Here is a 288,358-nt window from a genome sequence, read left to right as displayed (position 1 = left end):
TCAGATACTATAGTGTTAAGTGCCTTAGAAAAGCCCCTGAGGAAATTGATAATTCTGTCTACAGAACAGGGTTTGAGTAGTCTTCAGTAAATAGGGCCTAGGGCCACACATTATTTTATCCTCATTGTTTGAATTATTGAATACTGTCCACTCTTGAGTACTGAATCAGGGGTCCTGTAGAAAAAACAGTAGTGATTATGTATATGAGTACTTCATAATGCATATTCACAAGGGGGCTGAATTAGGGTTGTGTGGACAACCTTAATTCTGGCATTTTGTAAATATTGAATTCTTGACTTTGCATCCTTAATAACGTAGCTTTTAGCTGAAAACTTTACTTGGCATTCATGCTACTAATTAAAATGCCAGTAAACCTATTCCCTGGCTGTTTTATCACTAAATGTTCAAGAAAGAATGTTTAAACACTTTGTTCCAGTAGTAGAGATTTAAGTTGAAACAGCAGAAATATTCCACTAAGGCAGTGGTCCCCAACCTTTTTGTGGCCAGTAGCACATTCATGTTTTCAGAAGAGTGTGGCAGGTGCCAACAATTTTTCAAGACTTATTTTGTATTTGTACATTAAATAATACAAAAAAATCATATTTAATATTACATAATATATGAATCCAGAGAGAAGAGAGAAGCCGGAGAGAATCCGCGAGGATAGAGAACACCGGTGCCCGCAGCCCCGGAATACTTTGTCCCCAGCAGGCGTGGGGCCCCGGCTTCTCTCCCCTGCTGGGCACTAGGCGGGTCCCGCGCTTGCCGGGGACAGAGAACACCGGTGCCCGCAGCCTGCAGCCTCGGAGTTCTCTGTCCCCGGCAGGCGTGGGGCCCCGGCTTCTCTCCCCTTCTGGGCACTAGGCAGGCCCCGCACCTGCCGGGGACAGAGAACACCGGCGCCCGCAGCCTGCAGTCCCGGAGTTCTCTGTCCCCGCAGGCGCGGGGCCGCGGCTTCTCTCCGGCTTAAGCTGCGGCCACACGCCTGTCTGGGACCGAGAATACCAGCGCCCGGAGCCTGCAGCCCCGGAGTTCTCTGTCCCCGGCAGGCGCGGGGCCGCAACTTCTCTCCCGTGCTGGGCACTAGGCGGGCCCCGCGCCTGCCGGGAACAGAGAATACCGCACCTGCAGCCTGAGTTCTCTGTCCCCGTCCGGCGCGGGGCCGCAGCTTCTCTCCCCTGCTGGGCACTAGGCGGGCGCACATAAATGCCCCGGCAGGCGCCATGGCGACCGCCGGCACCGCGTTGGGGACCACTGCACTAAGGTATCAGCAGAACAGATGAATAGTTTGAAATAAATTGATCTGTACTACGACTCTTACATTGCCTCAGATAAAAGTTCAGACTTTTCTGACAGTATCCTCAAGCTTGCTGTAGATTCTGAGAGATTAAATTTTTGCACATAAGGTGGAGTGCATCTGATCTTGTAAGGAATATTTTCAGAGGGCTGAAATAAATTAGCAATTCTTGCTCATCAGCTGTTCTCTGTGTGTGTATTATATATGTTTTAGTAAACAGTTGCACCCTCTGCTGATCTTTGAAAAACATTGCTTGGTTATTTAATGTTGCATTACATGTACATGCAGCTTGTGTTTCTCCTTCCTTTCATTTTGTTTCCTGCTAGGAATGACCTGTTGCAGCCTTTAGGTGTTTTGGCTTAAGATTGAAATGAGCATTTACATTTATTTACTCTTTATTCAATTACTTTAAAACCTTTAACTTTTCTGTGTAAAATTTTTTCCAGTAAAATTGTTTTCTTTTTAGCACTATTAGTTTATTTTGTGCTGTTCAGTTTCAACTAAATTCTGAGGAAATAAAAATGGCGTGGATGCTGTATGTAATATGAAAATAAACTACCTGTCGCTTGAGAGTGGCTTTTAGTTTGCTTAAGGTAAAAGGATTGAAAAGAAATGTAAGCATCCTTTAAAATTACAGGACTGTTAGTCTTAAGCTTTTCTGGAGGAGATGGCTGTTCCACAGCTCAATTTGAAAACATAAACTAGCCAAGCTACCCTTTAAAGGCTTTTGTATTATTAAGGCTGCGAATCATTCAAGGAGGTCACGGAAGTCATGGCTTCCGTGACTTTCCGTGACCTCCGTGAATTTTGCAGCGCTGGTGTGGCTGACCCCAGGACCACCCCAGCAGCTGGGGAAGCCCTGGGGCCAGCCGCACCGGCAGGTGCTCTGGCAGCCCCAGACAGCTGTTCCCCGGTGCTGCTCTGAGCAGAGCTCTGGGACGGGCGGCGGCTGCCGTGGGGCCCCGGGTCGCCCCCTACCCAGATCAGTGGCAGCAGGGTCCCGGGCCGCTCCCCCACCCCAGTGGCAGGGGGCCCTGGGGATGGGTGGCAGCGGTGGGGGGGGGGTGCGCTGGGCCGCCCCCTACCGGACTGGCGGTGGGACCCTACACCCCCCCCCAGTGGCAAGGGGCCCCGGGCCGCCCCCCCCACAGACCAGTGGCAGTGGCGGCAGTGTGTGTGTGTGGGGGCCTGGGCCGCTTTCCCCCTCGTAGCGGCGGCGGCAGTGGGGGGCCCTGGGGCCGCTGTTCCCCCTGGGGTGGTGGCATGGCCCCAGGCTGCTCCCCCAGCAGTGGCAGGGCCCCAGGCTGCCCTCCCCTGCGGAAGCATCGCCCCCCCGCTGCCTCCCCATCCCAGCATCAGTGTTCAGGAGTGCCCCCCTCCCAGCGGGTAAGATTTAGTCACAGGTATTTTTAGTAAAAGTCATGGACAAGTCATGCAGCCATAACTTTTTGTTTATTGCCCATGACCTGTCCATGACTTTTACTAAAAATACCCATGACTAAAACGTAACCTTATGTATTATGAATGACCTTTTTGAACTTTGTCTTTAGCTTTAGTTTGTGTTATGGCTACTATTCTGGAAGTCTGTTACCTCAAATGTGGTATAAGATTGGGGAAATTGGTTCATGATATCTCTTCCTTTCATGTATTCATTGAAACTTGAGGGGTTTTTTCCAATGTATCTTGGATAATAGTTTAGCTTTAGCTGAGTCCTAGTCTTTGTCGTAAGTTGCCTTAAAGCAGTGGTTCTGGGGTATGTGTACCCCTGTGGGTACGCAGAGGTCTTTCAGGGGGTACATCAACTCATCTAGATATTTGCCTAGTTTTACAACAGGCTACAGAAAAAGCACTAGCGAAGTCAGTACAAACTAAAATTTCATTCAGACTATGTCTTGTTTATACTGTTTCATATACTATACACTGAAATGTAAGGACAATATTTATATTCCAATCAACTTAATTTGTAATTATATGGTAAAATGAAAAAGTAAGCAATTTTCCATTAACAGTGTGCTGTGACACTTTTTTGTATTTTTATGTCTGATTTTGTATGCAAGTAGTTTTTAAGTGAGGGTATGCAAGACCAATCAGATTCCTGAAAGGGGTACAGTAGTCTGGAAAGGTTGAGAGCCACTGCCTTAAAAGGTATTTTCAAAGGGGTTTCTCTGGGTTCTGACTCTTCTACTTTTGAGCTTTATAGGCCAGATATGGACCAAGTGTAAAGCAAGTTCATTCTTCCTGGAAATGGAATATATTATTAAAAAGCCTACCCCTCTCTAACCTCTTCAGTTGACACTTGTATCTAGAGAGCTGACAAATTATATTTATCTATTTTTTCTGCCTGGTGAATGTTGAAAAACTGTGTGAAAATAAGATCCCCCCCCACTTTCAGGCTTACTCCCCCCCTACACACTGAAAAGGGGTGGGTGTGAAGAAAGGAAAAAATGGGGAGTGAAGACCCTGAAAATCCACAAGTGGAATGTGGAAAACCAAAACTTTGTTTCCAAAAACTGAAACAGCACATTTTAAAATGAAGTTAAATATTTTTTTTGTCGTATCAAAACCAAACAAAATTTTTAATTTCAAAATGTTATTTTGAAACTAAATTAAATGAAAATTTTCATTGTGAAAAATCAAACTGATAACCTAAACTTGGTCAAAACATTTCAAAGGGATTTTTCTGATAAAAGTTTTCAAAGGAAAAACTTGTTTGTTCTGACCAGCTCTAGTCAGAACTCAACACCCTACTTGCTTGACAACTGAGGCTACCCAAGAGTATGTCACGCCCGTGTTCTTTGCATTTAGCTGACTTCCTATTGAATCCTGAATTTATGAATCCTGAATTAAAAGTAAGGTTTCAGTCCTACTCTTCAGAGCGCTTTGTGGGATTGGACCAAGTTGCGTAGAGAATTTCTCACTCTAGTTGATCATGACAGAACAACAGCTCTGTTGCAGTGGATCTGTCAAGAATGAAACACGCATGTGCAGGATACAAAACTTTTTCGTGGACTAGCCTGCAAATCTGAAGTATGGTGACAAGTGAGAGCAGATTAGTTATGAAAGTATATTAAATTTTAGATTACATAATTGCATTACTCTCCTGGAGTAGGCTGACAATATGAAATTTGGCAGTGAATGTATTACTGATTGTTTTGCCCTGCTTTTATCCTTATTATTTTTCTTCTTCTCCTCTTTCACTATTCTCTTTAAAGGTCAGAACAGATGTAATGGGAAAATTGTAAACTTCATTTTTATATTGTGATGCCAAATTTCCAGAATTTATAGAACATACTATTACAACTAGACTGAGTTTGCCATTGACAAGAGCATTTGTGCTGTGTATCAATTCCCCTTTCAAGCACAAAGAGCATTGATTCATGAGTCTTGGTAATAAGATTTTGAAGTTTTGTATTAAAAAAAACAACAACAAAAAAAAACGTATGGCTCAGAATTGACAGTGGTCTATGGAGACATTAATCTCTAGATTGCTTACAATCCATTTCAGGACAGGAATGATAATTGCCATGAGGCTGCTCAGGGGCCTTTGAGAATTAAACTAGCTTTTGAATCAGTTTTCAGTAAACGAGTGACCACATCACAGCATGTAATATGCTTTGCTGTACACAAGTTTGTGCCATTCATTGGAAAGAGCATGGATGCTAAACTTCCTTCTCAACTCTAGAGGGACGGAGGTGCATTGCTGGCTTGAACTATTTGTGCTGTATGTATATTGTAGATAGACTTCAGTCTATAGTACTAGATTTAGACATTATAGATTTCTGGACATTGTCACTAAATTCACATCTGAAGTCTTAAAGGGGTAAAACCCCAAGCTTATATATATAGTTTTCTTCCACTGGATGTTGGTCATTCAAAAACTAATTTACACTAGTTGAGTTTTTCTCCTTGGGAAAGTAAGTTCACCTCTTTCTCACTTTCCAGCTATAAAATGGAGATACTTGCCTTCCCTTGTAATACTCTCTGTGTAGTTCTTTTTATTCATAAAGCTGAAAGACCTAATTTTTAATCTCAATGTATTATTACAGTAAATTTACAAGCTACATTAAATGGCAACTCTTAATACCATTTTGTAGAAGTAAGGCTTATTTATTAAATTTCTCATGAAATCAAAGTTTTTGGAAATATGTTTAGTTCAAAAAGTTAAAATCTTGTCCTAAAGATGTGTGCTGTGGGTACGTGCTAAATTCCAAATTGGTTTTTTGATTAATGGGCAAGTAAGTACTGGTAACAAATCTAGGTTTTATTAAATGAATTGCCAGTCCACAGTTGACTTAGAAAATCCATTGGAATATAGTGATTGTTTTCTGCAAGTGGTTAACCCTTAGTTTGTCACATTCTTTTGGAAGTGGCAAATCCCTTGGTCAGTTGCAAATTTAGCTATGATACAAGCAGTAGCTATCTCTGATACTCAACAAAAGAGAGATGACAAAGCTTACTTGAGTAATCTGGAAAATGTACACTTCTGTATGCAATATTAAGAAGGCTGCTTTGCTATCAGCAAACAACGCACCCTGGCATATACGCTTTTACACATGCTCATGTGTACTCTTCCTAATCCCTCTGATTGTGGTGGTGGGGCTTCTGAACTTAATTGGGAGTGTTTCAGTTGGGAAGATCCTGTGTGCTTCAATCCAGCCTTAGAGACCACAACTCCCATGATGCCTTGGGGAAAGAGTGAGAGACTTCCTCTTTCAGGGAGTGCAGGGTGAGTGGGCAGTGGGCTCCATTTTGGGAAAAGGACTGAGATTGCTGGTATGGAGTTCCGTCCATACCAGGAGCTGCTACTAGGAAGCCAGAAGCTGCTGCTGAGAGTCTGCTGGGGCTTTGATTGAACAGGGAGCCTCAGAGGCTGTTAGCTTCACTGGAGCCGGGGAGGGACTACTGCTGTGTCTAGAGCTGGCTGAGGTGGGCCTGCAGTGAAGGAACTGTGAGTAACCCCCACTCTTGTTTGGGAAAGTACTTGCAAAGAAGGGTCACAGTAGAGAGTCTGAGTCTGAGGAGAGGCAGAGTGATCTTCCTATCGAACCAGGACCTAGAGCTGCTGACATTTGGTGGGACCAATTCCAGTCTTCAGGGGGGTTGTGCAGCTCGTTGCCTTGGCTGGACTGATACACAGAACCAACAGAATGCTGTCTCCAGCTTCAGATCTTCAAGCGCGTCCACGCAAGCAAGTGTCTAGGACTTTGAAATTCAGAGCAGTGTACACTCCGGGGTGGGGTAACTGGGGGCAGTGTAAATGCCAATTATACAAGTTTCATTTATTAGTGTATACTATACTTGTTAATTGATTTTATTCAACTGCCTCCTGTGGATTTAAATTAGTAGTGACATTTAATCTTAGTATGTTATACCCTGTTTCTTTAAATTGTTAAGTCAAGGTGTGTTAACTCTAATTTAAGTATGTTGGATGTATATTATTTATAATTGGTATTTTTGAGGTAGACCCATACCACAGATGATTATTTTATTATTTATTTTAATAATAAGAATAGGTTTATTCCTGGAGGTTCCCAAGGCACGCCATTGAGTGTGTACAGGGGCTAGCCAGGTGGAGGCTAGCCCCCAATTTTAAATTCCTTTAGGAGTAAAGGGACTGCAGCAGATGCGTGGATAAAGGATTCCCACCTATCCAACATCACCACTGGGATAATCAGGATCTCCTTTAATGTCATCAACATCAGGTGGCCAGGCACACAATAGGTGAATGTTTCCTGCTCCCGAGTAACCCAGGCAGGAAAGGGGTGGGTTACATATACATTGCTGGAAACCTGGGGTAATTAAAACTGAAATCAGTCTTTTTTCCTCCTAAGATAGTGAGGCTTTTTTTCAGTCATGTTGATGTTTAGAAAAAGGTATCTGTGACTCAGGAACATCTCAGTGTCAACTGGCAGAGGGCACGGGGGCTGCATAGAGTTTTACAGCAATCCCCATGGTCAGATATATACATATTAAGTTCACCAAAGTGTGGCATGTAAGGTTTCTATCAAGAGCCAATGGACCACTGGTCGTCATACCCTTTTGGAAATGTATGTACAGATACTATTTAAGGACTTATGTATCTATACTGGAAATAGTGTTCTTAGAGCCTTGGAGTTAAAGCAGGTAGCCAAGAAGTGACGTGTCTTAAACTGCTTCCTTTCAAGCAGGAAGTGGTGGCTGCTTATCTATGTCTGGTCATGTGTGTATTGGGTAGGGTTGCCATCCCCCAGGATTGTCCTGGAATCTCCAGGAATTAAAGATTAATCTTTAATTAAAGATTATGTCATGTGATGAAACCTCCAGGAATACATCCAACCAAAATTGGCAGCACTAGTATTGGGCATTGTAAGTCTCACAATGGAGACTTATTTGTATACTGAGCCTGATACCAGTTGAAAGATTGCAAAATCTACAAGAGAGGAAATTTACAGGAAGAAACAAACAGCAGGAAGGGGATCCTGTTTATGAATAAAGACAAAGGATTGAGAGGGAATATCTGAGGATACAAAAGTACACTCTCAATCCTTCACCTAGGAGACGAGCTGACTGCGTGGCTCATCTCATGAAAAAGGGATCACCACCTGCCTGGCTGGAAAATACTGGTGACCAATACTTTATTAGGCATGAGAGTATCTTGTTAATTAAGTCTAGGCTTGAGGATGTGGGTAATGATTTGACTTTATATGTAGCCATTTATTTCCAATACGTCTGTCACTCAGATTTCTCTACTTTGGTAAATAAGTTTATAGTTAAAAGAAGTGAAACGTATCCAAGCTCTCTGTGTGAAATGGCACGGTGAGGTGTAACTGGTAAACTGAGATGTACTGTTCCATTAGAAATAGCAAATCTGTGAATACTGTGAGCATCCTGTGGATCAGGGGCTGGATGCTCCTGGGAGATTCTTGGAGGTTGGAGTGTGTCTATCGCCACCCTGTAAAGAGGCAACGGGGCTTGCATAGGCCTAGAGGGAAGTGCTTGTGTTACCCATGGCCACTGAATTTGGGGAGCTGACCCCCAGCAGGCATAGATAAGACTTCATCGTGCTAAGCCAGAGGTGGGCAAACTACATCTCGCAGGCCACATCTGGCCCGTGGGACCGTCCTGCCCGGGAGGCTAGCCCCCGACCCCTCCCCTGCTGTTCCCCCTCCCCCGCAGCCTCAGCTTGCGCAATGCTCTGGGCGGCGGGGCTGTGAGCTCCTGGGGCAGCGCAGCTGCAGAACCCGGCCTGACCCGGTCTCTGTGCTGTGTGGTGGCGGTGGCGTGGCCTGGCTCCAACCGGGTGGCGTGGCTGTAGTGCCGCCAGCCACCAGTGCTCCAGGCAGCGCAGTAAGGGGGCAGGGAGCAGGGAGGGTTGGATAGAGGGCAGAAGAGTTTGGGGTGGTGGTCAGGGGGTGGGGGTGTGGATAGGGGTCGGGGTGGTGGTGGGGGGAAGAATGGGGGCAGGGGTCCCGGGGGGGCAGTCAGGAAGGAGGGGGGTTGGATGGGGTGGCAGGGGGCAATCAGGGGCAGGGATTCTGGGGGCAGTCAGGGGACAGGGAGAAGGGGTGTTTGGATGGGGCAGGGGTCCCAGGGAGGGCTGTCAGGAATGAGAGGAGGGGTTGGATGGGGCAGTAGGGGTCCGGGGGAGGTCAGGGGACAGGGAGCAGGGGTGTGTGAATGGGGCCGGGGTCCCGGGGAGCCCGTCATGGAACGGGGGGCTTGGATGGTGCAGGAGTCCGGGGGGGGGGCAGATAGGAGGTGGGGGCCGGGCCACGACCCCCTCCCCAACCGGCCCTCCATACAATTTACAAAACCTGATGCGGCCCTCAGGCCAAAAAGTTTGCCCACCCCTGTGCTAAGCTGTTTCACAGACCTGGGTACCCCTGAAAAGTGTCACAGCAGCCTATATTGGAAAGTATCTTAGAAAATTTAACATAGATGGTTATTAGATTTCTATTGCTAAAGAAACCACAAGGTTAAAGAAGCTTCTTGTCCAAAAAAGTCACAATCTTGTTTATTTCTATAAAGATCTGTGGTATTGTTCCCTCACAACCTCTTCCCTTTTCAATTTAATGCAAAGTGTTAACACACAAGTAGAATCTAACAGTTCTGTTAATCTCATTATATCTATCTGAGTTCTGTGGCATTTAAATTTCTCTTAACAATAAAAGTAATAATAGATGATCTAATTCAGAGTCCCATTAGGCACCCACATTTGGTAATACTGGCCTTGAAAATAACTTAAACTGTCACTACTTAGTGCCTTGATATACTGGTATGGGCAGACGCTTAAAAAGGGTGGATTTTAGAATTCCTGATGTTGTTGGTTCCAATTGTGTAGCCACTGTAAGTACAGAACATCCATTGTAGTCAATTGGTGCTCTGCATATGGCGTAACGTTAGAAACACACTAATTAGCCTAAATACGTTACTCTGGAACAGAGAACTTTTGCTCTCAGGCACTTGAAAAAAGTGCAGTGTAACTATTACAGTAGCAAAATTCTTACTATAATATGAAAGGCTTGATAATGTCCACTCAAATTAGAAACATAATTGATTACATCAGAATGATCCAATTTGTAAGATCAAAACAGCCCATTCTGCCAGTCAAAATAAACACTTAAATCCTGAATACTGCCTCCTTTTCCTTCCATCTGTTCTCCCCCTTATATTATGTAAATGCTTGAATCTGATAGTGAAGAAGCTGACTCCTGACGTTTTAAAACATTTCTTATTTATCTTCATCAGAAAATAGAGTCCTCTGTGACTGAAATGTTGCTGGGAGCCATTGTGTGGAGTGGCAGCTTTTATCTTTTCCCCACTTTTTCTTCAGTTTCTGAGTATTGGTGGCAGCTCCTGGTAGAGGCTGTTAACAGCTCTAGCTCCTGGCAGACTTTAAGTTGCAAGGAAATGGGGGAACAGACTTTATCCTTAAAATAACTTAAGTAGTAAAAATCCTTCTGAATTGAGAACTTTTTTAAACAAGCAGATTAAAGCAGCAATGGTAACAATGGTACTGAATTTTTGGCACCTGTTGCCAATTTTTCTGGCGTTCAGTGTTTTCTTTATATATTCACAAAAGTGTTCACAAGTTGAATATGGTTGCAATTTTGAAGTACAGTTGTGTGCACAAGAATAAAATTTTGCAGTAAAGAAAAATGGCTGTTCTGTCTTTTTTCCAGTTAGTGGCTGTTTTACTCTACATCGATCTGATATAATAAATCATTATGTCTTTTATAATTATTGTATGACAATAACGATTTTCTGTCTACATTCACTCCATAGGAGATCAGGGACAACAGTGAGTGTGTCGGGGATGGGGTGAGAGGAGAGCTGACATCTACCAAAATGTTAAATATTAGTATGTTGAGTAAGATATCCAGATTTCTTAAGGAGCAAGAGCTCCCTCTTCTGGCTTAGAACTATTATGCTAAAATTGGAAAGCTCTTTGAAACTTTCCATGTTTACCATCCTAAATGTTTTAAGATCTCACTTTCTTGTACAGAAAGTGTGTGTGTGTGTGTGTGTATGTATATATATATATATATATATATATATATATATATATATATATACATAGACACAAAAATGTATATGTGTGTGTATATTATATATAAAATCTATTCCCCTCCCACCTCATGAGGCAAGGTGCTCCGCCACATGGCAGAGTCCAAACCTCAGGATTCAAACCCTGCTCGTCCTACGACAGGTTGATTTTTCTCCCCTGGCTCCCCAAATTAAGGATGGATACAGCAAATACCATTTCTGGCTAAGAGAAATATATCCCAGATAGGAGCTCGGTGTTTAAGTCCTCCTTTGACAGGGCTCACAAAGCTACATCTCCTTCAGCGGTCCAAGATGGCCACTTCAGACTAGTTGTTATAAGCAGATTGAGGGCTAGATAAACTAGTGTCAGCCAGCGCTCCCTCAGGTACTCTTCATACTCAAGGATTGAGCATTGGAAAGAAGACAACGCTGGCAGTTGATGCCAACCACCTCAACACTGGTGACTACTCCAGCACTGAGAGACCTGGTGCACAAGACTGTGGCTCCCATATTGACTGCCCTGGTGCTGGCAGTAGAGCCAGCACCTATGCCCACTCATAAACAGTATACAAACTTGTGTGGTCAGTCTGAGCATAAACATAGCTCCAAAACTGAAGAAAAATCTTGGAGGGAGAATATGTCCTCTTTTCTCTTAGCTAGGCCTCCTAGCGAATTACGATAAATCTTCTTATTCCATCACAGTTGATAGAGTTCATAGGAGCCCTGATTGACTTCAGGTCGGTGAGAACATATCTTCCTGAAAACAGGTTCCTGTTGATGAAGTTGCTAGGATGTAGGATAGAATCAAATCAGACTACAATGGTACAGATGTGTCTGGGGCTGCTATGACATATGTTGGTGTATAAATACATGTTCCCCTTTGACAGGCTTCTTCTGCAACCACTCCAACTCTGGCTCAAGATGATCCATACCTTAGCAGAACACCAGATGAACAAGAAGGTGGTAGTCCCACCTAACATTGTCACAGAACTGAGTTGATTAAAAGAACCCAAGAACGTGCATGGAGTGGTACCGTTTATCACTCCCACCCTCTTCCTGACAAAGACTTTAATTGGGTATACATCGGCAAGGCTCCTGGGACCATCTACAAATGTTGATATGGCTTCCACATCAACCTCCTGGAGCTTAGAGCCATCAGGCTAGCCTGCCTGGTCTTCCTACCTGTAACAGACTTCATTGGACAGATCCTGACGGACACCACCTCCGCAATGCACTATGTAAATAAGCAAGGAGGTGCATTCTTATCTCCCTTTTTCCTTGAACCCATCATGCTCTGGATGTGGATATCCAACAGAGGATAATCCCAATAGATCTTCACCTTTTGAGTCTCAGCAACAACGTGAATTTTCTGGGCAGACAGTTGATCACCACTCATGAATAGTTGCTGAGTCTATCATATTCATTCATTAGGTGATCCTGGTGGTAGATTGTTTGTTACCAACATCAACACCAAGTGCCAGAACTTTTGTTCCAGAGAGAATCATAAGTCCTGGATTGTTACTGGATGCCTTCCATCCATCTGCAGTGGTTCCAAGGCCTCCTGTACATCTTTCAGGAGCGCCAGAAGCTCCCTTGAAGTGGGAGGGCCACCGGCGCCCAAACGGTGGCCCCGCTTCGCCTCTTCCCCCGAGGCCCCAACCCATGCTCACTCCTCTCTGCCCCTCCCCCACATTGCTCGCCTTTAAGGCTATGCCCTCCCACTGTTAAAAGTGATGCAGGCCTGGCTCCCCCGTTCTGGTGCACCTGACACCTTTCCACCAATTCCCCTGATTCCCAGGGTGCTTTCGAAAAGAAAAAGACAAAGCTATGATCCTCCTTCTAGCTCCGTACTGGCTGAGGTAGCTTTGGCTGACAGACATACAGCAAGTGTCCAGCCAGCTCCCAGACTGCTCAGATCTGATCACAGCAATATGGTCCAACACTCTTGTGACACTGCACCCCATATTCTTCACAATGATATTATTAGATAGGATTATGGCATAATTATGATGCATTTTGTACAAGATAAGTCATGTTAGGTATCATTGAAAAAGTTATGATTTGCTGAATATGATTATTCTATTTGTATACATGTATCATTTTTGTATCTGAAGTTATAAATATTGACTGTATCTGTACTTCAAATGTAGTTACACCTGGGTGTAATGCCCATTAGACAAGATGCTTTCGGTCTAGATTAGCATTTCTCAAATGTGGCCACCGTGGCTGCATGCGGCCACCAGGGGCTTTTCTTGCTGCCACAGCCTCCTGGGCAGTGACTGGAGGGGAGGGGGGCACAAAGCAGTGCCTCTCCCCCAGGGTCACCAGAAGGGGTCTTCCCTCCTTCCCCCCGGAGCCACAAGTTCCCCACAGGCAGCCCGTGAGTTCCCCAACTTCTTGGGGGTGGTGAGGTTCGGGCTTTGGACGTCAGCCCTGGGGTGGTGGGCGGCAGGCTCCAGTCATGGGACGTTGGGCTCTGGCCCTGGACCCCAGCCACACAGTGGCAGGTGCCAGCTCTGGGCTCACCCCCTCCCCCATTGTCCCTGACCCCTGCAGCCTTCTCTAGCCCCCCCATCCATCCCTCCCATCGCCCTTGGCCCCCACTGTCTCCCTACCCAACAAGCCCATCCAGTGCTTTATTTGTTCCCTGGTTTGCCTGGCCTGCGTAAGTCTGCTGTGAAAACTGATATTTGTACGGTTGCTATTATCACTTTTCATAGCCTCCCAGCTAGCTAGTAAGTCTGCTATGAAAAATGATATTAACAAACAAATATTACTTTTCGCAGCAGCAGACTTACTAGCTAACAAGTCTTTTTAAAAAAAAGGCAACCAGAAACAACAACAACAACAAAAGACAAGAATGTGTAAAGCACCTTATTTGTGTTTCTATTCTGTTTAGGTCCAGTAAAGAATAGAGAACTGTACATTATTTTTATTATTGTGTCTTCAAAAAAACCCTACATAAATAAATTATAATGATTTGGACATGTATATGTGAATATTTCCCCCCCTAAACTTAATTAAGTATTTTAAGAAAAATTGTCATAGCGGCCACCAGCAAGAGTTGGTGACTGCACTCTGAGGCCACCAGAAAATTTATTGTGAGAACGCCTGGTCTAGATAGCTGGTTGGGAAGGTAATGAGCCATTAGGGAAAACAATAGGCCTTAGGACAGTGTTTCTCAAACTGGGGTCGCCGCTTGCATAGGGAAAGCCCCTGGTGGGCCGGGCCGGTTTGTTTACCTGCCCCGTCCGCAGGTCCGGCCGATCGCGGCTCCCACTGGCCGCGGTTTGCCGCTGCAGGCCAATGGGAGCTGCGGGAAGCGGTGGCCAGTAAGTCCCTCGGCCCACGCCGCTTCCTGCAGGTCCCATTGGCCTGGAGCAGCAAACTGCGGCCAGTGGGAGCTGCGATCGGCCGGACCTGCGGACGGGGCAGGTAAACAAACCGGCCCGGCCCGCCAGGGGCTTTCCCTACACAAGCGGCGACCCCAATTTGAGAAACACAGCCTTAAGAGAAGCTTATCTCCCACCTGGTGAGCCTTCCTGAGAACACTCCAGATAGCTTGTAAGTAATGGCTGCCATGATTCAACAAGGACATGTGACCAGGCCATATGATTCTGGACTCCATCTTGGGATGTCGGTACTTTTTCACAAACCAGTCTGGGAACCAAGTTTTGAAACAAAGGGTTCCCGCCATATGCTAAAGCTATATAAAGCAGGGAGTGACATCAACTGTGGTCCTTCACTCCCCATACAAGAAGACTCCTGGAAACATCTGAGGAACAAAGACTGAACTGGGGGAAGTGCTGGGCCCAGGCTAAAGAGATTTCTAGCCCATGTATGAAAGGCCTGGGGATTCCAAGCTGTAAAGCAAGTGCAGGTTGCCCCTTAAGAATCTGCAGCCTGCTTGTGTCATCGCTCAGGGTGAGAATCTGCTAGTTCATATCCTGTCTTTCTAGTATCTTAGACTTAGTTTGCATTTTGTTTATTTATTGGTAATCTGCTTTGATCTGCTTGCTATCACTTATAATCACTTAAAGTCTATCATTTGTAGTTAATAAACTTATTTTTTGTTTTAATCCAAATCGGTGAGCTTTGACTGTAGTGCTTGGGGAAAATCTCTGCTTGGTTACCACCAGTGTGCATTGTTCTCTTCACATTAAGGGAGAGGCGGATGGGTATTAAACCCATATACTGGGCAGATTTGACCAGGGCAGGATGGTACTGCTTTGGGGTCCTAGGCTGGGAAGCTGATGGTTAGAGATCCTGTGTGTAACTGCAGCTGGGTGTGTCCCTCCCTGTGTGAATGCTGGTGAAAGTGCAGCCTGGAGGGCTTTGTAGCTTGTCACAGCAGCACAGTGTGAGAGGGAGCCCAGGCTGGTGGGTCAGAGGGCTCAGTGTCACCACACTTCCAGGTAATACCCTGGGGGGAACCCATCACAACACCATAAAAACTCCAAGTCATGTGCCTGATGGCATGGCAGTTGGCTGGTGGACTATAATAGGTAGAGGCTGCTCCCTGAAGGTCCCAGAAATCCTGATAAAAGCAGGAAAATATCTAAATGGAAGAGGTTCTCAAAATAGGCTTTCCAACATGGGCTGAACCTGGCCAAGGCCTCGATACTGAAGATCCTTGACTATTTATTGCACTTAAAACAAACTGGCATCTTGTTCAGCTCTTAATGTCCAACTTGCATCAGTCTCAGCTTCCCATCTGCCTGTATGGTTATGCTTGGTCCTTTGTCATTCCATGGTGTTGAAATTTCCCAAAGGAATATGACACACTTACCCTACTAGATGAGATCCTGCTACTTCCTGGGTCCTCAGTTTAGTCCTCCTGAGACTGGTGCAGCTTTCATTCGAACCTCTGATTGTTCCCTACACCAATGCACTTGAAAACAGACTTCCTAGAAGGAGAGTGAGTGAGCTTGGTATGGCTGAACCCCCTCCGATATGACATTGCACAGACAAGATGATGCTGAGACTTCACCTGAAGTTTATTCCTGGTGCCCTACGCAGCTGCGTACTTTGCATATGGGTGGGAGTGTTGTGGCTGCCCCACCCTTTATGTCCTTGCACGTGTGTATGAGAAGGCATAGAATGCATGTGCAGCCTTGATGGATGCTATTAAAAAAAATATTCTGATCTTGCATGTGTGTCCCCACAGTAGGATGCACACTAAGTAGAACATCTTGAAGAACTACAGGGCAGGGTCAGTAACCGTTCCTATCTCCAAGATTTCTGTGTTCAGGAGATCTTAATTTTTCAATTAAAAACTTCAGATATTTTTTCTTCCTAATTCTTTTTATTTTAAGTTATCAGAGCAGCTAGAATTGCTATCTGTATACCAGTACTCTCATGGTTGTCTAGCAGCCTGCACAAACTGTATGGCCAGAGATTGATATTCATAGCATATTAAGGCCAGAAGGGACCATTATTAGATCATCTAGTCTGACCTGCCATGTATAACAAGCTGTCAAATTTTACCTAGTCACCTTTGTATTGAGCCCAATAACTTGTGTTTAACTAAAGCATATCTTCTAGAAAGGCTTCTTGGTTTGGAGACATCAGGAGTTGGAGAAGCCACCATTTCCCTTCACAGTTTGTTCTAATGGGTAATCACCCTCACTGTTTAAAAAGTTCGAGCCTCATTTCTAATTTGAATGTGGCTGGCTTCAGCTTCCAGCCTTTTTTCCTTTATGCCTTTTTTCCCACTAGATCATGGATTCCCACTTTTTGCGTGCTTGACCCCGTTTTGAGACTTACTGTTTCCTGTGACCCCAGACAGCATAAACTAGTTTGTTTATGAGAAGGTCATGTGAGACCGTATCAAAAGCCTTACTGAAGTTGAAATATACCACATTTACTGCTTCCTCCCTATTCACAAGGCATGTTGCCCTGTCAGAGCAACATAGTGACCAAGGAATTTACACATTAAATAATACTCTCTAATGTGACACGTGGACTTGTGTTGTGACGCAGTTTCTCAAAGTCTGGCGGCGTGGTGGAAATTGCACATCTAATCTCTGATGCAACATCAATGGTAGATTGGTTCCAAGATTATGTGGACACAAGTGTGCTGAATCCAGCTTAACACAAATACAGGCTCACCAATAGCACCATCAGTTTCAAGGCACGTATTGAGAGTACTGGCTATTCATTCTTGACAGTGAACCAGAACTCCAGGAGAGAAAGTTCCTCATAAGAATAGAGCTGCTGGCAAATCTATGGCATCAAGTTTGCCCTGAAAGGGGTTTCGCACCCAATCATACTTGGTCATGTTCAAGTCAAGGAAAAAGGATGCAAACTGTTCCTCCGTTTCGCTGAGATGCTTGGCCATCCCCTGTGTGGGAGGCTGAATAATATCATTGTCAGCCAGGAACTTGCAAAACTTCAAGAAGGATTCATAGTTTGTCTTCAATAGATTATTCTTTCAGAAAATGATTTTCTTTATGAATCCTGTGAGCTGATCATTCAGCTGAAGGATGTGGGTATTCTTTTCTTGCAGACCTGTACTGAATTAATTCAGTTCCCCAAATATGTCTGTGACATAGGCAAGAAGACAAATCTTCCTTTGGACACATGGTCAATCAGCAAATCCACTCCTTTTGCAGTCCATTGCATAGGCATACAGCTTGTCTCTCAGTTCAAAAAATTGTCCCAGTACTTTTCCTCTCAGGAACCAATGAGTTTGTGTGAAAAACATGTCATAATTGGACTCCATTTCTTCACACAGTTTTTAGCAAACAGATGCGCGCAAAGAGGCTGAGTTTTCATGTAGTTCATAGATGATGAGATCTGCTGCAAAACTTCACCTAGCTCTTTAGATGCCAGTGGTTCTCTGCGAATCATGCAGTGAGTCCATTAGACTCATTTCTGGATGTTGAAGCAGATACTCTGTGTACAAATGAGTCCATTGTGCCTCTTATCACAAATCAGAAAGAGGAATTCACTGTTAAGCAAATGAGACCAGGACTTAGGTAGGCCCTATGTGATGATACTAGGACAGCCAGAGACAGTGACTTACAATGATTCTTTATCCTTGAGTGCCAGCAGGGTGCTCAAAGTAGCATACAAGAAGATATAGACCCTTTTTTAAGGAGCTTACAAGCCACTGCAGATTACTAACACAGGCTCCTACCAGCTCCACTAGAGAAGATGCTGTGTTGATGAGGCAGCTGCCCACAAATAAGGATCTTCTGCATTCAAGTCCTTCAGCTGGATGCTCACACAGCAAATGGCCAAACTGGCATCTGCACAGCCACCTCAAACACAGTATTCTATATATCGGTATCACTAATGCCATATATGGAGGTAAAATCACTCCCTACTTCCTACTGTTTAGGAAATGGGTCCACTTCAAAGTCCCTGTGAGTGCCTATTGTTTGCTGAGGGACTCCAACCTGTCAAAGAGAGCCTGAAACTGTATAAAAAATGGCTTGGGTCCTGATCCTGTCATCTCAGATCTGCTTGAGGCTTCATGCAGGGGAAGCCTAAACCATAAGGAGTGAGACCCCAGTCCTGACTGGCCCGCCCTGAATACAAACATTGGACTATAATCTATGAACTATTTCTGAAAGAAATCTTTGCATCCACAAAACTCACCATCTCTGCTATGAATCTTTAACCTGTCTGGTCATTCAATGACAGACCTGTGGGTGGTTATCTTACAACAGAAAAACTTCAAAAACAGACTCCAACGAGAGACTGCTGAGCTGGAATTGATATGCAAAGTAGATACAATCAATTTAGGATTGAATAAGGACTGGGAATGGCTGAGCCATTACAAACATTGAATCTATCTCCCCTTGTAAGTATTCTCACACTTCTTATCAAACTGTCTGTACTGGGCTATCTTGATTATCACTTCAAAAGTTTTTTTTCTCTTACTTAATTGGCCTCTCAGAGTTGGTAAGACAACTCCCACCATGCTCTCTGTATGTGTGTATATATATATCCTCAATATATGTTCCATTCTATATGCATCCGAAGAAGTGGGCTGTAGCCCACGAAAGCTTATGCTCTAATAAATTTGTTAGTCTCTAAGGTGCCACAAGTACTCCTGTTCTTTTTGCGGATACAGACTAACACGGCTGCTACTCTGAAACCTGCTATGAATCTGAATCTCAAGATTGTGCTCATGTCTGTGTGTATACTGATCTTTTAACCTATACTCTTTTTTCTTTTTTTAAATAAATTTTAGTTTAGTTAATAGGAATTGGCTGTAAGCATGTATTTGGGTAAAATCTGGAATATTCATTAACCTGGGGGTAAAAATCGATCCTTTGGGATTAGTAGAACTTTTTTATATGATTAATAAGATTTTCAGTAATCTTCATCATTTTTGACTTGGGTATCTGGGTGGAGGCCTGAGGCTGGGTTAGTTTAAGGGAACTGTGTTGTTGGCTTCTGGGCAGCCAGTGAGGTAATATAGAAGCTGTTTTGTGCTGGCTTGGTAAATCTAAGTATTGGAATATCCACCAGCTTTCGGGATTGTCTGCCCCATTCTTTGCAGTTAACTCTAATTGAATGACATCAGTTGGCTCCCCTGGGACTCCGGTCACAGTTACATATATGCAGTTAGCTGTAGTGACCAAATTTATAATCTCAGAGTAAAATTGTTTGTTTGATCAGTTTATTCCTGTCTTTAAATTCTTTGATATTTCAAGTTTTTCATATTAGAGGTTCACTATTAAACTGCTTAGCTTTGATTTATACAGTTTCAGACAAAATAAGGAAAAAAAATACTTTGAAGGACCATTTTTGTACTAAATGCCAAAACAGTATCAATACCACATTGTTCACCCAGTTAAAATTACAAAATTGAGGAATTGTAAACATTTAAGTTTCCAACAGCAACATTAACTTGGACTCTTTGCGTATCCTCCTGTGTTTTCATGATATACGTTGGAACATAATGTAATGTATTAAGCGGTGAGTGTGTGTGCGTGTAGTCCGTTGGTTTGACGATGACGTTTTCATTTTTTTGTGGATTCTGGAGTGACTCTGAAGTCCAAAGCATATAACGCGCATGCCCATGAGCAGATTGGGCAGACAAAGTCATTGGTGAGCGTCTTGGTAGCTATAGCATTTGTATGACGCTTTTCCCTTGCAGCTAACAATCTATTATTTCTGTCCTCTTCAAAGGCTTGAAAAGCTGTGAGTGTTGTGTATTGCCATGCTGATCACTGATCTATTTAATACAGCCTTCTCAAGATCATCCGGTTTTATTGCACTAAAGTGTATGCTGTTCTTGTTGCTGTCCTTGTAGCGCTTTCTGAGGTAGCCTTGATTCCATTGTCCTTGTGCCAATTCTCTATAGAATTTTTTTCTGGGGAGTCGATATTCAGGCATCCTAATGATGTGTCCAACCCAGTGTAGTTGGGCTTTTATCAGCATGGTCTTGATACTTATGGCATTTGACTTTTGGAGGACCTCCAGGTTGGTAATTTTGTCCTGCCAGCAGATCCCCATAATGGTGTGCAGAGACCGCATATGGAAGGCCTCTAGCTGTTTGATATGCCATTTGTATGGTGTCCAGGTCGCATAGTCATACAGGAGAGATGTGAGCACAAAAGCATTATAAAGTTTTATTTTTGTTGAGAGGGTTATTGTTGTGGGATTTCAGGACTTTGCTTTGTAGCTTTCCAATGATGGCGAAGCTTTCTCTGTCCTGTTCATGATTTCTTTGTCAAGAGATCCATCATTGGAGATGTTGCTGCTGAGATAGGTAAAACTGCCAACTTGCTTTAGTTGGATTCCACTAATGGATATGCTAGGGAATATAGCACGGAGCAGTGAAGATGATTGGTGCAACAGCACATTTTTTTTCCAGGCTGATTGTGAGGCCAAACAATTCTGATGCTTCAGCAAAGCGATCTGCGATGCACTGGAGATTTCCCTCTGTGTGTGCTAGGAGGACACAATCATCCGCAAAGAATGCTTCTCTTAGTAGTTCTGTTACTTTTGTTTTTGCTTTAAGCCTTGTAAGACTGAAGACTGAGCCGTCGTGTCTGTATCTGATGTATATGCCTCTGTTAAGCCTATTTGTAGCATGGTTGAGAACCTGGGTGAAGCGGTGAGTATAACAAGAAAAACAAATAGAAAATCCTACATACATGCAGCACAGCAGAGTTAACTATAGCTTTATGTTTCTTGTCCTTTTTTGTGATTTTTAGCTGTACCTCTTTCATAGAATCATAAGAATGGAAGGGACCTTGAGGGTCATCTAGTCCAGTCCCCTGCACTGAGGCAGGACTAAGTATTATCTAGACCGTCCCTCACAGGTGTTTGTCTAACCTGTTCTGAACATCCTCCAATGATGGAGATTCCACAGCTTCCCTAGATAATTTGTTCCAATATTTAAAAAATAACAGGAGTACTTGTGGCACCTTAGAGACTAACAAATTTATTAGAGCATAAGCTTTCGTGGGCTACAACCCACTTCTTCGCCCACGAAAGCTTATGCTCTAATAAATTTGTTAGTCTCTAAGGTGCCACAAGTACTCCTGTTATTTTTGCGGATACAGACTAACACGGCTGCTACTCTGAAACCTTCCAATATTTAACTACCTTTGAAGTTAGAAAACTTTTCCTAAGGTCTAACCTAAATCTCCCTTGCTGCAATTTAAGCCCATTACTTCTTGTCCTGTCCTCAGTGGATAAGGAGAACAATTTATCACCCTTCATGTTATAAAAACTTTTTATACACTTGAACACTATTATCATGTCCTTCCTCAGTTTTCCCTTCTCCAAACTAAACAAAACTATTTTTTCGGTCATTCCTTGTAGAGCATGTTCTTCTAGACCTTCAATCATTTTTGTTGCTCTCTTATGGAATTTTTCCAATTTGTCCACATCTTTCCCGAAGTGTGGTGCCCAGAACTGTACACAATACTATTGTTAAAAGCAACAAAGAGTCCTGTGGCACCTTATAGACTAACAGATGTATTGGAGCATGAGCTTTCGTGGGTGAATACCCACTTCGTCAGACACATGCGTCAGCTTATGCTCCGATACATCTGTTAGTCTATAAGGTGCCACAGGACTCTTAGTCTGGATCTGTAAAAAGCAACAAACATGGCTACCCCTCTGATACTTAATACTATTGTTGTGGCCTTATCAGTGCTGAATAGAGTGGAAGAATTATTTCTGGTGTCTTGCTTACAACATTCCCGCTAATACATCCTAGAATGATGTTTGCTTGTTTTGATCCACTATAACCTCCATATCCTTTTCTGCAGTACTCATTCTGGGCAGTCATTTCCATTTTCTATTTGTGCAACTGATTATTCCTTCCTAAGTGTAGCATATTGCATTTATCCTTATTGAATTTCATCCTGTGTATTTCAGATCTTTTCTCCATTTTGAATTCTAATCCTGTTCTCCAAAGTGCTTGCAACCCCTCCCATTTTGGTATCATACACAAACTTTGTAAGAGTACTTTCTATGCCATTATCCAAATCATTTCTGAAGGTATTGAATAGAACTGGACCCAGGACAGATCCCTGTGGGACCACAATCAATAGGTCCTTCCAGCCTGATTGTGAACCATTAATAACTACTCTCCGAATACAGTATTCCAGCCAGTTGTGTACTCACCTTACAGTAGGTTTGTCTAGGCTATATTTCACTAGTTTGTTTATGAGAAGGTCATGTGAGACCGTATCAAAAGCCTTACTGAAGTTGAAATATACCACTTTTACTGCTTCCTCCCTATTCACAAAGCTTGTTACCCTGTCAAAGGAGGATATTAGGTTGGTTTGACATGATTTGTTCTTGGCAAATCCATGCAGACTGTTACTTATCACCTTATTTTCTTCTAGGTGCGTACAAATTGATTGTTTGATTATTTGTTCCATTATCTTTCCAGGTACCGAAGTTAAGCTGACTTGTCTATAACTCCCTGGGTTATCCTTATTCCCTTTTGTATTGATAGGTACTATATTTGTCCTTTCTCAGTCCTCTGGGATCCCTCCAGTCCGCCACAAGTTCTCAGAGATAATTGCTAATGGCACAGCGATCTATTCAGCCAGTTTAAGTATTCTTCAGGGTAGGCCCTGCCAACTTGAAGACATCTAACTTATCAAAATAATTCTTAATTTAGCTCTTTTCCTATTTGAGCCTCAGATACTGCCACTTTTACACTGATGTTTGTTATGTTATTTGTCCAATGACTTTTTTGGTGAAAACTGGGGGGGGGGAAAGGGAGGGGGGGCATTTAACGCTTTGGCCATTTCTGTGTTTTCTGATATTGTCTTTCCCTCCTCATTGAGTAAAGGGCATACCCTGTTCTTGGTCTTTCTCTTGCTTCTAATGTAGCATGAGCAGGTTCATTTGGTCGAGCACAGTGAAATCTAAGGGCTTGTCTTCACTGCAGTGTTAGCTCCACGAATAACTGAAGTGTTGCCCCAATCTGACTACCATCTGCATAAACTTTTAGTTAAGTGGAGCTTTAAACTCTGGCTGACTGGCCCATTGGATGTGGGGTGGGTTGAAGCTTTAATGCTTCTGATGCTCTAACTAGTAATGTAGTGGAGATACAGATACAGGCCACATCTCAAGTTAACACAATTTATTAGCTGCTAATCCAATAACTCTAATTTGAGAGTTTTGCAGTGTGGCCCCTGTTATGTTATTTGAACTAGGCTAGCTTGAATGACAGCAGCTACACTATGAAACACTGGAGTTAGTAATGGGATTAGCGTCTGATGAGTTAGATTAGCTGGAGTCCAGTAACTTGTGCTGTAGCAATGAAGACAAGCCTTAACACTCAGTGGCATTTCTTTGTCTGACTAATGCAGTATTTTTGGAAGGCTGCATCCCATCGATTCCAAATTCTGAGCATATTTTAGGCATCTGTGGGCACAATTCTGTTGATTTTGGTGCAGATCAGAACACTGGAAAAAACCCTCAGACTGCCTGGTGCTGCAGTCGGAGCAATCTGCTGCTTCCTGCTGCTGCTTAGACATAATAGGCAGCAAGTTAACTTGTTGCATGGAGAGACTGTCCCGGACTTTTAACAGAAATAAGAGATCCTTCCAGGAAGGATTTGAAGGGGGAAGCGGGGACCTGGGGAAGGAAGGGAGCAGGAGTCTGGAGAGAAGGGCCAAGAGTGGAGATGAGAGGGGAAAACAGCAGGGACTGAAGGGATGGGGCAGTGGCAGAGAGTGAAAAGTGTGAGGGGGAAGCAGAGACCTGCAAAGCAATGGGAAGCAAGCTCCCAGATTGGGAGCTGGGTGGGTGGGTTGGAAGCAGGGGAGGATGGGAATACAGATCATGGCATGTAGTGGAGGGGAAACAAGGGACCTGTACAGTGCTGCTGGCTTGTGGGGGAACTCACATAGAGCCTGTGCCATGGTGTGGGGAGAATGGGGGATAGTAGTATGGGAATGTGGGGAAGAGGTTGTGGTTAGTTGCATAATGGGGCTAATGGTCGTTCAGGAAGGTTGAGGGCCTAACTGGCTCATGACAGCCCTGTGGGGAATACATGGGAGCAATCAAGTGCTCCAGGTGACACACCTTTAGCAGATTAGAAATGGAGTAACTGAGTCAGAAGGAAACTGCTAGAACAATATAAAGAGGAAGTTGCACAGGAGGGATGGGGGCAGCTCTTTCTAGAGAAGCCCTGCGGCTGTTGCAGGCTGGAGGTACCTGCAGGAGGTGGAATAGGCCTCGATGGGGGCAAGGCTTGAATGTGGTGGTGTAGTGGGATCAGAATGCACTGGAACATTGTTCCAGCACTTATACAGGAATAAAATGGGTCGGGTCCTCCTGGTGGTCACATGAAGTATGCCATTTTATAGAGCATGCATTTTGTAGAGTTCGTATACAGTGTGACCTCACATGCACTGTAGGTGCAGGGTCGTGGTGGAGGGAACTTGTACTTCAGAAAAATCAGACTGGATCCCTTCCTGAATGAGAGCTTAGAGTTGACAGTAAGAGCTCCAAGAGAACTGTCAGAATCCCCCGGGAAGGGAGATAGTGGGGAACTCCTGTCACTAAACTCCAGGAAGACAGCTGGTATTGCCTATAGAGCAGAGGAGCCTACAGTTTGAGCCTGGCTCCGGTGAGGGGAGTAGGAAGACACAGAGTGCTGGCAGAGAGACCTCCCAGAGAGGGAGCAAATAACTAAGAGTGTGTCTGCACAGCAACTAGACACCCACAGCTAGCCGACTCAGGCTCGCAGGGCTCTGACCCTCGGGGCACCCGGGGGAGGCTCTGGACTTCTGTCCCACGGGAGCACCAGGGCTCAGCGCTTTAGACCCAGGGAGAGTGCTGGGGCTCAGGGCTTCAGCCCCACGGTTCCGTTTCTGCCTTCAGCCTTGTGCGGGGCAAGGGGCTCCCCAAGGCTCCACTCCTAGTTTCAGCCTGGGGAGGGGCGGGGGGGGGAGAGGGGTGGCGGTGCCTAGGCTCGGGGCTTTAATGACAGGGGGAGGGGCGGGGCTCCCTGTGGTTCAGCCCCAGCGCTCCCCCCTGTAGCTAAAGCCGTGAGCCCCGGCATGTCCCCATACCCCCTGGCTGAAACCAGGAGCAGAGCCATGGGGAGCCCTGGCGCCCGCGTGAGGCTGAAACTTGGAGTGGAGCCGTGGGCCTGAAGCCCTGAGCCCCCCACCCAGAGCCCCAGCGTCCTGAGGATCAGAAGCCCCGAGGCCCCTCCCTGCCTGGAGCGTAGACCCTCCCAACCCTGCGACTGCAGTGCCAACCCCCACTCCCGTCCCGTGACTGAAGTCCGTAATGTCTTGTTCAGAGTTATGAACATTTCAGAGTTACAAACAACCTACATTCCCGAGGTTTCCATAACTGAGGTTCTACTGTATTTCTTTATTAGTTGATTGGTTATTAAGTTGCCCCGAAGAAGAAGTTATTGACGGTAAAGCCTGAGATTTATATAGCCAAAAGGGAAATGGCATGGGCTTATGACAGGGACTCCGAAATAAGGGGCATGGGAGAGTGGAACATGGGGAGACTGGAGGAATGCAAGGAGTCCCTCATGTGTGCAGTGTGCTCAGCATACAGAAGATACAAACTGTGTCCCCCTCCCCAGTTATTCAACTTATATTTTTAAAAAGAAAACAAACAAAAGTTAAACAATGCCACAGAGTGAATGTGGCTTCCAAAGCTTGTAAGCACCTTGAATGAACAAGTGCATGCTTACTAGCTGTATGTTCATGCACAGCAGATCTGTTTTCTGTGCACCTGTAGACTTAAGGAAGTATATTGTTGTGCATGCTCAAGACACTGCTAATTATCTTCATTAAATCAAAACATTTTTTTCAAACCAAGCAAAACCCTCTAGCTTTCATTTAAGATTGTCCATGCAAATTTTAAACTTCCGACACTTTTGCTGTAGTTTAAAAAAAAAAAATTGCAGTTAGAATTTTTGTACAATAGGGAAGAGAGAGAGTTTAATATAAAAATATACTCCGCTCCCCCCCAAAAATCTGAAATTACTTACAGGATTTTATTCATTTTTCCACTTCCATTTCTCAACAAAAGCAAAATTCACCTTTAGCCAGAAACCAAGTATGGCAGGTTTAGCTGAATAAGTAACAGTGAGTTTGAAAACTAGGCGTATGTGGAAAAAGAGGGGAGGCTATAATTGATATGGTCTTACAGACTTACATGCAGTGCTCACCACACTTAAGTTCTGTAATATAGTAGGTGACAGGCTACTTTTATGTTGTTTTAAGTTAGTTATAGCCATTCTGTACATAGATGAAGGAATTTTTTTAAAGTACCTTAATTTCAACATTGAGATAAAAATCTTAATTTGGACAAAACTGGTGTAGATTTTTATTTTGAGAGATGGGGGAGGAGGTTGAAGCAAGCAAACACCTTTGCTATTGTTTGCATTAGCATCTCTTGCTATGTGGTGCTGTTAACAAACTTCTTTTCATTTGCAACTTGACCATAATTTAAGGTAGCAAAGGTCTGATAACTGATTGTTGTGTTGGGGAGGAAAATTAGTTTGGTTTTAATATATAAAAAACAAAAACTTGTTTTTAGGACAATTTTAACTTAGGTCACCTCCTGTAGAGCTGCTAAGCTTTCATGTAGCCTATTGAACACAGGGAGCAGTATCTTTATTTGCCACAGTGTTCACCAAGGGCCTTATCCAAAGACTATTGATATCTGCGGTGGGGCTCCCATCAGACCCTCAGGGTTCAATTTATGCAGCATTGAGTTATTTTCTTTTTTCTAAATGGTTGGCGGAGGCAGTGGGTTACCATGAAGTTAGCTCTAGTAATATATTTAACCACTAAAAAGTAAATTCAGATTATATGTATTTCACAAATCCATAAAAGAGGGACGGGAGGGGTCAGGAACCAGTCTTTCACTCTGGATTATAGGTTTAAAGTGGTTAAAAAATTCCACTATTTGACAAAGATTCAGTAGCCTATATGAAGGGAGGTGTATCTGTCAATCCAGTTCTTAGTGAATAGGTAAGTGTCTATATAAATTTAAAACAACTGTGGCAGTGTGAGCAGAGGGGCCAAGGACTGACTAGTCATGGAAACAGCATTATCTCATCCCTACAAGTGCACTTTCCAGATTAGAGTTGAGGCATACTGACAGAGCACTGCTAGAAAAATTTGATACCATTGCCTATGATGTATCTCTTTTCTGTCACCTTTGTCCGGCTTGTCCTCGTCTGTCCCTCCACGAACACAAGTCAACGCCACACCATTCTGTTTTGTTGCGAGCACGTTCTTTCCATTTCTGGCCAAAGAGTTTTGTCATGGGATCAACCCAGTGCTTTTTTGGTCTACCCAGCGGTCGCTTGTGGTCTCCAGGGATCCGGTCACTGATGCAGGTTGTCCATCTATTGTCTTGCCTGCAGACTACGTGACCCGCCAATCTTTGCTTTGCGTCGTACATTGCCTGCACTACATCATAGAATCATAGAATATCAGGGTTGGAAGGGACCTCAGGAGGTCATCTAGTCCAACACCCTGCTCAAAGCAGGACCAATCCCGAACTAAATCATGCCAGCCAGGGCTTTGTCAAGCCTGACCTTAAAAACCTCTAAGGAAGGGGATTCCACCACCTCCCTAGTAACCCATTCCAGTGTTTCACCACCCTCCTAGTGAAAAAGTTTTCCCTAATATCCAACCTAAACCTCCTCCACTGCAACTTGAGACCATTACTCCTCGTTCTGTCATCGATCATCACTGTATGCCTTCTGATCTCCTCGTTTGGTATATGTTCACGGAGCGATATCTTGCACATTGGCCGCCTTTCCATTGCTCTCTGGGTGACAGTGAAGTTTTCTTCCTCCGCTTTCATTGTTGGCCAGCTTTCTGCTCCATATATCATTGCTGGCGGAAGAGTGGAGTTAAACAGTTCTTTTCTTTTCTTCATGGGCAGTTCGTCATCTGTTAGAGACAAGACAACTCATTCTAAGGGGAATGCAGGAGGAGGCGAAAGACGGGGTGGGCAACTTTCAACAAAATAAAGACGTCTCTAACAGATGATAAACCTCTTTTTTGATTAAATTAAAGGCCTGATATTTTTTCAGACCTGCTGAGTACCCACAACTCCTGTGGAAGTCAATGGGAACAGAAGGTGCTCAGCATGTATGAAAAAGAGTTCTAAATCTTCAGTATCCAGTGTCTTCTACAAGTGCTAAGTTCGCTTTGAGGAAAGGGCAGGGTAGGGCTGCCAACTTTCCAGATTTTCAAAACTGGACACTACACCCTCCCCCCCAGTCACTTGCTTCCCCCCACCCCTGTCACTCCCTCCCTCCAAAGTCGTTCACTCTACCCTCTCTCTGGACTCACATGCTGCCTTCAGAGTTGTGCTTGGAGGAGCTGACACGGAGTCTGCCAGGCTGCCCAATCAGGGCACGGCAGGATGTAGCAGTGGGGAGAGGGGCTGGGGAGAGCCAGGGCCCTGAGAGGCTGAGAAGGCGGAACGGGCTGTCACAGGTGGTGAGCATGGCCGCTGGCCCTGCTCCTCAAACACCGTGCACTGTCAGGATCCTGCCTCCTCCAGCAGCAGCTGCTCTTCCCGCCCTCCCAGCAGTGGAGGCCAATTGCGGTTACTGCAGAAACCAGCTTTTGGTGTCTGGTCAGCAGTATTGACCAGACACTGCACAGGTACCCTTTTGACTGTACTTTCTGGTTGAAAACTAGACACCTGGAAATCCTAGGGCAGGGGAAAATGGCTAGAAATTAAAGATTTATACATACCAGACCCAGTGGTCTAGGTTTTACCTTGCATGATATGTAGAGTAGTTCATTGTTTGGAGACTTATGCTTTCACTTACATATTATTTTGAGTGTCCCAAAATGTGTTGGCTTAGGAGTATCTGTAAAGAACCTAAGATATTAAAGCCCCAAAGAGTTTACCATGTAAACTCACAAGTGACATAAGATGTGTGGGTTATAAATAAAAGGGGGGGATGGAGGAGGGTTAGGACAGAGGTTGCAATAATCTTGCTCAGCTGCTCAATTAATATATTTATGCATCTTTGTTACATCATTTTATATATTCACCTCTTTTATACTAGAGAAAACTCACTATTTATATGCAGTACTACAAAAGTGAGTGTTTAGGAAAGATCTGATTGAGAGGATGGTGCCTTGGTGAACAGGCTGTAGAATGGTGCTCCTTGCACAGGGACATCATGTAAGACATGGAGACCAGAGGAGAAGGAAACAGGGGATGAGGGCTAATGTTAGTGGATAGCTTGGGTGCTGTCAAAGAGGTAGATGAGAGCTGAGTAATAATGGAAGGATTGCAAGGGTGAGGTTTATCTGACCTCTGTGTTAACTAAACATCCTTTATGCCTCCTCAGTTGCACTGATTAACTCTTGTGCAGCTGTGGAGCAGCTGAACTCAAGAGAAGGAGCTATTTCTTGAGATGGTAATGTAGCTAAACATTTTTTTTAGAATGTCTCATCAACCTCTGATGTCTCATATTTCTCAATGTTTCACCTGTCTTCACCCATGTCCTATTCCTCCTTGAAGAATATCTGTAGCCTTTATGATCTTCACCTTTTCCGCCTTTGGTGATAAAGATTCCCTGGAACTATAAAGGGATAAAAATGTTGTTCCTTTTCTGATTATGAAACCCTAGGGGGGGAAATGCAGAGTTGGCATGGGTTTCCTAAGAAGGGAAATTTCAGCTACTAGGCTATGCAATGAGTTGCAAAAAGTTCAGATGTGTGAATACTTCAACTTGATTAGTCCCTAAAGAAATCCCCCCACACACATCTAAATTAAAAATCAACCAGTGGAATGTGTTTAGTTAAAAATATTAATTGGACTCTTCAGCTGGACTAAGAATTCTCAGCTACTATTCTGAAAGCAGGTTAGTTAATGTGGTTCCATCTAAAGCCCCCTTGGCATGAACCAAGAAATTATGTAACCCCCCAAAAAAAAAAATACTGATCAGATATCCCAAAAATTATACAAAAGTCTTCAGTATTCTACTATCAGGAGGGAATGTTTAGAGCCAAAAGTAGAAGAATTTCAAGTCATTACAGTTCTCCCATTAATTTGGCATTCAAGTTTAGGAAGATCATTATCTGTGCCTCAGTGCATCTCTTATAAAATGGGTAGGCACTATAGAGATCTATATTTTTTGTATAACACTGTATTTACATAACAAGGTTCAGTTGTTTTTATTTTCCATGGTATCCTTCTGAGTCAGTGGGTCACACATTTCTCCTTGCTACAGATCTGACTTTCAGGTCATACCTCATCTGTGTACTCTTTAATCTGAGTGGAAATTCCAGAAACATTCCACTAGTTCCTGTTGACAGTGCCGGTGTACGTGCTCCTGGGACTACTAGTCCTCCATGGGAAGCCAATATTGGTCTGTAAATTCCACTGGAACCCGACTACTTATGAGGTGGAAACTTCCTCAGAAAAAGCAATATATCTCATAGTTACAACTTCCAAAAGATGAGACTACCACTTTCAGTCCAGATTTTATCCACTGACGCCCAGCTCTCCTCTTTCCAGGAAATCTCCTTTGGCAATTTCCTGTGCTGAGTAGGTTTGGAGACCTATATCCATGTACCTAGTCATTTAGCATACTTCAATTAGCCGAGGTTCCACAATGAACAAGACTGAACGGCTTTCAAATTTTCCTGTCTCCGCATGAAATATCAATCTGGTGCTTCAAATACTATTTACAGGCATACCTTTCTACCTTCTGGAAATCAAGATCATATTCCTCAAACAGCACTCTTTAGAAGAACAAATTAAGTAGGAATCCTGTGTATCAAAAACCTGCTTTTTAGTTTTCCCTGGAAAAGTTGTTGTATAACAATTGCCAGATTTCATACTTTCATATCTTAAAATCTATCCTTCAGTTCATTAGTTAAGATGCTTCTTTCTTCTAACTTAAAAATGCAAAGAAAATCCATTTATACTCCCTAAATTGTGAAAAATCATTGAATAACTCAGCAGAACAACAACTTTCACAAATAAAATGCTCTACAATTTATGGGGGCCACAAGACAAGGAGAAAAAGATATCCTCTTAGGCCACATCACCATTTCTTGGTTGACTGAGCTTGCCATAGAAAGGCATACTTGAGTCCCAATCTGCCAGCTCTTTAGATCATGGAAAGATGGAGAATTTTAGGGTAAAATACATGTGGTACTGCCAGAAAAATCATTCAAAAAAAAAAAAAGTACAAAATATAGGTCTCCCTGGAGGCAGCCACTTCAACAAAAGGCTACCTTTCCTTGTAAAAGTTTCCAATCTCATTCCTCCTTCCTTTTCTCCTACTGCATCTGGCTCAGTCTTCCCAGTGCCTCCAGACTGAATGTATGAGTGAATGAGAATAGGATCATTTCCCCCCTCTTGTCTGTTGGTTGGTTTTACAATATCTATCAATCCATAGGGGTCCTCTGTTCTTTTCTTACATCTGTATTTACAGTATGTACTTCTGTTTCCTCAGAGAACTATAATTCTAGGATTATTCAGCTTTGAAAGTTGTTCCCTGGAGGCTTGTGACACACTCCCGGCCATTTATAACCAGAGGATTTGGTGCCAAGATAAGTTAGTAGGCATATGTTTGTGAGGTTGGTGCATGGACCTAATTAAATAAAGCTTCTAGACTGGTGAACATGCTTGTATGAGGTGTAAGACTAATTTAAAGGTAGGACAAAACCTTTCAATATTTAAATTCTTTTTAACTGGAAACCCCTAGAAATAGAGGGATCATAATGGAAACCCTTATTAACATAATTACAATAAGAAGATATGAAAGTAGAAATTAAATTATTTTAGTACAGTCAAAGTAGGGTTTTTGTCTTTAAAAATTACATCATAATAGGTTCTGAATATAACATTAGGCAACCCTTTTTATAAAAAGGAAGAAAACATTTTTGTTTATACAGGAATAGAGTTGCCTTTTGTAGTCACAACAAATAATACCCTTATGTAAATGAATGCACTTCTCCATGTAACCACTAGATGTCACAAGTACTATAGGAGCCTGAGAGGTGACTAAGGGCCTGGTGGAAATTCAACAACATATCACAGGACTTCACATATTTCACTGTTTCCACATGGTAGATGCCAGAAGAATCTGATACAGTGTGATATATAGAAGCAAGGTACAACTGGAATAATGAAATTTCAAAAATAAGCCCTTTTTAAAGGCTGGTTGTAACAGTCCTGTTGGGTATTGTAAATGCCTCAGGTGCACTTGATACTGCTGTTACGTTCCTGGCTTTTGGTTCTAATTTTTATGGAAAGATGGATTGAACTTCAATTTAAGAATATTCGGTAATCCCTCTCAGGACATACTGTAACAGCTGGTATTTCTGTGTTGCAGCAAATTGATTCCATACAGCAGTCAGCAATACTTATGGCTGGATTCTGACAAAAACTTCCAAAGCATTTTAAATAAATTCAGCCAAAGAAAATAACATCATCAATGCAAAAATGTAGCTTAATTTGCAAGTTGGGGGGGGGGGGAACCCTATTCCACTCCAACAAAATATTAAGCATTTTACTGGTAAGGATTTCATCAGGTCATTTATTTTTCATTAATATATATATAGGTTCTGGAGGGAATAACTTTATGCCATATATACATTTCTTAAATAATAAGGCAGTTTAATTTTTTTTAATATTGAATGTTTTACCATGAAATAAAGAAAATGAGGCATGACATCCAGACTTTTTAATATATGAAGTGTGTGTCGATCAACAGAATTTTCAAGTTTATGTGAGCACTTTTCTTGAAGTATCTGCAGTTTTAATTAGTAATAATGCATGCATTTGTTGATGAAAATGCCTTTGAAATGTTTACTACATTCATTTTTTGGCATGGGACAAAATCTTTAAGTTGCACATAAATCAGAGGTATGTGATAATGATGTGAGCTATTGCTGTATTTTTAACAAGTTCAATAAGCTCATGGAAACGGAAAAACCTGTTCTCTATCAGATAGCTGACATCCTTCAGATAAGGATAGTCATATTCTGATTGGGGGATCATAACTGAGTTTAAAACTTGTATCTTCCTTTATGAAATTTATATGTATAAAAAAGTAAAAATTGAATCTGTGCTTTTTCTTAATTTGTACAGTGTGTCCTTGGCGTAGATGTCAGTATTTTTTTTCTAAACTGAAGTTTGGCTTCACTTGCATATAGATGTTTTGTAACTCTAGCATCATAAGGAAATCTTTGTCGGCCTTGAGTGCTAACCTTTCTTTTCTCTGTTTCAAATTTTGCGTTTGGTATGAATTAATGGAGTTGTCATTGACTTGAAAATAATGCCTTTGTTCAATATTAATACAATATATTTGCTTGGAAGTTGATGCATCATTTAGTGAAAACTTATTTTTCTCTTTCCCACAATCTCTTAAAATCAAATCTTCAATATGCTGTCTAATTCAAGTAAAATATTAGGTCTTCATTTTTTATATTCTTAAAAATCCATTGTATTTACCAAAAAGTGGATGTTTCTGCTGGTGCAATAAAGCTTGTCAGCCTTTACGGTTTAAAACAAGTTCTTAGGGGGAGATAACTTTACCCTGTATGTGTAATTTAAACAAACCAGTATTTATTTTTTTTAAGTCTGAAAGTTAGCATATAAAACTTTGCTTTTGGCAAACTTACTTTTTTTTTTAAATACTTATTTTAATAACAAGTTCAGTTTGGAGCATGTTGGCAACCTTGCCTTTATAACTAAAAATGGATTATAATTTACTAAACAAAATCTGACAAACAGTCCATGATAAATTATAATACTTGTAGAGGGTTTTTTCATGTGTGGAGGACAAAATATTGAACAGTTCCCAACGGTTATGGCACTTGTGCTTTAACCTTTTATAAGAATCTGTGTATACAAGAGTGTCCAAACTATGCACCGTCAGGACCAGGATAACTTCAAAAGAGAACCATTCTGATTAATAGTGTGGATGTTTTTAAAACAAAAACAAAAAACATCTTTCCTGTATATACATTCTTATGAAAAATTGGAGCCATTCTGATTTCTTACTTAGATAACGTATTTTATTTTCCAGAATCTAGAGAAAATATAATCTTGATTTCAAATCTCTCTGTCCCTACCTTGGTCTGCTCCACTATGAGTTAACACTAGCAGTCTTAACTCTGTAATACAAATCAGTGAAAAAGAAATCCAATCCTATTTTAACACTGTCTTTTGTACTTAAATCTTGGTTTTCATTTCAATTATATCTCTCTCATAATGGTTCTCTATTTTTCTGAAAGAACTGATCAGAAATAGCCTAAAAGTTTAAATTGGCAGTAATTACAAAAATATATTATCACTATGACTTTCTAGCAGTAAATATACAGGGTCAGATCCTCAGCTGGTGTAAATGGTCACAGTTCCATTGAAGTCAGTGGCCCTATGACCATTTATACCTGTTGAGGATCTGCCCCACACAGTACTATTTGTACAATTTCACTTGAAGTTTGGAGCTATGCTCCAGGCAGTAAACACAGGTTGTACTTCAGATTTTAAATGAATTGAAGAGATATGATTGAATCGGAAGTTAAGTGGAGGCCTTGTATAAATTAGTGTTAGACTAAACAGAGGTTCTTCTGGTAAAGTAGTCATAAATTTTGAGCAATTTAAAGTATTTACTGTTTTGGAAAAACAGCCCTTTTATTTCCAAAATATTTGACATTGTAGGGTTAAAATGTGTAATTTTAGTGAAGGAAATAAATTATTTTTACAGCAGCATAGGATTAAAGACTGGACTGAAGAAAACAAACTTGCTTCATCTTGGAAAAAGTCTTAAGTCTTAATATAAAAACAATGTACTCTCTTGTTTTAATTGAGAGCATCAAATTAAATCAAAAGCTCCTTTAGCAATAATGATTTGACTTGGTCACTAGGACAGTATTTCGAGGAGACTGCTAGCAACTCAGATCAAGTTTTAATTTTTTTTGACATACTTAAACTGCAATAATTTATGGTTTAACAGTGTTCTTTATTGTAAAATTATGTTTCTGCTCTTTCTAGGGGAATCTTGGAGATTGCATAAATCTTTGTAGAAAACTTGGCTGCAGGCAGCTGAACTGAAATTAACTGCTGCCTTCTGGCTGTGGAGCACTATTCTAACGTTCTTGTGTGATAGTCTGTAGACTAAATCATGCCAGCTTTATCAACTGGATCTGGAAGTGACACAGGTACGCAAGCCTAAAAGGACTATATGTTCCCCCCTTGTCTTAGTTGTGAAGTCTACAATCTTTATCTACAGAAAGATAATTAATTACAGTCATCTAATCGAACACATTTTTAAGTTTAACCTCTTCTCCCCTTACTTAATGTAAATACACTAAACATCACAGTTGAAAAATAAAATCCTTCAGATTATGTATTCATCTGAGCAATTTCTTTTCAGTCACTGTCTCCTCTTGGTGGATTTATTTATTTATTTATTTTAAGAAAAAGGAATTAAATCATTTTACATGGCCCAATGTGTGAAACAGTCTAGACTGTCCTTTATTTGAGTTACAGATACGAGTGGAGTTATTTCTGAACACTAACTATTTAGTTTTGATTTTTCTCTTAAAAAAATTAATTAATTTTCAAGTTTTTTCCCCCCACTCCTGCTATCGCACATAAAGGTTCAGTTTCCATCACTGAGGGTATGTCTACACTACCTGCTGGATCGGCAGGCAGCGATCGATCCAGCAGGGATCAATTTATCGTGTCTAGTCTAGATGCGATAAATCGACCCCTGAGCCCTCTCCCGTCAACTCCTGTACTCTAGCGCCGCGAGAGGTGCAAGCAGAGTCGACGGGGGAGCGGCAGCAGTCTACTCACCGCGGTGAAGACACCACAGTAAGCCGATCTAAGTACGTCAACTTCAGCTACATTATTCATGTAGCTGAAGTTGCATAACTTAGATCGATCCCTCCCCCCAGTGTAGACCAGGGCTGAGTGTATGCGGTGGCAATACAGTAACTCCTCGCTTAACGTTGTAGTTATGTTCCTGAAAAATGCGACTTTAAGCGAAACGATGTTAAGCGAATCCAATTTCCCCATAAGAATTAATGTAAATGGGAGGGGTTAGGTTCCAGGGAATTTTTTTTCACCAGACAAAAGCCTATATATTATATAGATATACACACAGTATACGTTTTAAACAAACAATGTAATACTGTTCACAGCTATGATGATTGTGAAGCTTGGTTGAGGTGGTGAAGTTAGAGGGTGGAATATTTCCCAGGGAATGCCTTGCTGCTAAACGATGAACTAGCACTTGGCTGAGCCCTCAAGGGTTAACACATTGTTAATGTAGCCTCTCACACAAGGCAGCACGAACACGAGGGAGGGGAGACAGCATAGCAGACAGAGACCGACACACACCTTGGAGAGAGAGATGCACACTGCCCCTTTAAGCAAGCTGACCCACTCTTAAGTGCATTGTCTTTTTAAGTGGATCAGGAATTTGAGACTGCAGCTGCTGCCCAAGCTCTCTATGTCTTTCTCCGTCTGTGTCCCCTCCCTGCTCTATATGGAGAAGGGGTAAGCGGGGTGCAGGAGCAGGCGGGAGGGGGACACCCTGACATTAGCCCTCCTCCTTCCCCCCTGCATAGCAAGCAGGAGTCTCTGGGAGCAGCTCCAAGGCAGAGGGCAGAAGCAGCACATGGTGGGGGGGGGAGGGACAGCTGAACTGCCAGCAATTGATAGCCTGATGGGCGGCTGCAGCACAGGGAACTTAGGGGAGCGGGGAGCTGATAGGGGGGCTGCCGGTCCACCCTGGTTCCAAGCCCCCACCAGCTAGCTGCAATGGGCTGCTCTTCCTGCAAGCAGTGGACAAAGCAGGTGGCTGCCAAATGATGTTAGACGGGAGCATTGCACAACTTTAAACGAGCACGTTCCCTAATTGATCAGCAACGAAACAATGTTAACCGGGACGACTTTAAGTGAGGAGTTACTGTACAGTTATAAAGATTTTTTTCCTACCGTTCCAAAGTTTTACCCTTTTCAACAATACTAAAGTATCTTGAATGTAGACAGAGCCTTAAGTTCTACCTTGCTGACACTTTTAGGAAGGAAAAATCAAATGCCCAAATACAAAATGGGGAATAACGAGCTAAGCACCAGTACTGCAGCAAAGGGTCCACGGGTTATAGTGGATCCAAAATTTAATCTGAGTCAACAGTGTGGTGCTGTTGAGAAAAAGCCAAATGTTGTTCTGGGATGTATTAACAAGAGTGTATGTAAAACATGGGAAATAATTGTTCCACTCTCCTTAGCATTGATGAGGCCTCAGCTGGAGTAACGTATCCAGTTTTGGGCACCACTCTTTAAGAAAGATGTGAACAAATTGGAGAGAGTCCAGAAGAGAGCAACAAAATAAGATATTTAGAGGAAATTACTTATGAGGAAAGGTTGTACGAATTGGGCATGTTTAGTCAGGAGAAGAGAACACTGAGGGGGACATAAGTCTCTGAATATGCAAAAGGTAGTTGTGAAGTGTTTTCCATGTCCACCCAGAGTAGGACAAGAAGTAATTGATTTTGTTTGTGGCAAGAGAGATTAGGTTAGAGATTATAAAAATACTTTCTAATTCTAAGGATAGTTAAGCACTGGAGCAGCTTACTTAGGGAGATGTGATTCCCTCTCATCAGAGATCTTAAGAACAGGTTAGACACACATCTGTCCAGGGTTGGTCTAGATGTATTTAATTGTGCTTCAGTGTGGGGGGACAGACTAGATGACCTCTTGAGGTCCCTTCCAGCCCTACATTTCTTTGATCCTATTTACTAATAATACTTAATATTGTATGTTCAAAGGTGTATCAATACCAGCTAATCTTCATAGCAGCCCTGTGCACTAAATAAGTATTTTTTATCCCCATTTTAGAGTAGAGGAAACTGAAGCAGCAAGGTAAAGTGAGTCATTTTGCCCAAAGAGACACAATAAATCTGTGACAAAGCCAGAATTAGAACTTTGGAATTCCTGCCTCTTAATCTTGTGCTCTTTCCTTTGAATACACAATTAGAAATGGGAGGATTGTGAAAAGGGGGGATTCCAAAATGCATGAGGAGTTGCATTTGGTTACAAGTCTAACTGGATTTTATGGAGCAGAGATAGTTAGTTTTTTTGCTACCAATCCAGATTTTCTCCACATAAAATTAAAATTAACCTTTTCCTTCTTTCCTTCCTCTGACTCCTACTTCTCTTGCTGGATTTCAGGAATTTGTTCCCCTCCCTCCCCTAATATACCACATTCTACTAGCATGACAGTTGAGGCCAGCTAGTTTGCCCATGTTGATCTCTAGCTTTGAATTATGGAGTACTAGTTATGGAGTGTTTGCTGTGGAGGATCTTCTGCTTTGGTGCTTTCTTGCTTTTGTCCACCTGCCTTTGCTGACCTTCAGAGCACCACTTAAGGTCATTTACTGGTATTTGGCCAAATATTTTTTCTAGTGTTCAGAGTATTTCAAACAGAGATGGGCAGTGGAGTGATGGGTGACTGTTGGTATCGGATATAACCAGTGTGGCTTACTTAATTACTTAAATAAATGTATCCAGAGGTGGTGGTGAGGGGGACATAATGAATCTGTGAATAAATAAAATGGCTTGGAAAAAGGTATGAAAAATTAATTCCTCAATATTAAAATGTGTGGCTTTTTCTAAAGCACATGTATTGTAATATTTTATACATGTGAAGTTCAAAGCACCCATTTCATAATTATGATTAATGACAAAAGCTTAGTTGTCCCCACAAACCCAAGAAACATATTAATAAGAATGATTATGCCATCTGTGTCTTACTGCTGAAATAATTTTTTGACTTTGGGCCAGATACAATTTGTTTAGCACTTCAAGGTTTAAAGTGCACCTCTTTACTTGAGCAAAGGCTCAGGTTCTGGAGGAAGGGATTATTCTTCCACCCTTTCCCTGCAGGGAGGACAGCTACTGTTTGCAGGATAGGAAGATGTTTTAGGTTTTTGGGGGTTTCTATCCTGGTTTTAATATAACCCTTCCAGCCCCCGACCTGATACACACTGCTATCATTTTGCTTCTAGTATTCCAGCTCTTTGACTTAAATCAGAATGTAGAGTTCTGTTGTCTGTGCTAGTCCCAGGCGGGCGAACACTCTTTCTCCACCCCACTATGTAAACATGAATTGTATGTTGTGAGATGTAATGGAATCTGAGCTGCTCCAAACTGTGAGAATTTGATCCCAAATTAGTGTGCTGTTTAATGGGGTCAAATAGCAACTGGGCCCAAATTTGCCTTTAAGGTAGGAAAGGCGATTTCATACAAGCAATTAACCAGCTAAAACACCTAATAATGAAAACAAACTTCTTCACTCCCCCATGTCCTGCACTAGCCCTTACTTAGGGCATGTCTACACTGGCAGAGTTACAGCGCCGGCAGTTACAGCGTTTAAGGGAGAGCACGCTGAAGGGAAACCGCTGTTGTGTGTTCACACTGTCAGCTGCCTGCGCAATAGCGTGTTCACACTTGCGGCACTTGCAGCGGTATTCGGAGCCGTGCACTCTGAGCAGCTATTCCACAGAGCACCTCCTTCTCTTCTGCTGCTAAGAACTGTGGGAGGCGGAGGGGGTCGTGGGGCATCCTGGGTCCTGTCCCAATGACCCGTGATGCATTGCTTCGTATCCCAGCAATCCCTGTGCTTCCGTCCGCATTTGGTGTCATCTTTCAATGGTTTATATACTGTGTGCCCTGCCTCCTTGGGCTGCAGGAATAGATCCCGAACTGTTCACCAGTATGCTGCTCGCTCTGACCAACACGTCACAAGTGGCAGTGGAGTTATTCCTTAAACTACAAAGGCAAGAGGAGTGCAACATTGATCTTGCCACGCGTAGTAGCTACGACACAAGATTACTTGTGGCATTCATGGAGGAGCTGACCACAGGGAATGCCGCTTTTGGGCTCGGGAAACAAGCACTGAGTGGTGGGATCACATTGGGATGACGAGGAGTGGCTGCAAAACTTTCGCATAAGGAAAGCCACATTCATGGGACTGTGTGATGAGCTCGCTACAGCCCTATGGCGCAAGGACACGAGAATGAGCATTGCCCTGCTGTTGGAGAAGCGCGTGGCAATTGCACTGTGGAAGCTGGCTACTCCAGACTGCTACCGATCGGTTGCTAATCAGTTCGGTGTGGGAAAGTCTACCGTTGGACTCGTGTTGACAGAAGTGTGCAGGACCATTAATTGCATCCTGCTCCAAAAGACCACGACTCTGGGCAATGTGCGTGACATTGTAGATGGCTTTGCACAAATGGGCTTCCCTAGCTGCGGAGGGGCGATAGATGGCACGCATATTCCAATTCTGGCACCAGACCACCTAGCCACCGAATACATTAATCTCAAGGGGTATTTCTCAATAGTTCTCCAGGCGCTTGTGGATCATCGTGGGCATTTCACAGACATTAACGCAGGCTGGTCCAGAAAGGTGCATGACGCACGCATTTTTCGGAACACTGGCCTGTTCAGGAAGCTGCAAGCAGGGACTTTCTTCCCGGACCAGAAGATCACTATAGGGGAAGTTGAAATGCCCATTGTGATCCTGGGAGACCCCCCCTACCCCTTAATGCCGTGGCTTATGAAGCCATACTCAGGGCAATTTGACAGCAGCAAGGAGCGGTTCAACAGCAGGCTGAGCAAGTGCAGCATGACTGTTGAGTGTGCTTTGGCCGTTTAAAAGCCCGCTGGCGCTGTCTATATGGGAAGTTGGACCTGGCCGATGACAATATTCCTATGCTTATAGCTGCGTGCTGTACAGCCCATAATATTTGTGAAGGGAAGGGTGAAAGCTTCACTCAGGGCTGGACTGCAGAGTCTTAGTGCCTGGAGGCTGAGTTTGAACAGCCAGAGATCAGGGCTATTAGAGGGGCACAGTGCAGGGCCATAAGGATCAGGGATACCTTGAGGCAGCAATTTGAAGCTGAAAGCCACTAATATTTGTTGCTATTCTTGGGAGTGCACTGCTTGTAATGCTAGGAGGTGATTGGTGCACATGATGCAATACGAGGGTTTAACATAATTTTATGTTGCTTTGCAGGGCTCTTTTTGCTTTCAATTAATAGAATAAAGATTGCTTTCAAACCAACACAGTTCTTGTATTAAAAGACAACAACTGGAGGAAAGAGTCAAACAAAGAAAACCATCAGCAGTGAGGTGGATGGGGGAAGGGAAGGTCCCAGGAGGAGGAGAGGTCACGGGACAGCTAAAGATTTGTGTATGTCCAGAGATCAGATCCAATCTTCTCCTTTGGAGTACAATGCAGCAGGTACTGTACTGCAGCGGGTACTGTACTTCAGCAGGATCAAACTGCAGAGGGATGGGTGTTGAGTGCAGGGGGTAGTGGGAGTCCTCAGTGCTGGACTGTGAGGGGGGAGGACTGGAATGCTGCGGGTATAGACTGGAGCCAGGAGGTTGATAAGAGTGTTGGCGGTGTTGGGGGGAGGGGGGGGGACATGGCAAAGAGTTTTGCGACAGCAGCTGCAGGGGAGGTTGAGCGCGGAGCTGCTTGCTTTGAAGTGCTAGCATCACCTGGAGTGTGGCTGCTTGGTGCTCCATAACCTTTAAGAGCCACTCCGTGGCTTCATTCTGGCGTGCCGCGTTCTCCTTTTGGTTCCTCTTCTCGCTGTCCCGACACTCCTTCAGTTCCTGTTTCTTGGCGGTGGAGTGCATCATAACATCACGCAGAAAGTCCTCCTTAGTTCTTCTTGGCCGCTTTCTAATTCTGTGCAGCCATTCAGCCACCAATAACAAAGAAGGAGGCTGGGCTCCCAAGGTCATCTCTGTGAAATTTAAACGCAACATTTTACAGAAGCAGTATTGTTTGCAACACAGACAACGCTGATTCAGTGTTTTAAAACACAGCCAGTACTCTCACACCTGTCACTAACTGGCTGACCCCAGGCAAGCACACATGAGCCACAAGACCCCCAAAATAGTGAGTAGCCGCAAGGGCAGGGCAAATCACTCTTCCTGGACCCTGCTGTACACTGGGCTCGTGGCTCTTGTGGAGAGCCAGCACTGTAGGGTGGGGCCTGATAATCATTCCTGTCCCCACACTTTCCACAGGGTGTGATCATTATGGAAGATATCTCGCTGCTGAGGGTGAGCGGGAAATCAAGGGAGGGTCTTCTCCAAGCCTGTGCCTTCTGCCCTGGCCCCTATCTGGCTCCCCTGTGTGCAGCAATGGTGTCCCCTCCCACTCCCCACCGGTGACAGCACAGTGGCATAGGAAAGTTACCGTTAATGGGGCAAGAAACAAAGCAGCTCTGCCGAAGAACCTGCGGCAGCGGATTGCCCAGTATCTCCATGGGAGTTTCCTGGACATCTCTGAGGCAGATTCCTGTGAAGTGAGGGAGTCAATCAACAGCCTGTTCTGTCGCTCAGACTAGGCATGCGGTGGGAGACAAGGCTGCTTTCTCCAACCCTCCTGCCCCCAACAATTTGCTTCAGTGATTCCTAAAATCAGATCCACTTACCAGGGGCCTCCTCTCCTGCTTGCGCTTCGCCAAGATCCGACTGCTGTGACTGGCTAGCCTCCTCCGGGGTAGAAAAGAGCTCCTGGCTGCATGCATCTCTGACCTCCGAGTCATCCTCTGCTTCTGGGTCCTCCTCCCCCTCCACATCCTCGTCCAAGATTTCCTCCTCCTGGCTCAGTCCACTCTCGACTGGCACGCGAGCCACCGAAGTATCCACAGTGGTCTTCGCAGTGGAGGTGGGGTGCTGCCGAGTATCACATCCAACTCTTTGTAGAACCGGCCGCTTGTGAGCACAGCTCTGGAGTGGCGGTTTGCCTCTTGCGCCTTGTGGTAGGCGTTCTGCAGCTCCTTCACTTTCACCCTGCACTGCAATGTGTCCCAGTCATTGCCCCTTTCTGTCATGCATTGTGAAATCTGTCTGTAGGTGGTATAATTCCTATAGCTGGAGCACAGCTGGAACTGGACAGCCTCCTCTCTCCAAATGCTGATGAGCATTGCTCCAAGCGGGGGATCGCCTGGCGCGTGGAGCAGGCGTGGACACCTGGAAAGATGCGCTGAGACTACTGCATGCATCACCGAGCAAACAGGAAGGGGATTTTCAAAATTCCAAAGGAATTTACGGGGTGGGGCTGACAGTTGGTCACCCGAAGGCAGGGCAGTAGAGTTCAAACCGATGACCAGAGAGGTGAGAACATGCATTGTGGGACACCTCCCGGAGGCCAATCGCAGCAACGTAATCGACCACAGTGTCTACACTGTCACCGCAGCGCTGTAGCCCCAGCGCAGAAAGCTGTACGCCTATCGTTGGGGTGGTTTTTTTAAAGTGTTGCAACTGCACAGGTTCTGCGCACTAAGTGGCTTAGCAGTGTGTACATCTCTGGAGTTACAGTGCAGAAAGCTGATTTACTGTGCAGAAACTTGCCAGTGTAGACAGGGCCTTAGTCAATGCATTATCTTTGTGATGTTACCTTGTCCTTCCTTCAATTGCTTCCCTGCTCACTTATTATCCTTTTGTTAAGTCTGGAATTATCTTTGTAAGCTCTTCAGAACATGGATCATAACTCTGTAAACAGTTTTGTAAAACACCTGGCAAAGTTTTTGATAAAATATATGAGGTAGAGTACAGTAAACAGTGCTTGCTGCAGCTTCTTAATGAATTTGGTTTTATGAAAGACACACCAAATGGTAATTTCAGTCCCTACCAACCTGATCAGAACTTGAATTGGTGACATAGAGGTGAAAAGAACAGGAGTACTTGTGGCACCTTAGAGACTAACAAATTTATTTGAGCATAAGCTTTCGTGGGCTACAGCCTACTTCATCAGATGCATAGAATGGAACATACAGTAAGAAGATATATATACATACAGAGAACCTGAAAAGGTGGAAGTTGCCATACCAACTCTAAGAGGCTAATTAATTAAGATGAGCTATTATCAGCAGGAGAAAAAAAAGTTTTGTAGTGATAATCAGGATGGCCCATTTCAGACAGTTGACAAAAAGGTGTGAGGATACTTAACATGGGGAAATAAATTCAATTTGTGTAATGACCCAGCCACTCCCCGTCTCTATTTAAGCCAAAGTTAATGGTATCTAGTTTGCATATTAGTTCAAGTTCAGCAGTTTCTCATTGCAGTCTGTTTTTGAAGCTTTTCTGTTGCAAAATTGCCACCTTTAAGTCTGTTACTGAGTGACCAGAGAGGTTGAAGTGTTCTCCTACTGGTTTTTGAATCTTATGATTCCTGATGTCAGATTTGTGTCCATTTATTCTTTTGCGTAGAGATTGTCCGGTTTGGCCAATGTACATGGCAGAGGGGCATTGCTGGCACATGATGGCATATATCACATTGGTAGATGTGCAGGTGAAAGGCTCAGTCTCTTTACCAGTCCCAAGTCTTCCCATATTTTCCATCTTACTTTCAGCTTTCTTGATGACATTATGATAGTATTCTTAAGTTACACATTTTTAACAAAATAAATGCTTCTAGAGAGATACTCAGAAATGACAATTGTAATTCAGTGTTGTCTTAAAAACTGAAGTTCAGTGTATTCCTGGTGATCCATTTTATTATAAACCTTATTGTTGGATTGAGAACATTTTTGTTTTAAATGCAGATTAATTTAAACTTTAATCCAGCACTACATAACTCTCAACTGTCTGAGAATCTCAGGATGTTCTTTCTTTAAACCTTAGTTTCTTTGAATTAAAGGAGGAGTATATGATCAGTAATTTTACTTTTTGCTTGTTGTTGTTACTTAGTGCATAACTTTTGAAAGGTTTCAGAGCGGTAGCCATGTTAGTCTGTATCAGCAAAAACAACGAGGAGTCTTTGTGGCACCTTAGAGACTAACAAATTTATTTGGGCATAAGCTTTCATGGGCTAAAACCCACTTCATGTATTTTCCACTCCATGCATCTGATGAAGTGGGTTTTAGCCCACGAAAGCTTATGACCAAATAAATTTGTTAGTCTCTAAGGTACCATAAGGACTCCTCGTTGTTTTAATTTTTGAAAGGGCTGTTGCCCCACTTTTCTCTCAGATTTGGAATCCCAGGTGCCTCAGTGCCATGCTGACTCTTAGCAACCGTCTTAAATTATTTCCAGAGCCAGTGCTCAAGGCTATCTCCAAAGTCTTTAAAGTGTTTCTTTTTCTGTTGCAAAAGTTTCTTTGGATGTCTTCTATCTGCAAAACTAGAAAACAGAGCTTAAAGACTTTGAAAGTAGACATATACCCTTTATCGGGTGAAGCAAATATAAGACTGTGCCTGTGAGCTTCCACATGTTTAGAAAGATTTGGGGTGATATCCTGACTCCATGGGAGTTTGGCTGTTGACTTCAATGGAGTCAAGTTTTCACCCTTAAGCTTTATTGTGTAATTTCTGTATGAAAAATGACATTGTGGCGTTTCGGGTTAATGTCTGAAACTCCATATTGAATTTGTTCTGTTTACAAGTTAAAAATGTTTTTCTAGTTGCCCGCCAAAGAAACTTACCATGTGATCTGAAAAACAAGCTTTATATTTTCTGACTGATGCATTATCATGAGTAAATCCAGGTTTAGCAAAGCAAATTCTGCCCTCAGATGATTGGTGCCACACACTTGCTAGAAGTGGGGTTGCACTGATGTAATGGAAGTCAGAATTTGGTCCTGATGTCAGATCTTTTAATAATCTGGTACCAAGTTAAAAATCGTCAGTGTGCAAAACAGAATTGAACTGAAGATGTTCTCCCACTGCATGCAGTGCCTGGTAGCACACATTTTGGCCTTGGCTACACTTGCAGATGTACAGCGCTGTGAGTTAAACCTGACTTCGTACAGCTGAGTAGGGAAAGCGCTCCAGTCTGTCCACACTGACAGCTGCCCAGCGCACTGTCATGGTCACATTTGCAGCATTTGCTGCGCCATTGGGAGCGGTGCATTATGGCCAGCTATCCCACAGAGCACCTCTTCCCATTCTGGCGCTGTGGGTTGTGGGAAGGGGGCGTAGGTGAGGGGCATTCTGGGTCCTGTCCCAACGCCCCGTGATGCATCGCTTCGCATCCCAGAAATCCCTTTGTTTCCGTCCACCTTTGGCGCCATCTTTCAACGGTTTCTGTGCAGCGCGATCTGTTGTCTGCTGGAAATGGAGCCCGAACTGCTGAGGCGTATGCTGACTTATCTCGCCAGCACGTCACTTTTGGCTTTTGAACTATTCCTTAAGATCCAAAGTGACAGTGAGAGGGAGGAGTCCGACGATGCTATTGAGCCGCATAACACGTACGACACGAAATTGCTTGTGGCATTCACGGACATGCTCAGCACCGTGGAACGCCGCTTTTGGGCTCGGGAAACAAGCACTGAGTGGTGGGATCACATCGTCATGAAAGTTTGGGATGACGAGCAGTGGCTGCAGAACTTTCGGATGAGAAAAGCCACTTTCATGGGACTGTGTGAGGAGCTCACCCCCATCCTGCAGCGCAAGGACACGAGATTGAGAGCTGCCATACCAGTGGAGAATCGGGTGGCTATTGCAGTCTGGAAGCTGGCAACTCCAGACAGCTACCGGTTGGTCGCAAACCAGTTTGGAGTGGGAAAGTCGACCGTTGGAATCATGTTGATGCAAGTTTGCAGGGCCATTAATCGCATCCTACTCAGAAGAACCGTGACTCTGGGTAACGTGCAGGAAATAGTGGATGGCTTTGCACAAATGGGGTTCCCTAACTGTGGAGGGGCGATAGATGGGACGCACATTCCTATTCTGGCACCACCCCACCTAGGATCCGAGTACGTTAATCGGAAGGGGTATTTCTCTATGGTTCTCCAGGCGCTTGTGGATCACCGTGGGCGTTTCATTGACATTAACACAGGCTGGCCCGGAAAGGTGCATGACGCACGCATCTTTTGGAACACTTGGCTGTTCAGGAAGATGCAGGCCGGGACTTTTTTCCCAGAGCGGAAGATCATGGTAGGGGAAGTCGAAATGCCCATTGTGATCCTTGGAGATCCCGCTTACCTGTTAATGCCGTGGCTCATGAAACCCTACACAGGGAGCCTTGACAGCAGCAAGGAACGGTTCAACTACAGGCTGAGCCGGTGCCGAATGACTGTGGAGTGTGCCTTTGGCCGTTTAAAGGGCCCCTGGCGATCTCTGTATGGGAAGCTGGACTTGGCCAAAAACAGCATCCCCGTGGTTATATCCGTGTACTGTGCCCTCCATCATATTTGTGAAGGGAAGGGTGAAAGCTTCACTCAGGCATGGACCTCTGAGGTTGAACACCTGGAGGATGAATTTGCACAGCCAGAGAGCAGGGCTATTACACGGGCCCAGCCTGGGGCTGCAAGGATTAGAGATGCCTTGAGGGAGCAATTTGAGGCTGAAAACCAGCAGTGATATCTGGTGCCCTGCACGGGAGTGAAGTGCAGTAGTTCCAATCTTTAGGAATCAGTGTTTGCTAAGCAGACTTGCAGTGCCTGTTTATTTCCTGGGCTAAGGAGTCTTTTACTTTATGCAATAATAAAGAATGTTTTCAAAGCCAAAAAATCCATTTATTGAAAAGAAAAAAAAATTATTTATTGAAAAGAAACAAGGGGGTGGAGTGGGGAACAGTACAATCACAGATTCGCGTATGTCCTGTCTGGTGTGCTGTGCAGTGAGTGCTGCACTTCAGGATAGCTATACTGCATGGTGATGGGGGTTGAGTGCAGAGGGTAAGGGTCGTGGTTTTCAGGGATGGGTGGTGAGGATACTCGTGTTGGAGGCAGCTGGTGGTGTGAAGAACACGGAAGTTGGGGAAAGTGGGTTGGAGGTGACAGTGGGGCACAACGGAAAGAGTTTTGGGACAAGGGCTGTGGAGGAGGTGGCATTTGCGCTTGCGGTACTGCTCCTTCTGCATGGCTACGAGCTCCTGGATAGCGTCTGCTTGGCGCTCCAGGATGCTTATGAGCCGATCCGTGCTTTGCTGCCGGTGCTCCGTGCTTTGCCGCCGGTGTGCTGCGTTTTCCTGGCGGATCCTGCTTTCTCTCTCCCTCCAGTTCTGTGCTTTCTCATTCTCTTTAATAGATTGCTGCATCACTTCTTGCAGCATGTCTTCTTTGCTTTTTCGCGGTCTCTTCCTGAGTCTTTGCAGACTCTGAGCAGGCGATAAGAGGGACGGCTGAGGTCTCAAGGTTGATGCAGCTGTATAGGCAAAATGCAACATTTAACAGAGGCAGCATTGTTTATACCAGACAGAGTAATGATTCCCCCCGCACTTAAGGAGTAGAAAACACACAGGGTCTACACAATAGCATAATTTTCCCGTCCGAAACAGAGCACACATATCCCATGGGAGCCTCAAAATGGTGAGTAAGGGGGACTGATTGTTTCAGGGCTGCACTGTCCTCTGGGTTTCTGTGCCTTGGGGAGAGCCAACAGCTTCAGGGGGCACCTACACTGAACACTGTCCCAACATTTTCCACAGGAGTTCCACCCTCGCTGCTGAGGGTGACCTGGGAAGCAAGGGAGGGTCTTCTACTGCAATGCGGCTTCCGCCCTGGCCCATATGCAGCTTGCCTGTGTGCAGCAATGGTCCCCCCGCCCCTCGCAGCACAGTGGCGCGGACACGTTAGCCTGGCTGGGACAAAAGACCACGGTGGCTCTCCCAATAAACCTGCGCAAGCGCATTGCACACGTTCTGGATGAGACATTCGAGGAGATTACCGAGGCCAATTACCGCGATGTGATAAACCACATCAATGCACTATTCCACATCTAGGCATGCATGCCTAACCCTCCTCTCCCAAAGAGCCCGCACCGAAAAAATTCCTTCCCGAAAAAAAACCCGCTTACCAGGAACCTGCTCTTCTGTTTGTCCTCCACCAAGTACCGGCCGCTGCGACTGGCTACCTTCCTCCTGGCTCGAGAAGAGCTCCTGGCTGCATGGCTCCAGGGATTCCGGGGTGTCTCCATCTGGCCCACCACCTTCACTCCCGTTTTCCTCCTCCTCCCCCCCCCCACACCGGCTCTGAAGTGTACATGGTGGTGCTCGGAGTGGAGGTGGGGTTAACCCCAAGTATCGCATCCAGCTCTTTGTAGAATCGGCAGGTCGCGGGGGGAGCACCTGAGCGGCCATTTGCATCGCGGGCTTTGCAGTAGGCACTCCGCAGCTCCTTCACTTTAATCCTGCACTGCAGGGCTTCCCGGTCATGGCCCCTTTCCATCATGTCCATTGATACCTTCCCGAAGGTATCGTAATTCCTACTGCTGGAGTGCAGCTGGGACTGTACAGCTTCCTCCCCCCAAACACTGATGAGGTCCAGCAACTTGCCATTGCTCCATGCTGGGGCTCACTTGGCGCGTGGAGGCATGGTCAGCTGGAAAGATTTGCTGATAGCACTCCACGCCACGCCGGGCTGAGCAAACAGGAAGGGGATTTTTAAAATTCCCGGGGAATGTAAAGGGTGGGTCACATGGTTGGTTACCTGAGGCCAGGGCAGTTGAGTTTGAACTGATGACCAGGGTGGCTAGAACAGGCATTATGGGATACTGCCGAATACTTCTGGAGGCCAGTCACAGCGCATTGGGCGGCCACACTGGCGCCGCAGCGCTGCAGCGGTAGCGCAATACATGCTATTCCTCTCAGGGAACGTGGAGTACATGCAGTGCTGCAACCACGGAGATACGGCGCTGCAAATGCCTTGCCAGTGTGGATGGGGAGTGAGTTACAGCGCTGCAACTCGCAAGTGTAGCCAAGGCCTTTGTCAGTAATACAAGCATATAAATTGAGTACACAATGGATGCAGATCTGTCATTTTTAGACATTTAAAAAGAATACACATTTTTCAAATAGATTTTAAAAACAAAAACCCTTCTCTTTCTCAGTCTGTTTTGTAATGCAAAATAAAGCTATGAAATTTTCAAAAATAGCAGTATTGTTTTTCTAGACCAGTGGTCTCCAAAGTGAGGAGCGCTTTTTTATTTTTTTTGCTTCGGCAGTTCGGGTTTGTTTTTTTTTGGGTGGCAAAAATGGTAGAGCCGGCGCGGCGGGGGGTGCATGTTCAGAATTTTTTTACTGGGGTTACAGGGGGTGCGCAGTCAAAAAAGTTTGGAGACCACTGTTCTAGACTACTAATAGTGCCATATTTTATGATTGTTGCAGAATTTTGCTCTGAGCCCTCTGGAGCTGCAGCATTGTTTGTGCTGCATTGTATGCTCTACAAACATTTCACTGGAATGTTATGTTAGTATAACAATTTTTGTTTACACCTCTACCCCGATATAATGCAACCCAATATAAAACGAATTCAGATATAACGCAGTAAACCAGCGGCTGGGGGGGGGGGGGTGTGCGCGCACTCTGGCGGATCAAAGCAAGTTCGATATAACGCAGTTTCACCTATAATGCGGTAAGATTTTTTGGCTCTCGAGGACAGCGTTATATTGGGGTAGAGGTGTATTATGGACTTGTGAGTAGCTTCATCTCCCAGAGAGAACTGCAAACAGTGACAAAGTTTAGATACCTGTGTTCCCTGGCACTGAAAGATTTTTCTACCACTTTAGTACTTTTGGGGCTTAGAATTTACTCCCTTTATTTAATACTACATCATTTATTTTAATTTATTTGGTCCTACTTTTGACTTAACACTTTCATTCCCAAAGAGTCTCTGAAATATTTGTGTTGCAGGGGAAAGCTGATGGTGGTAAAGCTGAGAGAGAGACATGGAGGGGAGAGATTCCTGGGGCACTTCAGTGGTGAATAGAGGGGAGGGCCCAGAAGAGAGGACAGCAGGTCCTGTTCTGCTAATGCACTAGATATCAGAGAGAGCCACGAGACTGCAGATAAGACAGTTCTCCATCCTGTAGGGTATGTAGAAGAGGTGATGGCCAGAAGTCTAAGTACACTGGTGTGAAACTGGGAGAAAGGAAGGTGAGGAAAAGTGATAAAGGAAAGGCCTGTGGTGGGAAGAGCTGTTTGTTCCCTAGTGCAGTGGCTCTCAGCATTTCCAGATTATTGTACCCTTTCAGGAGTCTGATTTGTCTTGTGTACCCCCAAGTTTCACCTCACTTAAAAACTACTTGCTTACAAAATCAGACAAAAATACAGAAGTGTCACAGCACACTATTACTGAAAAATTGCTTACTTTCTTATTTTACTATATAATGATAAAATAAATCAACTGGAATATAAATATTGTACTTACATTTCAGTGTATAGTATATAGAGCAGTATAAATAAGTCATTGTCTGTATGAAATTTTAGTTTGTACTGACTTCATTAGTACTTTTTTTGTAGCCTGTTTGTAAAACTAGGCAAATATCTAGATGAATTGATGTACCCTCTTGAAAACCTCTGTGTACCCCTAGGAACTTCACGTGTATCCATGGTTCAGAACCATTGCTCTAGTGGACTGTCAGGTTACAGGGTTACAGTGCAGTGAAGTCTTGCAACCCTTGGTCAGAGCTGCTGAGACCTGCCACTAAAATTTCATATTACAATGAAGTGGTAAAGCCTGTATTTGCTAACGTGAAGCTGTTAATTGTGCTTTATGTTTATCATGAAATACTCAGTGGACTACTGCCAACATTTTCAGGTGTGAAAGTTGCATAGGGGCTCCACAGCAAATGTAATATGCAACTACCTCTAGTTACACTATAGTTCAGGTTACAATACCACTTTCCTAAATTTCCAGACTACTGGAAGTAAAGTCGGTCTGAAAATTGATGCCAGTTGAGACAACTCTCCTGGAATGATCTCTGTCTCTAGCAGCCAGAGGCATTAAATGATATGTAGGCTTGCGTTAATATGAAAGATGTAGGAAGCTAAGATATACCTGGCTAGCAGTAATTGTTATCAGATTTAATCCTTAAAAATAACAATATGATGTAAAAACTGTACCTGAACCTTAGTTACTTGATTAGCAACATCTTCATGGTGGTTAGTAATTTCATACCACTCTGAACAAATTTTCAAAACTTCTCTAAGTGAGTTAATCCTTTTAAAAACATCGGTGATAGATTCAATCAGCAATGTGGAATTAAAGATGTGTGCTGTTATATTTACCAATGGTAAGTGTCTTAAAACTATTAAATTACTTAGATACAATCTTACCTTTAACTTGTAACATTTGACAACAGGAACAGTTTTTACTTGATCTTTTTGAAAGAAGCAGCAAGGAAACTTTAGTTGTGAAATAGCTTTAACCAATAGCAGGGAGAGTTGTTTTTTGACCAAAAGATTAAGAAATAGCTGTTTTTGTAAGACAGAAAGCTATAATCACATGAACAGTTTGACAGTTTCTGGTCATGACGGCTGTCCGTTGACTAGAGCAGACTATTGTGTTGTAGTGTAAAATGTAAGAGTGCCAGAACCTAGATTAGCTGCAGAGTATTGTATACATCAACTGTCAGAGGAAAGATGCTGTGGCTTTTCAGCCCAGCTTCAGGTCAAGGACTGACTGTTTTACTGTTAGTCCTAAAACTGTTAATTTAAGTGACATTTAGTACTAATAGTCACTGAAAGCCTGCCATACTAATTTCCAGTTTCTCGACATGGAACAGCTACAAATGTTCAAATATTCTTTTGCTCTCTTGTGATAGGAAACCTGTGTAAAGGAATTTATTGTACTCTATGGATTTCAAAGTTAGGAATATGCGAAATATTTGCGATTCATTCAAATCACTGTTGTATTTTGCCTAAACATATCCATGAGACATTATGTCTAATGGACTATTTTGAAATGTGGGTATATTTTCTTACTGATTTGAGCACATAACTTTTGCTTGTGCTAAGTGTTATACTCATTCAGTGAGACATTTTTTCCTTCAGTATACTAAGTGATATGTCCAGCTTCACAGTACATTTTTAATGCCTGAAATACAACTTACATGAACATCTTCCTGATTGATGCATGAAATCCCACTGATCACAGGGCCTTTTGATACACTGGGGAACATAGTATGAAAAGTGAGGTTCATGGTAATCAAATTAAGTTTTCCAGTAGCTTTGGGCTCAGTTCAGTAATAAATAGCCTTGACCACTGCTCTTGGAAGGCTTCATTCAATCCTTAAAGGGAAACTGTTGTTCCTTTTTTGCAACTGTAAAATGCCACATTAGGTATTCCATACCACTCCTCCCCAGTGCCAGTCCCTCACTCCCTCTTGCAAATGCTGTGAATTTAGAGTTAGTGCATTAAGCATGCTCAGTGAGAGTCTCTCCCAAACAACCTAATGCTGGAATGAATTTTTTTTTACTATATGCCAGATACCTCTTTGGTGTTGATGAGGACTTAGATGCAAATATTTAGTGAATGACTCATCACAGCGGATGTCTATACAAGTGGCCAGTCAATTCGTTAAGAGCATTCTGGATACCACAGTATGCAAACTTCCTTTGCGGGCTTGGGGTAGGGGTAAAGGCACTGGCATTTTTGAAAAGGTAAACATGGGATCTTTGCATGAGCGTTTCCACTGTGTTAGTTTGTGCTCACTAGGTCACAGTAAGTCAGTACTATCATTATTTTGTTGCTATTGCAGCTTTGCATAGTATTTTAAAGTGGTAGTCCAAGTAGACTTGATTAATTTACAGAATATGATGCCTGCTGATATTAGTGTCTAGCAACTATGTTTAGATCTTCTTAGCTGGTGATCAGCTCAGTATAGGCATAGGGTCTCTGCAGCGTTCTGTCCTCCACTATATGAATGCAAATGGAAATAAACTATTCAGCTCAACTCAGTGTTAGGGTGACCAGATGTCCCGATTTTATAGCGACAGTCCCAATATACGGGGCTTTTTTTTATATAGGTGCCTATTACCCCCCCCCCCCCCCACACACACACACACTGTCCTGATTTTTCTCACTTTCTATCTGGTTACCCTACTCAAAATGAACTGGTAAATCTGAAATGTCCCTGTTAAGACAAATCCTAAAACACCAGTAACTGTTTCGAACAACTGCAAATATTTACCTCCTGTAGTCAAATACTAACACTAAAGTCTTTCATTTTACAAGAAGGAGAACTTAATTTAAATGCACTTTTTTTTTTTAAATCTGTAGAACTCCCATTCAACGTTTTCTATCATAACATTATTTTCAGATAGGTTCTCAAATTAATGTAATTCAGAGTAATGAGAGATAGCTACAAACTTCATGTTTAAAAAAGTTCTGCATGTTGGTTTTTACTGTCCTGAGTAGGTTTGCAGTCTTGCCCTTTGAAATCATTTATGACAAAATTGCAATTCATTATTAACCAGAAAACAGCAAAATGAAACTTAAATAAAATCAATATTAACATTGGAATTCTGTTTACGATATACCACTCATAAGGATATCAAAATTTGACTATTTCTTAAAGCTAAAAAACCAGTAGTCTGGTATTTTTTCCAAATATGCTGATCACTAGGGTGACCAGATGTCCTGTTTTTAAAGGGACAGTCCCATTTTTGGGGACTTTTTCTTATATAGGTGCCTATTATCCCTCACCCCCGTCCCGTTTTTTCACAGTTGCTATCTGGTAAACCTACTGATCACCCTCAGCAGTCACAGACTTCATTGTGAACTGTGGACTGTGTTCAGTTCCTCTGAAAATCAGGCTGGTAGTGAATTTGCGGAAAACAAAATGTGCAGTTGTTTTAAAAAGTCACTTTTAAATGTAGGAATGAGTTAATCACTGTGGCCCTGATCCTGCACATTGGTGAACTTTATGTACTGTGAGTAGTCCAACGTATATCAGTGGGACTGCCCACACTCCATAAAATTAAACATGTATGCAAGTCTTTGCATAATTGAGGCCTGAAAGATTAGTCTATCTTAATGCATGCACATACTGTATACACTGTTTTTTTTACTGCAGCTTGTATACACACACTAATCTTAAATACCATCTTCGCAAATATTTTTTTCAGATAGTCAATGTTAGTGACTTTGACTACTGTACAGTAGCAAATGATGTCAACATAACAAGCAACAAAAGCACAAATTCTGTTATTTCATTTTGGCTAACTAAAATGTTGTCTGATCCTTTGTAGAACTGTAAAAGTATACTTTAAATGTGAAAAAGTAAGCTTGTTATAAATGGCAGCAAACAGTGCTGATTATTTTACCTTTGACAAAGTGGAAAATTTAAAGGTTCATGTGTCCCAGTTTATTAATACAATAAAATTTGACAGTGTTGTTCTGGGCTTAGATATGTTCTTTAGGGTTTATTACCCCTTAGTTATAGTAAAAAGCTTGGTTTTAAGCGTGGCATTATTATACAGCATACTAATTCAGAAAACTAATTAACAAATGAAAGTAAATGCTCATCCATTCGTCTCAGCTTTTTGAAGTTTTTTTTCTTATACTACTCCTAACAAAGTTAAATGTTTTCTTGTAATATGTAAGAGTGATGGAACGCAGAGACCATATTTTTTTATCATTTAGCACTGGTTTATAGCTTCCACAGGCTTGTCCTAATAATGAAGTTATGAAGGATATGACAAGAATGGTGATATTAAATTTCTCTAGACTAACAGTAAATTTTTCCATTCTGATGTCAAGAATGTTGAGCATCTGGAATCTGCAATATGAGTGGTTCACTATGGGAACACTTTCGTCAATTACTTAGCCATTTATTCTTCTCCTAGGAACTAGTGGTCTTCTACAGAATATAATACTATATAGGAAACAATTTTGTAGAATTGGAAAAGAGTTTTTTGTCCTGTTGCTTCTGATTTAAAAGCTTTCCATTATTTTTGAGATTTAAATTGTATTAGATCTGCAATTTAATTTGTATTTAATTTAAATTTTTTAAATAATAAAACTTGCCACTATGATGCATTGTTCTCCTGATTCAATAAGGCAAAATTATATTAATTAGGTTTAGAAAAAACAAAACGCACACACCGGAGACAGGTACAGATGTGAGTCCATAAAAAAGTATACAGAATTTTCTCTGCTAGCTATTTAACAAAGGACTACACCAGTGGTTCTCAACCAGGGGTACTCAGAGGTCTTCCATGGGATACATCAACTCATCTAGATATTTGTCTAGTTTTACAACAGACTACATAAAAAGCACTAGCGAAGTCAGTACAAACTAAAATCTCATACATACAATGACTTGTTTATACTACGCTATATACTATACACCGAAATGTAAGTACAATATTTATATTACAATTGATTTTATTTTATAACTATATGGTAAAAATGAGAATGTAAACAATTTTTTAGTAATAGTGTGCTGTGACACTTTTGTATTTTTATGTCTGATTTTGTAAGCAAGTAGTTTTTAAATGAAGTGAAACTTCATGAAGCAAGACAAATCAAACTCCTGAAAGAGGTACAGTAGTCTGGAAAGGTTGAGAACCACTGGACTACACAGAACTTAGAAATACAGCTTAGATTTTCCCTTGAAATTATTTCCTTTGTCGCAGTTGACAGATAGCTGTGGTTCCTACTCTGCCAACATTTCCCTTTCTTTCACAATTAGTGCAAAGATTGCTTTCCCCAGAGCCAGTTATCTCATCATAGAAGGCAATCAGGTTGGTCAGGCCGGCACAACCCATTAGGCGACCGCGGGCGCTGCGATTTGGGGGGCGGCGACCGTGGTGGTATTTCGACGGCGGGACCTTCCGCCGCCTAGGGTGGCGGAAAAGCTGGCAGCGTTCCTGGACAGCCCCCAGCCCAGGTCCTTTAAACGTGTGCCAGGTTGATTTAAATCTTGGTTTTAGGTAATGTAAATTTTATACTGCCATAGGCAAAATTATTGTATGCAGTGTAGTTGTAGCCATATTGGTCCCAGGATATTAGAAAGACAAGGTGGGTGAGGTAATACCTTTTATTGGACCAACTTCTGTGGGTGAGAGAGACAAGTTTTAACGCTTACACAGAGCTCTTCTTTAGGTCCTGAGACTTTTCTCTCTCACCCGCAGAAGTTGGTCCAATAAAAGATATTACCTCAACCACAATGTCTAATAAGCAAAATAATGCAATCATTTGGTTTTATTCCCCTGTACGTTCAGCTGAATTGAACTTCATATCAGTGTCTCTGCAGAATCCAAAGTACTGATGCAATTCATCATTACCTTTAAAGTCCTTAGTTCTTGAATTAATAAAAGCCTAATGAAAATATAATGTAAATATTTTTCTACCAGAACTTTACAAAACTATCTACAATACTTTTCCTCCTCATTCAGTCTTTCTAGGGTACAGGGCATTGTTCAGTTTATGTATCATATTAGGTAATCTTATTAACCAGATGTGACAAAAATCAGTAATGCGCATACTAGTACCTAGAATTAGGAACCCATCATTATTGAAGTTGACACCTATTGTTGCCATTGGATTACCGCTATTTCATTTAGTTATTTAACTTTACATTTCTTTAACTTTGAAGACAGTTCTTTTCCCCCAAGCTTTTGAGATGGGAGTGCTGGGCTAAGGGCAGGAATGGGGGTATTGTTATTTGAGATCAGTGGCTAGAGTAGTGGGGAAGTCTTTTCCTTTGCAGGTTTGCAAAGTTGTCTTTTTTCTGAGTGTGTGTAAATTGGCTGGTATTTTTAAAATGTCAGTCACCTTGAGCCTTTCGGGAGGTGGTTTGTTTTCTAGAAATCTATATGAATCTATGTGTTATATGTAATCTGTGTACTGCATTGTATCTTGAAATGTGAAAGTATTTTGATTCTGGGAAATTGCTACAGGTACTTTTTTTCCTTGTTCCAAAATAGAAGCTGGCTCAGCCTATAAATTCCTGTTTGTTCTTCTTCATTTTCCTAGCTAACTAAATTTTCTTTAACTTGATGGGCACCTGACCAGAACAATTGAAGGGTAGAAAAAGAAACCATTTTCTGCAGAGCTGTTTACAGCATTGCCAACCCCAAACACTTAAAAATCATTAGTAAAGCCCTCCAAAATCTTTTTTTTTTTTTTTTTTTTAAGGATTTTTAATTTTTTTTTTACCCTCTGGCTTTTGAACATTTAGGGTATGCTCAGGTCACGTTTTCCAGTTTTCTCCACAACCATGAGATTAGAAACTTTAATTCAAAAAGTAAGCTGAAATTCTCATGTTCACATATTTCTAGGAGTTGGGGCTTAAAGAGAAACATCACATTTATTGAGACTGACCCTAAAATTGTGAGACTGGACAGCACTGCACTTAGGATAAAAATGCTTAGAATTTAGTTAAAGTGGTATGGTTCCTCCTTTTGTATGCAGAAAGTGTCCTGTGGAGAGTTATGACTCCAAAAGCCATTGCTTTGTTGTGGAAAATTGTCCTCATGGAAGTAAAGGAGGTGAAGGGCAAGAGTGTACACCTGACCTTATCTATGGACAGGTCTACACTAGAAGCGCTACATCAGTGCAGCTGCAGCGCATCTGGTGAAGATGGTCTCTGCTGCCAGGAGAGTGCTCTCCCGTTGGCATAATTACTCCACCTCTGCGAGAGGCAGAAGCTAGGTTGCTGAGAAAGAGTTTCCTGCCGATATAGTGCCGGTGTGGACAGCGCTTAGGTCACTGTAACTTGCGTTGCCCAGAGGGGCGTCTTTTTCATACCTCTGAGCGACGTTAGTTAGATCAACTTAAGCGGTAATGTAGACCTGCCCCCCAAGCTCTTCTTCGAGGAGTGTCCTTGTGGGTGCTCTACTTTAGGTGAATCTGCGTCCCTGCGCCTGCAATTGGAGAATTTCAGTAGCAGTGCCTAGTTGGGTCACACATGTGCTGTCCCTGTCTCGTGCCTCCTCTGGCGGTTACATAGTGCTGTGTGACCAACTTCCCTTCTTCCCCCCTCCAACCCCCAGTTCCTTCTCTACCACCCTTGGCTTGAGACAGAGCAATCAGCAGTGACTCCGAGTTTACCTTTAGTTTAAGAATTAGTTTAGACTAGTAGCTTATAGAACTCAGTTTAGCTAGTTACTAATTTAGGTACCTTTTTATATTCCTCATTTATTTTTTCTTATTATACCTTTTAGTATAGCGTAGATACCTTCCCTCAATGGGAGAAACTCTACTAAGGGGCATGCCTGAATCCCTGGGTTTTAAATGCTGCCTAGCTTGCCGGGAATCAATCCTGGTTTCTGACAGACACTCCAGTGTGTCCGCTGTCTTGGCAAGACACACATACCGCAAAAGTGCTCCCACTGCCATAATCTTAAGACCTATGGAGAAGTCTCTGCGCCCAGCATCCGATCTGGGATCACGGACCCCTCCTGGACATCAGTCTCCAGTGGGAGCATCTGAAAGACATTCCCCACCACCATCTCAGAGGAAAGAGCACTCCTCCAAAAAGATGGCCAAGAAATGTGCTATGACCTCCCCTTCCTGAGGCCTAAAAGAGATGATCCCTGACCCCTCAGATGCTATTGTTACCGACCACACTGAGGCCAACTACGTCTGAGGCGGCGGGACCCTCAGCTGCCAAAGGTACCATGCAAGCCAAAGACCCTAAGCGGGCAGGCTCAGAGAGAAGCAGCAAAGGGAAACTTGCCATCCCTTCCTTGGTACTGCTGGAGCCATTCAAACATGTGGGACCAGCAGTGCTGCAGTCTACGGCATCACCTTCTGCCGCCATGGCTCCTAGCTAGGGTGACCAGACAGCAAGTGTGAAAAATCAGGACGGGTGTGGGGGTAATAGGAACCTATATAAAAAAAGCCCCAAATATCGGGACTGTCCCTATAAAATCGGGACATATGGACACCTGACTCATAGTGCACAGTCCTTGGTACCAACAACTGCTGAAATTTCATCGGCATCACCAACAAAACCCTCCTTGGTACCAAGATGCTTTCAGTAACACAAAAATTTCTGTGGCACAAAGACCTCCTAGTCTCTTCAGCACCAGAATCTCTCCTCCTTGGTACCAGTGTTACTCCAGCATGCTCATTATCTTACCAACTTACACCACTATGTAAATCAGCTTTTCCTTTCTCCAGTGATGAGGAGGATGATTAGGAAGGGGAGATCTACTTTTCACGTCACTCCTTGCCCATTCAGGCAGTCATCAGACCAGGTCCACTAGAACAACCTGAACACCACTCCAGACCTGAAAGATATGGGTGGTACACACATCCATGGATGCTGTCAGCAATGCCATTCCCACATCAGTGGCCCTACTGGGACCCAGGGGTGGCATACCGTCAACACTATTCTAAGCTTCTTAGTATCCACAGGGACAGAACAAGACATTCCCCACCACACTCAGTACCCGGACCCTCTGAAGCACGGAAGAGCCACTCGAAGGACTGGAAGAGACTTCTGATCAGGAAGTCACCCTAGCTGCCAATTTTTCATCCTCCTCTCTGGACAAAGCCATCATGCTCCCACCACCCACGATGGGTGATGATTTTAAACAATTCCCAGAGTTGTTTAAGAGGATTGCAGACTCACTAGAGATACCACTGGAAGACATTGCAGAGTCCCAACATAAGTTGTTGGACATCCTACAAACATCAACTTCATCCAAGATTGCTCTCCCAATAAATGAGAAGCTCCTGGCCCCAGCCAAGATCATCTGGCAGACCCCAGCAACAGTTGTAAAAGAGCGGACAAAAAATATTATGTCCCTTCCAAGGGAATGGAATTTCTGTTTTCACATCCCACACAAAACTCTCTGGTAGTAGAGGCTGTGCATGAATGGGGCAGACAACATCACTCTAGATCCACTCCATATGATAGGGACTGGAAACGACTAGACCTCTTTGGGAGCAAGGCCTGCTCATCAGCAACCCTACTGTTCAGGATGTTCAATTATGAGGCATTAATGGCCAAATACAACCACTCCAAGTATTCAAAGATGTCTGAATTTATTGATCACCTCCCTGGGGACAAAAAATAGCAATTTAAAGCAGTCATCTTGGAGGGTCACCTTCTAGCTCGAACTGTCTTACAAGCCTGACTGGACACAGCGGCACGCTCCATCGCCATGGCCATAGTCATGCGCCAAGCTTCCTGGCTCCACCTCTCTGGATTTCCCAAAGAGGTACAATCCACCGTTGAGGATCTCCCGTTCGAGGGACTGTAGCCGTTCACAGCTAAGGCCATGTCTACACTTACAGTGCTATGGTGGCACCAATATAGCTGCGCCCCTGCAGCACGTGTGCTGAAGGCACTCTATGCCGATGGGAGAGAGCTCTCCTGTCGGCATAAAAAAACTACCCCTGTGAGCAGCATAAGCTATGTCAGTGGGAGAAACTCTATTGTCGACATAGCACCGTGCACACTAGCACTTATGTCGCTCAGAGGGGTGAAATATTCACTCCCCTGAGAGACATACGTTTTGTCAACATAGATGGTAGTGTAGGCAAAACCTAAGACAGATGAGTCGCTCTACACACTAAAAGACTCAAGGTTGACTCTTCGATCCTTAGGCATCTACGTGCCTACACAAAGAAAGAAGCAGAAGAAATACTACTCTGTGCAAAGAACAAGATCTGTGCCATACACACAACTACAGAGGCAATATGACCCTCAAAAACATAGACAGAGACCCACAAGACTGAGACCCCTCCCATCTCAGCCATCAATATCCCAGCAACCCCCTTCTAAGCAAAAGTTTTGAGGGTTTGATCTAGGCCCCAAGATGCATTACAAATTCTCAAGTGCTGGAACCATCCACAACCATACATCCTTTTGGAGACCAGCTGTCTCCATTCCACCCAGCATTGCAGACCATCATGTCAGACAAATGGGTACTAAAAATTATTGAGACTGGCTATTCAATCCAATTTACCTCTATCCCCTCACTAACCCTCCCTCCCCGTCCCTCTTCAGGGACCCTTCTCACAAGCACCTACTGCGACAGGAAGTAAACCATCTTCTGCACCTGGGTACTGTAAAGCCAGCACGAACACAACACAGAGGGAAGGGCTTCTACTCCCATTATTTCTTAACCCAGACAATAACCAGAGGATAGGGGCCCATTCCGAACCTAAGGAAACTCAACAAATTTGTGAAAACCCACTGATTCTGTATGGTCACTCTAGCAGCGATAATTCCAGCACTAGAACAAAGGGACTGGTTCTCAGCCCTCGACCTCCAGTATGCATATTTTCACATTGCAATACACCCGTCACACAGGAGCTCCTTCAGATTTGTTCTGGGACAAAATCATTGCCAATACAAAGTACTCCCTTTCGGCCTGTGTACGGCTCCATGGTGTTCTCCGAAGTTCTCTCAGTGGTGGCAGCTCACCTCCACAGACAAGGGGTCATAATATTCTCCTATCTGGATGATTGCTTACTAAAAGCCTCCACATGAGAAAAGGCCTTAGGAGCTATCTGAAAGACAATAGTTCTCTTCACAGAGCTGGGCCTACAAATAAATGAGCAAAAATCAACGCTCATGCTTGTACAGAGACTAAAATTCATTGTGGCTTACCTCGATTTATTGAAGGCCACAGCCTCTCTGCCACCACATGGATTTGTCACTCTAGTCAATCTGATCGCTATAACACAAACCAGCCCACATTCATTGGCCAAGACCTGCCTCCATCTATTAGGCCATATGCCAGCAATAACATTTATTGTGAAGCATGCCAGGCTACACATGTGCTGCCTTCAAGGCTGGCTCAGGACAGTATATATTCCAGAGACACAGTATAAACAAGTGCCTTACAATGCCAGTCAAAGTGAAAAACTCTCTGCACTGTTGGGCTCAACCATACAATATTTGCATAGGAGGCACCTTTGCACAGACTCCTCTATCAATGATACTCTCAACGGGTGCTTCTCTGCTAGGTTGGGGGTACACTTGCACAAACACACAATCCAGGGCAGGTGGTCCCCCTTGGAATCAACACTGCACATAAACCTACTGGAACTATGAGCAGTCTGCAATGCATGCTCACACTTCCTGCCCATGATCAGGGGCAAGACCATAAAGGTGTTAACGAACAACACTGCTTGTATGTTTTATATAAACCGACAAGCGGGGCATGGTCACACTCCCTATGCACAGAAGCGATGTGATTATGGAACTGGTGCATCCGCCACAGCATCAATATATTAGCCTCCTATCTACCAGAATGCCAAAACACCACTGTGGATGCGTTGAGCAGAGCATTTTCTCAGGACCACAAGTAGGAAGTAAACACCCGGGTACTACAGAGTATACTCAAACGCTGGGGGTTCCCAACTATAGCCCTCTTTGCGACAACCCAGAATGCCAAGTGCCCACACTTCTGCTCAAGAGCAGGATTGGAACCCCAATCCCTAGGTGATGCTTTTCTTCTCAAATGGGATGCACCCCAGTCCTATCCAGGATATACAAGATAAAGACTGACAAATCCAGTCATCTAGATAGCCCCCATGTAGCCCAGACAAACATGTTTCCCTTACGTGTTGAAAATGATGGTGTGCCTACCACGCACTCTTCTCCTTCCATATCTCCTATCTCAGTATGCAGGCCAGGTTTTCCACCCAAACTTGGCAATACTCCACGTGAAGGCATGGCTACTCCATGGTTCCAAGGCAATGAAATGACCTGTTCAGAGGAGGTAAGGGCCATCCTATTAAACGGCAGAAGGTCTACTGCACGATTTACTTACCTGCACAAAAACGAAGCGATTCCACATATAGTGCCAGAATAGACAAACAGTGGTGACTACCTCTCCTTTACCAATGATATTAAATTATCTTCTAGAACTTAAGAAATCGAGTCTATCAATGAACTCGATCAGAGTACACCTTACGGCAATCATGGCTTTCCATTACAAAGTTGACGAGTTCTCAGTCTTTGCCCACCCACTAAACGATTTCTCTAAGGTATATATAGCCTTTACCCTGAAATACAAAGCCCTATTCCACCATGGGACCTTAATCTAGTGCTATGATGCCTTACTGGGCCCTCGTTTGAACCCTTAGTGATGTGTTCACGTCTCCATCTCTCGATGAAGGTGGCCTTTCTCATTGCTATCACATCTGCATGATGAGTAGGAAAACTTGGGGCTCTCATTGTGCACCCCGCATACATAATATTTTTCAAAACCAAGGTTACTCTAAGACCACATCCAAAATTTTTACCTAAAATAGCTTCCTCATTTCACTTGAACCAGCCCATCCATCTCCCATCATTCTTTCCAAAACCTTATAACAACAGATGAGAAGCGATGTTTCACACCCTGGACATTAGATGGGTGCTAGCATTTTACATTGACAGGACTAAATTGTTGAGAAAGTCACTAAACTTATTTCTCTCCATCACAGAAAGATCTAAAGGAGAAGCCATATCCAAAGAAAGACTCTTGAAATGGATCTCTGAGTGCATTGGCCTTTGCTACCGCCAGCATCAACTACAGCCCCCACTGGGGACCAGCACACACTCCACCAGATTGCTTTCTACATCAATAACCTTCCTCAACAATGCACTTATTGTGGACATCTGCAAAGCAGCAACCTGGGTGTCTGCCCACATGTTAACAGAACACTACGCAATAGAGCAGGACTCTACATCAAATGCTCTGCTTAGACTTATGGTTTTATCATCTGTCACGACTGCAACTCCGAAGCCCCTTCCGTGCAACAAGGGGCACTGCTCTACAGTCACCTAAAGTGAAGCACCTAAAGGGATACTGCTCACAGAAGAAGAGAAGATTACTCACCATGTGCAGTAACTGAGGTTCTTTGAGATGGTTGTCTTTGTGGGTGCTCTACTACCCTCCCCCACCCCCTCTACTTTGTAGTTTCCTGCTAGGGACTCTATGGTAGAGAAGGAACCAAGGAGGGTTTGGTCGCACAGTGCTACGTAACCGCCAGAGGCGGTGTGAGACGAGGACAGCGTATGTATGTCGCAAACAGGGACTGCTACTGAAATTCCTCAATAGCAGACATAGGGATGCAGATTCACCTCAAGTGAAGTATCTACATGGACAACCATCTCGAAGAACCTCAGTTACTGCACAGTGTGTGAGTAACTTTCTCTTACTTTGCTTCTAGAATGTTGATATCATATGTGGAGTATAGTACTATTTTAATGGCTAGAATGTTGAAGCGTTAATTAAAAAAAAATTTAAACTTGTAGATAGCTCAGAGGATTGGCAATGAGATATAGGACCTATATAGTTAATGACAGTCCTTTCATTGACTTCAACAGACTTTGGATCAAGCCTATAAAGCGTTACACATCTAGGACACCAGTTCACATCGGACCCATAGGCTTGTAGTGACCTGAAGCCATTACCATCTAATGGCAGTTTGGTGACCCAAGTGAAATGATTTGGCAGTCTCTCATCCTTTCACATCTGGCAACTATAGGCACTGTTTTTGGCAGTGTTAGCTTAGGATTTGAATAGGCATGATAAACTTAAGTATTCTTATCCCAGAGGAAGTCTCTTTAGAACTTGGTAGAGGGGCATTGCATTGGCAATGTGGGGAAGTTTGTGCAGCTGCTGCCTATTGCTGCACTATGCATTCTCTTGATCAGCAGAGCACACCTAGCACATTCACTAATAATATCAAGTGCAAGGCATACACCTTTCACCTTCTTTTCACTATGCAGGAAAACCAAATAGCACACCATATGTAATAAAAACAACAGCTTTGTTGTTACATGCATAATTTCTCCCTTGGGAGGCAGGAGGAAAAAAGTGCATAGGACACATGCTAACTGTATTGTTTAATGCACTTCTGGAAATTGTTCAGATACCGTGGCTTTTGGAGTAGTATGAGAACCTAGACAGAATTGAATCTGTCTCTAAGACTATTAATTTGGCATCTTTTTCTAGCCCACAGTTCAGTTTGAAGAGAGGAAATGACTGAATCAGGTGACCTGGACTTTGAAAGTTCAGCTTTGGAGATACAGCGTAAAAAAACCTTTTTTTGTTTGTTGGCGTGGAAGTAGAGTTGAGAACCACATATTAAAAAATAGGAATCTTGTTCAAGCAGCACCACAGCTGACCGCTTAATTTCTAATATTGAAATCTTTTTATTAGGGCTGTCAAGCGATTAAAAAAATTAATTGCAATTAATGGTGCGATTAAAAAAATTAATCGCAATTAATTGTGCGATGTTAAACAATAATCGAATACCATTTATTTAAATATTTTTGGCTGTTTTCTACATTTTCAAGTATATTGATTTCAACTATAACACAGAATACAAAGTGTACAGTGCTCACTTTATATTTATTTTTTTATTACAAATATTTGCACTGTAAAAAAACAAAAGAAATAGTATTTTTCAATTCACCTAATACAGGTATTGTAGTGCAATCTCTTTATCATGAAAGTTGAACTTACAAATTAGAATTAAAATAAAACAATGTAAAACTTTCGTGCCTACAAGTCCACTCAGTCCTACTTCAGCCAATCGCTCAGACAAACAAGTTTGGTTACAATTTACAGGAGATAATGCTGCCAGCTTCTTGTTTACAATGTCACCTGAAAGTAAGAACAGGCATTCATATAGCACTGTTGTAGCTGGCATGGCAAGAAGTTTACATGCCAGATGCGCTAAAGATTCATATGTCCCTTCATGCTTCAACCACCATTCCAGAGGACATGCGTCCATGCTGATGACGGGTTCTACCGATAACAATCCAAAGCAGTGCGGACTGACGTGTGTTCATTTTCATCATCTGAGTCAGATGCCCCACCAGCAGAAGGTTGATTTTCTTTTTTGGTGGTTCGGGTTCTGTAGTTTCCACATCGGAGTGTTGCTCTTTTAAGACTTCTGAAAGCATGCTCCACACCTCGTTCCTCTCAGATTTTGGATAGCACTTCAGTTTCTTAAACCTTGGGTCGAGTGCCATAGCTATTTTTAAAAATCTCACATTGGCACCTTCTTTGCGTTTTGTCAAAGCTGCTGTGAAAGTGTTCTTAAAACGAATATGTGCTGGGTCATCATCCGAGACTGCTATAATATGAAATGTATGGCAGAATGCAGGTAAAACAGAACAGGAGACATACAATTCTCCCCCAAGGAGTTCAGTCACAAATTTAATTAACGCATTATTTTTTTAATGCGCGTCATCAGCATGGAAGCATGTCCTCTGGAATGGTGGCCAAAGCACAAAGGAGCATACAAATGTTTAGCATATCTGGCATGTAAATACCTTGCAACGCTAGCTACAAAATAGCCATGCGAATGCCTGTTCTCACTTTCAGGTGACATTGTAAATAAGAAGCAGAGAGCAGTATCTCCCATAAATGTAAACAAACTTGTTTGTCTTAGCAATTGGCTGAACAAGAAGTAGGACTGAGTGGACTTGTAGGCTCTAAAGTTTTAAATTGTTTTGTTTTTGAGTGCAGTAATGTAACAAAAAAAACTTCATCTGTAAGTTACACTTTCATGATAGAGATTGCACTATGGTACTTGTATGATGTGAATTGAAAAATGCTATTTCTTTTGTTTACCATTTTTACAGTGCAGATATTTGTAATAAAAAATAATAAAGTGAGCACTGTACACTTAGTGTTCTGTGTTGTAATAGAAATCAATATATTTGAAAATGTAGAAAAATATCCAAAAATATTTACTAAATTTCAATTGGTATTCTATTGTTTAACAGTGCGATTAATCACGATTAATTTTTTTGAGTTAATCGCGTGAGTTAACTGCAATTAATCGACAGCCCTACTTTTTATATAAAAGCTTGGGGCTGCCCTAATGTAAGCAATCAAATTATATGATTGTGCTTTGTTTGGTCTGTGTTTTCTGCCTGTTCTGCACCTAGATGTGGTACTTCATCTGTAAATAAAATACAGTGTTCATACTGTTTGTATTATAGCAAGTAGCATACATGCTTATCTCTTCCTAAATGACCAGCCTTTTGAGACTATTAGACAATCCTCTAGTATTCTACCAAAAGTTGAGAAAGGGAAGGGTTTCACAAGCTATTTGATTAGCTCCACCCCCAACCTTTGCAATCCAGTATCAATGGGACAAAAATGTGTTTGTAATAAATTGTTTTAGAATTGTCAGATGTGACAGCATCTTTAAATATTAGAAACAAATTGTTCTGTGTATGTCATAACTTTTTTCCAATAATGGTCTACTAAGGATGTTAACCTGCAGATACTAAATATGTATGGCATCCAAATTGATACAATTCAGAAATTCTAGCTTGAGCTGTAATGGCCAATCATGAAAGATACATTTCTTTGTATAACATAATATGTTGAAAAGGCCAGATACCTAAATCATGGCCCGAGTGTAGCAACAAGAAACTTTTAAAAATAGCCCCTTCCTAATTTGTCAAGTCTGAACAATGCAGTTACGTGAACTTTTGATGTTTTTTTAGTAGTCACTTGCCATCTATACAATTTGTAATTGTTGTATTCTTTAAGTCGCAGCTTAATCTTAAACCCCCATTGCAATAAAAATAGTATATTAACATACCAACAAAGTGTGTTTAAAGAATGGTGTAACGTATTAATTATAGAGAAATTCTGAGTTAAGCTTGAAACGACTTAATCATAATCTTAACTTACATATTCATAGCACTATACGCACCACACACACACACTGATCTCTTAAATGTGACCTGAAAGGGATTTTTAAAACTGTATTTATGTCCATTCTGTTCCTTTGTATTTTCCTGTGTGCCCCCTCCCTGCTTTTCTCCCCCACTTCGTAGCTTTTGCCTGTCATGCTGTCTGGAGTGGCTCATGACTGTGAGTGCCAACCTCAGGGCAGACTTTCAAAAAGCCTTTTCTTAGGGCCATGATAATACTGTCTTTATTCTTGAAGATGTTGTACCTCTACATTCCTCCTTCAGCAAGAGGTCCTGTATTTCCTTATCAGCTTTCTGCAAGTCCATGATGTCCAGCTTTGGCTCATGGTCTTGGAATCTTTAGCCTGCACCCTGTAAGCCTTTTCGTCTGACCTTGTCCACAGGTATTTGTCTCCCATTAAGTAAGCTTGTTTTGCAAGCTCGTCGACTCTGTTAGTAAGCTTTGAGATCTCTGCCTGATCCTTTCTGTGTGCCTTTACTTTGAAGAGATATGTATTACCTTCCCTGGAGGTGGCAAGATTCCAGGCGTGCAAGAGATATTTCGCATAGCCTTCCCATCTGAGGGCGTCATGGATTGTTGGATCCACACTGGTATCCATTCTGTCAATGCTCTTACCACCCAGTCTGACTCTGGACACACAAAAAGGTTACTCTTTGGATCTGCGGCATTCAAGACAGCCAACATTGCAATGACTTGTGCTACCTGGGCCGAGTAAGGTAAAACGGTACCTTGCACGATGGTCTGTGAACTAATCTGAAGGGTAGCATATCCGGACTGCGGCTTGCCATCTTTGTAGAAACAACTTCCATCTACTACCCAGATGTCAAAAGTTTTTCTCTTTGGCCTCTTGGTATGCAATGCCCATCTTGAAGGGTGATTTGACTTGTTTGACGGTGTCCAGGGGCAGAGGGCATTCATCCTCCTCCCCTTGTATTAGAAGAGCATAAGGTTCAACAGATAGTTGAGATGTTTTATTAACCTTCACATTCCGGTTGACCAGGCTAAGGGTCCACCCTGCTAAGCTTGGGTTGGACACCCTCCCTTCATTAATGCGTCCTCAAAGAACATACTTGATGGGAGTATGTATTGTCTTGAGGATTACTGGGGACATACCGATCATGTATTCCCAATGGCCAAGGGCCCACGTGAGGGCTAACACCCCCTTTTCACATGCAGAATATTGTTGTTCCACATTGCTCAGTACCTTTGAGCCATATGTGACAGGCTTTGGACCATTACCAGTATCCTGAAGTAGGACAGCACCTAGGCCCTTATCTGTTGTGGCCAACTGCAACTGATATGGCATGTCTGGTCTAGGGTATACAAGTGCAGGAGCCTTCATGAGGGCTTGCTTAAATTTGACAAAAGCCTCCTTCTGCTCCTCTTTTCACGTCCACTCTTTTCCTTTTTTTAACAGCTGATGTAAAGGAAGTGCTATCTCCGTATACCCTTCCACGAATTCCCATGAGAATTCTGTTAATCCTAAGAAGGAACGTAAAGCAGATATATCCTGGGGTGCTGGAAGCTTGCTTTTAAGTTCAATCTTGTGGGCGTCTGGTTTTCTTCCATCCACTCCCAGCTCAATGCCCAGGTATGTTACTGTCTGGCGCACTAGCTGAGCCTTAGGTGGGTTAATTACAAATCCTGTATTCTTGATTTTTTTCCAGTACCATGTCGAGCACTTTCAAGTTTTTCTCCTTAGTGAGGGTTGCAAAAAGTATATCATCTACGTAGCTGAATACCTTGTCCCTCTCACCAATAGAGTCCCACGTTTTAGATACGTATTGATGGCAAATGGAGGGTGCATTATGGAATCCTTGGGGGACACGGCAAAATGTGTATTGCCGGTTCTTGAGAGTGAACGCAAATTTATGCCAGGCCGACCTGTGCAGCGGGATCGAGAAGAAGGCATTTGATAAGTCAAGTACTGAGAGCCACCTGGCTCCTGATGTTATCGTGGCCATAATCTTGTTAAATTTCACCACTACTGGGGTCAGACGGGGTGTGACCTTGTTAAGTTCCCGGTAGTCTACGGTGAGTCGCCAATTCTTTGATCGGCATTTAAGACTGGTCATATAGGTGAGTTACAGATGCTTTCTGTCTCAACTAACACACATTGGTCCACCAATGCCTGGATGATTTCCATCAAATCTTCTGCTGCTGCCGGATAACGATATTGATGCTATGGCTTGGGGTCTGAACCATCCACAATTATTTCAGCATTAATCCTCCTGCACCGCAGCTTATTGTTGGCAAAAGCCTTTAGGTGTTTGGTAGCCACTGCCTTTACTTCAGGCTCCCAATCTGGGATAGCTAGCTTTTCTGGCACTTTAAGTGCTGCTACGCAATGGGATGCAGGTATAGTCTGACATCCACTACCTTCTAGATCCCGTATCAACCATCTGTTTGGTAGATCCACAATTAACTTCATTTGGGATAACACATCCATTCCCAGGATGCTGTTGCCATCCAACTGCTGGACTCCAAATGTTGCCTTGATAGTAAATCGGTTAATGTTGCACTCAATTGGCTTTAGGAATAGGACGTCACTCTCCTTTCTGTTGAAGCCTTCAAGGACTTTTCCTTCTTTTATAGGTAGCTTACTTGCTAAATGATTGAGATTGAAATGATGGCATGGGTATCTATGAGCATCTGTTGTTTAAAGTGCCCAAAGTCTCCCCTCAGTACCACAGATGTTGTTGGTCTTCCCCATTGATTGTTCTCAGTTGATGCCACCATCGGGGAAGGAGGGGGAACTTGGCTCCATCATAATAAATTGGGTGCATTTTCTGATTGCTGCGCCTTGCCACTGACTGATGCTCCTTCACCATCTTCATGTCTAGCAAGCCTTTTTAATAGCTCCTCAGTAGGTAGACCATTGATTGCATCCTTGGCTTCGTACCTTAGCAGCCTTTTCCAGATCATATTTCTGAACATCTTTTGTTCAGCAGCAACTTCCTGGAGATTCACTCCTTTCTCCATTCCCTTTTGATGAAAGGTATTTGGCTTATTCATCTTCTGCTGGTAGCCATTGTGATTGAAGTTGCTATTGCTGCAGAGCTTTCTCTCTTTGCTGAATTGCTTGCCTTTGTTTTCAGTCACTTCTGCCACCTTCTTTATCGGCTTTTCTTCAAGGTGTCTCAGCGAGATAGCATTATGGTCTGTCACTCCCATAGTCCTCTTGTGGGCAAGAATCCTTGTAGTAACGTCTCCCTGAACTCAGGAATGTCACACAAAGTGGCCCCAGCAGGTTGTACAGCAGCTTCTTTTCGTTAAGATATTTTTCAGGTCGCTCTGACATCCAGTGATGCTCTGAATAAAGTCTTTCAAATAAATTACAATGTGGAAAATAAAATTTAACAATTCCCTCATACATTTGCATGACACTATCCATGTCTGCCACTTGGCTGTTTCCTGACAGAGCCCTGTACTCATCCCCATGCATGCACTCCCTAAGAAGTGCTGCAATATCCTCTCTGCTAATTCTGGGCAAGGAGCTAACCTTAGGTAGCCAGTTAAGAGCGGAGTCCCGGTTCAAGGGGCCCAAAACCTTGTCATGTCTTGTTTCTCTTGGTCTAGATGAGCCATAATTAACTACAGTAGTTGTAATTGAAGTCATCGGGAACCCTTTCCCTTCCTTGCTCCCTTCATTTTTTCCCCTGTTAATAAGGGTGTGGAAGGCTGGTGCGGTGTTGCTGCTACTTCTTCCTCAGAGTCTTCTGACTCAGAGTCAGTATCCCCTTAATGGATCAAGATGCATGGCTGATAGAAGCCCTGGAGTCTGCTTTAATTTTTCTTGCAACCTTTCCAGCTTGTGATTACACACAGCGTGGTTAGCCCGCTGACTTTGATTAGTTTGCAGTTCCTTTATAAGCTCCCTAATGGCTGTTTGGGATTCTTCATTTTTGGTGGTAAGTACGTAGCACTCCATCTCCTTTTTAGACAGGAAGGCACTCATTTATTGCAGCTGCATCTCTACCTTTCTGAGTTGGGTGACATAACTAAGGTTCTGTGTGGTGAAACTCTCAAGTTTATTTCCCATCTTTTCTAATTCTAAATTCTTTTTTGTCTACCTGGATTAAGCTGGGAAATTTTCTGATCTTGTTCCCCGCAGTGTTTAGTAAGTTCTTTGCCAACCATAGCTAACCCGTATATCAGTGCTCTCTTTCTTAATTCTACTAAGAATTCCTCCCATTTTTGAAATAGGGTGGAATATGCTTCTGTCCTTTTAAACAACCCTGGTGCCCACAGGTTTTTAAACTTCCCGAATCTGCACAATCATAGAATCATAGAATCAATAATTGAATTAATTTTTATTTTTCTCCGGCTCCCAGCCATCTGCTCCATACATCTTGCAACTCATGACTGAAGTCTGACCTACCACAGACTCTTCACAAAACTAGTGGCACACAGACCACTCACCACTGACTATACTAAGTCACTATGCAGGCCCAATCAATTGGACCGGCGTGTGCTGTGAAGCCTTTTCATACTCGCACAGGGCTGCCGAGCTACACAGTCAGCTTCTGTCTCGCAAACAGGCTCCACCAGCTATCGGAGCCGATGCCCACCCGCCCGCGAGTCAGGCCCACCGTACAAGTCGGCACCTAATCGGGCTTATCACTTACCGGATAACCTCCGGGATGAACTCGGGATCCACTGGTCCACACACAAACAGGCTGCTGGTTGATCAATCCGGCCAAGCCAACAGTGCCGAGCCGTTTGCTCCAGCCTGCCCCGGGCACACTGGTCCATACCCAATTAGAACAAAGGCACACAGGGCTAACAGGGCTGAGCTGCTTCTTCAAGCCTGGTTAGGACTTACACATCCCCAACCAGGTACCTCACAGCAAGCACTGACAGTACGCCGACTGCCTTCACATGCGTTTTTTCTGACCCACTGGTCAGATTCCTCTCCTGGAATCACACCAATGAAGGGTTGGTGGCACACAGGCCACCACAATGTCCACTGAGTCAGTGCAGCTGCTGACTCAGTGCAGCTGCTGACTCAGCATCCCGCAGTCAGCTACCCACCTACACGGTCAGTGGACTGCTATTAACACACCAACCAGATCATAAGGTAAGGGAAAATAAAACAAATCAATACAAGATATCTACACCGAATCACCACGAGAGCCAGCCTGTGATTAAATCACCAGATGGGAGTCCTGCCGAGGTCACCAGAAATATGTTAACCCGGAAAGGGTATTCAACAGGGAGCTACTGAATTTAGCCACCAGCCCTCACCCTACAGACTCGTACTACGTCTCGTATCTGTCACCAGAGATGATATTCACAGGAATAACATAAAGCAAACAGGATATAGAATACAAACAAAGTCAAATTTATTAAACAGGACTCCCAACTAAATAACAGTTCACATAAGGGAACTACTGTTGTGGCTCCTTGTGGCATGTAGCAGTTTAGATAGTTTAGTGTCCTTTTTCCTTTGTAGAGAGGCAAAGAATCATATCAGGAATCATAATACTCAAAAACCAGTGGGAGAACACTTTAACCTGTCTGGTCATTCTATGACAGACCTGCGGGTGGCTATCTTAAAACAGAAAAACTTCAAAAACAGACTCCAACGAGAGACTGCTGAGCTGGAATTGATATGCAAACTAGACACAATCAACACAGGATTAAATAAAGACTGGGAATGGCTGAGCCATTACAAACATTGAATCTATCTCCCCTTGTAAGTATTTTCACACTTGCTTCTTATCAAACTGTCTGTACTGAGCCATCTTGATTATCACTTCAAAAGTTTTTATTCTCTTACTTAATTGGCCTCTCAGAGTTGGTAAGACAACTCCCACCTGTTCATGCTCTCTGTATGGGTGTGTATATATATCTCCTCACTATATGTTTCACTCTATATGCATCCGAAGAAGTGGGTTGTAGCCCACGAAAGCTTATGCTCTAATAAATTTGTTAGTCTCTAAGGTGCCACAAGTACTCCTGTTCTTTTTGCGGATACAGACTAACACGGCTGCTACTCTGAAACCTGTCATTATGCAAGGCACTGCATTTAGCCGTATGGAGTGGAAATCCATCAACTTCATGAAAAAACTCGTACAGATACAGACAGACATCATCTTCCTTTCCAAATGCAAGCAGATGGACATCATACCAAAAGGACTAAAGGTAAAAAATCCATTACAATCTACATATCATACAGACTATGCTGAGAGACTGTGTCACACACTCTCAAAGAAACTGCGAAACCACCTGATCAGCATCCTATACAGCAAACAGGGAAAGATTAAGAATGAGCTCTCAAAACTGGATACTCTCATAAGAAACCAACCTTCCACACAAACTTCCTCATGGATAGACTTTACAAAAACTAGACAAGCCATTTACAAGACAAACTTTGCCTCTCTACAAAGGAAAAAGGACACTAAACTATCTAAACTGCTACATGCCACAAGGAGCCACAACAGTAGTTCCCTTAACCCACCCAGCAATATTGTTAATCTTTCCAGCTATACTCTTAGCCCAGCAGAAGAGTCTGTCCTATCTCGGGGCCTCTCCTTTTGTCCCTCCAGACCCACGAACATGATACAGTTCTGCGGTGACCTAGAATCCTACTTTCGACGTCTCCGACTCAAAGAATATTTCCAACATACCTCTGAACAGCATACTAACCCACAGAATCCCCCCTACCAGCACTACAAAAAAAAGGATTCTGCGTGGACTCCTCCGGACGGTCGAAACAACAGACTGGATTTCTACATAGATTGCTTCCGTCAACGTGCAAAGGCTGAAATTGTGGAAAAGCAACATCACTTGCCCCATAACCTCAGCCATGCTGAACACAACGCCATCTACAGCCTCAGAAACAACCCTGACATCATTATCAAAAAGGCTGACAAAGGAGGTGCTGTCGTCATCATGAATAAATTGGAATATGACCAAGAGGCTGCTAGACAGCTCTCTAACACCACATTCTACAGGCCATTGTCCTCTGATCCCACTGAGGATTACCTAAAGAAACTACACCATCTGCTAAAAAAACTCCCTGACAAAGCACAGGAACAAATCTGTACAGACACATGCCTAGAACCCCGACCAGGGACATTCTATTTGCTACCCAAGATCCATAAACCTGGAAATCCTGGACGTCCCATCATCTCAGGCATTGGCACCCTAACATCAGGCTTGTCTGGTTATGTGGACTCTCTCCTCAGACCCTACGCTACCAGCACTCCTAGATATCTTCGAGACACCACTGACTTCCTGAGGAAACTACAATCCATCGGTGATCTTCCAGAAAACACCATCCTGGCCACTATGGACGTAGAAGCCCTCTACACCAATATTCCACACAAAGATGGACTACAAGCTATCAGGAACAGTATCCCCGATAATGTCACAGCTAACCTGGTGGCTGAACTCTGTGACTTTGTCCTCACCCACAACTATTTCACATTTGGGGACAATATATACCTTCAAGTCAGCGGCACTGCTATGGGTACCCGCATGGCCCCACAGTATGCCAACATTTTTATGGCTGACTTAGAACAACGCTTCCTTAGCTCTCGTCCCCTAATGCCCCTACTCTACTTGCGCTACATTGATGACATCTTCATCATCTGGACCCATGGAAAAGAAGCCCTTGAGGAATTCCACCATGATTTCAATAATTTCCATCCCACCATCAACCTCAGCCTAGATCAATCCACACAAGCGGTCCATTTCCTGGACACTACTGTGCTAATAAGCGATGGTCACATAAATACCACCCTATACCGGAAACCTACTGACCGCTACACTTACCTACATGCCTCCAGCTTCCATCCAGGACACACCACACGATCCATTGTCTACAGCCAAGCTCTAAGATATAACCGCATTTGCTCCAATCCCTCAGATAGAGACAAGCACCTACAAGATCTCTATCAAGCATTCTTAAAACTACAATACCCACCTGCTGAAGTGAAAAAACAGATTGACAGAGCCAGACGAGTACCCAGAAGTCACCTCCTACAAGACAGGGCCAACAAAGAAAATAACAGAACACCACTAGCTGTCACCTTCAGCCCTCAACTAAAACCTCTCCAGCGCATCATCAGAGATCTACAACCTATCCTGAAAGATGATCCTTTACTCTCACAGATCTTGGGAGACAGACCTGTCCTCGCTTACAGACAACCCCCCAACCTAAAGCAAATACTCACCAGCAACCACACATCACTGAACAAAAACACTGACCCAGGAACCTATCCTTGTAACAAAGCCCGATGCCAACTCTGTCCACATATCTATTCAAGTGACATCATCATAGGGCCTAATCACATCAGCCATACCATCAGGGGCTCGTTCACTTGCACATCTACCAATGTGATATATGCCATCATGTGCCAGCAATGCCCCTCTGCCATGTACATTGGCCAAACCGGACAGTCTCTACGCAAAAGAATTAATGGACACAAATCTGACATCAGGAATCATAATACTCAAAAACCAGTGGGAGAACACTTTAACCTGTCTGGCCATTCTATGACAGACCTGTGGGTGGCTATCTTAAAACAGAAAAACTTCAAAAACAGACTCCAACGAGAGACTGCTGAGCTGGAATTGATATGCAAACTAGACACAATCAACACAGGATTAAATAAAGACTGGGAATGGCTGAGCCATTACAAACATTGAATCTATCTCCCCTTGTAAGTATTTTCACACTTGCTTCTTATCAAACTGTCTGTACTGAGCCATCTTGATTATCACTTCAAAAGTTTTTTTTCTCTTACTTAATTGGCCTCTCAGAGTTGGTAAGACAACTCCCACCTGTTCATGCTCTCTGTATGGGTGTGTATATATATCTCCCCAATATATGTTTCACTCTATATGCATCCGAAGAAGTGGGTTGTAGCCCACGAAAGCTTATGCTCTAATAAATTTGTTAGTCTCTAAGGTGCCACAAGTACTCCTGTTTTTTTTGAGGATAATCATACTTAGCAAATCATAACTTTTCCATTGATACCTTACATGATATACTTTGTTCAAGATTTGTTGCAATTGTCTAATAGTGGTAATATTAATATATAAATGGTCATGTTCCAGTCATACAGCATCACAGTTATGAAGAAGCTTAAAGCCATTTTTTTCCTCTTTCAAGTCAAACACAACAGAGTGAGAATGACAGAATAGCAAATTAGCGATATAGCATTAACTTTGAATTTCCTTCCTCTTTGTGGTTGGTGAGAGAAATTAACAGGTTACATCAAACTCAGTTTACAGCATAACACTGATAATATATCCTATTCCAAAGAAGGTATATAGTGCCTGCCTTGTGAAATCTATACTGTTGTATTATCACTTTAATATTTAAACCTCTATTTTTGTGAATACTTTAATTTAATTTTCTTTGACGATTTAATTGTCTGAGAGTCAAGGTACAGTGACCTGTTACAAGGGCGAAACGAGTGTATTTTATAGCACATTTTATGGAAAAATAGGAACAGGTCTATTAATCAAGAGAAAATGGTTATTCCAACCAGCATCTTTACTTAGAGGAAATGGCTCAAGTTAATATTTTCTTTCCTCTGAATGGTAGATATGACGTGTTCCTAAATGGTGGTTGTGCCACAGTGTAAGGCTAAATCTTCTATTTTCCACTCCTACTTTCAAACAACCATGTCTTAGGCTAAGTCTACACCGCGCAGATTGCAGTGGCACAGCCATGCTGCTTAAGCCTTTCCACTGTAAGGCACACAGTGTAGCTGCTCTTTGTCACCAGGAGAGAGCTCTCCTGACAACAAAATAAAACCACCCCCAAGAAGGGGCAGTAGATTCGTCAGTGGGAGAGCACCTCCCACCGACAAAGCACTGTCCACGCCAGCGCTTTTCGACGTTAAAACTTTTTTTGTTCAATAGGCCCTTGGACAATGAAAGTGCAGTGTAAACTTAGCCTTAGTTCATTGTGAAGGATACATGCTATTGTAATAACACAATTGGCTGGAGAATTAAGTGTGCAAAAACAAAACTCTATAAATCCGTGTATGTAGGAAATCTTAGTCTTCAATAAGAAGTCAGTCAGTGCTTAATTAAATTTTCACTTTTCCAATTTTAAATTTTCCTTTTATCAAGCACTTGTTTCCCTAGTCAGAATGATGAATGTAACTTTGTGCAGCTGATAACTACTGTGACTCCCTATCAAACTTTTGTGAATATGCTTAAATAACAGCCAAGTTTATGTTTAAACCACACAGTGCTGCACATATCCATTTACACCAGGTGCCTAACTTCTATTAATCCAGAGACTAAGAGCCAAGCGTCCTATTTTGAACTTGTGATCTTTGGGTGTTAGTACAACTACTAGGCTGTAGTTGGCTAAGGCTCTGTTTTTTTTATATCTGTGCAAAATTGTAGTGGTTTGAGTTATATCCTCTTTTTATAGTATTTCTGAAGCATAAACAAGAACAGATTTAAATAAAAGCAAGATTTTGAGAGAAATGAATGTCAACCACCAAAAACATTTGGACCACAGAAAAGAATGTAACTGGAAGGAACATTTTTTCCACAATACTGTACTCAAAGCCAACAAAAAGAGAGAGAAATGTTAAATAATCAGATCCCAAAGGTGCTATATTTAATTTTAGAAGGGACGAATGATGCCTTAAAAGGTTGTGAAACAATGCAGATTAATAAAATATTTAAATCTTATGTTTTTGGGAGATAATAGGCATAATAGTGATAGGCAACCTATAATTTACCATAATGTGCTTTACTAGTTACATATCTTGTAAAGCTGTCCTTGTGAGGAACAGCAGCACTTACTTAGCCTAAAAATAATACCAGGATCATGTATAGTGCATCCCAGGAGGTTATTGGTGTTTTTGTAGACAGCAGACAGGAGAAAAAGGCATTTTGTCCTTTTTACCCCAAGTAATCCCACTGGAAAATTAAGCATGTGCTATGAATTGATATCAACTCATGCCAGGTTACCTCCCTAAAGAGCGCTGCTGCAAGCACTGTTGCTACATTTCTTGGACAGCAGTTTGATGGTCTGTGTGCATGATGGATAGTTTATGCTGTATGCTACTGTGGAACACTGCGCTACTGTCTGCCCCTGGGAGACTGTTAGAGAGGTGTGCCACTGGGAGCAGCAGTTACTTTAACACTTTTAGAGAATCTTGGATAAATGTTGCATACCTAAAAACTTAAAAATGTAGCTTATGCACGCATGTGTTGGTATACTAAAGATCTGGCTACTCCATAACTAACAATGCAGTTTCTTTTGTCTTGCTGTAAATCTCTGCTGGAAGCAGGATAAAAAATGTATTAAACAATATATTAGCAAGAAATATTTAGAGAAACCATGAACTCTTTTTAATGGACCACCCTTTCCAGTTTCTGTTCTTTTAAGGAAGTTTTTCCTATTCATGACTCATTTCACTCTTTGGCTAACATCAAGGGTAATGGAATAACGATTAAGCACAGGAATGTATTTTTTTTTCAGGATTTGTCCTTCTTCAAAAATCTTTATGAATTTTCTGTATAGTCTTATGTAAATATATATGGATATAAAAGCTTGACACTGTGACAAGGTAAAAAGTACACTGGTAATATCTGCTTCCTAGTAATTTTAAAAAATGTTCCCTTTGATTCTTTAAGTTTAGGTTTTGCTGGATACTGCAGACTCCCTATCCATTTAAAATGACATGCTGCAGGCAGCCAATTACACAGAACTGTTAAGTGAAATTAATGAGATCACCTTTAGATTACACTTTGTGTTTTATTTTCATTTTATAGGTCTGTATGAGCTGCTGGCTGCATTGCCAGCCCAGCTGCAGCCATATGTAGACAGCCAGGAAGACCTGACCTTCCTCTGGGATATGTTTGGTGAAAAAAGCCTTCATTCACTGGTAAAGGTAAACCACATTTAAGTCAGATTCTCTTTGAGAAGAGCATATGGAAAAATGTTTTGAGTGCCATCTAGAAACCAGTGATCAAACTGCTGCTCAGCGAAAACAAAACAGCCTTGTTTCAACTAACTCTGCTTCTGTCAGGGGTGGAAGTTGTTAAATAAGATTCTACCAAAAATACATAGATGATTTCATTTAGTAATGATGTTCTGGCAGTATACACTAATGCAGCAAACATATGTTGTTTGCCCTTGTTTAGAAAGAGAGAATACTAAATAGTAGCAGGAAATCTGAGATGTCTTTATGGTCAACATTCAAGACCTGGAGTTTAGCTTAAATAAATAAATGTTCACAGCAAAAATTAGAAGGAATATGTTTTCTGAGGTCAAGTGTGGCAACAGTTCAGTAGCCACATTAATTTAAAATAATTTCCTTTAACAAAGTAAACTGAAATTCTAGTAAGCTGTTCTGTTTGTTGGCTTGCCTGCACTGGAAATTGTGTTTTGCATATAAATATATTGAACTAAAGCATGACTGTAAAGTAAGTTTGGAAGAATACTGCAGTAAAGTGTCCTGCTATGAAAATGATCAACAACCAGAAATCAAAACATGCCATGGAAGTATGCAAAACAATCTAAATAATGCTCAGACAGCTTAAAGCAGTAAAATAAGACCAATCAGCTTGTTAGAAATGTACCATGCCTACAGTATGGTATGTCTTGAACCTCTAATATAGGGATAACTCAAATTGAAAGAAAATTCTGAAGTCTCAGCTGAATCAGTAGGAAGAGTAGCAATCTACGCCACAAGTGCTCATAATTCAGCAAAATTTGTAACAGTTGTCAATCTGTAGTACCACTCAGTGTATTGTCCCTCTGATAGTATTTTAAGCATAATTTAGGAAATCTCTATGGGTAGCATTGTTCTTAAATCCTTTATAGTAACAATGAATTAACACTTATTTTATAGCAGTCCTCAAAGGTGTGACCTAATATGTTCTGTATTTGTCTTATTGATGTGGAAACAGTTACCACAGACACAAATTTGCCTATCCTGAGTTCATGGAAGTGGTGCAGCTGTTAGCTTAGCTGCTGTAACCTGAAAGGGTAGAGGGAGGTAATGAAACTTGATAAAAGTAGGATGATCTCCAAAAGTAGTACAAGTTTAAGTCGGACAAATAGTTACTATGAAAAATCGCTACTGGATGGTAATTGAACATAAGCAGTAAAAGTAACTTCTGTCATCCCATTATACAAATGGTTCAGAAATCAGCATTCAAAAATCATGAGTCAGGCCCCAACAACTGAGTCTGGCTTAAAAATCATTATTGTGTTAAAAACAAATTTTAAGGCGTTTTTTTGTTTTTTGAGGCCATAAGGTATGCTTGAAGTCACACTTTCAAGCTTCACTCTACGACCATGTGAGATGGAAACTTCTTTTTTTTTTTTTTTTTTTTTTTGAAAGCCAAGATTCCTACATAATCACAGGTCTCTAGGTGCTAGGATTTTTTGTGGAAAAAAATCAAATATCATAACAGCTGCTAATGCTAGATATGAAAAGGAGACCGCAGTGTTTTCAAATTAATTTGTTGATTTTACAGTGTAATTTCTGAGTGTTACAGTACAAGCCAAGGAAAAAGGGATCTTTATTGCAAGTTATAATTTTATAAGTACTGAGATAACTTGTTTTGGGGAGACAGGCAGATGGTCTTCTAATGATGGTAATAATTTGGAAATCAAGGCTTAAAAGAATTACTTTTTACTCAAAAATGAACAGAACCTTTTTGTCAATATTTGATCAGAATTATTTTCAGATTATCAAAGGACTCTTTACATATCTTAGTCTTCTCTGGTAAGAGATCAATAACAGCAACAAACTAGAAGGAACAGTATTCAATTATCATTCTCAGTTGTCCTATGGGCTTCACCCCTGTGCCCCACTGACCTTTCTAGCCACTGTGGATTTCATTTCACCCCAATAGGATCACTAAAAAGGTATGAGTTGTTCACTGGTGGTTGTTCCCAGTCTGGTTCTGCAATAATGTGTTAATAACTAAACTAATCCAGAGATGAAATTGGGTATTAATGAGTTCTCTCTTAAGGTACATGTACACAGCAATTAAACACTCACGGCTGGCCTGGGTTAGCTGACTCAGGCTCATGGGCGTGGGCTGTGGGGCTGTAAAATTGCTGTATAGATATTCACACTCAGGCTGGAGCCTAAGCTCTAGGACCCTGTGAGGGGGGGAGGGTCCCAGAGCTTGGGCTCCAGCCCAAACCTGAACGTCTACGCAGCAATTTTTAGCCTTGTGAACCCGAGTCTGCTGACCTGGGCCAGCTGTGGCTGTGCCATGAATCTTTTATTCCAGTGGAGATACACCCTTAGACTCTGATCCTTCCAAAAATTAGGCGTATGTGTAACTTCATACATGTGAGTAGTCACATTGAAGTATAGAGGTTCTACTGTATGCTCAGCCTCTCCAAGGTAAACTCAAGGTAGATTTCATTCTTGATCCCTCAAATCACACACTTCCTCTTATATATTAATTCCATTTGGAAAATTGTGTTTCCTAGATTTTTTTTTTTTTTTAGGCCAAAAGAAGGACCATTGTGATCATCTAGTCCAGAGGTGGGCAAACTATGGCCTGCGGGCCGCATCCAGCCCATCAGACATTTTAATCCAGCCCTCGAGTTCCCGCTGGGGAGCAGGGTGTCCCGCTCCAGCTGGGTAGCGGGATCGGGGGCTTGCCCCATTCCGCGTGTGCTGTGGCTCTGCGCAGCTCCCAGAAGCAGCGGCATGTCCCCCATTCGGCTCCTATGCGTAGGGGGAAGCCGGGGGGCTCCGCATGCTGCCCCTGCCTCAGACACCACCCCTGCAGCTCCCATTAGCCAGGAACCACCTGCGGACGGGGCAGCGCGCAGAGCCGCCTGTTCGCATAGGAGCCAGAGGGGGGATATGCCACTGCTTCTGGGAGCTGCTTGAGGTAAGCGCTGCCTGGAGCCTGCACCCCTGACCTTCTCCCGTGCCCCAACCCCCCTGCCCCAGCCCTGATCCCGCTCCTGCCCGAACCCCTCGGTCCCACCCCGGAGCCCCCTCCCGTACCCTGAACTCCTCATTTCTGGCCCCACCCCAGAGCCTGCACCCCCAGCCGGAGCCCTCACCCCCTCCCACACCCCAACCCCCAATTTTGTGAGCATTCATGGCCTGCCATACAATTTCCATACCCAGATGTGGCCCTCGGGCCAAAAAGTTTGCCCACCCCGATCTAGTCAGTGCAATCAGGTAGGCAGTGGGAGGAAGGCTGATATTTTAAAGCAGAGGGATGCACTGTAGCTTAGGGCCAAATAGTGTTTCAGTACTGATGTGGCTTTTCTTTTAAATCTACACAAAGAGAAGAAGGAAGTTGGAGGAAAAAGCATTTTGAATTAATAGTAACTTGATCCTAGTCATTCTGTACATGAGGTGGACAGAGCTCCTCATTTAGAGACAAAGCTCATTTTTTAGGGGACAAGCTTGCTCTTGCTAGTATTGGTTATTAGTGGTAATGTACAAGCAGCAATTTGTAGAAGCTATTCTTCAGGCTGCAAACTGGTCAGAAGGCTTGTTTTCTAAAGGCCAGACAGCTTAAAAAGCTGCAATAAATAGAAAAATTTTAATTTTAAAAATGATCTGCTACTTTGTCTACAGGTGTTTCATGTGCGCATATATAATTACAGCATTTTATGTAAGAATGTTATGCTAGTGTGTATGATTTGCTACACTGGTTTTCTTTTTTGGATCTCTCTTCATTCAGTACTATTGGATAGAAATATCCTTTCTGTGAACTTGGACCAGCTCTAAAAAGTCAGAGATGGAAAAGTTGTATTAGATCATCCAGTCCATCCCCTGCAAATGCTGGATTGTTCCCTATAGTACATTCCTGTTGTAGTAAGTAAAACCAGCAAAAACTTATGCAATCATTCATTCTTTCCTCTTTCTCTCAGACCAGGAATCAGTCAGTTCGATTTTAGTTTGCAAAGTATAGAGCAGAGAAAGCCCACAACTATTGTTGGTAGTTTTGGAAGACAAAATTGACTCTCTGAAAATTGAGTGTTTGAAGTTCGTCTTTGTCTGCTTCACTCAGCTGATTCCTTCCTCATTTCATTACATGACTCACTTAAGTTCTACTAGAGGCCTTCATCTTATGATTTCTGCATGGTGGAGAAAGCATAAGTCCCAGTGTTTGTGTATAGACTTGTAGCAAAGCATAGTGAAGAGATGATCTCCAAGATTATTAAAGTACTTAGATGGTCACAGCCCAAAATAGTACAGCCTCATAGACTGGTTAGAGAACTTGGGGGGGGGGGCGGAGGGGGGAGAGGAAGAGGAGAAAAGGGATGTGAACAATTCCAGTGTTACCGTTCTTTAAAGAATTAAAGAATATCAATTACAGAATATTTTCATTTGAACTTAATGCAAATTCTTCTGTTCTTTTCAATTTGCCAACTTGGCTCGGAGTGAGCCCTTCACCACCTCCATAGTCTTAAGCATCTCTATTTATGATTGGAGCAAAGTATGATTGAAAAAGCCAAGTACTGGGCTTCTAGCAATTCATGCATTACCCTTAAATGCCCTTAAAATTTGTATCTCCTTCTTTGAGAAAGAAATGGTTAACATCAGATTTTTCTAAATACCGCAATAGAATGAACGAGGAAAACGTGTAGTGGTAAATTCATCTTTGAATATTAGCGTAACCAAAATACATAATGCCGTTTCTTGGGTGTATGCGTTCAGTCAAGTGTTTATTCTGAAAGTTGAAACATTGGAATAGCACTGGTATTGGAGCACCAAAGACTGGGTTATTGAGGGAGTTGTCATTGTGAGATTTCCAGAGATTTTCAAGCTGTACATTTGCAGATTCCATGAGATAGAAACTGAGAAAGCTCAAGGCTGCTGTTACTTTTTTATCTTTACAGAGAAAAATAAAGGAAATGTTTAGGAAAAATAAGATTAGAATAATATTAGAACAGTCTAGAAAAGGCTATTGTAGTAAGGCTGTTACAAAATAAAATAATTAGTGAACACTCCATGGATCATGATAGGCCTTTCTGCAGTGAGGTATAGTCAGAGTTTCTTGAGATACCAGTTGGCTGTAAAGAATCTTAGTAAATTATGCCTCCCATGTGAGGGAAGTAGGCCATGTTTCTATATGCTCACAGCAAATCCTTTGGGGCAGGTTGTTAATTGTCTGAAATGCTATTTGCTTTGGCATGGGGGGAGAAGGGAAGGGAAGGAAGCCAGACCATGTGAGTGTAAGCATATACCACCTGGCCATATGTAGAGGGAGGTGTGAATGAGGTAGATGGCAGCAGCTGGTAACAATCTATGGCCAATGAAAGGTAATTGTTCAGCATGCTCTGTAGGGGAAGCAGGCAAGCTTGCTTCTTACGTGATAGTTTACATTTTTCAAGCATAGAAAGCATGCAAAACTTACTGAAGACATAAATTCTGAAGTTCCAGAGGAAAGCTATTACTTCTGTAATGCAGACTGTCCAAACAATGTACACATGTGGTCGGTTTTACAGAACAGGGGAGAGAGTTTTACTGCAGTTAAACTTCTTAATATCGATATATGAAAAGTCATAGACAAAAATTAGATGGGTAATTGAAGTGTATCTCTTAAATCTAAATCCGTGTAAGTCTAGGAAATGTTTACCTTTGTCAAAGTGTCTCTTTTTTTTTCTTTACTGTTCAGTGAATTATTTTGGCGAGTCAGAGATATCTAAAGAGGTGCCACACAACCTGGCCTATAAATCTTTTTGGTGTTTTCAGCTCTTCAGAGAACTGAAATTCTATAGAGAGATGTAAGCTTGGTGGTACTCTAACCGAGACCATATAAAGGAATATTAAAATGTGTTCTAGTTGATCAGAACAGTTACTTTACTAGTGGAGGAAATTAAGACTTTTTTCATTCGTTGGTATAACTCCTGATTTCTTTACGATTGTGGGCACCATCTTTTCTTTTGGAAGGTTGAGGTTAAGTTAATTCTAGAAATTCTCTTTTTATATAGTTTTTTAAAACACAGAGAGATGCAGTGGAATTTAACTCTTCTCCTGGTGTAAAATATTGATATGATATGGTCTGATTCCAACATCTAAATGTAACGTTGACTTTTATAGCACTCTTCCTGCTTACATTAAGGTAAAAAACTACTTATTAAATGGACATCTAGAAAGGAGGACTCCTCATGGCTGACAAAAGTGCAGACTTTGTGGCGTATTAGGAATAAACTTTCAGATAAAAATACATTAGTTAATTTTGCCTTCCTTAAAAGTATTACACCCAGCACAGGTGGTATGCAAAATATGTTTTCTGTATTTTTACATAAGTTTCTTTAAATTAAAAGTACTGCAAACTTTTATAGCCAATGTATGTGATTTTTTGGAGAGTGGCACAGTTCGCTTGGAGATTTCATATGCTGGCTGCAAGCTGAGGAGGACCTGGAGGCTATTGGCTACCTTTATGCTTAAATTTCCATGGAAACAGTGATCAGATCAGTCAAAATAAAGTAATTGAAGGTTTATAGAAGATAGTACAGAATCTTTATCCTGTCCAGTCTGACATCATTTCCATGGAAACATGAGGAGGAAAGCAACAGGCATCCAGCAGATGTGAGTGAGAATTTACTTATAGATTTCACATTCTGGCTGCTAGCTGGATGATGTACATGTGTTGATCTCCTGTAACCACTTTTGCACTGGCTTTAGAAGTCTAGTATTTTAATTAGAGGGTTTTTTGTTTTGTTGTGGGGTTTTTTGGGGGGGGGGGGAGGGGAGGGGTTTGCTTAGTCCTCAAAATTAAAAAAAACAAACAATAAAATGGGTTACGACTTCAAACCTAAATTAAAAATAATAAAATCAGCTCTTCAGGTATTACAGTTGTAATAGGTAATCACCCTTCTTTGATGATTGAAGGCAGAGTTGTTGCATCTAGTGTTTGTGTGTGTGTGTGGTATGTGCACATCTTTGTTTCTTTAAAAATATTCAATATATAGAATATCGTCTTGAAGTTGTCAAAAGGTCTGAATAGTTCAGTAAGGTCAGATGATTCCTGTGATGTATCAGTCTTAATTCTGCATTGCATGTTCACACCATGTTGTACAAAGATCTATACTAGCTTTGTGGGATTAGGCTCCTGTCACTTGTGCCTTTGAAGATCTTTCCCTTGATTTTTACAATTTATTAATCTGTGTCACCTTCAATTTATTCAGAAGAGTTGAAACAACTGTCAAATGCGGTTCTGGTGGAGAAAATAACATATTTGTGACAAACTGAAGAAAGATACACTAAAGTTGGTGCCACATGAATGCATAATGCAGTTGTGATGTCACTACTAAAATCGTTTTTACATTATAATTATAACTAATGCACACTTACCTTATGGTCATGCATGAAGCAGTAGATTGTATGTTTGTATGCCTTTGTCCTGATTTCTATCAATTGTATTCATGTTAAATTCTTGTTTGTTGTATTTTTTAAAACTTGTATTTGTATTTTTCTTAAGAAATTAGAATTTTTGAAATTGTACTATTTTGGGGGGATGGAACTTTTTGAGTATAGGACATGGTATCCATCTTTAATAGAAGACTCAGTACGTTAGTTTTTTTTCAGAGGTTCTAGGAGGAAAATAGTACTTGACGTTTAAAATCTCATTATGAACCAGGGAACTCTTCGTGCCAACTGGCAGAGGGAGCAAGGGATGCATAGGGTTTTACAGGGATCCCCTGAGTCGAATATTTGCATAGTAGTTCACCAAAGGGCAGCGTGTGAGAGCTCCACCAAGAGCCAGTAGCCAACTGATCATCATAATCATTGTGAAATGTCTGCACGGAGAATATTTAAGGAGTTATGTATCGATAGTAAAAATTATGTTCTTAAGGTCTTGGAGTTAAGGTAGGTCACCAGGAGGTGACACACCTCAGAAAGGTTCCTTTCAGGCAAGAGGCAACAGACTCGTATCTCCCTGTCTGGCCATTTGTGCATTGTGTATTGTATGCCTCACAGTGTGTGCCTATTTGCATATTAAGCCAGGGGCTAAATAAAAGATTATAAAATCTACAAGAAAGAAAATCTAGAGGATGAAACAAACATTTGGGGGCAGGGGGTGCCATGCTTATGAATAAAGACAATGGATTGTTCTAGTATATTGGGGTGCAAAGAAATGCACAGACTCCTTCACCTAGGAGCCAAATGCACAGCATGCTTGTCTCATGGAAGAAGGGTCATAGCCAACCTGGCTGTAAAGCCCTGCAGGGATTTTTGGATAAGCAATGCTTTATTAGATACAGAGAGAGTCTTGTTAATTAAGTCAAGGCTGTGGAATGATTATTTTGATTTTATTTTATATGTAACCATTTATTTCCAATACATCTAATTGCTACTACTGGAATCTGTATGCTTTGTTAAATAAATTTATACTTGATTTCACTATAAACATATTTAATGGCTTATCTACACTTGAAACGCTACAGTGGCAGGTCTTCAGCGCTGCAACTATGCTGCTGTAGCGCTTCAGTGTAGACACTACCTATGCCGATGGGAGGGGTTCTTCTGTCGGCAGGTAATCCACCTCCCCCAGAGGTGGCAGCTATAGAATTCTTCCGTCGACCTGGGACTGTCCACACTGGGGGTTTATCTCAGCTTAACTACACTGCTCAGTCAACCTAACTTTTTGGTGTAGACCAGGCCTAAATGTTGTGTGTTAAGCGGAACAGTGATCTTCGATGGAACTGGTAAACTGTTTCTTTAGAAGCAGTGAATCTGTGAATATTGCAGGTGTCCAGTAGATCAAGGACTGGACGCTCCAGGGAGACACTGAGGGCTCTGGAGTTGGGGTGGGCCAATTGCTAGCCTGTAGGGTAACAGTGAAGCCTCAAGGCCTAGAGGGGAGTGCCTATGTTGCTTGTGGCCCAGGAAGTTGGGGAGCTGACCCACAGCATGCACAGACAATGCTTCCTCATGCTAAAGACAGGTGATAGCAAAGTGCCTCATGACCCTGGGGGAAGCGTCACTCTCATATACCTCTCCATCATACAATTTGTATGGCATGTGTTGGGGAAAGGTCCTGCACTCACCTGCAGCAAGAAGCGGAGCACCGCAGCTGGGAGGTGGGAGTGGAGTGGGCTGGGGCCGGGCTGCTCCGTTTCCCACTGCCGATGAGTGTGGGGGGATCCCTTCCCCCAAGCTCCCTCCCCCGAGCGACACGGCTGGGGCAGGGGCGAGGGAAGCTGAGCGGGCTGCTCCTGGCCCCCCGCTAATCCCCTGGGCCACTCTGGGACTTCAGGGCTCCCAAAATTGCCCCCCCCCACAGCTACTGCCTACTAGACCCTGTGGGGGGAGCCCCTGACCGCCCCCGAGACCCTCTGCCCCTTATCCAATCCCTCGGCCCCGGCCCGGCACCCTTAACACATTGCTCAGAGCAGCGTGTCAGAGCTTTACTGCGTTGTATGCGAACCCGTGTTATATCGGGCCACGTTATATTGGGGTAGAGGTGTACAAACAAACTTGTGAAAAGCAAAATGAAGAGGTGAAGTATGTTCAGCCAGATAAATGCATCAAATCAGAGGTGTGAAAAGTTGGTCTATTGGCTATTTACTTGAAACTTGTGAATTAATCCTCAGTACGGTGGACTGTGAGAAGACTCTTTGGTTTAGGTTAAAATCCAGACGGGCATTTTTTGGGAGCAGTTGTAATCTATTTACAGTTTCTTCTGGGAGACCTCCAAAGAATATCAGTAATCCAGCCAAAATGTAACAGATAGAAAAGTAAATCTGCTATCTTCTGGGACAAATAGTTCTGCAGTTTCATTGTTTCAAAGGAGGCAAAATGCCAGCCTAGTGACAAAGTGTATGCAGTAATTAGAAGGTAATGCACAAGTCAATGATCACATCCAGTTTTTCTTTCCCTACTAAAGGTATTGTGGTGGTGTTTACTTAAACTGAAGTAGAACACTTTTCCTGTATTACCAAGGGCCAATCAAAGGCAGCTCATGTTTCTCAGTGTTAATAAACTGATAAATCTGAGACATCCAAGGTTAATGTAATTAAAATCTCTTTGAACTGGGATTTTTTCCTTTCGACCAGGAGGCATTCTTGTTGTTGTCAAGGAAAGTTAATTTCTATAGGAGAACATCTCATGGGTTATTTTAAAAACTGTTTAATTATTGTATCAAGCTACTTTGCTTGTAAAATTAGAAAGTGTTGGCTAACCCAGCAAGGCTACAGAATGAGAGAACCTTGTTGGAGCTGACAATGGTGGTGGATGATACTTTTAGGGGCAGTGAACTCCAATTTGCACTTGGGGAAAAAAGAACATGGAAACCAGTGAAATAGCATTTAATTGGATAATGAGTTGCCATGCATATATTTTTCATTAGTTTGTTTCACTATTAGGGTAACAGACTTTTTCTCTCAAGTCTTGCTTGCATTCATTTTTCACTTAGTCTCAGTGAAGTGAATGCTAAGTGCTCGCCAGCATAACTAAGGGTTCACAATCTGGCCGTGTGTGTGTGAGACTGATTCTTATGTTCCCTTTCTCTGACTGTATCTTTTCACCTGTCTTCTCTCCCTCCTCTGATTCCTCATGCACAGGTCCTACCTTTTCCCTTTTCAGACCAAGAAAGAGAGAAAAGTGTATGGTATGCTATGTATACAGTAACTCTTTAAATGTATAGCTAGCACTGTTAATAATAGCAGTTTCTTAAGCATAAATTTATTTTCAGAATAATCATCTCTATGCATCTTTGTAGAAACAACTGTTCTCTTTGTAGGTGTGGTGATGTCAGTGGAAGTTCACTTCAAACACAGGTCATATGCAGTCACAAACTATGGTATGTGAGCACTTAGCATATTTGTACTGTACATATGGTACGCATTCACTGTGGAACATCTAATAAGGTGCTGAAGGAATGAGATTTGAAAAAAGTTATAAAGCTTACTTGTCTAAGTACTTCGAGGATGAGTAATTTTATGTTCATTATTATGACGTGACTATCTTGAGAATGCAATAGTAAGACTTAGTTTAGGGATTCATTTGGAGGTAGCGGTCATCATAGTGGTGGCACCTTCAGTTTCTATGCTGTAAAAAAAAGTTTCATATTTTCCCTCTTAATTGAAGTGCTCCACAATATACATGATGCAAGAGTCTGACTATCTAACCTTACCTTGCCTTGCCTTGCCTTGCCTTGCCTTGCTGGGGGGGGAGGGATAGCCTACCAAACCCAGGGTTGTGAGTTCAATCCTTGAGGGGGCCATTTAGGGATCTGGGGCAAAAATCTGTCTGGGGATGGGTCCTGCTTTGAGCAGGGGCCCTGATATTCTATGATTTTCCTTTAGCTAGAGTGATTGCTTTTTAAAAAATGCCATCCTGAGCCTTCTGTTTTCTAAAGTGAAATCTTTCTGAAGTTAAACTTGCTTAAAATGCTTGAGAATGGGCCATTCAAAGATGCACAAACATGCATTACTCTGGGTAGAAGAGCTTCTGACTCCTTTTTACTGGTCTGATATGGATTAGTTTACTTGTGAGTCAGAGATACTCCCAGGTAGGAAAATATTGAGACATTCCCTACAATTAATGTCCAGTAGAATTTTGTTAGTAAGTTCTGAGCAGGCTAAAAATGGAGAGAGAATAATAAAGAATACAAGTGTCCGTATTGCTGCAGCTTAAAGTGTGTGCTTCCTGAACTGTGCCAGCAGCATGTGTATTGCATCTAAGTGCACAGTTCCTGATTTAGTGGAATACGAGTGAAAATCATCCTTGTACAGAAGCCTACACACCACTTAAATCTGCCTAAACAGAAGTCTGTCTGGGCAGGAATGAATTTCATACAATACTATCATTTGCAAATTTAAATTTTTCCTGTCTTTCTTAACTCAAACCCATTTTTTTTCCAATCCAAAGGGACTATTCCCCAGGGACAAGGCCCCATGCTATTTTTTTATTTTTCACACTTCAGTTCTGTGTGCTTATTATTCCGATGATCATTTTTTTAAAGCTGCAATTATTAACAAACAGAAGTGATGGGGCTGGTCAGGAATTTTTTTTTTTTTTTAAACTTTTTAAGTTGGCAAATGTTGGTTTGTTGATACTGAAGGTTTTTGCGGAAAAGGGTCAGATTTGACTAATTTTTCATTTAGAAATAAAAATTCAAAATGGTCAAAAAATGGGATATTTTGAGATTTTGACTTTGCCCAGTTTGAGGTGGGTGCAGTTTTTGAAATCTCAGATTTTTGTGGTTTTGGAAGACAGTTTCCCACCCAGCTCTAAAAATTGCAGTTTCCGTTCTCTCATAATTTATAATGGCTGAAGGGATTTTGCTCAGGCTTTCCTAAAATAAAATTTTAAATAAATTTTGGGGTGGACTCTAGGCATTGCAAATTTTAACCCCAAAAGTGAATATTTCAAGAAGTTAAGCATGTGAAAATGGATGATGAGATGCTTCCTTATAGACGTTTTCAATTATAGCTCTCCAAACACTTCATAAAAGTGTAGGAGAGAGAGGATGATCCAGTGGCTAGGGCTCTAGCCTGAGTCTTTGGAGACCTGGGATTAATTCTATACTCCACCACAGACTTCCTTTTTGTCCTTGGGTCTCAGTTCCCCATCTGTAAAATGGGGATAGTAGTCCTTCCCTACCTTACAGGGATGCTATGAGGATAACTATGCTAAAGATTATTAGATGCTTCAATACTGCAGTAATGGAGGCCATATAAGTACCTTGGATAGTTTAAAAATATGTAAGTAACTCCAATTTGCACATGGGGAAATTGAGGAACAGAGGTTAAATGACTTGCCCAAGATCATAAAACAAGTCAGTGACAGAGCTGAGAAGAGAAACCTGGTGTGCTGACTCCCAGATGTAATACAGGCAAACATTTTATTATTTAAGCACCAGAAATATAGTTGGTCCATAAGATATAAAATAATCTGTTCTGTGGTACAGGATAGCAGACCTTAGTCAATTGTTAATTTCATTTACTTCTCAGTTTATTGGGTACATCCATCGTTCTGGATTGGTACAGTGAAGATCTGTTTTAACTTGAAAACTCATTTCCATTCAGAGAATCCTGAATCAAAGTAGACATTTCCTGATGTTAGCTTCAGGTTGGTGGATGGTTCTACTGATGGGCTTTCTTTTTTCTCTCCTCTAGAGTCTAAAGCTAAATAATTGTTGTTCCTGTGTGCAAGAAGTTTGAGCTTTGGAGCCAACAATTCTTCTTTCTCTCCCTGTGGTTCTTTTTTGTCAGATAGCTGAAGTGTAGGTGTCCAAACCAGATTTCTAGGTATAGTGTGACCTTTTACGAAGAACACTGTGTTGACTAAAAAAAAACAAAAAAAGTGCTCTTGTTTTTTGTCTGTTGAAAAATGGATCTATATGTCTGCCAAATCCGTCTTTCTGATTTGCTTCTTGTTGATATTTGCCAGAAGTCCCAAACTGCAATGCTTACATGCCAACAGTGATTTCATTTGGTTAGTGAATATAGCTTTAACTCCTTTTCTTAGCCTTCAGTGTAGATTAAAAAGAAACCTCTAACAGATATGTAGGTTGATTGCTTCACTAGTGCTGTATATTTAACATAGATATCTCTTCTTTCCATAAAATAACTTGAGTTGTAATGTCCTTTATAGATTAGGTTTCATAGAAAATGAGCAATTATATTTTTGTTGAGCTCAATTCAGGGCCGGCTCCAGGGTTTTGGCCGCCCCAGGCAGCCAAAAAAAAAAAAAAAAAAAAAGCCGCGATCGCAATCTGCAGCAGCAATTCAGCTGAAGGTCCTTCGCTCTGAGCGGGAGTGAGGGACTGTCCGCCGAATTGCCGCCGAATAGCTGGACCTGCCGCCCCTCTCTGGAATGGCCGCCCCAAACACCTGCTTGCCAAGCTGGTGCCTGGAGCCGGCCCTGGCACAAGTACATTGTTTAATCAGGAGCAAACCATAAATCATGGTACTACTTGAGTTCCAAAATCTTTCAAACATTCTAGAAACAAGTATTCAGCGGTTGTAATCATGTCAATGTGACATCTGAAACACTGATAGTCATATTGAAGTTATCAGCATGTCATTACAACTAACTACTGCTCTACCACAGCACATGCCAAGCAACAAAATGTTTATAGCTGCGTGCACATGCTTGTATATTTTAAACATTCACTTTTCACCAGTTTCTCCAGTTCTTTTTTTAGTTTTGCTGTTTGTCTCTCCCAATTGAAAATAATGAGCTCCTCCCTTCTTTCTTTATCACAAACAGTCATTGAATAGGATCTTTGGCCTGATGGTTTCCTCTTCCCTTGCAGTAGCCCTGCCTCTTTTGTTTCTAGTCTCCGTTCTGCCTTTGATGTGGACACAGTAGCGAAATGCGGACGGACACATGCACGCCAGAACTTTTATTAAACTTTAACACGGGCGTTAAATCAGGCTCCTCCGCTGCCCTCTGTCTAAATTCTCTGCCATACTTTAACTATGTTACCTCACCACATGTAGCATAAGCCCTTACTATTAAGTTATCATACTTGAACAAGGAACTACACCTTTCGAGGTCCTCAAACAAATTATACTTGTATAAATGCCAAAGGCCACGGACCAGTTCTCAGGAGTTTGAGACACCATAAGTTTGTGGGGTTTGTCCTCCCCCCCCTTTTTTTGGGTCCGTTTTACCCCCTTCCTCTGTCTGCTCTTCCCTGAACAGCAAGGTAAATAAATCCACAAATTTTCCCTTCCAAGTCTTTTTCTTAACCCCTTTAGCCAGATGATTCCCAAGTGGGTGATCAGCTCCCACATAAGCTCTAGGGGTGTTAGCCACCTTGTCTCCTGCCTGTATTTTGTTAGGAATGCTGCCACCTGGCGATGGAGGATCCCTCCCTAATTGCTCCATATCCCTTTGTGGGATATCAGTCCCCACCACATCGGTGACAGCATCGCCCCCTCGTCTGAGAGGAGCCCACTCTTGTCAGGCAGACTGCCCAGCCTATGGGCCACTAATGCCAATTATTTTTGCCAAATCACTCTATATCCCTTAAGGGATATAAAGGATGAGTGACCTGGGTGTCACCCTTGTCCCTGAGCACCGAGGCTCACAATCCCCTCCTTCATTGTCTGCAGGCTCCTGCCAAACTTTACTGTCATATCCTGAGGAGGCTCGCTGGACTCTTGGTTGGTTATGGGAGTGAGACACAGGTCGAGGGCCACTCATCCACTCCTCATGATCCTCATCCATCTTGATGAGGCTCAGACCTTTGCTATTCTGAAACTCAGACCTTGAATCTCTCCCATAGACCTGTATGAGGGTTTCAGGATCCCATCCGGTAGGAGCACACTCTTCCGACTCATCACCACCCGCAAAGTGAACTGTCCCTTCCACGGTCAGGCCATTCCACCTATCTCCATTCCTGTGAACAGCGAGCCCATCCTTCCCTATGGGGCAGTGGTCCCAGGCACACAGTTCCCCAGCAAAGTTGCCCAAATGAACCCTTGCCCACCTCCAAGGCCACCATTATCAGTGGTTCCATTAGGACCGGCCAGGATCCCTCAAGTGCCTTTATGCAGCTGAACACGCACCAAGCTGAACTTCTGTTTCAACCTGTTAGCTGGTACCTCAGGAGAGAAACTGCACCAGAGTTACATGAGGTCCCCTATGTCAGGATTTCCTCACCCTTCAGTTTACTCTGAGCTACCCATTACTAGGTTAGCACTAGGAGGGTTCCTTTTATTTTCCATTTGAGGCTACCAAGGCAAGTTCCTGACACGTCAGATAACAAGGTAGGGGGCGAGTGGTGGTGCCCCCCTGCTCCATATATGCCAGGTTGGGTCTTTTTCAAGCAAATGCATGTCTTCTCTTCCACCTTCCTTCGCCCCAGGAAGGAGTAATCAAACAATGTTCTCCAGTGGGCCATGATTGTAAGTGTAGTAATTGGAGGGATTACTCAGCCACCTGGTTCTTTTCTAGACCTTTATTTCCCCTTGCATATGCAGCTTCTGTCTTGCTCTTCAGAGCAGGGAAGCATCCTCCAAACAGAGGACGTTATTCTTCCGATCACTCATCAACGCACCTGTAATCAGAGAAGCTTATGTAAATATTTCATTTCTCCCCTGTGGGGGGCAGACTGTTTCAGCACTGCGGCTCCCGTCATATTCAGTTGTTGGGTATTGTCATATTCTGGAACTGAGATACTTTGCAAACTTAGTTCCATCCTCCCAAGAGTCAGATTTGTGCCTTTCCCAGCTCCTTCAAAACAGATTGTTTAGCAGGGTGAAGAGGGTTCTGTTTAGTCACAATCAAACAGAGGGTTAACTCCAACCTGGCTTTCCCCTTTTGCCCTGTTCATGTACTTAAGTGAAGAGAATGAAGCAGGAATAGAGGCTCCAGGCCAGTTGGATTCCCTAAAAGGAAGTCAAATGTGTAATTGCATGGGAGACAGGAGGTGAAGATGCCTTGGAATAAGAACTTCTCCACAGCAGTTAGAGCTACAGAAAGGAGGGATGGTAGTCCAGACTGGGGGAGGTATTTGTGTTTTTTTACTTCTGTCTGTATAGGACCAGTTTTGTCTGCAGCAAAAACTGTGCTGACAGCTTCTTAAGTAATTAAAAAAACAAGAGAGAGATCCAAGAAAACTGTTCTTGCTGGTCAGCCAGCTTACCAGCTCCTTTCTTAAGCACAGCTCCCATTAAACGAAATGGGAGTTTTATTGCTGTGAGGGTATTGAATGGAACCCCAGTTCTGTTGGCAGAAAACTTGCCACCTCACTCTTCATCCAGCCTTCCAGACTGTCATAAATCTATTTAACCCCAAGACTCCTAGTGATGATCCCTTAAGCACTTTATTTTTAACTTCTTATTCTATATGCTGAATGTATTTTTCTACCTATTTTGCCTATTACTCAGTCAGCCTTTTATCCATCATCATTATCATCATCATCATTATGATGTTCCTATTATGCCTCTGACGTTTAGGGCAGTGACGAAGCTCCTCCACTCCTGTCTGTTTCTGGCAAGTCTTTCAATGGTTCCCCAGCTGTGCCCCAGGTTTTTCAGCTCGGCTTCCACAGCTCTTCGCCATGTTGTTTTCGGGCGGCCTCATTTTCACTTGCCTTCAGGTGTCCATTTTATTGCTACTCTGGTGATGGAATCAGTTTCATCCGAAGCACATGACCGATCCATCTCCAACGCCTCCTGGCAATGATGGTGCTCAGATCCTCTTGGCTTCACTGTGTCAATAGATCTTGGTTCGAGATTGTTCTGGGCCAAAAGATACGGAGGATTTTTCTGAGGCAGGTTGTATGGAATGAAGACAGTTTGGATGTGTCATACTTTCTCATTCCCCAGCATTCTGCACTATAAAGTAGTGTTGAAAGTATGCAGCTCCGATAAATCTTGAGTTTTGTTTTGGTGTTGTATTTAGATGATTTCCAGGCTGTATTTAAGCTCCTGAAGATGTTCCTGGCTTTATTGCTTTTGTTTCAGATGTCCTGGCTTGTTCCACCTTTTATCCATGACAGTCCATTAATCCACTCCCCTAGTGCTTACAAGGTTTCTTAAAGATCCTTTTGGTAAATACTTTATCAAGTGCCTTTTCAAAGTCTACATGAATTAGTTCTATTGGTTCTCCTTTTACCACTCAACTCCTTCGTAACATTTCTAGCAACCTGGGCATAGTTTACCCTTGGGAATGCCTTGCTGGTTTGTCCTTATCTTTTTTGGTTTATCCACTGTCTTTAACAACTTTATAAACTAGTCTGCTTTTGTATAGTGGTAAGGTTCCCCAGTCTAATTCCTGGGATGGTGGTTTTCCAAAGACAGATGTATTTAGTGTTGTGTAAAGATATTTTTAGTGAAACTGAGGTAATCTAAATGTGCTCTTTGAGTTTGTGAAGCTTCCATGAAAGTGCATTGTTTTTTACATCAATTAAAATGTCATTGAAACTGGGTAAATCATTTTTCTCCAGCACAAATATGGTGATGGGAGAATTAACGTGTTTTCTTTTATTATCCTTGTGGTACTGGAAATAGGGAAGCACAGCTAACCAGACAGCTAAAAGTCCAGTTGGCTGCAGTGCCAGTGGGGCAAGCAGGCTCAGTGCGGCTCCCGGGAAGGGGCCAGCATGTCCCTCTGGTTCCTAGGTGGAGGGGCAGCCAGGGGGGCTCCGCACACTGCCCCAACCCGCAGGTGCTGCCCCAGGTGCAGGCTCCGCAGCTCCCATTGGTTGGGAACCGTGGCCAGTGGGAGCTGTGGGGGTGGCGCCTGCAGGATGGGGGCAGTGTGTGGAGCCCCTGGGTCACCCCTCCGCCTAGGAGCCAGAGGGACATGCTGCCACGTCCTGGGAGCTGCACAGACTTCCTCCGTCACAGGGAAATGCTGGGGCATCCTAAGCTCAGCGCCGCCCAGAACCCGCACCCCAAGCCCTCTCCTGCGCCCCAACTCCCTGCCACAATTCGGAACCCCCACCACCACCCAAACTCCCTCCCAGAGCCTGCATCCCTTCCCGCACCCCAACCCTCCCAGCCCAGAGCCCCCTCCTGCACCCAAACCCCTCACCCCTGACTCCAACCCAGAGCCTTCACCCCAGCCAGAGCCACCCCGTTTCCCAGCCTGAAGCCTCCTCCTGAACCGTGAGTCCCTCATTTCTGCCCCACTCTGGAGCTGTATCCCCAGCCCAGAGCCCACACCCCAACCCTCTGCCCCAGCCCAGAGCCCCCTCCCACATCCTGAAACTTTCAGTCCCACCCCCCCAGTCTGGAGTCTCCCCTGCACCCCAAACCCCTCATTCCTGGCCTCCCCCAGAGCCCACACCCCCATCCAGAGTCCTCACCCCCTCCTGCATCCCAACCCCCTGTCCCATCTTGGTGAAAATGAGTGACTGAGCGAGAGTGGGGGAGAGCGAGCAACGGAGGGAGGGGGGATGGAGTGAGCGGGGGCTGGGCCTTGGGGCGGGGCCTTGGGGCAGGGGCGGGGCAAGGGTGTTTGGTTTTCTGCAGTTAGAAAGTTGGCAACCCTAGGGTGGTCCCAGACATCTAATAATGAAGTTGCAGCCTGATTAAAACCATATCAATTGTCTCCTGTTCTTCTTTCAGTATAGCTCAGGGGCGGCAAACTTTTTGGCCTGAGGGCCACAGCGGGTTTCCGAAAATGGATGGAGGGCTGGTTAGGGGAGGCTGTGCTTCCCCAAACAGCCAGGCGTGGCCCCGCCCCCATCCAGCCCCCCTGCTTCTCGCCCCCTGACGGCCCCCCTGGGACTCCTGCCCCATCCAAACCCCCTGTTCCCTGACGGCCCCCCGGGACCCCTGCCCAATCCGCCCCTCCCTGTCCCCTGACTGCCCCCTGCCGCCCAATCCAACCCCTCCTCTCATTCCTGACTGCTCCCCCAGGACCCCTGCCCCATCCAAACACCCCTTCTCCCTGACCGCCCCCGGAATCCTTGCCTCTGACTGCCCCCTGTCACCCCATCCAACCCCCCCCCCCCTTCCTGAGTGCTCCCCCGGGACTCCTGCCCCATCCAACTCCCTTGTTTCCTGCCCTCTGACCGCCCCAACCCCTATTCACATCTCCGCCCCCTGACCACCACCCCGAACTCCCCTGCCCTTTATCCAACTCCCCCTGCTCCCTGCCCCCTTACCAAGCTGCCTGGAGCACCGGTGCCTGGAGGCGCTACAGCCATGGCGCCCAGAGCAGCAGCCATGCCGCCCGGCTGGAGCCACACATGCCACCGCGCAACATAGAGCTCTGCAAGAGCCCCGCCACCCAGAGCATTGTGCCAGCGGCACTGTGAGCTGAGGCTGTGGGGGAGGGGGATCAGCCGGGGAGGGGCTGGGGGCTAGCCTCCCAGGCCAGGAGCTCAGGGGCTGGGCAGGAGGGTCTCGTGGGCCGGATGTGGCCCGCGGGCCGTAGTTTGCCCACCTCTGGTATAGCTGGACAAAGGGAAGGGTGGGAAAGGGTGGTGAGAAAGCCAAATGACAGATATTATGGAAAGGAGCGGAAGACTATCCTTATACATTTATTTACCAGTCTAAAGTATCTTTTTATAACATGTTCCTTAAAGACTGGAGGTGAAATCCTGTCCCACCTGAAGCCAATTGGAATTTTGCTTTTGACTTCAGTGGGTCCAGGATTTCATTGAAGAAATTGACCTGATCTTCCATATCCCACGTGTTTGCCTCTATATCTTTGTAGAATTAAATTCTCTATATACACCCCACATCCTCCTATTAGAAATAAAGAACAAACTGAAATCTTAATTCAAAGTATGTGACTTTTTTTTTAATACATTCTCAGGTGCTTTCCCTTCTGATTTAGGCGCCATTCAGCAAGGCAGTTAAGTACATGCTTAACTTCAAACTTGTGATTAATACTATTGTAATCAAAGTTAAGCACATGCTTATGAATGTCGCTGATTTAGGGCTCTTAAATCTGGAATGTAATCAGGAGAAGGGGACAGGACATAGTAAATTTATTTTAAAAATTAGCCAGCCTATTGTCAGAGGCTGGGTGAAATTCTGCCTGCCCTCTTAGTTTTGAAATTAAGCAAAACTTATACTCATTACTTGCTAGACTAACTTTCTTGCTAGCTACTGGTGAGTGGGAGACTACCTCTTCTATCTGTTATTCTTAACTCAGTCCCCATTTAGATACTAAATGTCATATCTGCTAGAAAATCAGTGTGCTTACAAAAACTCTGTATTTAATATAGGTCACATCTTTCCAATATAATTAACTTGAGAATGTCCAATATATTTTTTGCAGCTATTATTTCATTAGCATTTTGAGCTACTGCAGCAATGTTTGTGTCATTTCAGTGTGTTCTGAGCAAAAATTATTAGTGCTTTTAAAAACATGTAAAAGCTATATATAGTAGGTACTCTGATATTATGCTGGTAGAGGCCTTCTCAGCACCTAGATAGATGATAGATATGATGATTTTTGCCACTGCTTATTCGTTACTTCAGGACAATATTTTTTCTTGGCATATAATATATTCTTTTTAGATGTCTTTTTTCTGCTTTTTTTGTGCTAGGAAATACGAGTAAATTTTCAAAATGTTAGGTTTGCTTGTAAATGCTTGAAATTAAAAAAAATCCTTCTTGAATGGTTGATTGTGTGTATGCCTCTTTCAATTATGGGGAAAGTATGGTTTTTTTTCCATATGAAATGCAGTTTGTAACTTTTCACATATATATGTATATACATACAGCTTTCAACTCCAGCAGGGTTTCTCTTATGAATGTGTCATTTACAGTAACATTTTGTTGTCTTTTGAATATTCTGCTCTTATGTCATTATTTGAATCACTTCAGTTCAAATTATTTAGAAAATATGGTTTTGTGAATTTTAACAATTATTTGACAAATGAGCTGTAATAGGTGGTGATTGAATTAAAGAACAGATTAACAGTGAGTACAGTAACTCCTCACTTAACGTTGTAGTTCTGTTCCTGAAAAACGCGACTTTAAGCGAAACGATGCTAAGCGAATCCAGTTTCCCCATAAGATTTAATGTAAATGAGGGGGTTAGGTTCCAGGGAATTTTTTTTCACCAGACAAAAGAATATATATATACACACACACACACGCAGTATAAGTTTTAAACAAATAATTTAATACTGGTACACAGCAATGATGGTTGTGAAGCTGGGTTGAGGTGGTGAAGTCAGAGGATGGGATATTTCGCAGGGAATACCATACTGCTAAATGATGAACTAGCATTTGGCTGAGCCCTCAAAGTTTAACTGGTTGTTAATGTAGCCTCACTCTACAAGGCAGCCGGCATGGAAGGAGGGGAGAGAGCATAGCAGACAGAGACACACACCGTGTGTCTGAGAGCGAGAGATGCACATTTCCCCTTTAAGTAGCTGACCCCAGTCTTAAGTACACTGCCTTGTTAATTAGATCAGCTTGCTGAGACCACAGCTGCTGCCTGGAAGCTCCCTCCGTCCTGAACCCTGTCGTGTGTACCCCCTGCTCTATGGAAATGGGGTAAGCGGGGTGCAGGAGCAAGGGGGAGGGGGACACCCTGATATTAGCCCCCCACTTCCCCCTCCCCTGTACAGCAAACAGGAGTCTCTGGGAGCAGCTCCAAGGCAGAGGGCAGGAGCAGCACATGGCAATGGGGGAGGGACAGCTCAATGCCGGCAATTGCTAGCCTGCTGGGCAGCTGCTGCACAGGGAATGTAGGGGAGCAGGGAGCTGATAGTGGGGCTGCCAGTCCACCCTGATTACAAGCCCCCACCAGCTAGCTCCAACGGGCTGCTCTTCCTGCAAGCAGTGGACAAAGCAGGCGGCTGCCGACATTAGAAGGGAGCATTGCACAACTTTAAACGAGCATGTTCCCTAATTGATCAGCAACGTAACAACCAAACAACGTTAACCAGGACGACTTTAAGTGAGGAGTTACTGTAGCTTATTTCTCATCACAAATAAATTGCACTGATCCCACTAGATGGTGCTAATTGATTAAAACATTTTCCTTTAGCTTGCCAATGACAATACATCCTTCTCTGTAATTGAAGTTTGCTAGTCTTGGAATTTTGGATGGATTAATTCTGCACCATTGAACTGTAAAGAAATGATCTCTGCAAAATAAGGAACTTGTGAAGCTGAACTGAACTGAAACTAGGGCTAACTGCATTGAATAGAGGACTGTAAGAATGCTCTTTACTGTACCAAGCAGAATTAAATCAAACTCTCCACTCTTTAACTTTAGCAGGTTTTACTTGAATAGAGAAACTGAAGTTGCACAAGACTATGCCAAGGTTGCATAGTATGTATATGTTGAGGCATGGTTTTATGTCTGTTTTACTTGCTGAATGTTTTGATCAGCATTTCTACAAAATCTTAAATGTTGGGAACAGACATTAGTGAAACTCCTATTGACTGAAGGAAGAACAGTTTTTAGAAACATCTTTAACCATTGATACGGATCACAGAAGTGCTCCCATTTGGATGAATATTTTCATTAGCAGAAACATAGAACCAGTAAATATTGCAAAATAGACTGGAAATTAGGTCGTTAGCACTGATGTAAGGAATAAAGACACAGTGATTGAAAGCAGTTGTGATGAATATCTGAGAATACTTATCAGAAAGTGTGAAAGTTATAAGGCAGAATGTATGTCGTTTACCAAACAAAGTAGTCTATGTAAGAGATATTACATGCACTTTAAAAAGGCTATTTCATTAGTCTTCTAAGACAAAGGAATGGAATTGACAGTAAACAATGACTTAATTAAGAAATTTATTATACCTACAAATCCATTAGTTTTGCTTCTAATCTATAAATGATACTTTAGAAGCTATGTAGAAAGAACTTGTCTTTTTAACAGTTAATTTGATACCTGTTCTTACTATTTTCACATTCCGGGTGCAATCCAGACTAGTGAGGGGGTGTGTCACCACCTGCCCTGCAATCTTGGGTGCCTCACAATGCTTTGCTGATGTAGCTCCCCACCTGGGCCTCTCACAAACAGCATGCAAGTCAGACCCTGAGGGTATGTCTACACTACGAGAGTAGTTCGATTTTAGTTAAATCGAATATGTGGAATCGATATTACAAAGTCGAACGTGTGTGTCCACACTAAGGACAGTAATTCGACTTTGTCAGTCCACACTAACGGGGCAAGCGTCGACATTGGAAGCGGTGCACTGTGGGCAGCTATCCCACAGTTCCCGCAGTCCCCGCTGCCCATTGGAATTCTGGGTCGAGCCGCCATTGCCTTCTGGGTAAAAAAATGTGTCGAGGGTGGTTTTGGGTAACTGTCGTCATCCAACCGTCACTCCCGCCCTCCCTCCCTGAAAGCGCCGGCGGGAAATCAGTTCGCGCACTTTTCTGGTCAGTGACAGCGCGGACGCCACAGCACTGCGAGCATGGATCCCGCTGTGACCATCGCTGCAGTTGTGGCCGTTGTCAACGCATCGCAGCTCATCATCGACCTTTCACTGAGGCAGATAGAGAGAAATCAGGCGAGGAGGCTACGGCACCGCGGTGAGGACCTGAACTCCGAGAGTAGCACACGCCTGTCTGAAACCACGACACCCAGTGCCGAGGACATCACGGTGGCAATGGGTCTTGTGGATACTGTGGAACGGCGATTCTGGGCCCGTGAAACAAGCACGGACTGGTGGGACCGCATAGTGCTTCAGGTCTGGGATGAATCCCAGTGGCTGCGAAACTTTCGCATGCGGAAGGGGACTTTCCTCGAACTTTGTGAGTTGCTGTCCCCTGCCCTGAAGCGCAAGGACACCCGGATGCGAGCAGCCCTGACTGTCCAGAAGCGAGTGGCCATAGCCCTCTGGAAGCTTGCAACGCCGGACAGCTACCGGTCAGTCGCGAACCAGTTTGGCGTGGGCAAGTCTACCGTGGGGGTTGTTGTCATGCAAGTAGCCAAGGCAATCGTGAAGGTACTGCTGTCAAAGGTAGTGACCCTGGGAAACGCGCAGGCCATCATAGATGGCTTCGCCGCGATGGGATTCCCGAACTGCGGTGGGGCTATAGATGGGACTCACATCCCTATCCTGGGACCGGACCACCAGGCCAGCCAGTACATCAACCGAAAGGGCTACTTTTCAATGGTGCTGCAAGCACTGGTGGACCATAAGGGACGTTTTACTAACATCAACGTTGCATGGCCGGGCAAGGTTCATGACGCTCGCGTGTTCAGGAACTCTGGTCTGTTTAGAAGGCTGCAGGAAGGTATTTACTTCCCGGACCACAAAATAACTCTTGGGGATGTGGAGATGCCTACAGTGATCCTCGGGGACCCAGCATACCCGCTAATGCCCTGGCTCATGAAGCCCTATACTGGCGCCCTGGACACAGAAAAAGAACTGTTCAACTACCGGCTCAGCAAGTGCAGAATGGTGGTGGAGTGTGCTTTTGGCCGTCTCAAGGGGAGATGGAGAAGCTTACTGACTCGCTGTGATCTCAGCGAAACCAATATCCCCATTGTTATTGCAGCTTGCTGTGTGCTCCACAATCTCTGTGAGAGCAAGGGGGAGACCTTTATGGTGGGGTGGGAGGTTGAGGCAAATCGCCTGGCTGCTGATTACTCCCAGCCAGACAGCCGGGAGATTAGAAGAGCCCAGCGGGACGCACTGTGCATCCGGGAGGCTTTGAAAGACAGTTTCCAGACTGAGCAGGGTCACCAGTGAATTTTAAGTTTGTGGACTCAGAACCTGAACTTGCCACCGTTTCTTTACCCAGTTACCGTTGACTATCCTCTCCAGTTACATACCCCCTTCACCCCCTTCCCAAAAAATAAAATGTGTTCTGTTTTGTTAATGAACACCGTTGTCTTTATTACTGTTTTCGCGGGAATGTTTTAAACCTGGGACGCAGACTGTGGCGGGGTGCGGGTTTAGTGTTGTGATGCAAATGATGCTTCTAAACTCCAGGAATGACGGGTTCCGCAGTGGTGGACTGGTTGTTTCAACAGAGCCTGCCAGCCCTCCTGGGCGGGACAGCGTGTATGTGTCGGCTATGTGACTGTCTGGCAGGGGGAGGAGGGTTACAGCTCCCCTGCTGCGGGGCTCTGTGATGCATTAGATCTGTAACTGCCCTCCCCAGCCACAAAGTCACAGAGCAACCCCCCCCCCTCACAGAACATGAAAACCACCTCCCAGATTGAACAGGGTCACTAGTCACTGCACTGGGTATGTGTCCTGATCCTGGACCTGACCCCGCCTCTGTACCCTGGTAAAGGTGACTGTCCTGTCCAATTACCATGCCCCTTCCCCTCGTTCAGACAGACTCTCCTCCAAAATAAAATCATGGAAACAGTAATTAACAGAAACGAATATTTTATTATGAACCAGACATGAAACGTGGGGGTTGAAACTTGCACGGGGGCTTCTGTGAGGTGTGTAGGAAAGGACTTTTAAAATTTTGGGGAATGAGAGCCTTCTAGTGCTAGAGCAGTCTGCAGGGGTTGACTGAAAGTTTTAACGGCCCTTGCCGCCCCTCCTTCTTTGTACTTTGGGTGAGGGGGGTGTGGGACTTGGTGGCGGGGGAGGGCGGTTAGAGATAGACTGCAGCGGGGCTCTGTCCTCCTGCCTCCGGTCTTGCAGAACATCCACAAGGCGCCGGAGCGTGTCCGTTTGCTCCCTCAGAAGTCCAAGCAGCTTTTCAGTAGCCTGCTGGTCCTCCTGACGCCACCTCTCCTCCCGTTCCATGACTGCTCGGTGCATTTGGGACAAGTTCTCCCTCCACTGTGTCTGCTGGGCTGCCTGGGCTCGGGAGCAGCTCATTAGTTCTGAGAACATGTCCTCCCGCGTCTTCTTCTTCCTCCTCCTAATCTGCGCTAGCCTCTGGGAGTGTGCTGACAGGCTGGGTTGGGAGACAGTCGCAGATGTGTCTGTGTGAATGGGAAAAATGGAGTGAATTCCTGAGACAGATAAATGAAGTTGTGTACAAAGAACCTAGTCTTTCTCTGTGAACAAGACCATGCACTGCACCTCTCACATGCGCACTCAGGACAAGGTCGAATTTTCGGCCATCGCCTTCAGTGCCTGGGGTCCTGCAGTGGTCTTGCAGTTATCTGAGAAGCGTGGCAGGACACCTGAACTTCTGTAGCGTGCAATCATGGTAAGCCGTAGACTTCTGGCTGCTTAAAACTGTACTAGTAGCACTGGCCTCCTTTCACATTGAAAGCAATGCCAGTCTCTGCTGCCAGCAATCAGGACAGCATGAACTATGCCCCTGTCCCACCCCCTCGCGGCTGTTCCAGGGAAAGATCCCTGTATGCTGCCCCTCTCCCTCCACCGCGTGGCTGTAAAGCAGTCCCAATACTAACATTCCCCTCCCTAATTCAAAGCAGGGCGTAATGAGCGACATCACCCTGCTGAGGATCTCGGAGTCCCAGAGGGAAAGGATGTTTCGAGAAAGCCTTCAGAAACCAGGGCCGTTTGCCGCTATGCTCTGCAGGGCAATGATACCAGACTATCTGATGGTGTCGTGGCGCGGTAACGTGTCCTACCACGGAGGGCCCACTAAGATCGCCCTACCCAGGAACCTGATGAACAGGCTGGAAATGTACCTTCATGAGACCTACGAGGAGTTCTCCTATGAGGATTTCGCCTCCATCCCCGGCCATATTGACCGGATTTTCGCGTAGGTGCACTGGGACTAAAGAGTGGAGCGTCTTGGGCAGCATAATCATGACTTACCGGACATTGTAAAAAAATTTTTAAATACTTGGGACTAAATTGTGAAGAGCCTAAGGCAGACAAATCATGAAAAACCCTTTGTTACTATTGTAAATATTCCAGTTTTTTTGCAGATAATTGTTTACATGTTTAAGCACTTTAATAAACAGCCATTGTTAATATTATAAATATTTCAGTTCTTGTAAAAATAAATGTTTAGATATTTAAAGCACTTACTGCTTGATCCTTCCCCTGATTCTGTCTCCGGGGTAAGGGATGGGGACGGTTGGTAGGGGATCTCGGTAAGGGTGATGAAGAGATCCTGGCTGTCGGGGAAATCAGCGGTGCCAGCGCTGTCGACTGCCTCGTCCTCCTCATCTCCTTCTTCATCTTCCCCGTCCGCTAACATGTCCGACGAGGAACCTGCCGCGGACAATATCCCATCCTCAGAGTCCACGGTCAGTGGTGGGGTAGTGGTGGCGGACGCACCTAGGATGGAATGCAGTGCCTCGTAGAAACGGGATGTGTGGGGATGGGATCCGGAGCGTCCGTTTGCCTCTTTGGTTTTTTGGTAGCCTTGTCTCAGCTCCTTGATTTTCACGCGGCACTGCGTTGCATCCCGGCTGTATCCTCTCTCTGCCATGGCTTTAGAGATCTTCTCGTAGATCTTTGCATTCCGTCTTTTGGAGCGCAGCTCTGAAAGCACGGACTCATCGCCCCACACAGCGATGAGATCCAAGACTTCCCGATCAGTCCATGCTGGGGCCCTCCTTCTATTAGATTGCACGGCCATCTCTGCTGGAGAGCTCTGCATCGTTGCCAGTGCTGCTGAGCTCGCCACGCTGTCCAAACAGGGAATGAGATTCAAACTGCCCAGACAGGAAAAGGAATTCAAATTTTCCCGGGGCTTTTCCTGTGTGGCTGATCAGAGCATCCGAGCTCGGACTGCTGTCCAGAGCATCAACAGAGTGGTGCACTGTGGGATAGCTCCCGGAGCTATTACCGTCGATTTCCATCCACACCTAGCCTAATTCGATATGGCCATTTCGAATTTAGCGCTACTCCTCTCGTTTTGGAGGAGTACAGAAGTCGAATTTAAGAGAGCTCTATGTCGAACTAAATAGCTTCGTGGTGTGGACGGGTGCAGGGTTAATTCGATTTAACGGCGCTAAATTCGACATAAACTCCTAGTGTAGACCAGGCCTGAGTGTCTGTGTGCAGCTGCAGTCCTGGTCTAGCCATACCCCAGCAGCCTGTCAGCTACACATCAGCCACACTCTGGCTTCCAGGAGCCTTGGTTACTACTTGCAGGGTGACTCCGACACACTCCCTGTTCGGGATTTTCCAGAAAAACGTGTGTTCTGCACTGCCCCACCCTCAGTTCGGATATCAGAGGACTGTTGCCCCTGTAAGGGGACAATGTACAACAGTTACTAAATAGTTCAGTTTAAACATCAAAACTAATTTAGTCTTGTTAAAGAATAAAACAAGTTTATTTAACTACAAAGAGGGAGATTTGTAAGTGAGTACAAGTATAAGGCATTAAAGTCAGACATGGTTACAAGAGAAATACAGATAAATGCTTCCTAGTTACTAAACTTAACAAACTAGACTTGGTTCAAGGTAAAATCTTTACCCCATGGTCCTAGCAACAGGGCTGACCAAATTCTCAGGTCAGAACCCCCTCTCAAAGGACTGGTTCCTTTGTCTTCTCAGGTGTGAGAGAGAGAACATCTGGGGTGTGTTTGCCCCTCACTTTTATAGTACAGTCACCTTTTGAAAAGCATTTTCCTGAGGGTTACTCATTAGATAAAGTTCCTTCCAGCTGTGAGAATGGAGGCATGGAGTCCTGCGGTGAAAGAGATTCCATGTTTGTTAAAATGCAAATCGATCTGTTCCTGCCCCCCTTCACTGCCAAAGGTGATTGCCAATCAGGTTTGATGACACCTGGCAAGAGGCATGAACTTGTCCTTTGTCTTGGAGAAACTGGTTTACCTACTCCCCAGACTTGTCAGGTAAACACACTTAAGTCATAATTTTAGCTAATGTTCATAACTTTACATATAATGTTGCTACATACATTTCACCATAATATTATTGACCAGTGAGTTACTAGTTTTCAAATGATACCTCACAAGGAATATTTTGTACAAAGATTATTACAGTGGTGTGTAGGATGTGAATACCGGGGTGCATTCGGTCACAACTATATTGTGCTTATTTTCCATAGGTTTCTTTGCATTCCTTTTGGAGCTCTGAGAGATACCCATCCCTTTTAATTATCCCCCATTCTATATCCTCTTTTCCAGCTACAATCATTTTGGCAGAGGACTATGTAATATTCCTTTTGGAATATGTTATCACTCCTTTAGTTGATCAGATTATTTCCATTGTTCATTGTGTGTGGCTTTCTCTCCCTCCCCACCCCCCAAGTACTCAAAGTATGTTACTACTGGCTCTGGGAATATGAAATTAACATGGATCAACATCAGCACAAAAAGCATACTAAATTAACGTATGTCTTCATGTCATGGTTCTTTGTTTATTTTGCTGATCAAAGCATCTGAATAAAGTAAGTTGAAAGTAGTGGGCCATTAGCTTTTTGTTTGCCATTCTGGTAGTAATGATTGCAAATCATTCAACATAGCAATCTTCCTAGTCCTCTTACCAGAAATCATAAAAACCACAAATGTCTCAGAGATACTTTTATATATTGAAGGACTTCAGATAATGAATCTCAAATTAAATGCATCAGATTTCTGTCCCAAGGGCAACAAATTCAGTGCTCTTGACCTGGGCTTTCTGTTCTTGAGCACATCTTAAGCTGGATAGAAAGTTACAACTGAGTATTTCTTTCCTTTTCTGTTTCTTACTTTAAGAAAACATGGTGAACTTGTGTTCCTTTTAAAAATAGATCAAAGTTGTTTATTGCAATATCCAAATCTGTCGTCTTCTGAGTGTCAGATATCTGAAGATGATTGTTTTGCTTAATACTGAAGAAAGTTGACTTTTTGTGTGAATACCTAGTAAAAGTCTTGTAAGTAGAGGATTTTGAATTCTAAGCCAAATGCAATCCTCTCTTATTAGGGTATATAAGAATACTTATTTTCTACTTGTACTATTTTTAAAAACATACTTTTAGAATAAATACATATATATTGTGTGTGTGTGTGTATGTATATATATATAGTAACCCTTCGAGTTACCTGCTTCAGATTTTAAAAACAGGACTGAAGTTTCCTTTCCAGTTCAATCTACTTGAAATATACTTCTTTTAATTATTTTTGATACATTTGACTTTCTAAGACTTTGAATTAGTGGGGGAAAATTTGTAGAGGCTTCCTAAAAATGGAAAACATTTAATGCAGGAATGTGGTATTGAAGTATGGTGGAAACTTTTTTCTTCTGATCATCATAAGTTCATGACTATCTCAGAGTTAAATAGCATTTTTTCTCAAGGTATTTTGTATGAAAATATTATAAAGATATCTGACATTTGGCTGCTTCAGTAGGGTTATTTGGAGTCACAAAGTCAACTGAGAGGGGGGCATCTAGAATCAGTCACATTTAATGCTAGGTAAGTGCTGGAGGGTGGAGGGTTTTGATTGTGTGGAACATTTGTCCACTTTCTAAGGAAAGGGGGGGGGCTGTACAGTTTGGGTGCCCTCCACCTCAATAGAAGAGGACCATCTCCTTGAGCACAGGCTGTCTAGAGTAGTCAGGAGAGGTTAAACTAATAGCAAAATGGGAGGGTAAAAAGAGGGAAGATATGAGCACTCAGCACAAAATCAAAATGTTAAGAACAAAATTAATCAAGGAACCAAAGGACATGAGAAGAAATTCTTGAATTGCTTATACACCAATGCTAGAAGCCTGGGTAACAAACAAGCGGGACTAGAATTGCTCATTTCTGAGCATAAATTCAATCTAGTTGACTATTGGTAGAGCCCTGCATGGATAAAAAATTATGTCTGAGGATATAAATGGGTATCCACGGAACCGCAGGGCTCTCCTGGGAACCGCAGCAGCGAAGGGAGCAGAACGTGGGGCCGCCACTCCCAGGAGACAACACCCCTTGTCAGCAGCAACTCCAGCACACCTATACCACCCCCAGTCCCGCCCCGTCCCTTCCACATTAGTACTACTAAAAGCTACTAAAGTTAGACTACTAAAGTTAGACATATTTAAATCATCAGGTTAAGATAATTTGCATCCAAGAGTTTTAAAACAGCTGGCTGAGGTGCTCACTGGATCATTAATGTTGATTTTGAATAAGTCTTAGAGCACTGAGGAAGTTCCAGAAAACCAGAAGAAAGCTAATGTGCCAGTTTTTAAAAAGGGTAAATCGCATAACCTGAGTAATCATAAATCTGTCAGTCTGACATTTATCCTGGACAAAATAATGGAGTGCCTGATATGGGACTCAGTTAATGAAGAATTAAAGGAGGATAGTGTAATTAATGCAAATGAACATGATTTATGGAAGATAGATACTGTCAAACTAGATGATTTTTTTATGAGATTACAGATTTGGTTGATAAAGGTAATAGTGTTGATGTAATAGACTTCTGTAAGGTGTTTGACTTGGTACTGGATAACATTTTGACTGAAAAACTAGAACAATATAAAATTAACGTGACACACATTAAATGGATTAAAAACTGGCTAACTGATAGGTCTCAAAATGTAATTGTAAACATGGAATCATCATCAAGCGAGTTTGTTTCCCGAGGGATCATAAGAACGGCCATACTGGGTCAGACCAAAGGTCCATCTAGCCCAGTATCCTGTCTTCCGACAGCGGCCAATACCAGGTGCCCCAGAGAGAATGAACAGAACAGGTAATCATCAAGTGATCCATTCCCTGTCATTCATTCCCACTTCGACAAACAGAGGCTAGGGACACCATCTCTACCCATCCTGGCTAGTAGCCATTGATGAACCTATCCTCCATGAATTTATCTACCGTATATATTCGTTCATTAGCCGACCCCCCAAAATAGATAGGTAAAAATAGCAAAAACTGTATGACCCTTTCATAAGCCGACCCTATATTTCAGGGGTTGGAAAACTTTGGCTCCCGGCCCATCAGGGTAAGCCCCTGGCGGATTGGGACGTTGTGTTTATTTGGAGCATCTGCAGGCATGGAGCTCAGCGCCCTGTGGCTGCGGTTCGCCTGTGAATGGCGAACCGCGGTCACAGGGAGCTGAGGGGCTCCATGCCTGCAGATGCTCCAGGTAAACAAAACGACAATGTATTAGATATTCAATTCAATGATTCCATAGAGTTTAAAATCATCAAATTTTGGTGTAGACCCATTTATAAGCCGACCCCCGCTCTTTGATGCTTCACTTTTTTACCAAATTATTCGGCTTATGAACGAGTATATACGGTAGTTCTTTTTTGAACCCTGTTATAGTCTTGGCCTTCGACAACAAAGAGTTCCACAGGTTGACTGCGTTGTGTGAAGAAATACTTCCTTTTGTTTGTTTTAAACCCTCTGCCTATTACTTTCATTTGGTGACCCCTAGTTCTTGTGTTATGAGAAGGAGTAAATAACACTTCCTTATTTATTTTCTCCACACCAGTGATGATTTTATAGACCTCAATCATATCTCCCCCCTTGGTCATTTCTTTTCCAAGCTGAAAAGTCCCAGTCTTATTAATCTCTCCTCATATGGAAGCCGTTACATACCCCTAATACTTTTTGTTGCCCTTTTCTGAACCTTTTCCAATTCTAATATATCTTTTTTGAGATGGGGTGATCACATCTGCACACAGTATTCAAGATGTGGGCGTACCATGAATTTATATAGAGGCAATATATCTCATCTATCCCTTACTTAATGATTCCCAACATTCTGTTTGCTTTTTTGACTGTCACTGCACATTGAGTGGATGTTTTCGGAGAACTATCCACAATGACTCCAAGATCTCTTTCTTGAGTGGTAACAGCTAATTTAGATCCCATCATTTTATACGTATAGTTGGGATTGTTTTCCAATGTGCATTACTTTGCGTTTATAAACATTGATCCTGCATGGATTGGTTCTTGGTCCTACACTATTTAACATTTTTATCAATGACCTTGAATAAAACATAAAATGATCATTATTAAAGTTGGCAGATGACACAAAATTGGGGGAATGGCAAATAATGAGGTCCCTGATTCAGAGTGATCAGTGACTCTAAAAAATATTTTGGTGTTGTGGTGGATTATCAGCTGAACATGAGCTCCCAGTGTGACACTCTGGCCAAAAGAGGTAATGCGATCCTGGGATGCATAAATAGGGGAACCTCTAATAGGAGTAGAGAGGTTATTTTAGCTCTATTTTTGGTATTGATATCACCGCTGCTGGAATACGGTGTCCAGTTCTGGTGCCCACAATTCAAGAACGATGTTGATAAACTGGAGAGAGTTTAGAGAAGATGCACGAGAATGATTAAAGGATTAGATAACATGGCTTGTAGTGATAAACTCAAATCAATCTATTTATCTTAACAGAGAAGATTAAGGGGTGACTTGATTATAGTCTGTAAGTATCTTCATGGGGAACAAATATTTAATGGGCTCTTCAATTTAGCAGAGAATGGTACAACATGATTCAATAGCTGGAAGTTGAAGCTAGACAAATTCAGATTGGAAATAAAGCATACAGTTTTTTTTTAGTGAGATGATTAACCGTTGGAACAATTTACCAAGGGTTGCGGTGGAGTCTCCATCAATGACCATTTTAAAATCAAGATTGGATCTTTTAGAAAAATATCCAATTATTCATCTAGGAATTATTTTGGGGAAGTTCTCTGGCCTGTGTTATACAGGAGGTGAGACTAGATTCTCACAGGGGTCCCTTCTGGTCTTGGAATATATGAATATGAATGGTTTGGAGATCTCTAAAATGAGAGTTGGAGGTAGGGGAGAGGGGAGAGCAAGCAATGCTGAAAGAAATAAAACATTTGTCAGTTTCAGGGTAACTGCTTAGTGATTTGCCTTAATTAGCCCACACTGCTTTTTGTTCCTAGAGAAGCTGTGGTAACCCTCCCCCATACCAAGAACACAATCATGCATAAACCATTCATAAATTGAATGAAGTGCTCCCCAAAGATTCTGCAAGGCGTTGCAATATCTGTCATAGTTTGTACAGAGGAAATTTCTCTTGATAGATTAGAGCAGGGGTGGGCAAACTACGGCCCGCGGGCCACATCCGGCCCACCACCCGATTTAATCTGGCCCTTGAGCTCCTGCTGGGGAGTGAGGTCGGGAGCCACTCCGTGTGCACGTGCTGCAGCTCCCCGAAGCAGCGGCATGTCCCCCTCTGGCTCCTACATTTAGGGGCAGCCAGGGGCTCTGCATGCTTCCCCCACAGCTCCCATTGGCCGGGAACTGCGGCCAATGGGAGCTGCAGGGGCAGCACCTGCGGACAGGGCAGCGCGCAGAGTCGCTTGGCCACACTTCCGCATAGGAGCCGGAGGTGGGATGTGCCGCTGCTTCCGGGAGCTGCTTGAGGTAAGTGCTGCCCGGAGCCTGCACCCTTGAGCCCCTCGCGCAGCCCAACCCCCTGCCCCAGCCCTGATCCCCCTCCTGCCCTCTGAACCCCTCGATACCAGACTGCAGCACCCTCCTGCACCCCAAACCCTCATCCCCAGCCCCACCCCAGAGCCTGCACCCTAAGCCGGAGCCCTCACCCCCCGCCTGGAACCCCCTCCTGCACCCTGAACTCATTTCTGGCCCCATTCCAAAGCCTGCACCCCCAGCCAGAGCCCTCCCCGTGCCCCATCCAACAGACCCAGGCCTGATACCCCTCCAACCCTCCTCACCCTCCTACACCCCAAATCCCTCATCCCCAGCCCCACCCCAGAACCCGCACCTTCAGTCAGAGCCCACATCCCAGCCCCCTGTCCCAGCCTGGAGCCCCATCCCGCACCCTGAACTTCTCATTTCTGGCCCCACCCCAGAGCCCTCACCCCCAGCCAGAGCCCTCCCCTCCCCTCCCCTCCCAAAATGTACTAGGTGCTAGATCAACATTTGAGAGGAGACATCCTTTGTGACCTGTGCTTGAGCATAGCGTTCTGGCCTGTGACTCAGTGCATTCCTTGCTTGGAGGTATTTGGGTATGAGCATTTACAGTTTAAAAGGTCAAGTTGGTTGCAATTTTAGGCTAACTTTCCTATCTCACTATCTATTCGGAGGGAATAAATCCACTTCTGGTTATTTGGCCAACTTTTAAAGACTGGCTGCCTTGCTTAACTTAAAATGCACAATCTTTCTTCAGAAGAGGAGTGAAGCAGTTCTTAAAATAGTCAAAATATTTTTCTGCACACTATTGCCACTTACTCTCTGATGTTAGAACACCAAATCCTAGAAGTAGAAGCACATATACTTCAGCAATAAGTTTCACCATCCCTGGACTTATTTCCGGCACTACTGAAGCTTGGGTGAATTAGGTGACCTACATTACTTGGACTTCAAGGGAAGATGAAGGCTGTCTTCTCTCTACTTGCTGATGTGCAAAATTACGTTATGACTTCTGTCTGAGAGAGCTGCGGTCTCTGTGTTTCCGGACAAAGTGAAGATACTCTAATGGTGGCCTTTTAACAGAGAGAAGTTAAATAGAATATATTGAGTGGCAAATTGAGAACTCCAGGATTACAGGGGAGGTAAAATTTCAATTAAAGAATTTAAATTGTCCTTAGGGTTAATGCCAAGTGAAGGAAAAGAACCACTCTAATCAGATGCTTGAGAAGTCAACACCATGCAAGCAAAAAGCTAGACTGTGTTCATAGATACCTGAGTGATAGTTGTCTAAAGTTAAATCTTTGCCTTGTAAATAATTCTTTTGAATTTTATCACTTTTTGTCACATCTTAAAAGACAGCTGCAGAGAGCAGCCAATTCAGTAGATAAGTCAGTGGGCTAGGAGTTGGACCACGGTTCTATTCAAAGCCTTGCCACTTACTCACTTTATGGCCTTGATCAGTCTGCTTTTTTTCCTTAGTTTTATTTTATAGATGGGAAAACTGGTATTTAATCTCCCTCATAAAGTGTGTTGAGATCTCTGAATGAAAAGTGCTATCTAATGTCAAGCATTACTATTTTTATAATGGTAATTGTTACATAAGTTTGACAAAAGCTGGTTTATTGACCATCAGTTCAGTTCATTGACTCTTTGGCAATGCTATACACCCACCATATTCTTAGGGTGGAATGTGTAACTCATACTGGAGCACAAACACAAAAACTGATATAGATAGATGATATAGATATCAAGATGAAGACCATGGTCAGGGTAGGACCGTTACTCAAGGGGGGGAGGGGAAATAATAACAGAAAAATAATAACAGAAAATGTGGAAATGGCAGAGGTGCTTAATGACTTCTTTTTTTCGGTTTTCACCAAGAAGGTTGGTGGTGATTGGACATCTAGCATAGTGAATGCCAGTGAAAATGAGGTAGGATCAGAGGCTAAAATAGGAATAGAACAAGTTAAACATTACTTGGACAAATTAGATGTCTTCAAGTCACCAGGGCCTGATGAAATGCATCCTAGAATACTCAAGGAGCTGACTGGGGAGATATCTGAGCCATTAGTGATTATTTTTGAAATGTTATGGAAGACGGGAGAGATTCCAGAAGACTGGAAAAGGGCAAATATAGTGCCAATCTATAAAAAGGGAAATAAGGACAACCCAGGAAATTACAGACCAGTCAGCTTAACTTCTGTACCTGGAAAGATAATGGAGCAAATAATTAAGCAATCAATTTACAAACATCTAGAAGATAATAAGGTGATAAGTAACAGTCAAGATGGATTTGTCAAGAACAAATCGTGTCAAACCAACCTGATAGCTTTCTTTGACAGGGTAACAAGCCTTGTGGATAGAGGGGAAATGGTAGACATGGTATATCTTGACTAGTAAATCTTTTGATACTGTCTCACATGACCTTCTCATAAACAAACTAGGGAAATGCAACCTAGATGGAGCTACTATAAGGTGGGTGCGAAACTGGTTGGAAAACCATTCCCAGAGAGTAGTTTCCAGTGGTTCACAGTCAGGCTGGAAGGGCATAACGAGTGGGATCCCGCAGGGATCAGTTCTGGGTCCGGTTCTGTTCAATATCTTCATCAGTGAGTTAGATAATGGCATAGAGAGTACACTTACAAAGTTTGCGGGTGATAACAAGCTGGGAGGAGTTGCAAGTGCTTTGGAGGATAGGATTAAAATTCAAAATGATCTGGAGAAACTGGAGAAATGGTCTGAAGTAAATAGGATGAAATTCAATAAGGACAAATGCAAAGTACTCCATTTAGGAAGGAACAATCAGTTGTACACATACAAAATGGGAAATTACTGTCTAGGAAGGAGTACAGCTGAAAGCGATCTGGAGTGTCATAGTGGACCACAAGCTAAATATGAGTCAACAATAATGTAACACTGTTGCAAAAAAACCGAACATCATTCTGGGATGTATAAGCAGGAGTGTTGTAAGCAAGACACGAAAAGTAATTCTTCCGCTCTACTCTGTGCTGATTAAGCCTCAGCTGGAGTATTGTGTCCAGCTCTGGGCGCCACATTTCAGGAAAGATGTGGACAAATTGGAGAAAGTCTAGAGAAGAGCAACAAAAATGATTAAAAGTGTAGAAAACATGACCTGTGAGGGAAGATTAAAAAAATTGGGTTTGTTTAGTCTGGAGAAGAGAAGACTGAGAGGCGACATGATAACAGTTTTCAAGTACATAAAAGGTCGTTACAAGGGGGAGGGAGAAGAATTGTTTTTCTTAACCTCTGAGGATAGGACAAGAAGCAGTGGGCTTAAATTGCAGCAAGGGAGGTTTAGGTTGGACATTAGGAAAAACTTCCTAACTGTCAGGGTGGTTAAGCACTGGAATCAATTGCCTAAGGAGAGTGGAATCTCCATCATTGGGGATTTTTAAGAGCAGGTTAGACAAACACCTGTCAGGAATGGTCTAGATAATACTTAGTCCTGCTACGAGTGCAGGGGACTGGACTAGATGACCTCAAGATCCCTTCCAGTCCTGTGATTCTATGTTATAGATATAATGTACCTTGTTCTTAATTAAATTATTTTTCTCACATTTGTTCTCTGAATCTTAAACCCTAATTGTTGTCTTGTGGGAAGAAATTAAATTAAATTACATTTTTATCAGCCCAGTTTATTATTTTTTAATATCTAGGCTCATGATTTATAGAGAAAATATATTTTTAACTCACGGATTTAATTTATATCTGCATCATTTTCAAAAGTTAGTGGAAACATGGTTACAACAAATGAAAGACCTAAAAGTTCCTGTTGCGGGAAGTGGATTCTCACTGTCTGGAGATAGGGGAAGGAGAGGTGAGAAGCAACAAAAGGTGATAGAAGGTAAACTGGAGTCCTGTTTTAGGTAAACACTACTTTATTGCATTTTGTTTCCCCAAATTTAAGGTAAATATTAGTCTTTATTATAGCCTTCACTGCACTTTGGTGGGGAGAAAGAGAATTGGGATAATTTATTTTAGATAACATGAATCAAGCACCCTCAAAATAATTCCACACTGGAACTAGATAGCAATTTCATCTCAGGTTTGATTTTGGTAAGGCAATTCATTCACTACTGCTTATGCCTTAATGATGGCTACTCAGACAATCTGTTCTGCCTCATCAGAATACTTTCTCTTAACGATGTTTTTAAAAACAAATCCTAGTATTTTAATCCTGATGCCATGGACTCCAATTTGAGGACCACTGTTTTCAAAGGAGAAGAGGTTTTCAGTGTTCTGCTTCTTAAAAACTGATATAAAAATTGGTTTTGGTTTCAAGGACTTCATGTCCTTAGCTCACACAAGAGAGTAGATGTACTCAAATTTGGAAATGTTCTGAAAGGAAAGAAGTCCTAAGAAATCTGGGGCTAAAAGTACAAAAAAAAAAAACAATTTTGAAAATACTTTAATACAGTAGTGGTGTAGGGTGTTGGGCTCTGAAGGGGCAGGAAAATTTATTTTGGAGCAAGTGTGACTTGTTTGGCTTTGGTCTGAACTTCCTCTACCCACCTAGGGACCCTCTTCCTATAAGCAAAGTCATCAAAACTTTTCCTTACTACTGACAAAAGAGTGCACTTGAATGAAAGACTGTGAAAGCTCATATAATAGCAGCTTTATTTTGTTGTGTAGGGAACAATGAATTCAAAGTGAAAAGTATTTCTTATAGAAAGATAAATATTTTAAGAAACTCTGCAAGGAGTCAGGGGTTGTAGACAGTACTTATTCTGTTCTGCTTAACCTTGCAAAAATAGAATAGCTAATATATTAGTCTCAGGCTTGTTACAATGCTCTTTCATACTTATGTGGACGTCCGTGTTCTTACTTTGTTCCTAGTGCTAAATGAAAATAAAGGGTACAATTAAGAGTAGAAAATCCAACATAGATAATCCAGAAATAATGTTTTAAAACAGAAGTCAATATCGAGCTGATAAAAAAGAAGGAAAAAATCAAGGCCAATGTCATACAAATTGAACAATAAATAAGGGATAAAAATATTTCAGCATGTATTGAGTGATTCCAAAGTACCCTGTTTTTAAGAGGGGAATGAATTAAATAGCTTAAATAGAAATGTTTTAAGTGCATTTGTCAAACTGTCTTCTAACAATGTGCCAATTAGGAGTGTGGAATACAAATATACTGTATGGAACAATGAACCATACTGCAACTTCTGTCAAAGAGCAGATTTCCTTTTCACAGAGACCTAAAACACATTTTTCTGGCCTTCGTAGTAAATCAGTTTCTTTAAAAAATCAGCAGTGTGTTATCAGTGCTCAAACCCAAATGACATTTTCCCCCCTACAGAGCAAAGCTGTGATGGCTGCAAAAATGAGTTGTATTACAAGTAGATATATATGTAATGAGTAACTGTACTGTGCAAACACTGAGGTCTGGTCTATAACTAAAAAATAAGTCGACCTAGCTACTTCAGTCAGGATTGTGAAAAACATCATGCACTATGTGATGTAGCTAGGTCGACCTAACCTCCACTGTAGACATAAGCTAGGTCAATGAAGAATTATTCCATTGACCTAACTATTATGTCTAAGGGCTTGTCTTCACTACCAATGAATAACGTAGCTGGAGTCGGCATAGCTTAGGTCAACTTACCCCAGTGTCTTCCCCGTGCTGTGCCGACGGGAGATGCTTTCCGGTCGACTTCCCTTACTCTTCTTGGAGAGGTGGAGTACTGAGGTCGACTGGAGCATGTTCTGCCGTCGATTTAGCAGGTCTTCACTAGACTCACTAAATTGACCCGTCCTGCATCGATTGCAGCAGTGTCAATCTCCTCGTAGTGAAGACTAGCCTTCAGAGAGGTGAATTACCCACATCAGCTTTCCATTCCTGACTTGTGTTCCTCCATTCAATCCTGCGTCTTCACATCTCTCTCTCAGATCATCTCCTGGATGTCGCATTTCAATCTAAGCTTAACAGAGCCCAAACTGAACTTTTGATCTTTTTCCTCAAGCCACTCCACTCCCCCAAATTCTTAGGGTTTGTCTTCACCATGGGCTAAATCAGCGCTGCGACAATCGATGTAGCAGCATCGATGTAGCAGGTCTGGTGAAGATGCAATAAGTCGATGGGACAGCACTCTCCCGTCAACTTCAGTACTCCATGTCAACAAGAGGCGGAAGCTATGTCGACGAGAGAGCATCTCCCGCCAACATAGCGCAATGTAGATATTGTGTTAAGTCGATGTAAACTATGGCGACTTAAGTTACCGAAGTTATGTAACTTAAGCTGCATAACGTACATCGACTTAACCCTCTAGTGTAGACAAGGCCTTAGCTATTAATGTTGTCACCAACAACAACCCTTCCTCCCTCCCCTGTAGCCTGGGGACCATTTTAGACTCCTCTCCCTGCTATTGCCCTGCCCATCCAGACTTTGTCCAAATCTTGCTGCTGCTTACTCTTTAAAATTACTGTGATGAGTGTTAGTCTCTATATATAGATAGCTGCAGCCTTTAAAGTATATAGGTTTTAATTACATGATCACATACTTTTTATCCACAGGACCCCTGCTTCATTAAGGGCACATCATGAATGGTGCTAACTTAATGAGCAGCTATTCAATGCTTTGTTTTTATCTTCATTGTTCTGTTTCTGGCTGTGGGCCCTGTTTACTGCATGCTATTCAAAGTCTGCTATGAAGATCTAAATATCAACTTCCTCATGTTTTTCTGTGGTGCTCATCACTATATTATCCACTATATTATCACAAACATTAATTTATCTTCAGAAGACCCCTGTAGTATAAGTAGGGTGACCAGATAGCAAGTGTGAAAAATCGTGACGGGAGAGGCGGGGAGATAATAGGCACCAGTGTAAGACAAAGCCCTGAATATCGGGAATGTCCCTATAAAATCGGGACATCTGGTCACACTAAGCTATCCCCATTTTACAGATGGGGAGGTGGGACACAGATTAAAAAGATTCCCCTCATTTTGGGTGCCCAATTTGAGATGCCTAGGACCTGATTTTTCAGAGTTCTTGGCATTATATAGCAATTTATATAATCAAGCACAGGTCCCATTGACTTCAGCTGCAGCTGTGAGTGCTCAGCCTCTTCTGCAAATTAGACCACATGGTCTCAAGTTGGACACCCAGAGGCACACAATTGTTGAACAACTCTGAAAAGTTTGGTTTAAGTGACTTGGCATCACACACAAACGGTATGGCAGGGGCACGGATAGAACCTAATTCTCCAGGTCAGCATTAGACTCTTAACCATGAGACCCTCCTTTCTGTTCCTGCAATCTTCTACCTCATTCACTAGGTAGAAGTGCTTTTACAGCATAGGAGGCAGGGGTCTTATAGTCACCAGCTGCCTTTACTATACAACCCTGATTCTTCCTCAGTGCAGATTGATCCTCTGGGTTGAAAGAAGCAGGGACCCATGGAAAAAACAGTATGTCATCATGTAAGCGAAGACTATATTGTAATGCATATGCACAAAGAGGCTGAATTAAGGTTGCACAGGCAACCTTAATTATGGCAGTCAACTTGAGTGGTTGACTTTGCAACATGAATAATATTCTTTTAATGTAGGTTTCTTCTTCGAGTGCTTGCTCATGTCGATTCCATTCTAGGTGTGTGCGCGCCCATGTGCACCATTGTCGGAATTTTTTTCCTTAACGGTATTCATAGGGCTGACTCTGGCACCCACTGGAGGCCCATGCTCATGTGCCGGTATATGAGGCGCCGCCGGCCCTACGCCCTCTCAGTTCCTTCTTACCGTCCGTGACAGTTGGTCAGAGCACCTTCCCTCTTGCATCTGCAAGTGCGATAGTGGTTTCTCTCTGATTTTTTCATTTTCTTTGTAGATAGTTGCTGTAGTTAGCTAGTGAGTAGCGTTAGGTCCCTGCAGGGACTTCATCCCAGGGACGGGGCATGTCCTGGTCCCTGGGTTTCAAGCCGTACTCAGCTTGTAGTAAGCCTATGCTGGTTATGATCCCCATAGCAGTTGCCTACAGTTGCTTGGGGGAGTCGCACTTGAAAGAAAAGTGCAGAATCTGCAAAAATTTAGGCTGAGGATCCAGAAAGAACAGGACATTCACTGAAGAGCTCTCCTCATGGAGGCTGCACTTCGCCTAGCATTGGAGCCATCTCTCTCTGATTGAACCCCAAGTACATCTGCGTCAGTGCAGAGTGCTCCTCCAGCACCAAGCTCCTCTCAACGCCATTCCCTCTTGCCGGTGCCGACAAAGCGCCAGAAGAAGTGGGGTAGCTCCCTGGCACCAAGTAAAGAGGGGAAGATAGTGGCTAGCAAAGGACCCTGTTCAGGACACCTGCCCAACATGGATCATCAAGGGGCCGCCTCCCCTTTGAGGCCTCTAAGCCCCCTTAGGGATCCACCTCCGACTCCGGGGAGCATAGGGGTCCCAGCACCTGGCAGTGCCTTCGGCACTACAGGCCACCCAGGCTGCTAGGGACCTTATGGCCCTACCGGCTCCACCTGCGCCGTAGCCGGCGGGAGAGACCATGAAGGCTCTCCCACCCAAGAGCAAGTCAGCCAGACATCCGCCTTCAATGGCAGTGGCGTGTCCCTGGTCCCTTGGGGAGAGGCATAGATCTATCACCCCGCGACCTCGATCTCTGGTACTGCAGCTGCGGTCCCCGGCTAGGCAACCCAGGCCTCCAGCACCACATTTGTGCGCTCCACCGCCAAGATGTGGCTCACTGACCTTAAGACACTGGTCTCTGCCCTCCCTGTGCCGATCTCCTCGATGCAGGCCACTGTTGCCCAGGTGGTCACCGGGGTACTGGTCACCTCCTACTGGGGGCCAATTGCCAGCTTCGCGCCAACGGTCCCCACCTACCCGGCACCAATCTCCAGTGAGGCGCAGATCACCCCCCATTTGGCACAGGTCACGCATGTCCAGAGGCAGCTGTCAAAGGGAGAATCCCATGGCCCCACCATGGTCCCCCAGAACTGATTCCTCTGGGGAGTCAGAACAGGAATTCAGCCCCTCCCCACGCAAACAGTGGTTGCTGGGGGTGCTGGACATCACCACTGACCCCTCCGCAAGCGGATGGCAGCCCGGGTGCTGGCCAGCCCAGTGACCTTATTGGAACCTGTGGGGGCTCCCAATGATGCTGGTGTTGTACTTGCACCGTTTATCTGCGACTGCGTTAGAGAAACAACTGGCTGGACCACTGACATCAGGTTCAGACCATGGCGTGGGCTCTGTCATGGGGGCAGAGGAGCAAATACTGTCACAGCAAGAAACTTCCCCAGTGGGGGAGACTGACACAGCCCCTCCCCCTGTGGTGCCATCATCATCCTCATCCCTGGATGAAGCTGTAGCAGGGCCATCCCATTCTGCCCTTCCTGATGATTTTTAAGCACATCAGGATCTACTAAAGAGGATGGCTGCTAACTTGGTTCTGGAGGCCAAGGAGTTTGCAGAGCCCACAGACACCCTTTTTGACATTTTAACTGCAGCAGCCCTGGGTAAAGTCGCACTCCCGGTAAACAAGGGGGTCTTGAGAATACCCAAGGCCCATTGGCAGACCCTGTCTTCCATACCACCAACGTCCAAAAAGATGGAAAGGAAGTACTTCAACCCTGCCAAGAGGTTTGAATACCTGTGCACCCACCCGCCCCCAGGGTCGTTAGTGGTGTCTGCGGCCAACAAAAGGGACAGGCTGGGTCGGGCAAGTGCCACGCCTAAAAATAAGGATGCATAAAAATGAGACCTTTTTGGAAGAAAGGTTTATTTGACAGCCAGTCTCCAACTGCGAGTGTCGAACCACCAAGCCTTCTTGGGGAAATACAATTTCAATTTGTGGTACTCCCTTAATAAATTTAAGCATTTCCTTCTCCAGGACCTCAGTGCTGAGTTCTCTACCATCTTGGAGGAGGGCAAAGGCAGTGGCGAGGGTTCTCTCCATATGGCATGGGATGCAGTGGACTCAGTAGCCAGGGTAATGGCCTCTGCTGTGGTCATGAGGTGCAGTTTGTGGCTGCAGTCCTTGGGGCTCTCCCAAGAGATGCAGCTGTCCATTCAGGACTTCCCGTTTGAAGGGAATGAACTCTTTTTGGAGCAGACCAATGCAAGGTTGCACGGACTAAGAGACACTCGGGCCACATTATGCTTACTGGGTCTTTATATGCCGCAAGCTACTAGGAAGCAGTTCTGGCAGCCACTGCTGCTGCCACTCAGATTCTGGGGACCCCTGCAACAGGGTGCTTATAGGAAAAAAGATCGAAATAGGGAGTTTAGACGCCCACCTCATCTCCCTTGCCTGCTCAGTCTGGCTCTGTTTGACATCAAGGGGGCCCTCAGCAGGCATTTTGATGGTGCGCATGAGGACGATCCCCCAATCAAACTTCTGAGTCCATTCCGCCATTTGTTTTCAAACCATTTGTGTGACTTCCTAGCTGCATGGGCCCAAGTAACATCAGGTGCTAAACACAGTAGCATTAGGCTATACCCTGCAGTTCTCCAGCATCTTCCACCCCTGCTCCCCCCCCCCCCCATGCTCCTTCCCCAACCGTCTTCATGGACCCTTCTCACGAGCAACTCTTCGTCCAGGAGGTGGACACCTCCTACGACTGGGGGCGGTAGAGGAGGCCCCTCATGATGTGAAGGGGGAAAGGGTTCTATTCCCAATATTTCCTAATCCCAAAGGCAAAAGGGGGCGTAGGACCCATTCTGGAGCTGCATCACCTCAACAAATATCTCAAGAAATGGACGTTTTGCCTGGTCTCCCTACCTTTGTCATCCCCTCCTTGGATCCAGGAGACTGGTACGCCGCCCTCGACTTGAAGGATGCATAATTTCATATTTCCATTTTCTTGGGGCACAGATGGTTTCCCTGCTTTGTGATGGGCCAGCACCATTTCCAGTTCACAGCACTATCCTTCGGCCTCTCGTCTGCCTTGAGGGTATTCACAAAGTGAATGGAGCCCATAGCCACTTACTTGAGGTGTCAAGGGGTACAGGTTTATCCATATCTTGACGACTGTCTCATAAAGGGACGGTCTCAGGCCCAGGTGCAAAGGAATCTCGATCTGGTGCGCTCCACCTGTCGCAATCTGGGTCTATTAATAAATGAAAAGAAACAACTCTGCCCCCTGTACAGCGTCTAGAGTTTATAGGAGAGCTACTCGACTCTATGCAGGCCAGAGCCTTTCTCCTGGAGGCCCATTTCCAGACTATGTCCGACCTGATCTCTCACTACCGCCCACAAGTTGTTGGGCCACATGGCAGCTTGTACTTACATAGTACGGCACGCACAGCTTCATCTCAGGCCCCTGGAAGCATGGCTGGCATCAGTCTACGTCCCCAGCAGACACAGTCTGGACCGGATAGTCATGGTACAAGATCACATTGGGTCATCCCTGGAGTGGTGGTCGGACCCTAGCTCAGTGTTGGAGGGAGTTCCCTTCGCGGCTCCATCCCTGTCGGTGACTCTGGTCTCCAATGCTTCGGACCTGGGTTGAGGAGCTCACCTTGGTGATCTCAGCATGCAAGGTCGCTGTTCGCAAGGCGAACACTCTCTGCACATAAACGTCAGAGAGCTCAGAGCGGTGTGCTTGGCCTGCCAGGCGTTCCTGCCTCACTTGAGGAGCAAGGTAGTACAAATCCTGAGACAATAATGCAGCAATGTTTTAGATCAACAAGCAAGGCGGAGCCTATTTGTCAGCCCTTTGCTGACAAGCTCTTTGGTTGTGGGACTTTTGTGTGCAGCATGCCATTCATCTCATAGCCTCGCACCTCCCGGGGCCCGGGAACGTGTTAACAGATCACCTCAGCAGGACCTTCTTGTCTCGCCATGAGTGGTCACTGCATCTGGAAGTAGTCAGTGTAATCTTCCAGAGGGGGGAGACTCCCATGGTGGACTTATTCGCATCCAGGCAAATCAGGAAGTGCCACATCTTCTGCTCAATTCGCAGGATCGACAGAGGCTACCTGTCTGACGCCTTCTTGCTCCCCTGGTTGAGGGCTCTGCTGTACGCTTTCTGCCAGTGACATTTAATCCACAGAGTCCTCATGAAGATCAAGCAGGACAAGGCAAAGGTAATCCTGATAATTCCGGTTTGGCCTCGCCAGCACTGGTCTTCCTGTGTCTTCTTAGAGAATTTTGTCATGGATCACTGCCTGCATCAGGTTTTGCTATGAGCAGCAAAAGTGCTACCGCTGGTGATTGTAACCACCCAGACAACCAGAGCACGAGCCTCATCAGCAGCCTTCCTGGCCCAGGTGCCAATTCAAGATATCTGCAGGGCCACTACCTGATCATTCATCCATACGTTCATGTCCAGTTACGCAGTCATCCAGCAGTCCTGGGATGATGTGGGCTTCGGTAGAGCAGTATTGCAAACTGCACTACCGTGAACTCTGGAGATTTTGCTTGTGAGTCACCTAGAATGGAATCAACATGAGCAAGCATTTGAAGAAGAAAAAACGGTTACCTACCTTTCGTAACTGTTGTTCTTAGAGATGTGTTGTTCATGTTCATTCCATTACCCACTCTCCTACCCCTCTGTCAGAGTTACTGGCAAGAAGGAACTGAAAGGGTGTAAAGCTGGCGGCGCCTCATATACCGGCGCATGAGACTTCAGAGGGCGCCAGAGCAGGCCTTATGGATATCGCTATGGCAAAAAATTCCAACAACTATGTACGTGGGCAGGCACACACCTAGAATGGAATGGACATGAGCAACAGATCTCGAAGAACAACAGTTACAAAAGGTAGCTAACCGGGTTTTTTTATGTAATTATATGTATACTGGAGAAAACAAAATGGAAATATTTTTTTCAAATGAGAAGAGATTATACTGCAAATCACGTTAGTTACTAAATCGGAGGCTGTGTGGCTTACCTACTGCAGTTACTGAACCAGAAATATCAATTCTGTTATCAGCACTGATTAAACATGTCAACACAATAAAAAAGACAATGCTGAATTTTAGGTTGGTAGACCCTCTTGCACTGTCTCCAGTCTTTACACGGAGTTGGAGAGTCTACCTTAATGACCAAAGCTACACCTCTACCCCGATATAACACGGTCCTCGGGAGACAAAAAATCTCACCACGTTATAGGTGAGACAGCGTTATATTGAACTTGCTTTGGCCCCCCCGTTCCTTGTTCCCTGACCACCTCCTCCAGAGACCCCCATCCCTAATCACCCCCAGGACCTCACCCCCTACCCAATCCCCTGCTCCCTGTCCCCTGACTGCTCCGACCTCTATTCACACCCCCTGCCTCCTGACAGGCACTCACCGGCAGCGGCGGAAAGCGGAGCAACGTGGCCCCAGCCCGCTCCACTCTGCCACCTCCCAGCCGCGGTGCTCCGCTTCCCACTGCCGGTGAGCGGGGGGAGGTTGGAGAAAGGATGCCCCCATACTCACCTGCGTTGGGAAGCGTAGCGCCGGGGCTGGTAGCTGGCGGAGTAGAGCTGGCTGGAGCCGGGCTGCTCCGCTTCCTGCTGCCGGTGAGTGTGGGGAGGTTGGGGAAAGGACGCCCCCCGTACTCACCTGCGGCAGGAAGCGGAGCGACGCAGCCCCAGCCCGCTCCGCTTTCCTCGCCCTTGTCCCAGCCGTGTTGCTGGGGCGGGAGGGGGTTGGGGAAAGGTCCCGCACTCATCTGCGGCGGGAAGCGGAGCGCCGCGGCTGGGAGCTGGCAGAGTGGCGGCCTGGGGCCGGGCTGCTCCGCTTCCGCCGTTACCAGTGAGTGCGGGGGGGATCCCTTCCCCCAAGTCCCCTCCCCCGAGTGACACGGCTGGGGCTGGGGGGAGGGAAGCAGAGCGGGCTGCCCCCGACGCCCTGCTAATCCCCCGGGCCACTCTGGGACTGCGGGGCCCCCAAAAGTGCCCCCCCACAGCTCCTGCCTCCCAGACCCTGGGGGGGGCGGAGCCCCTGCCCGCCCCCGAGACCCTCTGCCCCTTATCCAACCCCTCAGCCTCGGCCCCTCTAAGAAAACGATGGAGACACTCCAAGGCAATTTTGTTTATTCTGGCCATAAGCTACAGGTGCCTTCACCATTGTTTTGGGTCAATTGTACTGCAGACTGCTAATACATCTGAAAGAGTCACCATGTACACTTGGTCTTTATCAATCACTTTTAGGAGATACTTGACCAAAACTAGCATAGTCTCTTTACCATTCCCAGGCCGAAAACCCAGATTTAACAGAAGTCATGGAAATCTGAGAAATACAAAGCCCGAACTGTCTTAACAATTCCCCAAAAGAGGAAGTTTGGAAAGTGGGCAATACATGAAAAGAACGTCCATATCAAGCAAAGGTTTTCTAGAGCAGCGGCCTAACAACTGATGCTTGAGATATGGGCAATTTGTTCTCTGACAAGGAGGCATGGACTAATATCCACCAGTAATGACCCTAACACCATCCAAAAATCTTACAAAGATTGATAAAAATCCAAATAATAGATTGTAGCCCAAATGTAAATACAACTAGCTGATACTTTCAAACTTCCAAACTTTCTTGCTTCAGTTCACTCCAGACATAGATTTCCTGCCACGAAGGCAACCAGTGCAACAAATCTTCTTACTTTAATATTTGCCTTTGTACCACTCGAATGCATCAGTTATACCTACGTAGAAAATATTTCAGACATATGATACCCCAAAACTCAACACTATTGAAAATTACAAGAGGTTGCATATATTAAAATTGCAGAAGATAATTGAATAACAGAAAAGATAGTGAAAATGGAAGTATTCAGTCGTAGGATCACTACCTGACTGGGGAGAGAAATTAAGAGATACAGAGCAAGGCAGAAGAGATATTTTCAGCAGGAATATTAAATGGAGAGTGGATGAAGTAGAGAGAGACACAGGGAGGCTGTCCCTGATGGCAGCAGCAGCAAAGAAGAAATCTCTTGCACCAAGGAGGTTATAACTGGAAGAGTCAGATAGCTGGCAAGTACTACATGAGAGAAGAGAGCTACGTTGTATAAAGGTAGCTTGTAGCAAGTCCATGAAAGGCTTTTAAAACCTGGGAAGGCAATTCTGAACTGAATTAGGAACCTGAAATAGCAAGTTAATGAACTTGTATTTTATATTTGCCTTCTTAAAAAGCCAGATGTACTAAGATAAACAGCAAATTTGTCAGGTAAAACTGCTCCCTTTATAATTCTTTAACAAGGTAGGCACATTTTGATGTACACCTCTACCCCAATATAACGCGACCCGATATAACGCGGGTTCGCATACAACACAGTAAAGCTCTGACACGCTGCTCTGAGCAGCGTGTTAAGAGGGCCGGGCCGAGGCCAAGGGGTTGGATCTAGTGCAGAGGTGGGAAAACTACGGCCCGTGGGCTACATCCGGCCCGCAGGCCCGTCCTGCCCGGCCCTTGAGCTCCTGGCCAGGGAGGCTAGACCCCAGGCTGCAAGCTCCTGCAGAGCAGAGCGGCAGTGTGTCTAGCTCAGGCTGGGCGGCGCGGCTGCCAGACATGCTGCTCTGAGTGGCATGGTAAGGGGGCCGGGGGGTTGGATAAGGGGCAGGAGGTCCCAGAGGGCAGTCAGGGGGACAGGGAGAGAGGCGGTTGGATGGGGCTGAAGTTCGGGCGGAGGGTGGTCAGTGGACGGGGAACAGGGGGGTTGCATAAGCGTGGGGGTCTCGGGGGACCTGTCAGGGGCCGGGGGCTGTGGATAGGGGTCAGGAGATGGGGAACAGGGGGGTTGGATAGGCGTGGGGTCCCGGGAGGCCTGTCAGGGGGCGTGAATATGGGTCAGGGGACTGGGAGCAGGGGGGTTGGATGGGGGGGTCCTGCGGGGGGGGACAAGGAGCAGGGGTGGTTGGATGGGTTGGGAGTTCTGAGGGGGGCAGTCAGGGGGTGGGAAGTGGGAGGGGGCAGATAGTGGGTTGGGGGCCAGGCTGTTTGGGGAGGCAGAGCCTTCCCTACCTGGCCCTCTATACAGTTTTGCAATGTGGCCCTTGGGCCAAAAAGTTTGCCCACCCCGATCTAGTGGGTAATAGTAGGCATCTGCTAGTAAGCCCAGAGCTTGCTGATGTTCAGTTGGAATAAAATCAAGATGATGATGGTGGGGAAAACAAACAAAGGAAATGGAGTTCTGACTTTTTGATTCAGAAGGTTAGGTACTCAAGTTTGCAATCTAAGAAACCTATTGGATTCTGGGATGCTTATAGAGTTCCAAATAACATCTGTAGCAAAGATTTCCCCCCCCCCCCCCTTTGCAAGGTCATTGTGAAGCACATACAGGGAGTCGCATCTTACGCAGGGGTTAGGTTCCGAAGTCAGTGCATAAGGCAAAAATCGCGTATAGTCAAACGCTCATTGAGTGGAATGGCGGGCGGAATCGCCCGCACTACAGGTACAGTATTTAAATTGTTATTTTTCTCTTTTTTTGTTTTGTTTTGCCGAGCGCATATAGTTAAAATCACGTAAGTTAAATGCACCTATGATGCGACTCCACTGTAGTCATTTGTACTTTAGTCACATCTAGGTTGGGTTACTCCAAAGTTCACTATGTGGGGCTATTTCTGGAAAAACACTGGGAAATTTTAGTTAGTGTGGACTGTGGCTGCTCATTTAATGATATTTTGGATACAGAGCAAATTATACTTATATTCCAGAGAACGTTTCCTTTCATTTAGTTTCAAGATGCAGTACAAGTTGCTTATGAGTAAAAACATATACTTTTATGGTGTGGGTACTTAGTAGTTTAGAAGACTGCTTTTGTCGTCGTCTTTCATCGTCACAGCAGAGATCATTAGTATGCTTCAGCAAACTGTCCCAAGATTGTAGCCTATGAGAGCTGGTTGCAGCATGTTCTCAGTGAAAGGCTGGCAACTCTGGAATTCACTTCTGTTTCTCTGTCCCACCCAAGACACCATAGTTCAACATTTAACAGAGCCCTACCTTGTCTAGTCATTGTTATTGATCATGTTTATTACAGTAGGGCCTAAGGGCCAACCAAGAATGGGTTCCCATTGTGCTAGGCGCAGTACAAACGCAGAGTAGCAGACAGTCCCTGCCGCAAAAAGCTTACAGTGTAACTAGACAAGATACACAGGGTGGGGGAAGAGGTGGAACACGCAAGCAGAGTGAAAAATGTGATGGCAGCAAACATTGTAATAATTACATGATTTTGTGTGTGTGTGTGCGCGCGCGTAGGTAGGAGGGCATAAACTTGAGAGGATATTGAAGTGAAAGAGGCCGAAGGGGACAGGGCGGGGAAGAAGAGGGTAAAAGGGGCATTTGTGGAGTGAAGCTGAGGTGACGAGACCATGAGGGAGAGGATTGGAGCAACCAATCAATCAAAGAGGAGAAAAAGTCCAGTCAAAAATGTAGAAAGTTATCTGAATGTCTGAAGGTCCTTTCTTTGGCTGTTTCAGCTTTTGCAGTTGCTCTTACCAGATGGAGTCTCTGACTAGTTCTTCCCTATGGTTTCCCCCAAGACTGGGGGATGGGGTGGAGGGAGACACTACCTGAGTCCTAGTGCCCCCAGCGTGTGCTTAGGGTCTTCCCTGCACAATTCTGGGGCCTTGGCTACACTTGCAGTTGTACAGCGCTGTGAGGTAAACCTGTCTTCGTACAGCTGAGTAGGGAAAAGCGCTGCAGTCTGTCCACACTGACAGCTGCCAGCGCAGTGGTGTGGCCACACTTGCAACATTTGCAGCTGTGTTGGGAGCGGTGCATTATGGGCAGCTATCCCAGCATTCATGTGGCTGCAACGTGCTTTTCAAAATGGGGGGGTGGGATGGATTGTGACAGGGAGTGTGGGGGGAGAGAGAGTGCTTTTTGGAGCATGTCAGCTCTCTATTTTGCAAGTTCCGAACTCCCGGCCCCCTGCTCATTCATTTACTCACTCAAAGCAAGCTGCAAACTGTTTGCTTTTCTCTGTGGTACGAGCTTTGAAACCGGCACTTCCGCATTCCTGCAGCCGGTCACAACAATGGAGAGGATTGGCCACTTGACAAGGTGATTAGTACAGCGCTGCAAGCATTTACACTCACACCCAGGAGTCGTAGCCACTCTGCTGCAGCTGTTATTCCTCTCAGAGATGTGGAGTACCTGCAGCGGTGTACCCAGGGAGATACAGCGCTGTAAGTGCCTGTGGAGGAGGAGTGAGTTACAGCGCTGGGGGAGGCTTTACAGCGCTGTAACTTGCAAGTGTAGCCAAGGCCTGGGTCCAGGGGGAGGTGGCTGCTTGGGAGAGGAGTGGCCCTGGCTGGGCCTTATTGTACCCCCTCCCGCCAGCGCAGCAGTCCCTGCTTTGGGTGCTTCTGTAGCTGCTTCTACTGGTTGGAGTCCATGTTTGTGCTGGGGGGGGGGGGGCAGTATTCTAGTGGGTTAGATGTTTTTACATGTTAACGATAATTTAGGTTATTTATGTCATCATCTTTTTATTTTGTTTACTTTATTTGTGTCTAGATAATGGTGATAGGTGAACAATATAAATTTAAAAAAAAGAGTTATGTATGAAATATTTTCAAAGATAGGAAGATTATTTTTAAAGGCTTTTCAAAAATATTTTGGCTATTTTAATATTAAGCAGTGGAAATTCTACTTAAAATGCCTCACTTATGGGTGGAGAGAACGTATTTAAATGATATGTATGTTCTCCTTTTGAAAAAACCAAAGAACGTTGCATTCTACAATTATGAAACTTTTTAAATTTTGGCAACACTAATCAATAAAAACTTAAAATAAAATCAAAGTATTTTAATTTGCTGAAACACAACTTTTCCCTGCACTGTTGGGATTCATATTAACACTACTTTGCCCTTCTTTCTGAATTATTTTAATGACTGCAGCAAATCCACTGAACTGTCTGTCAAAATGTGGGTGGCAGGCTATTATTCCACTTAATAAATTATAATTTACGGGAGGTTTTATATCCATTTTAGGGATGAACACTTTATGCTTTGTATTTTCATCAGCAATGTAATAGATATTTAAAGCAATGTCAGAAATACAGGCATAGAAAACTGAGGGGAAAATCACAAATGTTTAGTTTTTCTGTGGGTTGGTCTACATACTGAACATTTTTTCCATCTGATTTCATGTTTTTAGCACTTCAACAGAGGTGGTTGATGAATTGCATCTACATTATTGCCACCTACAGATTTATAAAAGGATGTTTCTTTAGTTACAGACACTCAACAGATCAGTTAACTCAATACGGTTGTGTTGTCATATTTGCTTTGCTACTAAGCATACTTATCTTTTTTGTGCAATTGTCTTCCAGATTCATGAGAAACTGCATTACTTTGAAAAACAGAGCCCTGTACCCATACTCCATGGTGCAGCAGCCTTGGCAGATGATGTAAGTGTCCCCTGCTGAGATCACTGGTACCAAGTCTCCCAAAAAACTGTCTGCAAGCAGAACTCCTCATAGTGCAAACATATGAATGTAATCCTCTGAGCTGAAATCATAAGAAGCTGCAAATGTTTCCAAAGGTGCTGTCATCACTGGGCTTATTGCTGATATTACTTTGATTTTTATTCACTTTCCTGTTGTAAAAACATGGCAAGATAGACTCTTGTTCTGCTTTGGTAACTACGTAATAGAAATTTCAGGTTGGAATTCTACTGGGAGGGAAAAGCTGTCAACTATTAGTGTTTTGAGAAGGTCACAGACAAGAGGAATGCTTTGGAAAAATAAAGACAAATGAGATAGCTGTACTGTTGACAGGACAAGAAAAATGACAGATAATACTACAGGAATGAGGCATATGAAATACATAGAAAGGCGGGCTTGTCCAAAAAAATACCTGTTTGAAAAAACAAAACAAAATAGTAGTGATTTATGGATATTAGAACTTTCCAAATTACCTTTATAACTAAAAATAAATTATGGAAGTGGTCAGCATTGATAGAGTAGTTAATTTCCTGTTACTATAATTTTTATTTTAAACGAAAAAAAAATCCAACCTGTCATTTCTTGCTATTTGGTTAATTCTAGGATTCAGATGAATTTTGCACACACCTGTATAAACTATGACTGAACCTGAGGTAGGATGGAGAGAGAAATGTTTATTAAACTGTGGTTTAAGTGAAATCCATCAGTCTTTGTTGTAATTGGTGATTTCAGGTGTTTTTTTTTCTTTTGATAAATGCAATATGTTTTAGGATTAATTTCAAACATGGAGGCTTTGAATCTTGTTGCATTTCATAAATGTTCTTTGAATGCTTAGTTATTGTTTTTATATAATGCCCATACATTTTAAATAAGCCATTTGTTTATTTGGCATGAAACTGTTGACATATTTAGGATTACAACTTATCGTACAAAATCAAGAATATCACTATGTTTGAAACATTAATGAAAAAGCCCATTTACGAGAATTTAATCATGTTTCAGTAAGAGGATATCTACATCCTGTGATGTATCAAATATAATAAAAAATTTACTGTGGCGTCAGACATTAACAATGTTTCCTTTGAAGTAACTGCATTTAGGCAAATAATTATTTTGCAAACTAGAAAGGTCATAAAAATGTACTCCCAAAATTCTGTTTATTAACCTCTTGTCACACAGCATAAACCAAGTTAGAGTTTGAGTGCCTTATCTTTTGAGTGCACAACTTAAAGCACTTGAAATGGGCCTGATTTTAGAAGTGCTGAGCACCTGCTCTCTGAATATCAGGTCCCTTTAAGATGTCTCTAGTTTGGGCACCAAGAAATAAGGCACTCCAAATCTCTGTTCAGTTCTGAAAATTTAGGCCATTGATCTTTACTACACTAAATATGTAATGAAAAATTAATAGCATATGTTCTACAAAAAGTGTATGCATTAGAGATGTGAATCTGTGATTTCTGTATAATGGTAATTTTTAAGATTTGACTTTGGTTGATATCTGGGGTTTCTAGTGCTTTTGTCATTCTTTTTGTGTAATTTGAACAGTTCACATTATGGGCCCATTCCTGTAAGGTGTGGAGTTCTACTGAATTCAAGCTAAGCACTTCTCAGAACCCAGTTTTTTGTGTGTGTGAATATGTTATCAGTACATTTTTATGGGATTGTAAATTAACTTGTACACAACATATTTTGTATAACTTTAAAATACATGGAATTGGGGGATTAGAGTTGCATTAAATTTTTGGCATTCTTGTTGACAACTAGTAAGCCTTCAAGGATTTAAGAGCATGTTAGCGATATAACAGAGACAAGGTAGGTGAGGTAATATCTTTTTTGGACCAACTTCTGTTGGTGAGTGAGACAAGCTTTCGAGTTACACAGAGGTCTTCTTCAGGTCTGGGAAAGGTACTAAAAGCATCACAGCTAAATACATGATTGAACAGATAGTTTAACATAAGTAGTTAGCACATATTCTAAGGAATCATTCAAGATGAAGTGGCCTGTTAATACCCCTGTGACCATAGGACAAAAAGAGGGGGTTAGTGGGTTACAGATTGTTGTAATAAGCCATAAATGCCGTGTCTTTATTAAGACCATGATTTTTAATGTCTAGCAAAGTTATGAATTTAAGTGTCCAGGCTCATCTTTTGATAGTGTTGTTCAGATTTAAAGGAAAAAAACTGATTTGAACCTCTTAACAGTCTTACTCATTAAGGAATATGTCTTTGTCAGTGAAGCTACCATTGGTAGACTTTAATCAATAGTAATGAGCAGTGTAAAGCCAAGGAAAGAGAGTACAAAGGGAACCTGCAGTGCTTAACTGCCCCAGAAGACACTAGGAGCTAGTATCATCACAGTTCATGTTCAGCTTCTTAAAACTAACTGAAAAACCATACTACACTAGACCTTTGCATTGTTGCTTGGCTTTATGTGCCTGAAACACTTCACTCTGCTGATCTCTAAGCTGATTTCTCATTGTAAACTCCTACAGTATTAATACATTAATATAATAATACCTCGCTCTTATATAGCAAAGTACTTTATTGATGTTTATGATCAACTTTTGTCTGTGGGGTCAGAGTTAAACAGTTATTAGAATAGTATCAGGGGGTAGCCGTGTTAGTCTGAATCTGTAAAAAGCAACAGAGGGTCCTCTCAATCTTATTAATTCTAAGTTTGAATTGCAAGGGTAATGGAAAATATATGGAAATTATTCTTATTAGCTGTTTTTATATTTTTAATGCTTAGAATTTTATAATTGTATAATGGAGATATATATTGGATAAAAGTTACATTAGTCACTGTAGCAACTTCTTTTGAAAATCTTTTAGTTTGATTTCTGTGAACTGAAAGTAATTTTAACATTAGTATTTAGATCAGGGGCAGGCAAACTTTTTGGCCTGAGAGCCGCATCGGGTTTTGGAAATTGTATGGCGGGCCGGTGAGGGGAGGGGCCCCCCCCTCATCCGCCCCCCCCCCCCGGACTCCTGCCCCATCCACACACACACACACACCCGCTCCCTGTCCCCTGACCGCCCATGGAACCCCCACCCCTGACAGCCCCCTGCTGCCCCATCCAATCCCTCCTCTCATTCCTGACTGCCCCCCCCCGGACCCCTGCCCCCATTCAACCCCCCTGTTCCCCGCCCTCTGAGCGTCCCGCCCACTATCCCGAACTCCTCTACTCTCTAGCCAACCCCCCCGCTCCCTGCCCCCTTACCGCGCTGCCTGGAGCACTGGTGGCTGGCGGCGCTACAGCCGCACCACCCGGCTGGAGCCAGCCACACCACCGCGCAGCACAGAGCACTGGGTCAGGCCGGGCTCTGCAGCTGCACTTCCCCAGAGCTCGGACCCCGCCGCCCAGAGCATTGCGCCGGTGGCGCAGTGAGCTGAGGCTGCGGGGGAGGGGGAACAGCATGGGAGGGGCCGGGGGCTAGCTTCCCAGTCCAGGCGCTCAAGGGCCGGGCAGGAGGGTCCCACAGGCCGGATGTGGCCCGCGGGCCGTAGTTTGCCCACCTCTGATTTAGATAAATAAAATTACTTGCTGCAAATAACCATTTTTCTTTGAGACTTTTTTTATAGTATTGATTTAACATTAAAAAGTGATTATATGAAATCATTTTGGACGAGGTACTGCGTAAAACTTCATAATTCTAGACTAGGCTTCAGTGATGTGAAATGTGTTTTGGCTTTTCCCTGCCCTGGAAAAATAGCTGATGTCTGAAATCCTATAGTAGTAAAAATATGCATCTTAAATCCAAATTAGTTAAGAATTTAGTGATAAGAAAAACTGAAACATGAGGAAAGTAGCTCTGGGATTAAATGTTAGACTGTTGCTCTATTGTTTACCAAATCACAACGTTGTAATATTACCAAACATAAATTACTGATCTTGTTGTTAGGACATATTCTGTACGTTTTGTGTGCTTGAATAGCTGGTGACCTGTTATAGGCCATAGTATGATTAACCTGCTTTACATTTTAACAAGCTGCTTGCCATGTATGTGTAAACATAATAAAAGGTTCAGACTGCTTGCTCTGTAGGGGCACTTTGCTTCCCTACCCCAGCCCTAAACAGCAGAGCTACTGTGGGTTTTTGGAAGCAGTGTGGATTTCACCACCTCATTCAGAAGCTGTTTTTTATAGACAGTGTCAAAGTTTGATCCAGTCGTTTTTACAAGCAGTCCTTTGTCTGCACGCAAAGGACCATTCACTTAAATGAAGTGCTGGGATTTGCTCTCATTGCTATAAATCAGAATGCGATCTGGCTGTACCGTTGCCAGATATGATTACTTGAGTTAAACTGAGCCGAAAGGCTTGGCTTAAATCTGGTCCACTGAGGGCCAGAAAAGAAGAGCAGTGATAGATAGTCTGTTTTTCTTTATGCTGGCTTCTGTTTGAACACACTGGAAAGTAATAACCTTGAACAGGATAGATTCTCAGTTGTCACTGAGGCACTGGGTAAAACAATGCTCTTGCTAATGTTCTTTATGTCAATTCAATCTCCCTCACAGCTGGCTGAGGAGCTGCAGAGCAAGCCATTGAACACTGAGATCGGAGAGCTGTTGAAACTACTGTCTAAACCAAATATCAAGGTGAGGATGTGATACACCTGCAAATCACATGCATACCCATTTTCTAAGGCTCCAGAAGGTTTTGTCTGTTTCAGTCAACTTTTTCAAATACTAGGAAGGAGGAGGGACTCAGTATTAATAGCAAAAATGTACTGCAAGAAAGGCAGTTAGTATTACCAGAAGATTGTAATTGTTACTGACATTCACAAAAGAGTTTGAATGGAGAGGTATTAGTTATTTACAACAGCAGTTCAAAAAAAATGTGTTAAGAAATTAAACTTACACAATAAATTTTTTGCTTCAAATGTCTTTTAGTAAATGTATAAATATGTTGAAACCACTGTTATGACTTAACTATAATTTGCTTTTTAATTGATGACTGGTACAGAATACATGAATTAAAGTGAAAAGTGTGAGTAAAATATATAAATAGTAAGATTTTATACCTTGGATGATGCATATAGTTAATGTAGTTCTCAAAAACCGTCCAGAATTCTCCCAGTTATCCTACAAAACCTCATAGGATTCCATAAAATGTCCTACAGCAGGGATTCAGCACTTTTTAGCTGACAGTAATATATGTATACTATGATCAAATTTAACCCATATTAGCAGTTTGCTTCTTGTTTGTTTTCACTAGGGATGGGATGAAAAAATAAGTTAAACAGGTATACACTAGTCACTAATGTATATGTTCCTGTGTCTGAGGTAATGACTGTTCAGACAATAGCCATTTTGGTGGTGAAGGAGCAAAAGTAGCTCCGTCTAGCGGAGTTACCTCTTTATAGTCCCTTTGATGCTCAGTTTTATGCATTGGCAATAGTTCAACAGTCAAGGTACCGTAGTACCTATTAACTGTTATAAGACTGAAGGCATAGAGCAATGAAGCTTTCTATTCTCAAGGCCTTGCTTTGCACATATGATTTTTGTTGTTGTTCCACACCTGAGTTGCAAGGTGACAGCCTGCTTGCAAAGTGACAGCCTAGTCTGAGGTGATAGACAATGCCTAAACTTTCTTAGCATGTTTCACTCAGCCTGCCATTCAAAAAAATGCCAGTTCCTCATTATCCACACCTATACTTTACTGTATATTTTCAGGTAGTGGTAGACCGTGCATATTTTTCAACATTGAGGCCTTAATGCACTGAGTCTAAAGGCTGTTCTCTGGTCCCAATTGTATTATTTTAAGAAACTAAATCATTACCTTTCATAAGGAGTTATAAAGGTGTAACCTTTTCTGTCAGTGTAGTTGTTTGTCCTGCTGCAGTGGCTAGGTCAAGTATGGAGGCTAATGAGTCTGCTAAAGCTTGGCTGCAAGAGTGAGGTGATAAACCTGTACTCGTGGTATAGCATCTAGAGGGGGAACAAAGAGACACGCTGTTTTACAATGGGTTACAATGGCTGTCTACGCTGATAAATTCTGTCAGCTCTGCACAAATTGAGCTTGTTTTCTTTGATGGGTTACTGATTCTTGATTGGGACCTCTGAGTGCTACCCCATTACAGATAAGTTTGGTAAAATTTATTGAATTTTTGTTAGCATGTTCACCCACTAAACAGTGACCGCTGGTATTCTCCAGAATACCATTAATGAAAACTGTCTTTCCCACTTAATGATGTATACTTATGCAATTATCTTGTTCCTCTTGCTGAGTGGTTACTAGAGTTAAGTGGATTACTATATACCCATGTAATGGTTGAGTTATCATTCTGAACTTGGCACTTTTTGGGTGTTTGGATAGGACATAACCGACAGGATTCAGTTTTTCCTACATTTGTCTTACAACGAGGATTTCTGGCTTGCTGCCTTTCTGTTCCAAACCCTTTCCTCCCAGACTGCAATGTCTATGCAGTGTGGTTCCTGTGGTGCTGTCATTGAGCCTCTAGCCTTTTTATTTTACCTTCCAGGTCGGGGCTTTGCTGAAGGACTCTTAAGTCTTAGCATGCGCCTTCACAATTATATTTGCCACTATGTGGCATCCCATTCTCCTGGTGAATATGCTAGCATTACATATTGATTACGTGCACCCATCCCAGTACTTAGACAATATCTCATTAGTCTTAGGGCCTCTGTTTTTAGTTTTAACTAGCTAAACTCATTGTGACGGTCTTAATAGCATTTCTGGGAAAAAACATATTTTCCCATGTATAACATGTTGCCTGTTACTGCACTAGTATGAATCTAACAGCCACATTAACATAGCTGAATACCCTTTTTGGCTACAGAAGAAGGGAATGGCTGGACAGACTGTAACAGACTCTTTGTGTAGCCCTGCTGGGCAATCCTGAGTAAGACAGAAACTCCTCACCTCTCTGCATGGCTGATCTTGCTAGACCTTGGGCATGGGCATGAGTGGAGAGAAGGGACTGTGTACCTGATACTCTTGCCACACACCTATCCCTGGGGAGGTGGGTAGTGAGGGGAGGGGAGAACCTTGACCTCTCCCCCTGACATATTAGCCAAGAAAGAATATGCTACATTCAGTAATGGGCTCTGGATTAATTACTTCCTTTCATCCTTCCCTCTTCTGCATCCCGCTCCCCCCTGGTGGGCAAAGGGGGAAGCAGGGAGGGAGCTGTGATTCCTTATAGTCATAATTCTTCCCTAGGGCTACTCCTTGGACTGTGCAACTATATGTTGCCCTTATGCAGTTTATTGAGCAATGTCTAGCCCTACTATATTATTACATACAGAATTGATATTGACTCCTGAAAAGTGGTGGGGTGTTTTGTGTGTGTGTGTGGGGGGGGGGGGAGGTTTGGGGGGAGGAGGGGTTGATCTGGATACCTGGTGGAAAATGTTCTATAGAGCAGTTTCCAAACAGCTAAAATCTCCTGGGATAACTGAGTGTTTTTTCAATAGTGAAAATTGTTCAGGACTTGGTTTATATGGTAACTGGAGGTTATTGTTCTGTTGCGGTAACTTCCTCTCCTGACCCAGTTTATAACTGCAACTGTACCTGGGGCCAGATGGAGTATTTCCAGTTTTCCTCCATCCCTGCTTTAATCTCTTCACTGCCCAGCTGCATTACACCAAGATCGTGTTCCCACCAGCCTGGTTGTGAAGAGGGTCAGACACTGGACAGCGAATGTAAGACTAGTGGTACCCGGGCGGTACAGGATTAATTAGCAATAGGTCTAGAGGTTTTTAGCAACTGCGTTATGACATTATGAAGTTAACTTTTACTGATAAGATGTCTGAGTATGTGTACTACTTATCTGTTGGTTTTGTAAAGCTCTGACAAGTTCATGTTATCCAGTGGGTTTCCCATTCACAAAGGAATGTCCTGAAGCAAGAAATAACTTCCACAGGAGACATTTAATTAGTTGGAATTGCGACGTTTAAAATGTAATTCAAATGTATCCCAAGGATATTCTTTTGCAAATGATATATTTTAAATTAAAGGGACTTTGCTAGTATTTTAAAAACTTCACATAATATTCTACCACACCTACCCCAGAATTCCTCTTCCTATACTGTAATTAAATGCACTTGAAATGGAGGCATTTATCTCCTCCAATTAAAACAGATCCCTGAAACAGACGAAAGTGTTTGACTCCAGGAAGAAATCAAGTGGTTTTCTTCATCTGTGCATAAGATATCTGAGAGTGGATTTAGGACTGAGCATTACAGTTTGAGGAAAGACCATGTGCTTGTTCGGTCATACAGATTTAAAATACAGCTGCAGAATCCTATGAATGTGGACCATGCAAACAGCTAGTGTTTGTTATAGTTACAATATTGGATATTGTGTTATGATTTAAACATTGCATCATTATTGATACCTAAAGCATAAAAAAATATTTTCATACTTTAGAACTTATTCTCACTTTGTCAGCCTGTTCATCACAAATTTATAACATAGACTGATAGGCTTGCCTCACTCCTCAGACATCATCTAATGTTAAAATATGTAGCGAGGTGTATGACTTCTGTAACTTCTTTGTACAAATATTTACTTAATATAGCTTAATTCATTCCTTTATAGGTCAATAGGTTCAAAAGGTCTATTTAACATTAGTGTTTTTGTTTACAATTTGATATCTGGCACTCTAATAGTGATCACCATTGCCTAGATTACTCACCAACATGAGTAAGTTTTACAAAATCTTACTCTGTGAAAAAGGACATTATTTGTGGTATTCGCACAATGAGAGCTTAAAGTCACAGAGTTTGTATTTTGTACTTAGTAGATTATGTAACCTTGTTTCCCATAATGATATAACAATAGTGTAATTAACACAAGCCACACCCCAATGTCCTAAGTATGTGACACATTGTACTGTGGTATGGAGATTAAATGTAGTAGGAGAGCTCTGAGTTAATATTTATTTGTGTACATATACAATAGTTATAGGCAACCGTCGATCCACTGGATCATGGTGTACATGCAAAGGTCTAGTCGGGTGCCCGATGAATCAGCTTATGGCTGACAAGCCCAGGCAGGGAGCAACACAGCTTGTTACAAATTTCATAGATCCATGTATTGTCTGAGTTGGAGTAGGCAGGCGCACATAGATGCCCCGGCGGGCGCGATGGCGGGGACCACTGACCTAAGGGCTAACCACCAGTTGGAGTCATATTAAAAATCTAAGCCACTGAAAATTATTTTTAAAAATGTTGATTTCTCTTCTGCTTTGGAAGAGCATGGACTTTTTTCTAACCACTTAAGAATGCTTGTGATCTTTCTGACTGCTTGTAGTGGAATTCTTTACCTACTGTTTGTTTGGGTATATTAAAAGGATTGCCAACCCCTGGCATGAAGTGCAAAAGAAGTACATAACAGGAGCACAAGGCACAACTGTGAATTACTGAATGTATCAAGGCACAAGAAAATTTAAACTATGTGGAGTACTTCAGAAACTGTACCTGTAGCTGTACTGAGAACAAGCACTGGACATTATTATAAGTATTTTTCTTGGCTACTCTTTTATTACATTAGAGTGAATAGAATTTTGTGAGTAATTTTAAGATAATTTAGATTGAAGAGAAAACCACTCTTGCATGACTGGGAATACTTTCAAATTAACTTGTCCATAGACAACCTTTACTGAAAAACGCTGTTCAGAAAAGAGATAGAATCTAGAAATGTTGACGTTGTTTATGTTTTAAAATTGGTTTAAAACAGAAAACAGAGAAGGAGCATCTGGTAGTCAATCATTGGTTTAGAGTACAAAGCCATAAATGAGACGTGTGCTTCCTATTTCATTATTTTCAATAGACTTTAAATTGTTTTTAATGTATTCAGACCTTTTATTTAACAAAATGCTAACAATATGCACGTTTAAGTAGACTCACTTTTCATCACCTTTGTGTACTTCAGCTTTATTCATACTATCATCGTTTAGGATCTTGAACTAGACATTACCAAAATTTACACACCCAGTGAAACCTGAGCAATTTCACTGCTTTTAGTTTAACTATTTCTTGCATATTTGAACCTGAGTTTTTAAAACATTTTTTTTAGGTATTTTTAATGGATCTTTACAAGTTACTTTGCATTTTCTTGGTGGTCTAGTGGTATTGGTAGGAAGTTGGTAAATTGTGTACCCTATTAAATGATGAGTTTGCTGCCATGATCACAGCCATCTGCTGGTTACTTGGCTCCTATGGAGCCCTAGTGGGTTATTCTGATAAGAGTGCCTATTGCTTTGAATGATTTATTGAAACTTTTGTCAAAAGAGCATTTTAAGGCTGATTTACATTAACCGGTAGTTGCTTAGCAGCTGCATTGCCTGTACCAGAATCAGTACAGCAGGCTTGACATCTGTCATGAACTAAAATTTATCATTCCATCAGTATACCACAAAGACAATGTGACAATAAGATATGTCCTATTGGCAGCAACAAATTATTTAAGATGTTTCTAAAAGAATTAGAGACTGAAAACTCTCAGAGAAAATTTATGTTTGGTTAAATGTAAGCAAAATCTGGTTTTACGGTGGTCTATGATCTATCATAGAAAATCCTGATCTAAACTTAACATTTCATAGACCTTTTTTTCTTGCTCCCTTTCCATTGGAGCCAGAGCTGGTTGAGAATTTTTCATTGTTTTTTCAAAATCAAACATTTTCCCATGGAATTTGCTTGAAATTAGACTTTACTTGCTATCTGGGAAAACGGAATAAAACATTTCAGTGCAACATTGATCTGTGTTTACCTAAGCTGTTGTGTGTCTCATATATTCATTCTCCACTATGGGCTGTGCTCAGGAGCGGCGCCAAGGTTTTTGGCGCCCTAGGCGGGGGTCCTTCCGCGCTCCCGGTCGTCGTTGGCAATTCTGCGGCGGGGTGGTCCTTCCGTGCTCCCGGTCTTCGGGGCACTTCGGCGGCGGGTCCCGGAGCAAGTGAAGGACCTGCCGCACAATTGCCACCAAAGACCTGGAGCGCAGAAGGACCCCCCCGCCGCTGAATTGCCGCCCCCCCAAATCCCGGCGCGCTAAATGGAAGTGCCGGCCCTGGCTGTGCTCCCTGGCTGAACCATGTCTCCCAGGATGCACAATGATCTTCCCCTCTTGTTGATCTCTGTAGTGTATCATGGGAGACTTTTTAGTCCCTCTCTTACCTCATGAGAATATCCTCTGCTAGCATGTGGGATCACAAAATAGGAAGCTATAACCTGTTCAGGAAAGCAGAATTTTGCATATTTATGTAAGTAGGTTGGAAGTGTCATCCGTAATCTTCTAGGTTTGCTGGTAGTGTTCATCATACGATTCTCTGTATTTTAAAATATTTTAATATCACATCAGAAATGGAGTTTGAGTTGATTTGAAATAGTGGCTGCTGTTTTGAACAGACAGCGCAATGACATTGTGGAAATGGCACTTTTATACTCAACAATAGATCTGCTTCCCATGTGTGATCCAAGTTGTACCTTCTTTCTGTACTGACAAAAATAGAAAGTTTATTATTTTTACTTCTGTTACAGATATACAGAAGAATGAGACCAATTGTTTTGCCTCTTGCATCAACAGAATTGTTAACTAATCTTTATTTGCAGAATTCTCATTACTGGGGTGATGCAGGAGCCAGAAAGAATCCAGCTTGACCTTCAGATGGCAGGTTGAGTTTGCAACTGGAATTTAGGGAAGAAAACCTGTATTTTTCTGAGCAAATGTCATATGTAAGCTATTGAAACAGTATACATGGAACTCTGTAATGTCCTCTTAAGATATGTCTACACTGCAATTAAAAACCCATAGCTAACCCTTGCAAGCTGACTCGGGCTAAGGGGGTTGGGCTAAAGGGTCTGTTTCACTGCACTGTAGACTTCCGGGCCTGGGCTACAGTCCAAGCTATTCCCAATTAATCCAGTCATGGATTAATTGCTGTGTAGACATATCCCTACAGTAGACATGCCAAACCTGTGAAAAAAACACAGACGTTGGGCTTGTTTTTGGCTTAATTGGTTTGTGAGTTGCTTGTAGCTTGTTGCTTGTTTGTCTTGTTGCTTGTTATAGCTTGTTGTTTCTTTTTTTGATCGGCTCCGGGCAAGTGGGGGCAAGCAGGGGCAAGGGGAAGGAGAGAGTCAGGGGTGCACAGCAGGCCCACCACAGTCCCAGACTGCACGCCGGGGGGATCTAGTCACATAGAGTGTTGGGGTTCTTAGGGATTGGCTTGTTTTGGCCTTGTTTTGAAATTGGATTAGCTTGTTTTTTGGCTTATTGTGAAAGTCGGGGTGCTTATTTACCACGTGAAAGTTGGCAACTGTGCCCTACAGTTACTTTTCAGGAGATAACATATAGATGCCCCACATATCAACCATGAGGGCGAAGGAGAAGTAGACAGTAGCTGTGAAGACTTTTGTGTGGAGAGTGGTAAAGACAGAGATCTCCTCTCTTCCAGAAGCTTCCTCCTCTTATGTGGAGGAAACGTGAGGATTAAAAAAAATAAAGAGAAAGGAAACAAAGGATGAAATTTGTGTTCAATTTTCATTTTGTTTTTGTTTTGTTTTATATGCTTATTTTAAAACAACTTTTCCCAGTGTTCTGTGGGAGACATTTGGCTATGAAAAGATCTTTTGATCCACCTACATTTTTTGTAATCTAATGTAGGTTTTTATTGTGTACTGTACCCATATTGTATCATCTGAATCCATCTCCTTGCCATTTGGAAAGAAAAAACTGTTATGAGCTCGATGCAGGAATTAGTGGGTGAAACGATGGTTGACATTTATGCAGTAGGTCAGACTAAATGATCACAATATTCTCTTCTGGCCTAAAAACCTGTGAATCTATGAAAAGTAGGGGTATTGGCAGCTTTTCCTAAAGTTATGTGCAGTATGCTGCTATTTTGGTCCCCTCCCCTACTTTCTGACAGCCTTCTTGGAGAAGAAAAGAGTTCTAAACTTACACACTGTCAGCTTCAAATCTTGAGTTCTCATTCCATAGGTTGCCTTGTCTCTGTAATTCTGGAAATCCCTTTTTTTTTTTTTTTTTTTTTTTTAAGACTCCTTACTGTTTATTTGTTTTTTGTATTTTTATTATGGGTTTGAGTCATGTGAATCAAGCTACCTAACTCTCTTATTTTTATAAGTTTTTGTTACTCTGTGTATATATAAGTACTATTGAAAAAGGAACAAATCAGACATAATTCTAATAGCTAAAATGCACTTTAAAAAAGAAAGCAACAAAACATGCCTTAATTACAATGTACTAACCAAGAGAAATCAACAACCAACCATGGCATATTCTTAATGTGGTAGGAACTGACAGAGAACATACTGTAATAACATAAAGGAGAGGAAAGAATACAACTTAAATATTGTTTTTAAGACCAAATCCTCCTGTTACCTTAGTTACACTATACACTATTAGCCCTGTTTTATGTAATAACTTAATTGGGGCAGCCTGAGCTGCAACAGTCTTGAGCTACGGAAATGCAAATGTTCACTAGGAGCCAACTGTATCATAAACAAGAATGAAGCCAGGCAGATTGGCTGGGGAAAATAGAGGATTTTGAAAAGCAAATCAAAGAAAGTCTTCAGTTACATGACACAAGTTCTACCACATAAAGTAACCAATACTAATCTATGTACTGAATGCTGAATTACATGCATTTAACGATGGTATTCATATAGCACATAAATGGTTGGCAACATTAAGAAAATATTTGGCAGTTTAGGAGGAGGAACGTCATACAGGGTAAAAATCACATCTTGATCAAGTAGCAATACTGCTCAGCTCATGAAAATGGAAAAACATAGTAATTTTACAGAGACGTGACTATCCAAGTAAACAGATATTAAGTAAATTGTCCTTTCTGTCAGTGAAACTTAATGGTCTCCTTTTGATTCTGTTTATGACTACCCTTTTCTTCAGCAGTCTCCTGTCTCACACCCAGAAGGCCATATCCTACAGCCCCCATATCTCCTCACCATTTTCCCCTTTTCCAGATCACTGGAATATATATTTTAACACTAGTCCAGACTAGAACTTTGACCATTTATTTCTGCTTTTTTTCTGTCTCTTGTCAGTTACTAATCTCATATCATTGCTGTCTTTCTCACCCCATGACTACTTAGTTTTCCATAATCATATGGAAGGGACCTCGAGAGGCCATCTAGTCCAGTCCCCTGCACTAGTGGCAGGACTAAGTGTTACCTAGATCATCCCTGACAGGTGTTTGTCTCACTTGCTCTTAAAAATCTCCCATGATGGAGACTCCACCACCTCCCTAGGCAATTTATTCCAGTGCTTAACCACTCTGACAGGAAGTTTTTCCTAATGTCCAACCTAAACCTCCCCTGCTGCAATTTAAGCCCATTGCTTCTTGTCCTATCCTCAGAGGTTAAGAAAAAACAATTTTTCTTCCTCCTTCTTGTAAAAACTTTTTACATACTTGAAGACTGTTATCATGTCCCCTCTCAGTCTTCTCTTTTCCGGACTAAACAAACCCACCTTTTTCAATCTTCCCTCCTAGGTCATGTTTTCTAGACCTTTAATAATTTTTGTTGCTCTTCTCGGGACTCTCTCCAATTTATCCACATCCTTCCTGAAATGTGGCGCCCAGAACTGGACACCATACTGCAGTTGAGGCCTAATCAGCGCACAGTAGAGCGGAAGAATTACTTCTCATGTTTTGCTTACAACACTCCTGCTAATACCTTTATGTGAGGGGTTTGTCATGAACTTTTTGAAAGTCCATATAAATCATGTCAGCTGTTTCTCTTGTATCCACTCTTTTGTTGACTTGCTCAAAGAATTTTAATAAGAGAAGCAGGATTTTCCTTTAAATATACTGGTTTATCCCTATCATACTATGCTCATTTTGGTAGTTTATAATTAATTTATTTATAATTTATTTTTACATTTCAGTCATTTTACCTGGTCCAACTTACTGGTTTGTAAATCTCAAGATCGTTTTTTTAAGGATGGGTTCACATTTGCTACTCTCCAATTCCTGGAATAGTAGCTGATTTTAGTGAAATTGAATTATATGTTTAATCTTTCAATCATACCACCTCACTTCTTCAGTGTATAAAAGTAGAAAGCAGGCAAAACAAATGACCCCAAGAACTCAAATGTTATTAGTTGGGCATCTCCGGGATACATTCAAAACGACCTGCGTGGCTTCTCTCCAACTGCACTTCATCTATGTGTTTGGGGGAAAGAGGATCCTTAATGATTTTTGGGAGGGAATAAGTCCAAAGTCAGCTCAACTCCTCCAATAGCTTTTATTTTGTGTCCACAAGCCTCATAGTTTGACTTAGTCAATAATGGAGGCTGAATGGAATCTATAGAACATCTTCCTTTTTCAGAGACACATGCTGTCGTAAGGGCATGAAATCTTTGCTTCTTATTTTTCCATAATATTTTCTTATCTTTTTTAGATTCAGTCTTCAAGAGTTTTAGGTCAGAGAACAAAAGATAGATGCTACCTCTACAAAGACACTTATTTTTCGTCAGGAGGTAGCCACCGCTTCATTCTACCTCTATTTCTTCAAAAAAGGAGCTGATGAAGGATTGCCCAAATATTAGAAGGATGATCATTTGTTCAGAACATAGTTTCCAGCATACAACTCATCTGTTTGTGCTCTGGGAAGATACTTAAGGAAGAGGAGGGGATTAAAGTGTCAAGAACACTTTAGCTAAATGAGTCAGGTTATGAATTTAAGAGGCATACTGGTTTGAAATTCTTCATTGTTGGTTTAAAATCAGGGCTTACTCTGCCATAATAGTCATATGTGAGCAGAAAAGGCAGAGGCCACAATTGAGGAAAAATCATAGGGCTGCCATCTGGAAGAATATTAACACCTTTACCAGATGACATGGACTGGCTGTGAGTTTCTATGGACAGTGAGAATAGTTAGACTTTGGAAGTGTCTCTTGGGGTTCCAAGCAATGAGCAAGAGGAAGTGGGAGTCTGAAGATGTGAAAAGTCTAGCCTTCTATTGGCTGTTACTGTCTGAGTAACAGCTACAGGTAAACCCATCAGTTCAGATTGGTGGATCTGAAACTACATTTTCAGGCAAGGAAATTACCCTTTTGTGAAAGGAAGTCCATATATTCAGGAATAAAAATCCACCATGGTTAAGAGGAAAAAGTAATATATACTTAATATTGACCCAATTGAGATGTTACTATGCCAAGAACATTAATATACTATAGATATTAAGAATACAGAAACACACATGTACAGAATGGATTTTAAATATTTTTATACAATTGAGTATCATAGTAATGATTCATCTTTTGTCTCTAATTTCATTGTTTCTGCTGTTTTGCTGTGTTGGTCTTGGCTCTTCAGCCTAATTGATTGCTTCAGCTAGTATGCTTGATTGTTCTAGTCAGTGTTAGCTGATTTGCGTGTTTGTTTGTTGCTCGCACTTAATGATATTCTGCTATTACTCTCTCTTGAGTCTCTCATAATTTCTCCTGTGTCAGTCTCCTTTCTCCAAGTCTTTCTTCTATTTCTTCCTCTTCTTCTGCAATCTCTTTTCTTCCTGTCCCTTTTTACCCTCCTCCTGCTGCTGCTCATCTCACCAGCTCCACTTCTCTCTCTCCACCTTTTCTCACTCCCATATGCTGTCAAATACACATCTGATGTTCACTTCCTCCTCACTTACAGTGGTATTTGTGCCAACTTCATCCGTCTCATTTCCTGCACCTTTCCTTGTCACCATCTCTGCCTCCTCCCTTTCAGACCACACATCCATCCCTGCCTTTCCATTCCATCATCTTCTCTCTCTGGAATACTTTCTACATCTCAAAGAAGATTGCTGCCATACACTGCCTTTTCTTTTCCTACCTCCTTCTCGTGGCACTCTCAGAAATCTAGATTCCTCCCTTTGACACGGCTTATGCAGCTGCTCTTTTTGTCTCACATCTCATCCAGATGCAATTACATTCACAAAAGAATGGGGGGGGGGGGAGAAATAGCGGGATTGGGCTTCTCTTCAGATCTTGTTGCTTCCTGCCATAACTGAGTTAAGGCATATGCATTATATAGTGAACTACACTGCTAAACATTTCCTCAGTGTAAAATTAAAATTGAATCTTAAATTGAGGAATATTTTTGAATAAGGGGGAAAAGCTAAAAACTGATCTTAGAAGGCACTGAATTTATAAGGCAGCAATGAGTTTTTTAGGCTTTCTTATTCCAAGTGCCAGTCATAAATTCTGAATTGTAAAATGATCATTGACAGCTTTAATATAAAAAGTACTGCACTAGTTACTAGAGAATTTTTTTAAAGTATTCATTTCCAGCTCGATCATGTCTAAGAATTTAGCTGAACATCAATATTTATATTTAGGTAGTGTAGGAATTTGAATCATACCTTCTTTTGAGTTCTAAATATGGACCATGTTTACATTAGTGAATCATAAGCATAAAACTTAGTTACAACAAAATCTTTTTGCCAGAGGTCCCTAGGTGTACATGATCTTGATTTTGGACTCTGTGCATTACTCTGAAGAGTTGTGTAAAAAGTTCTCAGAATTTCTAGCAGCTTCCTGTGGTGGATAAGAACATCAGAGTATACTATTATGATTCATCTTTCAGTTAGTTCTTTTTAAAGTGTTGTAAAAACTAAAACTCCGTGTGGTCAGTTGGCATGAGGTAGATCTTTCCTAGGGATTTTGTTCGTATTAGCTTCCCTTTAATGTAAGTGCCAAAAGGTCAGATATCAATGGTGTGCTTTTAAAGAAGTCCCAAACTTTTATGTCATGTTCAGCACATCTGTTTTTATAAACCTTTCTTGTGATGAGTATATTTTTAAATTAAATATAAGTACAAACAACAGAAAAGTTGTTGCAGAAATGTTTCTGTACTCTTTATATTTTACTTTTCTCATATATATTTTAACTATGAAAAAGTTCTGTGGAGAAGATATTCTACATGTCGCGCCCCTCCCCCCCCCCTTTTTAAGACATTGCTTACCTGTAGTTGATAGTGTTTTCTCTAGGTTTACACTTATCTTCCTTTCCTCTCTTCTTTGAGAAATTAGTGGATTTGTATGTTGTTGAATAACTTAAGTGAAGACAAAATAACTTTAAACTGCACTTCTGGACATCAGAAGTTGTCCTTGCCAATGACATTTCTGATAATAAAAGATGTTTTTTACTCAGAGCTACTGAAACTTATATATATAAAAAAAATTGGACACTGCAATCTTACTGGAGTTCTTTAAAATACAATTACGTCTACAGTGATAACATTTTTTTCTGTCAAATGCTTGATATTTATCTAACACTCAAGATGAACACATTAATCAAGAGCAAGAATGCACAAGTATGTTATGCTGGTTCTCAGAGAAGTTGTTAAAGAAGCTTCTATCATCCCACATCAGATTTGCTTTTCATATATTGCATATTCAGTGTAACATGACTTTTCTATTTGTCTTTTATCACCATTTCCGTTACCATTCTATTCTACCTTCACATTAGTTACTATAGAAAAATTAATAATCATAGTGTGGGTTCTAACAGTCCTAATTAACCCTTTCCTAAATGTAAGTTCCCTTCACTTCGACTTCAGATTGTCACATATTGGCTGAATGCAATATTAGAGTCATTGAGCAGATGTTTTCAGGTAACTATCCACAATATGCAGCAGCAGTCAAAAAAGCTAACACTGTTAAGAACCAGTAGGAAAGAAATAGATAATAAGACAATAAATATCATAATGCCACTATATAAATCTATTGTAGTCCACCCTTTGTATGCTGCGTGCAGTCTTTGTTGCCCCATCTAAAAAAATATTAAAATTAGAAAAGATGGAGAAAAGGGCAAGAAAAATGATTAAGGGTATGGAATAACTTCCATGTGAGGAGGGAGTAAAAAGACTAGGACTGTTCAGCTTGGAAAAGAGATGAGTAAGGGTGATATGATAGAAATCTATAAAATCATGAATGGTGTGGAGAGGGTGAGTAAGGAATTTGTTCACATGACACACGAACCAGGGGTCACCCAATGAAATCAGGAGGTGACAGGTTTGAAACTAAAATAAGGAAGTACATCACACAACACACAGTCAACCTGTGAAACTCGTTGCTGGGGGATGTTGCGAAGGCCAAAAGTATAATTGAGTTTAAAAAAAATTAGATGCATTCTTGGAGGATAGGTCCATAAATGGTTATTAGGCAAGATGGTTAGGGATGCATCCCCATGATCTGGATGTCCATAAGCCTCTGACTTCCAGATGCTGGGACTGGATGACGGGATAAATTGCTCGATAATTGCCCTGTTCTGTTCATTTCCTCTGATGCATCTGGCTTCAACCACTGTCAGAAGACAGGATACTGGGGCTCGATGGACCATTAGTCTGACCCAGTATGGCTATTCTTATGTGCCCATAAAATGCCATTCTCCTCAATTAGGAATCAGTGCAAAATTTCAACTTTATAATCCTAATAATTTCAGCACTAGTATGGTTTAATTTTTTAAATTGTAGGATTTTTTTTTTTAATGATTAGGGATGTGTATTATTTTCAGTCTACTCATTCTCAAAAACAGTTCACTTTTTTTGGCTAAAACTTTGCAAAAAAAAATCATATTTGGCCACAAAAATGTTAGGCCAAAATATGAAACACTCAGAAATTTATAAGCCACTGAAAATAGACTTATAGTTTAAAAAAAAAAAAAAAGGGCAGCCCTAGTTATAGCTGTTGCTGCTGTTCCAGCTCTAGTGTATAGGTTTAACTGGAAAATTAAGTGACATGTACTGATACTTCTTAAGGGTTTGGTTTATTCATGGATGTTTTCCAATTTCAATGAGGAATTCTGTGAGAAAGTGATTTATGCTGTTGGAACTGGAATGAAAGGAGTGGAAGAACCAGGAAAAAGAAGCTGCTAGCATCTGACTCCCTATTAAAAGGATAGTTCTGTAGCAGTCTATCACCACACCATTTGACACTCCAGAAGAAAGGGCAGAAGTTAGTTATCTTGCTTGTCTGACTTATGGCATTCCTTATTGTGTTTTAAGAACTTCCATGTGACAGTGATACACCTGAATTTATATCAGAAGAAACAATACCGGTAATTTGCCTTCAAGACTTTTTCCCTCCAGACTACAAAACTTTTGTAATTTAGGAATAAAAGTATTAAGTGCTCAGCATCCTAATTTATGCTTAAACACCCTTTCTTCATCCGCAATTTGTAGCTATATGCATTGTGGATCTTAACTATAGTTATTTTATTGGGTTGTTTTATTATTGTTTAACAAACTATTAAAATAGCATAAACAAATATCAGGCACTCTACATAAATTGTTATGACACTGCAGCACTCAGATTATGAATTGTTCCCTTTTGTATTTTATAGACTTTTCAGACTAATATTTATGTTGACCATTGACATTTTCAGGCTTTGCTCTCTGTACATGATACTGTTGCTCAGAAGAACTATGATCCAGTATTGCCTCCCATCCCTGATGATATTGATGAGGAGGAAGACTCAGTAAAAATAATCAGACTGGTCAAAAATAGGGAACCACTGGTAAGTTATCTTTCCTTTTGTTGCTTTCTTTAATAGTTATGAAAATGATTAAGATGGCTAGCATTAGCTGGAAATATGAGTAAATAGTCATTTCAAGTTTTTCCAGAATTCCACCTTCACATTACTGAAGTAATTCAAATGGGTGAGCTTCTTGTTGATATTCTTATTTCATGGTTGTTTTAACACCACTTGCAGGCCAGTGTGTCCACTGAAATCAATGAAATATTCATTTTTAATCTTGAACCTGAACTATGAGCTTGTTCTAAAGAGCAAAGATGATAGGGAATACCCAGTGAAATGTAGATCTTTGTCACGAACTGTTCCTGTTAGCATTAATATTGAGAATGTGACCTTTTGGTACATTGCAAAGGAGCTTAAAATACAGTTGTAAATACCTTGAATTGAAGTCTGGGCAAATTTAAGTGGTCTGTTTTTGTAGTTTGGATTAAAACAGCAGAAAGTTGATAGCTTCATGGAATATCTGGAAAAATTAAATTAAACCATGTATATATTACAGGAATATTAAATTGTTGTACTGATTTGCTGTAGACAGAGAGTCACATTATGTAATATATAGTTAATCACTCCCCCCCTCTGCCCCGCTACCCAGCAAATGCTTTGTTTTAGGTTATGCTAAAGATTTGTTTAATGGAAAGGAATCTTGAAGAAATATCTATAAAAGTTACTTTTAAAGAGCTGCAATTGTGTACCCAGGATGGTGGGGAGAGAGTGATGCTTATGTTAGACATACAGTGGTAGCTTGTCTCAGCTGATATCTCAGTAATGCCCTCAGTCTTGACAGATCTCTGGCGTCAGTAAACAAGAAATGAATTTTAGTATTGACTGACTCTGGGGGCCCATGGGTACAGTTAAAAGTTTGACCATGTGGAAATATTTTACTTGGTATTAACATTCTAAATCTTTTTTTCCAAATATTTAAATCACATGCCTATTTACAAAGCTTTTCATTTTTTTATCACATGAATTCCTTTTGTTAGAGAAGAAACTTACATTAGGACTTACTGTCAGGAATAGTCAAGAGAAGAAATTGTATCTACTTTTAATTCTAAGAGGTGTGAAAAATTGAATATGCCATATAAAATTAGTTCAAATTAAATAACTTGTTTTTAGTATTAATTGAAAACATCATTGACCTGTCTGAGTCTGTATCAATAGCTTTGTGTCACAGAAAAAAATATAAAATCTCAATATTTGTGCCGTTTTCATAAAGTTTAACATTTAAAACACTTGCAAATTGCTTTGGGGCCAGATTTAACATTTTAACTCGTAGCAGGTTTTAGTTATCAGTAACTAAACATGGTCTCAAAAATTGTGATTTTATGTTATGCTTATTCATATAAGTGGCTATTTTTATAAAAAAGTATCAACTTTGAAAAAGTAATGTTGGAAGGGAGATGCCTGAAAACTTATGTGAAATATTTATAAAGTACAGTGTATTTTTCAGGCGCAAAGTTGCTGTAATTTTTATGCATACCTATCATTATGGAGAAAGGGGATACACTAACTAGACATTGCAAAGTGCCAATGTTCCTTACGGTCTTAGAATTTAGGATTGCTAATGTTGGATTTGTGTAAACAAACACACAGCAATGAAAAGGTGATTGACTTGTGCTGCATAGGATTGACAGGTAGAAACAAACATGACCAGTGAAAGAAACTAGTTTTTGAAGCTGTGTGGAAATTTAACATTTAAAATAGACATTAATACACTCTGATCTAAAGCAAAGGTTACATTTAAAAATATGGGTTACATTAAAAATGTGGCTTATTGGAATATTCATTTTTATATATTGCCTGATCGCTATATACCTTTATTTAACAGGCAAAGCATGCAATAAATCTGAAGTCTCTGACCGTCTTTACTCTTAACCTATATTACAGGCCAAACTTGTTTTGATTTGTTGTTAATCCTTGAAAAATAAGGGTTTATTTTGTTAATATTCTGGAACCAGCAGTATCCAGCAGATGAATGGATGGAGTAGTACTGCTCATCTCTAGGACATAAAAGTAAACAAAAAAGGGTCTAGCTCCTGGAGAAGTTGCATTAATGTGTCAGTACTTTTGCATGCTGCTTGCTGCTTTAACCACATTCTCAATCTCTGATCTCCATATGGTTTCCAAACTTCTTATTTCCCTTTTAAAAAATATTTTAAATTGAGCTATGCTATTACACCTATGTATGTCCCATTTTGGCTAACTCTCTCCTTTGGCTAGCAACACGAAAACCCTTTTTCAGACTCCCAAGATCCAACCTTAACTGCCTTTGCTTTTTAAAGCACAGTATGAGAAGCTGCATTGCATGTGCCACTGAAAATACTGGGGCTCAACAATTCATAAGAACAAATGTTCTTTTCAGATTATCCACACCTCATGGATTAGGCAGCGCTTGCAATAACATGAGAGAAGTGCTTTTTTAGTATTTCAGCAAAATCAGAAGTACTCATACATTTAAAAACAAATTAATTGATGTTTGAGGATATTTTTAAAAACTATAATGGGCAAGGTTTGGAGATGAGTAGGAGAAGCCTTGTTTTTTCAAACCACTTTGACTTTTTATAATGTGTAATACATAGGCTAGCTTTGAAGGCCAGTCACAAGATTCAACTAGTGCTCTATGTGGCTGCATTCTTACTTGGGCCTTGTCTTCCCTATGAATAAAAGATGTGTTCATATCGATCAGGACATGTAGGGGAATGAAGACAGACACAGGGATAGATTTAAACAGAAGGCTGCAAATATATTAACGCTGAGGTGGGACACTATTCACCCTGCCTCCCCTATCTCTCTCATATCAGACATTTAAGTGGGTCCAGTGCCAGGTTAGAGGGCTTCCACCATATAACCCATAACTCAGGGTACACTCTTTTCAGCCTGCCCCCAAGACTCCGTTCACTTTTCTGAATAATCTCACTCTCCACCCACAAGAGAAGTAGAGGGTACCATAAGGGGACAATGGCCTACAAAGGTCCAGAGTGACCTAGACAAATTATAGGATTGGGCCACAATAAATCTGATGAGGTTCAACAAAGACAAGTGCAGAGTCTTGCACTTAGGACGGAAGAATCCCATGCACTGCTACAGGCTGGGGACGGACTGGTTAAGCTGCAGTTCTGCAGAAAAGGACTTGGGGATTACAGTGGACTAGAAACTGGATGAGAGTCAACACTGTGCCCTTGTTGCCAAGAAGGCTAACGGCATATTGGGTTGCATTAGTAGGAGCATTGTCAGCAGATCGAGGGAAGTGATTATTGCCCTCTATTCGACATTGGTGAGGCCACATCTGGAGTATTGTGTCCAGTTTTGGGCCCCCCACCGCAGAAAGGATGTGGACAAATTGGAGAGAATCCAGCAGAAGGCATTGGAAATGATTAGGGGGCTGGGGCACATGATTTACGAGGAGTGGCTGAGGGAACTGGGATTATTTAGTCTGCAGAAGAGAAGAGTGAGGTGGGATTTGATAGCAGCCTTCAACTACCTGAAGGGGGGTTTCAAAGAGGATGGAGCTAGGCTGTTCTCAGTGGTGGCAGATGACAGAACAAGGAGTTAATGGTCTCAAGTTGCAGTGGGAGAGGTCTAGGTTGGATATTAGGAAACACTATTTCACTATCTGAAGCACTGGAATGGGTTACCTAGGGAGGTGGTGGAATCTCCATCTTTAGAGGTTTTTAAGGCCCAGCTTGACACAGCCCTGACAGGGATGATTTAGTTGGTGTTGGTCCTGCTTTGAGCAGGGGGTTGGACTAGATGACCTCCTGAAGTCTCTTCCAACCCTAATCTTCTATGATTCTAAAGACTTCAGGACTACCCTTCTTCAATCGGTACAGTGAAATCCCAGGTCTCTTTTACCTTTGGGAGCTGTCCCTTTTGGCTTTTATCCTTACTGGACGCTGACTGCAAATTGTGATGAACTAAACATTACTACAAATGCCAAACAGTAATTTCTCTTATTTAATCCAACTGTGCTCCATGATGATGTGAGGAAGGCCAAATCCCCCTCCCCCCCAAAAAAACAAACAGAAAAACACCAAGCTTCCAACAACTTGGCTCCAATGGGAAAAATTCCTTCCTGACCCCAAAACAGGCAGTTGGTTAGACCCGCAACATTCTAAAACACAGCAATTATACTAAAACTACAAGGAGGAAGGGTGGAGCAGCTAACAAGAGGAAGAGGCTCCAAAAAGCCTGGGCACAGGCTTAAATTAATGGGGGCGGGGAGAGCAAGGGGCTGGCCAATGGAAGTTGAAGAGTCTCTGGAGGAAATACAGCCCATCTCTGCATTCCAAGGCATACACTTTCCTCCTCTGGGGTTGTCCACCACACTGCAGGTCCGATCAAGTTTTACACCCAATGAGATGGATGGGTGGGTGACAGTTTCAGTAGGCTAATTTGAGTTAAGTAACTAAGTCCCCCATAACTCGTGAAATCTACAAACTCTCTTGTCTTCACTAGGATTTTACTTCAAGTTAGCTTACTTGAGTTAGAAACACACCATTTTTTTCATAGCAAAGACAGGGTGTTGGTGGTATTAGTTGCACAGAACATATTACACCCATTCTTCCTCAGCAAACAGGCTTCCCATTGCTTCCAGGGGCAATTCTAACTGTTGTCCTTGGTCTTTAAGCTAAGGTTCTTGGCTACCTGATCACCTCTTTCCCCACATGCTATCACAATTAAGGCTAGTTGTAGTGATTTTAACAATCCTTAGATTTAAACATCATAGGAAAGATAGCTGGGCATTCTTAGAAGAAGGCCTTAGGTTATGACTTTCAGATTCCATCCTGGTTTAATGGAACTCAGCTTGTCGACTTCTAGGGTAAGAATGTAAATCATGCTCCTTGTATAGCCTTTTGCATGAGGGGTGGAAGCCTGTGTGCTGTTTGGATGGGTGTATTGGAGATGTCTTGTATTTTTATTTGACTTAAGAACCCTTTACTAGATGTATAAATAAGCATAATTTCACAATTGAGAACGAAGGCTGTATTGGTTAAAAAACTGACCTGGGTAAGAGGGGGGGAAATAAAAAATAAAAATATATATGTATATAACAAATGGACGAAAGGGGGAGTTATAGTAATTAATATAAAACAGAAGCTAGGAATTGTAGCAAATTAATAAGGGAAGCAAAAGGACACAAAGAGAAATCTATGGCCAGCGGAGGTAAGGCCAATAAGAAGGAATTTTTAAAGTGTATTAGGAACAAATAAAATCCTGACAAAGCATTGCTCCATTAATAGATGGAAATGGTAAAATTATCAATAATAATGCAGAAAAAGCAGATGTGTTTGATGAATATTTCTGTTCTGTATTTGGGAAAAAAGCAAATGATGTAATCATATCATATGATAACACTCTTTCCATTCCACTAGTAAGAGTTCTTTATCAATCAAGTCCCATACGAGCTACTCCATTATCTTGCCTGGGATTGAAGTCAGACTGACAGGCCTATAATTACCTGGGTCATCACATTTACACATTAGTTTTCTTCCAGTTTTCTGGAATTTCCCTGGTATTCCAAGAATTACTGAAGATCAACATTAACAATCCAGCAAGCTCCTGATCCAGCTCTTCTAAAAGGTCTTAGGAAACTCCTTATTGATCTTATTTCTCCTTGTGTATTACTTGCCATAGATTTCTCCTTGTGTATTACTCTAGGAACAAAAAATGTAGGCCATACTTACAGTTTGAGGGACTCTATCCTGAGAAGCAATAACTTTGAAAAAGATTTGGGAGTTGTGGTGGATAATCAGCTGAAGACAAGCTCCCAGTTTGACACTGTGGCCAAAAGAGCTAATGCTTTTGGATGCATAAATAGGGGAGAGGTTAGTTTTACCGTTATATTTGGTACTGTGCGACCTCTGCTGGAATACTGTGTCCAGTTCTGGTATCCACAATTCAAGAAGGAAGCTGATAAATTGGAGAGGGTTCAAAGAGCCACAAGAATGATTAAAGGTTTAGAAAACCTTTTTTAGTGATAGATTCAAGGAGCTCAATCTGTTTAGCTTAACAAAGAGAAGGGTAAGAAGTGGCTTGATTACAGTCTATAAGTATCTGTGTGGGGAACAAATATTTAATAATGGGCTCTTCAGTCTAGCAGAGAAAGGTATAACAAGATCCAGTGGCTAGAAGTTGAAGCTAGACAAATTGAGACTGGAAATAAGGTGTATATTTTTAACAATGAAAGTAATTAACCATTGGAACAATTTATTTTGGTTCATGGTGGATTCTCCATTGCTGGCAATTTTTAAATCAAGATTGGATTTTTTTTGTTTAAAGGTATGATCCAGTTCAAAAGGAATTACTTTGGGGGGAGTTTTTGGCCTCTTTTATACAGGTGGTCAGACTAGATGATCCCAATGATCTCTTCTGACTTTGGAGTCTATGAATCTATTGAGAAAAGCACTTTACCATTAATTTAATTTTATGGTGGATTGTTCAGGAAGGATGTTTATTACTTAAAAATCTTGATGTCACAGAATGGCTGGCCTCTGAATGAAGTAGGTCCAGCTGCTCTGTGACAGAACAGGTGCTGTCAGGTTGGCCAATTAAAAGGACAGGGCAGCATCTGGCCTATAAAGAATCAGAGCACCTGGGTGTGGGAGGGAGACCCAGTATATCAGAGCAGACTGGTTCAGCCAGGGGCAGATGAGAGCTGCCAGAGACTTGGGGGAGTGGAGGAAGGTCCCAGAAGGAAGCAGAAGGTGTTTCCTGGGAGATAGCTGAAGGCAAGAAGAGCAGTGAAAGGCGTTTCTTGGCTAGTGTCTCCAAGCCAGGCTGTCATGGCCAGAGGACTGGAGTGGGCTGAAGAAAGGAGGAGACGCAGAGGGAGTTGCCTGCAGGCTCTAAGCTGGAGAGTCTAAATCAAGGGCCAGAGAGGGTTGAAGGCGGGGAGCAGTAGAGGAGCTTAACCTCTGAAATCTTAAGAGCTAGAGAGCAGGACTCCAGAGTAACCATAAGAGGGCCAGGGGGAGTGAAGGATGCTCCTCAGCAGAGGCTGTGGGAGGGTTCCTGTTCGGGTAAAGTGAGGTTGCACTCCATTTGGAAAGGCTGGGGTGGCTGTCCTGGTACAAGGACAGAGGAGGACTGTCAGAGGGTCTGGGTGTGGTCAAAGTTGCCAGTGTGTCATATGTGGGGCATCCAGAGATGAGATAGCTTGAGTTTTAATTACTGCTTGCACTGCAGTGAAAAATGGACTGCATGTTTGGAGACTTATGTTTTGGATCATTTGCACAAGCTTTTTTAATAATTTGGTCCCAAGGAAGGATAGTATTGAGACAAGAAAGCCTGAAGTAAAGTTATTGGGTAACCTGAGAGGGGAAACTGAGGCAGGCACAGGACAGCACGCCACGCGGGACTGCCCTGTGATACCTGGCTAGTGTCCAGTTATTGGAAGTAAGCTTCAGACTAACATCTGTTACTGTGGTGCCAGAGCTTAGTATTGAGATAGAGTAGATGTATTAATGATTGATTTTATCAGTTTATATACAGTAATATTGAAATCAGTAGTGTTTGCTTCCTGTATAAAAATACTCAGTTTAAAACTTTGGCTAGAATAATTGCAGTAAAATCCTCATAATTTTTCTAACTCCCAGGCATATTTGCATCCGAAATTAAATCGTAATGAAGAACTCAAGCACATGTCATAGCTATATAATTATATTATAAAAATATAAAAGCATATTTTTAGCAAATTACAGAAAGAATGTACTGCTTAGAGATAGGATTTCATATGAATAAATATAAAATGTAATATTGTGTGCAATACACAGACCCAGAATTCTACTACAGAGTGGTGGCTACTGTCAGAATTTCTACCAAAGAGACTCTGAACATGTGGTGGTGATTAATTTTCTAGGGAGTTTTCCTTTTCACAGCAAATATAGCCTGTGTGTAATAAACAAATACAAATCAAGCTCCCTCTTGGCATTTGAAGTATTCTGTTGTATTTTAGATTTGAGTTTTTAGAGGTAAGTTTTACTCACAATCATTAAAAATGTTAAACACATACAAATCATTTGACGCCTGTTAGTTATTTGTGCACTTTTCCACCTTTGTGCTCCTGAAGTACTTTACATTGAAACAGTGATGCACATGTTACTCTGCTTTATTTTCTTGATGACAAATTAAGAAAGGCAGAAATAAAAGAAAATTCAATATATATTTCATAAACAACTTACTCCGACCTCAACTGTAACTGAAACTGTAACTCTTCTTTGACAAGATAACACTAAGCAGTTGATACTGATGCACATTTCAGCATGTGAGATCCAACAAGTGTTGGGGGTAAAAGTTGGGACACTAAGTCACAAGTCCACCCAATTTAGGCGTAATCAATTTTGGCTTTTATTTATACAATTTCAGACAGAATTATTGTGTTATTTGCCAGGCAAATAACAGACAAGATAGAATTGATCAGGCCCAAGCTACTGCATTCTGGGGCGCCAGGAAGTTCTTCCATCTTCCATGATAATTGTTGCCTTCTCTTATCCCTTGGTCTAGTCCTTCAGTCACATTCTTCAGTTTCTGGTCTGGTGTTTCTCCAGTTTGGGCCCATGTTCACTTTGGTCTTTTACATGTTTCTACATTACAGATTACTTAATCTTTATCCAATTGGCTTTTAGCACATCAACCCTTTGGATTTTAGGTAACCCACACATTATACATGCACAAGCTTCAATTGCCCAACTTCTGTATTTTTCCTGCTGGTTTTGCAGTTTCTGGGTCATGTTGTTGTGTCATCCTGCCCTGGGTCTTCCCAGAAAAAAAGGGGGGTGGTTATTATTATTATATGTTTGTGTATCTTTTACTTACGTCTTCCAACATGACATGTTACCTTTGTTTTTTCAGCAATAATGTTTTAAACAGATTAGCAATTTTATATAAAAGAAGAATTAGCAAAACCACATTTATGCCACCAAAACCTTGGCCTAAGTGTTACCTCCTCAGTACTCATTCACTATGCATAATTACAAATCATTAAAAATATAACTATTGGAAGCTTTTCATCTTACCATTAACAATTCTTCATTTTATATTTCAATGTTATACAACAATATATGTTATTCTGTGCTATTCTTAATCTATTAGAAAGGGGAGGGGAGTTACGGAAAACATAATTCTTTAATGTCAACATTTCTTATTTTCTTTAAACATGGGTTTTTCATTCAAAGTTCAGTTTTGCTTCGCTTCTTTAGAAATTTTCAGGTGAATGCGAGGTGTCTCAATTTTAGGGCCTTGTTATTTAGTTGCTTTTACTGGTACCTCAACAGCAAGCTTCCCCACACTATCCTACTTGTGTGCTTCCACCCTGTTGAGAAGAAATACCTATTGAAGATAATCAGTTGTTCAGACTCCATGTTAACCCTCCTCTATTATTTATTACTTTCTGTCTCTATTGAGAATACCAGCAAGTTGCTAGTTTTAATGGTAATTTTGTGCTATAGACAGCAGCTCACTAGGAGTTGACTTCAGTCTTCTCACACAGGCTGCTAAACAGCCACTGGATAAATTTTTTTTTTATTTATGCTTTATTTAGTTGTTAATTGTTAAAACACAGTTATGACAGGTACAGGAAATGTCCCACATTTCTGAACTGTATGAATTCTCCCTTATATGCATTCTAGATCAGTGCTACAGAATAGGATGATTTTCCAAAGCCATAGATTCATAGATTCTAGGACTGGAAGGGACCTCGAGAGGTCATCGAGTCCAGTCCCCTGCCCTCATGGCAGGACCAAATACTGTCTAGACCATCCCTGATAGACATTTATCTAACCTACTCTTAAATATCTCCAGAGATGGAGATTCCACAACCTCCCTAGGCAATTTATTCCAGTGTTTAACCACCCTGACAGTTAGGAACTTTTTCCTAATGTCCAACCTAAACCTCCCTTGCTGCAGTTTAAGCCCATTGCTTCTTGTTCTATCCTCAGAGGCTAAGGTGAACAAGTTTTCTCCCTCCTCCTTATGACACCCTTTTAGATACCTGAAAACTGCTATCATGTCCCCTCTCAGTCTTCTCTTTTCCAAACTAAACAAACCCAATTCTTTCAGCCTTCCTTCATAGGTCATGTTCTCAAGACCTTTAATAATTCTTATTGCTCTTCTCTGGACCCTCTCCAGTTTCTCCACATCTTTCTTGAAATGCGGTGCCCAGAACTGGACACAGTACTCCAGTTGAGGCCTAACCAGCGCAGAGTAGAGCGGAAGAATGACTTCTCGTGTCTTGCTCACAACACACCTGTTAATGCATCCCAGAATCACGTTTGCTTTTTTTGCAACAGCATCACACTGTTGACTCATATTTAGCTTGTGGTCCACTATAACCCCTAGATCCCTTTCTGCCGTACTCCTTCCTAGACAGTCTCTTCCCATTCTGTATGTGTGAAACAGATTGTTCCTTCCTAAGTGGAGCACTTTGCATTTGTCTTTGTTAAACTTCATCCTGTTTAACTCAGACCATTTCTCCAAATTGTCCAGATCATTTTGTCTTTGTTTCTTGGATGATTCTTAAAGACTCCTTTGTGAAAAAACAAAGTAGCCGCTTGTGTGTGTGTGTGTGTGTGTGTGTGTTTTGTTTTAAAGGCATAAATGTTAGCTAAATATGTGCAAAAAACATTTTGTGTGTTTGGCAACATGGCCTCTTTTATTCAGGAACTTTACTATATATATTGTTTTTTAATTTTTAGCAGTACATAAGTGCAAGTCTAGAGGCTGACCCAGTACAAATAGTATAGCCCTGTACACTTAGGGGAAATATTAAAGTCCAAAATTATATTGTTTTCATGTTCCCCTCAGATGCATAATAAGGATATGTCTACATTGCAGTAAAACACCTGCGGCTGGCCTGTGTCAGATGGCTTGGGCCACAGGGCTATCAAATTTCAGTATAGATGTTCAGGTTTAGGCTGAAGCCTGAGCTCTGGAACCTACCCCCATCACAGGGTCCCAGAGCCCAGGCTCCAGCCCGAGCCTGAATGTCTACACTGCAATTTTATAGCCCCATAGTCGAAGCCCCACGAGCCCAAGTCAGCTGACACAGACCAGCCACGGGTGTTTTATTGCAGTGTAGGCATGTCCTGAGTACAAATACCACACCTGTACAAAATGGATGGGTTATTTCTAGCCTCCTGAAAAGAATTGAACAAGTGACCGATTGTATAGGATAGAACAAGAGACAGATTTCTATCAACCTGATACAAACAACAGAATTGTGTATGTAATAATAAATTACTTATATTTCATGTAATAACAGATTTTTATTAACAGGTGCCATTTCTGTTTTTGGACTACAGTATACATCATTACAGCTTGCAATTTTACATTTTAAATGTTTTCTAGTCCAGTGCATTTAAATTATGCTAAGACTTACCAAAATCTTTTTTTTTTTTTTTTTTAAGGGGGCTACTATTAAAAGGGAAGAACATACTGGTGCAATTGTGGTGGCTAGAATAATGCGAGGAGGAGCTGCCGACAGAAGTGGTAAGAGAGGTCTTTTTTGTCACTAACCATTCAAATTATTTAACTCAGAAAAGGGCAAGTGTGTAAGTGAGTGAGTGAGTGTGGGAAAGAGTGAGTGACTAGTGAGATGTATCCGTATTGCATACAAAGATAACTGGAAGTTGGGTCATCTTCCAGTGTGGTATTTTGGAGCTGATGATGCTAGGGAAAAGGAATGGTGAAGGTCAGGGAAAGTGTGGGACCCTTACTGAATGAGGGAGGCAACATAGTGACAGATGATGTGGAAAAAGCTGAAGTACTCAATGATTTTTTCCCCTCGGTTTTCACAGACAAGGTCAGCTCCCAGACTGCTGCACTGGGCAACACAGTATGGGGAGGAGGTGAGCAGCCCTCAGTAGTGAAAGAACAGGTTAAGGACTGTTTAGAAAAGCGGGATGTGCACAAGTCCATGGGTCCAGATCTAATGCATCCAGGGGTGCTGAGGGAGTTGGGTGATGTGATTGCAGAGCCATTGGCCATTATCTTTGAAAATTCATGGCGATCGGGGGAGGTCCCAGACGATTGGAAAAAGGCAAATATAGTGCCCATATTTAAAAAAGGGAAGAAAGAGAACCTGGGGAACTACAGACCGGTCAGCCTCACTTCAGTCCCCGGCAAAATCATGGAGCAGGTCCTCAAGGAATCCATTTTGAAGCACTTGGAGGAGAGGAAGGTGATCAGAAACAGTCAACATGAATTCAGGGCAAGTCATGTCTGAAGTCTTTAAACCATGATTTGAGGACTTCAGTGGCTCAGACATAGGTTAGGGGTTTGTTGCGGGAGTGGGTGGTGAGATTCTGTGGCCTACGTTGTGCAGGAGGTCAGACTAGGCTGGGATGATTTATCATAGATCATAGAATATCAGGGTTGGAAGGGACCTCAGGAGGTCATCTAGTCCAACCCCCTGCTCAAAGCAGGACCAATCCCCAGTTGGTGTTGGTCCTGCTTTGAACAGGGGATTGGACTAGATGACCTCCTGAAGTCTCTTCCAACCCTAATATTCTATGATTCTGTGATTTCCTGTTGAACGAAATGTGGAAATGATTTAGTGTTTTTGAATTATTAAATGAAAAGGCACAATAAGTTTTATCAATTATTGTTTATTACTTGACAGATTTGTGCTTAGAAATGCTGATACGTGCAAAGATTGGTTTAGTTCAGATAAGCATTCAAGGATTTGTTAGAATAGATTTTCTTTGTAGATTTCTCATGCTTTCTGTTTCTGGATGGATCATAAATAGCGCAATAGTAGCTGTGCTCTCTGTATTATCTTTATACTGAAAATAGGAAGTGAACTGTGCAAAAATTTAAAAATGATCTGCGTTCTTTACAACGGTTGGGTTCAATCTTATTTTCTACAAACCAGTATGCCCATCTCTAGTATAGGCACTAAATGTAGATAGTAATTTTGTCTTAGATCAGTGGTCCCCAAATTGTGGGGCATGACCCCCCGCGGGAGCACGGAGGAATGTTTGGAGGGGTGCGCAGTGGGGCCTGGGCTAGCCCCCATGGGGGTGGGGAGGGAACGCCACATTTCCAGCCTCGCTCTACCCCCAATCCTGCTCTGCTTCCAGGCTTGGGCTAGCCCTCGTGGGGAGCAGGGAGGGAGTGCCATGTTTCCAGCCCCGCTCCACCCCCAGACCAGCTCTGTCCCAAACCTGTTAAGCCCCCAGTCCCACTCCATCTCCACTCCACCCCCTGCCCTGTCCCCAGACCAGCTCTGGTCTAGCCCCAGCTCCTCCCCTATCCACAATTCCGCCCTCAGCTCTGCCTTCAGCCCAAGCTCTGCTGCTCAGGAAGCCTTGGCTGTGCAGTAATGGAGGGGATGCAGACAGATTCTGTTAATAGTGAGGGGGGTACAACTGGAAAAGTTTGCGCAACACTATCTTAGGTGATGTCTTCAAAGAGGAGCAGAAGTGGATGGGTTTAATGATACATGGGGTTTTAATTTGGTTGTTTAATTAGTTATTCATAATTTTACATATAGACATCCTGTATAAACTAATCCTGACCAAGGAAGATATTTAACATGCAGTAAAATTATATATAAATTATATATTGTTCACTGCATGTTAAATATTTGAAGGAAATGCAGTAACTTCAGTGCAAATAGAGAAGTATTTTCCAGTGATGATGAGGCATAGCATGCCTCTTAAAGGCTCAGAAGAATTTAATGGGCATAGAATTGATTTTGAAACCTAATCTAAATGCATTGATATTTGCTATTGTGTGTAGAGTGTCTTGTATTTAATTCTGTAAATGGGAGTTCTCCATTGCACTTGGATAGCATTAAAAAATATTTAACTGCCTCACCTGTAGGTGGCAAATGTCACTGATATCACAGACTCCAACACCTTCAATTGTTGGATTCACCACACCTGAAGCAAGGGGAACGTTGTTCGGGCTTGCCAAAGGAAGGCAGCAATGCTTTATGGTGGGGGATGGGGGGGGGGAAAGGAAGTCAGAAATTACAGCAAAATGTGAGTGGTGGTCAGCTTTGCGGTGCTGACTCACCCTCTTGGAATGTGAGGGTGGAAAGCTTTAAAGGTGAAAGCCCTGGGCGTTGGAAGCCCTTTCTCCATGCAGCAAGCAAGGTAGCAAGGAGGTGCTGGATAAAGGAACGGAACGGGGAAAGGGGACTCTCATGATTGGTACGGCAGGGAGCCAACCCCCCTTTCGTATAGCTCACCTTAACCCTCCTATGAGGGTGGGGAGAATGGTACGGTCCAAGCCATGGGTTGGCTAGGGGACCTGGATGAAAAATGAAGGGGGGCTGGTGGAAGCCCCGGGTAGTTATTTGAATAAACATGGATTTGCCTGCACTTTACACTTTCTCTGCCAGGTAGTCCCAGACATCTATATAATAAAATTGTGGCCTGATTAAATCGATATCAAGTGTCTCCTATCCTCCTTTCTGGACAAAGCTTTTTTCTCTGCAACACAATTTTTTCCTTCCTTTTACTTGTGTCAGGAAAGTGAATTTTACCTCTCACTTTCTGTCAGTAGTTGTTTAGTGCAGTGGTTTTCAAACTTATTTTCTGGCGACCCAGTTGAAGAAAATTGTTGATGCCCGCGACCCAGTGGAGCTGGGGAGGAGGGGTTTGGGGTGTGGGAGGGGCTCAGGGCTGGGGCAGAGGGTTGGGATACGGGAGGGGGTCAGGGCACTGGGCTGGGGGTGCAGGCTCTGGGGTGGGGTCAGGGATGAAGGGTTTGGGGTGCAGGAAGAGGCTCCAGGTTTGAGGCGGGGCTCAGGGCTGGGGCAGGGGATTGGAGCACAGACTTACCTCCGGCGGCTCCGGGTCAGCAGCCAGGGTGTAGAGGCAGGCTTCTCTCACCCGCAGGCACCGCCCCCCCTCCCCAGCTTCCAATTGCCGGTTCCTAGCCAATGGGAGTGTGGAGCCGGTGCTCGGGACAGGGGCAGCACACGGAGCCCCGTGGCTCCCCCACCTAGGAGCCGGACCTGCTGCTGGCTGCTTCCGGGGGCACAGCGCGGTGTTGGAACAGGTAGGGACTAACCTGCCTTAGCTAGACAGCACTGCCGATGGGACTTTTGACGGCTTGGTCGGCGGTGCTGACCAGAGCCGCCGTGACCCAGTACCTTACATTTCGCAACCCAGTACTCGGTCGCGACCCACAGTTTGAAAACCACTGGTTTAGTGTAATGATTTTTGAACTATTTAAAAAGTGTTTGGAACTTTTAATATTTCTGCTACAATTGTAACTTAGTAATTCTGAAAAAGTTGCTACATGATCAGTTTTGTAACATGTCATTGACTCACATTGATGGTGCTCAGCACGTTACAGAATTGGACCATAAATTAGCACTCACTGTGGGTTAGGGTTGCCAACTTTCTATTGGCACAAAACCGAACACCCTAGCCCTGCCCCGAGGCCCCGCCCCTGCCCACTACATTTCCTCCTCCCTCGGTGGCTTGCTCTCCCTCACCCTCACTCACTTTTACAGGGCTGGGACAGGGGGTTAGGGTATGGGAGGGGGTGAGGGCTATAAATGGGGGTGCGGGCTCCGGCGTGTAGCCAGAAATGAGGGGTTCAGGGTGCAGGAGGGGGCTCTGGGCTGGGGCAGATAGTTAGGGTGTGGGAAGGGGTATGGGCTCTGGGGTGGGGCCAGAAATGAGGGGTTCAGGGTGCAGGAGGGGACTCTGGGCTGGCGGGTCAGGCCGAGAGATTTGGAATGTGGGAGGAGGCTGTGGGTTGAGGCAGGGGGTTGGGGTGTGGGAGGGATGAGGCTCTGGGCTGGGGGCCAGGAATGAAGGGTTTGGGGTGCAGGAGGGAACTCCAGGCTGGGGCGTGGGACCAAGGGATTCGGAGTGCAGGAGGGGGCTGCGGGTTGAGGCAGGGGTTGAGGTGCAGGAGGGGGGTGAGGGCTCTGGGGTGGGGCTGGGGATGAGGCGTTTGGGATGCAGGAGGGGACTCTGGGTTTGGGGGGGATTAGGGCTGGGGTTGGGGCTTGGGGTTGGGGTGTGGGCTTACCTTTGGCGGCTCCCAGTCTGCATTGCTAAGGCAGGTGCCTGCCTGTGCTGGCTCCGTGCTGTGCCCTGGAAGCAGCCAGCAGGTCCGGCTCCTAGGCGGGGGGGGGGGGCCGGAGGCTCTGCGGTGCGCGCACTGTTCTCACCCACAAGCAAGTCTCTCCCTCCCTAGTCCCCCTCCCCCAGCTCCCATTGGCTGGGAGTGTGGAGCTGGTGCTCGGGGCGGGGGCAGCGTGCGGAGCCCCGTGGCCCCCCCTCCTAGAAGCCGGACCTGCTGGCCACTTCCGGGGCGCAGCATGGTGCCCCAGGACAGATAGGGACTAGCCTGCCTTGGCTCCGCAGCACCGCCGACTGGACTTTTAATGGCCCTGTTGGTGGTGCTGACCAGAGCCGCCAGGGTCCCTTTTCGACTGGGTGTTCCAGTCAAAAACCGGACACCTGGTCACCCTACTCTGGGTGTCAAAAGGAAAGCAATATAAGTTGAAAGAAAATAAGTATACCACATTTGTAATGCCAGTATCTGAACTACTGGGAATATTGGAGATACACTGTTAACTTTTAGAGGGAAGGAAGAGAAATGACCAATCTACCAAATCTCTCTAGATTATTCATGATGATATTGGGTACAGTAGTGTTCACTATGTATTCATGTTTCTACAGTATCTGGAGGAAAGATGCAGACATCAGTGCCTAGCTTAGAAGGGATAAACATTAAAAAAAAAAGTAGAAGGACTTAATGCTGACTGTGCACCTTTTCTATTAAACACAACCATTCGACAACAAAATAAATATTTCTCAATGCATAGGTCTTATTCACATTGGTGATGAACTTAGGGAAGTCAATGGGATTCCTGTAGATGATAAAAAACCTGAAGAAATAATACAAATTTTGGTAAGTAACAAACACATTTTAAAACCTGTTTAGAAAAAGTAATTAGTTTTGCTGTTTCAGAGATGCGTATTTTTAAAAAGTATATCAGTGCTGTTTTTTCCCTGTACTATCATTTGCATCCCTGTGTCTTCCTGGGCCTTGATGATGGGTTGTATTTTTTATATTAACATTTCATTTATAAAGGGTGAATAGATGTTACAGATAAGCATGTTACAGATCTAAGTGGTTTGTGTTATAGGTAGTTATGTGCACATCAGTCAGAAGTGATATAGGTGGTTGTTAAACAATGGATATAGAAACATTGATCTGCTGGACTCTAAATTTGTAACAATTGATTAGCTATTTATTTTTAATATCTATTATTTATATATTAACCTTTTGTAAAGTATTTATAAATGGAACCTTAATATGAAGTGTTACTTGATGAGTATGAATTATACTACTGCTGTTGTGCTTTCCCAGCTTGTGCTCCTCTAAACTACACCATTGCTAATAGCCATATAAACTTGTAAGTTTGGAAAAATATCACACAATTCATAACTTAATCTATTTTCAGACATATTATTTTTGAAAAAATGTATTGCTAAGTTTTTCTGTTGTTGAGGTAGTCTTTGCTATGCAAGTACATGTGTGGATGCCCCATTAAATTGACTGGCTTGCTTTAAATGTTTGGCTCAATAGACAACATGATTAACTTCAAATGTTGACCTCCCCAATGGTATTCTATGCCTGCTCTATGGTTTTGTGTTCCCTATCGAAGTGTATTTTCCTGCAAAATTAATATTTGTAAAAAAGAAATCTCCAGAAATGCAATAGCAAAGGTGTGAACAGTTCCCCCATTTACCTTACTGAAGTACAATATAAACATCAGAAGTTAGTTGGAGCCATTTTCAATGGTTAACCGTATTACTGTTTCCAATCCCGATGCTGGTGAAATAAGAACTTGGCTGCTGTTTTGTCAAACAGTAAACTTTTGGATTGCAGGCTTGCAGGCAGAAGTATGTCTCACTTAGTAGTGAACAGACCTGTTTCCATTTTGCTTGAATCGTTGGCTGTCTGTTGCATTGTGCTAGTTTTTATGGAATAGTCTGCATGCAATAGTAGCAGAGTCTACAACTAATTAGCACTTCCTTCAATGCAAAATGTCAGGCAGGCAGTGGGACTATATTGTGGTTTATAAGTAAAATTCAGCCAGACACACACACTTTAAACAGAGCATAGGGAGAGAGGAGTGGATGAGGTGGTTGATAATGGTTAACTTGTTTGAAGACTTACTTTTTTTTTTCTCTTTAGAACACAGTCTGTTCAAAAATGTTTTCCTTGTTCTGGTCTTTTTAACTTGCCAAAAGAATAAATTCCAAGAAAAACAGTTTTATGCTACAGTTGTGGCACAAACCTGTTAGAATGTTTGTCAGTTTTTGAATGGTATAATGTTAGTTGGAGTATTCCAAACTTTGCCAGGAGACTTGGGGCTGTACCCGATGTACATAAAACTGAAAAATTGCCTTTTCCCTCATCTTTAATATGGAACGGCAGCCTCTGAAACTGCAGGTCCCAGCTTCTCAGCTTTCATCTTTACCGTGAGCAGTGGTACACAGATCAAAATGAAGCATTGCAAACCAGAACCTTTGATCTTCACAGTTCACAGCTCCATATTTTGTCATTATAGAACTCCATGGGTCATATATGGGCTGCATTTTGACTATCTCTGCATTAATTTGGTGTCCCTCTTGTTTGCGTTTAGACTCACTGTATTGTTTAAAATTTTGAGAAAGTAATTCTCAATTTGTTTTCTGTTCAAAATATTAATTAGGCTCAGTCTCAAGGAGCAATTACGTTTAAAATTATACCTAGTATCAAAGAGGAAACACCCACAATAGAAGGCAAGGTAAGCCCTACTTAAGGATGTTTCATATGACGGTTGCAGTGACTCTTACACTGCATATAAACATTTTATCAGGACGTGGCGTAGGAAGACAGACACAGGGCTGGATTTAAGCAGCAGGATGAAACTTTACTAAGTCATCAATGGGGAGGGAGGCTATATAGCCAACCCCTCACATACCAGGCATTTAAATGGATCCCAGTGCAGGGTTAGAGGACTCTCACCATATAACCAATGACTTTGGGTAGACTTGACTAGGCCCACCTCTAGAACTCAGCTCACTTCTGAATCCTCTCTACCTCCACCCATGTGAGTGGGGGAAGAGAAAGTTACCAAGGGAGTACCTCAGTCCATGAAAGTTGTGCATCTCCACTTCTTCTTACAGTCATGAAGTCCACCAGTGAAATCCCAGGTCTCATTTTCCTCTGGGAGCAGGCCGTTTTCGTCTTTATGTTCACTGGACACTGGCTTCAAGTTACACAGACTAAAACATTCCTAATGTAGACTTCCACATAAACATTTTACAGCAATACATTTTTATAACATTGCATAATTTAGTTTGGAGTTCTTTGCAGTAAATGCAAATAAAAAATGGGATAAACCTATGGTTTGTATTTAAGGATATTGTTAATCGTAAATAAAACGCTCTTCCTTCCAGATGTTTATCAAAGCCCTATTTGACTATGATCCTACTGAGGATAAAGCAATTCCTTGTAAAGAAGCTGGGCTTTCTTTCAGAAAAGGAGATATCCTTCAGATCATGAGCCAAGATGATGCAACCTGGTGGCAGGCTAGACATGAAGGTGATTCCAATCCCAGAGCAGGCTTGATCCCTTCAAAACATTTCCAGGAGAGGTGAGCTACTGTGGTGCATAGTTTCATTTTTCTTCGTATACTAATACATTTCTTTGCAAAGCCTTTAGATCAGCATGGTTGTCATACAAGTGCTTGTGGATTACAAGGTTATGATCAACTTTGAAACCTTGCATTGTGGTAAAATAACTGAACTTGGAATCTCCTTGTCCAAATAGTTTGGATTTCCTTCCTTGTCTGTCTGGAATGAATAATGACTGATAGGATAATGCTGATCCAGTTTGGAAGAAAAGCCATATGGAAAATAGCACTTCAGTATCTGTAGTCACATTGATGTACTATTCAGGAAAAAGAGCTACAGCAGTTTTTGGAGAGCTTACAAAAATTTAAGACACTGGGATTTAATAGCACTTGAATAGATTGTATTGTTTTGGGTTAATTAAAAAAAAAATCTTTCAGGATATTTTACAATAGTTTCATGATGCTGAGTGTTTATTAATCCCAAACTCGCACTGAAAACTGAGGAGTTTGTGTCTTTTTCTCTCTCTCCCTTTACCCCCTCCAATATTATAGGAGATTTGCATTGAAAAGACCAGAAGTACATATGCAGCAACTGAAAATTTCCAACAGAAAATCATGTAAGTCTGTTAACCTGGAATAGAAGTCATGCTCTTTGATCTCTAACCTTAGAACAACATTTGTTTCAGCCCAGTCAAGAGGATGTACTACTCCAGGGTACAATAGCTCCTGAATCACATTATCTCAAAAAGAAAAGCATTATATATATATAAACTGTAATTATTGTGATTCGTTCCTACAGTTCCTACAGTTCAAACTACAATTGCTCTCAACTTGCTGACTTATTAAAATATTCAGGGCCCAACCCTTAGACTTAGAATATGTAATAACTTTAAAAGTCAATGGGTGTTTTGCCTGTTGAAGTCCAAAAAAGATTTGTATTTTCATACATGTAAATACTGTGGGCCCCATTCTGTAGCACTTCATCATCACCATGGTGGAATTAATATCAAGCGAGATAAAAGGCCAGATACCCTTATGTCTGTAAATATTGCTTCCTCCCCGCCCCCTCCCCCCCCGCCCACAAATGGCACATATGTATCTTTTAAAAATAAGGGGGCATAGATTCTTTACAGGCTTCAGTATAAGCCAGTGGTTCCCAAACCGTGGGTCGTGACACCAAATGGGATCACGTCATCAGTAGATGGGATCGCAGTGATCCCTAATGTGTGGAGGACGCCATTTTGCTCTGCCCAGCATGACCTTGCATGTGAGGTCACAATGCCTGGAGGACGCCATTTTGCTCTTCCATATGGCATCCTCCGTGCTGTCTGGGGTCCCAACAGGAAAGACTTCATTAAAATGGGGTCATGCTGGAAAAGAGTTTGGGAATCCTTAGTTGTAAGCATTTCTTACCTTCTGTTTAAAAAAAACAAAACATTTTAATGGTCTTGATTTTTAAATACAGTAGTTATACAATATGAAGAAAAATAATCTCCAAGTAAATCTATACGTAGAAATAAATATATTCTCTCCACTGGAATTTACATTAACATCTGTTTTAAATATTCTTATATTTTTCACTTGACCTGTTATTTCTTTCAGTTGTACAGGCTCATAACAAAGTGAGCACAGTATGAGAAATAATCAAGCTACAAAAGACTCTAAATCTTAAATGCAAAGATGTTTTTTATGAGTTTAACTAGAAATATTCAGACTTCAATGCCCAGTGGGTATACTGTTAAAACTACAACAAAATCAAAGAAGTTGGGGGATATAACAGCAGACAATGGATTATATCATATATGGTGTCACATTAAGAAAACAAAGTTAAATACATCTAAATGTTGAATTTGTTCAGTGTTGAGGTTAGAATTTTCTTTAACTCACCCCCTGGCTTTTAGGTTAGATACTTACTGTTATTTAAATAGCTTTTGTGTTAGTAACCCTTGTTAGTTATAAAATGATATTGACTAAAAATACCCCAATAACATGCTGTGAAGCTCAAAGGCGTAAATTATAGTTGTAAATTGACATAATTCTGAGTCCAATCTTTGTAGTATTTTTAGTATGCTGCCACAGAATAACCCGTTCTGTGGGAAACACCCCCAGCTGGCAACTGATCTGCTGCTTTTCTAGGTTCTCATTAAAGTTGCTCTGTCCCAGTGTAGCTAACTTTTTAGCTCTCAGTTTGTAGCTGCTAGTCTCCAGTTGTTCACAACCTTGTGGCTGAATAGGAGGCTCCTTAAACAAGTGGATCTTGATTATGGTGGCAATAGTGCTTTCCAAGAGGTGCATCGAACACTATAATGAATGTGGGTTTAGTGTGGTTCTCTCTGTGACAGTCTCCTGCCTGGAAGCTTTCATGAGAGAGAGGGTAGATATGAAAAGATGCAGATCCCCTTACCATGTAGACACCGGGTAGGCAGACCATGCTGAATGGGAAATTCCAAGGCTGTGACTTAGAGAAGGCTGCAGTCTGGTGAGCATTGCTCATTCTTGTCTTGATCCCACCTTGCCATCTTTAGCTCTGCATTTGTAAAGCCCAGATGATGTTAGCACCCACATACACACCATTCTTTGCTCATATCTCCTTGAAGCTACAGCATCTCAGGGACAATCAGTAAGCCTTAATTCCCTTCTTAAAGGTCTCTTTTGGGCAAAGTAGGCTGCAGTTGCCATCCCCTTGGATGCTGCAATAAGTCCTTGGAAGGTCGTGATGCCTTCATAAGAGGGTAGGCTGGTGGGATGTGTCATACATTGGTTCGTCAGTTCCCCTCTTCCTCACATCAAGTGCTCCAGGGGCAGTCTATCACTAGCTGCCACCTCCAGCGTTCTCAAGACTTACATGGAAGAGGGCGAGTGCTTTTCTGACATGAAAGCCATCCTCTTCCACAAGAGCAAGCATGAGTTTTTGCCATGGAGAGGGCTTCATATCCTTCATAGAAGAGGTTACTAAAGTCCCGGATTTGCCTAGGGAGAATGCTCAGGACCAGAATGCCACCTCAGTTCAAGTTTTAGGAAGAACTTTCCATCTGCTTCCCCTTCCATGAGGACATTCGGGGGTCTTAGAAGTTCAGTGCCCCATCTGCTCTTTCCAAGATTATGCACTGTTTTATCATCTTCCCAAGTACAGCCATGAGACTGAGACATGTGACTCTCTCCTACACATGAGCACAGGAATCACCTTGTCGTTCTAGAAGTAGGAGGGAAATTAAGCAGCGCAGATTTGAATGGATAGTATGGCGGCACTGTCAGACATCAGTAAGGCAGGTGACACTTGGAGCAGGAGATGGGCTCAGGAAGTTGCAGTCCTGATGAAATTGGCAACACACAATTTGACATCCCTTGTCGCTACCCATGTGGCCATGTCACTCTGTCTCCAGGCAGACTAGCAAACATGAAGGTTCCTTTTGCAGAGAAATGGGAGTTGCACCAGTAAGTGTGCTTGAAAGCCAGTAAATACTGGTGGACACCAACATCAGATCTAAGGTGCCACAAGTACTCCTGTTATTTTTGCGGATACAGACTAACACGGCTGCTACTCTGAAACATCAGATCTGTTCACAGCAACCAAGAATATCACAAGTCCCAGGTTTTGCATCTGTTACTAAAGGAGGGAGCCATTTTGTTTTTGCCATATGTTAGGAGTGGGGGCAGAAGCTTCTAATATGTCATCCCCTTTTTGTTGTGATTCCTTGGGTTCTGAGGCCACTCAGATCAGATGGGGCAGCTTTGATTGTGCCAGGTTGACCCTGCTGTTCATGATATTTAAAATGACTAATTGGACCACTCTGAGAAACGCCTTCCCCTGGTTCTGATCCTCAGCCTTCTGGCTCAGCTCTAGTATCTCACATATTCACCAGGGACTCCTCACCCTAAATAGAAAAACACTCCATTTAAAGGATTGGTTTTTGAAGAGAGATCCCTAATTCACCAGGAACTCTCAGACCGATAGGGTAATGTCCACAAACCTAACATCAAATACAGCTTAGACGAATAGAACCTAACCTGACACTTGGGGAAAGTTCCATTTCTGGTTCAGTGGTAAAAGATGGCAGGTAGATGTTTGCCCTCTTCTTCTAGTATAAGAATTTTCCCAGGAAGACTTTGAGTAAGGCACAGCCTATGAAACCCTGAGGAGACAGATATCTGCTTTAGGGATGCCAGCAGGGGTCCCATTGAAAGGTTTTCCCAATGCGGTTCATCTCTTACTCATTCGATTCATGAGGTCAGCCAGAAATATTTCAGGTAGACTGCAGAAAGTGGTCCCAGTCTGAAGGCTCGTTTGTTTTTGCAAGACTTTCTTCCTCATCCCCTTCAAGTCTATAGTTTGTTTCTCTTTTCTGGTTGTTGATTAAGGAGGCCTTACTGGTGACCATCATGAAGGTGGGAAGAGTTTAGATCATGAGGGTGGGAAGAGTTTGGAAGCACTGTTCCTGATTCTTCATAATTATTCTTCGAGTGCTTGTCCCTAAGTGTATTCCACTGTAGGTGCGTATGCACTCCATGTGCCCAGAGCCGGAGAATTTTGAAAGCAATGTCCACTGGTCCACACATGCGCCCTTGTTCACGTCATGCCTCTGACAAGGAGATAAAGAGCAGGGAGGACTGACCGCCTCTCCAGTTCCTTCTCACTGCTGCATGGTCCAGATTGCAACCTCCAGAGTCCCAAGCTTTGTTACTTTATCTGTGAGCATATATATCTGTAAATAGTTTTTGAAGTTTTTAGAGTTTAAAGGTTTATCTGATAGTTTTAGAGTTAGACTCCCTGACCTGGAGAGTGCCTCCCACCCTGTACTCTGTTTTGGGTACTGGGCTGTGTCCAGAACTCTGGGCTTCAAAATTTGTGCTTTCCTGCCCGTGCTCCTTCTCGAGCAGCGACAACCACCAATGAATGCTGCTTTTACTGCCTTGGGGGAAGCCCACATTGCAGCAAGGTGCAATATCTGCCGTTTGTTCCCCGGTCGTACCCAGGAAGGGCAAGAAGTTTGCCTTAGGAAGCACCTAATGAACAATGCCATAAAGCCGCAATGATTTCCAGTCCAGGGAATTAACCCCCTTCCCTTTCCCTCCCCCATATTGGCCTTACTCAGCAAGGAGTGTATCTCCTGCTGCGAGATCTGACTTAGGAGTGAGGGAGTCTACCCCCAACAGATACCTCATGGGATCTTGACAGGAGAGCAAGGAGTGTTCTCTTAAGTATGAGACTAAATCCACTTCACAGAAATTGGACTCAGCCCTGCCTAAAATGAGCAAGTCTTTAAGCTCAGCCCAAGACTAAGTCTCAGGGGCATGACAAGAAAACCCACAAGTCTAGAGCTCTGTCAGCACCAATTCAGCGGCAGTGGTGACTTCAGTACCTCCGAAGCACAAACCCCAGGATTTGTCAGTACTGACAACGAGCAATTGTCGAGAGCCTCGGCTACCCAAGGTACCAACTTTGTCTTCCAGAGATGTGATACAGACTGTGTCTGCTGTAGTTCCATCGGTTTGGCAGACAGGACCCCTCATATTCCATTAAGTGCTGAGACCAAGCTCCTCCTGAGGGCATCTTAGCTCTCCCAGAACTGTTGTCTCCTGCTCTGTTGGGTCCCTCCCTTTCAAGTAAGGTCCTGACTCCACCCTGGGAGCTGACTTTTGGGAGGAGTCCATCTCTCTTTCCATCTTCAGGTTATGACTTCCCTCCAGTGACACCGCCATTGGATCCGGAATCAGCTTTCTCTTCTTCAGGAGAATGAACCATTATTTCCTTCTTCAAGACATGCCTTCCCAGACTGGAGGCCTGGACCAGCTTGGGACCAACCTCTACCTCATCACCTGCCTTGCAGCCTTTGACACCTCACGCAATGGAGACCTCTGCAACCCCTATTCAATCTATCCTCTTGGCCATACTGGGGCTGTAGGACTCGAAGAGTCGGTCCAGTCTGCTAAGGGGTTGTCCCATCCCTCCCCTCTGAGAGGGCAACCTGAGCTGATCCAATTGAGGAGGAGGAGTACCCACCAAATCTGGTGGTTCCACTGGAACCATTGTGGTTGCCATTGTCATCTCCAGATTCCTTTTGAGAAAGTTCAGGATCTTCAATATAAGCTCCTGGACATCCTCCAGTCCCCTTGTTTCAGTTGAATAGCGCTCACTGTTAATGAATCCATCCTGGAACCATTTAGAGCCATCTGGCATGTCCCAGCTTCCCGTGCCCTTGCTCCTAAGAGGGCAGAGAAACTTTACTATGTCCCAAGCCAGAGGAGCAGAATTTCTGTTCACTCATCCTGTCCCTAACTTTTTCGTGGTCCAGGCTGCCACAGACAGATATATGCAGCAGCACCCTCGAACTATCCTGACTGATAAGGAGGGTAAGCGTCTCAACTTATTGAGAAGGAAGGTCTTCTCTTCCTGTAGCCTTCAGTTCAGGATAGCCAATTACCATCCATAATGGCTAAGTACGATTTCTGGAGCTATTCAAAATGTGCAGACTTTGCTGACAAGCTTCTGCAGTAAGGCAGAGCTTGTTTCCAGGCTCTCATAGAAGAAGATAAGATGGTTGCCAGGACCACTCTTTGATGAATGATAGATGCAGCTAAAATGGCTTCAAGAGCGATAGCTACTTCCATTGTAATGCGTAGGATCCTCCATCTGCCCTGGGTGCCCGAGAGCAGCCCCCGGCTCATGTCCCTGCCCCTTGGCACGCCGTGCAGGGTAGGCAGAGGTCCAGGTCTCCCCACAATGGCCTGAGGTACCACCGCCTCGCTCTGGCTTCTGGCCTGGCCACAGGGTGGGGCCTCTGGGGGTAGAGGAGGAGCAGGGGGTGGGACCCTGTGGTGACAGGGGGCTAAGGCCCATCTCAGCCCACCACTGGGAAAAGCCCGCAGCTCTTGCTGCCATTCCACGCCTGTCTGAGGCTACTACGCCCATGTTAAAAAGTGGGTGGGCATGCCCCCCATGACCTCCCCCACCCTGGTTGCAGCGCTCCTGGGGCGTGGGGGGCCCAAATATTCTTTGTGCCCATGGCCCCAATAAAACATCATCCGCCTCATTTGGGTCTGCCATCTGCATCCTCGCACCCTCCTCCAGGGCCGTAGCAACAAAGAACGTGGCCCCCTCCGAACGGTGGCCCCCTCCGAACATATGTCCGGGCGGGGCCCCTTACAATGCAGAAACTGGAATGCGGTATTTATTTTGCCACTTTTAGGGGGCCCCTTCCTTGCGGGGCCCCCTCCGGTCGGAGGGTACGGAGGGCGCTCGCTACGCCTCTGCCCTCCTCCTACTTGAGTACTGCTTTTCAGGCATCCACAGTGGGATACGCATAGGGACCAACAGTCAAAGAAGAGAAAGTTACTTACCTTATAGTAACTGGAGGTGTGTAGTTCCTATCTGTATTCCACTCCCTGCCCGCCTTCCCCTCTCTTTCAGCTCATCTTTTGGTTTGTTGTAGAGAAGGAACTGGAGCGGTGGTTGGTCCGCTCTGCTCTTTATCTCCTCGGTCGGAGGAACAAGGTGAAAAAGGGCATGTGTGGGGACCTAAAGAGTCTGCTTTCAACATTTTCTGGCCCCGGGCACATGGAGCACATGTGTACCGACAGTGGGATACAGATAGGGACCACACATCTTGAAGAACCTCCAGTTATGGAAAGTTAGGGTTACCATACGTCCGGATTTTCCCGGACATGTCCGGCTTTTTGGGCCTCAAATCCCCGTCCGGGGGGAAATCCCAAAAAGCCGAACATGTCCGGAAAAATAGGGAGGGGCCGGCGCCGCTGGGTGCTGGGCCGGGGGCCGGGCCGGGGCCGGGGCCGGGGGTGCTCGGCCGGGGGTGCGGGGCCGGGCCGGGCCCGGCGGTGCTGGGCCGGGGCCGGGGGTGCTGGGCCGGGGGCCGGGGCCGGGGGTGCTGGGCCGGGGGCCGGGGGCCGGCGGTGCTGGCCTGGGGGTGCTCGGCCGGGGGCTGGCCCGGGGCCGGCACCCCAGGAGCCGAGCCAGGCTGGAGATGCTGGGGCCGGGGCCGGCCGCCGGAGGGAGCCGCTTGGTTGGGGGGGCCAGACTGGACCGCGCCTCCTCCCCCCCCCCAGCTTACCTGCTGCCTGCTTCAGGCTTCCCGCGAATCAAATGTTCGCGGGAAGCATGGGAGGGGGCGGGGTTGGGGCGGGGACTTTGGGGAAGGGGTGGAGTTGGGGCAGGGGCGTGGGCGGGGCTGGGCTGGGGGCGGGGCCGGGGCCCCGTGGAGTGTCCTCTTTTTGGACACTCAAAATATGGTAACCCTATGGAAAGTGACTCTCAGACCTGAATTATAGTCATTAACTTTAATCCATGAAGTTTCCATCCAACTTCCCTCCTTTTGTTAATAAAGAGCCTTTATGGTATTCCATAGAACAGAGCTGTAAAATTCTGCCTGTCTTGAACCCAGGACTTTCAAAGGCCCCAAGTTAGAGGATAAGGTCTCTCATTCTGTCATAGTGAAATTGGTATGCAGTTGTATTTAAGAAGCATACATTGCCAAAGGGCATCTCTCATGGTGTAAATGCCCAATCCCTTTGGGGAATGCTCTTATTGTATACAGACTGAAAAAGAAACTGCCTCAGTGGGCAAGATGTGCAACAGTAACCTGATAGCTGGTCTACAAGTAGCCTTGTCATTATAGAATTAATATCAATGTATCAGTGGATACAGTTTTTCGCTATAGTTTGAGATGGTGTCCCCTAGATCCTCTTTTCAGAAACCACAGCTAGGTCTCTTATGACGCATTGGAAAGTATATCCTAGTTCCAAGCAACAGAGGGTCCTGTGGCACCTTTAAGACTAACAGAAGTATTGGAGCATAAGCTTTCGTGGGTGAATGCCCACTTCATCAGACGCAAGTGACTTAGGGCATCTTCGCTCTCCCAGAACTTGCGTCTGATGAAGTGGGCATTCACCCACGAAAGCTTATGCTCCAATACTTCTGTTAGTCTTAAAGGTGCCACAGGACCCTCTGTTGCTTTTTACAGATTCAGGGCAGGTCTTCACTACAGGGGGGGGGTCGATTTAAGATACGCAAATTCAGCTACGCTAAAGCTGAATTCGACGTATCGGAGCCGACTTACCCCGCTGTGAGGACGGCGGCAAAATCGACCTCCGCGGCTCCCCGTCGACGGCGCTTACTCCTACCTCCGCTGGTGGAGTAAGCGCTTCGATTCGGGGATCGATTGTCGCGTCCTGAAGAGACGCGATAATTCAATCCCCGAGAGATCGATTTCTACCCGCCGATTCAGGCGGGTAGTGTAGACCTAGCCTTAGACTAACACGGCTACCCCTCTGATCCTAGTTTCAGTTATTGTTGGGAGGAGAAGGAGGGCATTTCTTGCAAGTCACAGGATTTTGGGATCATATGTAAATTCACTTTCTGTGAATGGAGACCACCATTCTGAAAGCCCCACTTAGGACACACATCTCTCACTGTATTGTGCAGGTCTTTTGTCTTGTTAGTGTTTGAAACTATAGAGGCTTCACATGAGAGCATGTTGGGCTTCATTAAGCACAAATTGCCTACCAACATATTTCTAGGGGCTGGAACTGCCTAAAGCATAGCCTAAAGAAGCAGTGTCTTAGTCCCAGACTGGGGTCTCCTTCACAGAAATATTTTACAAGGAGAGATCAAAATCCTTAAGTGGCTTCCTCAGAGTGTGTGCTGGAAGTGTATGTAGGACAATAGTATTTACTTGTATTGCATCCATAATTTCAACTATATGGCAAAACTCTTTAAGTACATTAACACTGTTATGCATTTAATAATATGGATTCATAATACACGCATCCTTAAGATGTTCTGTGTACAGCTAATCAAATTTTTAATATTTCAAGTCTAGGCTTAATATCTGTCAATCAGGGATTGTTTAATGATAAGTAAATGTATATTCTAGTGATGCAAAGGAATAGAGTAAATGACTTTTGGAAAGTTCCTGTTAGCCCATATGATTTTGATTGTCCATATTTACCCCATAACAAAGCATGTTGTGAATGTATATTCACTCTGTGACACACATGTATGTCATATCCATGAGACTAAATGAGTTGGCTTATTCAGTAAAACTGGGTTTTTTGTTCTGTTGCAGAAATGTATAAACATCTATTTTCTACAAAAATCATTCTGCTTTCAGAAACTTTACAATAAAAATTTCAATTTGTATTTATAGGTAAATGCGTTCCTCCCCCCCCCCCCAAATAACAGCCTCGGTATAAATTATCTAAAGAATGTGTTTATAATGGCAATGATAACAGAATTTAGGAATAGTGCAGCAAACAGGTAGCAGTTTAATATATGCCCTGCTAGGCACAGTCAACTACTTGTTATGTAAATGTTTACATTACCTGGAAATAAGTAAAAGTAAATCCTCTAGCATTGTAGGAGGGAAGAAAATCCCTTCCATGCACCTCCTTCTCTTCTTCCTTGAAGAAAATCATTCTCACATGACATTGGTGGAGGTGAAAATATCTCACACATGGCTTTGGAGGAGTTTGCAAAACCACACACTAATTACAGTAGATTATGTTTATTAGCATTAGCAGTTGCTAATAAGCAGAAGATACTGTTCCAAAACTGCCACCAGGGAAGGAAGTGCTGGCTGTGCCTTCCCTGGCTATAGACCTGCAAACCTGCCTGCGGGCAGGGCAGCAGTGGGAAGGAGGGCTGTAGCCCGGATGCTGGGGCTTTCTACAGAAATTGGGGCACTGGGAGCCAATGGGCTGCACCATACCTCTCCCTGCGCTCTCTGGGGGTTGGGGCACAGCACATCCCAATGCTTCCTTCTGTGGGTGCAGCCCCCTGCTGGGCACAGCCGTGAGAGTTCAGGGAGAGGAACTGTGCAGCTCTTGCAACTAGACTGCAAACCCCCTCCCTGTTACTGCTCTGCCACAGCCTCCTCTCCTAGTCCGCAGCTCCTTAACTCCTGTGTGGTCCCTGTACACAGGCAGGGTTGTGGGGTTCCAGACACAATGAAGCACTGCTACGGGCTGAGCAATGGCCACAGGCAGGTTTGTGGGGCTGCAGCTGGGGAAGGCCTGTCCCTGCACTTCCTTCCATGGCTGCAGCCTTGCACACCTGCCTGCAGCGAGGGTCTTTCTTCCAAAAAATGTTGTTAATAAGCGGTATGTCATTGCTAATATTCTAGTCTCATTAACATTAAAGTCAATGGGATGGGATTAGTTCCCGGCAAATGTTGCTATTAACCGGAAGTTTGTTAATATCCGGGTTGCTGTTAGACGGTGTCTAATATACTTTGGAAAGTGGGAGAAAATCAGAGTGTCCCCTTGGAAAAGGGAGGGTAGGTAGTGGTGGAGTGACTGTATATAAGTAATGTGATGGAAGGATTGGCAACACAAATGGAAGAGGCATTGAATGAAGATAAGGATAGTGAGTTGAAGAAAGGGAAGAAGAGAGAGAAATTAGGGATGGGGAAGCATGGAGGAAAAGTAGGAAAGTGACTTTGAGAGGGAGCATGGAAAGAGGGGTGAAAGCTAGAACACAGGAGGATGGGAGAAACAGAAACAACTTATGGCCAAAGGAGGAGAACACAGTAAATGGGTTGGAAGATAGAAAACAGAGCAGAGGCAGCAGTACCTGTACCGTTGTTAAGGTGTGTTACAGAGTTTAATGTTTGCAGGATCTTTAGCCTTTATTTTGTAAAAAATTCATTGAAATGGCAAAATACAAAACATAGAATATAAACTTTGAGCACTATTTGGATTTTTCAAAATGGTTTGATGAAATGCAATTTTTACTCAAAACCTAAACAGTTTCCTCTGCAGTGTTAAAGCAGAATAAGTTCCTAAATTTATGGAATGTGTGACAGTCCTCTGTGCTGATTTGTTGATGTAATTGGTGTGAAAGCTCACAGAGGTCAATCTTTAAGGTTTTGTGTTAGAGTGCAAATTTGATGAAGTTGAGGTACTGTGTTGTTTCTGGATATCTGTTGGCAATAGGCGTATAAGCCTTCTGGGATGTTGGATGTTATTATTGATGGAGTTGTAGACATTTGAAAGTGGAGGAATGCACTCTTGTTTCCATTCTTTTAAGGTGCTGGAATATATCCTGTCACAGCCTTAACTGCCTCTCTACATAACTTTTGTTGCTAATTAACACTGCAAAAAAGTTAGACTGATGAGAAAGCACCGAAGAAAGAATGAAAAGACAGGCCAACATGTGTAACAGAAATTAAGAAAAATGCAGTGAAGGAAAAGAAAGGAAATAGACACGTGGGACAGAGTAATTTAATCATATTTGTATTAATGTATAGAAAAATTGAATTCTGCAATACTCATCAATAATGTTTTTTTTATTTCTGCACATACACTAGATTCTGGCAAACCGATAAGTTGAATTTGTGGACTGCTCAAAAGTTATGTGCATCCCCTGTTCTGCTTCTGTTCTGTTTCTTCTTCTTCTGTATTTCCTCCTCATTTCCAGCCCCCTTCTACTCGTCATCCTCATCCTACAGCACAATCGACTTGAGATTCAATGGACCCTCCCCATTTCATTTGCTTTAATGGTCCCTAATCTCAAATCTGCCTCTCATGTGTAGGGTCTTGAGTGTGAATACAAGAAGCTTAAACTTGATGTGGAAATTGAGGGGAATCTGTTGATTCTTGTAAGCATTTCACTAGTTTTTCCATGAAGTGCACAGTTATTACATGCATCCGAAGAAGTGGGTATTCACCCATGAAAGCTCATGCTCCTATACGTCTGTTAGTCTATAATGTGCCACAGGACTCTTTGCTGCAGTTAGTGCATGGGTGCTTCAGGGAATGCGCACTTCAAGGTACTGCAAGTGTAGTATTTACAAGAACCATACTGATTCCTCTAGGAAGTCATCCATTTAGGATGCAGTGCCCCAGACCACAGAAAATTTGATTGGCATATGTGATCCAATGAAACATATAAAACTAAAATCCATTACTGGTGAAAGGAGAAGAGGGAATAAATCAGCCAGAGGGCTGTCTAGGGGTGAGATGGTCCACATTCAGAGGTCACAGTTGGGCTGTTAGATTTTTTTTTTTAAGTGCATTTCTAGAGCTGTGCATACATGTGCACGGAATTGTGCACTTTAAAGCTGATTGATGTTCAACTGCCCCTGTTCAGCAAGATATTTTCAAAGGTTAATAACTTTGCTAAAAGGTTGGACTGAGTTTTGAATTAACAGAGTGGGTTCTGAATTTTTAAAATTCAGTTATTTGAGTTAAGTGAATAAAAAGATAGCGAGATAATATTTACTGGGAGAAAATTTTGTGTGTGCGCATGCATGTGCGCATAATGGGAGGTGTCACATTTCCAAATGTCAAGTGGGGATTGTCCTGAAGGTGTTCAAAAAGTTCATATTTAGGCTGAGATGAAGTGTAACAAGTTTCTGCCCAAAAGGAATTTTTTTCCGAAAACTCAGCCACTGCCAACAAATGCTGTAATGTTTCCATCTGTACCTTGTTTTACAGTTTACCTTGTAGATAAAGCAGTTATCACCTAATCTTTTAGAAATGAATAATTACTAAATTATTTAGTTTCTGTGCCCAAATATACCAGCTAAGACATAACCTTCGTTCAGCATAAACATTAATTTGGCCTTAATAGCTCACACTGTGTTCGTTCTTACACTCCAATGTGTGTGGTCTGTCGTATGAAGAAACAGTTCATCATTCACAGGGTATATTTTACACTAGCTGTAGCCCATAAGTTGTATTAAATCAAGGAAAAAATATATGCAAGGTAGAAAGAGATGTTCAAACATGTCTGCACTTGAAAAAAATATTCATCCTGTGTTTTGAGGCTAAATGCAGATACTTGCTGTGAGCAAAGTTATTATTATATAGCCTTTCTAAGGCTTAAAAACATCTCACTTTAAATTTTGATTTAACCATATATGATTGGCACCACATGAGCAAGAGGAAATATTTAACTGCAGCCAAATGGTGTTCATTCAAACAAGATGTAACTGAGTTTGTCCAAAGATGAGTGTCTTTTGAATTAAAGACCACATTCTGCCAACAAAACAATTTAAACCGAGTAAAAGAATGAATGCATTGTACATGGTACTGTTTTATTTGAGGGACAAACATTTAGGAGAAATATATAATAGGACTTTACAGTTCATTACAATAAGACTCTTCAAGTTTGAGACTTGAATCAGTCTCAGCATCTGCATGTGTAGATACTATAACACTCTGTGCACATGAAGCTAATTCAGAAACAAAGATGGTTTTAATGTCACATTTTACTGTTAACTTAGCATGCTGACATCTTTGTTCACACAGATAATTTTTGCACTTGTAGTATCTTCCATCTTAGGATCCCATAGTGCTTTAGAACATTAGCCTCACCACACCACTCTGAAATAGATGATGCAACTGGAAGCGCAGAGCGATCCAAGTTTCCCAAAGTCATACAAGAAGACCCCAGCAGAGCTGGGAATAGATCCCATATATCTCTGCTCTCAGTCCTAGGTCTTAACCACAAGGCCATTCTTCTTCCATTTTCAGATTATCTTGTCGTATGTTTTTAAATCTGAACATATAGCACAATCAAGTTTGCTCACCTTAAATTTGCTTTAAAGCTTTATTTTTTTAAAATGTTCCTCTGATCCACAAATTTTTTTGTAACCTATCAACAGAACAAAATAGTTTAAATGTCAATTGCTCTGCTAAGTTTTTCACTACTAACAAACCAATTTGTTTATAATTGGATGTAATCACTCTAAATTAAAAATTATTATTTATTTGCATTATCATGGGAGCCTTCATCATGGACCCTATTGAGTTTAGGCATTGTACAAATCCAAATTCTTGTACAATGCAGTGCCTTGTTTGATCACTAGAGCCGAACAGAACGTGAGGGTTAGTGCAACATGTACATTTGCCCAGGAACCAGAACAAAGCTTCTGTGTATAATTTTAAACCTACCAGCCTTTAACAAAGTTTCTTTGACAAAAATATTGTGAAGGAAAAATTAGCAGGAGTTAAATATTTAACTCAGAGCTGGATTGGAGGTCACAAGCAATTCAGGCACCCTTTGGAGCGGCCCAAGGTTTTGAACATCACAAGTCAAAGCTATTCAGCTGAGGTCCCTAAAAAATTATAAATGCATTTTTAATTAAATGATTTATAGTTTTTTGTGCACATAATATAGCATTTGTACATTGTTTTAGTCTAGCATTCTGGCTTTGAACTCTGTATAAAATCAATAAAAACATTAACTTCCTAAATTAACTTTGCATTTATGCTTCCTTTTTTCCCCCCATTCCCCCATTATTTTCTCTCTTCCTCCTGTACATCTTGGTTTCTCTTCCTCCTCTGTTTTAGGTGTGTTCCTTCAATCTCATAGACTCATAGACTTTAAGGTCAGAAGGGACCAATATGGTCATCTAGTCTGACCTCCCGCATGATGCAGGCCACAAAAGCTGACCCACCCACAACAGAATCTTCCAGCCTGCGACCCCTGCCCTATGCTGCGGAGGAAGGCGAAAAACCTCCAGGGCCTCTGCCAATCTACCCTGGAGGAAAATTCCTTCCCGACCCCAAATATGGCGATCAGCAGAACCCCGAGCATACAGGCAAGATTCTACAGCCGGACCCTCATTTTACCCGCGATGGCACGTTAATGCCTAATTGACTAAAATCACGTTATCCCTTCAAACCATTCCCTCCATAAACTTATCAAGCCTAATCCTGAAGCCAGAAAGGTCTTTCGCCCCCACCGTTTCCCTCGGAAGGCTGTTCCAAAATTTCACCCCTCTGACGGTTAGAAACCTTCTTCTAATTTCAAGCCTAAACTTCTACCTTTTTTATAAATTTCCCTCCCTTTCCTTCACGCTGCAGAAAAGGACCTAGGGGTTACAGTGGACAAGAAGCTGGATATGAGTTGACAGTGTGCCCTTGTTGCCAAGAAGGCTAACGGCATTTTGGGCTGTATAAGTAGGGGCATTGCCAGCAGATCAAGGGACGTGATCATTCCCCTCTATTCGACATTGGTGAGGCCTCATCTGGAGGACTGTGTCCAGTTTTGGGCCCCACACTACAAGTAGGATGTGGAAAAATTGGAAAGAGTCCAGCGGAGAGCAACAAAAATGATTAGGGGGCTGGAGCACATAACTTATGAGGAGAGGCTGAGGGAACTGGGATTGTTTAGTCTGCAGAAGAGAAGATTGAGGGGAGATTTGATAGCTGCTTTCAACTACCTGAAAGGGAGTTCCAATGAGGATGGATCTAGACTGTTCTCAGTGGTAGCAGATGACAGAACAAGGAGTAATGGTCTCAAGTTGCAGTTGGGGAGGTTTAGGTTGGATATTAGGAAATACTATTTCACTAGGAGGGTGGTGAAGCACTGGAATGGGTTACCTAGGGAGGTGGTGGAATCCCCTTCCTTAGAGGTTTTTAAGGTCAGGCTGGGATGATTTAGTTGGGGATTGGTCCTGCTTTGAGCCAGGGAGTTGGACTAGAATGACCTCCTGAGGTCCCTTCCAACCCTGATACTCTATGATTTATACTTTTCCTCTTTTCAAGTGTTTTCTACCTCCTTCCCCATGCTCACTTTAAATTCTTCCCTTCTTTCACTTCTCTACTCTCCATTCTGTCTTCTCTGCCTCCCTGTATTATCTTAGTTGCTTCCTCCCTGCACAGTGTTCAGTCAGTCTCCTCTTGCTCACCCCCATGCATCACACAGTTCAATTAAATACGATTTTATTCACATGACAAGCTGTACCAGTGTTGCTAAAATTAGAGACAGACACCTTATGCATATAAATACCTGCTTCTCACATCCAGAGCTGCTAGTAGCTAGTGGTAATTCACACCTCTCCTAGTAACTAGCCCCTAACTTTGGTGTGGGTAGGTAATTATCCTGCAAAATTAACTGATGTTCAAAGTGGCAACCAAGTGTACCAGCTGTAGGTGGCTGTTACAACACTTAAGAATACATCAGGACCTGTTGATATCCCTGGTAGCTTCTTTTCATCACAGACTAGACCTCTTAACAGTAGCCAAAGAAGAAAGACTAAAACAGCTTCAGGGGACCCAGGAGTGGAAATTCCTTCTTAAAAACTCTTTTTGGCTCAGCACCACACTTTCCCAATATGTATGATGTCACTTGTTTCCACTGCTCTTCTTTGGTAACATCACCTACTGCCCCAGAAAAGCCAAGGATCCTTAATTTATTTCAAGGATTTATTATAAAATCCTGGGTTGATTGATTAAACCAGTCACATGACCATGTGAGGGGGCTTAGCGCCATTATATAGCGCTACCCTTAATTCAAAATAGATGACTCATTGCAACTGGATAAGATTATAGGTTACCATTGCTAAATCAATAGCCGAAAATTCTCAAGGATTTTAGAGGGCATATGATAATCCTGCTGTGCCTTTTACTGTCCTCATTCTTTCAGTTTAAGCATAACTTCAACATTTAAAGACTAAATCACTGTAGATAAATTGGAGCATGCCTCTGCAGCATAACAGTTGCTATCTGAGAAGTTTTTAGAGCAGCTAAATATAGATGTATTTTTCCTATTTATAAAGTATTAAATAATAATACTTTGTTTTTTGGCTGTTCTAAGATGAGGAAACAGTTGAGTGTGGTAGGTACATTTTTTCTTCTTAGATTTAACTTTTCATTCTTCAGCTCTGTTTTCAGCCCATTTAATGATTTCCTTTCCTATTTTTTCCTTTGTGCTTCTCAGAGGAAATTGAAGGTATATGTACAAAAGTTTCCCTCCATAGCCCAGTAATTTTATTTAGAGAACATGTGTTTAGAATAAAATTGAATGTAGTTCAACGTTTGTAATTGATGTTATATGTACAAAATTTCCCATTCCCTCTACAACATCAAATATATTGAATCAGACCATCTCATATTGAGAAAACAGTTTTGGATATCACTCAAACTAGTCTTAGTTGTTTCATATAGTGGTCAGGGTTTTATGTTTATTTGAATATTGGGAAATACACCTCTACCCCAATGTAACGCTGTCCCCGGGAGCCAAAAAATCTTACCGTGTTATAGGTGAAACCGTGTTATATCGAACTTGCTTTGATCCGCCGGTGTGCGCAGCCACGCGCACCTCCCCCCCCCCCCCCCGAGCACTGCTTTACCGCGTTATATCCGAATTCGTGTTATATCGGGTCGCGTTATATCGGGGTAGAGGTGTATAGATATTTACAAAAAAGAGCAACAGTGCCATAAAATAATCTTGGCAGAACTTGTTAAGTGGGATGGAGTGGAGGAAGGTTAATTATAGGACCCTAAAAGATCTTACTTTTCCATTCATGTGTTGTGGCAAAATACAGTAGCTCATTAACTGTTTACAAACAGAGTATAATTAGTGTTGAAGAATGTATTGCTTTGAAACACAGTAATAAGTTTATTCATGTAATATATCCTTTATTTTTCCTCAGTATATAGCCTAGGTTGCAGTAATAGTCACAGCATATGTTAAAGCAATAGCAGCTGATCTTTCCTAGTTTTAGTTTACTTGAAAGGACTTCTGTTTATAAAGGCATTAGAAATTGTAGCTCATATTTTTGATCAAAAGGCCTTTGGCATGTAAAAATATACATTATAGCTATTTTATATCAAATTGAAAGGGCATGTTTTTGATCAAAAACCTTTCTGTCTAATCCACTGAGCCAAAATTATAAGCTAAAATCTGATAATATATAGTTTACCAAAGAGCTTGATTTACATAAATAAAGTATTTTTTTGCCTTTTTAAGTGGCATCATATTTTCCTATTTTCTTTATGTGATAAAGTATAAATAATGTAAAGTTAGAAATCTTTTTAAAATATTTGATTGTAGTCATGAAAAAGGCACTGCATGAAAAGGTAAAAAGATCGAAGTGTGCATGTTGCAAAATTCCAGAATTCCTCCAGCTAAAATATAAAACAATAAAAGTTGTTTTATGTTTTTAAGCAATGGCATATTAAAGCTTTTTTATGCTATGCTTTGTACAGTTGTCATTTTAAGTAACTCTTCTTTTGCATTTGTGGCTGGGCTTCTAACTATTCTGCTTTATTTCTTGGCTTTTGTTCTGTATGCTTTTACACTTCGTCCAGAAGATGCTGAATGTGCTGGTTACAACAGTGGAACCTATATAGGTGAGCAATTGGTTATGAAAGACAATTTCTTCCTTTCTTTCAGGTTCTTTTTCTTGTAACTGCTGTGTCACTTTGTTTTTCTGGTAATTTGCATCAAAGTTTCCTCACAGTGACAGCGCATGATAAGAGCATGAATTTTGAAATAAAAAACGGCTCACTGGATTTGACACAAAGGAATTACTTATTTACTGTGACATGTTTTTATTATTCTTGACATTCAGGAGCTGTTAAAATACTGTCTTGATTTTCAGCTTAAATACCTGTCTCAAGTTTGGGGCAAAACTAAAGTAACTTAAATATATTAAAGTAAGTGAGAAATATGTTTATTTTAAAATCCCTACCTATTGTATCATGATGTAGGTTAGTGAAAATTTAGACTGAGATTTTTTAGGTTTGATCCAAATTTATTTTACCTTTCATTTCTTTATATCAGTTTGCAAAGTCATTATAGGTGGGATTGGGAGAGGGTAAAAAGGAAATATGCATATGTCTTTTTCTACACACTCAAAAATAAAATAAGCATCCAGGATTTAAGTTTGACTGTAAAATAAAGCAGTGCTCAACATAGTAGTGGAGAAGAAAACACCATTGGTAAAGACAACAGTTATGGCTGCAGGATTCAAAATTATAAACAAAAGGAAAATGTAAAAGAATGTCGTGAGAGGAGTGTTTTGCTCCTTTAAACAGTTTTACATGATTTTGTCATTACAGTGGCCTATGGCCACTTTCTGCCACCCCTCTGGTGCAAATTGAGCTTAAAGTGGCCAGAAATAGCCAACAGATAATTTCCCCCAGTGCTCAGGAGCTCGGTGCTTGGAGAAAACTGGCTGATGTGGATTTTGCACCAGTCCACCCTTCCCCCATCTCCACTGATCCCTCACAGTAAGGAGAAAAAATGGGGAAGTACATGGCTGAGAGCTCTGCTACATCCAAACCTACCCTGGTTTAAGAACACTGACAGAGTTTATGCCATTGGTATAAGCTAGAGCTGCTCTTCAGCAACCACAACTGGCTCCCTATGACCAGCTCTCCATTGTAGGGCAAAGCTTGGGCAAGGTGGAGAATCCAGCCCAGTGAATTCAGTGACCTCACAAATAGATTTCACAAGCACATGCCAATGAGTGCTGCAGGCATCTACAGCATGTGCTGAGACAGTGATTTTAAAGCCCTGTGCATATAATGGAAGAGGAACTCACAAACTATACAATGCAAAGTACCCATGACCTCTTGCCAACAGTCTGAGGACTGTATAACTAATTTCCTCATGTATTTTCAGAAATGTTTGTTAATTGGTATTCTTCTCCCCAGTTAGTGTGGTGAAAAATGAAACATTTTACATCTATGAATAAATCAGATAAAGTGTATTAACCCTTGAAGTACAGTTATATAGAAGACTGAGTAGCAATTGGAAAAAGAATTTGGGGAATAATTCTAAATGTACCATCTCTTGATGACTTGCATATTAAATTTGCTTCTTTTTAAAATCAAATGATGACTCCTCTAATTGTCTGTGCTGAAAACTTAGCATGGGTTCTGAAAACCAGGCAGTGGCGTTTCTGTATTTACATCTTAGCAAGCAATTGCTTTGTTTCATGAAGGGTGAAGTTTTATAGAATCTACCTCAACCACAAAATCATAGAAATGTAGGACCTTGAGATGTCACCTGGTCCACCCCCACACTTCCGGCTGAGACACCAACAAACATATTTAGGACAGGTATTTGTCTAACCTCTTCTTAAAAACCTCCAATGAAGGGGTTCCACAACCTCCTTTAGTAACCTGTTAATACACTCCAGAATATTTGCCTTTGTTGCAACAGCCTTACATTGTTAGCTCATATTCAATTTGTAATCTACTATAACCACCAGATCCTTTTCTGCATACCATGGTGGTATTGTCCTTGCAATGAAACTTTGTTTTTGTCAGCAAAGTTAGCAGATATGCCTAGTCAAATAGAGAGCTAATTTACTGAGTTAGAAGGTATCACGTGTATGTACCTTGTGACTTTAAGTGAACTTTAAAGCTGTCTCCCTATACTCTTATTTTTCTACTTTTTTAAAATTTCTGTTCTTTCCATATCATTTTTGCTTTCACATTTATTCAATTCCTTCCCCCCCCTTCTCCTTACCTCCCCATTCTTTCCCTCATCTTTTTTCCCCTCTCCATTCCTATTCCCACTCAGACACATATATCTTTCTTTCTCTAGATTCCCAGCTTCCTCCACTCTATCTCTCCTGCCCTATCACTTGTTGCTGAAACTTGCTGGACATAAGGCTCTTGGTGAGCAGGATCTGCAGCTCAGATTCTGGGTTGGATTTTGTGCAACTGTTTCCTTTTACAAGACATGGAAATGTTGAGATGTCACTTTCAAATTCAGAGGCAAACTATAATGCATTTGGGGTGCATAGTCCCACACCTTCATTATAAAAGATGCAGTGGATCCAGAGGGACATGTAAAAGGATTGCGCTTTGGACAGCCATAGAATAGATACTATTTACAATGATATATATTTATACTATGTTTATTTTTTTTTTCTGAGGAAAGGCCTTAACACTCTCATGAACTTGTGTACAGTGAAGTTTTCATCTGTATTCAAGTCACTCTAACTAGAAAAATGCATCAGTATAGTAAGAGTACAGAATAGTATCTTAAAACATGCTCTTAAAATCATTGCTTCCCTACATATCTTGTAAGCGCACTCTTAACAGTTAAAAAAAACAACCAGTAGCTTATATTGAAATAAGCATGCTTCGTTACATGAATACAAAGCACAACAGTGAAACAAAATTGTTAGACTTGATAGACATATAAACATAACAATTGAATAAACCTCAAGTACTCATTTGTTAGTGTGGCACACAATGAATCTTTGCATAAATCAATACATATTTTGAAACATCAAAGTGACATTACACAAATGCTGTGCATTTAATAGATTTCCATTACTATACTGAATGAAAATCCTACTATGGTACATAAGTAATTTTTGCTCTTTTTACTATTCATTTGTTGTCACCTTTTCCACACACTGTAGCAGTCTCATTTATTTCCATTAGACTTAATGATCTGTTAGTGTTTCCCTTACAAACTATTGGAAATCAGAGTTTATAATTCAGTGAGATGTAACATTATGTACAGTCTGTCTCAGAGCAAACTTTTTTGCCCCATAATTTGATCGGGGAGGAGGAAAATGGGAAAGGTTCAGGGTTTTTAAAATAGTTTTAAGGAGATTTTTATACTTAACTGCCAAAATACCTACAAATCTGAAACTTTTAAGCCTCTAAAGGAAAAATATATATTAAAATTCACTGATGTGCAGTTTAATGCCTATTTTGTGAGGATAAAAACATCAGTGTTTTTAAATACAATATTTTGATGACTGTGTAGACCCAGCATTCAGTATGCATGTTCTACAACCATAATATCAAGTGAGCTGCAATGTCTAGGCACATTTGGGTGATTTTAAGGCTTCACTTCCAGTTTAACTTTAAATTTTCTGTCATTTATGAATTTACTTCTGGAGCCATAATGCAGTCTTTTGTGAGTGAAGAAAATCCAATGGTCAATGAGTTGTTATTGGTAAAAGCAAATAATTGCTCTCATAAACTAAATTGTACGTATAAAAAGATTAGAAAAATACTGTTTCATTGACTATTACTGTTTTATTGCTGTTCGTGATCATTAGTAAGGCTTTTTGTCACAGAGGTCACAGAAGTCATGGAATCTGTGACTTCCAAAGACCTCTGTGACTTCAGCCCCAGCAGCTGGGAGCTGGGAGATACCCCCGCCTGAGACAACGGGGCCCCCAAGCTCAGAGTTGCCATGAGTGGCAGGGGGATCCCCGCAACTCCCTGGTTGCTGCCACAGAGACAGGGAGATTCCCGCAGCTCCCAGCCGCCGTGGGGGAGGGGACAGGGGGAATGCCTGCAGTTCCGAGCCATTGTTAGAGGGGGACCCTGGAGCTCCCCTGGGAGCTCCCAGCCACCCCACAGCTGCCCAACCCCTTCCCATTTTATCATGGATATTTTTAGTAAAAGTCAGGGACAGGTCACGGGCTTCCGTGAGTTTTTTCTTTATTGCCCGTAACCTGTCCCTGACTTTTACTAAAAATATCCATGACAAAATCTTAGCCTTAATCATTAGCGCACTATTCCAAATAATTGTTAATAAGATTCCAGAAAGTGGTTATATAGGTAGGATATATGATGTCTTTTTGCACATATTAAGGTCTTCCCAACTCTGCTTTTATACTAGACAAGTTTGTGTGGCGTCTTTTATCTTTTTAGAACTCTACACTTGCAGACATCTTAGATTCTTAATTGGTAAATTATGTAAACTATCTAGCTTGCATTGAAAGGGAATATTCTTTAGAAGTGAATAATTTTGTAGGCGAAGAGATGACTTTTCACCCAGGAACTTTCAGCAGTTAATGTAGCTAGGAAATATATGCATGTAGATTTACATGTGGAAAACAAAATGTCTGTACAATTTTGGTGCATGCCAGGTTTCATTTCTAAAGTCCTCCCACTTTATTCTAATTAGTGTATGAAGGATTTTGAAACGTCTATTAAAGGAATGAGAAAAAACAAACCTGGCATATAATACAAATTGCTAATTGGACTCCAGTGGATTGTTGTCTGCTTACTTAAGGATTCTACAAAGGCTTTTAAACTCAAAAAGACACTGTGAATATTATACATTTTCTGTGGCCTCAGGTTACTGCTAATTTTAACTTTCCTTCCCAAAATGACCAGGGTTAACCTTGATGTTAATTTGCTGAAGAATCCTGAAGTCAGACTATACTATTGTATATTTCTGAAGTTAATTATTTCCTAAGAATAAGTAAGGAGAATTGTAAAGGTTTTTTGTCTTTGCAAAACACACTTAATTCTATCTACATTAAAATAATCTTTATGAACAGTCAATAAATATAGATTAATATCATCTGTTTACTGTTCTCAATTTTGATTGAAAAATCCAGACAGATCTGAGTTTTTATTAGCCCTGTCTAAATGTGAAAACTGGGAATCGGTCCAGAAACAAACAAAGTTAGAAATGTGCTATGTGTTTGTGCAGATTAATGGGAAACAACAGAACTACTGCATATGGGAGTGTTCCAAATATCTTGGAAAGAAATTTCAAGTAATAGTGCAAAAGTTATGTTTTACCAAATGTGCATAACCTTCATTAGGCCAAAAAAAATTTCTCTATATATCTTGTATACAAATAAACTGTATGTACAAGCTGCATATATAAGCTGAATAGAATGAATATTAGACCTAAATTCAGCAAGTGCTTAAGTGCATGCTTATAGTGAAGCACATACTTAAATGCTTTGCTGAACTGTGATAGACGTAAGCATGTGTGAGAGCTTTATAGAATCGTGTGGCCTTAGTTTGTTGTAGGTGAACTTGCAACATTTAGGCTTGGAAAAATTATAATGTTTATTAGTATTGGAATTTCTCTGATATTAAGGGATGCACTTTGCACTTGCACATTGTGCATTTGGAATTGCATGCACTGACCATTTAAATCAGGGTTTTTCAAAGTTTTTTAGTGCTGACCCCTTTCACATAGCAAGCCTCTGAGTGCGACCCCCTTATAAATTAAAAACACTTTTTAATATATTTAACACCATTATAAATGCTGGAGGCAAAGCGGGGTTGGGGTGGAGATTGACAGCTCGTAACCCCCCATGTAATAACCTCGTGACCCCCTGAGGGGTCCCGACCCCCAGTTTGAGAACCCCTGATTTAAATGGACCTCAGTCACCAGTCTTCCTTCCTTTATTTTCTAGAATTATATTAAATTTAAAGGGAAGTAAATTTTGTGTGTGTGCTATATTAGCAGCATTCTTTTTAAAGGGCTTTAAATAGAAGACAGCATTTGTTTACACATTGTCTGGTTTGGGTATGAATTTCAGTATGGGGTTTTTGTGTGTCCCTGTTGAGAAATCTGTGGCTGTTGCTTTGAAGTTGGGGTTCCAAAGAGATATTACTACTTATATGTAGTATTCGATTTTTGAAGAAGTACTTTTGTTATCTTCATCTCAAAAGTGCAAGCTGCTTGTTCTTTTGTATTGGTGTAGGATCTTAATCACTTTTATTAGTCTTAGTTTCTGATTTCGTCTCTGGTTTGAGAACTGTTATGAGGTTTAGAGGCATTTGTGAACTATATACATTTGTTCTTCATATTTTTCTCATGGCAGCTGTTCTTCATTTCATGAAACCTGTTACATTCCAGAAGTGGTTTATAGATTAGCTTGTTCAGTAGACTTCTTGTCCAGTACTTGAAATCAGTGAGTATGTACAAAGTTGTTATACCTAATGTTGAGAATTTTATGTTCCTTTGATGATTGGATTTTTTTCACTTTATTCTACAGTCTGCATAGTTGGCAGATAAGTTAAACTTCTGCTGATGTCTGTAGGCTATATATATATCTTTTTCTTTCTTTCCTTTTGATAGAAATTTATATTTAAATGTGTTAAGAAGTTTAAAGAAATATTATTTTTACAGTGTATATCAATAATGTTTCTTTAATTTTCTGTGATTCTTTGCATTGTTTTATGATCATTTGTAAGTTCTAATGCATAAAATTTCAATAGTCATTTGTTAAAACTTTTGTATTTGAAAATATTTTAAATGTGGGATCTTTTGTTGCTCTTTCATAATACTACTTACGATTTGCAGATGTAATGCTGTTATAATAAGAGGTAACCTATTAGTGTGCTCTCAGCAGCCCAATGTGTCTCTTACTCCTGATTGTCAGAGAGAAGTGTAAATATTTGTAAACATAGACAGTAATACATAGTTACACTCATTTTGATGTTTTATTGTGATATAGCTACTGTCTTCTTAAGTATGTAATATACAACATTGTTCTCTTATTAGACAAAATTTCAAGAATAGCTAATGCTTTTGGTGATGAAGACTTTTTTCCTACATGATATTTCAGCTCTTGACTTTTGGCTGGCAAATCTTCCTCGGCAAAGCAAAACAGAGAACTGGCCTCAAAGTGTTCTTGAAAAGAGAGATTTGAAAAGACTTGCAGTTGTCATCTTTTTCAGAGTCAGAAAGACATCTTTTTGTACTGCATACATATTTTCTGCCCTCTATATTTTTTCATAAATAGTTAAATGGTTCTAAAAATAAAAACATTGAGGTGTTTTTAAAAAAAATTACTTTAAGGCTCTTAAATCTCAATCAATTTGTAAGTTTTCCAGCTTCCCCTTTTGAAGAAGACATTTTTACTGTATTCTTTTATTCTCAGTCACCTATCCTAAGGTATCTAGATGAACATATTGCCTACTAAATGCAATCATAGTTGACTAGTAGTAATTTACTAATGATACCCCATAAAACTGCTTCTGAAGGTTATTAAAAAGTCAATATGCATATGTGGGGAGTGTAATCGGAGACATGGGGGAGAAAATACCATGTTGCCAGAAATTCACTAGCAACACGATAAAAATAATTTGTATGGATTTATTGAGAGCATCCCTCCTTTTTCTCTCCTGCACACTTCCCTTCAGGGTGGATTGATTTAAATCAGAGTGATTTTAATAATCTATTTTAATCATGATTTAAACCAGCAAGTAGCAAACCTTGATTTAAATAATTGATTTTAATCTTATGTATTTGTATTTTTTAGTTACTTTCCTAATGAAAGGTTGATTCTCATTAGATGGTAACCATTAAACTGCTGATTTGCAACTAACTAGCCTTTACTCTAAATTTAGTACTTTTTTGTTAACCAGGTTAACTATATCAATACACGGAATCACGTAGCTTAACATACATTTATTCATAATATTAATTTTTACATTTTTATCATGTTACAAAAATGGTGAATTATGCTTTTGTTTACTAGATGATTAATTGTGTACTCCTGATTTGTGTCAACCTGCATTTGGATGAAAATTGGAATTCAATTAATAAGGCACAAAAATTAAAATTGCTTTTTTATTAATTAAATGAAACTACCTTAAAAGTGCTGGATACAGATGAAAAAAGTAAGTTTCGCAAAATATGTTTTGCATTTAAAACTGACAGGTTTATTAAAGAAAGGAAGTATGATCTGTAGATAGTGAATTGAACTGACTGTTTATGGACTCCATGTCCTTCAAAATTTTAGTCTGATCATATCACACCTCATGTTTATTCATAGATTACAAGATTCATAGATTTTTCAATTCCCAATCAGTTTCTCAATTTTGAATTAACTAGTCATTGAATTGAAATTGCTAAATAAATTAAAATGAAGAAAATAATCTCTCTGCACCTGCACAAAAAAAATTAATAAGGTGATAAATAATGGTCAACATGGATTTGTCAAGAACAAATTATGTCAAACCAACCTTATATCCTTCTTTGACAGGGTAACAAGCCTTGTGGATGGGGGGAAGCAGTAGATATGATATATCCCAACTTCAGTAAGGCTTTTGATAGTGTCTCACATGACCTTCTCATAAGCAAGCTAGGAAAATATAGCCTAGACAAACCTACTATAAGGTGGGTACACAACTCGTTGGAAAACCATACTCAGACTAGTTATCAATGGTTCACAGTCAAGCTGGAAGGGTATATCTAGTGGGATTCTGCAGGGATATACCCTGGGTCTGGGTCTGTTCAATATCTTCAGAAATAATTTGGAGAATGGCATAGAGAGTACACTTATAAAGTTTGCAGATGATACCAACCTGGGAGGGGTTGCAAGCACTTTGGTGGACAGGATTAGAATTCAAGATGATCTTGACAAGTTGGAGAAATGGTCTGAAATAAATAGGATGAAATTCAATAAGGACAAATGCAAAATACTACACTTAGGAAGGAAAAGGCAATTACACAAATATTAAATATGAGAAATGACTGCTAGTAAGGAACACTGCAGAAAAAGATCTGGAGGTTATAGTGGATCACAAACTAAATATGAATCAACAATATAATACTGCTGCAAAAAAAGCAAACATCATTCTGGGGTTTATTAGCAGGAGTGTTTTAAGCAAGGCACAAGTAGTATTTTTTCCACTCTATTCAGCACTGATAAGGTTTCAACAGAAGTATTGTGTCCAGTTCTGGGCACCATACTTCGGGAAAGATGTGGACAAATAAAGGAAAATCCAGAGAAGAGCAACAAAAATGATTAAATATCAAGAAAACATAAACCTATAAGGAAATATTGAAAAAATAGGTTTATTTATTCTGGAGAAAGGGTGACTGTTATCATGGTCCCCTTCAATGTTCAAGTATGTAAAATGTTATAATAATGAGGGTCATAAATTGTTCTCCTTATCCACTGAGGACAGAACAAGAAGTAATGATCTTAAACTGCAGCAAGGGAGATTTAGGTTAGACATTAGGAAAAGCTTCCAAACTGTCAGGATAGTTAAACATTGGAACAAATTACCTAGGAAGATTGTGGCATCTCTGTCATTGGAGGTTTTTAAGAACAGAATAGATAAACACTTGTCAAAGATGGTCTCTAGATAATAGTTAGTCCTGCCTCAGTGCAGGTGACTAACTAGATGACCTGTCGAGGTTTTTTCCAGTTCTATATTTCTATGATTCTTCTTCGAGTGATTGCTCATGTGTATTCCACAGTAGGTGTGCGTGCTCGCCACGTGCACCGGTGCTGGAAGTTTTTCCCTTAGCAGTATCCGTACTGAGGGAGCACCGTGGCGACCCCTGGAGTGGCACCTGTATATCGCGCTATAAGGGGAGCCACGGGCTCCCCCCACCCTCAGTTCCTTCTTGCCACCAGTGAAGCTAGTCGGAACTTTGTGCTCCAGCTCTGCTGCAGCCTTCTCTTCTCGACCTTAGTGGTACCATTCGTGGATTGTTTCTTCAGTTGTTAGAGTGGGCTCGGGGCATGCCCCATGCTCCAGCGTGCGACTCCTGTCGCCGTTCTATGCCTAGGAGTGACCCGCACGCTGAGTGTCTCCGCTGCCTGGGTGAGACTCACATTAGCGACCGTCGCAAGATCTGCAGGTCGTTCAAGCGAAGGACCAAGAAGGAGAGAGACATTAGACTTTGAGCTCTCCTGATTGAGTCGGCGCTGGCCCAAACGCCGGCACGCCGTTCGGACTCGGCGCTGGCCGCTGCGTCGTCGGTGTGCAGCGAGGCCCCTTCGACCAGTCTGCGCCACTCTCCCTCCAAAAAGCAAGGGAAGGGCCTGGCCTCGCAGTGACGCCGTGACAAGGAAAAGGGGGAGGCTGGTCCCGTGTTGGGCAGCCCTCGGTCCTCCCCGGGCTCAAGGCCTCCGACTCGTGTGGAGCGGAGCAGCCCGGCACCGTCGGCCCATGCATCCCCACCGGTACAGATGCTGTCGATGCCGGAGGTGATGCAGGCTGCGAAGGACATTATGAGCCTGCCAGTCCTGAGCACACAGCCGAGCACGGGCCCCAGGTCTCGTGGCAAGCCTCCATTGGGTGCCCACCAGACCTCTCCAGCCAGCCACAGTTCCCACTCCGAGGATCGCTCCCCGCACAACTCGGCATGCAGTGGTCGCTCGTCTTGCAGCTCCCACCCACCCTCGACGCCATCCAGACCATCCGGGTCGCCGTCAGGATGGGAGTCACGGGGACCCTCGACACCGCCTGCCAGCGAGCGTAGGCACCGAGAGAGGCACCGGGAGTGCTTGCCTGCAGGGCGTGGGTACCGTAGCCACTCTCGACGGGATAGACGTCATCGTTCCCGTTCCAGCTCCCGATCAGCTAGATGTCGCGCTCGAGACTCCCTCCAGGGCGCCTCGGCACCGGGGCGCCAGACCTCGCATCGCCATCATGGGTACTGAAGTAGTTCTTCGGGCGGGTACCGTTCCTGACGTCGAGGTCCAGGTCCCGAGGGAGACGACGTCATAGGCACCATTCCTACCGCTCCCGGGGCACCGAGCGTTCGTCGTTGGCCTCGGCACCCGGCCACCCATCCTCGGTTCGCGTTGCTCAGCCGGGACAGATAGTGTCATCGAGCTCTCAGCCGGGTCAATGGCAAGGAGCCCCATGGCAAGGACAGTGGTGCCAGTGGGCACTGTGGCCACCGATGCCAGCCCAGACGGGGGCTTGTTCGGTTGCCGGAGCGTCTCAGGCTCCATCGGCCTCGTCCGACCGCCTACGGGACAAGTCGGTGGGTCACGAGTCGGCGGACCCGCGCCCGGACTCTGATCTGGGGCTTGACGCCCCGGCACCAACCGAGGCTCTCGGCTCCATGAGGGCCTTCTCCCCGGCACCAGACAACACCATAACGGCGCCTCCACCCTCAGACCCACAGGAGGACTTCAAGGCACACCAAGACCTGCTAAAGCGGGTGGCATCCAGCCTCCAGCTGCAGGCCGAGGAGATGGAGGGTCCGTCCGATTCCCTATTCAAGGTCCTGTCTCCCTCGGCACCGGGCCCTGCCCCTGCACCAGGGTATTGCCAACCTCTCCAACACCCTGTGGCAAACCCCTGCCTCCTTGGCCTCTATCTCCAAGAAGGTGGAGAGGAAATACTTTGTGCCGGCCAAGGACCACAAATACCTTATTCCCACCCGGCATCCAACTCACTCGTGATGGAATCGGTAAACCACAGGGAGCGACAGGGCCAGCCCGCGCCCAGCCCAAAAAATAAGGACGCCAGATGGCTGAACTCCTTTGGGAGAAAGCTTTATTCCTCTGCGAGTTTCCAGCTTAGGGTAGCCAACCACCAGGCCTTACTGAGCAGGTATGACTTTAACCTTTAGGAGTCTCTGCCTAAGTTCGAAATTCCCTGTGTCCCACTGCAGTGTCTTAAAGGATGACATAAAATGGGGGAAACTGGCATAAAGAAGCTATTAAAGGATTTTTAATTTTTTTTTTAACTGCTTGATTTTTACATTAGAGATTCAGATTTTTTTTCTGTCCTGGAGGACTAAGATGGTGGGAAATTTGATGATATCCCAATAGTTGAGTATGACGTCTGAACAAATAAAGGGGGCAGGATTTTAATCGGATTGTGCAAAACTTTTATAACATATTCAATTTCTAATGAATATTTTGGATAAAGGATATCTTTGTTAAAGATTCAACACCCCAACATTTCAGTTGGGGCATGAGAACTTATAATAGATATGCTGTGAGATATCTAGCAGATCCTCCAGAAAAACCAGGGAAAACCAGAGGTATGATAGTCCCAATATTTTGAAGGTAAAGAACAAAGGGGGGATGGGGAGAGGTGAGATTTTATTTTAATTTTGCATGTTTTCAGGTTTTCATTATTAGAACAAAAAGGGAAGTTTAAAAAAACAACCACCATAATCTTAAATGTTTCAAATGTTTTGCGGGTCACCTTTAAGCACAAAACCATCCATCCTCTATAGATCTAGGCACTGTGTTTTGTGGAAAAATTTATACACTAGCAAACTTTTAGTATAGTGGGAAGAATTCATTTCTGTTTGTGTGAAAAGATAGTACTGGAGAATTTTTAGGTATTTTGAAAGTAGCTTTGGTATGCTTAGGTTTGGGGGTTTTTAGATTACAACTCAGGAAAATAGTTAACTTTGTTCCTTTTCTGTGTCTTTAACATTATTTTTAGAGTCTGCATTAAAGTCATTGAATGCAGTTACTAGGTCTGTGACATTAAATCAACAAAATATCGGTGTGCCATGATTGACTTCACTTTAGAACTGAACCAATCACCAGAGACATTACTGTGTACCAAGTTGTATTACATTACCAATGCAATAGCAGTGCTTTTACAATAGAAAACTTTTAAAACTAAAATAACTTTTCAAAAGAATTCTTTGCATTTACTATATTGTTATATGAATGCATAATGGAATAGAAAAAATAGTTAGAAAAGAACTAGTAACGTAGCCTGCTTGCTTCTTACTCTTACCAAATTTAAACTCTGGTGTTTTTATTGTGTATTTGATCCTCCCCTGTCGTCTTCTACCATGGGCAAAAAAATTACATCTATTTCTGCTAGTGTTTGGTTTTTATATTCTCTTCTCATTAACTTTCACTGTAATAATGTGATCTCAATTTTTTTTAATGAGCTGGGTGACACCATTTGTATTTTCAGAGAGGCTCGATACTTACCTCTCTGTTTCTCTGTCAGGTGTGGGGGGGGGGGAGGGGGGAGAGAACAGCACAAACACTACTGGGTATAGCACTTTAAATCAACAGGGCAGCTTGGGGATTAAGCCCCATGGTCCCGATACTGAAAAGATTTTTGTCAAATGGGCTTACTTGCGAAAAATAGTGAGCACATACCTCGTCTCTGCAGGGTCATGGCCCAAGTGTGATAATATTTGCAGGAGTCACCCTTACATTGGCAACTATTAATATTAGAGATAAATAGTAATATGGTTACTTCTCATATGCCTGTAAATAAGTACTTTTTAAAACTTATTAAAATATACAGCTGAAATTAAAGTGATCACCAGAAGTTTAGACAGACTAAAAAAGAGAGCCTTCTGTTGTACTTTTAGTATTGTGTATTTGGTGTGAGGTTAAATATTAAAGTTCATAATTAATAGTTTAGTTGTGAAGAAATTTTATAACTTGGCACTTGATTTGAATCAACCATAAGTTTGAGTACTTAAGATCTTTTTTTTAAAGTATAGGTGTTGGGATTTTTTTTCAGTCATTTTGCTCAATATTTTGTGTATGTGTTGGTAATTTCTCTAGTACAGCCAAATAATGAAATCAGCATGGCAGTGTGGCCATACTGTTCCTAAAACCATAGACGATATGGTACGACTGTACAAATCTATTTAAAAGAATTAATCTTAATGAGAAATGTATAAAGTAATGATAAAGGTGAAATAATTAGCTTTCATACTCAGGTTTAGTGGAGGCAGGCTGCAGCTATGATACTGTCATATTATTCTACTATTGATGCTCATGGAGTTGTACCAATTTAAAAATCTTTAAAAACCACATGAAACTTCCATCAGCTGCAGTTAAGAACTATAGGCACAACACTATACATAAAATTTTAGGCCAATTTTAGGCCAGTTAGGATTGCAAAAATATGATAGAATTATAAATGAAAGTATGTTATAATAGGAAATGTCATCTTAACTTAGCAAATTTTACTATACAGTATGTGTGAAATGGAGCTGCAGTACCCATATTTGATCGTGTTGTGAGATTTATTTAATGATGTGTTTGGTTTTATTTTCAATTAGGGCTGTCAATTAATTGCAGTTAACTCAAGCGATTAACTAATTTTTTTTTAAATTAATCACAGTTAATCGCTGTTTTAATCACACTATTAAACAATAATAGAGTACCAATTTACACTTGTTATAAATATTTTTGGATGTTTTTCTACATTTTCAAATATATTTATTTCAGTTACAACACAGAATACAAAGTTTACATTGCTCACTTTATATTATTTTTTATTACAAATATTTGCACTGTAATAAAGATAAAATAAATCATATTTTTGAATTCACCTCATACAAGTACTGTAGTGCAATCTCTTTAGCATGAAAGTGCAATTTACAAATGTAGAATTATTTTTGTTACATAACTGCACTCAAAAACAAAACAGTGTAAAAGTTTAGACCCTACAAGTCCACTCAGTCCTACTTCTTGTTCAGCCAATCGCTAAGACAAACAAGTTTGTTTACATTTAAGGGGTCTTACCTGTAATTCCCCACCCTGTAATGTACTGTCATGATAAAGAGATTGCACTACAGTACTTGTATGAGGTGAATTCAAAAATACTATTTCTTTCGTTTATCTTTTTTACAGTGCAAATATTTGTAATAAAAATAATATAAAATAAGCACTGTACACTTTGTATTCTGTGTTGTAATTGAAATTAATATATTTGAAAATGTAGAAAACATCCTAAAATATTTAAATAAATGGTATTCTATTATTGTTTAACAGTACAATTAAAACTACGATTAATTACGATTTTTTGGTAATTGTTTGAGAGCTCTATTTTCAATGTATTTGGGAGAGATTGTGTAACACCGACAGACCCCAGTCATCAGCAGGCAGGATTGAATCTGGAACCTCTGAAGCTGGCTATTAGCTAAGGCTGTAACAGACTCACCAATCTGTAGCTGGGCTAGTGTCACTAGAGGGGACAGAGCATGACACCAAGCAGGCGTGGATTACAGACTTCCCCTAGCTGAGGAAGCGCATTCCGAGCTTCAGAGACTTCCCTGTTGATATCCTGGATGAGAGCCCACTTGTAATGCTGACAGATCCCAGTCATCAGCGGGCGGATCAAACCTGTGACCTTTGAAGCTTAGTGCGTGAGCCTCTACTGCATGAGCTAAAAGCCACATGGCTGTTAGCTAAGGCTGTGGCAGACTCATCAATCTCTAGTTGGGCTTGATGCTTCGAGAGGGGTCAAACCTCCACACCAAGCAGGCATGGGTTACGTTTGCATACGCTATTTTTAAACTTCCAGTTATGATAGCGCAGCATTGAGCCAAGGTCATAACACTGTTGAAGGCAATGATTTTATTAACTGTTATGCCCCTGTGCCCTGCTGCCACAATATATATTATTTTAAGTGTGTACATCCCATGGCAATTCAACTGGGATGTGTCAGAGATGGTATATGACTCAGGACTGAATGTATATTTTCCTTATATCTGTTAATTTATGCAGCATTCAAGAAGTTAATTGTATCATCATAGAGCTTGTTTCGATTGACTTATAAAAAATTGCGTTTCCCCCTTAGGAAACTTGCGACCAGACAGCAAGTGTGAAAAATCGGGATGGGGTGGGGGGTAATAGGAGCCTATATAAGAAAAAGACCCAAAAATCGGGACTGTCCCTATAAAATCGGGACATCTGGTCACCCTATTCCCCCTAAATCAAAAATAGAAAAATTAATCATTTCATTTATTGGGAATATCGTATTTTAAGTTGAAATGGCTGCTGTATTGTAGTTTAAGACTTTAACAATTTGGAGGTAATTTACCTTTTCGTCTGGGAATCTCTTCTGGACCATAAGGACCTGGTTTCTCAAAAATTGCATTTGAAATTTCATGCCTACTTTCTGTGTGCAGCTAATGTGATTGCTCATGGAAATAGCCAGTTTGGGGTTTCTTAATAAGTCATTGTCCCCTCCCCACCTTTCCCTGCCTGGAAGTGAATCTTTTCTGGACTTTTCAGATATTAAATTGCATAGTTTAAAAAAAAATTGTTGTTGCAGCTGGTTTTAGGAGAAGCTTTCGTCTTAGCAGAAAAGATAGAAAGACAAATAAATCCATGTATGAATGCAAGAAGAGTGATCAGTATGATACAGCAGATGTCCCAACATATGAAGAAGTTGCACCATATCGACGACAGCCTAATGAGAAATACAGGCTTGTAGTTTTGGTCGGTAAGTTATTTCTTTAATTTCTAAATCAGGAATCTAGAGTAAATATTAGTGCAATAATCTTACAAAAGTTTAAAATTTAACTTTTCTAGCTTTCAAACTGAAAATGTTTATGATCTAGAATATTATGTTGCTGCATTTGCTCATAATTTCTCATCCTTTTTTAGTTGTTTGAGTTTTGGAAAACTACAGGTGAAAAGCTATTTGTGCATCAGATAGTATGAGAAATATTGTCAACCCACTAATCAAAATATACAGATGAGCTGTAATATGACCTTGATCTTTTTGTTGTTGTTTAAAATTGTGCTATAGTCCCGAAACTAAATCTTATTTTGGTGCAATGAAGACTCCTTATGTGGCTGCAACTTTACCAACAGAATATAGCTTGCAAAGAAATTTCCTGAACGTCTAGTTCTTTGTGTGAAGAACTGGACTCCAACAAGGAACTGTCTTACCACTCATATCTCATGTCCCACTTGCTCCATGTCTAGGCTTAGGATAAGCTATGACCACAACATGCCCTATTACCACAGAGTTCTCCTGCTATAGAGAACATCAGTTAAGTGTCTTGGCCATTCATCCCCAGTATGCTGAACAAGGCTTTCACTAGACTATTGGTCAGAAATATGTCCAAATCTATCTCAGACAAATGAACCATGGTGTCCAGAAAAATTTCTGGCCACCCAAGTGCAATTAGGTGTCAGCACTCCACCGGAATGCTGAATTCTCTGTATCTCCCAAGGCTGTAAACTTGTCCTCCTGGAAATGAGAAGAAACAATTTCATTGTCAATGTCTGGGATGTTGTAAAACAGGGGCTTATTGTTAAGTGCGTTAACATAAATACCTGTACTAGTTGCCTGATCCTTGGGGATTTGCTAGGCTGCCCATTGGTAAGCTGTCAGACCAGAATAGGACCCATTTGTTTCAGAAGTTCTCTTTTCCATATTGGACCCATTCTGATCACAAGAAAGGGAGATTATTCATTTGTTCCAAAAATTGCTTCCAGATAATTGTATTTCACTTCTGATAAACAAGTAATAAGATTGACCTTCTGGCACCTGAAATTTTTGCTGCCAATTGCACACAATTCACAGGCTAGGGCAGTGACTTGACTTGTGAAATTCAGATAACTGATCAGTTATTGCAACTGTTGCAGGGCTAACTTTTATATCTCATGGGCCGATTGAACTAGTGAGTTGGATTTCTTGACCAGAGAGCGAGACATGCTGTTCAGTTCAGTACCAGCCTTTTTTGCTAGTGCCTGGAATGCTGTCAAGATGTGCTTTTGCCCAACCCTGTTTTCTAGCAAAAAAAAAAAAAAAAAATCATGGTAGTGAGTAGACAAGTCTCCCATATCACTTTCCACTCCAAAAAGGGTCTGAGTCTCACAAATGTCAAACTTTATGCAGAGCAGCAGTCTTATAAAAAAATATTTCTGGAAAGAAAAGTCCAATGATTCAAAAACAGCCAGGAGAATGAAAGGAGGCAGAGCGCTGACTTGATGTTGCATTTTGCCAAAAAGGCCCACTTCCTGAAGGCCCTAACTGTAATGACAGTGGAATCAAAGAATGGGAGTCTGAGGGTACGTCTACACTACCCGCCGGATCGGCGGGTAGTGATCGATCTATCGGGGATCGATTTATCGTGTCTACTGTAGATAAGTTCTTGGACTGCATTGCAGACAACTTTTTATTTCAGAAGGTTGAAAAAGCTACTGGGGGGAAGCTGTTCTAGACTTGATTTTAACAAATAGGGAGGAACTTGTTGAGAATTTGAAAGTAGAAGGCAGCTTGGGTGAAAGTGATCATGAAATCATAGAGTTTGCAATTCTAAGGAAAGGTAGAAGGGAGTACAGCAAAATAGAGACAATGGATTTCAGGAAGGCGGATTTTGGTAAGCTCAGAGAGCTGATAGGTAAGGTCCCATGGGAATCAAGACTGAGGGGAAAAACAACTGAGGAGAGTTGGCAGTTTTTCAAAGGGACACTATTAAGAGCCCAAAAGCAAGCTATTCCGCTGGGTAGGAAAGATAGAAAATGTGGCAAAAGACCACCTTGGCTTAACCACGAGATCTTGCATGATCTAAAAAATAAAAAGGAGTCATATAAAAAATGGAAACTAGGACACATTACAAAGGATGAATATAGGCAAACAACACAGGAATGCAGGGGCAACATTAGAAAGGCAAAGGCACAAAATGAGCTCAAACTAGCTACGGGAATAAAGGGAAACAAGAAGACTTTTTATCAATACATTAGAAGCAAGAGGAAGACCAAGGACAGGGTAGGCCCACTGCTCAGAGAGGAGGGAGAAACAGTAACAGGAAACTTGGAAATGGCAGAGATGCTTAATGACTTCTTTGTTTCGGTCTTCACCGAGAAGTCTGAAGGAATGCCTAACATAGTGAATGCTAATGGGAAGGGGGTAGGTTTAGAAGATAAAATAAAAAAAAGAACAAGTTAAAAATCACTTAGAAAAGTTAGATGCCTGCAAGTCACCAGGGCCTGATGAAATGCATCCTAGAATACTCAAGGAGCTAATAGAGGAGGTATCTGAGCCTCTAGCTATTATCTTTGGAAAATCATGGGAGACGGGAGAGATTCCAGAAGACTGGAAAAGGGCAAACATAGTGCCCATCTATAAAAAGGGAAATAAAAACAACCCAGGAAACTACAGACCAGTTAGTTTAACTTCTGTGCCAGGGAAGATAATGGAGCAAGTAAGTAAGGAAATCATCTGCAAACACTTGGAAGGTGGTAAGGTGATAGGGAATAGCCAGCATGGATTTGTAAAGAACAAATCGTGTCAAACCAACCTGATGGCTTTCTTTGATAGGATAACGAATCTTGTGGATAAGGGAGAAGCGGTGGATGTGGTATACCTAGACTTTAGTAAGGCATTTGATACGGTATCGCATGATATTCTTATCGATAAACTAGGCAAATACAACTTAGATGGGGCTACTATAAGGTGGGTGCATAACTGGCTGGATAACCGTACTCAGAGTAGTTATTAATGGTTCCCAATCCTGCTGGAAAGGTATAACGAGTGGGGTTCCGCAGGGATCTGTTTTGGGACCGGCTCTGTTCAATATCTTCATCAACGACTTAGATATTGGCATAGAAAGTACGCTTATTAAGTTTGCAGATGATACCAAACTGGGAGGGATTGCAACTGCTTTGGAGGACAGGGTCATAATTCAAAATGATCTGGACAAATTGGAGAAATGGTCTGAGTTAAACAGGATGAAGTTTAACAAAGACAAATGCAAAGTGCTCCACTTAGGAAGGAACAATCCGTTTCACACATACAGAATGGGAAGAGACTGTCTAGGAAGGAGTACGGCAGAAAGGGATCTAGGGGTTATAGTGGACCACAAGCTAAATATGAGTCAACAGTGTGATGCTGTTGCAAAAAAAGCAAACGTGATTCTGGGATGCATTAACAGGTGTGTTGTGAGCAAGACAGGAGAAGTCATTCTTCCGCTCTACTCTGCGCTGGTTAGGCCTCAACTGGAGTATTGTGTCCAGTTCTGGGCACTGCATTTCAAGAAAGATGTGGAGAAATTGGAGAGGGTCCAGAGAAGAGCAACAAGAATGATTAAAGGTCTTGAGAACATGACCTATGAAGGAAGGCTGAAAGAATTGGGTTTGTTTAGTTTGGAAAAGAGAAGACTGAGAGGGGACATGATAGCAGTTTTCAGGTATCTAAAAGGGTGTCATAAGGAGGAGGGAGAAAAACTTGTTCACCTTAGCCTCTAAGGATAGAACAAGAAGCAATGGGCTTAAACTGCAGCAAGGGAGGTTTAGGTTGGACATTAGGAAAAAGTTCCTAACTGTCAGGGTGGTTAAACACTGGAATAAATTGCCTAGGGAGGTTGTGGAATCTCCATCTCTGGAGATATTTAAGAGTAGGTTAGATAAATGTCTATCAGGGATGGTCTAGACAGTATTTGGTCCTGCCATGAGGGCAGGGGACTGGACTCGATGACCTCTCGAGGTCCCTTCCAGTCCTAGAATCTATGAATCCCCAATCGCGCTGCCGTCGACTCCGGAACTCCACCACGGCGAGAGGCAGAAGCGGAGATGACGGGAGAGCGGCGGCCGTTGATCCCGCGCCGCAAGGACGCGAAGTAAGTGATTCTAAGTCGATCTAAGGTACATCAACTTCAGCTATGCTATTCTCGTAGCTGAAGTTGACGTATCTTAGATCGATTTCCCCCCTTCCTCCCAGTGTAGACCAGGCCTGAGTATAAGCTAGGATCAATATAATCACTGACCGGGCCTAGCATACAAGCACTACTGAACCTGCCAGTATTCACCAGGGGCCTTCTTCAGAATCAACCCCGAAGAGAATGTACACCTAAGATCATCTTTACCCAGGCAAACAGTACAATCAGGACTTGTCCATATTTAAAATGTATTGCATTCACCAATCATTCAGAAATGTGTTGAGATCTTCAAACCTCAAAATGTTACAACATGTACATCTGCAAATGTAAAAACGTGCTGTTAGATTATTTTTCTATTTTGTAAAAACCTCAAGGTTCTGAGGATTTTAGCCTCAACTCCCAGAAAGATTTGATTTGCATAGAGGACAAAACTTTGCAGAACACTTGTGTCTACAATATAAAGGATTGGGCAATACTCAGCAAAGAGCCCAATGGGCTCATTCATGGGATTAGTTCCATTGATGTCAGCCGGTGTTTTTATATTTCTTTATAGGATAATACACTCGCTGAATGTTTCCATGAGAAGTCATGGGACTACCCAGTTGAGTAATGGTTGCAGTAACAGACCTATATATTATAGCTATCCTGATTTTGATAAAGTATTTTTTGGATTTACATAACCCTCTGACTATGGCAAACAAAGTACATTGAGTTTTGGATATTGGCAAAAATATAACAATGCAGCACTACAAACATTCAGCAGAATTATTTAACATTTTTTGCCATGGTTCTGAAAAAGTCCTTCTACAAACATAATGTAAAAGTAAAAACTTAATTGTATTTTTGCCATTTAGCCATTTTGTTCAGTGGCAGTTCCAGTTAAATTCCTTACCTTACATTGAAGTCTGAGGGTACATTTTTAATCAGGTTTTTTATTCTCTGTGGATAGAGAGCAATTTGTGCATCAGGTGAAAAAGGATATTTAGCTTTAAAGATCTGATCCTGTAACTGTTTGTTTCACAAACTGTTTAAGTCTCATGTGCTCCTATATTGTACTTATTGTACTTCTTATTGTACTTCTTGCATGGTACAGTGCAGGTATTTTAATACTCAGATCAAGCAGATAAGGATATCATAGTCACTGCTGCCATTAACTCAACATATGTATTTATAATCTTTGCTGTCTGGTCACTGCTGATTATAATCCATGGATGATCCTATGGCTCCAGGCCTCGTAAGGGTCAGATCAGAGTACTCTGGCACTTGTTCCAAGGCACTCATCATGCCTGGGGGAATGTGGTCGTGTTGGGAGAGGAACAAGACAGAAGAAAGACACGCATGAGGTTTGAGTGTGAGGGAAACAGATGAAAACCTTATGGAGCGCATGGGTCCATGTGGACCTCTTATAATCTGTGGGGAAAAGATTAGCAGCTTGGAGGAGCATCTTAGTTGGGTACTTTGAAACTCCCCTTCAAAGCTGTAATGTATTTCAGTCCACACCTAATTCAGTTCCAACCTTTTCTTGTACTGAAAATCTCATTAATACCAAATTGTTCAGTTTTTGTAATGTGGTTAAATGTGTCCTAGTGACTAAGATGAGACCCAGCAGCTTTGTGATTTGGAGTAACATTTTAACCCAGGTCTCCCAATTTACATTAACCTTGATCCCTCAATGTCACTTTACAGTATAGATTGAATAGCTCAATTTCAGAAAAAAGATATCAATGAATACAGACAGTTGTATTTAAATTATGTCCAAGGCTGCAACTTAAATAAAATATCACCTAAAAGCAACATATTATGGCAGTAGTTGAAGGGGGTTGAGGAAACAGTAGCAGCCCCAAACATTCACTGGCCTTTTTCCCACTTTAATTTATTCTTGTTAATTGTAAACATGCAAATAAGTAGGTAGATACTATAGAGAAGAAATAAGACATGGTCCATGCCTTGATGAGAAGACTAAGTATAGTGTTGCAAGTAAAAGCAAACAGGAGCGGTTTGGAAAAGGGAGGATAAAAGAAACATGAACACATTATGTACTTGAGTGGGTTTGTTAATGGTATGTACCTCTCTTGATGTGCTATGTTTTTTATATGTTAACTTAATTCATGGGATTGAAGGTGGGGAGGCCACATCATAATGGGAAGGGAGGAAAGGAATAGATTAGTGCTGATTAAAGGTAGGTCTACACTGCAGCTTGGAGCGAGCCTCCAAGCCTGGCTAAACAGACTCATGCTAGTGAGGTTCAAGGTAGTCCACTAAAAATGGAAGTGTGGCTGTTACAGCTCAATCGGTGGTGCAGGCTCTCAAGCCCACCCAACGCCCTATCTCTCAGCTCAGGTGGCTAGCCTGAGTGTCTGCTAGAGCCCCAATGTCTGCACTGGTGGTGGTAACGTGCTAGCTGGAGCCCCGCTAGTGCAAGTCTGTCTACCCACACTGGGAGGTTGGCTCCAAGCTGCACTGTAGACATAGCTGAAAGGAAATGGAGGTGTGGAAGGGACGAGGAACTAGAAGGCAAGTGCAGGAGGCAAGATTAAATTGACTGGTAGGGAGTTAACAAAAACAATCATCGGGCAGTGCAGGTTAATGGTTAAGGCACTAGAGCTGGAAAAATATATGGCTCTGCTAAAACACTTAGCTCTAGGTAAGTGTTCTTGAAGAGAAGTGAGGTGAGCTGAGGAGATTAGGGACTTTAAAGACCTTGTAGGGTGCTGGTGTCTCCTGCTGCAGTATGACTCCTCCAAGGACCAGTAGCCATTAGGCTGCCCACAGCTTCATCAGAGTGTATGGGTGGGAGGACATTTCTGGACCCATTGCTCATATACCAACACTCATGTACTGAGCTTCTTAATTTTACCACCTTAATACGCCTGCCTAATTCCCAGACCAGATAGGCCCTTAGTCCATGGCATAATGAAATCCTCAAGCTTTGCACAGAGTCCTCAGGCACTCCTGCAGGCCCAACTTCCATCTACTGGGAAAATGGGTTGATGTCCTTTCCCAGGAATTAGGCATCTCTTCCTGGGATTTAAAGATAGAAACTCACCACCGCCTTCCAGTGATTTTAATACTGTCCTGGGAGGCTAATCTGTTCCTGTGGCCAGGCCATCACTGAAATTAGCAATCCTTTGAAAAAGCAAGAAACAAAAATGGAATCTGATTAAAGCCACCCCGGTGTTCTTAAGAAAAGTCCACAAAACCCACACAAAACTAATGTGTCTGTAATCAAGATAAAGAAAACACATAAAAATGCAAAGGAACAAAACTATAACCTGTATTACAATAAATAAGTAAATTGAGGGGAGGGTGGATGAGTGGTGGAGCAGTGCAGGGTCTACTCTTTTCTTCTGTGGGCTGATGGGTGCCTCAGCAGCCAACTCTGGTGACTGATAAAAGTATCAGGATTGTCCAGATGCAGACATTTTACTAGGAAGGAGCTGCAAACAGGTACCAAGATGTGGCCTTGGATCTGGTTTACACCTACCTCATAATTTGGCACCAGCCTGGGTGTCTAGTGTTCTTATAAAGTTTCTTAAGGGTATGTAATTAAAATGCATTGCTTCAGTCTTTTTTTAGAAACTGTATTTCATAAATCCAATTTAAAATACAATGATATGTTAACTTAGTATTTTCAAAGGTAACTAGAGCATCTGTCTCACTACTTTTTGTGTCTTTTGTGGTAGCATATAGGTTGATGCTTCATTAGTAGAGTTTTCTCTACTATTAAAGCAGCAGAGCAGAAGAAATATGACCCTCTGTCAGGGACTGTTATGAACTGTTGAGTGGCTGTGTTTTTATAAAAATCATGTCCAAGGGAGCATTAAATTTAGTTTTTAATTAACAGTTTTGTCACCCTCCAGCACTAAAATTTAGCCGTCTACTAGTGTAATCACTGTAAGATTGTGGGCTATATACAACAAGTAATAACATCAAGTTGACTTTACACTTACATCAACAAAGAGTGCAGTGCAAAAGTGTGATAAGTAGACTGTTTATAACAAATTGCATATGTCTGATTTGAGGAATACCTAGAGATTTCATTTGATTTTGGTCGTAATAAATCAAATTAAGGAAGTGTGCTTTCTCAGTAACAAAAGCAATTTAGAAATTTATTGTAGACTTCAATAATTCTGATGTTATTCTCTGGATATTAGGAGCAGTTTAAGTCTGGCCAATACCATAAAAATGTCTTGAGTGAAATGTGGAAAAATAGCACTGTTAAGTAATACAGGTACAGTAGAAGCGAACAACATTTTAAAGACTTTTTGTATGCCAGTAGCAGCATTCTGTGTAACATGTGAAATATAATTTTGATATTATGCCAGGGATCACAAGGACAAATAATTAAATTAAAGCAGTAATTGGACAGAGCAGAAAATGTCCAGTATGTTATACTATGACTGGAAGCATAATTTACAGTTGGAAGCTTTTTAAAAAAAGAAAAAACCTGCCAATTGGAGATTTCTACTGACTTGATCTAACATTACTTTATTCTAGTTTTCAAAGTTCAAGTAATAGGCATGATAGGTTTTATTCCTATTATGCGTTCTCCTAAAACAGTGCATTGAAATAAGTATTTTTAAATGAGTTCAATTAAACTGGCTAGTCAGTGTGTTGAGCTCTTTCTCCATTGACTTCATATCTGCTTCCTACAAGTGTTTACCCATGAGTGAAGTTCTACACATCCTTGCGCTTAAAAACACCGTCTCTTTCCTTGTGTGTTTCCAGAAGGATGAAAGGTGAGGAAATTACTTGTTCAATCTTTTTTAGCAGTTATGGGCAGGACCACAATTCAGGAAAGCGTCCCTAATCAGAGAGGTACTTTCCTGAATTGGAGACTATACTGAATACCTCAGAGAATCAAACTTTGTTATAGCAAGGACCACATCTTAATAGAAAGATCAATGGAAGATAGTCCATGTCAATTTGCAAGACCCCCCCACCCCTCCTTTTTGCGATCATGTAATGTCCCAATGGCAACTATAGCAATTGATATATGGAATAGTAATATAGGAAAACACGTATGTACCTTTTTTTGACATAAATGTGATGTATCAACTGGAAATGCGAATAACCATGTGATCAGCCAGTCCATTGTGGACCACCACCAAACGATCCATCTATCACCAGCGATTCTCAGCCCACTGCTCATAAGCTACTCTAAACAGGCCACCTATAGCTCATTGATCCCTTTCCTTCCTTTCCCTCTTTAATAAGAATTCTGAATATATCTTATTAACAGTAGGATAAGCATCAGTCAGCCCTATAATTGAGATGCTGGCAACTATTTTAATCTGTAATATTTTACATTTACTCACATTACTGGGAAAACACCTCAGTCCAGTTAAATGAGGCTTCTGCTTTAGTAAGTGTTTGGGCAAGACCAATACAGATGTCATGGTCTCTACATGCTAATGTGGAAGTGCCAGGTCAGCTCCAGCCTGTTCCCAGCTAAACCTGGGACAGGGCTTCTTAAGTGGATGCTGCTTTTTCTTGGCTCCTGCTAGTGTTGGTGCTGGGATGGCATGGGGCTAAATTGTCACTGTTTCCCTGATAGTATGCTGGGGCCACCATCAGAATAAAGAGGAACCTGAGATCCAAGCAAAGGAGCATGGTATGGAAAGGCTTCTGTATTGGTTTGCTCTTCAGCAGATTATCAAAAAGCAGACGCCACCTTTGTACTTCTCATGCCTGACCTCTGTGGAGGCACCGGGAGAGATGAAAGATGGCTGCTGCTAGGTCTGTCCCCATGAGGGAGAGTGGCTCCTAGCTCTCCCCACTTACCTTGAAGATCAGAAAAGTGTAGCAACCTGTTTTAAAGCCCACCACCCACATTTGGGTCTTTGGTTCATGTTTATTCCTGCAGAAGCCCAGTAAAGCTTCTGTAGGAACACCATTAGCTTGCCCTTCCCTTCTGCCCCTCCCAGCCCAACTGTTTCACTTCAACCAGCGGGAGGGGAAGAGAAGGATCCAGGAGCAGAAACCTCCATTTATGTCACCCTGTCTCAGGGAGGCCAGGATAATGTGGTGGTACTGTCTGATTTGCATAGAATGTGACATTTGCATTGTCCCTGGTCTTGCCCCTGTGGCACCAGTTTGACCTCCCTGATTCATACTTCATTGAACGGCAAATCTAGAAATGCCCTCTCATTGTTAGTTGTAGTTACTGAAGCACAAATTAGTGAGGTTTTATCTTAATATCTCTTATGTCATAAGATCTAAAAATGTTACACTTGACAAACATACACAGCCATAGCAATATAGCAACCAATTGTACAACGAAGATGGTAAAGTGAAAGTTTAGCCTCTGAAGCAAATCTCTGTTTCTGCAGATTGTCATGGGAATTTAGCAGTCCAAGCAGTGCAGACAGCACCCCACTTTTTACTGAAAGACACCTTTCCTCCCAAACAAGTACGCTGTATGTAGCTCAACATCTCTGCTTGTGAAGAATGAAGGGCTGAGTTGACCTTGCTGGGTTTTGAACCTGGGTAGGCTTAGTCCAAAGTTTTATACTGAAAATGCCTGGTGTGAGTTTTAGAACATAAGAATGGCCATACTGGATCAGACCAAAGATCCATCTAGCCCAGTATCCTGTCTCCCAACAGTGGCCAGTTCCAGGTGCCCCAGAGGGAATGAACAGAACAGGTAATCATCAAGTGATCCATCCCCTGTCTCCCATTCCCAGCTTCTGGCAAACAGAGGCTAGGGACACCATTAATGGCTATTAGCCATTAATGGCCCTATCCTCCATGACTTTATGTAGTTATTTTTGAACCCTGTTATAAGTTCTAATGATTTGTGGCTCAATCCTGCAAATGCCTATGTCAGTGGGTATGTCTACACTTTGAGCGGGGTGTTTAATTTCCAAATTGAAGAGAGATACCTGTGCTAGTTCTGATCAAGCTAGTGTGCTAAAAATAGTGTGTGGTCATGGCAATGCAAGCAGTGAGAGAGGCTAGCCACCCTGAGTATGTATCTGTCCGAGATGCAATAGGAACATACTCTGGGTGGCTAGCCCATAACGCTGCTCCCATTGCTGCAACTACACTGTATTTTTAGCTCACTGCTTGACCAGAGTTAGCACAAGTATGTCTCCTTGAGCTGGGAATTGCATCATCAACTCAAAGTGTAGACATACTCAGTGACAAACACTCATAAGCACTAGGCATAGCAGTAAGTGTGCTGGATTGGACCTTTAAGTAGAATGATTCAAAATGGGTCAGTAACTGACATGAATGTTCTCATTTTTTTTCTTAAAATTGTTGTCAATAAATAGAATGGATCATTCAGTTTTAGAAAAGTGCATTTGATTGATTGCACCAAAACAAAAACTTCCTGGAATAAACATTACTGGCATTCCACTCAAGAACCTGTTTTGTTCTTTTAATCCTGATGCTTCACTCCCTTCCTGTTGGGTTTAAATTATTTATTCCCAAGTACATAATTTTTAGACGCATGCCTCTTTCTCAGTTGTGTTAAAATGAAAAGAACATTCAGAGTAGAATTGTGCATTTCACTCAGAAAATTTAGTATAATAAAAATAAGAATAGACAATGTACTCATAATTGCCTGTGCTAATTAAGTATATGTTCTCTGTGTGTGTCTCTGTTACAATTACAAATGGTTGCAATTGCACAAAGAAAAAAATTACTCTGGAAACTCTGAAAAGTAGCCACAGAAACAGAAGAATCTACAGCTTTCATAGCTGTATTTTATAGTGACACTGAAAATGGTGGGTGGGGATGAGAGACAGAGCTAGTAGTTGGTTTTTTTGGTCTGGAAACAGATTGTTCTATGTTTCCAAAGCATCTGTCACACAGTAAGTGAAACCTGAGTTCTTATACGTAAATAGAACTAAAAGCATACCATTGATTTGACAGTATGCAGCAGAGGAAATAACATTTGTGTATAGGGAAGATGTCTTGCTTAAAAAAAAAGTATAAAACAGATTTTTCTACTTCAGTTCTTACTGATCTTTCAGTCTGCTACACTAATTAATCTGACATGTATACAGAATTTTAATTACCTTTCCTATAAAACCTTACTTGCTTAAATAAGTATAATACTAATAATTATAGACAAAATTTAGAAAATACCTAATGCTATTAGCACCATAACACATTACATTTTTCTACAGACATGCACCAGTAGATGCTGCTGTACATTACATTAAATAAACATTTAGATATAAACTGATAGATTGATTTGCAGGCAGGTTAGAAATGGGACTTGAAATGTAGTTGTGTGTTTAACTTATGTAAACATATAAAAAGTTATAAATGCAATAACACTAAGTTTTTACAGAGAGACCATGGTTTTGGAGGGGTAGAAAACTTATGGTCTTCATCTTTGTGTCTTGCTACACATATGAGAGGTGGGTAACTAGTCATTCTTGGTAATTATTACTAGAAGGTTCTAAAGCTTCATTATTAACTCCAGGTACATAATCTTAGTAGCAGACTATGGATAGAGGCCCAGAAAGGGCTCCAAGTTTCATTAAAATGTGTATCAGGTTGGTACTTAATTTTTTTTACTTTATAAAATGTTCCGAATTATAAAAGCTCAGGGCACATGTACAACTTCTGCTGTAATGTCAAGATCCTGCCCCAAACCCACAAATATCACCTTCATTTTCTGTGGGTTAAACTTCAGATGATTCTCTCTCCTCCAAGTCCTAATCTTGATCACGCACTGAGAAAGCACTGCCACTCCACCATCTGGATCTGATGAAAACAGAGCTGTAGATCATCCATATCCTAGTGATACTAAAATCCAGATCTCCCCCAAAGGTGTCTTGTACAAACTGGATCGGATGAGTGACAGAATGGAACCCTCCATGACAGATCTCTTGGAGCTAATGAAGGATTACCCAAAACCACCCTTTGAGACCTCACAGAGAGATAAAAACAAAACCATTTGAAACCATGATTCCCAGCTAGGATCCATAGGCAGATCAACAAAATTTTGCATATAATATTATCAAAAGTTGCTGACAGACCTAAAAGAACCACTATGGGCATCTCTCCATCATTTTGTAGGAGATACTCAATGAGATCGCTATCTCCATGCCAAAAGCCAAAAACTCCCAACATCAGAGTTGGCTTGACTCTACTTTTTCATTAACATTTCCCAAGAAGAGGAAGGTTAAAGATAGTGATATCTGGCAATTAAATCTTCTGAAATTTGTCTAAACAATACATCCTAGAAGAGGCTGTATCCATGGGCAGCTCCAAAAGGTTCAGATTACTAAAAAGCCGAAACCTGTTCTTCTATTGGGTAGTCTCACATTGACCAGTAATAACACCTGAACGCAAGAGAGAACTTCTCTTTCAAAACTATGTAATTTATCTTTCAGGTCCTGTGGGTGTAGGGTTGAATGAACTTAAACGAAAATTGTTGATCAGCAATACCCAGCATTATGGTGTAACAGTGCCGCGTAAGTAGAAATGCATTTTGTGAGTCCTCATGCTGTATCAGTTTTTTTTATTCTTATGTTAACCTAAGGTCAACATTGTCAAACATGGATGCATAAACCCATATTTAGGCACCTAAATTAGTATCATAAATTTTAAACATCTACGTCTGCTGCATCTACATTTTGAATAAACATTGATGAAACCAACTAGAAAATTTTGGCCCAGATTCTGGTGCAGTGCATTTTCAGTATAAATTTGATGCAGTTGATGTCAACAAAGATTTTAGTAAATGAAACTCCCATTTAAAAGCTCCTTAGGAATTGGCATTGTAGTGGTGAAATGTATTCCACCAGCAGTCCAGTTTGAGGGAGCAAAATCTTACAGGGACAATGGGAGAATTCACACAACACGGACCCAATTGTTTCTTGCATATATTCAGAGATTGGTGAGTGGTGATATACAATGGAGAGTTTTCCCAGACTATTAGCTCCCAGAATAGGAAGGGTTTTCTTGTAGAGTAGCATGTTATCTCTGCTCTGATGTAACTGTCAGATAATCATAGGCAATATGACAGATCAAGAGTGATGATAGAAGCAGTTCTGACCTGTAAATATGTCATTCAAATCTCTAATATTTTGGCATTATAAAATGCATCAAGTCTAAAAAACCTGAAACCCGTTGGGATGATTGGCACTATTGGAATGTTAAAATCAGTGGTTATAACCTTTTTAGGAAGGATCAAATGGGCAAAAGGGGAAGTAGAGTGGCACTCTGTCAAAAATGGCATTACCTGTTTCCAAGTCACTGATAAATTGGTAAAAATGATCTTCAGTGCATCTGGATCCATGTCCTAACAGATAATTTAGAAGATGGGGTATTGGTGTCTGCTACAGACCATCAAATCACACCAGGGAAGGGTGGCCAGCACGTCCCTCGGCCCGCGCTGCTTTCCGCAGCCCCCATTGGTCTGGAGCGGCGAATCGCGGCCAGTGGGAGGTGCGATCGGCCGAACCTGCAGACGCGGCAGGTAAACAAACTGGCCTGGCCCACCAGGGGCTTTCCCTGAACAAGCGGCGGACCAGCTTTGAGAACCACTGTCTTAGAGCACTGGAGAAGATCCAGAAGACTGGAGGAAAGATAATGTGCCAGTTTTAAAAAATGATAAATAGGATCACCTGGATAATTATAGGCCTGTCAGCTGACATCGATCCCAGGCAAGATGATGGAGTGGCCAATACAGGACTTGATTAATAACAAACTAAAGGAGTGCAATGTAATTAATGCAAATCAGCATGGGTTTATGGAAAATAGATCCTGTCAAACTAAGTTGATATCTTTCTGTGATGAGGTTACAAGTTTGGGGCAATAAAGGTAATATTGCTGATGCAATATTCTTCGACTGCTCTAGGCGTTTGACTTGGTACCACATGACATTTTTATTAAAAACCTAGAACAATATAAAAATAATATAGCAAAGATTAAATGGATTAAAAATGGCTAACTGTTAGGTCTCAAAATGTAATTGTAAGTGAGGAATCATCATTGAGTGTCTCCGTTTCCAGTGGGGTCCCGCAGGAATCAGTACATGGCCCTAGGCTATTTAATATTTTTATCAATGACTTGAAAGGAAACATAAAATTATCACTGATAAAGTCTCCGGATGACACAAAAAATGGGGGATTGGTAAATAATAAAGAAGACAGGTCTCTGATTCAGACCAATCTGCATCACTTGATAAACTGGGTGCAAGCAAACAATATGTGTTTTAATATGGCTAACTGGTAAATGGCCTAGTGGATGGGGGGAAGCAGTAGACATGATATATGTTGATTTTCATAAGGCTTTTGACACAGGATCACATGACAGTCTCATAAACAAACGAGGGAAATGCAAACTCGATGAAATTACTATAAAGTGGGTGGACAGCTGGTTGAAAGACTGTTCTCAGTATAGTTATCAATGGTTCGCTGTCAAACTGGGAGTGCACATCTAGTGGGGTCCTGCAGGGGTCAATCCTGGGTCCATTTGGAGATGACACCAATCTGGGAGAGGTTGCAAGTGCTTTGGAGGACAGGATTAGGATTCAAAATGACCTTGACAAATGGGAGAATTGATCTTGATTCAACAAGATGAAATTCAATAAATATAAGTGCTAAGTACTTCACTTAAGAAGGAAAAATCAAATGCAGATCTACAAAATGGGGAATAACTGACAAGGATCTGCGGGTTATAGTGGATCTCAAATCGAATGTGAAACAACAATGTGTTGCATTTGTGAAAATAGGTAGTATTCTGGGTTGTATTAATGGAAGTGTTGTATGTAAGACACAGAGGTAATTGTCCCGCTATATTTGGTACTTCACTGGAGTACTGTGTCCGGTTCTGGGTGCCACACAGTCGGAAAGGTGTACAAATTGGAGAGTGTCCAGAGGAGAGCAACAAAAATGATAAAAGGTTTAGAAAACCCAATCCTTGAGGAAATTTTTGTTTTGTTTTTAAAAAGAACATATTTAGTCTTGAGAAAAGAAGACCAAGATGGGACCTGATAAGTCTTCAAATATGTTAATTTAATATGTAATAAAGAGGATGGTGATCAATTGTTTTCCATGTCCACTGAAGGTAGGACAAGAAGTTATGTGCTTAATTTGCAGCAAGAGAGATTTAGGTTAGATATTAGGAAAAACTTTCAAATTATAAGGGTAATTGAGCTTTGGAATAGGCTTCCAAGGGAGGTTATGGAATGCCCATCACACAGATTGGACAAACATGTCAGGGATATGGTCTGGGTTTACTAGGTCCTGCCTCAGACCAGGGGGCTGCACTTGATGACTTTGAGGTCCCTTCCAACTCTACATTTCTATGATTCTATGAAATGTAAACGTATACATCTAGAACAAAGAATGTAAGCCCCATACTTATCTTAGGAAGCAGTGACTGAAAAAGATTTGGTGATCAAGGTGGATAATCAGCTGAACATGAGCTCCCAGTGTGATATTGCAGCCAAAAGAGTCAATGTGATCCTGGGCGGCATAAATGGGAATCTCATAAAAGGGGTAGAGAGGTTATTTTACCTTTATATTGGACACTGGTGTGACTGCTGCTGGAATACTGTGTGCAGTGTGGTGCCCACAATTCAAGAAGGATGTTGATAAATTGGAGCAGAGCCACAAGAATGATTAAAGGATTAGAAAACATGCCTTATAGTGGCATACTTAAAGAACTCAAACTATTTAGTTAAACAGAAAGTTAAGGGATGACTTGATTACAGTCTATTAGTATCTACATGGGAAACAGATATGTAATAATGGGCTCTTCAGTCTAACAGAGAAAGTTATAATATGATCCATAAGAACGGCCATACTGGGACAGACCAAAGGTCCATCTAGCCCAGTATCCTCTCTTCTGACAGTGGCCAATACCAGGTGCCCCAGAGGGAATGAACAGAACAGGTAATCATCAAGTGATCCATCCTCTGTCGCCCATTCCCAGCTTCTGGCAAACAGAAGTTAGGAACACCATCCCTGCCCATCCTGGTTAATAGCCATTGATGGACCTATCCTCCATGAACTTACCTAATTCTTTTTTGAACCCTGTTATAGTCTTGGTCTTCAACATCCTCTGAGAAGGAGTTCCACAGCTTGACTGTGCGTTGTGTGAAATAATACTTCCTTTTGTTTGTTTTAAATGTGCTGCCTATTAATTTCATTTGGTGACCCCTAGTTCTTGTGTTATGAGAAGGAGTAAATAACACTTCCTTATTTACTTTCTCCACACTAGTCATGATTTTATAGACCTCTGTCATATCCCCCTTAGTCATCTTTTTTCCAAGCTGAAAAGTCCCATTCTTATTAATCTCTCCTCATATGGCAGACTCTCCATACCCCTAATCATTTTTGTTGCCCTTTTCTGAACCTTTTCTAATTCCAGTGTGTCTTTTTTGAGCTGGGGCAACCATAGCTGATCGCAGTATTCAAGATGTGAGCGTACCATGGATTTATATAGAGGCAATATGATATTTTCTGTCTTATTGTGTATCCCTTTCTTAATGATTCCCAACATTCTGTTCGCTTTTTTGACTGCCGCTGCACATTGAGTGGATGTTTACAGAGAACTATCACAATGACTCCGAGATCTCTCTTGAGTGGTAACAGCTAATTTAGACCCCATCATGTATAATTGGTATTATGTTTTCCAATGTGCATCACTTTGCATTTATCGACATTGAATTTCATCTGCCATTTTGTTGCCCAGTCACCCAGTTTTGTGATGGCTGGAAGTTGAAGCTAGATGAATTCAAACTGGAAATGAGGTATACATTTTTAACAGTGAGAGTAATTAACCGTTGGAACAACTTACCAAGGGTCGTGGTGGATTCTCCATTACTGACCATTTTAAAATCAAGATTGGATTTAAAAAAAAAAAGATATGCTGTAGGAATTACTTTGGGGAAGTTCTATGGCCTGTGTTATACAGGTAGCCAGACCAGATGATCACAGTGGCCCTTTCTGGCCTTGGAATCTATGGATGAATTGAAATGTTGGCTTTTTTCAAATCTGATCAATTAATGTGATTTATAAACACTGGATTCATATTAACACCATCATTGCAATGCTATGCTCATGGAACAGTACATAAGATTGGGGCGGGGGGGAATGGGGATGGCGACATGGTATTTACCATAAAATAACACCTTTTAATAAAGTGGGTTTTTGTTTTCAAAACTTGATGTTCATAAGTTAAATAGGGTTTAACTTTGTTCTAAGAATTTCATTTTCATAAAAAATATGTAAAATTGCACTCTTTCAAGCAAGCTACTGTAGCTGTGGCAGCTCTGCACACCCAAAGGTAAAAGCTGTAATCAGTGTACATAAAGATAATGAATTTTAAATAGTAGAATTGTTTTCTCTATTAGTTTTTTTAAATTAATGTAATCTAGACTCCAACATGAAAAATATACTAAATTTTCAGTAAAAATATATTTGTCATATTTTAAATATTACCTTAATGCTATTCTAAACTGAAGGCTGTGGGAAATGTAGCTGCAAGCTGTAGTGAATTTATTTGCTGTATTCTCCATTCAAGGCCAAGGCTAGTTAAACTTTAGAGAATTTTACAAGAAAAATTCCTATCAGGTGAGTTCTTGGCATTAGACCCTGTGGGATCCCTAGAGTAGACCAGGCTCTTGCAGTTTCAGGCAGTTTTACTACTGCATTAGTGAATCCTGAAAATTAGGTTTAACACTATCATTATGGAACAGCTCTGGCCATTGGGGCTTTATCCATGCTATGACTCCCGCTGATGTTAGCAGTGATAGGGAATTTTTTTAAAAATTCCTTAATACAGACATGGTTGAATTCTGCTTCTATTGTACAATTTCTGTGACATTTATGCAAAGTATTAGCTGTATTCAGATAGCAACTCAATTTATGTACCTCATTACAGAATGTATCAATTATCATATTTCCAAAATCAGAAGCAATCTTTTGTGTAAAAATTTAAAAATAAATAAACAAAAGGATTTTCTTTTGTTGTGGCGGATGGACACCTTTCACTGAGAGGCTTCTCCAAATCCACACAGCTTTCCATCTCATTTCCTCCTGGACTTTGCTTCCTACAGTGAGGCTCCTCTAAGAACAAGGGACTCCAGCACCTTATATCCAAGGCATTAACTCAATACCTTCTCTAACCATGTGCATATTCTTAAACGTCTAGATATGGGTACGTTTGTAATTGGAAAAATTAATACATTTGTTCTCTAATTCACAAGAGTTGCAAATATTTGTCCCTACTGTAAATTCATTTAAAAAAAATTGTCCAATGCTCTCAGATACTCAACGGATTGATGAACGTTCAATCATCTGCACAAGATTTTTCTCCCCACAAAATTGCTATTTTTCATCAAGCAACTTTGTGTCTCCAGAGTTTTGCTTTTCAATTGCTCATCAAAACTTGAGGGGGAGGGGGTCACTTTCAAGTGACACTTAATAATTGCAAGTGGAAGTGGGACCATCTTTGAAATGAATAAGACAAAAATACTTAATATATACTCTGTATGTGCGTCTTTTTCTATATATATGTGAGTTAGTGATAGAGAGTGCATGACAGCGTGGTACAAAGGTTTTATAGGTATGAGTTTGGAATGGTCACATTAGTCATAAGTGAGTGAGTTACACAGGTAATAAAACCCTTCATACCACATCACACCACACCACACCAGACCATTAAGCATTTTGTCCCATTTGTACCTAATTTTAAAGAAAAACTATTACTTGATGCTTGAGAGGAAGTAAAAATAGAATTAAAAAACCCATAATCCATCTAGTCTATTGTGCAAGGCTGTAGATGGGGAGAAAGAGGAATTCCTTTCTGGCCACCAGAGGCAATCAGCTCCTAAAATATGAAATGTAATTTTCCATTATATTACTATCATACCTTACATACTGTAACTGCAAATGTTGTTAATGATCATAACATTATTTGGCTCTCTGATAAATCCAGTCACTAAACATCATTTGCCTTGATGGTCCCCTGTGCCAGGGAATTCCACAAATTCCTTTTATGATGAATAGTGGCAGAGGGAACGGGATTGTTCTAAATTGCTGCTCATTTAATTTTTCAACAGCCTTATTGTTCCCCCTTTAGTTAACTTTTCCATTAGTAAATAAAATTGATAATCTGTTATTTATGTCCAATGAGGTTTTCTTGTACTTGCTTTAGGCTCAATCCTGTGACATGCTGAGTGCAGCCTTCAAGATGCTGAGCACACTCAACTCCTTTGGAAGCCAGTGTAAGATAAGAGCACTCTGCACCACACAGGATTGGGCCCTTTATATTTTTCCTAAAACTGGTTTGTTGTTTTAAAAAAGCTTTTTTTTTCTTTTTCTTTTTTTTTAATGAAACCACAGACACGACTAGAGCAAGAAGAGGCCAAGAAAGTGATGGTGTTGAGTACATTTTCATTTCCAAGCACTTGTTTGAGACAGATGTACAGAATAACAAGTATGTTGAAAAGGTTAACTAGAGCCACAGTCAAAACAATGGTTTCATTGTGAAGTTTTAGTAGTTGGTTCTTTTATGTAGTAATTTAAAATGGGTATAGTCTGCATTGATTTTAAAACATGTTAAAGTATAATGTCTAAACAGTCAGCACTGCAATTTCTGCAGATTGTTGAAACAAAATAAAAGTAATATGAATAGAACATAAACAGTTTTAAACTACCTAATACTTTAAATGCCTGTCCAATGAGCTAAACATACAGAGATTTGGGGGGGGGGGGTGTTGAAGGTGGGGGCCCCTTTTAAATTGGCATTATTTGTCTTACTAATTGATCGTTGCAGCATCAGGAAAGGGGCCCTGGCAGTGCTGCATTTCTAACGTGTGTTTCAATTAATGGTTTTGTATAGTTATATTCCCTTCCAGTACAGGCATTTCCTGTTCAAAAGAACAGGAATCTGGAGAACTAGAGAGAAGCCCCTCCCCTCAAGCACTTCAAAAATTTAAAATAAAATAAAGACAATGGTAGCATCATGCTCCCCAGCAACCTGTAAAATACTGTAAGTTTAAATCCTGCCCTAAGTATTTCAGAGGGCAAAGTATAGTAGACACAAAGCTGTAGGTTTGATTGAAACTTCAAAATGTGCTTTGCTTTTTCTCAAATTGTATTTATATTTTTATAGCACATAGCCAGCCGCCTTGGTTCTATTAGCACCATCCTAACTGCTCCTCCTATTCAGAGACAGAGAATTCAGATATTCTGTAGCGTGAAATGAAATTTCAGTAGTTTCTATTGTTTAGTTTATCCACTTCTTTACTGCATTGCATTAGTTCTGAAAAAGAGGTGATGGAAAACATTAGTGTGCTGTTGGACTAAAGTACTTTTTCTCTTTAACTGTAATATAAGCAAGTGTTACTGATTTGAAAATGGTAAAATAGAAGGGGTTTTTTTTTTAGGTTGACATGCTGAAGTACTTGGCAGCATTTCCTTTTATAAAACATGGTAAAAATCACATGTAGAGTGAAAATATTTCTGCTCATGAATTAAATCTTATTAACCAAATTGATAAGTATTTGCTAAAGAAAAGGGAATGATTCTGATTTTTTTTCACTTTCTACCACAGGTTTATTGAATATGGTGAATATAAAAACAACTACTACGGTACAAGCATAGACTCTGTTCGATCTGTTCTAACTAAAAACAAAGTTTGTTTGTTGGATGTGCAGCCTCATGTAAGTAAGCACCTCTCTTGGCATGGCGTAATTTACTGCATTCCATGTTAGGATTCCGGAAGAAGACTGTTAATAGAGCATTTCATTTTATTCCATGTTCAATTTATATTCCACCCAATTTCTGGGTATACTTATTGTATAGAGCATTCCTAAAGGGAAATTTCAACACAGATTGGATGGTATTTAATGCAAAAACTAACTGCACTGAAAGCTTACACTAACATGAAGAACATTTAATTACTCACAGAATGCTCCAACATTTGTATTCAGTGTTCTGCTGCTCTGGGTTAGAATTTGTCTGAAAAACTTGATATTTAAATGCAAAATATTCTTGAGAAAGAGTCCAATCCTGCAACCCTTACTCACATGAGTAATCCTTTGATTTCAACAAGACTGTTCATGGAAAGGGTTTTATGACAGGTCGTAATGTGAAGAATACATTAAATATACAGTATGCTAATTAACAGATAAATAGAGTAGTATTCTGTAGAGGGAAGGGGCTGCTGTCATCATTTGTGTCTATTTTATGTTCATGTTCCTCTTCCTATTAACCCCCACCCCCAATATTCATTATTGTCTGGGTGCAACTTTAACTTGTGCATTTGAACATTTAAATAAAGTCTGAATGAAATAAATGTATAAAATATGATTTGAAATACATTGTTCAGAACAGATTTTTCCATTTCTTTTGTGTTCACCTTTGACTTGTTTGAGTATTGTTCAAATATCCTGTAGTGCAGCACAAAATTCAGGAGCCAGAAAAATGATTTTCGATGTTAAATGGAAACAGTTGAAGTCTTCCACTTTTCCTGATTTACCCAGTGCACAAGTGCCTGCATGATGAAGCACTCAAGCTGTTGGTTTAAAGAGGGTTCTGTAGGTAATTGGACATGATTATTCCCTGTCTAAATAGCATTTAATGTAAATGTTCAATGGCGTCACATTAATCGAAATATTATGTCATGTTCTTTATAGAAAATTGGTGAAAAGAGGCTTTCTGTAGGAAAAGGGGATGGCACAGATATATGCTGGTTGAATAATGGCTTTAGGAAACTGATGTCAGAGTCAAAAACCTAGATCAAGACTTTTGATGGGTCACCAACAAAAAATGTGCAATTTTGGATTTACTTGCTGAATTGTTGCTATGTGTGCAACATTGCACTTACTGTGAAAACTGCATTAGCTAATATTAACAATTTTTAAATTATCAAAAGGAAATTTTGATCTAGTAGCGTATGGTAAATTATTGTGAACAATTGGCTTTTTTCTAGCTATTAAAATGAGAGAATGTCATTGTCTTCTCATTAGAAAGATCTCAGTTGGAAATATTATACCAAATTCAAATAACTCAGTTTAAGCTTAGGGACATGTGCATTTGGCATTTTGGAGTTTCAACCCTATACTGTACAACTAGCTGCTCCTGCAGCTACTGCTAGGATTGCAGGAGGAGGAAGGTACTTGATACTGTGGTTGCAAGTTATCTGGCAGCAACTTCTTACTGGCCAGCAAGAGCTACAAAGAGGAATAAGTTTTAGTTCTTTGAGTATGTCCCCCCTGTGGGTGCTCCACTGTAGGATGTTCAAGCATCTATGTGCTCTCGATCAGAGACTGAAAAGTAGTATTCACAGGCCCGCACCTGTGCAGAGTACCACCTTGTACTTTGAACAAGGGTATGTGGCTTGAGACAGAGCGTTCTGTTGTCAGCTGCATTTAGCTTCCCAGCTTTCACCTTGTGAATCCTTTTTACCCTAATTTCATATTTACTTTATTGTATTTTTTCTTTATTTTTAGTCCATTTACTTTATTTTGCACTCTAGTGCTTGTAGGGAGAGGGAGTGGTTTCCTTCCCTCTTCTTTTCTTAGATCTTTCATTTGTGCTGGAGCACAACTTACGTCCAAAATCCTGGAGTTTAAGACCTCTTAGATATGCCACAGGTCCTCCTGTGATGGACACTCCAGTTATCTGTGGTGTTTGGGGCAGTCCCACAACCTTTCTAAATGCAAGCTTTGTCTGGTTTTCAAAGGCAGATCCAAAAAAAAGACAGGGAGACTAGACTTAAGCAGCTATTAATGGAACGTGCTCTAGCTCCAGCAGAGTTCGCTTCACCACCCCTTTCCCCCTCTCCCCCACTCCCATTTACATCAGCCTCTACATCATAGGCCACCTCAGCTCACATTGCTGCCTCATCTATGGCCCCAGAGAATAAAAACTCTAAAGAAGAGGAAACATACCTCTCCAAGCAGGGAAGTGAAGAAGCAGGGTAGATCTCCCCATAAAACCCAGTCTTGGGAGATTCTTGTTCCTCTAAGGGTACCATAGAGGTTCCAGCTGAGTCCAGTACTGAGGCATTGGTACCATGAAAGAAGCCATGCTCAGACAACATACCTACCACTAGAGCAACTACTGTGGTGGCACTTCGATACCTTGTGGCTCTGCATTACACACAGGGCTACCATCCATTTCCCAGAACCCGGATCTCATCATATGTCTGAAGTGGGACGTGACCCTACAACCACCTCAGTCCTGCAAGAGCTTCCATCTCACCAGCTGGCATTTCCCCTTCTGATACCAACCCAAATCTCATCTAAAGGCTTTTAGAGCCCTCTACCTCCTTCCAGGTTCCTTTCTTCAGTGGGTTTCAATCTCTGATGAACCTGAGTTTCCAATACTGAGATCTACTGGAGCCATCTGCCCAATGTTGTCCTGACAGCTACAAGTTGAGACTTGCTTAAGTCTCCAGCCTTCATTACCAGTTAGGGCATTGGGGACACTCTCTCTCTCTCTCTCTCTCTCTCTCTCTCTCTCTCTCTCTCTCTCTCTCAGCTCAAGAGAGGACTCATTGGACTTGGAAATCTCAGTAAAGTGATCCATCCCAGTATTGTGCTACTGTACTCCATAAGTCCTTTTCATAAATCATAGGGAATCTACCAAACATTGTAGGCCCAGAGACTATAATTATCATTGCGGTCCATTCCCTTATTCTCCTCTCCAGTAAAGTTACTGAGACCCATGGGTCAGTACAGCGACCAATTCTATCATATATCTAAGAAAAAGCACCAGTATCCACCAGTACCATACCAGCTATCAACACCTGCAGACTGACCGGTGCTACACATTGCAGTACTATGCACCTCAGAACCTCACACTTCTCCAGTACCAGACTATATACAGAAGGAGCAATAGTCTCAGGCCAAGAAGATCTTGCTTCCCTCTGTAAAGTCCTCTTCATCTCCAGATGACACAATAATGCCACCACGACTTTCCTACACTGATGATTTCAGAACCATCAGTGAGGTGTTATCTCCTGCACTTTCCCTGTGGCAAACACCTGCCACAATCCCACCAAGCTGTATGCAGGCAGATAAATACTATATCCCACAAAAGGAATGAAACACTTATTTTCCCATCCCAGCCCCAATTCCCTGCTAGTTGACGCAGCCAATGAAAGAGAGTTGTCAAGCTCATTCTAGGCCTTCTCCATCTGACAAGTAATCCAAGTGGTTGGACTTGGTGGGAAGGAAGAGCTACTCATCAGTCACTCTCCAATTTTATATGGCCAACTACCAGGCCTTGATGGCAAAATACAATCTTAACATGCTCCAAATATATACATTTTATTGAGCAACTTGTCACAAGACCAAAAAGATCATTTTCAGTCTATCATTGCTGAAGGACAGTTGGTTGCAAAACCTCCCTACAAGCTACTCTAGATGCTGCTGAAACAGCCTCCGTAAGTCCATGTCACAATGGTGGTCATGAGAAAAGCATACTGGCTCCAGTTCTCAGGTCTTCCAGAAGTTCAAAATACCATGGAAGATCTCCCATGCAAAGAGCCATTCTTCAGTGAAAATATGGACTCTTCTCTCCAGACGCTCAAAAATTCCAGATAAGCATTGCGATCAGTGGGGATTTATGTGCCTGCAACAAAAAAGTGCTTTAGTAGATCCCAAACCACTCGAGATTGAGACCATTCCAGTACCAACAGCACACTTTCCCTAAGCTTCAGGAGCCCTTACGGAGAAAACCCAAAGCACAAAAACACAGGCCACACACCCCTACTTTTACTCTATCAGCTCCTGCTTCTAAGAGGCATTTTTGATGCCTTGGTCAAGGGCATCAAGCAATCCATTCCACTCCGAATCAGCTGTTGTGCGACTACCCCCTCTTTGGAGATTGACTGTCCCACTACTTAGCCTGGGAATTTCTTACCTCAGACAAGTAGATATTAGAGAATGTCAAAGTGGGTTACTCTATCCACTTCCTTTTCATCCCTCTTTCCAATCCTCTCCCCGTCCTCCTTCATGGACCCTTCTCACGAGGAACTCCTAAGTCAAGAAGTTTATTCTCTTCTCCTGTGAACAATAGAACTGGTTCTACCAGAGGTCATCGGAAGAAGGTTCTGTTCCAATTACGTCCTTGTTCTCAAGAAAGATGAAGGATGGAGACCAACCGTTGTGCTCAGGATCTTGAACAATTGTGTCCTAGCATAACACTTCAGAATGGTGACACTAGCTACCATAATCCCATCCTTAGACCCAGAAGACTGGTTCATGGCCCTTGACCTAGAGGATGCTTACTTTCATGTAGCTATCCACCCCTCCCACAAGCGCTTCCTATGTTTTGTAATAGGTGTGGATCACTGTCATTATCGAGTTCTCCCCTTTGGACTCTCTGCAGCCCCAAGGGCATTCACAAAGATTCTGTCAGTGGTAGTGACTTGGCTCTGCCAGTGGGGAATATCAGCATTCCCATACTTGGACAGCTGGCTTCTCAGAGGCTAATCACCCCAAGAGGTCCAGTCGGCAACGTCCAGGTCATAACACTATTCCAATCTTTGGGCCCATGTATCAGCCACAAGAAATCCGTGCTAACTTCAGTACAGAAAATAGACTTTATAGAAGCTACTGTACACGCCAAACAGCAAGAGCGATTGGAGAGAGATTCTCCAAAGAGAGATTCTCCACCCTATCCCATCTAATCTCAACATTACAATTCAGCCCACAAATAACCTAAGGATTTGCCTACAGATGTTGGGCCACATGTCGGTCACCATATATGTGATTCCCCATACAAGGATGCACCTCAGTTGCCTCCAGACATGACTAAGAGTAGTGTATACCCCAGTCAGACAATCTTCTCCAGACACATGTCAATGTCTCAGGAAGGTACTCTCTTATGTGGTGGAAAGACCCGTGGAAAATCTCTGTTTGAACCCCATTCATACATCCAGCATCTTTGAAGACCCTCATAACAGATGTGTCTGTTATGGTGGGAAGCTCACCTACAGGGAGACAAAGCACAGGGCAAGTGGTCAGCATAGGAATTGGCACTACATATCAATATCGTGGAGCTAAGAACAGTAGATATGCTTGCCAACTTTTCCTCTAGGCCATATGAGGTCACCCAATCAGAGTAATGCTGCACAACAGGGCAGTGATGTATTACATCAACCGCCAGGGTTCAGCAAGATCCCAGTCCTTATGTGCAGTATCACTAAAGTTGTGGAACTGGTGCATTTCTCATCAGATAGAAATCAGCAGTCTATCTGCTAGGCCTCCACAATGTAATTGCAAACTGCTTAAGCAGACACTTCTGCCAAAATCATAAATGGGAGCTCAAAAACTCTGTCTTCCAGAGCATCTTCCTGACCTGAGGTATACCAGGGTAGATCTCTTCGCCAACACAAACAATGCAAAATGTTGTCTATTCGGCTCCAAGGGAGGTTATGGTCACAACTCTCCTAGGGATGCCCTAATAACACCATGTCCCCATACCCTTCTTTATGCTTACCCACCTATACCGCTAGCCCTAAAGACCTCCCTCAAGCTGTGCTGAGAAGGAGAAAGAGCTATCATCATAGCACCTGCTTGGCCAAGACAGGTGTGGTGCTCAAACCTCATCCACCTCTCAGGGTTAACACCATTCAGGCTTCCTATCGTGAAGGACCTCTTGACATAAAACTCAGGGACCTTCATCCTTCCCAACTCCTCCTCCCTGAATCTGAGAGCATGGCTCCTCAGTGGCTCCCAGCATGGAGTTAACCTTTTCAGGTAGAGTTCAGTCAGTTCTCTTATCCAGTAGAAAGCCCAGTACTCTCAAGACTTTATCTCCAAAAGTGGAAACATTTCCAATCCTGCTGCTTCCTCCCATCTTCTCAAGCCTTGGAAGTTCCATTTTCCAAGACCTTGGACTACCTATTGGAATTAAAAACAAAGAGTCTCTGATGAACTCTTTCAGGGTACATCTGACCATTCACTCATCCAGGGCTTTTCAGTCTCTGCCCACTCTACAGCAGTCAGATTTCTCAAGGGTCTATACAACCTCTTTCCTCCCGTTTGATACCTGGCTCCCCAATGGGACCTCAGACGGGTTCTAATCATCCTAAGGAAACACCCCTTTTAACCAATGGCTACCCGCTCCCTCCAGACTTTGTTCCTAATTGCCATCACCTCAGCAAGATGAATGGGGAAGCCAGGAGCACTCATGACTGACCTACCATACACCACCTTTTACAAAGACAAAAGTTATACTAAGTCCCCTCCTCAGAATATAACATAACTAGGCGACTGACCTGCTAGTGTTCTACCCAAAACCTCATGCCTCCACAGAGGAATCAAGTCTTCATTCACTGGAAGTCAGAAGGGCCCTTACCTTCTATCTGGATAGGACTAAAACCTTCTGGACCTCTTCCAGGCTATTTGTATTGTTTGCGGAAAGGATGAAGGGCCAACTGATTTCCACACAAAGGCTGTCTAAGTGGGTTTCAGGTTGCATCTTGACCTGCTATGAAAATGCAAGTGTGCAGGGATGGTGTCCCTAGCCTCTATTTGCCAGAAGCTGGGAATGGGTAATAAGGAATGGATTACTTGATGATTTTCTGTTCATTCCCTCTGGGGCACCTGGCATTGGCAACTCTCGGAAGACAAGATACTCTGCTAGATGGACCTTTGGTCTGACCCAGTATGGCCGTTCTTATACAGACCCCTCATAGAATAACAGCACATTCGACTAGACCTCAGTTCATATCTATAGGTCTACTGAGGGACGTTCCCATCATAGAAATCAGCAGGACTGCTACATGGTCTTCTATACATACATTTGCCAAGCATTACACCATCTGACCAGCTTGCAGAGGTGACACCATCTTTAGTGATTCAGTCCTCCAAACTATCCTAGACTTTTCATCTCAGCACCCACCTCCTCGATGAGTTACTGCTTGGGAATTTCCTACAGTAGAGCACCTATAAGGACAAAACATCTCAAAGAACTCAAGTTACTGTAAGGTAAGTAACCTCTCCCTTAATAGGCAACAATCATCTGATCCTCCTGTGAAGCATAAACAGCAGCACAGAATGAACTCAATGAGTCTTAAAGGTTTGAGGAGAATCAATGGTTGTCCTTTATCACAGTGCCCTTTTGCTCTTGGGCTGCAGAAAGCCTTTTCTATTATCTTTGGAATGTGGCAATAGGAAGTCTTACCCTTCCTAGAATCAGCTATTAAATAATCTGCTACTCCTCCCTGGTGCATCAACTAAAAACCCTTTTGTCCAACTTAATTTTTCTAATTACTAACACCACCACTGTGGATGGCCCATAACAGTGCATTGGCTTTACTTCTGCCAGACTGATCAGATTTACCAACACTGGCAACTTTCGTTGAAATCAAAATTTTTCTTGCCATTCAAGTAGCAATAGGCGATGCAAAGAATAAATGCTGTTTAAGAAAGTAGGATGCTAATGAATGAAATGTATATTTCAAGAGATGCTTTATAGTTTTAGTGTCATAGCAGAGGCTTCTTTTGTTGTTGCAAACTCCAGAGCAAGGAATGAATTCAAACCCTGTTACTAATTAATTATAATTTTCCCCTTCTCAGACAGTGAAGCATTTAAGAACATTAGAATTTAAACCATTTGTGATATTTATAAAGCCTCCATCACTTGAGCGTTTGAGAGAGACCAGAAAAAATGCCAAGATTATTTCAAGCAAAGATGAAAAAGTGGCTGCAAAACCCTTCGCAGTAAGTATGTTTAGAATCCGTAAGAATATGAGATGTAGTCAAGAGTTTTTGTAACTGTTTATCTTGCAGATGAGGTCGCTGAATGCCTTTAGAACTTAATGGAACTTGTGCCTCAAAACATTTAGGTGTGTGTATGTCCATGTATACATATTATTTGTGTTTGGGTAAATTGCATGCCCGGTCTCTTTGGTGCCATAAGCCTAGTAGGGTGATTTAATTGCGTGATTCACTTTTGCAGAGCTACATTGGACTTTCTGAGCTTCTTATTTCATTTCATGCTATCACAACTCAGGCAAAAAATTATTTTTTAGAGGAAATAATGCTATTGTCTTCAACATAAATAATACTGTTACAGTGTTAAGAAAAATCAGAAGGGTTTTTTACGAAGGTACATTGGGTTTTCTTTAATTTAGATATTACTGTGACCCAGAAACCTCTTGGTGCTAACAGGCAGAGGGGGTGCATAGCATTTTACAGGGGTCAGATGTATACATATTAAGTGTACCAAAGGGTGGCATGTGAGATCTCTACCAAGAGCCCACTAGTTGTCATAATCATTGCAAAATGTATGTATGGACAGTGTTTAAGGAATTAGGAATCTGTACTTAAAATTATGTTCTTAACTTACGCGAGTTAAGGCAAGTCACCAGAAAGTGATAAACATGCTCCTGTCAGGTAGGAGGGAAGAGATGCTTCTCTCTCTCTGGCTGGTCATATGTGTATTGTCTGCTTCACAATCTAGGTTTATCTACAGACTGAGCCCAGTGCTAATCAAGAGATAGTAAAAAATTGACAAGAAACAGGCACCCAGGAAAAAAACAACCAGCAGGGGCATCTGTCTATGAGAAAAGATAACGGATTGGAGTGGGGGGTATAATTGGGGGTACAGAGAGACACTCAGGATCTTTTCCACTGAGAAGGCAATCTGACCGTGTGACTTGTCTCATGAATGGAAGATCATAGCCAAACCTGGCTGTAATATGCTGGTAGGATTTTGGGTGAGCTTTTGTTCTACAAGACATGACAGTAACTAGTTCAATAAGTCTAGGTTCTAGAGTTCATGTTATATTTTTATTTTATATGTTACCATTTGTTTCCAATTTTTTACTTGCTATCATTGGGCTCTCTACGCATTGTTAAATATACTTTTGCTTGTTTTCACCATAAACATATGCAAGTGCTGCATGTTAAGTGGAGCTGTGATCTTAAGGTGTAACTGGTAAGGTCGGGGAGGTACTGTTCCTTTGGAAGCAGCAAATCTCTGAATTCTGAGTGTGTCCAGTGGACCATGAGCTGGACACTTTAGGGCAGTGGTTCTCAAACTATTGTACTGGTAACCCCTTTCACATAGCAAGCCTCTGAGTCAACCCCCCTTATAAATTAAAAACACTTTTTTATACATTTAACACTGTTATAAATGCTGGAAGCAAAGCAGGGTTTAGGGTGGAGGCTGACAGTTCCCGACCCCCAGTTTGAGAACCCCTGCTTTAGGGGGATGCTCAGGGGTTGGTGTGTGCCTATCTCTAATCTGCAGAGGGACAACAGAGCCTGGGCACAATGGAAGTGCTTGTGTTTCCCACGGCCAGTGGAGTTACGGAGCTGACCCCCAGCAAGCACAGACAAGGCTTCCTCATACTAAGGGCAAGTGATAGCGAGATGCCTGACAACCCTGGGGTACCTCGGGAAGAGTCACAGTTACTATTATTTTTTAATTCTGTTTAAAAAAAAATAATCCAAACAAACCAAACAAAAAAACAAAACAAAAACTTCTACACGTGTATGTATAGAGAAAAATAGAAAACATGTTAAAGGTACATTTGAAAAAGTAAAGCCCATGCTCAAATAAATCCCTTGCTAATAGCAACTGGAGACTTAGGTAATGCAGTTGTTAGTGCACCATTAATGTAAACAGCTAAAAACATTTTTCCACTGGCATTTCTACCACAGAAATTTCTCTGTAATTATCAATTAGTGGCTAATTACACTGCTATAAGGGAAAAGAGGAAAGAATTGCCTTGTCAGGCCAAACCTAGTTGTGAAAATATTCACAGAGAATTAATTTGAAATGATGGTTTCTGAAAAGTTCATGGTCCGTGGCACAATTTCCATCTACTGGCTTAACTGAATATATGAAATATATGAAATAAACTGAATATATGAAATTAAATAAAACAGTCCATGTAAATTTGCATTTGACACTGATGTGAATTGATTCAATTGTACTTTTGACTGACTTCTTATACTGATTTTCTTAGGAAGAAGATTTTCAAGAAATGATTAAATCTGCACAGATGATGGAAAGCCAATACGGCCATCTCTTTGACAAAGTTATAGTCAACGATGACCTCACCACAGCTTACAATGAGTTGAAAGCAACATTTGACAAATTGGAAACAGAGACCTTTTGGGTTCCAGTCAGCTGGTTGCATTCATAACACTATAAATAAGGAATATAAATGATGATAGTTCATAATCTTTTTAATAAAGTGCATGGCTGGAACTCAATTAGTTGCCATTTAATTGGTGTGAGGGTTTTCTAACTTTGGCAAACTGACATGTAGTTAAGGACTTGGTGTAATTGGAATGCAGGTCTTCTTTTTCTGTATCTTAAACCATCCTGTTCAGAATTTGGGGACAATTAAATCACATTGAATCCAAGTCTTATCAGATGCAATATACTGAGCTAGTAGTGCACCCAAAACTACTAAACGCCTTGTTACTGTTTACATATAAATCTCCAAGTTGAGTTTTGTTAATGGAGGGGTAGCACAGATACTAATTAATACTGAATGCTGTGGTGATCTCAAACATAGCTACTGCCATATAAAGTTGCACATGAGCACTTGGAGGTTATCGTACTTTAACTAAGAGAGCTTAAGAGAACTAAAACAGGCAAAAATGTCAAATATTTCTCTGGTTAGGAAGGACATCAGAGTTTTACCTGGGTTAAGTATCAAGAGGGGTCGTTTTACTTTCTTAAAAGTGTGAGCTTTATCTTATGTGTACAGAGTGATCCTAGTGTTCATTTGTATTTAAATTTTTCACCAAAAGAGAGAAGTAAAGTATTCAGTGGCTTACTTGTAAAATGCGCTGTAAAAGAGCTACAGTTGTCTGCTGCTACTGTTCTGCTGTGAGTATGCAGGTCTTGAAACTCTTTGCATGCATGCTTTGCAGCACAACAACTTGGGAATATTTATCTGAATAAGGGAAAATATAGGTTATTTAAATGTATATAATTTAAAAAATCTTTGTGAGTTAATCTTCTATAAGATCAGAGGTATATTGGCATGAATAGCTGTGTAGTAGTAAGGGTGTGTGGGGGTTTTGTTTTTGTTTTATTTTACTTTAAATCAACTTCAGACATTTCTAGTGTTCTTTAAAATACTTTTAACTTATTAGCAGATAATTATTAGGGGAAATCTTTGAGATTTGAGTAAGCAGTTGCAGTGCATGAATTGCTTTTATTAAAAAATACATAGCAATATTTGTTTTGAAAAATATGTAATGTCAAAATGCACTGTTTTAGATTTGAAAGCTTTTCTTTGAGTTTAAACTTGTAAACTTCACTACAAAAAAAATTATTCATCTTTAACACTGCCCAGATACATTTGAAACCTGATAGCTTTCTGTGTAATAGAATAAGCAAATATATGGTAAATCATGTATATTTAACGTAGGTAACCTCGCATTTTTCTTGATTTACTACTGATATGCAGCAAGTGAGTACACACGTAATGAAAGAGTAAAGCATGTGTATTAATTGTGCAAGTGAATTTGTAATATAGATGCAGTGTGTGAATGAACTTGCTAACTTAGATCATCACATCTGTATCATTCAAACAGGAAGCACAGTTATTTTATGTTAGCATAAAGAAAAAAGAACTCAGTGAAACTTATATTTGTGAACGGGTTGGAAAAGGATATGAAGTTTTTGAATTTCTCATCAGCGTGATCATTTCTAAATAACAGGTTAGTAGGTGCCTGTAATTAGAAACACCGTCTTTGTAAGTTAAATCAACATTCCATGTAAATATTTTAGTTTATATGCTGATAAAGCCATCAGCTCTGGGCAGTTGTATCCTAAATGCATATTTGGCCTTGGGGTCATTGAATTTGGTTTAAAATTAGGTGAAACAATTGAAATAGAGCAACAACAAAAAATTAGGAGTTTTTGAATGTTTGTACTGGAATTATTGACATATATTATATCTCACTATTGACACGTATACTGTAGTTGAACAGCCTAATGTAACTTCAAACTTATCTGTCAGATTTCACTATTTTTTCTGGTGGACTTAAGGTTGTTTGTAACATAAATAACATCTCAGTGATTTATATTAATTGCTTGAAAATCACAGTCATAGTGTGGGCTGGAGAAATGTTCTCTATTTTTTAATTATTCAAAATGTAATTATTTTTACAGGGAATGTTCTTCAGCAAATCACTAGAGTCCTACACCTGCAAGATGCTGAGTGCCCTCACTTTCTTTTGCAGACAGCAATAGCTGAGGGTGCTCTGCACCTCTCAGGATCTGGTCCTTTTATATCAGGGGAGGGTCAGTCTTATTAAACAATATGCTAATACTGCTAGTAAACTGTAGCGCATCAGACCACTATTGTACTATATCTTTTAAATAAGGGAACTGTTTTTGCCCTTTGGGAAACAGACCCTGTAATGGTCTGAAAACCCTGTTAGAAACAGAGGGGTCCTGGCTGCCCTGCAGCCTTATTGCTGGCGCTGTAGTGTCCTTTTGAAACAATTTTAAGACTTATTCCCATGTTGGTAGGGTCTAGGAGGGCCTCATACAATATGCTTACTTTGTGGGGTGATAGACTGAAAGCTCCACAACACTTTGTTCCTTTTACAGAGAGACTTGCTTTCTGATCCTCTGTGTGGCAATGGCAATATTTAACACAGGGTGGTCACATACCTATTTCCTAGCAAGAAGATAATTTAATTGTTCTGGTGGTGAGAGAACAAGGACAAATGAAACCATGTATACACACAGCAAACAAAAGGAATAGAGTGTGGGGAAATCTTTAAGCTCCTAGAAATAAGTTTGTAATGAGTTATTAGAAAGGAGAATGGGACAGCCCATTCCAGTAAATCTCTCTTTAAAAACTAGCATTATTGCAGTGTGTTCTCACCAAGAAAAGTAGAGGCTTCCATATATGGTACTAGGTCAAGACAAAAAATGTTTTAGCTTGATAGTTTTATTAATTGGACAACAGCATGCCCATTTTACTGAATTACAAACCCACTTCTCGATAAACTTCCTCCATTACAATAAAAATAATGTATTGTATGTTTCTGACTTGTAAGGTTTTATGGATAAAGGTGACAAAACATGTCTTAAATATTATGCATATTCAGTTTGTGCTGTTTGGTTTTTAGATAATTGAAGGTTTTTACATCCAAGTACAGATATTTTTATTGTATTTTTGCTGTTTTCCATAGTAAAACAAATGTTAACATTTTATACTATTGTATCCAGCTCTATACTTGAAGTTGCCATCAATTCAGACATTGATGTCATGCCTGAAATCTCATTTTACCTTCTTATGCAGAACAATAAATTATTGATATAATCGATCATTGAATATGGGTGGGTTTTTTTTAAACCTGAACAGGATAGTTTACTGTGTAACTCATAAGAATGACTTAAATGATAAAACGTTTATCTAATAATCTGTCTCTTATAGCTCTTCATCCTAAATGCAGCCATTAAAACAATAACTTTTAAATGAATACCATGGAAAAAGGACTAAAACCCTTCATTTATCAATGCTGTTGTTGACATTTTCTCTCAACAGACTTTTTCCCCTCCTTGCCCCTTCCCAAAAATTAACTCTCCTCTTTCGGACAGTAAAAGTAGGAAGGAAGTACAGCATAAGGACAATGGGCCAAATGCAGAGGTGGTATGCAAGGTGTGATACAGGTAAGGTACACACCCATACTAGGTGTAATAGAGTCTAAGTGAGTGTCAAAGCTGGTGTACTTTTCATGCTATAATATGGGGATGTATAAAGAGAAGAGTGTAGAAGGAAAAGCAACTAACAGGAAGGTATAAGTTTAATTAAGCCATACCATTGCTAAGTTTAGACTGAGTTACAGTGGCAGGTAATTTATATCACCTTACATGTCACTCAGATTCATAGTTTAAATAAAATCTAAAATATAGCTTTGAAATCCCAACTACTATAGTGATTTCTCAGGAGCAATAAGATAGATTTTTGTCTATTTCAATGTTAAAAGTCTTTTGTACTTGCTAGTTGACTGGTTTACTTTCTAGCAAATGAGATCGATAGTAATGTTATCACAACAGGAGCTCTGATTGAAAAACAACTGAAAATAGATTGAAGAAATAAATTCTTTTCTTCAAGAGGATACCTTATAAATTTCCAGATTATATAATTTAAATGTTTTTTTGAAAATTAGATTTTTATGTCTTGTTACATTAAATAGCACAATACAACTGAGACAGAATGGAGTTGTGGAAAGGTGAATACTTTTTTTTAACAAGTATCTGCATCTGAAAAAAACAACCATACTGATTACTTTTTATAACCAAATTACAAATCAGATTGGTTTCTCAGAAAATTGCATGGAATGATTTAGGTTTCTATAACATTTTGAGTTGTTGATTATTTAGCATTTTTTTAAAAGTGGGTAAATGCTGACTTAATACACCTCTTCCTCGATATAACGCTGTCCTCGGGAGCCAAAAAATCTTACTGCGTAATAGGTGAAACCGCATTATATTGAACTTGCTTTGATCTGCCGGAGTGCGCAGCCCCGCCCACCCCGGAGCACTGTTTTACCACGTTATATAAGAATTCGTGTTATATCGGGTCACGTTATATTGGGGTAGAGGTGTATTGATGTTTGCTGTTACCCTTCTTACAGAGATATACCTAAATCTGTTAAAACTTAATAGTTTTCAGAAATTAAGTTAGAACGACTCAGAAGTTGCAAAATGTACAATTTCAATACCATGAATATTCAAAAACAAAAACAATAGCTTCAGGACTTTCAAGAATCCCCAGCTAACATAACTAGGTTTTGAAAACTTCTTGATAAGATTCCAAAATCAGTTCAAAGAGAAATAGATCATATTACCTTTCTTCTTTTCAGTGTCCACGTTGATCATCAAGAACAGGATATTATAATACAAAGAAAAACAAAGTGGGTTATGATTGCCTTTAAGCAATTAATTTTAGATTCACACTTCAACAAAGGCATTACAGAACTTTCTACAATATCATACAGACAAAGGATTATGGAAGTGTGGAATTTTAATGGATTATGTATTTGCTTTAAAGAATCCAGGATGTAGGGGGCAGAGTAAATCAGAGGGAAAATTAAGGATCAAAATATTTTGGATTGCTCATGAAACCTTGCAGATTCTATTCCACCTTCTGATTTGAGTGTATGTCTTTGTTATTTGTATTACCTTAGCACCTGAGAACGCTAATCATGGACCAGGACCTCATTGTGTTAGGTGCTGTAGAAACATAACAAAAAGGCATTCCCTGCCCCAAAGAGTTTACAGTCTACGTATAGAACACGAGAAAGTTGCTGATCAATTAGGGAACATGCTCGTTTAAAGTTGTGAAATGCTCCCTTCTAACGTTGTTTGGCAGCCTCCTGTTTTGTCCACTGCTTGCAGGAAGAGCAGCCCCTTGCAGCTAGCTGGTGGGTGGTTGGAACCAGGGTGGACCAGCAGCCCCCCTATCAGCTCCCCACTTCCCTAAGTTCCCTGTGCAGCAGCTGTCCCTCCCCCCACTGCCATGTGCTGCTCCTGCCCTCTGCCTTGGAGCTGCTCCCAGAGACTCCTGCTTGCTGTACGGGGAGAGGGGAGGAAAGGGGGGCTAATGTCAGGGTGTCTCCCCCTCCCCACTGCTCCTGCACTCCACTTACCCCATCTTCCATAGAGAAGGGGGGACACACGATGGAGGGAGGGAGCTTCTAGGCAGTAGCTGCTGTCTCAGGTCTCAGCAAGCTGATTTAATTAACAAGGCAGTGTACTTAAGCCTGGGGTCAGCTACTTAAAGGGGAAATGCACATTTTTTTTTTTCTCTCACACACAGAGTGTGTGTCTCTGTCTGCCCTCCCTCCTTTCCTGCTGCCTTGTAGAATGTTGTGAGAGTTAACCCTCCAGGGCTCAGTCAATTGCTAGTTCATTTAGCAGTAAGGCATTCCCTGGGAAATATCCCACCCTCTGACTCCTCCACCTCAACCAAGCTTCACAATCATCATCACTGTGTACCAGTATTAAATTGTTTGTTTAAAACTTATACTGCGCACGTTTGTGTGTGTGTGTGTGTGTGTGTGTGTATATATATAGTTTTTTGTCTGGTGAAAAAAATTTCCCTGGAACCTAACCCCCTCATTTACATTAATTCTTATGGGGAAATTGGATTCGCTTAACATCATTTCGCTTAAAGTCGCATTTTTCAGGAACATAACTACAACGTTAAGTGAGGAGTTACTGTACACTGTATTGGTCAACACACTAGAAGTGATAACACAGTCACAGTCAAATCATCGTCAAGGGTTTTGTAGGCATTTGTAGACAAAGGAGAGTTTTAAGGAGAGATCTGAAGGCAGAAAATGAGGTAATTTTCCCAGTGTTTACCAGGAGCTTCCTCCTAATCGTGAGGCGCAGCATAAAAGAAAGTATGAAGGTGCTTGTTTGAAAACTTCAACAGTGGGCAATGGAGGCTGGCATCATGGGTCAATTGGAGGCAGGAGTCAACATCTTGAAAGCAAGTGAGAGATGATAGGTTGGGTGGGGATAGTTCATAAAGGATCTTGAAAGTGAAGACAAGTAGCTTTATGTTTGATAAGATAGAGAAGGGTGAGCCAGTGGAGGGATTCAAAGAGAGGGGGTCGTATGATCAATGCAACAAGCTAGGAAAATGATCTTTGCAGCAGCATTCTGAATGGATATGAGTAGGGCTCCGTGTTTGTCGCTGAGGTCGCGGAAGTCATGGATTCCATGACTTCTGCAGCGGCCAGTGTGACTGAGCCCAGGGCCGCCCGAGCAGCTAGCTCCAGGACCAGCTGCTCAGGCAGCCCGGCGGACAGCCACACCGGGCGCTGCTGGACCGGCTCTGCAGCCAGCCGCTCGGGCGGCCGTGCAGCTAGCCGCTGCTCTGGCAGCCCCGGGACCGTCCGAGCAGCAGCCAATGCAGGTGGCCCTGGGGGCCGCCTGAGCAGCCATCGTGGGGGTGGCAGAAGCAGTAGCTGGCCCCCCGGGGCTTTCCCCCCCCGGCAGCTGGTGCTGCGTGCTTCCCCCCCGGCAGCTGGTGCTGCGTGCTTCCCCCCCGGCAGCTGGTGCTGCATGCTTCCCCCCCCCCCCCCCCAGTTCAATTGGGGTATTTATGATATAAGTCATGGACAGGTCACGGGCCGTGATTTATTGTTTCTTGCCCGTGACCTGTCCATGACTTTTACTAAAAATACCTGTGATTAAATCGCAGCCTTAGATATGAGTGGTGCAAGACTGAATTTGTCGAGGACATTGCAATAATTGAGACATCAGGTGATGGGACCCTGGGCAAGAGTTTTAGCTGTGTGGGTAGATAGGAAAGGCCGTATCTTACAGATGTTATGCAGAAATAATCTGCAAGATTTAGATGTAGCTTGGATGTGAGGACCTAGAGAGAGGCCTGAGTCAAAGATGATACCCAGGTTGTGGGCCTGAGTGATAGGATAGTGATGGTGTCTTAAAACACAGCCAAATAGAAGATGGAATGCAGCTGCCATGCATCACCCAACAGAGGGAAAGTAGAGAAAAACATTGCCAGTAACAAATGTTCATTTCCTGTTATACAAAGATAAATGTATAGTTTTTTAAAAAATGTATTGAGGGAGGTAGAGCTAAGGGTTATCTGCATGGAAAACTCTTGCATCACCTCTGCTCCTGGTCCCATTGAAATTACGCAGTTTGTACATGTAGGATCCCTGCTCTTGTGATAAGTGCGATAAGAACTTTAGTGATCACAAATAGTAAAGTCTGAAAGTACCTTTTGCAGCTTTAGCTACTCTTGAAAGCATTAAGGTAGGAGAGGATGTTTTGTATATAGTTAAATAAATTAAATGCTTCTGTTACAGGTAATACTGATTCAGCTGCCCGCCGCTTCCCGCAGCTCCCATTGGCCGGGAATGGCGAACCGCAGCCACTGGGAGCTGCGTGGGGCCGTGCCTGCGGATGGTCAACGTAAACAAAATGTCTCACAGCCCGCAAGCTTATTATCGTGATGGGCCGCATGCCAAATGTTGCCAACCCCTACAGTAGAACATTATGCAATATTAACCTTGTTGTGTACCTTGTCAAGATTAGTCCAACTAATGTTCATGATATACCAACACAAATACCCTCATTTTACAGTATATCTATATACACATCCCAAAAGCCGCAGTTGTCAGCAATCTCTTATTTCATTTACTTGAAAAGAGCATGCTTGCAAAAGATTTAGTGTTTAATTAAAGGATTCTTGCATTTTTCTGCCTAGCAGAGCAGTGAAGTTATAGGCCAGCAAAGATATATGTACTTGTACCCAAGTAAGACTTTCACACATCTCAAGACGTGTAGGATTTTACATTTCAAATAACAGTACTTTTCTTTGTCTGATGGAAGTCAAGAGAGTATGATTAAATACAGACTGCAAACTTGCCCACTGCAAACCTAGCTGAACATGAAATCTTGCAGGAATTAACATAATTGTTCTTTAAATAAAAAGGCTGCCATGTACATAGAATATCATGTTATGCTTGCCAGATAAAAAGAAATGTAAACCTGTGAAGTGACTTATGAATTTGTCTGTGTAAGAGAATCTCTGGACCCAATGTTTTCTCCTTTTGTATAATAAAGTGTAAAGCACCAGTGCGGTGATTGCCATTTACATAAAATAACCAAATGGTGGCGTTCTGGGGGAACTGAAGAATCAAGTTCTGTTTTGCTTGCAAAATTGGGGATGAATTTCAGTCCAACTAAAAATGTTCCCCATTTCTGAAACTAATATCTACATCTGGCACCCCGCCAAAGGGTGTGTGTGATGCTGTGGGGTAGTTCAGATAATTCTGGGAAACTACTCTGAAGCTGGAGGCACCATCCTTTGTCATTACTGGGTCTATAGTTGGCTGGGACCATCTTGCTTAAAAATCAGTGATATAATTTGTCATACATACAGGTAAATAGATGAGTCCAGAGAAAGAGATTGGAAATTTTTTTGTTCAGTTCTCACATTTTAATTATTTAACACTTCTGAATTTCAACTATTGTATCAGTTTGGAGATATTCCTGGTCTTATATTTAGTTTACCTTTTAGACCTATGGGGTGAGCAAAAAAAAAAAAAAAATTCTTTAGTAACTTGTGATTGTTTCCCATTTGCTGAGATATTCTATTTCACTTTTAAACATGGTGTGTTAGTCTTGTCCACTTTGTTTACTGTTTGGTCTCAGTTTTGTGATAATTCTTTCTATGCCAGAAGAAATTATACCAAAGACATTATTTATACATCTTAATTGACTTAGTCCGTTTTTTATTTCAATTCCTTTTTTTCCTGTCGACGTTCTTGAAGCGGGGGGAGAGGGTGTGTGGGGAAGGGATAGTTTAATGAGTGGAAATGAGAAGTAGAGAGGCTTCCCTGATCAGGAGTTGCTCTGCTGGAGAAGCTGCTCTGCTGCAGAGATTATTGCACTGTAGGGCTTCAGTGAACTCACGAGAAGTTCCTAAAAGGTTAGGAGAAGATAGGAAAGGGTCTGTGACACTAAAACTATATGCGTTATGATGGATGTGACCCCCAGGTTCTCACTGGGGTTCACGATGCAAGGGCACTAAAAGAGCAGCACCCCAAGCAATCACTTGCTTGGAGGCAACTTAAGGCCTATTAGGGAACTTTTAGTGCAGGGTAGCAGTGTCCACACAGGCAGTGAGTGCATGGTAAACTAGTGTGCTGTAGATTTAGGCCCCTGCTTGCCACACACTAACTCTCCATCTAGGCAAGCCCAACAGGATGGATTTAAGTGACAAGCTGCAACTTTACTAACGGGAGGCGGGGGGAGAGGCTGTGCTATGCACGCACCCCCACCCATACCAGGCAATTAACTGGGACCAGTGCAGGGCTACAGGTCTCCCACCATTTAACCAATAACTCAGGGTAGACCCTCTTCGGCCAACCATGAGAATACAGCTCACTTATGAATCCTCTTGTCCTTCCCCTTGCAAGGGGAGCAGTGTGCACCAACGGGAGACCTCAGTCTGAAGAAATTTGGATCTCCACTTCTCCGACTGGCCCAAGGTCCACCAGCAAAACTGGGTCTTCATTTACCATTGGGAGCTGTTCCCTTGTAGGGCCAGTTTCCAGTAGGGCCATGTATCCAGTATCACTAGATACTGGACACAAGCTGTGCTTTACTAAATATTCCTATATCATCTCCTAATGCTAGACTTCCCGGTCCTACTCTATTTAACCTATTTTTGCCTCCACACTGCTTTGAGGAAGGCCAAAATCATACTGACCTCTGCCAATTTGATCCAGCAGGAAAAAATTCCTTCCTGACCCACCAAAACAGATGATCTGTCCAACCCACTGTACCCTGAAAACTCAGCTCATCAAACTACTACTACAGGGAGGGGGGGTGGTGAGGCAGCTAAAAAGTAAGGCAATATGGTCCCCAAAAATCTAGGAAGGCTTTAAATTAGGAAGTGCGAGGGCCAATTGACTCTCCAATTCTCCCTCCCCCCACCCCATCTGGCCAATGGAGGGCAGAGAAACTTTTTCCTACTCTAGGTAAATTTCTGCTTGTTTCAGAGGTATGTGAAAGGGGCCATAGTCAGTTTTCTATGCACATATTCACACTCCTCCCTGCCTTTCTGATGGTTGGGCTTCATTGCTCCTAGTCTTATCAAAGACCCCACTGCTGGGTTTTTATATACAGCTGTGTACTTCCTCCCCATTAATGTTTCCGCTCTGTCAAATGCCATTCCATAATGTACGCAGGGTCCTTGTCTTTTGCAGTCTTCTCCGGAAGCTCATTCATGAAAAATGACTTAAAATTGTGCCTAGTCTTTTTTTCTAAAATGTCCAGCAGCCCTATAGTCTTGATTCACTAGAATTTCTGTGAAGATCCTATATAATGTTGATAAGACTGATGGATTTTTTTAATCCTTAACATGCTTCATATTTGCCTAATTGCACAGAAGTATGGTGTTATCAGTAAATAATGACATGCTTTTTACATCATAGCCCTTTAAGTAGTTCAATTGGGAATCTGATTGATTGTCTCCAGGAATTCCAATCTCCCATTCTTTTTTTCAGCTGAGTTTGCAAACTCTTTCACATTCCCTTACCCCAACTGCAGTAATTTGCCTATCGCAAGATCTTGGAGGAAATCATAAAGAGCCAGATTACCTCCAGATCTGAGAGCCGCTCAGCTCAGGAAAGGGAGGGAGCCTTAATTCTCTATCCTGCACAGCTCTAGCCCAGACCCGAGCATTAGGTTATCTGTCTTGAGGTCTCTACACTTGAGGTCTGATGCACTATTCACATGGCTCCCCATTATTTCAGTGTTCAAGATTTATGTTGCTTTCCTGTTCTTCCAGCATCTTTGGGAATAATTTTGTTATTTCCATGCTAATGTTACTCCATCTCTTCCTGGTATTTTGGCTCATTTCATGCTCTTGGAAAGTATTTAATTTTGGGTTGCTTTGCTGGTCACATGTAAGGTCTTATGCTGCTTTCTATATTATGTATATGAGACAAGAATGAAATATTACAGACATCTGGTACCATTTAAACTTTTAAATGAACATGTAGCAGGTAGGATCTTTTTCTACAGTAGCTCTCAGATGACATTATATTGTACCACATATTGTCAGCTAAAAACAAAAAGACAGTTACCTTTTCCGTAACTGGTGTTCTTCGAGATGTGTTGCTCATGTCTATTCCAAATAGGTGTGTGCGCTCGCCACGTACACTGGTGTCGGAAGTTTTTCCCCTAGCAGTACCCGTAGGGGAGCGCTCCTAGCGACCCCTGGAGTGGCGTCTCCATGGCATGGTATAACGGGCGCTGCGCACTCCCCACACCCTCAGTTCCTTCTTGCCAGACAACTCCGACAGAGGGGAAGGAGGGCGGCATGTGGAATAGACATGAGCAACACATCTCGAAGAACACCAGTTATGGAAAAGGTAACTGTCTTTTCTTCTTCGAGTGATTGCTCATGTGTATTCCAAATTTTCGGGATGGAGCACAGCCCTGCCGAACCCAGCGTCCTCCCTTGTTTGGGAGACGATCGCATAATGTGAGGTGAAAGTGTGAACTGAAGACCACCTGGCAGTCCTACAAATGCCCTGGATGGTGACATGGGCCAAAAAGACAGCCGACAATTGATGGCAGGGGGATTCCCGCCAGGTCATAACAGGTACAGATGCACAATGTGATCCAGTTGGAGAGCCACTGGGTGGATATCGGCCGAGATTTCATGCATTTGGCCGAGGCGATGAACAGCTGCGAGGACTTTCTGAATGGTTTAGTCCGCTCCAGGTAAAATGCCAGAGCCCGTCTCACATCCAGCGTGTGGAGGCGGCGCTCCTCACTGGACGCTTGGGGCAGAGGACCAGCAGGAAAATGTCCTGACCCATATGGTAGGCAGAGACCACCTTCGGGAGGAACGAAGGATGTGGGCGGAGCTGGACCTTATCCTTATGGAATACCGTGTATAGAGGCTCGGAGGTCAGGACCCTGAGTTCCGAGACCTGGCTAGCCGACATGATCGCCATCAGGAAGGCTACCTTCCACGAGAGGTGCGACCAGGAGCACATAGCTAGCGGCTCAAACAGGGGGGCCCGTGAGGCAGGCCAGCACCAGGTTCAGGTCCCACTGTGGGACTGGGGGCCTGATGTACAGGAAGAGATGATCCAATCCCTTAAGGAATTGGCCAGTCATAGCATGGGAGGATACCGTGTGACCCTGCACCGGCGGGTGGAAGGCCGATATGGCGCCAGGCCCTGGGCTCTAAGGTGAAGGAGGTAGTCCAAAATGAGCTGGATCGGGGCAACCACGGGGGAAACGCCCTGCTCATCCGCCCATCGGGAGAACCGAGACCACTTTGCTAAGTAGGCTTGGCATGTGGAGGGTCGCCTGCTTTCCAAGAGGACGCGCTGAACCCCTTCCGAGCACGTCCTCTCCTCCCAGCCTCAACATTGAGCAGCCATGCTGTGAGGTGGAGTGCCGTTAGGTTGGGGTGGAGGAGGCGGCCCTGGTCCTGCGAGAGCAGGTCTGGGCGGGATGGCAACGGCCATGGCAGGGCGACCGCCAGGCTTGTGAGGGTCCCATACCAATACAGCCAGGCAATCAGGAGGACCCGGGCCCTGTCCGTCTTTATTTTTTCCAGGACCTTGCCTATCAGTGGGAACGGGGGGAAGGCATTGAGCAACCGGACTGACCAGAACAGGAGGAAGGCATCGGAGATAGCGCCCCATCCCAGCTGCCCCCCCCCATCCCCGGAGCAGAACTGGGGACAGCGACGGTTCTGCTGGGTCGCAAACAGGTCCACCTGGGGAGTTCCCCACTCTTGGAAAAGCCTGTACACCTCCTCTGGGTGAAGGGACCACTTGTGCTGAGTGGAGAAGTCCCTGCTCAAGCAATCCGCCCGTGAGTTCGGGGCGCCCGGTAGGTGGTAGGCCTGTAGGCAAATGTGGCTATACAGAAGTCCCACAGCTTGAGGGCTTCCTGGCAGAGGATCGGGCCCTGCCTTGCCTGTTGATGTAAAACATCGAGGCGGTGTTGTCCATTAGAACTCTGACCACCCGGCCGGCCCTCCAGGTGCGAGCAGAAGGCCGTGCATGCCAGCCGCACCGCACTGAGCTCCTTGATGTTTATGTGGAAGGCCAGGTCCTGCGCAGTCCACAGACCTTGGGTCTGAATGTCCCCCACATGGGGTCCCCACCCCAGGTTCGATGCATCAGACACCAGTTCCATCGACGGGGGCCTGCCTCTGAACGGAACCCCGTGGAGCATGTTCCCGGGGGAGGACCGCCATCGTAGGGAGGCAATCACCGGTTCGGGCACAGTGAGGACTTTGTCTATCCTGTCTCTGCCCTGGGAGAACACCGAGGCCAACCAGAGCTGAAGGGGCCTCATCCTGAGTCTGGCATGGCGGACCACATATGTGCATGTGACATGTGACCCAAGAGCTGGAGGCACACTCTGGCTGTTGTCACTGGAAACTTTTGACTGTGTCGATAAGCCCTTTCAGGGTCTCAATCCTGTCCGGTGGGAGGGAGGCTCTGGCCGACATGGCGTCCAGGACCACCCCACTAAACTCTGTGTTGTACCGGGACTAACGTGGACTTGATGTTGTTTGCCAACAGGCCCAAAGTGGCACACGTGGACAGAAGGAGCACCATGTGATCCCGCACCTGCAACCAGGAGCTGCCCTTGACCAGCCAGTTGTCCAGATAGGGGAAGATCTGGACCCCACAGCGCCTGAGGTAGGCCGCCACCACCGACATACACTCTGTAAATACTGTGGGGGCAGTGGACAGGCCAAACGGGAGGATCACGAATTGGTAGTGTTCCTGCCCAACCGTGAAACGGAGGAAGCGTCTGTGCCCCTCAAATATATGGATGTGGAAGTACGCGTCCTGCAGATCGACGGTGGCGTACCAGTCCCCGGGATCCAGTGAGTGAATGATGGAGGCCAGGGAGACCATGCGGAACTTGAGCTTCACCATGTACTGGTTCAGGCCTCGCAGGTCCAGGATGGGCCTGAGCCCCCCTTTGGCCTTCGGAATAAGGAAATAGTGTGAGTAGTACCCCTTGCGTTTGAACTCCGCTGGTACCACTTCCACCGCTCCTAGGCCAAGGAGCCGCCCCACCTCTTGCTCGAGGGGTCCCCCAGGAGGGACGGGGGCGGAGGGTGGTTGGGTGGGGTGGAGGTAAACTGGAGGGTGTAACCCCAGGAGATGGTGTTGTGGACCCATCAGTCAAAGGTCAGCCGCGACCACTCTGGGAGGAAAGCACACAACCGGTTGGAGAAGGGAAGCTTTATTGGGGGTAGATCCCTGATGAGAACTGATAGGGCGCCCCGGGCATCCCGTCAAAACTGCCGTTTCCTTGCCTGTTTGCCCTTGGAGGACCCAGGCTGGGGGGCAGGCCGAGACTGCCTCCGCGGGTGTTTTATAGTCCCACGACTTTTTATAAGGGGGCTTGTATTTAGAGTGGGTAGCCTGGGCCGGAGCCCGCTGCGGCTTCAACTTAGGTCTAGCCAGAGCCAGAACATGGAGACCCAGAGTCTGAAGCGTCGTGCGGGAGTCTTTCAGGCTGTTCAGCTTTATATATGTCTGTTCCACAAACAGAGCTTTGCCGTCAAATGATAGGTCCTGCAAGGAGGTCTGCGCCTCACTGGACAGCCCAGAGAGCAGGAGCCATGACGCCCTTCTCATGGTCACTGCGGAGGCCATGGACCGCGCGGCCGTGTCCGCTGCATCCGACGCTGCCTACAGGGTTGCCCTGGCAGCCGCTGTACCCTCCTCCACTGGCGCTTTGAACTCCTTCCTGTCATGCTCCTGGAGGGAGTCCTCAAACTTGGGCAAAGAGCCCTCTCTGCAGAGAGCAGAGATTGAACTCATACCGGCCCAGGAGAGCCTGATGGTTCGCCACCCGTAACTGGAAGCTCGAGGACGAATAAATTTTCCTTCCAAATGAATCCAGCCTCCTTGAATCTTTATTTTTCAGAGTAGGGGCTGGTTGGCCCTGCCGCTCCCTGTGGTTGACCACTTGACCACCAGGGAGTTAGGGGCAGGGTGGGTGTATAGGTATTCATGCCCCTTGGCGGGCACAAAATACTTGCGTTCCGCTCTCTTAGAGATGGGGGCCGATGAGGCTGGGTTTTGCCACAGGGCATTTGAAATTTTCACCACCCCTTCATGGAGAGGCAAGGCCACCCTGACCGGTACCGAGGTGGACAGAACGTTAAACAGGGAGTCTGAGGGCTCCTCCATCTCCTCTGCCTGAAGGTTGAGGCTTGATGCCACCCTTTTCAATAGCTCTTGGTGGGCTTTAGAGTCCTCCTGCAGGACGGAGGGAGGAGGGGCCGTAATCGCCTCATCAGGGGAGGGCGAGGAGGCAGGCGCAGTACTTTGCATATCCACCGGCACCGGAGGATCCACCACCTGGTCGGTCTCCGGGCACGGCGTCGAGGCTGTACATCCCACTGACTCCTTCCTCGGAGGCCGGGAGAGGGAGGCTGACGGTTGTTCTAAGGCTCCAGCCACCGAGCGAGCCCCCACAGGGGGCTGCGTCGGGGGCCATGGTGCCCACTGGTACCATTGTGTTGGCCACGGGGCCTGGTGCCACTGCATCTGCAGTGGCACTGGCGGAGCAGGCTGTTCAGCCTGGCTAGCCTGAGCCATTGATGGACGGCTACAAAGGGAGGCCGGGCTGATGTACAACCTGCCGCTGTCCTGGACCGGGAGGAGCGGCAACGCCAGAAGTGGTACCAACCTTGAGACCGCAACCTCGACATGGAGGACTGGTACAGTTGGTAACAGCTACTCGGCGATCGGCTCTGGCAGGCGGCTCGCCAGTGATCAATGCCGGGGGCTGCGGGAGCAGTGCCGTGGCGGGGTCCTGGAGCGAGACGACGAACTAGAATGGCGTCAACGTTCGTGTCACAACCGGCTACGATAGCCCCTCCAAGACGAGGACCTATGGCATCGTCTGCCTTGGTCCCATCTGTGTTCGCTCCTCGAGGCGGAGCGGTGCCTGGAGTCTCTGTCAGATGGAACCCAGCCAGACAACCTGGTGGGAGTCAACGGCGACACATGTGGACTATGCACGGAACGGTCGCTGAGCGGTGAATGGCATCGGAAACATTCCCTCGACCGAGACCGGAACCGAATCGGGGGCAACTGTGGAGATCCCAGGGGCAGCTTGCCTCTGGACTGTGGGGCCAACATTGGCGGTGCTCCTGGTGCTGGCATGGACATAACGTCCTGGGCTGTCTGCAGGGCCTCCGGTGTGGAGAGCATCCGGACATCTGGGGAAGCCTGCTCTGAATGGGCAGGGCTACTCGCCTCTGACTCAAGTCGAGTGGTAGAGGCCGATGGGGATCGAGGACTGCCCAGCATGGGTCTAGCCTCTGCTCCACTTTTACTCCGGTGCTGTGGCGTAGAAGGCCTCTTCCTAGCCTTCTTGGTGTGCCCCGTGGATGTGGAGCAGTGCCGACTAGTAGATGGTGCCGAGGGGTTGCCGTGCACCACAACCGTGGTGCCTGGTGTCGACTCAGAGTCTCTCTCTCTCTTGGTCTGAGTCTTAAACGACTTGCAAATCTTGCTGCGATCGCTGAGATGGGTTCCCCCAAACAGTGTAAACAGTCCGCGTGCGGATCACTCACTGCCATAGGTCGCCTACAAGTGTTGCATGACTTAAAAACCGGGGCGCGGGGCATGCCCTGGCCCAGGCGCACTAGCTAATTAATCAAACTAACTAACTACAGGTACTATACACTGAACGAACAAGAGTTCTGGGGATGAGCTACAGCAAAGCTGGTGCAAAGCTGGAGCAGAGCAGTTTCGAAGCACCTTCACTGGCGGCAAGAAGGAACGGGGGGAGCGCGCAGCACCCCTTATACTGCGCCATGGAGGCGCCACTCTAGGGGTCGCTAGGGGCGCTCCTCTACGGGACCTGCTAGGGGAAAAACTTCCAACACCGGAACACGCACACCTATTGTGGAATGCACATGAGCAATCACTCGAAGAAGAATTATTATTTATTAATTTAAATAGTGCCGTAAACATATATGGCACTTCACAGATATAAGACAATGGGTAAATCCTGGTCCCGTTGAAGTTAGTGGGAGTTTTTCCATTGCTAACATTTACTACCAAGTGTTAGTGCTTACTTTCCTAAGTAGTCCCTTTGACTTCCGTGGGGTTACTCATGATGGAAGTGTTTGCAGAATTGGGCCCTTGGGCCTTGATCCTATGCCCTTTAGTCAATGGCAAAACTCCATGGACTTCACTGGGATCAGCATCTGGCACATTATATGCTGTTTGACATGATATGCTGAGGGATGATAAACACTATGGGGAATGACTAAAAATAATTTTTAAAAACTGTTGAATTAACAACTTTGGATAACTATCTAATAAATATGACTACCATTGCATGAATTTAAGTACAAACCTTTCTATTTTGAAGTATTGATAAGCAAATTAAATCACACTGATAAATCTATGAAATCCTTGCCTAAAATATATAATACAAATTGTAATTTTTGGCATCCCTCTGGTGCTGCTTAGCTTGTCACCCAATATTTCATTTCTTTTACACCTACAACACATTGCTCATTAATTTATTTGTGCACCTTTAAGTAATGTTCTGAGAACTGAGGCAGCAATACATATCTTACTTAAGCAAATGATTGAAATCTTTAATACGATGCTTCAGAATAATTTATGAAGTCTCTCAAATGTCCTATAGCCTTGACCCGTACATCTAAAAGAGTGCATTCTATCTCATGTTTATAACCTCTGAGTTGCCTCCTATTTACCAAATCCTCATAAATTCTTTGTCTATTCTCCCTGCATTACTTGTTTCTAATTGAGGTACTGTACTGTATATTTCAACTTGTAAACAGAATATCTTGTTTTTAGTTGTAATATTTCTGTGTAATATTTTCCAAACTCTCTTTTATTGTATTCCACAGTTAAAAAGCCACCTGGATATTCCCTTTCTATTCTTTTTCTTAAACTATCTCTAAGCCTTTCTGTGTGTTTTTGTAATCTGTAAAACAGACTCTTACAACAGGTTTTCAAAAGACTTGTGCAGCTGGTAGCTTTTTGATTATTTCATATATCAGTTGTACTAAATATTGGTGATCTGCTTTAGAAAGATATTAACACTTTTGTCGCTGCAATTACACCTGTGCATTGTTCTATTATACTAGAGAAAAAACGGAGCCTAGCAGATGTACATATGGGGGGGGGGGCAGAAAAGTGGTATAATAAATCTATTATACCAGAGTGTTTTGTGATAGCTTCAAAGAACAGATGAGAACACATCCAGGTGTTGTTCAAACCCCAATATGTGGTCAAATGTATGTAGTAAAAATTAAAGTGGCAAAACTAAAGTACATGGTTCAGACTCGTGAATGTAACTGTGGCTTGCAATATTTTAAAAATTCCTTATTGTTTATGAGAGACGTGGAACACTGTTATGCAAGAAAAATAAGGGATTTGGATATTTGCAACTGTCTTCAAGACTGTAAATACAAGGTGGATAAGTGGATTGTGGTGTTCACTGATATCTTTTGGGGACAATGTCAATATTTTTACACTGTATGTTAAATTAATTCTGTGTCCTTAAAGTAAAACATCCCCTATTATACTGAAAGAAAAATAAGTATTAGTGAGTTGAAGGGGTTCCGAAAAAATTGTCAGTTATCGGTGGCATCTAGAATTTTCAAGAAATAGTCGAAATAGTGTCTAAAGGAGGATGATCAGTTATATGCATTTTAAAATTCATCTAAAATGTTGATCTCTCACATCAGCTATACAAAACAGGTTTTAGAATGTCATGCAACAAGGGACTTGGCATTTACGAGGGTCTTGCAGGCACTAATGTCTTGACTGCATGGGGAAATAAGCTATTTCACAGTAGCTCTCCCACAGTAGCTCTCCATGTGGACACTTATATTCTGCAAAGAGTGCCTTTGTGTGGTTTAGTTTAATTCAACTTGGAAGTAGAATAATCTGCAAAAAGGCACTTGGTGCGATGTACTTTAGTTTTGGTGCAGAAGAGGAGTTTCTACATAGGGAGTTAGCATAGAATAGCTATTGTGCTTTAAATTCACAGCCTAGTTCATTCCACTCTAACTTCCCCATGTAGACAAGCCTTCATACTAGGGCTGTCGATTAATTGCAGTTAACTCACGTGACTAACTCAAAAAAATTAATCATGAATAATTGCACTGTTAAACAATAGAATACCAATTGAAATGTAATAAATATTTTGGATATTTTTCTACATTTTCAAATATACTGATTTCTATTACAACATAAAATACAAAGTGTACGGTGCTCACTTTATATTATTATTTTTGATTACAAATATTTGCACTGTAAAAATGATAAAACAAATACAGTAAAAACTGTTTTATCCAGCATGTTGGGGAAGGGTGCTGGTGAGTGAAAAATGCCGGTTAACTAAGAGGGAGGGAGTTTGGGTGCAGGGGGGGGGCCGGGCAGAGCGTGGGCTCTGGGAGGGAGTTTGGGTGTGGGAGGGGGCTTGAGGCAGCGGCTTGGGGCGCGGGAGAGGGTGAGGGGTACTGGACCCAGGGGCCCCTCACCTCGGACCGCTTCCTGAAAGCGGCGACCTGTCCCGGCTGCTCCTAAGCGGAGGTGCGGCAGGCCAATGGGAGCTGCATTGCTAGCGCTCGGGGCGGGGGCAGCGCGCAGAGCCGCCTGCCGCGCCTCTGCCTAGGAGCCGCAGGGAGCTGCCCGAGGTGAGCGGCCCCTGGATCCAGTACCACCTCCTGCGCCCAAGCCCCCTCCCACACCCAAACTCCCTTCCAGAGCCCGTGCCAATCAGACTATAAACCAGAATTTCAATGAAGATCAGAAATGCCGGTTTATAGAGCATTCCGGTTGGTGAAGTGCCAGATAAAACAGCTTTTACTGTAGTATTTTTCAATTCACGTCATACAAGTAGTGTAGTGCAATCTCTTTATCATGAAAGTTTAACTTACAAATGTAGCGTTATGTACAACAAAATTCAATGTGCATTCAAAAATAAAACAATGTAAAACTTTAGAGCAGGGGTGGGCAAACTACGGCCTGCGGGCCACATCCGGCCCTCGGGACCGGCCCCCGAGCTCCTGGCCCGGGAGGCCCCTGCTGTCCCCCCTCCCCTGCAGCCTCAGCTCACTCGCTTGCTCGCTCTGCCGCCAGCACAATACTCTGGGTGGCGGGCCTGTGAGCTCATGGGGCAGTGCAGCTGCACAGCCTGGCCTGACCCGGTCTCTCTGCTGCGTGGTGGTGGCAGCGGCGGTGTAGCCCGGCTCCAGCCGGCGGCACGGCTGTAGTGCCACCAGCCACCGGTGCTCCAGGCAGCGCGGTAAGGGGGCAGGGAGCGGGGGGATTGGATAGAGGGCAGGGGAGTTTGGGGTGGTGGTCAGGGGGCGGGGGTGTGGATGGTGGTGGTGGGGGAACAGGGGGCTGAATGGGGGTGGAGGTCCGGGGGGGCAGTCAGGAATGAGAGGAGGGGTTGGATGGGGCGGCAGGGGTCTGGGGGCAGTCAGGGGACAGGGAGTGGGGTGTGTGTGGATGGGGCAGGGATCCCAGAGGGGCCGTCAGGGAACGGGGGGGGGGGCTGGATGGGGCAGGGATCCCAGAGGGGCCGTCAGGGAATGGGGGGGGCTGGATGGGGCAGGAGTCCCGGGGGGGCAGATTGGAGGTGGGGGCCAGGCCATGACCCCCTCCCCTAACCGGCCCTCCATACAATTTACGAAACCCGATGCAGCCCTTGGGTCAAAAAGTTTGCCCGCCCCTGCTTTAGAGCCTACAAGTCCACTCAGTCCTACTTCTTGTTCTGCCAATCGCTCAGACAAACAAGTTTGTTTACATTTATGGGAGATACTGCTGCCCACTTCTTATTTACAATGTCACTTGAAAGTGAGAACAGGTGTTCGCATGGCAGTTTTGTAGCTGGCATTGCAAGGTATTTACATGCCAGATATGCTAAACATTTTTATGCCCCTTCATGCTTTGGCCACCAGTCCAGAGGACATGTTTCCATGCTGGTGATGCTTGTTAAAACAAGAATGCATTAATTAAATTTGTGATTGAACTCCTTGGTGGAGAACTGTATGTCTCCTGCTCTGTTTTATCTGCATTCTGCCATATATTGCATGTCATAGCAGTCTCAGATGATGACCCAACACATGTTTGTTTTAAGAACACTTTCACAGCAGATTTGACAAAATGCAAAGAAGGTACCAATGTGAGATTCCTAAAAATAGCTACAGCACTCAACCCAAGGTTTAAAAATCTGAAGTGCTGTCCAAAATCTGAGAGAGACGAGGTGTGGAGCATGCTGTCAGAAGAGCAACACTCTGATGCGGAAACTACAGAACCTGAACCACTACTAAAAAAGAAAATCAACCTTCTGCTGGTGGCATCCGACTCAGATGATGAAAATGAACATGCGTCAGTCCACTCTGCTTTGAATCATTATCAAGCAGAACCCGTCATCAGCATGGACCCACGTCCTCTGGAATGGTGGTTGAAGCATGAAGGGACATATGAATCTTTAGCGCATCTGGTATGTAAATATCTTGTGACGTCGGCTACAACAGTGCTATGCGAACGTCTGTTCTCACTTTCAGGTGACATTGTAAACAAGAAGCAGGCAGCATTATCTCCCATAAATGTAAACAAACTTGTTTGAGCGAATGGCTGAACAAGAAGTAGGACTGAGTGGACTTGTAGGCTCTAAAGTTTTACATTGTTTTATTTTTTAATGCAGTTTTTTTTGTATATAATTCTACATTTGTAAGTTAAATTTTCATGATAAAGAGATTGCACTACAGTACTTGTATGAGGTGAATTGAAAAATACTATTTCTTTTGTTTTTACAGTGCAAATATTTGTAATAAAAGATATAAAGTGAGCACTGTACACTCTGTATTCTGTTGTAATTGAAATCAATATATTTGAAAATGTAGAAAGCATCCAAAAACATTTAAATAAATGGTATTCTATTATTAACAGCACAATTAATCACAATTAATTTTTTTAAATCCCTTGACAGCCGTACTTTATACAAATAATTTCTATCCATTAACCAACATGTTGAGTGAAACTCTGACTCAGTTCAGTTAAAGAACTGTGTGTGCCTTGAAGGTATAACTGCAGAAAATCATGAACTCTTCTTATAGTGCAAGGTGGAAGCTCTCTTTTCCAGCCCAGTTACTCTTCTTCTAGAAAAACATCTCACGTTAAATAGGCCATCTGACAAATATCCCAAAAGAACATAATACACTTGGAATACTGAGATCTGAACTGACATAATTTTGGCAAAAAATATACATGAAGTGTATTTGTGTGAAGGTTTAAAAATAGAAGACTGTCATATGTGGCATTGGAGGCCAGGTTGACTCATGATTGATGACATTTGAAAGAACATACTGAGCTTAGAAAATGACTTCAGAATCATCAGAATTTAGTAAGATTTAGATGGCTCTCTGAAGCTGTATCTGCAGCAAGGGTGCTGGGAATTCCAAAAACTATTTTGTGGTGATACATAACATGCTGCCAGACACAATTTGAAAAGATCCAGAATTTATAGTTTTCAGTTTGCATTAATAAATGACTAACGTCATTTATTTTAATAACTTATTTGTACTTACATGTGCTTTTTCAACTGTTTTCAGTTTTTAGATTTGGTGCAACTCCTAATTTAAAGCTGGAAGACTAGCGCCTTCATGTCCTGGCCTTTCCCCTTGTTTACACACACACTCACTTATATGACAAATTTATCAGAGCAGCCAAGAATATTTTTGTTATTGCCATTAGTTTGCAAATATATTCGCGTCTCATTCAATCTCCCCCTTTCTTCTCCAGTTTTGTGCTTAGATCTCACTGACTATAATACTGAGTATTATACAGAAAGTCATTAGTATAACTGAACATGTTTATTATTGGATTTTTATTTTTTTTAGCTGTGCTGTATTGAGAGTTCTTGGTCTTAAATATCCCCCAACTGAACACAAATTGATTAAAATGAAGGTCACAATTCAAGGAGAAAAGGTACAGTATTATGCCTTTTAATAATCAGAAACCAAGTACATTAAAGTTAAGCCATAAAATTTGGGACTGCTGTACTCTAGGTATGGGGAAAATATTCTTTGTTCTTAGCAGTGAATTTTCTTAGAATATCTTTTGGTTTTTCCCCTTTTAATTTCCTTTTGAGAGTGTTTTTCTTTGCTTTTCACAATAATTTTAGTGTGAAGATTAATTTTTAATATAATGTAAGTACATGTTCTTCTTCAAGTTGTGTTCTTATGGGTGCTCCACTTCAGGTACACACGGACCTTTGATTGGAGATTTTTGGTAGCAGTGCCCATTTGGCCCATGCATGTGCCCTATAAATCCTTGTGCCCTGCACTGGGGCTACATAGGGCTGTGCAGGCAAATTGCCCTCAATTCCATCTCAACTGCATTGGCCTGAGATGCAGTATTCAGCGTGTCTGCTTCAGTTGGGCAAGCTTGCCTAAACTAGTTTGTTAGCCATTAGAGTTTATTAATTTAGTTTAGTGGTTAGTAGTTAGTTTTTGGAAGAGAATCATTTCTTGTCCTCTTATTCCTCCCTCCATTAGGTAGGTATGCCAGAATCAGAAGAGTTCAAACGTTGCCTCACTTCCTGGGAGGCAATCCCAGTCAGCGATGGGCATTCCTGGTGCATTTGTTGTCTTAGAGAAACACACATTCTACGGAAGTCCAACTTCATTTTAGCCCTTAAAAGCTAGGCCAGGGAGAACTAGGAGATTAAGCTGAGACTGCTTATGGAGCATTCACTTTGTCCCACTTCAGATCGAGGTCAGGGCCCACTGCCAGCCTGATACTCCATTTTCTGAGCAAGTATAGTGCCCTGTCTACCTCAGGTCAATGTTCCCCTAGACTTTCTAAGGGAAAGATTTTAGACACTGCTGAAAAGGGCTCTAAAAGGAATTCTGGTTCTCCTCACAAGGAGGCCTCAGTCTCCTCCTAAGTTGACAGTCTTTGAGGCATCCAGTTTTCAGTCGGGTACTGTTGAGGCTTGTGGTTCCTCTGGTATCAGTGGCACTGCCAAATCCCTAGGCTCTTCTAACAGCCAGGGCTAGAGCTGTGCTTTGGTACCATCATCACATGATTGAGGCAGCACGGAGAGACAGTTTCCTTCCAGCAAGATGGTACCAATGGATACTCTTCTGCAACCTCCAGTTCCAGAACATCATGGGACCCTCAGTACTGCAAAAAGCTAAGCAGCCGACCTCAGTCTATGCCTGCCTTGAGGCATACCAAGTCATCGTCCGCTTCCTCTGCAAGAGACTTGCCTAGAGAAACTCCCAACTTGATATAATTACTTTATCTGGTATTGCAGGAATTTAGATTCTCCAAAGACCTTTCTGTGTCAGAGGAGCTAAAGTCTTCCCTTTTGATCAGTACTGTGCTCTGCTCGGTACCGAGATCTTCATGGTCACCAGAATTACAGCTTTCTCCATTACCATCTGATTCTCCACCATTCTCTGGCAGAACTCCTATGGGTGATGATGAGGATCTTTATTCAGCCTCTCAAATCTCTGTCCAAGGTTCTCCTATTTACTAGTATAGGAAATCTCTTACTGACACCTACCAAGAGAGGGATGATGCTCAGGGAGACATTTCAAAGCCCTTCCTTGATTGAATGAACAACCATTGAGTCCATCTTCTATTCCACATGGTCCCCCTCGGTGGTCATATTTGGACCCTGGGGCAGTCTACCATCAGCAATTTTCTCAAGCCTCTAGTTTAATTCACCGGAACCACAGGGACATCTATCCTTCCTCTGCTACCTGAACAACAGGAGGACATTTTCAAGGAGCAGAAGGGTACAGCAGACAAGGAGGCCACCCCACGGATTAATATTTCCTCGTCTTCTCTGGATGAGGCTTTGATATGTCTCCTACCCTCCACAACTGACAACTTCAAACAATTTCAGGACCTCATGAAATGAGTAGTGGATTCTTTCCAGATGCCCCTTGAAGAGGCCAGGAGTCACAGCACAAACTGTTGGACTGTAATGGGGTTCACTCACCACTGTGGCACCTCCTTGTGGCTTATCTGGGGATTAGCTCATCAACAGTCTGACACTCCCTCCTTCAGTCACTCACCCTGCTGTGTCTCTCCCTTTGTGGACTCAGGGTACTCTCTCTTTGTGACTCTGGGTGCTCCCTCTTCATGTCTTGGTCCTCTCGCCAGGTCTCTCTAGTGCTCCTCTGGGGTATCAAAGTCACATTGGACAATTGGCCCAGGCAGTCTTCTGCTCCACTGCCCAGTCTATGCCACTTCCCCTGCGGTTGGTAGGGAAACCTGGGCCCACCCTCTATTCCAGCCCAGGCCACTCTACAACAGGCAGCCAACATTTGCATGACCCAACCCTTGCTGCTGTCTCCCAGGGCTGTTTCTTATTTTGCCTCTCTCAGGCTTCTTCTCCAATTCTTCTATGAATACAACCTTCCCTCAGGGCCAGGCTCCCATGGCTTCTATTCTCCCCTTGGGTTTCCTCCCTTCCCTTCTAAGCCCAGAGAGTGACTGCAGACCTTCTGTACTGTAGTCTCCTTATTACTCTCTGCTTCCTGGTTTTACAGCAGTATAGCCTGCCCCTTGTCCAGCTGGGCTTCATCATCAATTAAAAGCTTATCAGCCCTGACTCTCATCCAGGTGCAGCCTGCCACAGGGTTAATTGGCCCTTTCTCTCTACTCAGGCCTTGTGTGGGCATGGCACTCAATCACATGGACATTTTACACACAGCAACGTCTGCTCCAGTGGCCTTATGCATTAATGAGGAACTTTTGGATCTTACAAGACTATCTTGCAGACCTCTCCAATAGTACCATCTATTTGCAAGCAGGCTGATAAAGAGTGTTATATCCTGGCCAAAGACTCTGAATTTTTATTTTCTCACTCTTTTCCTAACTCATTGGTCATTGAAGAAGTAATCAAATGTGGAAGATAGCACCATGCTAAATCAACATCATACGACAAAGGCCAAAAACCTCTTGTCCTTTTTGGACATAAGAACTATTCATCAGTGATCCTACAGTTCAGGATGGCAATTTACCAGGTCCTTATGGCAAAATATAATCATACCAACTATATTAAGATTCAGTCTTTTATTGAATACCTTCCAGCAGAGCATCAAGAGCAATTCTAGGCCATCATAGCTGAGGGTCATTTGTTTGCTCGAAGTCTTTACAAACTTCCCTGAGTGCTGCTGATACTGCTGCCTGTTCCATCTCCATGGCAGTAGTGGTGCATCTGGTGTCTTGGGATCCAGCTCTCTGGGTTCTCCAGGAAGGTACAAAGAACAGTTGAGTATCTTCCCTGACTGTTGAGGTAAAATATTGCAGTCGTGTTGTCCATCATCACTTGTGTGCTCAGATCGTGAATTGATGTGAGGAAAGTTTTGCATTCCTGATGTATGGCTGTCAACTCCAAGATATTTATGTGGATGGTTGAATCCTGGGCAGTCCATAGTGCTTGGACCTGAGTCACAATGTACAGGATGCCATGTGTCCTAAGAGTCTCAAAAGTTAGGAAATGCCAGAATTAAGATTGCCTGTAAAACCTTAATTCGGCCCCATTATGTTATATGCATTATTATTGCCTTTAGTTGCACAATCACTCCCTCCCCCCCCCCCCCCGAATTCCTGTCTTATTTAGTGCACAGGATTAACCTATTCTAGAGTTGAATCAGGGTTTTGCAGTGAAGGACGCTGCTATCTGTAGGTCCCCTGCTTGTTTGTTGCAGAAGTTGGAAGGTATGGAATAAATGAGGCAGAAGATTGTGAGAAGAGAAAGGTTGGTTTCATGGGTAAGGCTGCCCTGGAAAATTGGATTCTATCCCTGCCTATGGTGCAGCATTCCTGTGTGATGCTAGGCAAGTCATTTAAACCAAACTTTTCACATATGGTCACCGACTCTGTATTCCTGATTTTCTGGGTGTTCAACTGAAGTCAATGTGAGCTTTGCTTTGTACATATAAAGTGCTATATAATACTAAATACTTTGAAAAATCAGGTCTTAGGTGTCTCAATTGGGGCACCTAAAATTAGCAGATACTTTTGACTGTAATCTTTCTCTCTCTGCCTCCATTCCCCATCTGTAAAATGTGGATAATGCCACCCACACACCTCACAAGGGTGTTGTGAAAATAAATTAATGTTTGTGAATCACTCAGATACCACAGTGATGAGTGCCATAGAAAACCCAGGAGGAAATTATTAATTCTGTATTCAGAGGAGGATTTGAATAATGTGCAGTAAGTAAGGCCCAGGCCCAAACATTGAGGGCACAATGAGAATAAAACAAAATATTGAATAGCTGCTTATTAAGTGAGCACCATTCATTTGGGTGCACTGAATGAGGCAGGAGTCCTTTGGAAAAAATGGTATGTGATCATGTAATTGAAAATGGCATGCTTTAAAGGCTGTAGCTGTCTGCACACAGAATAAAACTGATTATAAAAAAATTTAAGAGGAAGAAGTAGCAGGATTCGGACAAAGTCTGGATGTGCAGGGAGTTGCACAAGCTACAAGCAGCGGAGTTGAAATCGACCCCTAGGTTACAGGTCTGAGTTATGGTGGTAGTGGTGACAGCAACTACTGAGAATTTGGGGGAGGGCAATGGTTTGGGGGAAATGATCAAAAGTTTAGTTTTATCTGTGTTAAGCTTAGGTGACAGAGACATCCAGGAGATGATCTCATAGAGAGATGTTGATGCCAACATTGAATGGAGGAAGACAAGTCAGGTGTGGAAAGATAGGTTTGAAAGTCATCAACATAAAGACGATAGTTAAAGCAGTGGGAGTGGGTAGGAAGAAGACAACCCACAAGAAATGCTGATGGAATTATCATAGGGAAGAAGGAGGAATCCCAGGAGAGAACAGTTTAATAAAAGTCAAGGGAGCACAAGATTTCAAGAAGGAGCATGCAATTTACTGCATCAAAATCAGTAAAAGAGCCAACAAGACTGAGGATGGAGTACAGATCTTGAGTTTTGACCAGAAAAGGTAATTGAAGATGTTGCTGTGTGAGCGGTTTCAGTAGAGTGGAGAGAGGGCAGAAGACAGATTAGAAGGGGGGGGGCAAGTGGGGCAATTTGCCCTGGGCCCCGCAGGGGCCCCCACGAGAGTTTTCAGCAGCAATTCGGCGGCGAGGGCTTCTTCCGCTCCGGGTCTTCGGCGGCAATTCAGCAGCAGGTCCTTCACTCACTCTGGGACCCGCCGCCGAAGTGCCCCAAAGACCCAGAGCAGAAGGACCCCCGCTGCCGGAGACCCCAGACCCCCAAATCCTCTGGGCGGCCCTGAGGGATCCAACCTGGAGTTGGAGAACAGTGTTGTAAACTGTTGCGGTATCTTTTTTTTTCCCCAGTCACAGATCTCAAATAAATGTGATCTGATTGATTTAAAAAAAAAAGATTCTAGTCCTCATGGTTGCAGAGAAAAACTTGAAAACATGACCCATTTATACCCCAAAAGTTTGAAAACCAGAAAACAAATAAAAAGCACCCACAATGTATTAGTGGAAGAAGCAGATGAGATCAAGGGTGGTGTTTTGTATAATGAGGAACACTGGGACATGGTTGTATTTTCAGACCACAGGCGTGAAGAGGTGGTGAAATTAGGGGAGAAGACGTTAGTCAATCTAATGCCCATCTTTCTATAGTGTTTAGGAATTGGGTAACATCCCCTTAAATAGTTTGAGGGCCCCCTGTCCCTAGTAGAGGGCTCCCTGTCTTCGATTGCAGAAGACCCTAGATCAGGGGTGGGTAAACTACGGCCTGTGAGCCAGATCCGGCCCCTCAGGGCTTTGGATTCTGCCCGCGGGCTTGCCCCCCATGGTGCCGTGGGCCCCGCACCACTCTCAGCAGCAGCCGGCCTGACATCTCTGCGGCCCCCGGGCCCTTGCCTACAGGCACCACCCTCTGCAGCTCCCATTGGCCGGGAACGGGGAACCACGGCCAATGGGAGCGTCGGGGGAGGTACTTGGAGGCGCGGCAAGGGCAGCGCACGTGGAGCCCTTCAGTCCCCCTCCCCCAGGGGCCGCAGCGCTTCCTGGACTGGCACGGGGCCGGGGACAGGGCAGGCATGCAGGGAACCTGCCCTGGCCCCAGTGCGTGCCGCTGCCACCCTGGAGCCCAAAGCCCTCCTGCACCCCGCCCCCAACTCCCTGCCCTAAGCCCCCTGCCTGCACCATGCACCCCTCCTGCACCCCAACCCCCTGCCACACCCCTCCTGCACCCCAACCCCCTGCCCTGAGCCCCCGCTGCACCCTGCACCCCAACCCCCTTCCCTGAGCCCCCTCATATACCTCGCACCCCAACTCCCTGCCCTGAGCTCCCTGCTGCACCCTGCACCCCTGTGCACCCTAACCCCCTGCCCTGAGCCCTCTGCTGCACCCCGCACCCCTCCTGCACCCTGAGCCCCTCCTGCACTCTGCATCCCAACCTCCTTCCCTGAGTCCCCTCATACACCCCGCATCCCTCCTCTGCCCCAATCCCTTGTCCTGAGCCCCTTCCGGCACACCGCACCCCCTCCCACCCCCCGCACCCCAACCCCCTGCCCTGCATACAATTTCCCCACCCAGATGTGGCCCTCGGCCCAAAAAGTTTGCCCACCCCTGCCTTAGATGCTAACAGACCACCAGTGTAAATATATATCTAGGTCTTCTATGGTTGTATCCAGTTACTGAAAACAGTTATTTGGACCCCAACTGTGTGTGCCTGGTTTCCTCATATTCTTAATGCTGTATAGAGAGCCTTCCATACAAGTTGAAAAAGAAACAAGAAGACACTTCACATATTTCAATAGAAGTTCCTCCCACAAGTGAAGAGTTATTGTACTGCTTTCCTCCCAGGTGGGATAGGTGATTTACAGACCACTATGTGGTATACCTTCTAAAATCACAGGCAATATAAAAACTTTTTGAAAGCAAAGAAAAAACCCATATACTAAGTTGGGCAAAATTAAAAATAAAAGCAGCTCTTCCTTCTGAATAACAGGCCAATGGGGAGAGGAAAGTAACAATCTTTATGGACTTTTAAGAAACAGGTAGTTTTATTGACTTAAATATGTAGTATTTTGTCCTTCCCTAATCTTAAATACTGTAACCAAATGCCAAACAATGTGATGATTTGTGATGAGAGTGCTATTTACTTAGAAATTTGAACAGAACGTTTTTTGTATTTTATTAGAAACTTTTCTATCTTCCAGCAGATTATCATAAATTCATAAAACATTAAATATTTGGAGGAGTTTGTTTTATGTAATTGGATGAGCAACATTTACTTCCATAAATGGTGTTAGCTACATAAAAAAGTTTCTTCTATAATTTTCTAGTCACTTTGTAATTAAATAGCAAAATGGAAAAATTAATCATTTTATTTGTTTTGTTTATTTGAGATTCTGACTTTATTATGTTTGGAACAAATCACATAGATATGCAATGAACTTCCTGTATCCCGTGTACCAAAAGATTCAGCAGCCAAAACATAGCACACATGTGGTCTAAGAAACCAGAAAACAATATAAATCGTTAAGACTCATTTGCATATGTTTCTGTTCTCAGTTCCAAATAAATACCCAAATAACAACAACCAAAGTCACTGTTGGAACACACAACACTCAATCTTTTTTTTTTTTTAATGCTGCTTTTATCAGTATGCTAGACCACTCGATATTTTTAGTTAATGCTTCTTAAATACTGAGTAAAATCAAGCTAATCTTAACTGCAAGTATATGCTTGACACAGTGAGATGACAATAATTCTTTTTCCTAAAGATGTTGCTCAAACTTTGCATCATTAGCCTATTGAATTTCATGCTTTGTTTTACTTTGAACTGAATGAACTTTTGTGCAGAATTTGGACAGTTAAATCCTTCCACACAGACAACTATTGAGCTGACAGGATATTTTTCTGTCACAATGCCAAACAATAAAGTAATCATGCTGGGTATATGGATGGAAGAAAGGTTGCGCTGCAGATTATAGAGAGGATACTTAATGGGTAATGGTAAATGATGAGGTTTTTCTTGTAAGTAAGATCTTGGATATACATGAGTAATATGAAATGCTTTATCACATGTAAGTTGAACTCATAATTTATCTGCCAACCATGACACATCCTATTTATGCCACAGATCTGTGCTTAGACATTTACTGTTTTAAAACATTTAATTAGAGTCAGTTGTGGTTCCTCAGTTTTCTGTTTTTACTCAATGAAAGAGAATCACATTTCTGAAATTAAATCTAGTACAACTGTGGTTGCATTTATTTGAAGACATAGTTGCAGTTACATATATTTTGCACATGTCATGCTTCCAGATGTTTTTTGGGAAAAAAGTAAATGCATAATCCATCAATCCTTACTTACATGAGTAAATCTCTCATACATCCCAATTCAACTCAATGGGTGAACTTGCTTTGTATAAGGATTTGCAGATTTAAACCCTTTTCTATTCTGTGCTTATTTATTTTCAGTGGCACAAATCTAACATTTTAATTTCTCTGTTTTCAAATTGAATATAACATTATTGAACCAAAAGTGTTCCACAGTAAAACAAACGTTGAGGGACCAAAATAAAGTATTTGACATCACAGAAATATATCACACTTTTTTTTTTACATTATCTCAATATCAACAAAACCCTGTTTAGAAATCAGCAGGAGGGTGGGATATGCTTAAATTTTATTGTGCCAGGTGTACCAAAAGAAATACTAATTGGTTCTGAAGAAATTTATTATCAATGTCATATTGAAAATATACATTTTCCCAGTTAATTCCAAGGCATTTACCCAAATCACAAGAAAGTTGCAAATATTAAACTGAAATCTAGGAAGTCAATTTTCTTTCATATGACTGAGTCGTGAGTACGAAACTCCATTGTAGTTTGTAGTTTTTGGTTTAATTGAATCAGCCTGGAAAAATAAAAGTATTCTCAATTTTCGCCCCCATGCTACTCTTTTGGGGCCATATTCTATCAGTGAAACCAAAGATAAAATTCTACTGACTTCAGTTGGAGCAGGATTATGCCCTTGCTTTTGGAGATTGTATAATGTATGATTTTCCTGTAGAGAAAAAATCCTCTTCCATCTTAAATCATTTACTTCAAATTGCACAACAGCCTTTTGGCATCATAATTGGCCACTTTCCTAATAACTTTTTATAATTACCAAATAAATAGGAGCTAAACCTGATATTACAAGAAATGTTTTAAATAGAATCTGGCAATAATGTATGTAAGGCAGTTAATTTTAAGCTATTAATATGTCCCAGGCCATCATCCCTAATTCTAAAGACAATAAACAAATTTCAACCTATTTTCAGGAATTGAATCACATAACTTTGGAACATTCAGAATTAAGGCCCTTCTGGAAATTTGCATTTCCAATAATAAATGGGTTATTGCACATCCAGTAAGAGATACTAGGATGTTAACCTCCTGTTCTGCATAAACTCCTAAATAAAAGATAGAGGGAACAATTAAATTTAGTTTTTTCAACAATAAAATATATAATTGCTAAAACCTGGAGAGCCTTCAGGACAATTAGAATGGCTCCAAATTTCAGCTACATTGCTTGATTTAGAGAAGATATTACCAGAAAAGGAAATAGAAAAATCAGAGAAATAAATTTGCCCATGTAGAAGATTCTCATGTCCATGGCACAGAGCTTGAGAACAATACCAGAAAACTGGCTGAATTAACTACATCAGAATGTACACTATGCAGGAGGACACGTATATGTTACTTCTCTCAAACAATAATTTTGCTAAAAAGGCATCTTTCTTCCCTAATTTGGATCCCTAGTTTAGATGGATATAAAATAGGGCTAGAACCCCAATTTTAACATTCCCACTTTAACAGCATGTATTTCTCATCATCCATGTTAACCGAAGATTTCAGTATTATGAAAAATATTCTTTGGCCTTGAAGAAATGCCATATTTTTGTTTAACTGCTAAAATAACATGATTGTGACGGAGCAGAAACTAAGGCAGTTTTTGTTTTTGTTTTTATACTAGTAGCTGGATTCATACTCAACCTAGCTGCATCCAACTCTTGTTCCATATTAATTTTACAGTAGTTTTAGTTTAAATCCTGTAGTTTTGTCTTTATTATTCCTGACCTCTGACACAATTTCACATTGTCCTGTTTAAGTTGCTATACTAGGGTTACCATATTTTAGTTTTAAAAAAGGAGGACACTCCACAGGGCCCCGGCCCCGCCCCAACTCCGCCCCATCCTCAAAGTCCACGCTCCAACTCTGCCCCCTCCCCTGAACGCTCCGCCCCCTGCTCCTCCCCCTCCCCTGCTTCCCGCGAATCAAATGTTCGCGGAAGCCTGAAACAGGTAGGCAGCAGGTAAGCTGGGGCGGGGTGCGGCGCGGCCCAGTCCGGACCCCCTGACCTCTGGCGGCCGGCTGGCCCAGGCCAAGAGGCTCTGGCCCCGGTGTCTCCCGCCCGGCTCGGCTCGGGCCCGGCCCCGGCCGAGCACCCCCGGCCCAGCCCCGGCCCCGGCCCGGCCCCGGCCGAGCACCGCCGGCCCCGGCCCGGCCCCGGCCGAGCACCGCCGGCCCCGGCCCGGCCCCAACCCCGACCGAGCACCCCCAGCCCCGGCCCCGACCCCGTCCAAGCAGCGCCGGCCCTGGCCCGGCCCCGTCCAAGCAGCGCCGGCCCTGGCCCCCGGCCGAGCGCTGCTGGCCCTGGCCTGGCCCCGGCCCCGCACCGCCGGGCCCTCCCTCCCTATTTTCCGGCTTTTGGGGATTTCCTCCCGGACAGGGATTTGAGGCCCAAAAAGCCGGACGTGTCCGGGAAAATCCGGACGTATGGTAACCCTATGCTATACCACCATAATAATAACCGCTTCCACATCAATAGTTATGCCAAGGCTCTCAAGTTTCTGCTTTACAGTTTCTGCTTATGCCCCTTTTTTGCCTCCTTTATGATATGTAACGAGAAGAAGGCATTGAGAAGATTTTATTTTTCTTTCTTTTCACATCACAAATCCAATGCCAGTCTAGACTGGAAGAATCTCTGGTAACTGGTTAACTAGTGAAATGGGGCTATCACAAGAACAACAGAGTAAAAGTTGAGCAATTGAAAGAAGGATTTTTAATCTGACTTTTTAAAACCAATTTGGTTTTTGTTTGTTTGAATTAATAACTGTTTAACTTCAGTGCTTAATCAACACTTAGAAAAAAAGGAAGCCTTTGTTAAAGATTCAGGACCTCACCCCTTTATGTGTATAACTAACTTACATCTCATAATAAGTTTCCTAAAGTCCTTCCAAAAGTTGTCCAGAAAAAAACAAGGGGAGGCCAAATTTGACATTCTAAGGATTTAAAAAAAAAAAAAAAAAAAAAAGCTTTGTAAACCCCCAAAATCTTTCATGCCATACTATCAGGGGGGAGGGATAGCTCAGTGGTTTGAGCATTGGCCTGCTAAACCCAGGGTTGTGAGTTCAATCCTTGAGGGGGCCATTTAGGGATCTGGGGCAAAAATCTGTCTGGAGATTGGTCCTGCATTGAGGGGGTTGGACTAGATGACCTCCTGAGGTCCCTTCCAACCCTGATAATCTATGATCGTTATACACCAGAAAGACGCACTAAAGAGCACCAGGTGACCTTTAAATCTCCATAGGTTTGCATTTAAAACAGAATGATGTATTATTCTGAATCAACATACCAACCTAATAAGTCTGTAACATTAACTTCATCAGCCAATGACCAACGTTGTTCTTCCAGGTTTATAAGAGATATCTTCTTAGCTAAACTGTTAATTGATTGATAAAATATTACCTACTAAACTGGCACATTTCCCTTTTTAAATGCTCAAATATTTCCCCCTTTTTGTGTCTGATTAGAAATTACATTTTTACCAAAAAAGCCAACACAACCGGAACATGCAATAACCCCAAAGATCACTCTGATACCTAGAATGTTGTTGAGTCAGGATGAAGTAATGGAAAAAACTACAAGCATGGTTGAGAGCTTTTTGGTTTAGAATATCACTAGGTTCAGTCATCACTGGGATTCATGGTTTGTTATCATCCAACTTTTAATTTCTCAGGCAGTTTTGTCTTTATTACATATAATACATTACTTTATTAATTATACCTGCGTGACAGTACAAGCTTTCAGGCGTAAGGCTTTTTGTATTCTTTAATATCTATTGGTGCAGCTATTTCCACATTTCTTCACATTTAGAGAAAATTATCCTTGAAGTACAATTTATTTTATAATAAAAATTAGCAACCACATTTTACGTTTGCAGGAACGTCCTAAAGATTCCTGCATACTTGTGACGGTGTTATACAACCTATGCAAACTCTTCAGTTACAATTCACTGTCAAAACTAATATAACCAATGAACAAACTTTATAAACTGTTTAGGTACCTATTATAAAAGCAAAACTGCTATGTACTATGATGTCAGAATGGTTTGTAAATCTGAGAACAAAGGAGACATTTAAAAACAATATTCTTTGTTTTCCACAAAAACAAAACACATATCTCAAAATACATACATCCTTAGGACAAGTTGAAAAATGTAAACAGTAGAGAAGCATAATACAGAAAAGAATTGGTCACAGGTATAAATATTGTCACCGTTTTGGGTAACTGTATCTCTGCTCTTCCCCCCCCCCCCCCATGGTTTGCTCAAGGGATGCCCCCTTAGGTTTCAGGCCTCCAATTGTCCCCTCTCTATAAGCAGAATCCTGAAACTCTCTTCCTCCAGCTCAGGGATTTAGGCTGCAATCCCCATCAAACTCACTGTGATTATCCCAGCAGACCTGACCTTAGCTCAGCACCTGAAGTTTTACTTTCTCCCAGGGGCTAAGAAAGTGGTTTACTGGAGACCAGACAACCTTTACAAAACAAAGTATGTTTATTTAGGACAAAAGCCTTACAGAGAAAACATACAATAAAATACAAAGTCTATATTATGTTTGCTTAAATTTAACATGTGTCTTCCATCTTCCACATGGAGACCCTAGTGACTTCCGGTCATTTTAATCCTTCAGCAGGGTTTTCCCTCAAGGTTCAGGTCAGTTTGTTGGGGCCCCAAAATGAGGGGCCCCATCACTCAGGTCAGGAGGCTCTTTATAGTACAGTACAAGCTTGCTCTTTGTTTCCTGGGTCTGTCGACCCCGGTTTGAACCAGTATATGTAATGCACCCTAGGGGGTGGTACTTTTCTGGAGTTATCTGTCCCAGGGTCTGCAATAATTACTACCCACTGATTTTAGCTCCTGGAGGGAGCTCCGTAACTCTCCCCAACCAGCCAGCCTACAACCCCTAGTTCACAGAGATACAGATAACCAGAATGTAGATACCAGAAGCAGGACACTCCTGTTACCCCCTAGCCAGCTGGCATCAAGGGGTTCTTTTGTCACAACCAGATTTACCAGTATGTTTCAGTTGCTTTGCCTTTCTCTAGGGATGCAAAGCAGTTGTACACCCAGTTTAATAGACTGGTGCACTGTGGTTATATTGCAATGCTTCCGTGATTCTGTCCTTAAAAGTTAACCTTAAATCATTTTTGTAAAATGTTAATACTACATATAATCAAGTCATTAGAAATATTGTGTTGTATCATTCTTTAAATTTTTTGTTTAATATTTGTGTACACAATTTTTAATTTTACATTAAGATTAATTAAAGTTGAGAGTATATATTAGTAATTTAATGGTAAAAAATATTACAGGGATTTTGTAATTATCCCCAAACAAAGCATTATAAACCCAGGAAATGCAGAGTTAAGGTTAAACTGAAAAGAAATGCAATTAAGACACCAAGAAACCTTAACTCTGCCACAAGGGAAAAACATTAAATCTAATATGTCTTTTAAAATCAGATTAATTTGGTACTACAAACATTAATATGTATTAATTGTATGGTTATTGCATGACATGACTTTATTCCTCCAAACACTTTGATTCTTCAGAAGAATTGTCCAATAGTTTGCATACGAAAGGCGTGAATAATCACCTAAAAATAGAGAGAGAGCACAATCCAATTCCACAACTCTGATTCTGAAGTATTTTTGTCCCTTTCTTTATTGATTAAAAACTCTCACTAAATCACATTCAGTCTTGGATAGTAGACCATGATTTCCATCTGGAAACCATTTTAAAAAGAGAACTGCAATATCTTCTTTGCTGTCATTACAAGGAAGAGCAACCACCCGGATATAGTTAATCTTGAGTTTATAGTCCAAAATATGAAGTCTTGCTTTAAAGCCTTTATTCTTCTTGAAGATTCTGAAGTAAGCATCTCTTGGCCAGACAGCCCATTCTCTAAATCACATACCTTTTCTTCGATCACACTGAGTTCTTTCCAAGACTTTAATTTTTTTATCCGCAGCTGTGTTGGTATGTTGCATGGTGCCCAATCTTCAATAAACCTCACTTCCTCTCCAGATTTTTTGTACCGTGTGATCATCCAGTGAACAAGTAGTAAGTAAGAAGATCAAAATGGTATAGGAGTCAAAGACGCACTTGGCAAGGAATGCTCAATTTCTTGCTTTTTAAAATACTGGTTTTGGAAATTTTCTTTACTGTTTCCTAAAGAAATATTTTTAAAATTGGGCAGCTGCACTTAGCTCAAGAAATACAAAAATGTGATCAGCTGAAAAAAAGTTAGTTGAAACATTTTTCACTTTTCTCAGTCTCATCCATGGTAATACAAAACTTAGCTAAGTCTTCACATCCTCTCTCTTCCGCAAAAAGAAAATCCCCCCTCAATTGTCAAAAAATGGATTATGAGAATTTAGGACTTGTGCACGATGTTCGGTTAAGACACTTATGTCTTCTATTTATGTACAGACGAGATAAAGCAAATGCATTACCAGCACAGGATTTCTCCCACCGCTCCACCAAAGTCAACAAGACAACTTTTGTTCTAAGAATGCCAACAAACTGTCAGTGCCCAAATGTAGTGCTGGTTTTTGTGATGACACATCTCAACGGAGGCCACCAAATTATTACTTTCATGTAAGCTACCCAAAAATGGTAACCACTTTTGGTGACAACTTAGTTGGGATGGCATTGTACTGGTAATCTAGATGTGCTATTTATGAAAGCCTGAGATAAAAGATACTATAAAGTACAAACATATATTATGAATATAAGTAATGGCCTATATAATATATGAATAGGAAAAATAAGAATAGGTATCTATTGAACAATTACTTTTCTGGACCTTTTGCAGACAGCTCTTTCAGTTATCACTGAACTTAACAATTTTTCACCTACTGTCTCTACACTGTAAATTCAAGTTATAATGTGAAGTTTATTTCTTTTCGTCATTGACTATCTATGGGATACCATATTTAGAAAAATATTTCTATTAAAAACAAGATAACATACAGTGAAAGTAAATAAATGAAAGCTGTCAATATCATTAGAGGATCATCTGTCTGTCCCTTGATTAAGTTCATGGGCTAAATTTTCATTTAATACTTAACATATGCAGTAGCAAATACATTGTCTTCCTTAAACTTCCTTTTTTTATGTATGCCAAAACCTTCCTCAACAACCTTATACATTCATGCTTCACCTGTAAAACTAATATCTATATTCTATCCTAATACATGTGGAAGATAAAAGAGAAAACATACAGTTGTTTACACACTCCCATTACTACTGTTCCTGAGATTTTAAAAAATAGTTTCCAAAAACATTCTTCTGCTTCATAAGCCAAGTCCCTGTCACTCCATATTAATTAGTTCTTTGCTTCCCATTCTTTGCCCCAATAAATGATTAACTCATCTTTGATTAACTGTGGGTAGGCATTATGCCTGTATTTGTTAAAAATCCAGCCACTATACATAGTTGTACCTAGTATTAAATGTAAAGGTCTAGCCAAATACAGTACATTTACTGCTTATTAAAAGGCCCATCCTCTGTCTAAACTACTTTTTAAAAATACACTACAGGTTCACTGAGTTCTGTTCACTGAGTTCCATTCCCTGGATACCTCAAAATAAATACACGAACTCTGGTTCTGAGTTAAGAGTCTCCAAACACAGCTTTACTAATTAACAAACAGATTTTTCAACCAGCAAACCCAAACTATTAACATAAAACCCAAACTGTCAGACCTGACAAAAAGCTCTGTGTAACTCAAAAGTTTGTGTCTGTCACCAACAGAAGTTGGTCCAACAAAAGATATTACCTCACCCACCGGCTCTCTATAATATCCTGGGACTGACATAGCTACACCAACACTGTTTATAAATATGGTTACTGCTGTGCGTGTCTTTGGGTTTGTGAAAGGGATCAGAAAGCTAGGAGAAAAGGAGCAGACAGAGGGAGAAGCAGTAGTCTATGGTCCTGTGAAGAAGCCAAGACAGAGAAATTCCTTTGGGAACAGTACTTGCTGAAAAGGAAGACTTTGATTTCTGAACGAGAAAACTGCCTCCTGTTTGTTTCTCCTGTGTACAGTGAAACACAACTTTGAGTACAAATAAACAGGCTTGCACCACAGAAATACCTAACACTTATCAATTTCTCCTCCTAATGGAACCAACGCACCAGCATCCTGAATACCAGCTAGCTATTTGGACTAAAAGGGACAACAATACATAGGTATAGCATTCCTACAAGCTCCTCCATGCCCTTAATACTGATAAGAGATACTGATAATTGTTTCTGTCTGCCTTGTGCATCACCAGCAATAATATAGATTTTACAGATAAAATTCTGCTTTTACTGACTCCTTCTCAAACCTTTGCACTGTTTGCAAATTCTATCAATGGTTCCACCTGTGCCACCCCCACTGTCTTTAATGAGGTTGCAATCATGTAACAAACAGTAAAAATTGGCCTGTATATGGAATTTCATTTTAATTATTCTATTAATGATGAATTAGCTACAAAAGAAGAGAATCCACATCTCACACACACACTTGTGTTGATTCTGCAGTATTAGGAGGAGTAAAAGCTCTTCTGTCACTGAAGTAAGCGGATATGACTGAATACACACAGGGAGCAGAAGAGGTCATTTTTACACAGCAACTTTTCAAACTGTTTTAAGTATGTATGCCTGGACCCCCGAGAGGTATTTGGGCCTCTAGAAAATCACTGGAACCACCATAAAATCCACAAAGGCTAAGTTAGATGCCTAGGTTCCCTATACAATGCATGGGGAGAGATACACTCCTAAGTACGCAATTCACAAAACCCAGCATTCTAGGTGGCTCCCTCATAAGTTAGCCAATGTGAGATACAGAGAGGGGTGTGCCTAAGCCCTATCCCTCTCACAGAGATAGGTACCTAAGTCTGGACTGTAGGGAAGTGTCTATAATCCACAACTGGGAACCCCTTCGTGGAGTTGGGCACCTAATTTGTTTCTTATGTGAATGAGTTAGGCACCTGACTCACTCCACAAAAAACAGCAGAAGGAAGAGGAGTGGGTGGTGCCGCCCACCTTGTAATGTTTAGCTCAGTGGTTGGAGCACTCACCTGGGATGTAAGAGAGACATATTAAATTTCCCTTCTGCCTGATGGGGAATAAGTTCTTGAACCCGGGACTCCCACATCTCTCAGGAAAGTGCTCCAACCACTGAGCTATGGGATATGCTAATGGGGGGGGCCTCTTTCCACCTCTCCTACCTAAGCTATTCCACTTTCAAAGAGTCATTGGAGCCCCTGGGTCTCCCACCTTCCATGTGAGTGCCCTATCCACCAGGCTATAGAGTCATTCTCAGTCTCTGATGCAGGGATTCTAATTTCTACACAGTGGAACAGCTTCAACAGGAGACACTGCAGGAGCTCCTCATCAGAATATCACATAGCTTACTGGTTAGTGCACTCTCCTGAGAAGTGTAGGAGACCCTTCTTCAAATCCTTTCTCCCCTTCTGGCAGAGGGGGGAATGGAACCTGAGTCTCCCACATCCCAGGTGAGTGCTTGAACCACTGGACTAAAATTTATAAGGTGGGCAGTACCACCTCCATCATTTGAATGGGACCTGATCTAGTAGGCAGCCTCTGAGTACACCTACTGGATCAGGCCCCACATGCGAGATAGGTGGAGGGTGTGACACTGGCAGACCAGGTGCCAGCTCATGAGAGAGCCCCAGACCAATTCACTTGTGTATTAGTATAGATCAAAGTGATTATTAAATATATAAGACTGTATTTGATGTTTAAACTTCATGAAAAGTTGGGATGTTACTTGCACTGTTTTCACTTCTCTGTATCCCATTATAATGTAGTAGCAAATATTTACATTGTGTATACCACTGTAACTAAATAACGCATCAAATGGGAAAGCAGCCTTGTGGAATGCGAATGAAGGACTTTAACAGAAAAGTACTAATTTCAAAGCAAGTGGTCATTGTGTGTGATGATCGGAGGTCAAAGACTCAAAATGCATTTCTCACTCTCCATCATCAAAGGAAAAGCCCACGTGGGTAGTGACACTGTCATCTTGTTTTCTGTGAGAAGAAGCTATAAGCATAGGTGCCGACTTCCCCTCTGCCCCGTGGGTGCTCGACCCCCCCACCCCGTCCCTGTCCCAACTTTGCCCCACCCCAATTTCATCCCCTTCTCCCAAGTCCCCCCCCCCGCTCCGCCTCTTTACCGCCTCCTCCCCGAACGCACCACGTCCCCACTCCTCCCGGAAAGTCCTAAGCGCTGCTAAACAGCTGTTAGGCGGCAGGCGGGAAGCGCTGGGAGGGGTAGGAGCGGGGACACTACGCTTGGAGGAGGAGGGGGTGGGGGCAGGAGGTGCTTGGGTGATGGTGGGTGCGGAGCACCCACTAATTTTTCCCCATGGGTGCTCCAGCCCCGCAGCACCTATGGAGTTGGCGCCTATGGCTATAAGTATGGATTTAAGGAAATATCTTGCATCTCTAGACTGTTTGAACACTTACAGGAAAGTGTACCAGATGCAAAGCAGAGAGCCCCAGAGACAATCCGGCTACCCAGAAAAGACTTTTGGGAAACTGGCAGTTTACTACATCATTGCCACCCTTTGGAATTACAAATGGTGATATAACTGTGCATATATTTTACCTGCTTTGACCTCTCAATAATTTGCATTTCCTTTTCTTAGCTAATAAACCTTTAGTTAGTTTATTATAGAACTGGCTGCCAGCGTTGTCTTTGGTGTAAGATCTAAGATACAAATTGATTTGGGGTAAGTGACTGGTCTCTTGAGACTGGAAGCAACTTAAATGTGATGTGATTTTTGGTGCAAGTGACCTTTTATCACAAAGTCCAGTTTGTCTGCATGGCAAGATAGATTAGAGAGCCTAAGGGGACTGTCTGTGACTCCATGGTAAGACTGATATAGTGATCCAAGAGTTCACATTTGTTACTGGCTTGGTGAAATCTAATTATAGAACAAAGCACCAGTTTGGGGTGTCTGCCGTGTTTTCTGACAGTCTGCCCTGAGGTAGGCACTCATAGTCATGAGCCATTCCAGACAGCGTGACAGAGGGAATGCCTATCTTCTCTCAGTCCATGGATTGCTCTGGAGCCTAGGTGGAAGACAGTCATCCAGACACCAGATGCTGTAATTAGACACTCATGGCTGGCTCATGCCAGCTGACTTGGGCTTGCAGGTCTCAGGCTATGGGGCTGTTTTGCAGTGTTGACATTTGGGCTTGGCCTGCAGCCTGAACTCTGGGACTCTCCCACCTCACAGGGTCCTACAACTTGGGCTCCAGCTCAAGCCCAAACATCTCCAGCGCAATTAAACAGCCCCTTAGTCCAAGCCCTATGAGTCCAAGTCCGCCAGCAGCAGGTTTTTAATTGCAGTGTAGATAGAGCAGTGGTTCTCAACCTATTTACCATTGTGGGCTGCATATGTGGCCCACAATGTGTTATGTGGGCAGCATCCAATAATACCTGTATGTCCCTGAGAATGTCACATGAGCTGCAGCTGTGTGTTGATTGGGCTGCAAGTGGGCCATGGGTTGAGAACCACTGCCCTAGAGTGAGGCAGCAGTGCAATGCTCAGAGGCAGAATCTTAGGCACTTTTCACCCTGAAAATATAGGCACTAAGTGAATTTAGATCTATAGGGTTAGGTGGAAGTGGAGCAGGGGGTTTGTAGATCACAGGGGAGCCTGAACTGATGTTTAGGTGCCTAAGTACCTTTGTGAAGCTGGGCTGTAATGACTAGAGGACCACGATATACCATCAGTTTTTAAGCAGAACTTCCCCCTGCTGTTATTGACAAATATGGCTTAAAACTCAAGGCACAATCTGGCTGAGAATGAAAGCAGTAATGAACAAGACTGTTGTTGTCCAAAGAGAAACTCTGCTAAGCTGCTCTTCGCTCTTAAAATGTAACCGTTTTAATGCAAATGTGGATTTTGTTTTAAACTATTTATCATCATAATGTATGTAATCCACATCATAGCGCAAGAAACTGTAGCAGAATATAAAGATGTCCCCAAGATCTTCTGAGTGGCCAATGGTTAGATATTGAACAGTATATAAGAACATAAACATTTTAAAATATATTTTAATATGGAGAAATTAATACTTCATCTTTGTTGAAGGTGATAACCTGCTAATCCCCAGTACTCTTTAGAAACCAAATAAGTGACTGAAAGAGTTACTATATCTATTAGGTATCAGAGGGGTAGCAGTGTTAGTCTGTATCCACAAAAACAATGAGGAGTCCAGTGGCACCTTAAAGATTAACAGTGCCCAAATAAATCTGTTAGTCTTTAAGGTGCCACCGGACTCCTCGTTTTTATATCTATTAGATTACTTGATTGTGTTGTTTTATTTGTTAATAGTTGAATTAAACTATTCTGAGTCTAAATGGAGGACTTTAATCACCAAGATTTGTCAATCCCCACCCCCTCTCACGAGAACTAATTTCACATGATAGTTTTTGTAAAAAAGAAAAACATTTAAACATAAAATAAGTCTAATTGATATTAAAAGTGAAATAAGAACTAAGTCAACTTGATTAAAGATATTTTCTTGTAGTAACCTCAAGCTAGTGAATTATTTAAGTTACCACACGCAAACATTCTCCAGGAAATACATTTGGTGCTCCTCTCCAGGGCCAGTACTTCAAATTAATGAACTACTTTATTCAATCCCACACCAAAAACTAAGTGTGAAGGTGGCCCAATACCTTTTCCTCTAACTCAACCCGTAGAAAGCATGGACATGGGTCACTTGGGTCATTCATTCATTACCTCTCCCCCCCTTCCCCCCAAACGCCTCAATTACACCATATCAACTTCACCCACTCCGACTGCGCCACCCACACCACACACCCCTCAAATTTATCCACAGCCAGCACCCTTGTCAGACTCCTTGGCAGCCACAAAACCCAACCTCCCCGTTCCCTGACCCTCACAGCAAGTATTCCTCCTCATGCTCCCCAGGACCCCCACAGCCGCCCTCTCAGACTGTCCATCCCCCCGGCACCCACCACAGCAGCCAGACGCCCCCTTGCCGCTCCCCCGCAGGGGCGCAGCGCCTTGCCTTGCGGAGACGGCTGTGTTCCTGTCGCCAGGGCCGTGGCGCTGTGCTGGGGAGAAAGCCTGGCGGCGGGGGTGGGACAGGGGCTAGTCCGCTTCCCAGCCCCAGCCCGGGCAGGCCCAGCTGTGTTTACCCGCCTCTCCAAGTAACCGGCGGCTGCGGGCCCGTCCCCATAGCAACCCCGCCGGCAACGCCAGCCAGCAGAGCCGGCAGCAGAGGCGCCAGAGCCGGAGCTGGGCAAGGTACCGGGGCAGAAAGCGGGTGGAGGGGACTCCGGTGGTCCTGCCGCTGCGAGTGGTGTGCAGGGGCTCAGCCCCCACGGGAGTGAGGGGGCCCAGCCAGGTCTGACCCCCGCCCCGCAATGGGGGAGCCTCCCCCAATGAGTGAGAGGCCCAGGGCGGTCTGACCCTCTGTCCCACAATGAGGGAGCCTCCCTCTAGTGAATGAGGGGGGCCAGGGCTGGTCTGACCCCCTAATCCACAATGGGGGGGGGGGTGTCTCACACCCAGTGAATGAGAGATCTTAGAAACAAGCTGTTCTTCATGCCCCAAAGTGTAGGAGCCTCCCTCTGCATGTCCCCAGTGAGAGAAGACACTTAGGCCTCTATTGACTCATATGTCTCCCATCCCCCCTGCTCCCCAGTAGGTGTGGGGGCTTGTGGCGCAGCAGCCACAGGCTCACATTATCCTCTTATTTCTACACTTAAATTAAATGAAGAGTTGGCTATGTTTACCTGCCCTCTGCGATCCTCCAGTTCTCATAAAGTTGCCTAGCATTAGCTGTAAGTAGGGTTGTCACCTGCCTACATTTTCCCAGCATCGTCCCTTTTTTGAGGTGGCTGTCCTGGGAAGTATCTGAGGGTGTTCAGGACACACTGCCAGCTGTCCAGTTTTATGGGCTCAGGATCATCCTGGATGTTCTGGTTTTTTATACCTGAGATGTGGCAACCCAAGTTGTAGATGCCCCTTCATTTTCAGTTTAAACTGATTTTTACTGAAAAAAATCCAAGTTTTACAAAAAATATTATTTGTTTTTTTCCGATTTTCACCCTACTTTTGTATCATTCAAATATAGAGAAAATAATTTGTTTTATTAGGAAAATTCAATACATTGCATGAGATATATGTATTACGATAATATATTTGGGTGTATATGCAAAGCTGTCTGTTGAAGTAAGGCTATGTATTAGTCTAGACCAGT

General features: G+C 42.5%; 1 protein-coding gene across 1 annotated transcript; it reads left to right on the top strand.

Moving 5' to 3' along the window:
* Window positions 1–78,222: 78,222 nt before the first annotated feature.
* Window positions 78,223–242,321, top strand: MPP7 (MAGUK p55 scaffold protein 7). The gene is made up of 17 exons (XM_065398472.1): window positions 78,223–78,241; window positions 80,404–80,522; window positions 134,404–134,481; window positions 139,032–139,112; window positions 154,894–155,025; window positions 166,443–166,524; window positions 171,836–171,921; window positions 173,735–173,809; window positions 174,465–174,661; window positions 175,193–175,257; window positions 193,700–193,738; window positions 209,885–210,055; window positions 223,580–223,660; window positions 230,546–230,639; window positions 231,759–231,867; window positions 239,743–239,886; window positions 242,142–242,321. Exons 1-17 carry the CDS (start codon window positions 78,223–78,225, stop codon window positions 242,319–242,321), a joined length of 1,752 nt encoding a protein of 583 aa, XP_065254544.1.
* Window positions 242,322–288,358: the final 46,037 nt, after the last annotated feature.

This window comes from Emys orbicularis, chromosome 2, assembly GCF_028017835.1.
Source record: "Emys orbicularis isolate rEmyOrb1 chromosome 2, rEmyOrb1.hap1, whole genome shotgun sequence".
Classification (NCBI taxonomy): domain Eukaryota; kingdom Metazoa; phylum Chordata; order Testudines; family Emydidae; genus Emys; species Emys orbicularis.
The sequence above is the reverse complement of the archived record's forward strand: the minus strand, read 5'-3'. Positions and strand labels throughout refer to the sequence as shown.

Excerpts from the sequence above, each read along its gene's own strand:
- MPP7 (XM_065398472.1), top strand. Across the intron at positions 139,113-154,893 it reads TGTCTAAACCAAATATCAAG|GCTTTGCTCTCTGTACATGA; the intron begins GTGAGGATGTGA and ends TGACATTTTCAG. Across the intron at positions 173,810-174,464 it reads CACCCACAATAGAAGGCAAG|ATGTTTATCAAAGCCCTATT; the intron begins GTAAGCCCTACT and ends TCTTCCTTCCAG.